General features: G+C 50.4%; 1 protein-coding gene and 1 long non-coding RNA gene across 4 annotated transcripts; one reads left to right on the top strand and one right to left on the bottom strand.

Annotated features, from left to right (window-relative positions):
- Positions 1-18,446: 18,446 nt before the first annotated feature.
- WNT4 (Wnt family member 4) lies at positions 18,447-45,617 on the bottom strand. Of its 3 annotated transcripts, none has more exons than XM_074377225.1 (5): positions 45,317-45,617; positions 31,054-31,289; positions 22,201-22,332; positions 21,963-22,105; positions 18,447-21,166 (listed from the first exon to the last, which is right to left on the bottom strand). In XM_074377225.1, exons 1-5 carry the CDS (start codon positions 45,391-45,393, stop codon positions 20,798-20,800), a joined length of 957 nt encoding a protein of 318 aa, XP_074233326.1. In that variant the 5' UTR covers positions 45,394-45,617; the 3' UTR covers positions 18,447-20,797. The 3 variants fall into 3 exon arrangements, with proteins under 3 accessions (XP_074233326.1, XP_074233325.1, XP_074233324.1); XM_074377224.1 differs by having other exon boundaries at positions 18,447-21,265; positions 22,201-22,290; positions 45,317-45,612; XM_074377223.1 differs by having other exon boundaries at positions 18,447-21,265; positions 45,317-45,608.
- LOC141579631 (uncharacterized) lies at positions 30,579-156,605 on the top strand. The gene is made up of 4 exons (XR_012511406.1): positions 30,579-30,948; positions 31,021-31,285; positions 155,663-155,838; positions 156,288-156,605. It is a non-coding gene; the product is annotated as an uncharacterized LOC141579631 (long non-coding RNA).
- Positions 156,606-245,874: the final 89,269 nt, after the last annotated feature.

Here is a 245,874-nt window from a genome sequence, read left to right as displayed (position 1 = left end):
GCTCCTTCTCTTTAGTACCAAGTGGGTTCCTAACAGTTCTTACTGAAGAAATGTTCTGGAAGGTGACTGCTCACATGGTTGGAAGGAAATGGCAGCATACCTCCAATCCATTGATTAGTTGGAAAACAGCTAGTTTTTTCCCAAGTTTTCTGAATCAGTGGTTTTCAGACTTTGTTGCTTAGTAGATTTCAGCTTAAGCAATGATGTATTTAAAAGCTTTCCAGATATTTCCAAAATGCAGCCAAGTTTGAGAACCACTGCTCCTAGGTTAACCTCAAACTGCTTCTATTAGATTTCAGATTCTGTGCTGTGAATTTGAATATGGGACGTATTTTCTTTAGGTGACAAGAATGATTCATTTACCTTAAGGGCACTAAAATAATTTGAGAATCTTAGAAACTAAGAACAGGTAATCCAGTTAATAAGATTGATGACAGTGTAGCCTCTTTTTGGTAGTTCTCTGCATGGAGCTATGTTTGGCGTGATTCCACATTGTATTGGAACTGAGCTGGGCTGGTTGGGAAGGGGTTAGGAAGAGGCAAATTTAAGCTATACTCTTTTAACCAGTTATCTTACTTAATTCTTATTGACCATGCTAGGGAGAGAACCTGGATCATGCTGTGAGCAAGGACTGTGTATCCTTAGTTCTTACTACAGTGGCATATAGGTCCGTCCTGATTAGTGCTGTATTCCTGGCCTAGAGCAGTATTTGACACAATAAGCAGTGGCTCTAAAAATAGTAATTGGATGGGAACTTGGTTTCAAGAATGAATAAATGAAATAAAGGTCACATGATTGTGTCAGTGAATTCTCCATATATCAGAAGAACAATGGTGACAAGAGGACTGATTGAAGCTAACGTTTTTTAATTAAATATTTCCAATTTGACCTCCACATATTAGAAGAACGTGGGTGGCAGATGGATGAAGCTAACATTGTTTTCTGTTTAAACATTGTTTTCTATTTGAGTTAACAAACTTGTCTGTCATCCTTGGCTCAGTGAGTGATACTGCGCAGGGAGTGCGATCTAGAGGCTGGAAAGGGTTATTAAAACAGTCCTTAGCAGACTTAGCTTGTGGCAAAATTTATAATCTTTAGACTGATACAACACTAATCACTATTTTTCTAAAATACCAGTGTTTTACTGAAGGTCTTGGAAATAGTTTCCGTAGTTTGTTAAAGTTGGCGTACTTTGAGCTGGATTTTGTGGCAGTACGGGGAGTATATTCTAAGGGGAAGGAAGGGTTGTAGAATCTAAGGAATGTCTATAATATTTCCTTTACTATAAGATATATTTTTCCTTACATTTTCATATTATAATAAGAATACCTCCTAAAATTCGTATATTGCTTTTTTCCCTGAAAAGTGGTCGTTAAATCGATGGTGTTTTATAATTGTTATCTTTATAATGTTTTCATAGAATAGATAAAGTATTTATTTTTCTTCATTGTTAGGTTTGGACTATTTCTTTTTTTCCTCCCATTTTGATGTTATTAGTGATTATGTGGGTGCTGAGTGCTAGGAAACTGGTGTACAAGGACCCTGCTTAATCCCTGCTTGGGTACAGCTAGCACATTGGAAATGTTGTGTATAACAGTGTGGGGAAGGGACAGCATTTCACCAAGAAGTAGCATCTCCATTGTCTTTCAGAACGGGCTTAGCTCTTTCATAGTTAGGGTATCTGAATGATACTATAAAGAAATTAGCTTTAAATCACATTCCTAATTTAGCTGTCCTTGTTTTCTGTAAGCCTTGTTCCAGGTTCCCCCAACTTCAGAGCATGGTGATTTAACTACATAAATCAACATATCTCACCTTAATATTTTCTTTCCAGGGCTGTTATAATACTAAAAGTATGTTTATGTATTACTTTGAGTTTTTCTAAAAAGCTCCTCCTTTTTAAAAAAAGCTATTTTATTAGCTATTGCTACAATAATGTTGCATTGCAAACCACCCTAACACTCAGTGGCTTACTCCAACAAGCATTTATCTTGCTCACTGTGGGTCAATTGGGTGTTGCCTCCAGGCTTCAGATTGGGCTCAGGTTGGCTTCATTTTTCTCATTTTGGAGCCTGGCTCCAGAGAGCAGTGCCTTTCTGAGAGGACTTCCTGTGGTGAGTCTGGTGAGTCAAACAAAGGGAATACAAAGTCAAGCACATTTAACATTTCTCCCGTTCCATTGCCCGGAGGATTCTGCACAGCCAAGGCCAAAGTCTACCTGCCCCTCATATATTCATTCATTCATATTTAGTAAATTCAAAAAAAATTTTTTAAGCACTTAATAAGGCTCTGAGGATACAGCAGAGAATAAAATAGATGTGAGTTCCTGACTTCTGGTTGGAATTTTCTTTCCTTTACAGTTTTGGTAGCTGCTGCTTCTTGAATAACCGTGTGGTCTCATCCGATTTAGATTGGCTCTCAAGAGAGTAAAATCTTATCTGTACGTGCATGTTCATGACACACATTCATTTGTCAGAGCTTGGGAAACATTGGAGAAAGACAGCCCTAACTTGGTGTGCAGCTTCTCTCTCCTGGCCTTTATATATAAAATAATTATGTACTTAGTTATTATCAAAGTTTCAAATGCAAGTCTCTGTAGGTATGTGGTAAGACCTGAGGGTCAGTCTAGTTTTTAAACGTTCCCAAGATAGACTAGCTGTGTGTGGAAACAGTGCACACCTCAGTGGTTCTTAACACTGGCTGTGTGAATGACGCCCAGGGAGCTCATTTTAAAAAAAGAAAATAATGCCTGGGGCAATTTTAGGCAATCCCTGGAAATAGGATCTGGGCATCACAATTTATTTTCCAATTATTTTGGCGGTTGTTGGGGGGAGCATCACTTGAAAGCTCACCAGATTATTTTAATATGCCACCAGGTTTGAGAACTGTGGTACAAGATGATCTCTTAAGGTTTTATTTATATCTGACATGAATTTTAGAGTAATTTTGGGCTGCAAGTCTTCACAGTTTTATCTCCTTTGAGGAAGAGGTTTTCCAAACTTGAGGTCCCAGACCAGCATTCAGTTCTTAATCCTTAATCAGAAAGAGGATTTACGGAGTTCCTAGTCATGTAGTCTTACTGGTGGACCGGCACGGAGACTGCTTGGGAGTCTCCTAAGTGATTTATTGAGGCAGCAGTTTGAGAGGAGGGCAGGTGTTTGAGTTGTAGAGCTCAGTTAAGGTTTTCCAAGTCAAAGCTAGAATGTAGAGATAGGCTATATTTCCCTGATAACTTCTAGACAAGTGTACTACTGTACAGATTTCACTGGAGATGGTTATCCTTTCCACTCTTCTCAGGAATATTCTAATTCATCTGCAGAGAGTACACAGGCCCAAATTCCAAAGTGTAAGTTAGTGCTAAAAATGTATATGAAATTGAAGTTACTCCAACATTAAATTGGACTTCTAGGAGATGAAATCTCTTGCTAAATTAAAAACAAGGTCACTTTGTTTCTCTGCTGTAGATCCCCCCTCCCCCCATCATTTGTGAGACCTTTGGGCAGAGGGTGGGGCAGTGTTGTATGGCTTTACTTCCCCCTCTCTTGTCGGTGAATATAGTTCCAGCTGGATAGATTTTTCTTTCTTTAAGACTGGTTAAATAGTCTTCCTCTGTATTAGCCTCATACTGATGCATTAATATCTGATTGGATAGGGTCTTAGTTTCTGTAGCTTGGTTTGTGATTTAGCTGTAGGTTGATGCAGTCATGTGGCCAGTCCTCTCAGAGGCAGGAACTGGAATGGGGAACCTGTGAGGGTTTGCAAATGTTCCATGCTTTTGAGCCATATGGCCTGAACTGAAAATTCTTTCTTAACTTTCTGATCATGGGCTACTGAGTGTTGGGGCATAGCCTCACAAAGGTGGGAAAGCTTGTGCCAGTACTCTACTATTTCTTTTTTCTTTTAAACCATTTATTGAGCTATTTTATATTTTAACTCTGGCCCCTCTGTGCTCTTTCCCAAAGACCTAGCCTGTAAGCTTTAGATTGTTGAGATTAGCTCCACCTAGTGGTGAATTTAAGTTAAAACTGGCAGTTGATTCCAGGGTGCTCACTCTACCTACTGTCAGAAACTACTCTTTATGTGGGGTCTTGATGGCAGAGGATAGGGAGAAGGTGGTGAGGCAGGAATAGTGGCTGAGCCAATACACTGGTGGGCTGGGGAGATTTCTGAATTATCTAGGAGATGTTGTTAAGAGAGAATTTGTAGTCAATCAAAATGTAGAAATCCATGATGGTATGTGCTATAGAGAAATAATTGCCCTGAGTCTTGACTCTTGCCTTACTAGCTGCATGATCTCTGAATGATCTCTGGTAAGTCAGTGAATATGCCTAAACTCTATTTACTTCGTCTGTAAACAGGAATAATGATAATTTCAACATCTCAGGGTTTGAGTGTGAGGATTAAATGGCATTGTATATGTGAATGTGTTCTGTAAACACAGAAGTACAACGCACATATTAACAGCTACCAGATCTGCATTGCAGTGGAAAGTAGGTTTGTGTGAGGAAGTGCTTACTGATGATACTGTGCTACTGAGTATATATATTGGAGATTTTGTGTTTTAGTAATTACAGGAGTACACATGCAATATTTATACAGCTCGGATGGCGGAGCTCAAGGTAGTTTAAAGCTTTCTTTGAGAAGAACCTAAGGCCCAGAGATGGGGTTTCTCCCATTTTAATTTCGTAGAAGTACTTTATGTACACAGTGCGTTGTATCCAAAGAGTTTTAGGTGCTTCATCTCTGAAATTGCTTCCTTTCTAGGACCCCTGGGAGGCAGGGAAACAAAACAACCTCTGAAGATCAGGTCAGCTGTGCAGTTTCCTCTCTGTCCCAGGATGAACCAGGATTGGTTGTCTCAGGGTGGCCAAATTCCTGAAGCTAGCATGAGGGTCTTACTGGTCCAAGTCAGTTTGTGAACATCAAGGGATAAATGTTCAGAAAACATTATTGTATTAAGAACTACAGATCTCCCCAATGCTTTTGTTTTATGTAATATCAGTTTTACATGCTTGCTTAGTACTAAGAGGCCCTCTATTAGATAGCAAGGTGGATGAGGATGGTTCTAGTAAGAATGAAAGTAAGGGAGGGTAACTGAATATACCAGGAAGAAGAGAAATCACATTTAGTTGTGTATGTATGTTGTTGGAGGGGAGGAAGGGAAGGTGGTGAAAATAAATCAGGAAAGGCTTCTTGAAAAGGGTGAAAAACGGGTCTGATTTGGACATGCAGAGACATGTAGGGTTAGGGATGGGATCAGGTGGGTGAGTATGGATTTCTGGGTGTAAGGAATGCGAACGAAGATGAGAGATACCTGTTATATTTGGAGAGAAACCAGGAGCCCTGTTTAGGGATAGGTGTAGTATGAATAAAGGTAGCTCTTAGGGGTCCCCATAAACAGATGAGTGAGTTAAAGAGGGAATATTAGTCACACTTAGGAAGGGCTCTGCTCTAATTATTGAGGATCATAAAAGAAATGGAACCTGTTCTTTGGTGAATGAATAGCTACGTTTATTGCACTGTGTTGAGCCCACAGTATTATCACATTTAGTAATCAGAACAGTCCTGTGAGGTTTATACTACAAATATCTTCATTTTATAGGTAAGGACTCTGAGACTACATAATTGCTTAACATCTCCAACCAGAATTGAAACTCAGATCTGTCTGATTCTGGGACCTGTGTGCTTAACCATACATATCTTGTGAAAATAAAAATGTGTGTGACTAATTACAAAGCTGAAAATTGCAGTTTAAAAATCATGTGATGCTGAGGGCAAGCATAACAGTCTGAAAGGCTTCATCTGCAAAGGCAGTTTAATTGGGTAGGACCTTTGTGGGGAAGGTGACTTCAGGAACAACTGTAGCGTGAGAGAGTGATACCCTTTTCCTTTGCGTAGATTTAGAGGATCTTGAGGTGCCTTTGAATTTGGGTTGTCTGTCTAGAGTTTCTGCTCAATTGCTTGCAGACTGTTGTTTTCATCATAGCAGGCCTTTGGGGTGGCAGAGCAGGTTTGTTAGTGAGAAAGCTGGGCTGCAGTATCCAGGGCCAGGGGAATGGGAGTGCCAGTTCTGAAACCTGGCACCGTTTTTCTTTTCTCTTGACCTACTCAAAGAATGGCCTTTAGAATAACACCATTATTCTCCATTTATCTAATACGGGCTTATCAGGAGAAAGGAACCCTGGTACTAGGTAAGAAAATCTCATTAGCTTGACCCAAATAAAGGGAGGTGATTGGGGTTCGGGAGCTACATCTTCTCCCTAGAGGTCAGGAGTCCTCACACTGTTTTGATTTTAGGTAGTAAACTTGTAATAAACTTCAGTTCATGTTGGTGTTAGTGATTTCACTTGATCTTCAATACATCCCTGTAAGGGAGGCAGGATAGTTGGTGTCATTTGTCAGATGGCAAGACTGAGGTTAAACAATTTTGGCTCTGGTACAAACCTGATCTTTGACCTTAGGCAAGTAACTTAAACCTTCTGAGCTTTGCATTCTCCTCTGTGAAATAAGAGTAACTTTACTTACTTTACCTGAGAGTTGTGAGGATTAAATGGAGTGCTGTATGTAAAGCACTTCGCACAGTGCTTGGCAAGCAGTAGATACTCAGCAGTAAATGGGATGGATGGAGGCTATCATGGCTCGTCACCACTGGCTCACTTTGAACCAGGGCCAGAGAACCCTGTTGGCTTCTGGGTCTTAGGCTGCTATTTGAGGGGTGGGGGCTCAGAATAGGAAGGGCTTTCAGGGAGCTTGAGAGAGTGTATCATATTATTCCTCACATCTCATCTCTAACCAGCTCTAGGATAGGGCTGGATATTTGTCTGGAGTGCCAGACCCACAGTGGAGCCTCAGTACCAGCTTCCTGGACCTCCTTTGTAAAGCTTTATAAGATCTGCACTGATCTAATGAGAGAGGGGATTTTGGCTTGATTCTGAATCTCTTACTCTCTTAGGAACTGCTCCCTTTTCTCCGTAACTTGAGTGCTTCACAGTAGTATTGGTGTGAGGGAGTTTGGTGCATCCCTTGGCGACTTGTGAAGGGTAGACAGGCACCTTGAATTCTTCACTTGCCTCATATGAGAATGACTTCACCCCCAGGATGCTGAATTTAGTTATCTCATTTGCTTCGATAGAATTCCTGTCTTAGATGCTAGTTTTTTTTTAAGACCAGTCTTTCCTAACCCACAGGGATCTTGAACACTGGTAAATGTAGTGTGACTATGTGGAGTCCTGTTTTTGCTTTCAGCTTGCATTATGGTGTTTGGCTTATGGAATGTTATCCTCAAATGGTACACATGCTACTTCCATAACGGTAGTGGGAATTTATTCATAACCATCTCACAGGAAATTTAGTCTCAAAGTAGCTAAGTAAGTTGCTCAAGATGAAGCTTCAAAATAAGGAAACCATGATTCAGCTCCAGATCTGATCCGTACAAAATGTGCTGCGCCCCTCGAAGTGCAAATGAATATTCTCAGAAGGGTAGAGATCAGGCTGGAGCCACACTTTCGGAGGAGGAGCTCTGTAAAAAGCGAAAGGACCAGAGCTGGAGGTGGGCTGCATCTGCCCTGTTTCTTTCCTAGAGTCAGAGGGTGTGTAGATGTCTGCAGTTTGGATTCCTTAAGGTAGGAAGAAGGTCATCCACCATATGGAAGCAGAAGTTGCTCAGGGCTTAGGGGGAGGGCATGGAGCAAAGTTAATTCAGGTGGCCTTTGATGGGACTGGTCTTATTACCAAATTGAGTCCATTCAGGCCAAGTTACCACTGCTAGAACTGATGACAGATGGTTCTGTCCCCTTAAAGACAACTGGAAGGACCTTCAGAGTTTATCTAGACCAGCCTTCTCACTCTGAGGGGTGTGTGTACATACAAAAATTGAGATACAGTTCACACACAATTTACTTAAAGTGTACAATTCAGTAGGTTTTTTCTCTTCCAGTTTTGAGGTATAATTGACAGGCAGCACTGTATAAATTTACAGTGTGTAGCATGATGATTTGACTTATATACATCATGAATTGATTATCACAATAAGTTTAGTGAGCATCATCTCGTATAGGTACAAAATTGAATTGAAAAGGGTTTCCTTGTGATGAGAACTCTCAGGATATACTCTCTTAGTAACTTTCATATATAACATGCTAATTATATTTTACATTTCTAGTACTTACCATCTTATAACTGGAAGTTTCAGTGGTTTATATATTCACAGTTGTGCAGCTGTGACCATGATGCATTGTAGAACATTTCCTTCACCTCAGGAAGAAACCCTGTGTCCTTTAGCTGTCACCTCCTAAACCCTCCTTCCCCTGCCTCCAGTCCCTCCATCCCTAAGCAACCACTAATTCTACTTTCTATTGCTATAGATTTGCCTATTCTGGACATTTCATAGAAATGGAATCACAATGTGTGGTCTTTTATGATTGACTTCTTTCACTTAATGTTTTCACGGTTCATCCATATTCTAGCATATGTCAAATTCATTCCTTTTTATGGCTACTGTTCCATTGTGTGGATAACATTTTGTCTAATTCATCCATCCATCACTTGATAGACTCTTGAGTTGTTTCTGCCTTTTGGCTATTGTGCATAATGATCCTGTGAACATTTGTGGAGATGTTTTTGTGTGGCCTCTCAATTTTCAGATGGAGAAACAGAGTGGGATGATTTACCCAGTTCTCAGTGCTGTACCCAGTGTATCTTGGGGCTAGGGGAGACTATGTCATCTACTCGGCCAGGATGGTAACTGACTGTGAGGAACTTGGAGCATGTAGGGATTATGGAAAAATTTAGATTATCTTTAATTTTGGGGCCTTCTGTTCCTCCAGAAGGAGTGATACAATGACATGAAGGTGGACTTATTTCTTAGATTTTCCACTGACCCTCAGTGTAACCCTGGACAAGTGACTTCTGTAAGTCTGGGTTTTCCTGTTTGAACAGTGGGATTAATACCCACATTGCAGTTTTATGAAGACAAAGCATCAGCATAATTCCTGGCTGTTTAAATGGCACTGTTAGGAATAGGAAGGTACTGGAGGGGCTGAGGGAAATGGCCACGAGGTGGACTGTAATGCTCCAGAGGAGCCACTAGATGGCAGAGAAATAGCGAGAAAAGTCTGGTTGGTTGTGCACCTGCGACTTGGCAAGGTTTCTTGAGTTTTTGCCTTTCTTATTACCCCTGGGAAGAGAGTCCACTGCCCCGACAGTGTCTTGTCACTCATACCTGAAGCCCGTACTTCATTTCTGAGAACCATTACTACCCTGCAGAGCCAATGTTTTTGCTTCTCATTTCTCAAATAACTGAGTATCTTTCAGTTAACCTTCAGCCAAGCATCAATCTTCATTTTCCCTAATTTTTCTTTTCTTTAAATTGGATCGTGAACAGAAGTCTTTGTGTAGATTCTGTCTTTAGGGAGCTTGCAGACCAAGACATTCTCTTTATAGACACACATGTTCTGTCCCTACAAGCAGCAGCATCAAATTTGGGCTGCCAGGGAAGAGTGAAATGTCCAAGTGTCAGATGGGAGTTGGAGGGAATTGGTTTATTTCAAGGCTGTTGGGGTTGGTGGGATATGTGTAAGCAGAGAACTCCTTGAAGGCATACACTGGCACCATTAGGCCAGATGACCTCCACATCCTCTTAGGGCTCTGAGCATAGATGGCCGGAATGGGTGGGTGAGGGGAATTTTCTGCTTTTCCCTGGGTCATTCAGAAAGATTTCCTACTGCTTGGTTTCTCCTAGTGCCCTTTTGCTCCCAAGGTGGGAAGTTTATATCTAATAGAGTTGAAGCTCCCCAGTTTGGCAAGGCCCATGGGTAGAGGGTGGAAAAAATGAGGGAGTTAGGGACAGATGGGTGGGATGCTGGGGCTGGAGGTAGCTTTGAGAGATCATATGTCCATATCCTTGCCTATGGACAAATGAACATCTGAATTAGGGAGAAGCTAAACTTCTAATCCTAGGGCCCCACAGCCAGGCTGAGAAGGCCTTGGGCAGCCTGAGGCTTAACCAGACCCTGGCCGTTCCTCAGCAGACCTGGCTCTTCAGTTCACTGGGAGCCGGTTGGCTCTGATCTTATGTCTGATCTTATGTCCCTGTCATCTTTTCTTAACCTGTGTGTGAGCCTCTCCTTGTATCCAGCATGGTGTTGAACACATAGTGAGTTTAGATGTTTGAACAGAAGAAAGGCAGGGAGAAGAAGGGGGAGCCAGGAATGCAAAAGAAATCAACAGAGGAAGAAACATGCATGGGTCAGAATACTATCTATTTGTAAAGCTGTTGATAAAATGCTTTCATGTTCATCTTCAGAAAAGCCTGTGAGGCAAGCTGAACGGGTGTTTATTTTACAAATGAGAAAACTGGCTTAGAGTGAGCTTCTATAAGATTCCACAGATTGAATCACAGCCTTCTGGTTCTGAGTCCAGTACTCCCTCTACTCGAGCACGCACTTCTGTGTGGATGACGCCCTTTTTCATTTTTTTTTTTAATGGAGGTGCTGGGGATTGAACCCAGGACCTCATGCATGCTAAGTACACGCTCTACCACTGAGCTATACCCTCCCCCTGTGACACCCCTTCTCCACTCAGTGGGTCCTGTAGTTTGGAAAGCTGGGACTGGCATTCCACTAATTTACAAAGTGGGGGAGATTCACCCTCAACACCTTTTGTGTCCCGTTTTCCCCTGTGAAGCCACCCTCCTTTATTATCACTTGGTCAGATTGAGGTAGAAATGACTCGAGAAACCAGGCTGGCAACTGCTGTTTTGGCTTCCGGATTTAGGAGTCTGGGTTTTGCTTCCCTCGTGAGATTTTTCCTTTCAAAGTTAGAGGGTAAACCTTCTTGCTTTGGAATTGAGAAGCTGGGCATTAGGGAAAAGGGAGTATTAAAAGAAAGCCGGGGATTGGGTGGGAGTTTTAGAGTTAATGTGGAGGCTACAGGTTTTGGAATAAAATGGACCTAGGTTTTAAACCACCTGCTGTTGGATACCTGTGACTTTGGACAAGTCCGTTAACCCCTCTCAGCTTCAGTTCTTCATCCCTAATATCGAACAGCTCCTGTGTCATAGGGCCGGTGAGAACTGGCGCTGTATGCACAGAGAATGGCTTGTTTCCCGTGAGTGCTCTCCACCCCACTTAGTAGCAGTTTCTTGTATGTGCTGCCGCGGAATGGACCCTTGGTTGCCTTCTGCGCTGGTGCGCTGAGAGCAGGCATCCCAGGCCCGGTTCTTGGGAAGCTCACCCCAGGGGCTATAGAATCTGATGCATTTGTACTTTCCCAGGAGAAGGGGGAGGATGTCTTTAAACTTCTTGCTGGCTGCTGGGCCCTGGGACAAAGGGGAGACAAGCCCCAGGGCTGAGACAATCATGTCTTTATTATCTCAGATGTCTCAAGCCTGTCCCTCGGCTGGAGATATATGGCCGAGAAGGCTAGCTCCATGGCCTCGGCGCGATTCCAGGTCCTAGGAATGTCTGGCTGTTTTATAGCAAACAGGATCACGCACAACAGCCCAGCATCCAGGCATCTCCGCCACAGCAAGTTTTTTCTCTCCGCCAGCTTGTAAAACAGTGGGACCTACAGCAGTGTGACACAGGCCCCATGCCTGTCGGGGTCCCAGCAGCCTGGTACAGGGCAGCAGTCCTGGGCAAGGGCGAACCCATCCAGGGCTCTGGGCATAGGGCCAGTAGCACAGGCCTAGCTGTGCCCAGGGACTGTCTTTTAGACCAGGCTGTGACCGGCTCAGTTCTCACTTGTAAGCCGTGGGCCGCCCTGATTGTAGCCTGCTTCTCTCCCTTTTGACCCCTGGGGAGCAGCTGCAGGGAGCCACCGAGAAGGCTTGTTTACAGATGCGTTTGGCACGGGTAGGGAGACCAGCAGTGTTGAGTCCTTGAGTTCCAGCTTCCAGCTGCTCGCAGGTGCTGCAGAGCCTTCCCTTCTGGGCCATGAAGAGACGAGTCCTCACTGTTGTCTTTGGCTGAGGCTTCAGGAACTTGGAGATGAGGAGACTAGGAGACAGTGGGTCAGATGGCTGTCAGGGCATCGTTTATAACAGAGCCACGTGGGCTGGCCCTCCAAGGGGGCCTTGCATAGGGACCAGGGCTTGAGGGCCCAGGCCAGGGCTTTTCTCTGGGGCCTTGACAGGGGAGTGGGGTCCTGCTGTCCAGGGGTAGTAGTGGATAGAGATGGTTTAATCTACTCCCTGGACTCCTTTGTTCTGGAGAAGGAATCCAGAGTAACAGCCGTAGAGCTATAACGTTTTGAGGCTTTCAAGGATTCTAACCCACTCCTCTGCTGCCCATTATGAGGCCGGCAGCCCACGGTGTGCCAGCCTAGTGCTCAGCAGATGGTTGGGTTGCGTTTTTTTCTGGAATGCATGCCTTGGGGCATTTGACATTTATTCAGTGCTTCCTGACACCCCTGCCATGTAAAATAGAAGGTCCAGATCCCATCCTGAAGGAGCTGCAGTCTGAGGGGGTGGATATAAACATAGAAGCAACAGTGTGTGGGGCACAATGTGACAGGTGCTTCAGGCGAGCACAGTCTGTAAAAGGGGCACCTGCTCACTTTTCTGTGAAGTGTGTCCTCTGCCCAGCTGAAGTCTGGGGAGTGCACCCTGACACACCTGGCTCAGCGCGTCTCAGGATCCAGGACGAGGAGGTGATGTTTAAGGGTGACAGGCAATGTGCTTTATCTTCACAGTAACTCAGTTTATCACCGAGGAAACCCAAGTGACTTACCCGAGGTGTGCAGCTAGGACATGGTAGAGCTAGGAGTTTTTGACTCCAGAGCTTTTAACTGCTAGACACCCCTTGTGGAGAAGTATCAGAAGAGCCAGTGGACAAATGGTGTATGTAATGTGAAATGCTTATTTTAGTCACAAGATTTATTTTGAAATGGCAGATAGAACTAACAAAGCAAGGGTTTTGTCTCTCAAAGGCTGGGAGCATAGGTTAAAGGTTGAGAATTTCTTTCTGATGCCTCTGCTGGGTGAGCTGGACAGAGCTCTTATCCTTGAGGGCAAGTTGCAGGGGAGTAACCTGCCTTTCCCCTCACCGTGCTGGGGTCCTCCTGTCATACTGAAGCTTGCAGATGGGTGCCTGAGCAGCTTGGAATCATAGGCCATATTGAGTGTCCCCTGGTGCTGAGAGGAGAGGGCTGGGGCATATGTGTGTAGGGTGCTGTCATCAGACGTGTGACTTTGGGACTTGGCCAGGTGGGAAGGGGAGAACACATGTCCCAGGATGGAAGGGAAGCGAGTGGGACAGGGAACTATTTACTGGACACCCACCTACATTGTGGTCCAGTTCCCACAGTAACTTCTGAGCTAGCATCGATGGGGGCGCTGAGACTCACAAGGGTTACCTTATCTAAGGTCACTCAGCCTGGGAGAGGTCTAGGAGAGAGTCAGTCCCAGATCTGTGAGACTGCAGCTCTCAGGCTTTCTCCACACCCTGTGCCTGTTCTTTTTGAAGGATGAGTCTAAAGTCCCCTTTCATTTTTCCTTTCTGATTTGAATGAGCTGCCCTCTGTCTCAGCCTCCCTCTTTCTGGACTGAAGCAGTCTGAATTCATAGCAGCAGCCTTGCATTCTCCTGGTCACTTTTCTGGACCCGCTCCAGCTCCGTGATGAATCAGGGGCAGCAACTCGCCCTGTCCTGACTGCGATAACCATCAGCTATTCCTGAAGCTTCCCAGGTGGCTCCAGCCGAAGCCCAAGAAGGGGATGAGAGGAGGCCCAGGCTGCAGGAGGTGTTGAACGGAGGGAGGAGGAGGGATGGGAAGACTCCCAGGAGAAGGGAGACCCAGCAAATTCTCATGTCACCTAAACCTGATGGGACTGGGAACCTACAGTGCCAGTCCCACACCCCCAGTGAACACTTCCCCTCATTCTTAAAGAAAGAGCCAGGGTGCTGGCTGACGATGACCATCACTGACCCTTACAGCCCCTCCCAGTCCACAGAGCATGTCTCCATTTAGTGTTTCATGGTCTTCCAAAAGCTGCAATGGCGGGGCGGGGGAGAGGCTGTATAGAGTAGTGGCTTTGGAGTTAGAAGTGAGTCCTGACTTGGCTCTGCCATTGTCTTCATCTCTCTTTTACGGAGGAGAGTTAGCACTTACTCACTTGCCTCAGATTCCGCAGGCTGCGGACCATGGGGCTGGAATGAGGCCCCGCATCCTGGTGTCTAGAGTGGGGCTGCATGAGGAGAGGAGGGAGGAGCAGCATCTATAGGGCTTTGGTTCGCTGCTGGTTAAAGTCCTGCTTAGGAATCTGCTTGTTTCTGTGTGCTTACAATCTGTTTGTTTGCCTTCAGTTTCCTAGTAAAAGATGTTTTTGAAAACTACTTCCCTTTTTGGCTGAACTGAAGGGGAAAAGGATTCATCTCTTCATCGATACGGTGGTTCAGGCTTGATGCTCCAGGTGTGGGAGAAGCCCAGAGTTCAGACTGTGGATGTCAGCCCTGTCCTGTGGTGGGCAGGGACCTACAGCCTCTCTGGCAGGCTTGGAAGTGGACTTGAAGTCTTCTGCCACCCCTGCCAGGGACAGGGGCTGGTAGGCAGGGCTGCTGTTCCCAGCTGTGGTTTTGTCAGCCCTAGCAGTGTGACTGTAGCCTTCCTCACCCTCTGCCCTAGAGAAAGCTGCCTACAGAGCAACGTGTAGGTTCCCAGGAGAGTGAAGTGGAGCTTAGCCCGGCCGGAGACAGATAATGTTGTTTTGTGGGGAGGGAGTGGGCTCAAGACTCTGAGGCTCTTTGGCCCAGGAAGCATCAAAGGTGGGTCAGGCCAGCAATGGGGTGAGGACAAATGAAGAGGCTTGTGGTGGGCCTGGTAACAAACTACATCCTGACCAGGAGCCTGGAGACCTGGGCTCTGGCTGTAGGCAAGTCTTCCCTTCTGTGGGCCTCAGTGTCCTTATTTGTAAAGTGAGGATAAATCATGCAGCTGCCTCTCAGCTGGCTTTTCCAACAGGAAGTATTCCTGGTCTGTTACTTGCTTGTGACCATGACACGGGACAGTGCTGGTAGGCGGCGTTAGTGTGGGAGCCAATTGCTGCTCAGTAAATGGTGGTGCTGTTGGATATTGATGATCAGCACAGCATCCTGAGGGGCCTGGCCACGCAGGAGGCCGTATCACTTTCCCTAGTAGAAGCTCCATGGAGGCTGTGGTTCCTGATGTGGCTGCAAAGTCCACAGGTACCTGGGTGGGTGAGGAACTGAACAGGATGGGGGTTTGGCTCAGAAAAGAGATACTCCCAGAGATGCTCACTCTCTCCTCCTACTAGGAAACTGCTGGACTCCTCTGCCCAGATGCCCTCTGGTCCCTTAGTGCCTTCCTCTCTTTCTTCTGGTGTCTTTCTGTCTTTCTGTTCCTGTGTCTGTCCCGCAGGCTGATGAAGGTAAAACTGGGCTGGAATCAAGAAGCGGGGATGCAGGAGCAGGACCTTGTCTTTGGGCTCTCCCAGTGGTTGCTGGCTTGAACCAGGACCAGTCTGTGCCAGAGTTTGTTCTGGATCCCTCATGCCTCCTTTGGCACCATCTCCCCATTTGTCAATCTCTGGGCCTCTGTTTTTTCTCCTGGGTCCCCCTTTGCCTTCTCAGTTGTGCGGGTGCTACTATAGTCTTTCCAAGTTGGGCGATTTCCTCTGGGGCTAGAGACTGGCCCTGCTCCAAGGTCATACACAGTCTGTTCTCTCACTAGACCATGAGCCCCTTGAGGGAAGGGCCCAGGTCTGAATTGCCTCCGGGCTCCCATGTCCAGCATGCAGCCTGTGACCCCCAAGTCCTGACCAGAGGGCCCAGCCCCTACTGGCCTCAGTCGTTGGGCTGGCTGAGGTAGCACAAGCCTGAGTTGGCCAGTCTCCCTCACAGGTGGCATGGGTTGGGGTTGGGGAGGGCACTGAATCAGAGTACATGGCTCCTTGTGTCCAGCTTCCTCTTCCTGGCTGGCCAAAGTCTTGGGAACAGTGGCTGCCTTTCTGGGGCAGCCAGGGCACCTGGCCAGAGTATGCTCTGTCGGGTACTGTCAGCTCTTCAGCAAGCCCTGGTCCTCCTCTTAACCTAGAGAAGGCCCCGGGTTATTGGTGTTGTTCTTGGCGGACCACTGGGCCCCTCAGCAAACAGGGAGGCGAGTGTGCACCCGGCCTGGGCCTGTTTGTGTTGGCCTCGCCAGGCCGGGGATTAGCTCAGCTGGGCTGCTAATTGCCTCCGAAGTGCCGGCCGGGATGCTGACAAGGGCTGGGCCTCTAGGCCCCTCCTCCCCAGCAGGCACTATGCCAAGCTTGGGGGCCTGGCCCAGAAGGGCCCCTTCTCTCCCCTGTCAGCGCCTGCTTGGCCTAGACCCTTGAGATGCGGGCAGGGGGTCAGCAGGCCTGGCGGCTCAGGAAGGAATGGGGGGAGATGCCTATGAAGTCATCGCCTGGGCCAGGCTAGGCCACACTCCACCCCTCCCCCACATCCCTGAGACCTTCTTAAGTCAGATGCCTTCTCTTGAAGCTCAGCACTCTCTCCTCTTACTAGGAAACTGCTGGACCCCTCTGCCCCGAAGCCCTCTGGTCCCTTGGCACCTTCCTCTCTTCTGGTGTCTTTCCGTCTTTCTGGACCTGTGTCTGTCCTCCCACCTGCTGCCCTTTCCTCCCTCTATTTCTCAGCCTTCCTTAACCCCTCTCCGCTGCCCTGTGCTTCCTTCTACCCTCCATTTTCCTGTGTTCTCCGGTCCTTCCTTGGCCGAAGATCCACTTTAAACCCTGCCTCTGGTCTCTTCCCTGAGACCACTGGCTGTCAAGAAGGAACTGAGAAGGAGGTCCCTTTTATCATGTGGTTTTACAACCTTCCCAGAAACCTTCAGGCCTTAGTCTGAGGGCTCTGTCAAGGATGGATCTAGACACAGCCTCTCTGCAAGCTGATCTGCCTAAAGTCCTTAAAGCCTTCCATCCCCACAGGCGGAGCCCCTGGGCCCGACAACCTAAGCTTCCTACAGCTCTGACATGCCCACCTCCACTCCTAACTGTGCCCTTCTTCACCCCCGCTCCCTGTCCTAGCCCTGCTTCTCACCCATATTGGGACCTTGGTTCAGCCTCCTACTGGTGCCTGGAGCAGCTTTGCCATTGCCTTGCTGCTCCCTGGATGTCCTGATCCTTGGATTCTCCCTTCCCTGCCTGGGGATCTCTGCCCTGAGACATCCCCCTGCTTCTGATCTCTGGGATGGGGCCACAGTAGGACCACAGTCTTGGGGCACCTACTTTCAGCTCCTACCCTACCCTACACTGTCTCTGCTTCCTCATCTCATCTTCCCTTTGACCTCCTCAACCTCAGTGCTACCTTAATTGCCTCCTACATTCATGAAAAGGGAATTATTATATTTATGATAATAGCTGCCATTTGTGGAACTTGACATATTTTATTTAACATCCCCAAGAAATAGGTTCTATTACTATTTAGCCCCATATTATGAATGAAGTTGGGGCAGCACGAGCAGCCCCATATTATGAATGAAGAAAATGAGTCCTCAAGAGGGACAATGAGTTGTCCAAGGATCCATATAGTGAAGCAGTGGTAGCACTGGGGTTCCAAGCCAGGTCTGTTTGATGGCAAAGCCTGGGTCCTGTTCCCAGTTCTAGAAAGTGGTTGGGTGTGGGCATCACCTCTTTGCTCCGCCTTGGACCCTCTGTATCAACAGTCCCTTCCTGTCTGTTTTTGACCTTGATTTGAAGATGTGTCCTTTTCTATCCACCCATACTCTAGACCTCCTCCCCAATCCTTTACAAATCTGTGTGTACCCCTGCTATCCTAAAAGCATTTTGCTTTGGCCCTTTTATATCCCAATGAACTTTTGGAGAGCGAAGCACATAGCAGCCTAACCATTCCCAGGCTAGTGTGGATTTGTTGCAGTGGGCGGGGGAGTGGTGCATGGCCCCCTTGCTAAGGATGAGGACTTCACTCCCCTAGGCTCAGGTTCCTGACAAGCCACCTCGGGTACCCCTGGCAGCTGTGACTTGAGTTATATGGAGTTTTCCATCCAGACTTCTCATCCCAACTGGGCTCCAATCCTGGAGTTTGCTTCTAGCCACAGGCTTTGAATCCTTGTGTCCTTGGCAGGAACTAAATTCTTTTCCATTTGTCCCCCACCTCCTCAAATCAATACCCACTTTGCCAGCCCCTCCTCTGTCATTGTCTCTGTCCCTTCTCTCCACATCAGTGCTTTAGAATGATTCTGAGACCTTGGATCAGGCCAAGGTTTGAATAGCTGGATCAGAGAAATGCAGATACAGCCTCTGGGTGTCAAAGGTGAATCCCAGACAGCATGTGGGTGGGTTCCTTGAGGCCATCAAACCAGTTACTCAGAAGGTGAAAGGGCAAAGAGGGTCCCCATGGCTAGAGTTTGCTACTGTTTCTCTGCTTTCCCCATGCCCTTCCCCAGGTCTCTCTTCTCCCTCTTCTACAAAAAGAGTCACTGCCACAGTTGCAAGATAAAGAAATAATCATTTTATCGCGCATCGGACTATTTCATGGGGATGTCACAAAGGCAAGGAGCCTAGTATAAAAATTGGGGATGGCGCAGGGACAGCAGAGGGGGTAGCAGCAGCCAGAGGCGGGGCTTGTCCAGCCCTAGGCCTCAGAGGACACCTTTGCCTTGTGGTAAGACTAGTGGAGAGGGTTTCGGGCAGGGCTTGGACCCTCTGGCCAGCTTCCAGGGTGGGTGGGCTCTGTCAGGCCTGTGCTGGTTCCTCCTCTTTATTTGGGACAGTTTGGAGCTGGGTGTGTCCAAGGAAGTGCCATTTTCCTGCGTCTGTGGATCCCTTTGGCCTTTGGGGTGCTGGTGGCAGCGGTGGTCGGGCTGGGCAGAGGTTGCAAGAATCTTGGTTGCTTCACCGAGGTGACACCCTTCAGAACCCAGGAGGATCTGCTTTGAGGAGCCTCCTGGTAGGTGGAAAGGTGAAGCCTATGAACGGGCACAGGCATTCTCACTTCTTCCTGGGGTAGTGCCCATCTTACCAGCATCCAGCCTGGATCTGCTAGTCCCCAGGCTCTGGGGACAGGACTTGGGGTGGGGGAGGGGTCTCCACTGCTTCCTTTGTGTGGGCCTGGCCTCTGCAGTGAGGGGTAGTATTTTCCCTGGCGCTGAGCAGACAGCTGAGCAGAGCCCGCCAGAGGAGCAGTGAGCCCAGCTGGGCTGCTGTGGGGACACTCGGTCAGCTCAGCTTTCATCCACATCAGAGCCTGCCTGCCCCACGATTATCCCTGCATTTGAATGTGGGTCCAGCATCTCACTTGGTTTTGGCCTTCTTGGGTGGACATTGAGCAGAGAGCTTGGCTGGGGGCCAAGGGTGTTGACCCTCTCTTCGTGAGGGAGCCAACACCAGGAGGCACAAAACACAGGCCTGGAGTAGAGCGTCTACAGGCTGGAGCCCGTGTTCTGGATCTGAGACTTTGAATTTAGACACAGAACCCTGGAGCCAAGAACTTGGGGGTCTTCTGAGATCCTCTGAAGGGGATCCCAGAGCTTAAGACATCAAACCAGGAGCTTGAAGCCCCAGTGTGGGGGCAGCTTGGAGACTGGGCTGAGAGCAAGGCCCTCTGGGGGTTGGGAGCCCATCTGAGAAGCAGTTGGGTCAGGCCAGGGCTCTCTATGTGCAGGTCCTGCTCACAGAAATTTGGGCTGGGCTCCTGCTGGTTTGGCCCTGCACAGGGCCGGGCCCGGGCTGCTGGTGCTGGCTCTGCGGGGCTCCTCAGAGCCCGAGGTGCCTGGGGGCGGGAGGGCCTCTGCTGCTGAGACCTTACCTCGTCAGCTTTCCAGCTGTCCTCCTGTTCCCTCAGAGCCTGCTCTGTCTTGGCTGGAGGGCTCTTCTGGCTCTGCCTCTGCACCTACTGGCTGTGGGACCTGGCTGCGCCTTGCCCTTTCTCCTGCAGAATGGGCACAAGCATCCCTGTCTTGTCCTCACGAGATTGCTGTGGTCGTCCAGTGAGACAGCCCAGGACAGGGCCCAGAACAGTATCTGCTCGATAGATTTGGTTAAGGGAGTGAAATAAAGGTTGGGAGAGGGCTTTGCTCCTGTGTGTGTGTGTGTGTGACGTTTCCACTCTTAGCTTCAGCAAGGAGCAGCACCATGAAGAGACGCACACTGGGGTGTTGCTGTGAAGGCCCTGCTGGGGTCTCTGACTTGGGACGCAGCCGTATTCCTGCCTGGGAGGGACCAGGGGGTAGAGGTCTCCCTCTGTGAGGGGTAGCTTGGCTGCTGGGCTGTGGGGTCTCACAGAGGTTGAACCTCAGCTGCCCTTGGCTGCCTGAAATTAACCCTTTGCCCTGGACCTGGTATCTGCCCATCTCCTTTGCAGAGGGCTTGAGAGACGAGGCCACCGAGCTGAAGCAGCCAGGGATCTGTGTATGTCTGGGGGTGCCACTGCCATGGAGATGGCGCCCATACCCCTGCCATAGGGTCACCCCTTTCCCTGGAGGGCAGAGTCAGTAGGCATGTGGCTGTAACACTCTTTGTTACCCACCTTAAGTCTACAAGTAGAAAAACAGATACAGATAACTGAGTGGTCAGCAGCAGCCACATGTGGACAGCCAGAGGCATGAGCAAGGTCCCTTTGGTCAGTGGCAGCCACAAGGGTCCAGGCTGCAGGGAGGCCCCGGTTGGTGCTCTTGGGGTCGCCCGCCTGGTTTCGGCAATAAATAACATGAGGACCCAAAAACCAAACCAAAACAAAAAATACAACCAGTATCTTTTGGGGTGGGTGGTGAGGGACTGTTTAAATTATTGGCCTTCCCCGGGCCACGGGGTGGTTGCTGGGCGCAGAGCCGGGCGGCAGTCACCGGCACGTGTGCAGCTCGACGAGGCGCTGGCACTGCCGGCACTTGACGAAGCAGCACCAGTGGAATTTGCAGCTGCAGCGCTCAGCTAGCTCTACCTGTGCTGTGTGGAAGCCACGGCCGCAGCACAGCAGCTCACAGCCGTCGATGGCCTTGGATGTCTTGTTGCACGTGCGGCCCCTCGTGCCCAGCACGCCGCTGCGCATGTCCTGCTCACAGAAGTCTGGGCTGGGCTCCAAGTACACCAGGTCCTCATCTGTGTGTGGCTTGAACTGCGCGTTACGCGGCACCAGTGCCCTGGAGGAGCCCACACGGCGTGGCTCCACCTCGGTGGCTCCATCAAACTTCTCCTTGAGTGCATGGCCCACCTGGCGGAAGGGCGGCACGGCTCGCCAGCACGTCTTTACCTCGCAGGAGCCCGACACCCCGTGGCACTTGCACTCCACCCGCATGTGTGTCAGGATAGCCTGCGGGGGACGGGGAGGGGAGAGGGGCCATCAGGAGATGTCAGGGGAGGCCAGGGAGGGGCCGCTAGGGGGTGGGCAAGGCGGGGGCAAGGATGCGGGGAGGCCCGCAGGAGAGGAGGAAGTTTGACTGTTGTGCTCCCTCTGTATTAAGCTCCTGCTGTGTGCCATGGTAGGCTGGTAAACTGTTGGGAACAGTTGAAGACACTGGCCCAGCCCTTGGGGCACTCGGAGTTGATAGAGGAGAGACATTAAAGGGCTGTGTCATACAAAAACAGTGACGTGATGGAGAAGAACACGGCTGCACTGGACCTGCACAGGAACCTTGCAGTCGGGATCAAGGTGGCAGATGGTGTCACAGTTAAGCACATGACCTTTGCAGCGACACAGAGAAAGTGTCCAGCTCTGCTGTTTATTATGTGATGTGTGTGACAAAGCGGGATGGAGACCATACCTGTGTAGTTATGTGTGTATGGGGCACGTTGGGGGCACACGTGCTGTGCTGCGGGCCACACACATGGTTCTGTAACACCTGGTCACCTGTCTGCTTCCCTCTCCCACCACCCTGCACCCCACTGACCTGCAGGAGGTGCCTGGTGCTAGTGAGAGCCTGTTTCCCGAGTGGCACATGGGTGGAGAGTGGGGACCTCACCGAGCCCGCCCTCTCCCAGATGAGGGGTGGCGGGGCTGTGCACGCTACCTTCCTGCCGGCCTCGTTGTTGTGCAGGTTCATGAGGGCCCGGCTGGACGAGGCCCCCTTGTTTCTCTCCCGCACGTCCACGAACGACTGTGAGAAGGCCACACCGTAGGCAATGTTGTCCGAGCATCCTGACCACTGGAAGCCTGGGGTGCGGTGGGCATGGGGAGCCGAGGGTGAGTGAGGGCCAGGGCCCAGGCCCCTGCCCTCCGCCCGCGCCCTCCCCACTGCCTGCACTCACCCTGTGGGCTGACCCCATGTACCGTCCGGTCACAGCCGCACTTTTCAAGCTCCCCGCTGCTGCATGCCCGCGTCACCGCGAAGGCCACACCTGCCGAAGAGATGGCGTACACGAAGGCCGCCTCCCGAGTCCCTGTGGGAGGCAGAGGGAGGGCAGGGCTGGGTCCCAGTGCTCCTCCCTGCACCCTCCTTTTCAGAGGGGAGGGGTAGATGGGGCCTCCATCTTGGAGAGAGCAAGGCAGGCTGACTCCCGTGGGCCAGGACTCAAACGCTGTGCCGGTGCTTGTCCTTACCAGACCAATGGCTAAACACACTTGCACACGCCGATCACTGCTCCGCGGTCTGCACGTGTGCTGACCCCTTATCCTCACAGCACCCATCAGTTAAGTACTGTTATCATCCCCGTTTTCAGAGAGATTAGCCAACTTGTCCCAGGTCACACAGCCCATGGCTGAGCAGGCAGACAGCCCAGCTTCAGTGCTCTGAGCTACCGTCATGTCCTGTTCTCACAGCCTCGCCACAGGTTTAGTCATTTTATGAGACAAGAAGGGCTCAGAGAGGTGAATTAACTTAGCAAGACTACAGAAGTAGCAGAGCTGGCCTGTCCACCCAGCCCTTTTTGTACCTGTTCCCCAGCTGGCCCCTCTAGGCTGAGGGGTCCCCCACTCTATGAACCTGCCCCAGCCCCCCTGCTGAGACTGGGCCCATTTCTGAGACTATCTTGCTTCCTTACACCTTTAAGAGCAGATCATAGTGACAATGGCCCCTACTGCTTACCACAGCCATTGCTGATGAGGGGATGCCCTCTGCCGCTGGGAGTTTTATCCGTGCCCATTTCACAGATGGCACTGTGCAGGTTTGGGGAGGGGAAGGGGGTCCCAGTCTCCCAGGCAGGAAGGGATAGGACCAAGGCTCAAACACAGGTCTGTCCGCCTCTGCTGCCTGTCTTCCCTTCTGCCCCGTGGCTTCTTGGCGGTTCTATTTCAGTGCCTGCCCCATCTCCTGCCTGAATGGGTGTTTTTATCCTCCTAGGAACTGTGCCTCAGGGGGTGTAGCTGCTGTGTAGCCTCTTTCTGGGGGTGTGGGTGGTGGGAGGGAGTGTATTTGTGCGTGCGTGTGTGTGTGTGTGTGTGTGTGTAGTGCATGTGCACACGGCTAGCTGGGTGTGTGACCAGACGGGCTCTGCTCCTGTCCTGGGCCCTGTGAGGGCCTCTGTGTGCCCGTGACTGTCCTTCTGTCTCTTGCTGGAGTGTCTGTGTCCGCAGGAGCGGAGGGGGCAGGCTTTGGCCTCGTGGTTGGCAATTACCTCTGCGACACCCAGGTCTGTGCTCTCGGCTGCCCCGGGGAGCAGTCGCCGTGGTCAGGCGGAAACAATCACCTCCTGTGTGCCCGCGTCTGTGGACAGGCAGCGGAGGCCGAGTGCTGGGGCCGGGGGCAGCGCAGCCCCGACGGCTCAGGACGCCCTGTTCTCGGCTCGGCCCTTGAGCCGGGGATACTGCCCACCACCCACTCTCCACAGCCCACCCTCTGCCCTGGCCTGGCCATTTGGGGCCAGCATGAGGGGGCTTGGCTGGAGCCACAGGGGCCTTGACAGCCCGAGAAGGAATCCTCTCCAAGTTAATCGAGGTTAATAGCAGGATCATGTTGGTTGGTTTTGTGCTGTGGCCGCCCAAAGAGAGACGACTTTAGTTTCTGGTATTTCTGGTATTTCCAGGCCTGAACCAGCACAAATCTCTGCCCCAAAGACCAGGGGGGAAGGGAAGGCGGGAGGTAGGGTGGATGGGACTGGCAGGGTGGCCCCAGCTCCTGGCCTGGCATGTCCTTTCTCCTCTGCTTCTCTGGGCCCTCAGGCAGCCCCTGGCCCAACCCCAGCTCTGGGCCCACCTCCTCTCCCGAGTGCTAGCAGTCCTGGCTGCAGAGCTCCCTGTCAGGTGGCTCAGGGAGACCCCTGCCCCATCCCCAACCAACATCCATCTCCAGGACTCCAGGCCCCCTTACCCTGGCCTTGGGAGCAACTGGCTACGGTTCTCTCCATGGGGGCCTGGAAGGAAGGTGATAACAAGAGCTGAAGCTTGGGGAAGTGGCCTGTGCTGGGCGCTGTCTCAACCCCTGATGGAGTTTATGTACTCTGCACAACAACCCTGGGAAGTAGAGACTTTTCCTCCTCATTTTCCAGAAAAGGAAACTGAGGCACTGAGTGGTGAAGCAACTGGTCCAAGAACACCCAGCCAGGAAGTGGCGGAACCAGAATTCGGACTCAGGCAGTCTTGACATGATTCGGCCTCGCAGAGCCTGGAGGCAAGCCCACAGGAACCTCCCTGCTCCCCGACAGTACATCTCTTCCCATCTCCCACGTGTGAAGCCATGAGCTGTGGGACGTGTCTAGTTCCTTCTGTGGGTTCTTTCCTGGGGGTGGTGAGCAGCTGGCCTGTGCTCAGCACAGGAGGCCCCAGAGGCCTGGAGAATGTAGATGAGCAACTGTGCCCTGAGAGCCGATGGCAGCGGCTCCTCCAGCCTCTTGACTCCAGCGCTGTGCCCCTCTGGGCTCGTCCCCTCTGCCCAGCTGGAGCTTCACTCCCCGGTGGGGCACCTGGCAGAGACCACCGAGACACAGGAGAAGGATTGTGGTGCGACTACGAGGGCAGCAGAGGGGAGCTCCCCGGTGACCGGCTAGATGAATGGGCCCTGGTCCGGGCGTTGGCCGGTTCCAGCTGCAGCGGGGAGACAGTCCTGGCTCTGTCCTCCTGGGACAGCAGAGCCGGCTCTTGAAGGTGCTAGCAGCTGCCCTGGGACCTTCTGCCTTTTCCATAAATCCATTTTCCCCCTCCCACAGCCAACACCTCTCTTCCTGCTCTCCCTTCTTCCAGGGCACCTCCTTCCCTGGCTCCACCAGCTTAAATCCTGAGTGTCCTCTGGATCCTGCCTGACTGCCATCTTTTCCAAGGTGTTAAGGCTGCCGGGGGCTGGGAATTCAGAGTTATCCTGAGGGGATAGCTCCACTCTCTGAGGGCTTACGAGGGCTTTTCCATCTGCTGTCTAACATCTGCTCATGGCCACCTGAGCGATTGGCTCTCTCCGGCTCTGCCTGATGGAGGAAAAAGTGAGGCTCAGTGGCTTGTCTGGGGTTCCCTGGCCAAGTGGGAACTGGAACCAAGGCCCGCCTGACTCGAGGCCTGTGCTCTTCCGTGAACATCATGTGCACTGTCTCCCCAGATGTCAGAAGAAAGAATGTTTGAGCAGGAAGGAGTGTTTGGAAGAGAAACAGATGAGGCTGAGTTGGGCTGGAAAGGAAGCTACGGACATGGTGATCCTTGGGGCACCGGGCAGGTGTCCTGGTGGCAGTGTCATTCCGAGCATAACTCATGTGTTTCCAAAGCAGACCCAGTGGAAGTTCTGGGGAGGTGGGGCAGGACAGGCCCGGGTCTCTGAGAAAGTCACTGTCCTCGTCCTCTCCACATCCCTGCCCCCAGCCTGCTTTCCAGTTTCCTTTGCTTTCTTCTCTGCAAAGTTCATCTCTTCTTGAAACCGCCTCCAGGAAGCCTCTTTAGATTTAAGAGGCAATGAAAGACAGGGGAAAGGGGAAAGGCTTTGGAACTGGACAAAGCCATGTTAAGACTGTTACTGGTGATGTGACTTTCCCCAGTTCTAACGTGAGGAAAATGCTGCTGCCTGGCAGGCAAGACCCCAGCAGTTCTGCACATCCCTCCCCCCATCATGGACTCCCAGGACTCCGGGCGCTCTCACTGGCCTACCCGCCCCACGCAGAATCGGACAGACTATTTCATCTTCTAAGTGCCTCTGCAGCCAGATTGGAAGGTCCAGGGGCCAGGCTGTCCCTCACCTTCTCTGCCCCACCTTGAACCCAGCACAGGGTTGGGCACAAAGCAGGCCCTTCACAGCTACCTGGAGACAGAGGTGGGTACTGGGGAGGAGCGAGGATGCTCAGCCGGGCAGGCCTGAGATCTAGTCCTAGCTCTGCCCCTTCCTAGATGTGTGATTTCAGTTTTCTTGTTCATAGAAATGGGGCTGATCATAGTTCTGATCTCTTCAGATGGGTATGGAAATCTCATGAAGTGACAGACAGGAAGTGCTCAGCCCAGTCCCTCGCTCAGAGTAGGTACCTGGGACATAGTAGCTACTGTGAATGTTGAGTTGGGCACTTAAACCCTGAGGGCCTGTTGTCCACATATTTGCATTGGGGTAAAACCTTCCTTAGGGCAGAGACACTTCCTTTCTCATCAGACATCTGTTAGCCACATGCTGTGAGCCGGGCTCTATAATGGCACCAAGGATGCCAAGGATGGGAAGCCAAGGTGAGTCTGTCTTCAAGGAAGCCCCAGTGCAGAATGTCTCTGGGGTACCCCCTCCTCAGACCTCCTGTGCCTTATCTGCTGGCACCACAGGCTGGCCTGAGAGGTCCCCAGAAGGAAAGAACGTTCTCACCCTCACTGGGTCCAATGTGATGCCAATATTGAGGACAAAGGTGAGAACACAGGTGTTAGTCACTGCCCAGGCCTGAAAAGCATCTGCTCAGCTCCAGCCTGATGGTGCCGTCAGTGAGGTGTCCTGGATGTTAGACGCATGGGGAGTGGAAAGACAGTCTGGGCTGAACCGTCACTTTGCTACAACCAGTGCACCACATCACCTCCCGGTGAGGCAGCTGGAGCCCAAAGGGGCCTCAAGGCTCATCGAGTCCTCTCTCGGGACAGGAATGTGATCAAGGTCACAGAGAAAGATGTGAAGAGGCAGGGGGAGGCCCCGCATTGTCTACAGAGGGAGGGAAGCAGGAGAAGAGGGGTTGGCATCGCCTTCCCATATGCCTGCCCTGCTCTGGCCAGCCCGCTCTGAGACCCAGCACACCTGCTGCTCACGGCCACACCGAACCTTCGCCAGACTCCACCGCCTCTCCCTCCCATCCTCAAACTCTTGTCGTTCATTCCACAAATATGTATCAATTACCTCCCACGTGCAGGCGCTACTCTAGGCACTGGGATCAAGCAAGGACCAAACCACAGAAAGGCCATCCCACACCTGGCCCTGAACGCCTGCTCAGCCAAAAACCACCCTCTGCCCCATCCAGCTTCACCACATGTCTGGCAGATTTTCAGCCAGAGGACACAGTTTGGCCCTGACTTATACACAATCGTCACTGGTCACCATTATGTCACCATCTGTCTTGCCTCTGTAGGCCAGTAGCAGGGGGCCTACACTGCCTGGGAGTGGAGGGAGGGTGGGGTTGGAGCCTGTGTAACCTCGGGCAATGCTGGCAGTATGATAGCTGCCCCTGTCCCCTGAGGGGTGCCGTGGAATCAATCGGCCCTTTGGAAATATCATCTCTGACTCCTGCCGGAAGCCTGGGAGCTGGGTCCTGGGATTGCCCCAACTTTCTAGGGAGGAAGGCGCAGAGACAAGGACAGGGGATGGACCCTGCCCAGGATCTCATGCCAAGAGCTGGCAGGTGCCGGATCTGGGTGCACTACACCCTCTGCCTGCTGTCACGTGGGAGCATTCCACACTCAGGATTGTCGTGAGGGGGGTCTGATGCAAGACAGCGCCCAGGAGGCCCTCAACAAATGGGGCTCCTTTTCTCCAAGCACGCCCTGGCTCTGGGAGGGATCTGTTTTCTTTTGCACAGCAAAGAAAACTACAAAGAAAACAAAAAGACAACCTACGGAATGGGAGAAAATATTTGCAAACGATATGACTAATAAGGGCTTAATTTCTAGAATATATGAACAGCTCATACAACTCAGTAACAAAAAACAACCCAATCCAAAAATGGGCAGAAGACCTAAACAAACATTTCTCCAGTGAAGACACACAAATGGCCAACAGGCACATGAGAAAATGCTCAATATTGCTAATTATCAGAGAAACAGAAATCAAAACTACAAGGAGGTACCACTTCACACCAGTCAGAATGGCCTCATTAAAAAAGTCCATGAATGATAAATGCTGGAGAAGGTGTGGAGAAAGTGAAACCCTCCTACACTGTTGGTGGGAACGTAGTTTGGTGCAGCCACTATGGAAAACAGTACTGAGATTCCTCAGAAGACTAAAAATAGACTTACCATATGATCCAGCAATCCTACTCCTGGGCATATACCCAGAGAGAACTTTAATTAAAAAATATACATGCACCCCAATGTTCATAGCAGCACTATTTACAATAGCCAAGACATGGAAACAGCCTAAATGTCCACTGACAGATGATTAGATAAAGAAGTTGTGGTGTATTTATACAATGGAATACTACTCAGCCATAAAAAATAAAATAATGTCATGTGCAGCAACATGGATGGACCTGGAGATTGTCATACTAACTGAAGTTAAGCAAGAAAGATAAACAAAAATTCCATATGATATCACTTATACGTGGAATCTAAAAAAACTACACAAATGAACTTATTTACAACACAGGAACAGACTCACTGACATAGAAAACAAACTTATGGTTATGGGGGGAGAGGATGGGGAGGGAAAGATTGGGAGTTCAGGATTTACAGATACTAACTACTATATATAAAATAGATATGAGAGGGTATAACCCAGTGGTTAGAGTACATGCTTTGCATGCACGAGGTCCTGGGTTCAGTCCCCAGTAGTTCCTGTTAAAATAACTGACGAAATAAACCTAATCAACAACCCGCCCACCCCCCCCAAAAATGGATAAACAACAAGGTCCTACTGTATAGCACTGGGAACTATATTCAATGACCTATAATGAGAAAGAATATGAAAAGGAATATACATGTATATATGTATATAGCTGAACCACTATGCTGTACACGAAAAAGTAATACAACATTGTAAACCGACTATACTTCAGTTAAAAAAAAAAAAAAAGAAAGTAGATCTTAAAAGTTCTCACCACAAGACAAACATTTTTGTAACTGTGTGTGGTGATGGATGTTAATTAGACTTGCTGTGGTGATCACTTCATAATATATACATACTATGGAATTATTACATTATACATCTGAAACTAATATATGTCAATTATACCTCGATTTAAAAAAGAAGAAAACGAAAGTAGGTAGCTGAATAAATACATCACACAGAGATTTAAAAAAAGAGTATCTGGGAATTCCTTGTACTATTTTTGCTATTTTTTTGTTAGGTTTGAAATGACATCAAAAACAAGCCCCCCCCCCCAAAGAGAAAAAAACACCAGCATGAACAAAGAGCTTTACAGCACAGAGGTAAAAACAACCACCTGTTTGCAGGAGCTGGGAAGACTGTGGAGGAGGAAGCTGCTGAGCTGGTGGAGAAAGAGGGCTGGGTATTTGGAGTAGAGGAAATAGCATGTGCAAAGGCACGGGGGTGTGAAGGGGCCTGGCATGTGAAACCCTGCCAATCTATCCACCAATCCACCTACAATATGGAACACCTACTGTGCATGAGGGGCTTCCCATGCTTGGGGTCTGCTGTTTGAGCCTAGTACCTGGGCCTCATCAGGCGGGCAGCCCTGGGTGCTCGGCAGGGGAACCTTCACCCTGGGAGGTCCTCTGCTACCAGGCCGCTGACTGGGTCTCCGCTTCTTTTCTGGAGCAGCAACGTTCAGTCATGCCAAGCATGATCGTGCCTTTTTGGTCCCTGCCAGCTCCCAGGAGAATGGCTTCCAAATTTCTATCACAGTTGGTTTCCAACAGCATCCAAATGGTTTGCCACAAGCCCAGCAGCCCTAGCCGTCCAGGACCACAGGTGCCAAGACAAAGGTTGGCCCAAGCAGTGCCTTCCTGCTGCCTGAGCAAGTCAAGGGGCCTGTTGACTGGAGGTGGCTCAGGAGTGTCAGTTTCACACTCAGGAAGTAGAAGAGGCCACTGACTTATAACGCTCCCTCGAGGGCAGCGGCTTGACCTGGTGACCTCTCAAGGAGCCTTCCAGTTGCATGGAACATTCTCTCTGCCCTGGCCCACCTTCCTCTGGCTTAATGCCTTCTCATATTTCTGGTGTCAGCTGAGGGCCCACCTCCTCAGGAAAGGTTTCCCTGAGCATCCTGTCCTGGCCAGAGGAGGGGTCCAGTCTTGTGCTCCCGAGGCTCCCACATCCCCTCCATCACAGCATTCTCTCATCGTGGGTAAGAGCAAGACCCTGGAGCTGGACTGCCTGGGCTCAAGTCCTGGCTTGGCTATTTTTTGGTTCTGTGACTTTGGGTGAGTTGACCTCTCTGTGCCTCAGTTTCCTCATGTGCAATAAGGAGGCCTATCTCAAAGGGCCAGATGAGTTAATACTACTGAAAACACTTAAAGCAGCATCTAGTCCCTAGCTGGTGCTCCTGGTTTGTACGCTGCTGCCCCTGCTGAGCTGTAGTCGCTGCTCTGACTGTGAGTCCGGGAGGACAGGATCCGGGTGCTGTTATTCCCAGGGTCTCCAGGCTGGGCACGGTGATGCTCTCTGCACGGTTCGTCAAAGGTACAGACGAACAAGATGGGCTTGCTTACGAGAGGCCGTTGCTAAGGTAAAAACAGCATGGGGCTGGGGGTCTGGAGTTCCAGGTCTGAATTCTGATTCTGCCGTTTACCCTCTGAGGAGCCCTGGGCAACTCTATCCTTTTTCCCTTGCCTGAGCCTCAGTGTCTGACTGTACAACGGGATGGGAGCTCAAGGACTGACAAGATGGCACACTGTCTTGTGCTGCACAGCCAGAGAACAGCATCCCCCTCCAATAGCCCTCCAACCCAGACTCCTGCCTGCCAGGTCCTGATGCTCCTGGTGCCTCCATCTGCATCGTATGTGGCTTTAACTTGGTAAGTGATGGAAAGGTCAGGTCACTCATGGGCATGTGGTTCCCTACCCAAGGACACGATGGTCTCTTCCAGGGTCCGCAGCACCCCCGCCAGCCCCTGCCTCACCTTGCGTCACCACCTTGCCAAAGACAGGCAGCGAGTCGAGCGTGGAGCAGTTCCAGCGCCGGTTCCGGAACTGGTACTGGCACTCCTCGATGGCGAGCTGGGCGCCGCGGCGCACCGAGTCCATCACCTCCAGGTTCCGCTTGCACATCTGCACCTGCCTCTGGATCAGTCCCTTGAGCTTCTCGCATGTCTCCTCCTCGGAGATGCTCCCCACCGAGGACAGCTTGGCCAGGTACCTGGGGAGAGGGTGGTGGGGGGTGGGACGCGACGCAGAGCCCCTGCCCTCCTCCTTCCATGCCCAGGCTGAGGCCATGCCTCGCCCAGGTGTCTGGGGGCCGACTAGTCCCAGCGATGGGTCCTGGAGGTCGATTTCTCTCTGGATCCAGTGATAGCCCTCCTGCCCAGCTCCTGGGGTGGGAAGGGGGCAATGCTGTCTTGTACAAGGCCTCTGTCTCCAGTTAGACAAAGAAGGGGGAGCTCTGGGAGGGAAGCTGACAGAGCCTCTGTGGGATCTCTCCCTGATGGGGTAGCAGCCCCTGCTCCAAACTCTGTGCCCTGATGTTACCTCAGACCTGGCCTATGGGCTCCAACCGCTCCATATCGAGATACCCTCTAGGTGGGAGGCTGCAGCCACTGTCTGCCCTGGCTCTCTCTTTCCCGCCCCCAGGCAGGGACCCCCATGACCTAAGCCCACCTTCAGGATACAAGGCCATGATCCTCACTGCCAGCCACATCCCAGGGCCACCAGGTAGAGACCAGCATCAGTGCTGCAGCACCTGGGACGAGGGCAGTAGGGGGCTGGGGAATTGGAGACGGTGGTGGTGGTGGGGGCTTTAAAAACAAAGCATGCCATGCTCTCCTCTCAGCCTCTGGAGTTTTTATAGCCTGAGGATGGGGCACCAATATTTGCCCCACCTCACAGGGTTACAGTGAGGACTGCAGTCCAAATGAGATCATTTATGTCAGGGCACTCTGGGATGAGGCACCTGTGGGAAAGGCTTCTACTGCATCCATTTCAGCAAGGACAGAGAGAGCACTACTGTTGATTTGAACACCTACTATGTGCTATGCACTGCGGCCAGCACTTCTTTCTGTTGCTTCCTCACTCCATATCAATGAGGTGACAATTATGTTCATTTTGTGGCTTCTAAAATAAAGGCTAAGAGGGTGACATGCCCAAGATGACCCAGGTAACAAGTGCCAGAGCCAAGCTTCAAACTCCTGCAAACCCCATGGGCATGCCTCTTGCCTGTTGCCCTCCATGAGGGCCCTGGAAGGCTCTGCCCCATCTAACGATGGCCACTTTGTGATCTGGGCCAGGAGCTCACGGGGGTGGGGCAGAGCTGGGGAAAGACCCTGTGAGGAAGAAAGTGGTTTCTCTCTCAAGGGAAGGGAGTGCATTAACTGAGCACCTACTAAGCGCCAGGTATGTCTCAGAGCAGTGAGATGACTGTCAAGGTCACCTGACTTGTAAAGGCAGACATGGATTGGAGTCCAGGTCCGGATGACCCTGAGGCTTGTGCTCCAAACACTGCCCCTCAGCCTGTCCCCTCTCATCACCCCAGCATCCCTAGCCAGGGCCCAGTGCACATAGTAGGTGCACAAGTGGCAGCCTGATGGTGGGAAGAGAGCTGAGTGGTGACTCTGGAAGTGCTCCTCTCCTTCCCCTGCCTCCCTGTCCCACTTCTTCAGTGGGAGATGCATCCTCCCAGGGCAGGGTTCCCTGGTGCTGCCCCCCAGGTTCTTGGAGGCAAAGCAGAGTGCACAGGATCACAGACTTAAGGAATGTTCCCTGCCAGGTGGTCTGGTCCAGACTCCTTATTTTACAGGTCAGCTCAGAGAAGAAAAGGGGCCTTTCCATCACCTGCCCGCAGGAAACTCAGACCCTGGTTCTACCTTCAGCCTCAGCCCCACAGATCAAGGGCTCTGAGCAAAAGAAAGCAAATGTCCCACTGCCCCTGACTCCACAGGGAACCAGCCCAGCAACCCCAGTCTTCTGAGCAGCAGGGGGCGATGACCCTCTTAGGGGTGGAGGTGAAGATGCTGGTGCATCTTACAAGGGAAGCTGCACAGATCTCTTGTCTAAGGAAGGATAAATGGGGAAGCCCATCACTCTCCGGGACTCAGTTTTTCCATCTGTAATGTGAAGGAGAGACCATGCTTGCGGCCAAGTCAGGGGACTGTTGTCAGGAGCAAGAGCGATCCTGCATATGAAAGATGGTCTGACCGGGGTCTGAGGCAACGAGGCAGAAACTCGACGTCTGTTTGCTGAGCAAGGGAATGAATAAGTGAGTGGCCCCAGACAGAAAAGCACACAGAAAGCCTAGTAAGATAGGGGAGATTTTTATGACGATGACAATAAGACACTTTTATGGCCCTTCATCAGCAAAGCCTAAATACTTTACTTACATTATTACATTTAATCCTCACAGCAAGCCAAAGAACCCCCATTTTGTAGAGGAGGAAACTGAGGCACAGACAGGTTACGCACTTTGCCTTGGGTGCAAGGCCTCAGAGCTAGTAAGAGGCAGAGCCAGGACTCGAACCTGGTTTTGTCCGGCTTCAAAGCCTTTGGTAGAGACAATATTCTTTTATGTAGCTCAAGGAGATGAAGGACACCAGTGGGCAGAGGCTGCTGGGAGCTGGGTTTGTTCAACCCAAGGTGCAGTTGGTGGGCTGCCTGCAGGCTGCCAAGCTCTCCAGCCCCACGGGTGCACAATCAGCAGCTGGATTCTATATGTCAGGCACCTGGGCTGGACCAGAGCGATGGTTCTCAAATCCGGCTGTGCATCGACACATTCGTGGGGTTTGTTGAAAGCACAGGTGTCTGGGCCCCACTCCAGGCAGGGCCTGCTGGGCATCTGGGCTTTTAACAGGTTCCCAGCAGCAGCTGTGAAGCCAGGCTGGCACTAGCGTGGAGGACACTTTATGGGAAGCCCTTGGGGAACCACTGGTGAGGCTTCCTTTTAAGCCCAAGGGAATCTGATTCTGGGACCCGCTCTCTTCCTCACTGCCGCACCAGCCCCCTGGCTGTGTGGCCTGAGTCTGGCTTTCTTTGTCTGGAAATGGAGGTCGTGGTTCCTCTTCTGCAGGCGGCTGTGAGAAGTTAACGTGATTAGACGCGGCTGCTGCATCCGGCTTTCACCCCGGCACATCATGAGTGCGCCGTAACTGTGATGGTCTCTCCCTTCCCTGGCAGCATGGGCTGGTGGAGGTGGGCGGTCTCGGGCTGAGGCTGTCTAAGCTGCCTTCACTTTCCCCACGTTCCTTGCCTCCTGGGACTCTCCCAGTCTTCTCTACCAGGTCCTGCCCAGAGGATGCAGACTAGCAGTGTCCTGAGGCGCAGGCAAAAGCCTGACTTTCTCAGACAGGAGACAAGGGTGGCTGAGGGTCAGGGGTAGGGTGCGTCTGTAAGGGAAGGGGGCCGATTTGGCACCTCAGCCCTGCCTGGCTGCTCCCTCTGCCTCTGCCAGCTGAGGGAAGGGGTCCCCCGTGGAGCTAGTCCCACCTGGTGCTCTTGGCCTGCAGGGGGCGCCAAGAGCCTGACTACTGGCCATGGGCCAGGTCCACGTTTGGGAGGCCACAGGTGAGGGGACAAGGCGTTGGGCCTAAAGCTGGATCCTTTCCTGCTCAGATGCTAGGGTTGGACTCTAGAAGAAGGGGGCGCCCTATTCCCTCTGTGACGTGGGGGCATAGAGCTGGCATGTCCCCATCTCAGCCTCTGCTCTTGCGTCCGGCCAAGGGGCCAGGTTGGGCTGTGCTGGGCCCTGGCTTCTGTGTGCAAGGCAGGGGTTCTCTGGGCAGGGGAAGCAGGCTGGGGAGGCCTGGCTGAGCCACCAACCCACTTTGTGACCTTAGGCAAGTCCCCACCCAACTCGGAGCCCATCTCCTCACGGTACCGTAAACGAATGGGTCTATGTCAGAGTTGGCTGGGATGATGGGGGCAGGGGGTGGGTCCAAGCCTCAAAGGCCTCCTGGCCCCATGCCAGGCTGATAGATTGAGCCCCTGCCACTGAATGAGGAGGGAGATGGACCGGAGGAACTACTCATCCCCTCTGCCAGGCTCAGGACTCAGTGAGGGGACACAGGCTAAAATAACAGTAGTAGGATTTAGGGGTGAGCTGCTGGCCTGCCATGGCTGTGAGTCACTGGGACAGCTTCCAGGAAGCTGAGGGACCTCTTCTGCTGAGGAGTGTCCCTGTCCCCAAGGCTGGCACCAGTGCCCACCACCCCCAGCCCCTGCCTTCTTCTGGCCCCACAGCTGTCCCCTTCCATGCCATAGGAGGTACAGCCCCACCCCCCAACCCGGCTCTCTCCAAACCCAGAATCTTGCTTGGGAAGGACTGGGTGTCAGAGTTGGAAATGGAGCTGGGAATGGGGTGGGGACAGTTTGTATCCCAGGCATCACAGGCCCTTGTCCATGCTGCTTACTTGTCTGGCATCCAGTTAGGGTACCTGGCCTCATTTTACAGATGAGCAAACTTAGGCCCAGAGAGGTGGAGTGATTTGCCCAAAGTCACACAGCTAGTGAGTGGCAAAGCTGGAATGCACACTCAGCTCGAACTGGGAACTCTCTTTCCCCTGTACCCTGGTTGTGGCTCTGCTTTGTTTGACAGCCATGGGGGGCTGACGCCACCCTCAATGTCACGTCGTGTCTGTGGCCTCCTTGATGCCTAGCCCAGGGCGTGGCGGGTAGAAGGTGTTCAATAAATGCTTGCAGTATGAGTGGAGGCTCTGTCCTGACTAGGTCCCCTCTGCTCCCCTCCTGGTAGAGTGCTCGGGGGTGAGGGAGGAAAGAGGGGCTCCTTTGCTTTTCAGTCTGCTGAGGACTTGGAGACCCTTAGGGGCAGGCGCAGTTGGTCCCTGGGGCCTTAGGAGCCCCCTCCCCACACCTTAAGGTGGCTCAACCTTTCCCCTAGAGACACGCTTGCCACTCGCTAACCTGGAGTGGGGTGGGGCTCAAATGTCAGCCGCACAAGCCGTTCCTGGGGGAGACAGAGCCTGGGCGTGATTGGCGCTGGCTACCACTGGGCTGGGCCAGCCGGTGCAGGGTCTTGGCCATCCCTGCTTCTTCTCTCTTTCTGGTTGTTGCCCCAGTTTAGGCTTCTTCCTGCCACTGCTGAGCACAAGCTTAGCAATTTGCTACCTGCTGCCCCGGCCACCCAGGGCTCCAGCCACAGCCGTGCCATCGATCGGGTTACCCCCCGGCCCAGGCCGCCCCACGACCGCTGCCAGCCAGCTCATGCCCAATCTTCTCCAACGGGGGCTCCGGTCCTTCAGGCTCCTCCCAGGAGGCCCTCCCCGCGCCCGGCCCGTGCCTGCAGCCTGCAAGGCTGGAGGGCCCTGGCCCTGCCAGGGAGATCAGATCCTCTCAGCCACCTGCTGTTTTCATTAGAAACTAAAATTAGCTGGGCTTGTCCCAAGCTTTTCCAGGTTTGCTTGCTTTTTAAAAAAAATATACAAATTCTTAGAGGAAAATCCGCACCTCTCTGACTCCTGCCCGGCTCTTGCTCTGGGCGTCAAGAGGACAGGGGACGGGAAATAGCTGGAGCGTTTGGGAGGCCAGGCAGATCAGTGTCGTGGGTCCTGGCCCCACGAGTGTCCAGGTGGGGGCTGGGACGCCAGCCCAGGCCTCTCTGCCCCCTCCCTCTGGCCTCCCGGCCTGCCCGGGCCACATTTAGAGCCTTCAGGAGCAGTCGTGCCTGTGACACCAGAGAGAAAGGAGGCCAAGCGGGCGGGAGGAGGAGTCTTCCGGAAGGAAACGGGTGCTTGCTGAACAGAGCCGCCTTGGGAGACGCAGCCGGGTGAAGGCTAGATGGACACAGACCCCATCCAGGACCGTGTTCTCATGGCGGGTGGGGAGGACCTAGTTCCCCAAGATGCTTTCACACCTCCAATTGTTTTCAGACCTTTGAAGGTTTCTGTATCCGCTCTTAATTTCCTGCCATCCTTCCCCTGACAGTGTCCCTGTCCTGGAGGCTTATCCCTTTGCATGGCAGGCAGTGTGGTGCACTGTGCAAGAGAGATGGACGGATGGGTCAGAATCCCATCTCTGTGTTACCTGAGGCCAGTGAGGGAACATCTTTGGGCCTCAGTGTCTTCACCTCCAGAATGGGGAGCAGAATAGTTCTGATCTCAGGAGGCTTAAATGAATTAAATATTCAATAGTAGGCACTCCTTCTCTGTTGGTGACATCATTACATCATTATCATTAAGATGTTCATCGTCATCATCACTGTCATCTCAAAGCCTCTTCAGAGTCCCTCGAGCTGGACCTTCTTCTGGACCACAGACTGGTTCTTCTCATTTGTCTTATTTGGCTTGGCTCCATCAGCTCTCTTTGATCTGGGTTCCCAGCCTTTTTTTTCAGCTGAGCACCCCTGATGGGAGGACACACGTCCATTGGGAACAGTGGATCATACCAGCCTCGATCGCAGCTGTAGATTTCTGTCAGAATCTCCTGATGGAGTATGCAGAGTTAGAGAACATGTTTCCAGTGATTCTGGCTCATCACATGGATCCTCCAAAGACCAGGAGTATAAGAGATGGGATGAAGTGGGGATGGTGCTGTTAGATTAGGAGCTGGGATGCTGGGGTGAGGACAGCAGGGGTCCGGGACAAGTTCCGGTGTGCCCAAAAGACTTGGAAACCATTCGGGGGACTAGATGACTGGAAGAGAGAGACTTTACATCTGTTGTCACTTGTGCTTTTTAAAGAATTGTCACTTGCGCTTTTTAAAGAATTGTCACTTGCTTTACTATATCCTTATTGAAACCATGTAGGGTTGTCCAGGTGGGTATCAATCCCTCCCTTTTACAGATGAGGAAACTGAGGTTCAGAGGGGCATGTGTTCAAGGCCATGCAGCCAGGAGTGGTCAGGATTTGAAAACAGGCCATTCTGGCTCCGAAGCCTGGGCTGGCTCATCAGACTGCAGAGATGGCCCAGGGTACCGAGGGCATGATGATTTGGCATCTGTGGGCAATGATCTGAGGAAGGTGGTCTCATTCTTTCACTGATGAGTCTTTCTAGAGCCCTGTGTCTTTTCTGGACTATAGTGAAGGCATCTCTCAGGGTTGCGTTCAGGAGTGAGGAATGCCAAGGGGGGAGCCATCTCAGTGGTTATGTGACTGCCTGGACAGTGTCTGGGCCTGGGGTCCCTGCAGTTTCTTGGGCCATGGAAGGAGTTGCTGCCATCAGCCTGTACCCCCTGGAGGGGCAGCCAGCGCGGAGGGGCTGGCCTTGGAGACACTCACAGTGGGTGTGGGGTTGGGGGTGCTGCCTGCCTGCCACCTTCTTTCCAGATGTGGTGTAACTCCAGAGTTCTCAATGCCCAGGTCAAGTTCTCTTTGCCCCCAGTGCCCTTCCTCAGTCGGGGGAAATGATGGCCTCCTCGGAGTCCAAGGCCCCACCCCTGTACCTCAGGGTGTGATTCCCCCTCTGCCTGTCTCCTGGGATCCCCAGCTCCTTCTCTCCATTCTTAGAAGCTAGAACCCCCATTTTCTGTCTCTCTGCGTCCCAGTTTCCATTATTTTCAGCACCCTGGTGCCCCAGCTCCCTACAGTTCCTCCCTGTCCTCCATTTCCTACTAGGGAGCCCCCATGTTCCATCTCATTGTATTTGTTCCCAGGAGCTGGTGGCTGGCTCAGGGCCAGAAAGTAGCCACTCAGACCTGAACCTGGATGGTTTCAGAGCTGGGCCAGGGGTGAGGATTTTTCTTCTCTCTCTGGGGCACTTGTGGGGTGGAGGCGAGTAGGTGTCAAATTTAAGGCACTTACTGACCTTGCCTCGCCTCCTTGTTTTCCAGTAGAGAGCTTCTCCCCTACAAAGACCCATCCAACCCTTGTCCCCAGAGTGCCTTTCTTGCCCTTGGAGTAAGGTTCAGGCTCTGGTGGTTCCAGGTTTCTAGTGGGTTCCATGGCCTTGGCGCACCCCTTCTAAAGGCCCGATCCTGGGAGAGCCTGTGGCTGAGCGCCTCCCCCGCCTCACTCCCCCACAACAGGGTAGGGCAGATGGGAAAACCTTGGTTCCTCCCTTGTCTCTCATCACCTCCAGCAGAGATGCCTGGCTAGGGGGATGGGCTGCAGGCCTGCTTTCATCTGCTGCAGGGAAAGTTCTGGGAAGACAGTCGGGAGACTGGGGTGGAGTTCCAGCTCTACCACTAATATGCTCTGTGACCCCAAATGCCTAGCACAGTGCCTGATGGTCTTGACAAGTGAGTGCTTCACAAGATTAAATGAGGCTTACCAGGCAGTCACTCTCCTGCTTGGAGGTTCAGTGTCCCAGAACGGGGATGAACTCATCATCTCTGAGAACCCCTCTGACTCTGATGGCTGTGATTCGGTCCTCTTTGCCTGGGGTACTGGGGCAGATGGACATTCCTGCCTCAAGAGGAACACTCTGCTTGGGAAAGAGTTCCTGAGACCCAATCCTGTGATGATATGACTTGTGTGTGAACAGGGTGAGAAACCGGGTCTGGAAGGACCATTCAGAGTCACAGAAGGAAAGAGGCCCCTCTAGTCTCATCAGCAATTTCATGCTGCTTCGAATGGGCCTCTCCAAAGTTCCTTCGTAAGCTGCGAGCTGTCGGGAAGTTCCTTCCCTCCCCGGACACATCCCTCTCTCCATCTACCCACCTCTCCCCGCCTCTCTTCTCAGACCAGGTCCCCTCCACTGCGGGGGTTCTGACTTGGCCAGGGAACTTTGAAAACAGAGTTTGATTTCAAGTTTGCCAGGAGATGGGGGAGGTGGAGAGGGGTTTGGAGTGGGGAAGGAGGAGCTGGGGAGGGTCACGGCAGGGAGCGAGCCTTCTCCCTGGTTTGGCTGAATCACAGAAGATGCAGTTCAGGACTCAGAGATAAAACCTGGCAACTCCTGCGGAAATCTGGACAGCAACCATGGGGTCGCAGCTTCGCCTCCCAGCTGAGTTTAACTGAGTGGCTCTTGCAAGCTCGTTTGGAGTGGGGGTAACTGGGGAGGCAATGGTGGGCAGCTGTCACCCCTGTATGTGGCTCCCTGGCCAACTCGGTGCCCGGCTGGCTCAGGCCAAGCCCTTCTTCCCAGAGGGAGGAACAAGAGGAGGAAGCTTCGTGCAAATGCTCAGCTTTCCAAATGCACCCACAGGGACCAAGTTGGGCAAGTTTCAACAGGTTTGGGGAGCACTGTCTTGTCAGATGCTTGCTGAGTTGCTCAATTGCTAATCCAGGGTTGAGGGAAGAAAGTCAAGCCATAGCAGACAGCTGGGTCGTGACTGCTGCCTGAGCAAACCCCTGGGGCAGAGCCTGGTCCCGGGGCCCTGGGAGGAGGGTGAGGGGAGAAAGCACTTAGCCTGGCTCTGGGGGGTGCCCTGGCCGGGAGCTGCCAGGTGACAGGCACACTTTCTGATACTCACTTTGGCACATCTTAGCATCACCTGAGACACAGGGCAGTAGAGCAGAGCCTCCCTCCTACTCGAGGTCTTTGAAGGTGGGCCATGATATGACAGCAACTTAAAACCCTCTGGAGTGAACAGGCCCTTCCTTCCTTTGTTCACCAAATGTTGACTAAGCACCTACTACGTGCCAGACATGTGCCAGGCACCGAGGCTGCTGGGAGGTGTTTATGTCACAGCCTCGGCCTCCAGAGGTTTATAACCTTGTAGAAGAGGTAAGAAGCCATACTCTTAGACTACAGTTAGATATTCTCAGAACAGTTCTATAGTTGGGAATGAAAACCATGAGATCTGGACACATGAGAGCAAGTCAAGTTCAAGTCCTGCTTCTGATGTGCAGAATGCCCTTGGGGAAGTCACTGCACCTCTGGGCCTCTGAAGTGGGGCTGAAAAGAATGCAGACTCCCTCCTGTGAAGGGGGAGGGGGACAGTTTATGTGGTTCTCATAGGTTCTAATAGATGCTTTTTAAGACACTGATTCTCAGTCGGGTGATTTTGCCCTCCAGGGGACATTTGGCAATGTCTACAGACATTTTTGGTGGCCACCTCGTTGAGGCATAAGTGGCATGTAGTGGGTAGAGGCCAGGAATGCTGCCAAACATCCTATGATGCTCAGGACAGGTCTCAAATGTCAATGGTAGGATCTGAGAAATACTGATGTGAACATGTGAACTATAAAGGGCCGTGGGTGTGTTAGTGATTGTGATTCAATGCCCACAGCCATGGGAGGTGCTCCAGGTGGATGGTTTTTTTCTATTTAGAAGGGAGGGTTTTTTTTTATTTTAGCTGGAGATGAGGGGGACCCTTCCTGGGGGAGACAGACCACACCTTTACCTGTGGGGTTGGCACTGCACATCTAGGCTGGCTCTGCCCACACCTGGCCCAGCAAGTTGTGCTCAGGGAGTTACACACCCCTGCCAGGTAAGCAGGCACACAGGAGCTTGGCCAGGAGACGGAGATGCATACCTGCCGGGAGTCAGATCCAGTGGGGACTGAGATGCCTCCCGCAGTGGCATGGAAGGGGCTCCAGAAACCGCTCCTCGGGCCGGCAGGATCTGCCCGGGAGCCAGGCTGGCCTCTCTGCCTTTGTGAGGCACTTCCAGGGGCCCTGGTTGAAGAGCAGGTAGGCAGCAGCCTAGGAGCCTATCTGTGTGACTTGTGTAAGATCACAGGATCTGGACAGAACAGTTTTGGGTAAACAAGGCTTGGGAGCAGCACCCCGAGCAGCAGGCCCGTTCTCTCCAACACCTCTGTAACCAGGGGCACGTCTTCCCCAGTGCAGTGACAGCCACCCTCAGCTTCCCGCAGTGGCCATGCTGCTGTTTCCATGGCTGTGGCGGGCACTGTGCTCAGCATGCTATGAGCACAGGCTCACTCTGCCCTCATCACCCCCAAGGACGGGTACCATTTAACAGATGAGGACTGAGCCTCAGAGAGGCTGAGTAACCTGTCCAAGGTCACTCTTCTGGTCAGGGGCAGACCTGGGGGTGGAACTGCGTACTGTCTGTCCTGGAGACACAGTTCCTAGCCACTCTGCTGGACCACCTTTGAGTGCAGCACAGGCTCCCTGCCCTGGCCTAACAGGCCTCCGTTGGGGCCCCAGCTGCATGCATTACTGCCTGTCTTCAGTGTCCACAATGATGAAACCTTAGTTTATCTGTTCTCTAACTCTTCCAGTACTTGCACTTGGGGTTCAGAACCACCTGCTGAGGATTGTAGCCCAGAGGGGAACAGAGGCCCATCCAAGGTTGCTGAGCACTGGGGGCCAAGCTGGGATTGGAACCCTGGTCTCCCGACTTCCAGCCTAGCCCCAGTGCCAGGGGGAACATTCAGAGACAGAGCCCAGGTCTGTGGCAGAGTCCAGGTCTTCCACTGATGGACTGTTTTCATCCATTCATCCCTCCCTCTGTGGTGGGAGCTGCCACAAGCTGTCAACTAGCTCCTGGTGCCAGACACAAGTCTAATCAACGGCTTCCAGCTTCTCTGGGCTTGCCCAGGCCTCAGGCGGCAGAGCCCTCCCAGCTCCAAGCTCCACCCTGCCCAACAGCTGCACGCAGCGGGACACCTGGCCTCCCCGCCAGGCCACCCGCCCTTCTGAGACAACGGACAGCACTGGCTCTTGAACCGGCTAGCCAACTGACCCTGGATGGAATCCTGACTCCAGGTACTGGAAGGGGAGTGGACACTCAGGCCTCGCTCCTCTGAGAGCACTGCCAGCCATCCTGTTGGGGCCAGACCTCCAGCGTGGCCTACACTTGAAAAGACACAGTGCCAGCCACCGTGCCTGGAGGGACATCTGCCCGCCAGAAGCTTTTCCTTCTAGAGGCAGCTTTTGGGTCAGATGCCTCTGACATTTACTGGCTAGGTGACTTGGGGCAATTACCTCTGTGATCCCCCAACTTTCTCATCTGTAAATTGGGATTCAGATGTCGTCAGTATTTAGATAGCACGGGGGGAGCTATTCTAATTATTGTGGTCCAGATTCTACGATCTCCAGGACAAGTCCCCTCCATAACTGCTCCAGCTCATTCAGCTCATCCCTCTCAGAGCAACAGCATGCACACTGTCTCACCCATTCGTGGTTTTGCTCTTATCTTGTCTTCCTCCAAGCTCCTTGGGGGCCAGGCTGTGACATCTATTTCCCCCAGAGCTGGCCCAGTCCCTGGCCTGGGGTTGGACCCAGTATTGGAATGTGTCCAGAGCTCCCTTCTCCATCACAGCCTCTCTGGTTCGGTAGGATCCTGGGAAGCCTCTTGTTCCTCCTGCCTTGGGCTGAACAGAGAGACCCTTGGCTCAAAGCCCGGGGTGGAGCAGGAGTGAGCTGGGTCATCCAGAGACCTGCTTCATGGCAACCTGAACCATCACTGCTGCAGAGAACAGGTTTGCCAACCTCTCTTCTCCCTCTCGGCCTCCCCTCCTCACCTCACCCCCTACGGCGCAAGCACGAGAACTGTGTTGGAATTCCCCATGGTTTGCGTGACCCAAAGCTGGGGCTGCCTCCCTAGCTGGGATTTCAGGCTTGGACATGGCTGAGGACGGGTAGTGACACTATCTGGACCACACTGGCTTAACTTTGGGACGGCTTCAGGGAAGGGGGTATGTCACTGCCCGGGAGTCAGGGCACCTGGGTTCAGTTCTCATCTCTGAGTTTAAGCAAGTAGCTCCCCCTCCTGGGGCCTCAGTTTCCTCATCTATAAAATGAGCCAAGACACTAGATGCTCTTGAAGGATGTCTCTCTCTTCCCTGAAAGCCTGAGTCAGACCCGTGAATTGCCACCTTTCCCTTTTTCGTAGCCCTCAGTCCTGAGCTGGTCAGACCCAGTTCTTGCTCTTCCTGCCGCTCATGCTGACTTTGGAGACCCCATGCTCGGAACCTATGCTTCCGAGACTCAGCTCCAGGGGTCCCAGACTCCCCCATGTCCAAATCAGCTCCCCTCTTCGGCTCTGTGACCCAGGCCCCACTCAAGGAGACGGCCTGCCGAAGGTAGTGGGAGGAGGCGGTGGGCCTCGGTTTCTGTACACTTTGCCACTGCCCCTGAAGTGTTAATCAAATTAAGTCTCCAAGAAAAACAAAAGCTCTGCAGCCACTTCGGGCTGCCTTGGAGTCACTCACTCTCGCTCTCGGAACAGCTGGGAGAATTCCACATCACCTCCGTCCCCCAAGCCCTGGGTGGCTCTGACCCCAACGAACACACTTCTTCCAGCCTGCAGGGCCCGGGCGGCCGCAATGACCTCATAGCAACAGCCATTGGACACTCAGGGCAATTTCATGGGAGATATTTGTTCTTTGGTCTTGATGCAGAGAGAATTTTTTCCTCTCCCGCTGTCTCCATGGAAACCCCAGCTACACTGTTGGCTATCCCCCTTCCCACCTCATGCTTTTCAGATCAATATTGGAGCTTGGCTCCCCACTGGCTGCCCACAGCAGATGGGGGCAGAGCTCTGGGCAGAAGGAATTGGGACCAGGGTTAAGCCTGGGGCCAGGGGAATGGTCACTGAGGGGGATGAAAAAGGTGTCCAGCGTCCTCTTGCTTCTCTGTTCCCCCACTCATGAAAGCTCATCCCTTTAGAATCCCTCCACCCGCCCCAGTGAACCTTCTGTCCCTTCGCAGGGAGTCCCCTGAGCCAGGCCCAGTCAAGGAGAAACAGACAGACAGGTCACCAGCGGTCACCACCCCTTCCTCCTTAGGCGAGACACAGGGAGGTAGGGGGCTGTTGTCCTCTTTAAGGTCTGGACGGAGTTTCTTCCTGCCCCAGCCGGCCAGCGCCAGCCTCGGGCTTTTGGAGGCCGGTGGTCCCGGTTCCGTCCCTCCTTCTATCCGGGATCCCGCCCCCTAAGTAGAAACAGGTCCCTGCACGCCTCCAGCCCAGCCCGCAGTGCAGCGCGGGGCAGGTCGGCGAGGGCAGCTAGCTCCTGGACTTCTCGGGACTAACCTGCTATTTATTAGGAGTCAAGGTCCCTCCCGGTAGTGGGCTTCCTCGGCGACCTGTCAGCTCAGTCCGGGCTGTGCTCCGCGCCCGACGACCCACTCCAGCCGCCGCCCCGCGCTCGCACCCCTTGCGCTCTAGGGATCCCCAGGACGCCGCCGCCACCCCTGCCTTCTCGGTGCTGGGAGCAGGACCCGGGCAGAGGGGTGTCCAGAGGGAAGCCCAGGTGGTGGTGGCGGCGGCAGCGCAGAGGGCGAATGAACCTCGCGTCCCGCGGCCGAGACACCTGCCGGGCGCCCCCGCGCCTGCTGCCCCGCGCCGCCTGGCACCGGCCGCTGCCCCCAGGGCCTGCCCCGCCCCGCCCCACCCGGCCCCAGCCCGGCCCAGCCGGGTCCCGGCCCGACTTACAGCCAGTTGCTCGCGGCGGCCGAGAAGACGGCGAAGACCAGCAGGCGCAGCGAACGCAGGCACGAGCGGGGACTCATGGTGCCGCCGCGGGCGCCCGGCCCTGGGCAGCGGCAGCGGCCGCGGGGTCCTCCCGTCGGGGCAGCAGGTGGGCGCCCCGCGGGTGGGCTGGGGCGCGGCGCCGGGCGCGGGCCGGGGCGCGCGCGGCGGGGCTCTGCCTCCGTGCCTGCCGGCAGCCCTGCCCGCTGCTGCGCCCGCTGCCCGGCGCGGACCAGACTGTCAGCGCCGCCCCAGAGCCGGGATGCGGCGGCGGCGGCGGCGGCGGAGGCGGGCGGGCGGGCGGCCGGGGGGGCGGGCTGGGGGCGGGCCGAGGATGGGGTTACCTGGGCGGGCCCAGCGGCCCGGGACACCCCCCAGGGGCGGGCCGGAGCGGCGGCGGCCGCGGCCGCCCTGGCCCACGGGACTGGCTTCTCCGGGGGCCTCCCCGGCCGGGCGCCCGGGAGAACCTGGAGCCCAAGCCCGCTCCAGGCACGCCTGGCTGCGCGTCGTCTAGCTCGGTCGGGCTAGAGGCGCGGCGACCCAGCTGCCCGGTCCCCGCCTGAGCCTGGGGGACAGGCGGGCACAGCTCCCCCAGCCCGCCGCTGCGGGCACTGCAGCGTCGCCCTCGCCGCCCCGCCTCGCCCCCCGCCGGCGCCTCGGAGCCCGACCCCGGCCCGACCGTGGCTGACCGGCCCGAGCGCGGCTGCCGCTCGCGCGCGCCCAGCCGCTTGCGCTCCGGGCGCCTGGGGCTGCGCACCCGGGCGTTCGGTGCCCCCTGCCCGGACGCCCCGCGCCAAGCCCCTCCCTGCCTCCCAGCCGGCGCGTCCTCTGGTCCGGCCCCTCCCTGGCGCTCACCTCCCTCCAGCCTTCCGGGAGCTGGACGGGGCCTCCCCAGCTTCGGGCAGCTTGGGACAGTGGCCGGAGACTGCCGGAATCCGAAACCTCGCTTCTGGCTGGCCACAAGATCTGGGCGCGACCTAAGCAACAGGGTCTTGACCAAGTCCCTTATCTTGCTGGTCCTCTGTTTTTCTCATCCGAGAATTGGACATAAGACCTGGGGTTTGTGAGGTTGGAAGGAAATGAAGAAAGGTCTCAAGCACACTTGCCAAGTCTTGCTTTGCGTTTTGGTTTTCTGTGTGCTTGCTTTATTTATCCTTCTAGATCCGGCAGATCAGCCCCTAGCTGGCACAGCGTAGGTGGCTGCAATGTTTGTGGAATGAATGAATGAAGAGAAAAGGGCCGCAGCCTGTGCCTGGCTGGTGCAGAGTGATCAGTTCCACACCTTAGTGACTGGTGGGAGCTATTTGCCCATCGCCGGGTCACGCCCCCTCCAGGTCCCTGATCTGATTGTATTCTTCCTCACCCTGCCTCAGCCCGCATTATACAGCCTCCCATGGCTGGAAAGCTCTCTTGTGTAAATGGGGAAACCAAGGCCCAGAGAGGGCCAGGGAGCTGCCCCACCTCACCAGGGTTGGGGACAGAGCCATAGAGCAGGCTCACACTCCCACCCGCGACCCTGTGCTCTTCACTGTTCCGGGAGCATGAGGTTTGCTCCCATGTAGATGGTCACATTTGGGTGCTAGAAGGGTACTCTTCACTCCATGGAGTCCTCTGGGCTCAGCACAGAGGAGGGGCTCAGTAAACATTTGGTGTTGAGAGTGGGCAGGAGGTGGCAGGGATTTGTGGGGCCGAGCTAGAGTACAGATGGAGGCTCACATACCATATGTCTAAATATTTGCAAGTTATAAATCAAGCTAACAAAATGTGAAATAAAATATGTTCTATTCTCCTACTTTGACAAGCACACTTTCATAACAACCCGGAAGGCCAGCTCTGAAGGTAGAATTTTCAGACTCCTCAGACCCCGCACTAGAGCATGGGGGCACAGGGAGAGGAGACCCCCTCCTTTTCCACCTCTGCCTCTGGCCTGCCCTTTAAGGAGCCTTGTGCACACACGTGTGAACATCTCAGCCTGTACACACAAGCTTGGTCCACGCCATCCCCCCCTCCCCCAAGAGCTGCTCCTTGGCTACCCCTTGGCCACAGGGCTGGGCACATCAGTGGTGTCACCCAACCTCAGGGGGTGGGTCTGCAGAAGAGATCTGCCCGGATCCTGGAAGTGGGCTTAGGGCCATATGGGCAGATAATCCCAGGGCCCTGAGTACCAAGGGGGTGGTGTCTAGAGGGGGCACAGGCTCCAGGTGACATGTCCCCTGGCCCCATGGTCTCCTCTCCCTGTGGGGAGAGCTTAGCTGGAGAAAGACCAGAGTTCGGGGTCCCAAGGGCAGGGGCCACTCTCATCTAAGAGTGGTACTGAATTACTGACTATTTTGAACCAATATATTAGCTTCTTAGAGTCTCAGTGTGGTATGATGGAAAATAATGATAGTAATAATAATAATAATTTAAACAGCAGCAGGCAATTATTTTAGGGTGGCCACATAGCTTCTTTCCAAACCAGGACATCTTTGAGAGTGACTGGGGACTCTAACTGGAATATTTACTGGGGTATCAGGCAAAAAGCAGGACTGTGCCAGGCAAATTAGGATGTCTCATTTTGCTAAAATATTGAGCCCGAGCCCTCGTATGCCAGGCGTTGTTTTAACTGCTTTACATGCTGTCATTCATTCAATTCTCACAAGAAATCTGGGAAGTAGGTACTGTTCTCTTCTCCATTTTACAGATGAGGAAATAAGGGTTAGAGCAGTGATTTGCCCAAGGAAAGTGGTGGCCCTGAGACTCCAGAGCCACATCCCCAGCCCCTAGGCTGGCCGGTGCCTGTGGCTCTGATACTTGGGCTTGAGCCCCTGTCCCGCAGCACATGCTCCAGACATTTGGGGAGCTGCTGGACCTCCGATGTCTGTACCGTCAGGTGTGGACAATGCTACCTGACTCCCCTTCTCCTGGGGCTGCTGGGAGACGCACATGAAGCAGTGGGTGTGAGTCCTGGGAGCTGGAAGGAGCAGAGAGTAGAGGAGAGGGAGGGAGCTGAGGTCCCCGGCCAGAAAGGCCCGCCCTGATCGTGATAAGGGAGAGGAGGAGTCCTTTGGTCTGAGTCAGTGGAAAGTCTTAATGTGAAAGTCTCTTTGAGGAAATGCTCTTCCAGCTTTCAAGAGCACTTCAGTCGTGAAGTTATAAGTACAAATTAATTAAAAAGTTCAGCCATCAATAGCTCTTTCATAGTGATTGCATATGATAACAGCAAACGTGTATCTAGTACATTCAATGTGCCAGCTGCTGTTCCAGATGCTTTGCTTATATTAACTGATTTAATCCTGGCCACAGCCCTCGGAAGTAGATGCCGTTGTTATTCCCACGTACGGGTGGTGAAACCCAGGTGCTGCTCTAACGTGCTTTAAGATATTATCAATGACCCTATGACATTGGCACTATTATTGTTACTCCCACTTTACATACAGAGAAACTGAGGCACAGGGGGTAAAATGACTTGCCTATGGTCACATGGCTAGTAAGTGGCACAGCCAAGGTTTGGACAGAGGTGTTCCGGATGCTGAATCACCCACTACACTCTTTAAAAGACAAGAATCTTCCGTATGTCAAGATTAATGTCTGGGTCCAGAAGGTGCGGCCATGGGGTTTTTCTAGGCTTCTCCTGGCAGTTACTATAAACCCTCCAGGACTGAGGTGGGGTCTCCACCCTCTGAATCTCCTCTCTGCCCAGTGCATTGAGCACCCCACACAAACGGGAATCTGAACTTGTGTTAGTTGTTTTCTGTTACTTGGTTGAAGGAAACAGTTCCTTAACTTTTGGAGTGGCCCATTTTTGGAGTGAGTTCTCCTCCTTTACTGGTAAAACTATGAAAATTCACCAAGGAAGGGAAACCTGGCCAAGTTTTTAATCAGAAAGAATCATATACTGCGTGTCTAAATTATTGCCAGCTCTCAGTGACTGAGTCCAAAGCAACATGGTTGGCTGTGTTTCCAGCCCGATCTTAGAAGCACCCGGTAATGGAGCATCTGGTCAGCTGGTGGCTGGGATTTCCAGTCCAACTTCCTAGAGTTTTGAGATGAGAAACTGAGGGCCTAGGCTTGGTGTCTAGAACATTCTTAAGTCTATATATGCATTGTTCAAGGAGATAAAAAGTAGAGAGTGCCTTTCCTGCCACTGTGGTCTGCACCATCTCAGGATTAGCTGGACAGATCTGCACAGTTGTCTTCTCCAGAGCTGTCCACCCTGGGGCCTCGTTCCCAAAGAGCACCGGAAACCTGATCAGTTTCAGCCAGCCATGTGTGCTTGTGTGGCCCTGGGCAGCTAGCTCCCTGCCCCTCTCTGGGCCTGGCATTTGCTCCCTAAAGACCCTTCTAGGAATCTAGAGAGAGGATAAAGTGCAACTTCGAGTTCTCAGGAAGACCTATATTTGTTTCCAACCCTGCCAGATCACTTTGCCAATTTGAGCCTCAGTTTCATCACCTGTGCAATGGGGGTCATAGGGATATTGCGAGGAATCAGTGTGATAATGTGTGTAAAGCCTTCGAAGCACAGGGCCCAGCTTCCATGAATGTTAGCTCTTCATCTTGTTGTATGGTTTAAACCAGAAGTCACACTCCAGTGGTCTGCAGGTGTGTTTTACTTGGCCCGCCCAATGTTTTTAAATGTATGAATTTGTTGACAACATTTCATGATTGGGAGATTTCACATAAGAAGCGAGACCCCCAGCTTCTCTTGAAAAATGGGGAGATTTGGCAATAGGGCACCCACTTTCTTGTGTGAAGAAAGCCATCTCTGCACATCTTTAATGGCTCACACGTGTCCCTGCAACCCTCTACAGAGCCCTCTGGGAAGGAAGGAAGCCAGTGTTTCCTGAACATCCTACTGTGTGTCAGGAGCTGTGCCTGACATTGCAATTTAATTCTCACCATAAGTTATTAATGTCTTTATTTTGCCAAAGAGGAAATAGGGGCTCAGAAAGTTGGGATAACTTGCCCAAGATCACTCTGTTAGCAGATAGCACAACCCAGGACTTCCAATCAAGACCCGTGTCGCTTTTCTCTTTTGGGGGCCCTCTGCCTAGTACCGGGTCCATGGAGACACCTTGGTTATGACCTGTTGATGGATTGATAAATGGGTTTAGGCATGTGATGTCAATGCCTGTGGTTCCCATTCTTTATCTTCAGACCCCTGGGGGCCTGTGGAGTTAGGGTAGGGGTCCAGGAATCAGTGCGCACACCTAGAAGTCTTGGAATAAAACTCTCTTGCCTGTCTATGATGATTGTAGTTTTAAATGCTTTATTATGAAAAAGTTCAAATATGCACAATAGAAGAAAGCCGAACTGTAATAAATCCCTGTGTCTGCATCACCCAGATTTAGCAGTTTAGCAATATTTTGTCCCATCTGCTTCATCTACTCATTTTTGTTGTTCTTGTTTCTCTTTTTCTTTAGGGCAATATTTCAAAACACATTCCAGATATCTTGTTGTGTCTCCTGCACATATTTCAGTGTAGATCTCTAAAACCAGTGGAGGGTTGAAGCCAGCTGGTTTCTGGCTGCTGAGAGCCAACTGTGTGGTCTCTTCTCAACTCCTTGTTCAGTGATGTCATGTTGGTAGCTTGAAATCAGCTGTGGTGGGAGTATTTACACCACGGAAATTGGCAAATGCTACAAACCAGGGCGCCCTCCATCCCCCACCGCAGAGAGCCGGTTGTTAAAACATTTACAGGCACACTACTGTCCAAAACCCATGGACATGACTGCCATGCTGTCATCTCCTCTAATGAAATTAACACTAACATCCTAATCAAATGTCCCCAGTAGTTTCAAAAGTCATCTGTTTACAGATGATTTGTCCAATCAGGACTCAGACAAGGTCCACTTAGAACATTTGGTGGTGACATCTCAATTTTTCTTAATTTGGAGCATGTTCCTCTATCCCCTACCTGCTTTTTTTTTTTTTTTAATGGACTTGATTGTTGCAGACATCACCTTCGTGGATCTGTAGAGGGTCTCCATCCTGAGTTGGCTGTAAGTTCTGTCAGTTAATGTATTCTTCCGTCCCTGTATTTCCTGTCTTTAAAGGCTGAATAGATTCAGCTCAACTTTTTTTGGTGTTGTTGTTTGTTTGTTTGTTTTTGGAGGAAGGCCAGAAGATTTCATAGATGATGCTGGGCTGTACCATTAATTTTTCAATGGTCATAGAGAACTTTGTGATGAATGTAATGCAAAGTCATGGAAAAGCGTTAAAACATTTATGGTCTCTTTTTGCTATTTTACCATCAACGTAGATGACAACCTGCTATGGAATCTTTTGCTCTGAAGGAGGGGTCCTCAGACTTAGGAAAGCTGGACCCCTCTGATTGGGCCTCACCAGTCTGGGCAGGTCTTTCTGCATTCCGGTCTCAGGGATGGAGAACTGCCATCGGAAACTCATCTGACGATGTTCAGGAATCTCATGTCTATCTCATGTCTAACTCTGTAGTCTTTCCTGCTTTAGGTCAAGCCCATTTTCTCTGCCTGGAACCCTGGGATTTCTTAACCTGTCCTCTGTCAAGTCTCTTCTAGAGCTGAGGAGAAAAACAAACCCAAAATAGCCTGTGATTCTGGGACTCTAAATCCTGATCTTGAAGTGGTAGTCATCTCCCCCTAGAGTGGTTCTAACTTTGCTATGCCCTCAGTTGCTGCTCAGGAGAAGTGATGCCTACCTTCTCCACCCATCTGAAGGAGGGGTTCCTCACAGATCAGCACAGAGGTCATTCTCCTTTGCCTGTCATCACAGGGTCCCTGTGCACCCCTGGCTGTCAGACCTGGGGTCTTATCCACCAACACATCCTTAAGTCGTGGTTCTGGTCCCTGACAGGGCTCTTGTCCTGGTCCGCTCTTGCCATCTGGATCGCATCCTGGAAGCTGACTTCTCTCCGCCTTCATCCTTTGGTCTGCTCCTTTGGGCCCTGACCCCACCTCACTGAGTCAGCTGGGAGCTTGCTCTTTCCTTCCAGAAACAGGGCTGGGATGAAAACACTTCTCGTGGCTGAGCCTTCTGCTTAACTCTTGAAAGTGACTTGAGCTAGAATTGATGCTGATTCCTTTGGGAAGCCAAGTGTCATCTGGGGGACATGGAAGCCTCGTTAGCGCTATGCCTTGTGCCAGAAGTTTGAATCTGAGCCTGCGTTGAAGCTGCTGTTAGGATTCAACCCAGAAAACAAACTCTTCAGGGGTGGGAAAGCCCCATTAGACCCGTCCCTGGCACACTGGGGAACCCCAAAACAGCTCACTGGTCTGATAGGAACTTGGGGGTGGGCAGTATGAACTTGACTGTTTCTCAGTTCACATTACCTACAAGTCCTTGGACATCTGTAATCCTGGAGTCTCAGAAAAAAGGTCTGACTTGTAAAGAACTATTCAAGGTAAGTAACAAGAGATTCTGTTAAGGTCATGGGAATAGGGAATGTAACTGACAGCTAAGGATTACTGCATGTGGTGCCAAGTAGCTCTTGAATGTTTATTTTCTTGACTTGTTTTTATTCAGACTTAAAGAAATGGATTGCTGAGATGTCTTAAGGAGGACTTAATTTTCTTAAACATTCTCTAGTAGAATGAGTGATGTTAATTTCTTTGTCACACTTATATCTGAAATCCAACTTTCTGGACAAGGAGGCAGTAATGGAGATCGCTCCCAGTGCTGTTTTCCTTCGGCAGCAATCTGCCCTCATACTGGGGAGGCATTAGCAAAGGCCCTGGGGTCACCTAGCCTTGGGCTCTGACCCAGGTCTGTCCACGCTGGCTGTGTGGCTTTCACCAAACCATCTATTCCTTCTCCCTTCCAGGCTTTTGCATGTGCTGTTTCCCCTGCTGGAATGCTCCTCAACTCATCTTTTACTGGGCTAATTCCTTTCAGGTCTTGACTTACATGTCATGTCCAAGAAAGTTTCTTGGTCTCCTAGTTACATATTTTCTCTCAGCCCCCTGAATTTTTCCTTAAAGCACTATCAACCTAATCAAAATGGTTATTAAATAGTTATACGTAAAATTCTTTGTGTCATATGCCTGTCCCAGTGGATTATGATCTCCAGGAGGGTAAGGACCATGCCTGCCTTGCTCACTGCTGTGTCCCTAGTGCCACCGTGTACCTGGCACATAGTGAGGGCTCAATAGATAACTGCTGAATAAAGGAAGTGCAATTCTCTAAGGCTCAGTTTCTTCATCCAGAAAATGGGCTGATGAGTATCTTCTTTTTAAATGGGAATAGATACACCTGACAAACATTAGTTTTTTCCTATCCTCATACTTGGCAAAAAAAAAGAAATCAGAAGAAATAAATTGTCTTTTGAATTGTTTGCCTGAAAAATCCATAGTTCAAGGAGTTTCATAAAGTTAGAAGTGTAATTCTGGAATGATTGAGAATTCTGGAATGTCCCTGGTTTCTGCCACAGGGGGATGGACTAAATGACTCTCTCAGATCCTGAGGTGAGGGAGCATTTCCTCCTGGGGATGAGAGAGCTGGCTTTCCTGGATGTACTCCCCTACGTTGGTCAGGGGAGACCTCCTGGCCGAGGTGATATCTAAGTTCAGGCCTGAGGAGTTAGTAAGGCTAGCTCAGCAAATGGTGAGAGGAAAAGTATTCTAGGCTAAGGGAATAGCATGTGCTAAGGTCTGGAGGTGAGATGGCATGAGGTGTCTGAGGAATGAAAAGTTCAGAGTGGTGGGTGGGCAGAGACGGAGGAGGGTGTGGTCCTATGATGAAGACGTCAGCAGGGGTCAGGGAAAGAGCAGAGAGGGGCCACCCAACATGTGAGGGAAGCCCTGGAGGAGACTGAAGCTTGTGGGACACTGTGTGCACATGTGAGTGTGTGCGTGTGGCTGCATGTGCATGTGTGTATGTGTGTGTCCGTGTGTGTGTGTGTGTGTGTGTGTGTGAGGGGACAGTTGGGGGTACAGGGGCAGCATCCTTGGCCTCCAGCCAGGAACCACACACACAGATGCCCAGCCGGCATCCCCACAAATGCAGACACCCCGGCACTGGAGTGTCAGAAACCCGCCGGGGCAGGAGCAGCTGCTTCTAAATCAAGGCCAAAGGCAGCCGAGGGGCCGGGTTGGGTTTGGTGGCTCTGCCCTATGGGCTGATGTGGGGGCTGGGGCTGAAGGGGGCTCTCCATTAAGGATTCTGGGCCAGAATGAGTCCGGCTGGTTTGGGGAAGTTTATTTTGGAAACTGGGATGATGCAAAATTAAGTGGGGAGGAAAAAATAGATGAGGCGGCGGTGAGGGTCTGTCTGTGGCCGGCGGGGCTGAACGTGTCCAGCTAGAAGAGCGTTGTTGGGTAAACAGATGGGGGTGGCAGCTTTCTGCATGTCCGCTATAAATACCCAGCAGCTCGGCCGCCCTGCTGGGGTTTCCTGGCATCGTGGGTGTGGAGATCAAGGTGCAGACACAGGGCACTTCCGGGAGCAGCAGGGGGTGGCCAGGGCACTGCTCAGATCATAGTCCCCTGGGGAGTGGGATGGGCACTGAGGGCTGAGGCTGAGGCCCTGGGCAGGGTGGGAGGTGCTCCTTTGCTATAATCGGCTATGGATCTTCGGCAAGCCCCATGATCCCTGCGAGTCGCAGTTTCCTCACCTGGAAGATGGGGTTGATAAAATAAGGCAAAGGAAGTGTCACTCTTGGCACAGTGACAGGTATACTGCAGACACTCAGGAAATGCTCTCTCCCATGGTCACACCACTTAAGTGCTGTGTGACCTGGGTGAATTCTCATCAGTCTGAACCTTAGTTTGCTCATGGAAAATATGAGAAGAACCGTTGTCTGCAGGGGGGACTTGTAGGTGTGGCAGTGGATTGCAACGTAAGTGGTATTTCAGGGCTGACTGTGGGCAGGGCTGGAGCTCCCCTGGCCCCCAGCCCTCCGAGCCCTGGAGAGATGGCTCTCATCTCTACAACAGCACTTAGTAACAGTGATAACGATGATGATAACAGTCATGCCCACTGCAGACCCGTGATGATCCAGGTACTTGGCAAACTAAGTTATCTAAGTCCTTTGTTGTCTCAGTGTATTTTCCCAACCTCTCATCTTACAGATAAGAAAACTGAGGTGCAAGAGAAGGGACTGCCGGGGGGGGAAACAAAGCTGAGATCCACAAGATCCTCTATCCAGTCAATAAATACTCAGTGAAGATGAGCCATGTGCCAGGGAATTTAGAGGGTCCCTGTGTGCATGGAGCTCACAGCCTGGTGGGAGAGATGGGCTGCAAATCAGTGAGCAAGTGATACACAGACAAGCATCTAGCATCCAGCATGTCCTGGGACCTCCTGTTCTCTTACATCTTTAAGTGGATGTGTTTGATGTCCTCCTAGGACCAAGGGACTTTCTTATCCAGTCACCTGCAGTGTTGGCCCTGGAGTTGGCAGGTACCTGCTGAAATGAATCAAGAACAAATCAATTCAGTTCATCAAAACATTGCTAAACACTACTCTGTGCAGGACTCGTGCTGGTCATTGGGGATCCAGGCCTGGCTGGGCTGTTTGGAGAGAAGGGAAAGAAGGCAATGCCTCGTACACATCTGTGTGACATGTCATGATGAAAGAAACATTTCCATACTCTCTAGAGCCCAGTGAGTTAGGCAGGGCTGCTGATCTTTGTCCCCATTTTACAGATTAGGAAACTAAGATTCAGGGGGGTGAACTGACTCACCCAACGACATTCAGCTGGGATATGGCAGGACAGGGCCTGGAACACAGGACTGTCCAACTTCAAATCCAGTGTTCCTTCCCCTGTAGATGGGAAGGGGACCCTGGGCCCGTGGGAGAGGCTCCAAGGGCCTCCCAGCTGCCCCGAGGCCCATGTTTGCATGTCACTCTCAGCAGTGGGACTCTGGCCAGAGGAAGGGCAGGCATTTCACTCCTGCCACTTGCATCTCATTATGAAGGTGCCTGCCTGCAGTTGGAGGGTGGAAGGACACCCTCTGGACTGAGTTTCTGGAGGCCCAGCTCTGCCCTTTACGAGCTTGGCCATGAGAATCCGGCTCCCCCTCCTTCAGCCTGGATGCTCCACATTTCTCCCACAGGGTGCCCCATGACCTGTCTTTGGGCACAGTTGGGAGCAAGGGTCCTTCTAAGACTGGACCAGGACAGGATTTATGCTCCAGGACTTATGCTAAAGCAGACTTGCGCTCATGTCTGATTCTGAAATCTCCACCCACAGCTAGCAGGGCCCAGGAGCTGGGAGTGAAGATGCCTCCTCAGGCCTCTGGATGCCTTAACTGAGGAGATGGGCCAGGGTCTTTGTTCTCTGTTTCCCCTGCCCCACCCAGTCTCCATCCCACTGACTCTGTAGACAGTGGTTCCAGGCAGCTGAAGTGGGGCACAGCATTCCCTAATATCCAGGTTCCCCTCTTTCTGGGTCCGTGGTGGGAATGCACTGTCCATTCCCTTAAAGTTAGGGATGACAATGTGACAGCTACCAGCTACTAGCAGGATGGTGGTGGCTTGGGTCCTGAGTGAGGACCACATGGAGTGGAGCCCCCACTAACCCACAAGCATGGAGTATGAACAGGAACTAAACCAGCACTGTTTGGAGCCATTGAGGTTTTGCAGTTGTTTGATACTGTGACATAATCTTGTGTATCAGTGATGGGTTCTGAGGGGTGGGGAAGCACATGGGACAGCAGGAGAGACTGCAGCCTTGGGATTAATGAACTTATCCTTCTTTCTTCCTTCTTTTATTTATCTATCCATCCATCTGTCCATACATCTCCCCATTCATTCACCTACCCATCTATCCACTCATCTGTCTGTCCAACTGTGTGCATCCATCTGTCCTTTCATCCATCCATCCATCCATCCACCCACCCACTCATCTGTCCATCTAAGGAGTCACACCCAGGTCACCTCGGCCATGAAGACTGACCTTCTCCCTTGTGCAAGGAGGCCTCTTTGGAGAAAACATGCCCTTCTCTCTACATGCCCAAATCCTCTCTGTCCACCAGGGCCGGCTCAACCCTTCTCCAAGAAGCCTTCAACAACCTGCTCTCAGCCCCAGCCAGGGTCTCCAGGGGGCTGGAGAGACCATAGAGCCCTGATCATCACAGCTGGCCCACATATGTGTCAACTGAGTCACAGCCTGGAGGCACACCTGCGTTTTCCCAGAGAGAGCTAAGGCATCACAGGAATTCGGCTGCAGTAACTTCTGGACCCTGATTGCTAGAATGGCCCCAAATGCACATATCTGGAGATTCTTGTCCTTGGCAGGCCTCATGTGCCCACTTTGGGCTTGGCACACATGATTACCCTAGAAATGTGCCCCCAGCATCACAGCTCCATTCTTGGCCCCTCCAAGGTTTAGAGCAGCCTTGGGGTCCACCTTGAAACACAGGTCTTAAAAAAAGGGGGGAGGAAGTCCTTCGTGTAGGGAAATTGAGTTTTAGTGAAACTGTCGCATGCTGGTTGGTTAGGGGAGCCACTCAGCCTTCACTGTTTCCTCCAGGGTCTCCGTAACAGCCCTTGCTGAAGCACTGAGAGAGAGGAGGCCTCCCTCCACCTTGGGAGGCAGGATAGCTTAGTGGTAAATGCACGGGCTTTGCAGGCAGACTGTGGGGCTTGAGTACCTTTCCACTTCCATGTGGTCCCTGATCAGGAACATCACATCTCTGAGCCTCATTTTTCACATCTGTAAAATGGGGTTTTCCTCATTGTTATGAGAAGGTGATAGGATAGGGACAGAAATGCCCAGCACACAGTAGGTGTGCAATAAATGATAGTTACTATCAATGGTCGTGGCACTGTGCACCAGACAGGACCTCACTCGGTGACAAATGTGCAGAGATTTGAGGGAAGAGTGGGAGTGATGGCAGTGATTTATTTTTGTATTAAGTCCAGTTTTTCTTGTGAAAGATGCTTAGTCACTAGACTTAAATATTAGGACCAGGATCAAGGGCACAATTCAATTTACACATTTATGGGGGGGAAGGGAATTTTTCTTTTCTAAAACTACTGGCTGCCAGGTGCCAAGGTAAGCAGAGTAGGTGCATGATTTCTTGGGAGCTTCGTGTGGGCTCTAAAGGGATCATTAGCCCCATTCTACAGATGGGGCAGCTGAAGCTCAGAGGCCAAGAGAGTGGTCAAGGGCACAGGGTGAACAGAAAATGGAGTGAAGATTCTGGCCCAACTCCTGTGCTGTTTCTTGCACAAACGGTACTCAGGCCTCTGTGCTGGTCACTCTCTTCACTGCCAGTCAAGGTCATGGGATGGCTTGGGCAGCTGTGCCAAAGCCTCTCCTCACTCCCGCAGGAGGCCGCCCTGCCCTGGAGCTTGGCTTTGGCTGCCACCCCAACCGGAGTGTGGGCTCAGGTCTACTCTAGGTCAAGCTCCCTTGGGACGCAAGGGCAGGAAGGAGGCAGGAAGTGGGCCGCCGAGCAGCAGGTGGAGATGACAAGGAGGAGCCAGCGGGTTGCTTCCCAACGCCTCATCCTGACTCCCAGGGTCCTTTCCCCGACTCAGGGCCGCCACCACCTTCATTCTGGAGCCCACATCCCTCCTTCTGGTCAGGGAAGATTATTAGCCTGGGGCTCCTGCCTTTGATTTAGGCCACAGTGCCCACTATCAGGAAACCGAGGCCCAGGGACAGGAAGGGAGACCAGCCCAAGTGGCAGAGCCAGAACCGAGAACCTGGGCTCCAGACTCCCTGTCAAACCCCCAGGGTGATCCTATTTCCTGACAGGTCACTGGCTATTTCCCACAGGAGGTGGGAACAAATGATCTGAAATCAGAACAGTCAAGGAAAGTTCGGAACACACAGTCAGCACAACTAAACCCCACAGAGCCTCTCCTGTCTCAGGGCCTAAAGACATCGCTTCTTCTGGGAGTGAGGATGCAGGGCAGCGCTTAACCCAGATCCCCCGTTCTCACGGTGATGTTTCAGCACCTGGGCAGGGTAGAGGTTTTGGAGCTTAGGGACATTTCTAGCTTCCCTCCTTCCTCCTCCACGATGGCCTTTGGGAAGGCTGACCGGAGCCCTTGCACCAGGCCGGGCCTCCTCAGAAGACTGTTTCTGTGCCTTCCTGTTGCGGTTTTGACTTTGGAGAAATGCTCTGGCCTTGAACTCATCGAGGGCCAGCCCCATGTGAAGCTCGAAGTTTGTTCAGCCGTTTTGGGCTCCCGGTGGCAGGGAGCTCGGCCTTAAGCAAAGTCCAAACTGACCGCAGGTTTCCAGGGTGACTCTGGAGCGGACGGGCCTATTTATATGTGGTGGGCATTATATCACCACTTCCCTCCACGCTGAGTTGGTGAAGGTTTTTCTCTAGGGGAGGAGTGTGCACATCTTCCCACCATCATCCTTGCCTTCCCTGGCTTCTCTGCATTAGAAGGCCGAGCAGCCAAGGGAGGCAGTGCTGCAGAGTGGTTAGGGTGGGGATGCAGACATACCTGGCTCTGAATCCTTCATGTCTGTCACCTCCTCCAGGAGGCCTTCCCTGTCTGCTCTGCCCCCGTTTTGTTGTCCTCAAAGGATTTACCATGATCCGGATGACCTCATCATGTACTGATTTGTCTCACTGCTCCCCCACTAGGATGTCAGCTCCAAGGTCAGGAGCTGTGCCTGTTCACACACAGATGTATTCTCGGTGCCTAGGACGGTTTCAGGTACACAGTAGGTGCTCAGTCAAAGGATGCTGAATAAATGCACGAATGGGGCATATTCCTTCCAACAGTGGTTCTCAAATTTCAAGGAGCATCAGAGCCCCAGGGTGCTTATTAACTGACTTGGGTCCTGCCCCAGAGAATCTGATTCAGTGGGTCTGGGGTGGGCAGCAATCTGCAGCTGGTATGGGGGCCATCCTTTGGGAAGCACTGGCCCAGGGCCCCTGGGCAACACAGGGTCCCAGAGCATGGCAGGACTAGTGCTGCGCTGTGGGTGTGACTCCTGGCACATCCTGCCTTCAGGGTCTCGGGAAGGGACCGTGCAGCAGGAGGGGCCTTGGGCACCGCAGTAGGGGAGCAGAGTGTGGACCCCACCCAGGTGAAGCTGGGCTCTTTCTCCCCTCAGGCATCTGTATCATAGATCCCACTTTCTTATAATTCCTTGTTTAACATCTATTCTCTCTGCTAGGCTCTCATTGTCCCAAGAACAGGGATCTAGTCAGTTCTTAATTGCCCTTAGACCTAGGCAAACGAGATCCTGATCTTGACCCTAGACCCTGCTCTGGCCCTCCATTTTCTTCACTCTATCCCACAGAATGAGGGGCCAAGGGGATGCCCACCCAGAGCTCATACCACGTCCTCCCTGTAGACCACCCTCCAGTTGCTGGAACACCTGCCACACTCAGAGGCCTGAGCCGGCTTCCAGGGCCTGTGTGGGCCCCGGCCCCAGCCCGTTCTCCCGAGGGTGGACTGTGCTGCAGCTGTGAGCATAGCCAGGCCAAGGTGGCCGTGGAGCAGACGTCTGGGGCGCATGGACAGAGTTTGGACTTGCCGGCTGGGATGTCTGCACGCTGAACCCAGGGTGGGAAGAGAAGGGGCCAGGCTCGGGGCCTGATGCCTGCCTCACCCTCTTCTTACTTCTCTCCCTGCTTCTGTGCTTCAAGCTGGCACCCTCCCTTGACAGCAAGCAAGGGAAGGGTGAGGGGATGCAAATGTGTCACTTCCTTGCCATGTATGCTCATCATTTATGTAGGGCCTGCAGTGCCCAGAGCTTCCTTAAGTTTCCATGTTTAATCCTCACAGGGTCCAGGAGGTTAGGTAATGTTTTCTCTGTCCTATGATGCTCAGAGAGGCGAGGTGACTTGTCCGAGGCCACACAGCCAGTAGAACCCCCTCGCTTGCTGACTCCAAAGTCAGTGTTCACAGGTTGGGGAACTGATTTTTTAGGAAAGAGCAAAACTCTGGGGAAACTGGGTGTGTGCTTGTGCTGTGTTTTCTGGAGCGGTGATAGGGTGAGGGGAAGGGGTGTGTATGTTTCTGAAGATCCTGAAGAGGGCAAAGACGGGACCACCAGGGCATCAGCAGTGTCCAGAGACAACTTGGGAGCTCTTTAGATCCCCAAGCCACCACCAGACATCCCAGAGCCTCCCCTGAAATGAACACAAGTCAAGTTAATACAGGGTACTGGAACCTGAATGTGGCATCAGCTCAACCCCCCTGGCTCACTTCCAGCCAGGTGGCTGCCCCCAAAAGCAGGACTCTCTCAGCACAGGGCTCACCTAGGAGAGGGCTGAGCCCTCAGTGTCCCCCCAGGAAAGGGCTGAGCCCCTGGACCAGAGCTCCTCCAGCCAGCCAGTGTTTAATCACATGTCAGGCACTATGCCAATTTCGTAGTCACAACAGCCCAAAGGGGGTGGTTACAGTTATTATCGTCATGCTACATATGGAGAAAGGAGGCTGAGAGACATGAAATGCTTGGCTTGAGGTCACAGAGCAGCAGGTGGAGAGGGGGACTTGGACCCAGGTCTTTCTGACTCCAGAGCCCGAGAAGTTTTGCTGATGCCTTGGGAAGTGTGGCTGGAGGAGCAAGAAAAAGTGAGTTCTGACTCCCTCTCCCCTTGGCTCCCAGACAGACCAGAAAGTGAGTGTGTGGTGCACTGGGGCTGTGGGGAGCTAGGGTGGCAGGAGCAGTGGGGGGTTATGCATGGATAGGAAACCCAGCCTGGCGATGCCAATCCCAGCAGGAAACACCTTTGCTTGTTCGGCCAGGCTGTGGGCAGAGGGCAGCTGTGTTGGGTGCCTACTGCCACAAGCTGGAGATGGTTTCTAAGGCATAGAGTAAACAGTTGCCTTGGCTACTTGGGTGTGCACCTGGGTGATAGGTCAGCTCTGGAATATTCCAGGAAGTGAAGGAGGGATCTGAGAGTGAGGTGGAGGGCACGAGCGGGAGGACCCAAGAGAAGTCTGCTGTCACAGAAGCTGGCCCCAGCTGGAGGGCTGGCTTGGTCTCCTCCTGAGGGAGGAGGGTCCTGGAGTCAGGACATCAAGGAGGCTCTGTTCTGGTCAAGCTGACAGCATCTGTGTGATGGGAGAAAAAGAGGACATCCTCTTTGTTACTAATTATTGCTCCTTTCGGTCCCACACTATGGGCTGCCTACTTGCCGTCATCCAACAAACAGGAGTGGAGCAGACTCTGAGCTTGGGGTACAGCCTGGAAGAAGTCAGACTTACCGTCCTCACCTCCACGGAGCTTTGGCCTCCTCTCATCTATTGTTTGCAAGGTGAAACCAGCTTAACAAAACAAAACACAAGGGGTGGGGGGCATCACATGATTGTGAGACTTTCAGATGCTGCTGGCTCCAGGGCAAAAGAACATTTCAGGCTTAGCTGCTCTGTCTCTTGTTTGTACCTTCTCCGCCTGGGGCTTCATTCTCATCTGGGCATTCTCCATGGGGCCTGAAGATATCTGCCCCAACCAGTGTCCCTACCATGGTTCTTCCTATGTCAACATCCACGTATCCAATCTAATTCTAGAGCAACCTCTGAGACCACTGGTGGGGGGCATTCTTTTGAGGAAGAGGCAAAAACAATGCATCCATGATTGAGAAGACAGATATTCAAGGACTAATTCAGCCAATACTTATATAATTATAATTGTAATCGGTGCCATAAAGAAGTACAGAGTGAGATCAATAAATGAGGGAACCTGATCTGATCTGAGAAATCAAGGAAGGCTTCCTGGAGGAATTAGCCTTTGAATAGGGATTTGACACATAAATAGGAGTTAACTGGCCTAGAATGGGGAACAGATTTCCAGGCAGAGGGAACAGAATGGTGTGATGCTGGGTGCAGAGAGCCCTGGGGAGAGGACAAGAGATGAGTAGGTAGGTTGGCAGAGTCAGCCCCTCTGGGCTTCTGTGGAGGCAGCAGTAGGAATTTTGGAGTTTCCTTGAGAGCAGTAAGAAGCCATTGGAGAGCTGTAACCAGCCACGGCATCATCAAATATATGTTCTTAAAAGATCTCTCTGGCTACACTATGGAGAATGGATTGAAGGAGGCAAGCAGGCCTTGAGAGGAGGTTGGCTTACAGTGTCCAGGTGGGAGATGATGGTGGCTTGAATGAGGGAAGGGATATAAAAGACAGGATGAATTTGAAATACACTTTTTGAGATAAAATGAATAGAATTTGGGACCTGATGTGATGGGGGAGGGGTGGGAAGAGATACCACACTTGAAGGCTGGCTTCTAGGTCTCCAGCGGCTTACACAGAAACCTATAGCACGCAGATAATTGGCTCTCATTTAACTACTCTGGAAACTGAGGCTCAGAGACAGGAGATGACTTGCTCAAGGTCACACAGCATGTGAATGGCTAAGTCTGGATGCAAGTCTACCTGTCTTCAAAACCTTTGTTCTCCATGGTTCTTTCTCTGCAATGATCTCTTCCATGAAGGCTTTGAGAAATGAGTGGTAGATTTAGGGAGGCTTGGGGATCCCAGCTCCCCACTGAGGGAATATCTGCAGTGAGTTTCCTGAGGCTTCTAGAAAGTCCACAGCCAGAAGCCCAAGTCAGAGGGCTAGTCAGAGAGGAGCCTAGGGGAGGGTGACTGAGGATGAACACAGCCTCTTCCACCCCTGACAGCCAGGATATGTACAGCCCGGGGAACTTCGGTGTCTCAGGACGAGCAAGAACCCTGGAGTCAGGCCTGGGGGTGGCATTCTGGCCCAATGACTTCTGAGCTCTGTCTGTAGGATTCAATTAGCTTGCTTGTAAAATGAGGTTTACATCCCTACATTGCAGGGTGATCACAGACAGATGAAGACTTGGCACCAAGAAGGGGTGTAAATTGGCGCCATTAAAATTCTCTTGTGCTAACCTTGGGGGTTGAGCGTTATCGAGAGAGTGAAGCAGGTTTTCCTGTTTGGGGTTCTGGGATGGGAATTCCCGGAGGTGGGAATATTGCAAAGACAAATCCCCAGAGCAAGTGGTCGGCACCAGTGCCAGCCCAGGCACCTTGAATTTTTTACCCTCCTCTCCACAGCTCAGCAAAACCTGTCCTTCTCCAGTTCACCCCAATCCACAGTGCACCTCCACTCCTCCAGGACTTGAACTCTTAGTGAACTTGTACCTTATGTAGCTGTCTTCTTGCTGATCTGACCTTTGCAAGCGGCCCATCAGCTTCCAGAAAGTGAGACCAAGTAGAGTTGCCCAGTCAGCTGAGTGATCTGGAGTGACGTAACCTCACCGTCTCCCTGTTAACTCAGGAATCCAGAAGGGATAAGACCATCCTCCCCAGTGTATATTTAAGGATTTAGTGAGATAATGTACATGACGTACCCAGCACAGCAATAAACAGCGCTTCTCATTGTGGTGTCATTATGGGTTTGTGCCTGTCTCCTTGTCTAGACCAGGAACCTGAGAAGGTAGGGATTGCACCTCACTGACCTCTGAGTACTCAGAGCCTGGCAGGTTGCCTGACACATAGTAGGTGCTCAGTTAAGCCCTGTTCAATAAGTGTGCTCCCTTTCTGGAGTCCCCAGCAGTGCCTTGCATATTATTAAGAGTCAGGCTAGGGTACAGATTAGAAGAATGGATTTTGGGAGCAGACAGACTTTGGGGTTCACATCCTGTTTCTGACTTGTAACAGCTATGATGCTTCAAGTCACTTCACTAAACTTGCTTTCTTCTCTGAAAAACAGTATTGAAAAGCTACCTCCCAGGGTTCTGTGATGATTCATTAAATCACAAAACTTATGCATGTGAAATGCTTAATGCGCTTCATGATAGGAGCTGCAATTATGATAATTAATCAACTAACTCCCATGTATGTGGCTTCCCAATGCAGTGGGCTCCTTGTGGGTGGCTTTCTCAGCACCCCTCTGCCCTCCCAGAGAGCCTTGATTTTGGTTTGGGGAGCCGTGTAATTCCAGGGACTGACTCCACCTCTGTTGCCAGCCAGGAGTGAGGCTAAGTCAGTAAGTGCATTTCATTTCTGGCTCAGTGACTGGCTTAGTGTTGGGCATGTGATCTAGACCCATCACATCAGAGTGAACGTTGGACTTTTGCTGGGAATTCTGGAACAAAGATTCTTCTCTGATACCCTACTAGCCTTCAGTGACATGATCTTTTTCTTGGGAACTGCTGGGAGGTGTCTTGGGACTGTAAGGGAAGCCAGCCTTGAAAAAGGCAAGTTGAATAAGAGAAAGAAACAGGGTCCTCGCTAGCACTGTTAAGCTGCTGGATCAAGCCTTTCCTGAAGGACTTTTCAAAAAATGTGAGCCAATAAATTGCCTTTATTATTTACGGCTGTTTGAATTGGGTTTTCTGTTCCTAGTAACCAAAGTCACCCTTACGGATACAACACATACATTTCTCCACCTTGTGTAGCTGTCACTTCCTTTCTGTGGGTGTGGTGACATCGGCTCAGGCCACATTTCCTCCATGAGCACATGGACTCTGTGAGAACCAGCTGACGCTGCTGCCTGTCGGAAACCAGACCACCCAGGAGCCGAAAGATTATGGAAACATAAAGAAAACCAGAGCAGGGAAAAATCCAAATGAATGCTTCCAGAATAACCAGAAAGAAAGAAAAAAAAGTGGTGGCAACTCTAATAGCAAAATAATTGACTACCACACTCCTGATTGAGGAGGGTGTATCCTGAGCTAAACCACCTGAAGGGTGTGTCATCCTTGCAAGGAATATTCCTTGCTTCTGGCTGTCAGTATCTCCTCCCCTGCAGGCCAGCACTCTGGTTTCCTTTACTGGAATGATGGCTGGGGTCCCACCTTCCCTAGTCAAAGGTGGGCTAAACAGAAGCTCCCTTTCTGAGACTGAATCTTGAGCTGAAGAGCCTGGTGCATCCATCTCTGTGTCAAGATCCTCACCATACAATTGCAGTCGTGAATGCAATGTACCATTTGCTATCTAACTTCAGCAGCATTCTTGGTTCCCAAGCCGGGTGCTCCAGCTCCCTTTGGATCCTGTGAACTCCCAGTAGCAGCCTTCCAATATTTTTCCTTTTACTGAAGCTAGCAAGATTCATTTCCATTGTTTACACCCAAAGAATCCTCAGTGACACACCTGCTGAAGGGGTTGCAACAAGGTGGGAGAGGAGTCTATCACTCATTGAGAAGCCTTCTCAAACGCAGGCTGAGTGATTTCCCATAAGGCTGTGGCGATGCACTCTATGGGTCCATTCTTAGGAAGGCAGACTGGTTAATCGTGAAGGGTGTCCTCAAATTCATAGAGCACTGTCAGGCATCAGGCATTGTCTGCAGGCTGAATACATACATATATAATGATGCTGAAGAGATGAATAAAATGCAAGTTAATTTCAAGGAATTTCTGAATCCATATTTAAAAAAACCATTAGGTAGTGTGTCATATAACCAATACTAAATGTAAAATATGGGAAAGTGTTCACATGGAAAAGGAGTGCTCCTCTTGAAAATGTCAGAATCACTGCTGTGGGGAGTGTGATGAGCAGAGGGTGTGTATTGCTGGACCACAGCGGTCACCTGTCCTTCCTGCCTCCAAGGACCCACTTTTTCTCCCCCAAGGACTTCACCCTGAGAGAGCTCCGGGGGATTGGTTTCTCCCACTGGCTCCAGAGGTGGCGGGTGACTCAGATCTGGCCAATCAGAGCATTGAATTTCCCTGGCCACAACTGATTGGCTCAAGGATGGGGACGTGACCCAACCAGAGCCAATGAGAAGCCAAGGGAGTTTCGCTGGCGCTTCTGGGAAGGAGGTGCACACCGTGGCTTAAAGAGTTTAAACCTGAAGTGGCACAGAGGTCGGCCGTCGCCGAAGGTGACGGATTCTGAGGGGAAATTTGTCTGTGAACAGAGTGGGCACGCAGGAGAGGCAAGCTGAGCTGGAGAGTGGACCTGGGTCCTCGAGGGTGGTTTGGGCCTCTGCTCAGGCCTCTCAACCAGCCCACCTCTGGACTCCTCAGTGACAGCAACCGAAGAACCCCCTTTCTCTTAAGTCGCTAAAGGACACATCAGAGAGGTGGTGCTAGAATTCTGAGTCTCATCCGATTCTCATCACCCCAGAGAGACCCCTTCTTGGAAAATGCACATTCAGTGTAATTCAACAGAGGTGTATCAAGGGACCTGCTTTCCTGGTGAGGTGAGAATTCCACCGAGTTGGGGGGGTGGCTCACTGAAGGGACTCATTTTAGAGTTGCCAGATTTAGCACATAAAAATACAGGACATCTCCTTAAATTTGAATTTCAGATAAACAAGTAGTTTTTTTTAGTATGTCTCATGCAATATTTGGGACATATTTATAGTAAATAATTATTCATTGTGCATCTAAACTTGAAATTTAACTGAGAATCCCATATTTTATCTGGAAAACCTACCCCAGACTTCCTCTACATCGCCCTAGACAGGTTCGTTCACAAGGCGAGGAGGAGGAGGAGGAGACAGACAAGGGGCACGGTGAGCATTCACTGGATGGAGAGGGAGCCTGGAGATGTGAGGTGACAGGGGAGGAGCTGAAGAGGGGGAGAGGGAAGAGAGCAGAGAGGAGTGGGGTCATTGAGGGTGTCAGCAAATGAGGGCCCTGAGGCCCTGCAGGGGAAGTGTACTTGGCATGGCCATCACTGTGCCTGCAGTGGCCATGACCCCCTAGAAGAGGAAGCTCTCCCGTCCTCACACCTGCTCAAGGAGTCCACATTTGCACCTCATGACCCCCTCCCCGGCTCCAGCCACAGTTAATTAGACTAGAATGGGCTCTGATCCAAAGATAGCCAATCCAGACCCAGACTTTCACTGTGACTCAGTGAGGAGAGCTAAACTGGCCTGAGCAGATCCCATACCTGAGCTTAGAGATGAGGAGAGGCTGAGGCAGCTGGCAGTGGGAACTGAAGCTCTATGGAATTATGGGGAGAGGCTGAGAGGCCATGAGGGGTCTGTGCTAAGGGGAGTCATGAGGGAGAGAAGATGGGTGAATGAAGATCCCGTGAGGTCAGGAAACTAGATCCTAAACTAGGTCTTGGGGCTCCATCTGTGACCTCATTCTTGAGAAGGCCCCAATCTAGTGGGATCAGTGTACAGACAGGGAGATGCACAGAATACTTCTGGGACATAGAGGAGGAAGACTTCAGCTCTGCCTGGCAAATTGAGGAGGGCTTTCTGGAGGAGGTGGCCCTTGAGCAGGGCAATGGAAGATGAATAGAAGTTCACCGGGAAGGAAGGCAGGAAAGGCATTGGAGGTGAAGGCACTGAAAAGCAAGAGTTCCTGATATGATGAGGTTGGATTAGAGATGAGAACTTGAAGTTGCCTGTCTGGAGGTGACATGTGGGATGAGGCTGGTCAAGGAGAGGGCAGAGACCAGAGTCACAGGCTACTGCTTTGTGGGGCCAGGTGGGCACATGAATGAGCTAAGTCAGTCAGGTGTGAGAGAGATCCTATGGCTTCGTAGGTCTGTTTCTATTTCCCATTTTTGAAAGGGTAGGGACCCAATAATTAAAATAATACTTATTGGGCAATAATGGCAGGGATCTCTATGATTAAAACAAACCACAATGAAATGATAAAGAGCCAGTGTCCCCATGGGCAATTGGAAAGTCCACAGTCTGCCTAAAACAGAGACCCTTGACTCTGGCTACCCACTAGAATCACCAGGGGGCACTTTTCAGTGTAGGATTCCTGGACCCCACACCTGGAGAATCTGACTTAATTGGTCTAGCAAAATATTTTAATAGCTGTCCTGGTGATTCTAATTTGATTCTAAGGTATAGCCAGAGCCGAGAACCACTGGTCCAATAGGAAAGCCAGTTGGTACCTTCCAGGAGGGTGTCTTTCTAAATTTTTGATTTTTCAAGAAAAGCGTGAAATCTAGATTTTTCTGTTAAATCTCATTTTAAAATATTGGCTCAACTTAAAAAAAAAAAAGGCAGAATTGGGGAGTTCTTCCTATGGGCTGTTCTGAGCTCCTTTTCCTTACAACAACTCTATGAGATATTTATCTCTGTTTTGCAGAGGAGGAGACAGAGTCACGGGAAGCTATGTAACTCGCCCAAGGACAACATAGCTAGAAAGTGCTAGAGCGAGGTGCATACCCAGCCAGGCCTGGTTCCAGAGCCCATTCTTTTATCCACAGAACGCATCTTGGAACGCAGCTCGGATCTGGCCCCTGGCCCAGCAGTTTGTTTCCTCTGGTGGGTGAGTAGGAGAAGAAGGCCGGGGGCAATCCTGGCCATGATGAGAAAGAAGGCAGGAGTGGCAGAAGTTGAGTGAGTGGCACGGCTGCTGCCACCAGATACTCTTTGAATGAGCAGGAGGATGTACCCGTTTGCCATCTGTAATGGCCTCCAGCATCTCTGAAACCCCATGTGGCCCTGCCCAGGGAGTGGACCCCAGCGGCTCTGCTTCCTACGAGGTCTGGCAGGTTCAGACTTAGGTCTTGATCAAGTGCCCTGTGGGCCCTGGCAGCGCTGGCTCTGCCAAGATGCTGCTGACAAATGGGCTCACCTGGTGGGGCCGTTGCCAGGGGAAGCTGCAGGCTTTGTTTGTTGCTTTGACTCAGGGTAGGTCATCACCTGGCGACAGACATCACACCTCGTGCTGTAGGCTCCAGGCTAGGGCCCTGCACACATATCCATCTGAGGCTGGTTGGCCCCACCCAGTGAGCCCGACTTTGGCAGTCAGCTTATAAGGGGATATTATCTTCCAGCAGGCTTTGAGGATGGGCCCTGGGGCAGGGGTTGGGTGGGCACTCTGAGTAAAGCAAAAGAAAGGATTCAGTCAATTGGTGGGATTGATTAAGAAGTGGAAAGTGGCCATTTTCTGTGGCTCTATTATTATGTGTGCTGCATCTTGCCAGCTGTCTTTGCATCCAATTTCTTAATATTTACAACAATTCCAAGGGGTCTGTGTTGTTATCTCCATTTTACAGATGAAGTTGAGGCTCAGAAAGGTGAAGTGACTTGGCCAAGTTTTCATGGCTTGTAAATGGGGCTGTGATTTAAGTCCAGGTTGTTCCCTGGCCATGCACCTTCTGTAGACATGTCCTGAGGGCTTTTCTTGAAGCCTGCCCAAATCCCACTCACTCCAGACCCCAAGACTTGATTGTCTTGCCCTAATAGGTCAGAGCTGTGTACGCTTCAGTAGCACATGCACAGGTCACAGGCATCTGGGACAGACCAAGAGATGACAAATCTGAAGAATCATGTGGGCATCTGTATAGATCAATTGCAGAGAAATCTGGGGCTAGTGATTGTTAACACATTGATCAAATCATACAGTGATCTGTGGTTCCTAGGCTGGGAATCATCTTAGTTGAGTTAAAAATAAGAACAACACTGTACCTCTGTCTAAATAGTAGTGACTGTTTTGTTTTCCAGCTCATTTTTAGTTCATAAAAGTAGTTTGAAAATCAACAAACTTGTTGTCTTCTCAACTTTGCTCAGCACCTGCCTTCCTGCTCTTCTGCAGACTGGCTCGCCAAGTGGCATCTGGGCTGGGGTCTTTTGTTGCTCATCTCTCCTTGCTTGCTTGTTCAGTCCCGCTGAACATTGGCATAGGCTGCGTCCAGATGAAGGCTTCACTAGGTGGAGGGTCTGAGCTTGGGTCATGGGGATTTCCCTGGAAGAGCCTCCACCGTGGCCTAGGCAGGAGCACTTCCTAGGAGGGTCTCATTTTGTGAGGTGGGCTCGGTAGTAGGTGGCTGGAGCCTGGGCCCCACTGGGAGAGAGGAGACCACACTGAGCGCAAGTGGCTGCCCAGTCTTTAGCGAGAGGCCAGCTTTTCGGCCTGGTATTCCAGGCCCTGGTTCACCCCTCCAGCTTCCTCCCCGCCCTACCTCCGTTGCCTCCAGACCTGAGCCAGCCAGCAGTCTCACTGTGTCACACCTCCACACCTTTGCACAGGCTGTTTGCTCCCCTGGGATCACCTTCCCTTACTTTCAGGGATAATCTGTGTGAAAGAGGCCAACACTGGGTTAAACGCATAATCAGTGCTTAAAAAGTGCACTTTCCACCGTCCCTCCTCCTCTCTTCCTCCTTCAGCGTGGAAACATGGTCCTTCCTCCTCTAGGGGAGCTCTTAGAATGATGCGAGAGGCACAGTACCAAGCCCGAGAAGCCTCGAGTCTTCGTGGATGGAAGAAACAATGTCTGAAGCCTGTCATAGAGGCAGTTGGTTGGGTTTTGACTCAACCAGTACCCAGGACCCAGGATCCCTAGGGATCATCCCCTGCCCACTCTTAGTCCAAGTTTTAGGGATGGAACATGTGAGCTGCCTGAGCCGGCCTGGTCATTGTGGTCCCTCAGCCACAGGGATTGGTTCCGTCAGAGCCAGTGGGACATGATGAGATGTTCCTGGGCTGCTGAACAGATCCAGGCCCTTCTTCTTCTGGACTTGAGTCTGGACCTGGTTCTCCAGCCTGTGCTCCACTCTGTGAGCTTGCCACAGCCCCCCAGGAAACACCCTCCAAGCTTAAGGAAGCCAAATTGAAGCCTGTGGCTGGTGATCTAGGGAGACACCCTTCTATCTACCAACTCCTGGGATACAGGGCCCCAGTGGGTAGATGCGGGTATCTGGAAGGAAGGAAATCCCCTCTTGGCCCTGGATGGGACCACAGGGATCAGCTGTTCAGTACCTGAGTGGTGCCCAATATCCAGCTCCAGGGGCCTCCTGGGCCAGGCAGCCAGGACTTTACCCTGAGGGGCCTCCTAGCCCCAAACCCAGTCCTTTCTGCTGAGACCTGGGAGTGGGATGGTGGGCACAGGGAAGGGAAGGAGAGACTGTCCCTTCTAGGCTGGCACCATGACCATAACCACATTCCAGGTGCTCAGAAGTGAATCCACAAATGGGGAAAAAAAGAGGCTCTAAAGCTGGTGGGAGACAGAGAGGCAGGCACAGGCCTCTGTGCCCACACCTGTCCTTCCCCAGCAGAAAGGGGGTGGTGAGGGCCCTGGGGGAAGGGGAGTGGAAAGAACATTGGCTCAGAGCCAGATGGATCTAGATTTGAATGTACCTCTCCCACTACTCACTGTGAGAGCTTGGGCAGATCACCTCACCCCTCTCGGTTTCCTCATTTGTAAAGTGGGAATAATCCTACATGTCTCCTGGGGTTATTGTGACAATTAAACAAGAATGAATCATGTAAAATATTCATAACAGTGTTTGGCACAATCAAGGAGTCCACCAATGTTTGCTTTTATTGTTATAAAGAATAAGAACCTTGCTTCAGACCAAGCTCACTTAACTCCCTAAAGAGTTGGCCTTGGTTTAACTCCAGTTCTGAGCTGGCAGACTGACTGTGGGCTTCCTCTTCAGGTGTCAGTTTGTTCATCTGTAAAATGGGGATAATAGTTCCTATTTCAAGAGTCAATGTGAGAATTAAATGACATAACACACAGAAATTGCTTAGCATCATGCCTGGCACATAGTAAGTGCTCAGTAAACATCAGTTCCCTCCTCCCCGCCTCCCCTCTTTGTACTGGATGTGGAGGAGCAGGTGATGTGGGGAGAGAAGCCTCCGACCTGGAGGCAGAGGACTAGGCTCTGCCCCAGGCTTGGTCCTAAATTGCTGGGCTTTCTTCAGGTGAGATCCTGATCCCTGGGTCTCCATCAACCTCTCACCTGTTAAATGATGACCTTGGACTTGATGGTCCTGCTTGTGACTCTAAAATTCCATCTTGTGAAAACAAAAACATTGCTACTTAAATCGAGGGCTGAGGGCTGCTGCTCCTTGTTTGAGATGAGGCTGTAACCGGAGGCTGCACTTTCGCTTCAGAAAACCCCTTGAGAGGCCCTTTTTGGTTATGAAAGGGCAAAATCTCCCCACTCCACCCCCATCTGGCCTGGTCCAGCAGGGGAAGGTCCCGCAAAGTGAAGGATGTGGGTCTGTGTAATGAGGAGCAGGAGTTTGGGAGTTATCCCTGGGCTGCTGGAGAGAGCATTTGGGAGGCCCAGGGCTCAGAGCAGAGTGGGGATGAGCAGTGGGTTCCTTGGTAGAGAGGGGCTTGGGAACACGCAGGCAGCCAGAGCCAGGGAGTGGGCTGGCAGGGAGGGCCCTGGAATGTTCCAAACAGTAAGTGAACCAGTCACTTTGATGTTGCTGCTGGTTAAGTCCAGAAATCTCTCTCCTTTCCCTCACCCTTCAGTAAGGTCTGTTGCACACACACAGCCTTGTGTCTGTGGGACTTTGGGGCTGAGGGGGTCGGGACAGAGGCTGCACAGGTGCAGAGGGGCGGCAGACAGCAGGATGCAGTGGAGACATGGCTCGGGCCAGGAGCAGAATTAGGAGTGAAAGAGACAGGAACCATACCTTCTTACAAAGTCTCAGAAGTATCAAGAAGGGCTTTGAACTTTCCAAAGTATGGGGCATCGAGTTTGAATGATTCTACTTTGAAATTAAGGCCACGGTGAACCTAGAGGACATGGTGACATTGGGGCTATGGTTTTAATATTTGTATGATTTGGACTGGCAGAGGGGAAGAGCCATTTCCTTTTGGATGGGGGTGGGGCTGGGGGAATGGCATGTTCCAGGCCTGGAGCTGAGAAGCATGAGGTTGGAGTGGAGGACTCTCGGATGGTGTTGCTGCAGAGAGCAGTAGGTTTGGGTCACGAAGGGCCTGGCATGATAGATAAGAACTTGATTTTTTATATAGGCAGTGGGGAGCCATGGAAGACTATAGAGCAGGAGAGGGACAAGAAGCAAGCTGGCTGTGGGAAGACGGCTCCAGAGGCATGTAGAGGAACTGGGGTGGGATGGAGACAGGAGGGAAGAGGGGAATAAGCATTTGGTGTGGAGGACAATTCACTGTACAGAGTGTGTTGTGGACAGATCAACACAGGCAGGTTAGCAGGGGCAGATGTGATGCAGCCTCTTATGAAAGGGGGCACCTGTGTAGGGGTCCTGAGGCAGCCTGATTTCACTTGCATCAATCACCAGCTTCCTCCTAGTCTCCACCTTTCTTGTGACTCAATTCCCCTGAGGACCCAGCACAGAGTTGGTGGGGTTTTTAAAGTTCTGTTATTTTGGAGGTGACTCAGTTAAAAGGGCAGGGCTGGGAAACGGGATCTCTCACCCCAAGGACTTTTTGTAGCCCCCAAGCCTTCATGGGTTGCAGCTAAGGTCCAGCTACCACACCAGCTGATCTCATTTGATGAATGGGAAAACTGAGGCCTAGAGACGGGAAGGGACCTGTGCAGGCTTGAGTGGCTGGAGCAAACGCCTGAGTCCAGTTCAAGTTCAGACACGTTCTGTGTGACCCTGGGTGAATCTCTTCTCTCTGGGCCTCTTTTCTCCTCTGTAAAGTCGGATGACGCAGTCTCACCTGCCCACTTTCTTGCCTGCCTTCCCTTCACCATAGACACTGTCCTTGCCTCAGCCTTTTGCCCCATGTGCCGGTCATGGATGTCTTTACAGCTCACAGGTGCTCCGCCATGTCCTCAGCCTGGCACTGGCTCCCCTCCCCTCCTGGGACCCTTCTTCCTTTGGGGACACTCCCTCTTCACCCTGCTGTGCTCTAGCAGGCTAGGATCCTCCTCATTGCTGTCCACCTGACCTTCCTGCGACCCTCCACATTCTCTGAAGATTTAACTCACACCCTTCCCTCCACCCCATCCCAGGGTGAGATGACTTCAGTGACTTTGTGGATGGCCCGTCTGGCACCTGGTCACTGACTTCCTGGACCTTCTCATCTCCAGTGACTCCAGTCACTCCTCACTGCCCACTGCCATGGCCATTCTGGGCCTTGACATCCCCTAGGACAGCGTCCTCTGAGTCCCTAACTCTGAGCCCCACTCCCTGATGGTGCAGCTCCTGTCCTCGATCCTCCTGCTCTGACACCTGCACTGAGCTAGTTGCCTCCCAAGGATCCCCCTTCCCCTCTCAGGGCTCCATCTGCCCCCAGAATCCCCAGTCCTGATCACCCCACCTTGCTCTTTCTGCTGCTTGCTCACTTGGGTGATGCTGAAGAAAACCACTGCCTGGTGGGTCACAGCCGCACAGGTGTATGATTTCCAGTCTCAGCTGGGCCCTCAGCACCTCGTTTTCAAGCACTTCTCTTGGGCAGATGTCCCCTATCCAGGCCCTCATCACCTCGCCTGGCCTTCACCACCCTCCTCAGGGCTCCTGGCTGTTTCCCACCCCCTCACATGGAAGAGATGATCTTGCCTGTTGTTTCATCAAGACCCCCAGACCTTGGTGGGAACGTCCTTGATTCCCCCCATGCTCCATGCCATCTTCACCTTCTGTCCTCTGGCCCCTGAGCTGAGGCTTTCTGCCTGGTGACAGCTGCTCCCTCTGCTCTCTTCTGGACCCTTGTTTTCTCCCATCTCCCCTGAGGTCTTGTGTCTTCAAGAATTCCCCTTCCCTCCGACCCCTTCACCCCCCATCTCTGGCTCAACCCTTGTAGCCTATTATTATGTTAAAGTCCTCATATCTCAAAATAAAGGACCCTAAACCTTCTTTGATCCGGTGTTTTGTCTTTAGGTACCAAGTGCATCCCTTTGTCTGGAACCTCCCAGCTGAGTCAGCTCACATGCCTGCATTTCCCCCTTTCATGCTTCAGGACATTGCCATCTGCCCTCCTCCCTCATCCCACAGAAGGATGCCAATAACCTCATTGCTAAATCCAGTGGTTAATCCTCTATGCCTTAGCTGTGCATGCTACCATTTTTTCCCCCTTTCTGGAAAATTCTCCCTTCTGTGTTAGAGCCTGCCAGTGGCTTCCCCTGTAGCCATTCTCACCTGGTTCCTTACTAATAGAACCCAGATTTTCTTTGAGAAAGCAGTGTGCTCTGCTAAAAGGCCACACTTTCCAACCTCCTTTGCACCTGGGGGTAGCCAGTAATGTGTAAGTGAAAGCTATGGGTGGTGGTGGGAAGGGACTTCCGGGAAATCTCTTTAAAAGGGTCTGAGCAGTCTCAGCAAGGACATAAATGTTTCACTCGTGCTTCTTACTCTTTCTTGCTCCTGGAATATGAACATGGCGGGTAGAGCTGCAGCAGCATTCTTGTGACCATGACGTGAAACTTAAATGTGGAAATTGGGCTAAAAATAGGAGAGCAATAGACAGAAAGAGTCTGAGTCTCTGATAATGGTGGGCTGCCTCCTTTCAAGCTTCTTTTATGTAGGAGAAAATAGAACCTGTATCTTGATTAAGCCACTGATTGGGTTTTCTGTTGCTTACAGCAGAATCGAATCCAAGGCTATGCAACTTCAGGACAGGGTTTGGCTTTCCCCCTATCTTCCAGGTTATTACCCCCGTCTCCATTTGTGATTGCCTTCATTGTCCTGCTCCTAAAATGTGGGGACCCCCAGGCTTCTGGGACTCCCTTTTTCCATCCCATACTTCCTGAGTAATCTTGTTCTTGCTTGTTACTTCACATCATATGCTTGTGACTTGCAATCTGCAGCACAGACCTCCAGACTCCCAGTATGCAACCAGAACCCTCAAGTTCAATGGCTCCCAAGTTCTTCCTCATGCCAATTTCTTCTCCCAGGGGCCGCAGCTCAGCTGGTGAATCTTCATTCACTTAGCTGGCCAAGTTGCAAACCCAGGAGTCATTCTCCTCTTTTGCCTTACCTCCTACTGCCTCAACTCCTCACATGCGATCATTCATCAAGATCCAGTAATTTACCACTTCATACCCATTAGGATGGCTGTTATCAAAAAACCAGAAATAACAAGTGTTGGCAAGCTTGTGGAGAATTTGGAACCCTTGTGCATTGCTAGGTGGGAATGTGAAATGGTGCAGCTCCTGTGGAAGATGGTATGGTGATTTCTCAAAAACCTGAGCACAGAATTACCATATAATCCAGTGATTCCACTTCTGAGTGTATACTGCAAAGAATTAAAGCAGAGTCTTGAAGAGATACTTGTACACCCATGTTCATAGCAGCATTATTCACAATAACATGAATGTGGAAGCAACCCAAATGACCATTGATGGATGAATGGCTAAACAAAATGTGTAGTCATACTACTGCACAGCCTGAAGAAGGGAGGGAATTCTGACACCTGCTGCAACATGGATGAACCTTGAAGACATCATGCTAAGTGAAATCAGCCAGTCACAAAAAGACAAGTGGAAGCCTATGGTTCCACTTAAATGAGGTACCTAGTGTAATCAAATTCATAGAGACAGAAAGTAGAATGGTGGTTGCCAGGGGCTTGGAGGAGGGGCAATGGGAAGTCAGCATTCAATGGGTACAAGTTTCAGTTGTGGAAGAAGAAAACGTTCTGGAGATGGATGGTGGTGATGGTTATGCAACAATACAAATATACTCAATACCACAGAACTGTACACTTAAAAATGGTTAAAATGTAAATTTTATCTTATCTATATTTTACTATAAAAAACCTAGCAATTTTACTTTCTAAATTGTTTTAAATCCATCCTCTTTCACCTTCATTCTTTTGATTCTCAGTGGGACCACTGCAGAACCTTCTCTCTGTTTCCTTGCCTCTAATTTCACTCTCAGTGTCCACAGTCTAACTCCCTCTTAATCAGAGTGTTTTTTTTAAACCTCAAATCTGTTCATGTCAGTTCCTCCCATAGAATCCTCCTGGGTCCCCACTAATTCTGAGCCCCTTAGCTTGACCTTCAACAATCCCCCTGATCTGCCTCTTGTCTCTCTTTCTAGCCAATTCCTACCTCTTTTTGGTCCAGTAATTCCTCAACTGCCCTGGGCTGCTTCATACCTCTGTGCTTTTGCAGGTGCTGCTCCCCCTGCGTACTCACGATGACACCTCCGCCTCCCCTCCTGTGTACAGCCCATCCGTCCTTTAAAATGCTGCTCTGGAGTCTCCTCCCTCGTGATGCCTTCACTGAACTCTCTCTTCTGGCCTCCATACTCCTTTGCCGTCTACATCACTTACCAGACATGTCATGCTGCGCTGTGACTATTTGCTTATATGCCTGTCTTCAGTTCATCCTTCAGCTTCCCTCCTCTTCCTCCAGAAAGTCCTTTTTGACTCCTCCAGTCCACAGTGCCATCCACCTTCTCTGTGCTCACAGTCTCTCACAACCCATTGGACATATCATTTCAGTATATGATTGGACCCTGTCTAGTCTTCAATTCTCTCATGAGGGTTGGTCTTGCCTCTGATGAACTGGTAAAAAATCTCCTGGGTTGCAGGGACCGTGGCCTCAGTTTTCCTGTTCCCCAGCCCCCAGTACGGGGCTGGCTGCCTGGAAGAAAGGCAGGAGTGGACATTGAGGGAGCAACTTGGTGCTAGGTACTCTGGCACCTGCCATGTCATTTCATCCTCCCGAGGACTCTGAGATGAGCATCTTCATTTCCATTTTACAGATGAGGAAGCTGCAGCTCAGAGGGTCAAGGGGCTGGGATCACGCAGTGTGGCAGTGTGGGAACGAGGATTTGAACCCAGGCTGACTGATCAGTCTCCCCAGCTTGGGCTTTGCTCCTGGCCGAAGGTTGGGTGCTAGAAAGACTTGCTGGGATGGACTGGGCTGAGTGGGCACACGCCCAGAGCATGTCCCCCGCACACGTGGCAGTGTTTGATTTTTCCAGCAAACTCAAGTACATGCAAGTTGGAGGCAGCATCAGGGGAAACGTGTGTTGGTCCTGGCTCCTGGTGTGGGGAAGTGTCCAGGGCTGTTGGGGCTAGGTGGGGAGTTGGGTAGCATGAGGGCAGTAGGTGAGTCTCCCTCGTGTCTCAGGAAGTCCTCAGGCTGTGGCAGCTGTCCCAAGGGCATGGCCACCCTCTACAGTAACAACAACTTTCACATTTCAGGATTTTTTTTTTTTTTTTTTTTTTTTTTTGCTAACATCTTGGGCAGCTCTCGTCACCTCCCTGGCTCTCATTTTACTCATCTAAATAACTGAGAATTAAAATAGTATCTCTCTTTCAGACTTCTGGGGACAGATCCTTTGCAAGGGAGGCTGTGGCAATGTCTTGATCACAAAAAAAGTCTCATGTGCCTTGAGAGACTGCATCCTGGCAGGGAGCCTGTGGCATCGAGATGGGGGAATGCTCGCTAGTCCCATTTTACAGATAAGAAAGGCAGGGCCTCTGGCCATGGATGGATTTGCTCTTTTCCCAAAGCTGGTGAGAGGAGGAGCTGGGACCTCTCAGGTTTTTGAACCAACCCCAGCAGCCTTTCTATTTGACTTTACCCTGTAGATGGGAGCCAGCAGATAAGAGGCTAAATACTTGGAACTTAGGGCTAAGGGATGGGATGGAGAGTTTAATGCTGAGGGAATGAGCACGGGGGAACGATCACTACATTACTAATTTAGAGGGCCAAAGAGGGAAAGTCAGTTGCCCAAAATCACAGAGCAGGTTGGCAGAGCTGTCTAAAATTTAGCTACAATGACAGGGCAATGATGAAAAACAAACAAACAAAAACAAAAACAAAAGTCCAACTATCACTATTTTTTTCCATATCTGGTAAGGTAATAGGCGCTCAGTAAGTATTAATGCAGTTAATCCTCCCAACAGCCTGCAGGGTTAAGTGCCTCTCTAATTGTTTTCAGATGTAGAATTGGAAGCTCGGGGGTTGGTCTTAGTTGTCCAGCACTTACTCTTGGTTTATGGGAAGCCAACATTTGAACCCAGCTCTGACACCAAAGCTAGTGTTCTCAGCTGCTCTGTCCCACCTCCACACTTGCACGTGACTGTGAATGTGTAAACGTAGCATATTGACTAGAGGCTCTGAGGCCCCAGAGAGCTGGGGCAGGGCAGACGGCCAGGTTGGTTGCTGGGTGCCAGCTGTCAGGCCATCAGCTCATGGGCAGCCAGGTGTGCAAAGACTCCATTAAAAGAAGTGTAGGGTCAGGGGAGCACACCGGCCAGGGGGTCAGGAGGCACATGCTCCCCTCCCCAGACCTTGGTTTCCCCATCATGAAGCGTAGATGTTAAGTGATTTCTAAGGGACTTCCCAGCCCCACATTCCTGGCCTCCCTGCTCAAGGAGATTCTGGGTTGAGGTTTGGTGGGGGGAGCCAGCCAGGCCCCTCCTCCTCCTCCAAGGTGTGAGCCACCCGGGGAACGTGGGGCCAGCTGTCATGGCAACCCTGTGTTGCGAAGTGACGTAATTGGAGTTCCAAACGTGTGAAATCAAATACAACATCCGCAAACACAGCCTGGGGGTCGGCATGGCAACCGTGGGGCACCAGGATGGGCAGGCGCTCTCACCCTCAGCAGCCAGCCTGGCTGTGCCACCGGGTGAGAGGGCACACTGCCCCCTCTCCTCACAGGCCCTGCCACCTCCCTCTCCTGGGGCCTCTGCAAGACGCTCTGCTGCTGCCCCTGCTCTCCTCTTCCCTTTTCCTCTTTTGGCTTCTCTGGAAGGCAGTGTTGCCAGCTGGTTAGGGAGTCAATGCTAGCATCAGACAGACCTAGGTTCACATCCTGACACATAGTGGCTTGGAGGTCTTGGGCAATGGGCTTTACCTCTTGAAACTTACTTGTCCTAGATGTGAGCTATTATCCTGTACTCTCCTTTCTTTCTTTCCCTCTGTTGTTCTTTGCCTTGCCTTTTGCCCTCAGGGCACCTGCAGGTCCCAGGAGTGACAGTGGCCTGGAGCCTGGACACCTAGGCTGTCAGTCAGGCCATAAATGGCTTTGCCTGTGACCTCATTCTTAAGTCTTCCCTTCCTTGGACCTGGGTCCTCTCCTCTGTAGAGTAAGATCGTGGCCCATCTCTTTCAAAGTGTGGCCCACAGGCCATCAGCATCCGCATCACCTGGGCACCAGGTTAGAAGGCAGATTCCTCGACTGTTCCCTTGATATTTTGATTCAGTAGGTCTAGGGTAAGATCCAGGAATCTGTTTTAACAGCTCACCAGGTGAACTGAGAGACATCCCAATGTGAGAATCCCCGGACTAGATGGTTCCCGTAGCTTCTTTGCCTTGCTCTGATTGGCCTCCCCCAGACCCGAATGCCTGGCTCTGATTGGCTGCCTTCCAGGATCCTCTTCTTTTGTAGCACTGTTGCTCCCAGGCTGAGGCAGCCTTCCTCTGGTTTTTATCTTGTTCTCTCCCATTCATTCAGTCAACAGATGTTTCTTGTGCCAGATACTTACCTGTCCCACCTCAGTGAAGAGCTGGGACTGCCATGTGTGTTCAGGAGCAGAACTGAGAAAGTAGAGACTGACAAGCCACTGGTCTTTCTGTGACTTAGTTTCTTCATATGTAAGCTGGATAGAGGCTCAGGCATGGGATGATAAAGACATGGTCTCTGGGTACCTGCGGCATGCCAGGCACCATGCTGATGTTTGTGTGGTTAGCTTACTCAGTGCTCCCAAACACTTGTGAGGTGGGGGTTCTTTCCCTCCATTTTACAGTTGAGGAAACTGAGGCTCAGAGGGGTAACTTGACTCAACTGAGGTCACTCAGCAAGTAACCAGTTTGGGATTTAAATGCTCTCTTGGCTTCACACTCTCCTCCAGCTATTGTTCTTTCCCTCTCTTTCTCTCCTCCCCTTCCCTCCCCCTTCACCCTCTTCCTCCTCTATTTTCCATCAGAAGTTCTAGAGAGAGCTTCCTGCACTCATGGTCAGTCTCCATGTCTTCACTTGCCAGTCACTCTTTGCCCGCTGCAATCTGCTTCCGCACCTCCCAATCCCACCAAGCGTACCAAGGGCCATCCTGGGACAAAACCCCATGGTCTCGATGTCTCAGCAGCACTGAAGCTGAAGGTTGCTCCTTCCTCCTGGAAGTCCACTCTCCTCCGGGACTTTACATTCCCCTACTTCTCCTGGGTTTCCTTAATCTCTTAATTTAAAGGATTTAGGAATAACCCCAATATTTGCTGGGCAACTACTGTGTGTCCTCTCTGCTGCATTGGGGGGACATATGGGAAACAGACTCTTAAGGTCCTTGTTCTCCTAAGCATGGGGAGCACATTGGGGAGCATAGCCCTGGTCTGCACCTCCTCTTCCTGTTCTCAGCTGGTGGATGCTTGGCTGGTTCTCCAACCTCCTTCCTCTGCCAGCTGCTCCTCTCTGTACACTCTTTCTTGACAGTTTTGTCTATTCCCATGGCTTTGGCCCCCCATTGCAGCCTGAGAAGTCCCCAGCTCCCAGTCCAGAATGTTCTGTAATGAGCTCCAACCTGGGATGCCCATAGGCCACTTGGATCCTGTCACCTACCCCTAACTGTTCTCTGGACTCCAGATGTCCCCTCTAGTCCTTCCTCTACTGAGTTACCATGGTTCTTTCTCTGTCACACTAGTCCAGCTGTGACTGTGCAGTACCGCAAGGTGGAATCCTCTTTCACCTGCCCAACTCCTACTCATCCTGTGAGACACAGCCCAGACACCACCTCCTCCAGGAGGTCCTCCAGGATTGATCAAGTGACTGCTTTGTGTGCCCCAGCACAGGGGCTCCCCTCCGGCATTGTGGGATCCTTGAGCTCAGGGCCTGGCACAGAGTAAGGCACCAGTGACTATGCCTTGAATAGAGGCCAAGTGGCTCTAAGAGCTCACAGACACTTAGTTCAAACCTCTTGTTTCACCAATGGAGACATGAAGGTCCAAGTCTCAGATGGAATTAGCAACAAAGCCAAGACTCAGCTCCAAGTGCCTGGATCCCATTTCAGAGTCTGTCCCATGAAAGCACAAGGCCAGGAGGGTGAGAGGCCACTAATGGGACAGAGCTTGGCATGATGGATTTTTCTGTGACCCCATCACACTGTGGGCTTATTTTCCTCTGGACGGTTACAGTCAATTCTTTGTACTTGTTTAGCGAGGGGTTCCTCACCGTAAATAGATGAATATTAACAAAGTGCCTACTGAGTGCCGAGCACTTGGCCTGGTGCTCTCACACACGTTATCTAGCTTCTGTTGTCTTGGGGGAGAAGCCAGGAGGGATGTGGAAGACAGAGGGTTTCCTCAAAGGTGGCATCACATATGCAGCACCTTTACCTCTTCCCCGGGTGCTGGGTGCATAGTGGGTGTTTCTCGAGGTTGGCACTGCATGGAGGACAATCTAGTTGGGCCCAGAGCTGAGCCTGGCTAGAGAGTAATTGGAGCCCCATGAGGGTGCAGAGCTGAGTAATTGGAGCACCAAATGCACTTGACCCCAGACCCCAGGCCTGGCCTCTTCTGAGTCCCACGTGGGTGAGCACCTCTAGGATGGAGTCTGAGGCAGTGAGGAGCTCCCATAGCTGGCAGAGCCCAGGCTTTCAGGAGGCCCTCTTGCATGGATGTTGAGTGGCTTTAACTATCTGTGGGACTTCAGAGGTGGCCACATCACTCAGGCCTCAGTCTGCTATTGTCAAAATGGAAGTTCTTACTCTTTCCAGGGGACATGGCTTAAAGACCTTAAGGGTGAGCACTTCCTGTGTGTCAGGCCCTCCTCTAACACTTCCCATGTGCGAGCTCATTTGGTCTTCACAACTACCCTTTGAGTTTGGTAATATTTCAGGCCTCATTTACAGATGAGGAAATTGAGGTCCAGGGAGGTTTGGTGGCTCACCCAAGGTCCTGCAGCTGGTGAGTGACAGAGCTGGGATTCAGACCCAGGCTCTCAGGATCCAGAGCCTCTGCTCCCAAGCACTAGGCTCTGTGGCATTTTTGATCAGATTCCGTTGCCGTGGGATAAAATCCAGCTGCCTGACTGTGGCCCGTGGGTGCTGCGTGCTGTGTGGTCTGACCCTGTCTGAACTGGGCTTCCCAGGTCTGCCCCCTGCACCGTCTCTGCAAGTGCTGCTATCGGAGGCTACTTGTTGGGTGAATTAATGAAGTGAACAAATGATTTGAAGAAATTAGTTTCAAAGAGCATTTAGGATTTTTCCCACATCTACTTCCAGAAGCTTCTGGGATTGCTTATAAAACAGAACATCGTGACAGCAGACAATTAAAGAGGAAGACGTGGCAAAATCCACTGAAGTCAGCCGAGGCCCAGCGTATGGGGCTGTGTCACCCAGGCTGCTCGGCAGGCAGAGGCTGAGCTAACAGAAAGCACCAAAGAAGTCAGAGTGGCTTTGTATTTTCGCTGGTGTGTCTCAGTTTCCTTACCTGTAAAGTGGGGATATAATAATGTTTACCTCCTAGAATGATTGAGAGGATTAGCTGTGTTATAATTTGTGAAGTGTTTGTTTAGAAGAGCACCTGGCATGGCGCTGACGCAGTACAGGAACCTCTGTGGTTACTGTTATTCCTGAAGGGTAGATCCCCATGCCAGGGTGGAGCTAGAACCTCACTTCTGGGACTTGATTCAAGGAAGGATGTAAAAAGTGGTCATAGGATATATCTTTAGTTTGACCAAGGATTTGCAAAGGGCAAATACATTTAAGATGTGAATCTCATCCAAATGTGATATTTATTCCTGTCTTGTACTTTGATTGACATTGGGTTCAATTCCTCTCTTCCACTCTTCTATGGGAGCAGTGGGAGCCAGCTCACTCTCCAGGGCAGCAGAGACCTGCCCTTCCAAGGGGGCTGGCCTTGTTCAGACTGGGGAGCTTGGGAACCCCTCACCTGTCCAGACAGAGCTCACAGCAACCCTCTTCCCCAGCCTTGGCAGCTGGTCCTGTGTGGGACAGGTTGGGGGCGGGAGCGCGGCAGTGGAGAAGTTGCCAAGGCTGACCCGTGGTGACTGCTCCTGTCAGTCTCCAGCCTGCTTGTTTGGGCAGGAGACGTGTTGGGCATCTGGGCAGTTGGAGGGCATGCCGTTTCTCATCTGGCAGAGTCTCCTGTAGGCTCTCCTGGTTTCTGGGAGGTGCTGAGTCCTGGGCAACAGCAGAGACTAGTGGGCTGGGCTGGGGATAGGGAGAGAGGAGGGTGGGATCCTGGAAGCAGGAAGAGGCTGGCCTGGCCAAAGCTGTGGACTTGGGAGTCAGGTTCTTGCTCTGCTCCTGACTGACCTTAGGAAAGTCACTTCCTGCCCAGGGCCTCATTTCTTTGTCTCTAAAATGGCGATCATAATCTTGTCCTGCAGGATCCTTGTGAAAATGAAATGGAACCACAGATGTAGGACTGAGTGAAAGGGACTGAGTGAAAGGTCTGGACCTTTCAAAGCCGGGAGTAAATGGTAGCTGCCATTTTTATAATTCATACCAGAGGCTCTCACCACCACTCTGGCTCTACATCTCCAAGGAGTGGACACATGACCAGACCTGGCCAATTAGACAGTTTCATCCCTTGGACCACAGAGGTTGGTTTAGGGATAGACCCAAGCTTGGCCAATGAAACCAAGATCTGGGACTTTTGTTGGAACCGTTGGGAAACAGGCCTTCTTTCTGCTGGGTTAATGAGAGGGTAGGAAGCCAGCCTAGAGCTGCTGGTGGTCATTAAGCCTCCGTGAGGAGATGGATTATTCACCTGAGGATTAGGCTGGTTCAGAGATGGGGAGAGGGAAACTGAAAGCTGATGTAATGGCTTAATGCTGTGCAGCCAGCCTTGCCTGAAGCCAAAGCAGACTCGTGTGTGTGAGTCAATAATCTTTCTTTTTCATGCTAGTTCCCATCACTTGTAATCAAAATGTTCCTGAGTAACGAAGGTCAATTCAAGGCCATGACAAGCCTGGTAGATTTTGTTCTGAAATGCATGGTTTTGGGGGAGTGAAATAGACACAGTCAGGAGATGAGCCAAAAAATACCTTCCCTAGAAGTTACTTTGGCAAAGGGGGAGGCTTCATGAGGGTCACATGATTGAGAAAACAGTGATAACTGTGGACATAGCCATGTAGGTCATTGATTCGTTGGTTCATTTGACCATTCTAAGGTCCTTATCAAGTATCTGTTATGTGCATGACACAGTCCCTGTCCTCATGGAGCTTAGTGGGAAGACGCCTGAACATCAAGTGATGACAGGTGCCCTGGGTGACATTAGGGGGGAAAGGCAGGTAGCTCTGGGTGGGTGTAATGGGGGTTGAGAAAGCCCTTTCTGATGAAATGATAATAAGCTGAATCTGAAGGAGGGGCAGGGTTGACTAGAGAAGGGGTCTGGTGGGGGCATGGAAGGAGGGTGTGCCAAGCAGATGTGCTGAAGCGTTTAAGGGATTGGAAGAATGTGCAGAATGTGCAGTGGGGAGCATGGGTGTTTGGGAGACCACTGGGAGGCTTTAAAGAGGGTGGTGGCAAAGGTGGAGAGCAGTGGGGCAGTGCTAGGCTGGGACATTCAGGAAATGGAGGTAGGGGGTTGGGGGATGGGATGGGGTGTGGAGGAACCAGGAAAGGGGACAAGGTGAGGGCACTGCTAAGGGTCATGAGGGTCACAGGAGTGTTTGAGGTGGCCTTCAGCTGGAGAAAGGTGTCTCAGAACCTTGATGTGGAGTCTGGAGGCTGGGTTGGAATGTTCCAGAAAGACAGCTGCCCAGGGAGAGGGCTCTGGCTTACAGATGGGGAGGAGAATGGGGAAGGAGACCAGGTGAGAGTGAGCATTGTCTCCTGAACACCCAGCATCCAGGTCAAGGACATCACCTGCACCCCCAGGACACCCTCACCCCCGTGTGCCCTGTTCCATTCTCTAGCCTTCTCTCAAAGGAAATCACTATCCTGACTTCTCTCAGTGTAGATTAGTTTTGCCTGTTTTCGTACTTTATATAAATGCAGTCACAGAGCCTGCACTTGTTTTGTGTTTGGCTTCTTTTTCTCAACCTCCTGTACGTGAGAGTCATCTGCATTGTTATGTTCCTTCGTAGACAGCTCATTCTCATTGCCCAGTAGAATGCATTGCACGACCATACCACAGGTTGTTTGTCTATTCTACAGTTAATGGATGTGCAGGCTCTTTCCTGCTTTTGGCTGTTATTGCTGCTGAGAACATTCTTGTATGTGCCTTTTGGGCCACATGGCCACTCACTTCTGTTGGGTTTATACCTACAGATGAGTGGGTCTAGAGTATGTATAGTTGTTCCTTGGTATCCCAGGGGGATTGGTTCCAGTATGCTCTGTGGATACCAAACACCATGGATGCTCAGAGCTCATTGTAGGCCTACCATATCTGTGGATTCTGCATCCTTGGATTCAGTCAACCACTGATTGTAAACATGGTACGCAATCAGATCTGATCCAATGTTGGTTGAATCGACGGATGCGGAACCTGCAGATCAGGAGGGCCAGGTGTATATGTTCACTTTAGTGGATTTTGCCAAACAGTTTAACAAGGTGGGTACTCCACCAGCAGTGAATAAGAGTTCTAGTTGCTCCACATCCTTGCCAACACTTTGTCAGTCTTTTCATTTTAGTGTTAATATGGGCTTGAAACAACATCCCACTGCAATTTTAATATGGCCATTGGAGAGCCTCTGTGAAGGGTTTGTCCTTTTTCCTGTCCATTTTTATGTTGGGTCGTTTTCCTTTTCTTGATGGCTTTTAGAGTTCTTTATGTAAGTTCTTTGTCAGATTTATGTATTGCAAGTATTCCCCCCCCCCTTAGCTTATCTTTCCACTCTTTTAGTGGTATCTTTTGATGAGCAGAAGATCTTAATCTTAACGTACCCAGATTTATAAATTATTTTCCTTTATGTTTAGTGCTTTCTGTGTCTTGTTTAAGAAAGTTTTACCAGCCTGAAGATCATGAAAATATGCTCTTATGTTAAGAAGCTTTGTTATTTTATCTTTTATATCTATATCTATACTTTATCTGGAATAATTTTGTGCATGTTGTTTCAGTGGGGTCAAGATTTTCTCCTTGTATGGATATCCAGTTGATCCATTTATTGAAAAGACCTCCCTTTCCCCACCACACTACAGGGTCATCAAGTACCACATGTGTGTGTCTGTTCCTGGACTCTCTAGTCTATCCTACTGGTCCATCTGTCCTGGCGCCAGTACCCCCCTGTCTTAATCGCTACAGCTTTTACAACAGGCATGGTATGTAGCAATGTCCTTTCAGGCTACTTTAATAAAAATATCATAGACTGGACAGTTTATAAACAACTGAAATTTATCACAGTTCTGGAGGCTGGGAAGTCTAAGATTGAGGTGCTGGCAGATTGAGTGTCTGGTGAGAGCCTGCTTCCCGTTCACAGATGGCTGTGTTCTCACTGTGTCCTCTCCTGGTGGAAGAGATGCGGAAGCTCCCCGGGGTCTCCTTTGTAGGGGCACTAATCCCATCTGAGGGCTCCACTCTCATGACCTAATCACCTCCCAAAGGCCCCACCTCTTAATACCATCACATTGGGGGTTAGGATGTCAACATGTGAATTTTGGGGGGACACAAACATTCAGTCTATCACAAGTAGAATAAATCCTCTAGCTTCTTCACATTTGACTTTGGCCATTTTCAGTTCTTTGTATTTTCAAACTAATTTTAGAGTCAATTTGTTACTTTTCACATATATATGTACACACACACAAGGCCTGCTAACACTTTTATTGTGGTTTCGTTGAATTTCCACACTAATTTGAAGAGAATGGACATCTTTATGATATTGAATCATCTGATCCATCATGTTTTGTTTTAAAAATAAAGTTGATTTTGTATTTTCTTTATGTTCATGACAAAGCAGAAAAGCTGGAAATGACATGTAGACAGAAGTCATTTTATTTTATTTAATTCCCATACCCATCAATGCTAACATGGTGTGTCTCTGGTCTTTTTTTCTATACATTTTATTTTATATAGCTGGGATTATACTTAGTGGACAATTATGTATTCCATTTTATACTTAACATTAGAATATAAATTTTCATGTTATTTCAAAATCTTTACAGACACAAATTTCAATTACTAGAAATGATGAGTTGATATTCCATAATCTAACCATCTAATCCATAATCCAGAAATGGAATATTGGGTCAAAAGTATGACAGCTTTAAGACTCTTGATCCTTATCATGGAGCAGCTAGTGGCAGAGCCAAGACTATAAGCCATAACCCCAAACTTTCCTTCAAAGGCCAAGTCCACTGGCCTTAGGGCCTCCAGACAGTGGAGGAGACACAGCCTCCTTCCTTCTGGCCCAGGGTCATTCTCAGGGGCCCCACCTCAGGTTTGCCTGGGGCATTCTGCTGTGGGTAACCATGACCCAGGGTGTTGAATGAAACCACCCTTCCTCACTGATTGAGGTTATGGTGGGAAGAGACAGCCATATGCTGCGCCCCTGCAGGAGTGAGGCCGAAGGACATTCCTTTTGGTGAGACTCTGCCAAGGTTTCCCGTACACTTTCTGTGTGCTTGGCAAGGTGGGGGTAGTGGAAGAGATAGGGTGTAGGGTCAGAAGGTCTGATGAGGAGTTCTGGTCATTAATTCTTGTGTGACTGTGAGCATGAGGTGATTTCAGTTCTCTTAGCTTCCATTGCCTCATCTGTCAAATGGGGACATATACACCCACCTCCCAGGGCTATTGAGAGTCTAAACAAGATTATGTGGGAAAAATGCCTTTGTAAATGGCTCAGGCCAGGAACTCAAGCATAGGTATTCAGGGTGAAAAACCTTCTTATAGCCAAAGAAGAGTCTTTTATCATGTTCTCAGTCTCCTCTGTTTCTTTCCCCAGCCAAAAGGTCCTCCCTTGGGATAGCCCAAGGGTCTGTGGTGGTTGTTCTTCCTGCCTGGCAGGCTGCCCTGTGGTTCTCTGACCAGAGATCAGGTAGACGTGTTTCTCTGCCCTCTAATGGCTCTCAGAGCAAGAATCTTAAGACCTGTCTTAGTTCAGCTGCTATAACAAAAGTACCATATACAGGGTGGCTTAACAATAGAAATTTATTTATCACTGTTCTGGAGGACAGGAAGTCTGAGACCGGGTGCCTGGATGGTCAAATTCGGGTGAGGGCCCCTTTCCTGGTTTACAGATGGCCTTCTTGTTGTGTCCTCACGTGGACACTAGGCCTTTCCCACTTGTCTGAGATTTGCTTCACAGTCTGCACTCAGGGCGACTGCCCTCCACTCCACTCCTGATTCCCATCCAAGGGTGGTCTTGGCAATTCTCATGGCATACGTCCTCTCCATGAACTGGGGCCCTTTCAGTCCTGGTTGGGGTGGAAGGTGATTGTTGGACCTGATGCCATTGGAAGTCCCTTCCAATCATAAGCTTCCTGTGCTGGAAGAAGTGGTGGTGGCAGCACAGATTCACACTCACATCTTGTATTTCTAGTCTATTTGGTACCTTAGCAACCAGGCAAAGGTCTAGTTTCTACTTAAGCTGCCTTTCTGTTCTGCACATCAATTCACCTCTTGATACTTAACCAACTTGATGAGGAATAGACTTTTGCAGACACCTCCTGGGTCTCCTGTATATAGAAAATGAAGAATGGTGAGTAGGAAGAGCCCAATGATGACTGCACATGTAGCAGGCTTAGTATGTAGGCTGCAGATTCCTGCTTTGATCCACCAGAAGGTCCTTGAATGTAGGGATGTGGGCAGGAGGTAGCTGAGCAAAAACTCAAATGTCTGTGTCTATTCCAAGTACCGGTAGGTTCTGGGCATCACACCCTGGGGGGTTTCTGGCCACCTGTCCACTAATCAAAGCTTAGGCCTGCCCCTTACCAGCTGTGTGACCTTGAATGCTGCATGCAACTTCCTTAAACTTTAATGTCCTCTTCTGTAAAAGAGGGTAAATAAAATATTCCTCATTAAAATGAAGATGCTAATAATCTTTCCAAAATAGGAGTAATAATAATCTGCCCATATAGGGATTTTCTTTTAAACGAAATGACTGTTTTAGATATTCAGAAAAAATGAGCAATAGTACAGAGACTTCCCACATACAGCTCCCAACAGACAGTTCCCTTTTTAGTAACATCTTGCTTTAGTGTGGTATACTTGTTGTAATTGATATGTCATCGTTATATTATTATTAACTAACGTGCATAGTTTACATTAGGGTTCTCTCTTTGTGTTGAGAGTTCTATGGGTTTTGACAAATGCATAACATCATGTGTCCATCATTACAGTATCAAATGGAATAGTTTCACTGCCCTAAAAATTCTCTGTGTTCCACCTGTTCCTCCCCCTTCCTCCCCACTCTCCGGGCAAAAGAACTCCTGGCAACCACTGATCTTTTCACTGTCTGTACAATATTTGCCTTTTTTCAGAATGCCATATAGTTGGAGCTATAAAGTTTGTTGCCTTTTCAGACTGGCTGCTTTCACTTAGCAATATACATTTAAATTTCCTCCATGTCTTTTCATGGCTTGATGCCCATTTCAGTTTATTGTTGAGTAACATTCCATTATATGGATGTACCACAGTTCATCCATTCATCTTTGAAGAACTTCTTGGTTGCTCCCAGTTTGGGAAAAGGGTGAATAAAGCTGCTGTAAACATCTGTGTGTAGGTTTTTGTGTGGACAAAGTTGTCAGCTCATTTGGGTAAACACCTAGGAGCATAATTGCTGGAGTGTATGATAGATCATGTTTAGCTTTGTAAGAAAATGCCAGACTGTCTTCCAAAGTGGCTGAACCATTCTACATTGCCATGAACCATGGATGAGAATTCCTTTTGTTCCACATCCTCACCAGAATTTGGTGGTGTTGATTTTTTGGACTTTAGCCGTGCTAATAGTTGTGTGGTGGCATCTCGTTGTTTTAATTTGCAATTCCCTAATGACATGTGACGTTGAGTATCTTTTTATATCCATATTTGCCATCTGTATATCTTCTTCAATGAAGTGTGTTCAGATCTTTTGCCCATCTTTTAAATTTGATTTTTTTTCTTACTATTGAGGTTGAAGAGTTCTTTGTATGTTTGGATACAAGTCCTTTATCAGATACGTTTTTGCAAATATTCTTTCCTGTCTGTGGCTTGTCTTTTCTTTCTCTTAACTGTGTCTTTCACACAGCAGAAGTTTTTAATTTTAATGATGTCCAACTTACCAAGTTTTTCATTTAGGGGTCTTGCTTTTGGTGTTATACCTAAAAACTCATTGCCAAGCAAGGTCACCTAGATTTTCTCCTGTGTTATCTTCTGGAAGTACTTTAGTTTTGCATTTTACATTTAGGTCTATGATCCATTTTGAGTTGATTTTTTAAAAAAAGTGTAAAGTGTGTGTCTAGATTCCTCCCCCACCCCCCGCCCTGCCATGTGGATGTCCAGTTGTTCCAGCACCATTTGTTGAAAGATTATCCTTTCTCCATTGAATTGCCTTTGCTCCTTTGTCAAAGATCCTATATGTGGGCCCATTTGGGGGGCTCTCTATTCTGTTCCATTCATATATTTGCTTATTGTTTTGCCAATATCACACTGTTTTGATTATGGTAGCTTAATAGTAAGTCTTGAAAGTCAGTTAGTGTCAATCTTCTGATTTTGTTCTTCTTATTCAGTATTGTGTCAGATATTCTGGATTTTCTGCCTTTCCATGTAAATTTTAGAATCAGTTTGTTGATATCCACAACAACTTGCTCAGATTTTAATTGGAATTTCATTGAATCTATAAAGTTGGAAAAATTTGACATTTTAATAACATCGAGTATTCCCATTCATGAACATACACTGTCTCTCCAATTATTTAGACCTTCTTTGATTTCTTTCAGCAGAGTTTTGTAGTTTTCCTCATAAAGATCTTGTGTATTTTTTGTTAGATTTATACCTAAGTATTTCAATTTTTGTGCTAATATAAATAGTGTTGTGTTTTTAATTTCAAATTCCAATTTTTCGTTGCTGGTGTGTAGGAGAGCGGTTGACTTTTGTTTATTACCCTTGAATCCTGAAGCCTTGCTATAATCCCTTGATGTAATAGTTCCTGGAAGGTTTTTGTTGTTGTTGCTGACTTTTTGAGACTTTCAGCATACACAGCCAGGTCATCTGTGAAGAAAGACAGTTTTATTTCTTCTTTCCCAATCTGCATACCATCTATTTCCTTTACTTATCTTATTCCTGGACTTCCCGTATAATGTTGAGTAGGAGTTGTGAGAGGAACATCCTTCCTCTGTTCCCAGTCTTAGGGGGAAAGCATCTAGTTCCTCACCATTAAGTGTGGTATTAGCTGTAGGTTTTTGGTAGTTCTTTATCAAGCTGAGGAAGTTTCCCTCTAGTCCCAGTCTGCTGAGAGGTGTTTTCTTTTTCTTTCTTTCTTTTTTTTTAAATCACGAATAGGTGTTGGATTCTGTCAAATGCTTTTTCTGCCTTTATAGGCTTTTGAGAAGATTAAATGAGCTAGTGCAACACAGGGCTGGCATATGGCAGTTGCTCAATAGACACTGTAACTGAAAGGTGATACTGTGTATCGAACATGTTAGCTGCTGATGTACAGGATGACAGTTGACTTTTGTATATTAACTTTGTATCCTGAAACGTTGCTCTAATCCCAGGAGGTTTATTTTTTTTTCCTGATTCCTTGAGATTTTCAACAGACTCCAGAGCCAAATTACCTGGGTTCAAATCCTGACTCTGCCACTTACAATCTGTGTGACCTTGAGTAATTTACTTAACCTCTCTGTGGCTCAGCTTCCTCATGTAGTGTCTCTTCATAGAACTGCTTAAGGATTAAATCAATGAGTATTTGTAAAATGCTTTTTATAAAAGCACCTGCTATCTATACAAGTAATATCATACAAGTGATATTGACCAACATGGTCCTCTCCTTTTTATTGCTGCCAGATTTCTATGCATTAGAGAAGCTGTTGAGAACAGATAATCAGATTGTCTGGATTTGAGTCCCACATTTGTCACTTGCTAGCTGCATGACATTGGGAAAGTGACTTAAACTCTTTATACCTTGATTTTTTTTTCATAAATAACAACAGTAAAATAATAACAGTACTTACTTCATGGAGTTACTATATAGATTAAATGTGTTATATATAAAGTGCTTTGAGAAATACATGGCCAAAACCTGTTAGCTATTACCATTCTTTTTGGAGGCCAGTCTTTCAAGGCCTGGTCTCTAGTTGGGTCAGTCAGAGACTATGGAGGAAGAGACACAGACCCAGGATGCATGGCCCAGGGATGCAGACTGCAGCTGGTGGATAGTCTAACCATTAGGGTTACCTTAGGGGCTGCCAAGGAGGTAGTGAGTTCTCCATCACTGGAGGTGTTCAAGCAGGGGTTGGGGGTTTGGATGGATGATCTGAAAGCTTCTGTCTAGGCCAAGAGTCTGGGAAGCCTTAGTCTGGCTGAGAGAGGCTGGAGTACAAGGTTCTGAGAAGATGCCTCAGGATATTGGTTGGGGTCGGGGTCGGCTCTGACACCTTTTTCCAGCTTTAATTAGAGACATTCCACTTGCATCTCTTTTATATTTTGAGACTCCAGAGATATTGTTTAGGGGGGAACGTCCAACCCCCTCTTTTTCTTTCACAGCATGGGGAAGCTGGGACTCTGAGAGAGGAAATTATTTACCAAGGTCATGCACTGAGTCCCAGAATCCGAGGCTCCTGACTCCTAGTCCCATGCTCACTTTATCCTGTCCTCCTGACTTTTCCTGTTACTGCCACTCCCAGCCCCTGATGGGCACTCTGCCCTTCAGCTCCTATGTTCATTGATGACATTGGCCCTGGCTTTGCTTGGGCTCAGCTCCCTGGAGTGAAATCTGCCCACGCTGATTCTACAACTTTAAACTAAGTCTCACACCCTGGATCTGGGTGGGCTCTGGGTTGCTGCAGTGTTCCCAAAGTATTGAGAATAGCCTACCCTATCTGTGAAGATTATATTCATTCATTTATTATTCATCTAACCAACAAATGGATATTGAGTTCCTACTATATGCAGGGCATAGTGCTAAGTTCTGGAGATGTGACATCATGTGAAACACACAAGTTCCTGCTTTTATGCATCTTACGGTCTATTGAGGAAGGCAGACAAATAACAGTTAATTCCATTTGAGTATTGGTTTAGTCAAGGTAGGCTAACCATTGAAATAAAGAATCCTAAAATATCAGTGGCTTAATACAGCATGGGATTTCCAGTCTGGTGGCTCTCTTCAGCTGCTCTCATCCAAGCAGTGACTCAGGGACCCAGGCTTGTGGCTCTTACCCTCCTGTATGTCCTCAGCATCCTCTCCATTCAGCTGGAAGAGGGGGAAAGAGAGGAAGCCTGCAGGTTCATGTGGGCAGTCAAGGCCAGACCTGGAATGGCCTTGTCACTTCTGCCCTTCTTCCATTGGCCAGAACTCAGTCATATGGCTCCACTTAACTCCAAAGGAGGCTGGGAAATGTAGTCTAGCTCTGTGCCTAGGAAGAACGGGAAATGGGGCTTGTTGAACATATGGCAGTCTGTGCCACAGTGTGATCATTTCTGTGTTAGGGGAAAGCTGGAGTACCTCAGGTAGGCTTCTTAGGGGAAGTGACATCTGACTTGAGACCTGGAGGATGAATAGGAGTTGGCCAGGGGAAGCAGAGGGAGAAGACTTTTCCTTGCAGTGGGAAAGATTAGCATGATGTGTTTGGAGAACTAAAAGATAATCAGTCTGGTTAGAGCTGAAAATGGGAGTTGAGGAGGGCAGTGAGCAATGAGGCTGAGCAGTGGGACCCAGAGCATGAATGACTTGCGGTCAGGACAGTGGGAGCCAGGAGAGGGAAATGACATGGTCAGATTGGTGACTTAGATGTATCTCTCAGTAGAAGATGGGCTGGAGGGGTAAGAGGCTGAAGGTGGGGAGCTGTTAGAGTGTCTAGGTGGTGGGTGATGGGCCTGGAGCAGGGCAGTGGCTGTGGTTTGGGAAGTAGGGGCTGATATTTAGAAGGAATAATGGACAGGACCTAGCGACCCATCAGATGAAGGGGTCATGAGGAAGAATCAAGGACACTGCTGAGGTTACATAGTAACTGTTTGGCTAGTTTAGCCAGAAGGGTTGGCCAAATTTGGCCCACTATCTGTTTTGTAAATAAAGTTTTATTGGAACACAGCTATACTCATTCATTTATGTATTTTCTGTGGCTGGCTTTACACCACAATGGCAGTTGAGTAGTTGTGACAGAAACTGGTATGGCCCTTAAAGCCTAAAATATTTATTATCCAGCCCTTTATAGATAAGTTTGCAGACCCCTGAGCCAAACAGTTACTCAATTCAGTAAATTAAAAAAAAAAAACAGTTAAGCTAAATATGAGTTCGGCATCCTTTTCCATCCATCCATCCATCCATCCATCCAGCCAGCCAGCTTCTTTTCCTGGCCCTTCTTCGATAGTGCTTGGCTTACCCTCCTGTGTCCACATACCTGGCTTGCAATGTTGGTCTGGTTGCTGTGCCCAGCAGTCTTGGAGGCAGGTGTCTGCTTTCCCACATCAGGACATGAAGACTGTGGTGGAATCTTCAGCACATCTGGCTGCTGCTGCAGTCGCCCAGATGTGGGGCCTGCCTGAGCCAAGCTGGCCTCTGGAGCTGGGCCGTTCAGGCTGATGGGTCTTCTGGGGTAGTCACATTTACATGAAGCTTTCTCAGACATGGTGTCATTTACTCCAAAGGGCAGTCCCTTGAGCTTAGCATTAGCATACCTCATTGTGTGGATCAAGAAACCAAGACCTAGAGAAGTGATTAGCTCAAGGCAAAGGGAAGAAGCAGGCAGATCTCTTCTTGGTCAGAGCTGAAGATCCAGTGGCCTCAATTCCTTCTCCCCTGAAGACCCAGGGAGCAGGGCAGGAGTGTCCACTGGGCTACAGCCCTTGGACCTCCCAGCCATCTGGCACCTCCTCTGCTTTAGTCCCAACCAGGGGTTACAGATGTGAGCTGGACAGTGTGGGAATGCAGCTTCGCAGCAGTAATTAGTTTATTCCTGAGGTCAGCAGTATAAATAGTAGAAAAATGTATTTCCTGTTCCAAGCCAAATAAGCAAGTGGCAGCCAGTTGGCCGGGTGCCATTGATGGGATTTCAGCCATGCGTGTGCCTTGCCTTTGGCCACGAGTTTGGGCGGGAGAGCAGAGGAGGAATGTTCCTCCACAGGCCCAGTCCTGCCCTTGACTGGGGACTTACTGGGATGACTGCGACAGCCTGACATCCACCCAGGTATTTCTAAATTCCTGCTGTGATCATGGAGACCAGCACAGGTGGGTGGACATATCAAGCAGGCACCACTAAATTTGGCTTTTACCATCGGTGATTACTCCGTGTGCCTGGCATGTGGCTGATAATAAGAGATGTTGGTGGATGGGCAAATAAATGGGTTGGTGCCCAGCCTTTGAGTGGAAGGGAACTGGATGTGGGAGCAAAGGCCACATCAGTGGATGAGGGGATAGTACCATTTTCTCCTTCCTTGGGTTTGTTGGAAAAATTGGAAGTCAGAGTCCTGGGCCATTCCATTTGGTGCTGATAACCAGATGGCTCTACCTTAAGGAAAGTGCTCAATGTCCTCAAGGATTTTTTTTTTTTTTTTTTTTTTTGGTTTTTGGTTGCTTTTTCTGTAATATGTATGTCTGTATCCCCTCCACTTTTTGTTTATTTACTTGTTTATTTATTTATTCATTCATTTTTTGTGGAGGATTGCATGGTGGTCAAGAAATGTGGGAGGTAAGGAAAAAGATGCCCCGTGCCTTTGTAAATGTCAGGCCCCCACTTCTATCCCTCTGACCACCCTCACTTCTATTTGCTGCCTCTTCTTCATCTTTCAAGCTGTAGCTTAGAGGTCACTTTCACAAGTCTCCTCGATGGTCCAGACTTCTCCCCTTTCCTGTGCTTCCCAGCCCCCGGTGTGGCCTCTGGCAGAACCTCCATCACCATGTAGGCCTTCTTCTGGCTCGTGGAGGGAGGGCCTGGTTCTGGTTCTCCTCTGTGTCCCTGGAGTGAGGTGTGACTTAAAGTAGGAGCTCAGTAAATAGCTGTTATATAAATGGATGAAGGACAGGTCTCACATTCCCAGTCCACAGCTTTCATTCCTTCTTAAGACTCTTTCCAGTGAAATAAATGCCACCCTTTCTTCATTACAGGGATAGACTCTTCGTCCTGAATATGGCTCACCAAGATCTTTTCCAGAGGGCATTCACCCTCCACAGGGCAGGAGACCCCTTCTTGATCCTCCTCCTCCTTCACCTTGTTCACTCAGTGAACTGAAAGCACAGAGAGGGTGAGCCACTCAGCTAGGCTCACACAGCCGGATTGGAGTGTGGTTGGAAGCTAGGTGAAGCCCTGATGATCATTCTCGATGTGAGAGCTGGCAACGCAGGGAGCCCTGGCAAAGGAGAGGTTGGACACTCTGAATGCTGTCTCCGGGGACCCCTCCAGGGACTTTTGGATATGGTGACATGGTCCCTCTCCTGCTGGGGCACATGCTGCCACTAACTTCCTGGGGTCCCACTTCCTGCTTATGAGCAGAGTTGGACATTTGCAGCTGAAGCCAAAGATGTGACTCAGGCCCAAGCAAAGATGTCCTGAAAAGTTTGTGGGGCCAACTGGGCCCACGGGTGGGGGGTCCTTCCCCGCCTTGCTCATCTATCACACGGGCAGGACGTACCTCTCCCTACCTGAGCCAGGCCTCCCCTCTTTCTCAGCCTCTCCTAGAATTCCACCCGGAACTTCCTACAGTCTATATCATGGCACATGATAGTGTTCCCTTCTAGAATCTTCTCCCTGGCATCTACCCAGCATTCTGTTCTGGGCCTGAGAACCCACAAACTTTCATTCCAGCATCTTTGGGCTAATCCATGGTGGTTTAGCGAGGGCTCACTCCTGGTCCCATGTGTGGGATCCCGGTCAGGCTTTCTCCTATGACTGGTAAAATGAGGGTGAACACCAGTTTGCTTCCTCTGTTTCTTTTATTCACAAGATATATGGTTCTTTTTGCACCTGAGTAGGTCTGTGGTGACTGAAATGTAGAATAATTGAGACCACCCTCAATTTTGTCTCCCTGCTGTCTCCTTCCCATCTCTGTCTGGTTTGGAACCACGTGCTGCTGAGGAATTGAGATGTTGTAAATTATGGTTGGGTCTGGATGGAGGCAAAAGCAAACAGGGACCACAGGCAGTGCTGGCTGAAGGCCTCCCGGCCCCAGGCCTGTCCAGTCTGGTAATGAGGACTTTGCTAAGGAAGCAGCTGTCCAGAGCCAGACTTGTGGGGTGGGGGGATTGGGATCCTGGGTTCTCCTTTCCCACCTCGCTCTCCTTTGTAGCAGCAGCAGCAGCAAACCCAGGGTGCGTGGCTCTGAGCCAGGCATGGGGCCTGGCCAGGTGTGCCTGTCCGCTGGCTTTGGGCATCCTGGAGCCAGTACTTTCACCATGTCCATCTCAGTCTCTCGTCAACTGCAGCAACAGACCCATCTCCCCAATCTCCCAGCCCCCAGACTCCTCCCTGTGCCAGGGGGCCCCTCACTTTCAGACCATGGAGAAATGCCGAGCTGAGCCCGTGGCCAGGGGGCGGCGGCACAGACACGGTCCCCGCTGTCTGGCATCTCCTGATCCGGGAGGAATTCGCCTGGAGTACAGGGCTCGGGCAGCTGGTGTGCTGTGTTCTTAGCTGTAACCGAGACGCAGCTGGTTGGCACAGGCTGGGGCCTTCTGATTGGGCCTCTGTGTTTGGAAGCTCCAAATCCTCGGCTCTCCTTGAACAACGAGGAATTCAGGATGCTGATCCCGCTGAGGATGAAAAGGCCATGGGCTCCCAGACAAGCCTCCTCCAGCCTCCCGCTGCCCCGCCAAGGGGTGTTTGGCTGAAACTGTCATGGGACCTGGAGACACAGTGGCTGGGGGCAGGAGGGACAGATCTCCAGTCTGTGCAGCCAGCACTACCTGGGGGCAGATTTGGGAGAGAGGCTGAGACAGGAGAGGGCACTAATTACAGAGCGCCAACTACTGGCCAGGCGGCAATTGTTGGATGTTAGTTCTTCATAATCTCATTTAATCCGTACAGGCTCCTTTCGAAGTCGGTCTTATTAATTTTCTTCCCGTTGAGGAAACTGAGGCCAGGAGGGGCTGTGGCTTAGCTGAAAGCCCTAGAGTGGGAGGGAACTGTCTAGGGTCCAGGCCAGTCTCTCTGCAAAGATTTCCTTTGACACAGGTTTGTTATGAATCCCACCCTCCCCCTCACCACCTCCCCAGGATCTCCAAGGATTGTGACAAATTGAAAATCCTATTAGTGTTAAATTAATGGGCTTTTCTTGTGGGGCAGTGGGCTGGAACGGCGGCAGAGGGCTGAGAGCATTCACTGGCAGAGGGTGTGGGCAGGGAGCGGTGGTGGGCCTGCCTGTCCAGAGCCCCCCTCCCATCCTTTATTAACCAGCTCATCTCTCCGGCTGAGCGGCCTTTCATCTGGGAAGGGGCAAAGGCTCTTTGAACCTTGGAATTAAATTCTCCTGGGGCCTGGGACAAAGGACGGAGCCCAGAGGCCACCATTCCCTCCTCCTTTGCCCAGACCTGGAAACATCTGAGGGCTTTGGGGTCAGGGGTGGTCGTCTCAGGTCCATGACCCCAAGGGCAGGGGGCATGTGCCCAACAGGGATGGAGGAGAGCTTTGTGCTTTTCCAGGCTATGAGAAGACTCAGCAGGCAAGTCCCAGAGTACTGTGGCAGCCAGGAGCTGGCATCAAGGGGGTTCTGGAGACTTCTTTTCCCCCCACCCCACCCACACCACTTCTCCAGACCTGCAGGTGTATCCTAGTCCTCAACTGCAAATTGAGTGCTGACCATGGCCAGGCACTGTAGGATCTGGGGGTACAGCTGTAAAGCAAACAGACACCCTCCTGTCCCATGGAGTTGACATTCCAGCGAGTTGGGAGGAAATGTTGACAAGTCAACAATTGTATACAACATACCAGGTGGTGATAAGTGCTACAGAGAAAAATAAAGCAGGTTAAGGAGAAAGCCAGAGATGAGGGTGGTCAGGAAAGGCCCCTCTGAAGAGGGGACATTGGTGTAACAGCCTCAACGGAGTGGTAGAGGGGGCCGTGTGGTTATGGGAGGCAGGCAGGAGTAGATTTCTGGGCAGAGGGAGCAGCAAATGCAAGTTTCGAGACCAGAGCATGGCTGGGGAGGAAGAGCAAGGAGGCCGATGTGGCTGAAGTGAAGGGAGCAAGGGGGAGGGCCGAGGCGGAGAGGGATCCTGAGGGCCTGCCTGACCTTCACATCTTAGGGATCTGGGCAGGAAGGAAACTTCTTCTTAATTAAGTGCCCGTTTCATAGTTCTGGAAACAGTGCCAGGGTGAGGGAGGGAATCACTTAGGGTTACACAGCCAGGTAGTGGCAAGACTGGGATCAGAAACAGGTCTTTTAACATTTAGTCCAATGTTCCTGCTGCTATTCCACAGCCAAAATGGAATAACAATAAAAAACTATAAGTCTGATTTATTGAACACACACTCCAAGCCAGACCCTTTGCTAAGCCACTTGTATACACATTGGCTCACATATTGTATATGTCACACTGATTAACCTCAGGGGAATTCTGAAACACCCATTATACAGATACTGAAGCAGAGAAGGAGAAGGGCTTGTCAAGGCCCGCTGAGTGGACTGAGCCCAGCCTTCCTGATTTCAGAGCACCTGGCATGTCCTTCTGGGCTCCGGTAATCCCCCATGAGAGATGGCGATTCAGGGCCTGTGGGAAGCAGTAGATCAGCCCTACTGCAGCATGGGCCACGCAGTTTCCTGTGGATGAGTTTATCTGCTCATCTCTCTGTCTAGGCCATGAGCCCTGGAGGGCAGGGGGCGAGCTGTTCTCATCTCTGACCCTGGTCCGCAGCACCAGCCCCTTTGCTGGATGTTAGAATGAAGTGTTGGGGCTCAGATGTGATTGGCGCCCCTCAGAGCCCAGCATGCACCTTTCCTACATCTTTGATCTTTCTTCTAACACTGCTGTTGGCCCATGCTGCCCACCTTGTCTGCTCGAGGGTGAGCAGCAGGGAGGAACGAGGGGGCCAGAGCTGCACTCTCATTTCCACCTCTGTGACCCTCAGCCCCAAGCCTGGGGCCTGGCTCACATTCGCTGCCCAGTGTTGGCTCAGACAAATAAATCAAGAGTTGCATGGGTTCTTGGGAAGCGATTAGGTACAGATGAGAAAGGAGAGGTGGAGAGGGACACACACAGAGAAGAACAAAGAGAGGGACTCCAGGCTGACCTGAGACTCACACCGAGATGGAGGGAATGCAGAGGACCTCCCAGATGCTGATGGAGGCAGGAAGGGATAGGTGGACAGAGACCTGCAGAGAGGCAAGGAGACAGAGGGAGGTGACATGAGGCATTGCCAGCTTCCTGGCAGTGGGGGCCTCCAAACTGGGCTTTGCAGTAAGACCTGGGCTTGGATAAGAAATGGGCAAGGATGGGCTGGTTAGGAAGAATATGGAGGAATCCACAAAGGGGGCTTGTTTCGGGGGAGAGGTGTGTGGAAGAGGGGAGTGGGTATTGTAGATGGGTGTGCAGGGAAGGCCAGAGAGCCTGGAGTTTGGATTTTATGTCCCTATGTCTCATCTCCCTGGGTTGTGAGGGTCTCTGGTGGAGAGTCACCCCACAGACCTAGAGCCAGGCTGAACACAGGGTGATAGTGACAGGGTCAAGGTCACAAATGGCCTGGGGCCCATTCTGATTTCTTGTCTGACCGTGCACCTCAATGGACAGTATAGCCTCTAGAGTCAGAGGAATTGTGTCACCACTGTCTCATGCCCCTGTTCTGCCTCTCCTCTCTACCCTCATTGTTACTGCTCAGGTTCCAAACTCCATTTCTCACCTGGGCCCTTAAAAGCATCCCCAACTATTCTTTGCTCCTAGCAGCTTCCCTCAAGCCAATCTCTACTCTGCAGCCAGAAGGATCTTCCAAATGCACAGTCTGACCATGTCACCTCCCTGTCTAAAACCTTCAATGACTCCCTAGTACCCACAGGTCCTAGACTTGGCCTGCCTAACCCTCCAGCCCCATTAGACCACCTCCCCATCTCCAGCCTTTGCTCTGGCCACAAGGAATCACAGTTCAACTCTGTCCTAGCACGTCATTGCCATTCCTTCTACAGAATGTCCTTGTCCACTGGGGAACTTCTAGCTGTACTTTAAGACAGAATTCTAAGGTCTCCCCTTCTAGGAAGGCTTCTCCCACACCTTCATCCCCCAGGCTGTCCTTGGGACCCACCTCTGCTCTGCGACCACTTACTCCTCCACCCCACGTGGTACTGGGGAGCCCGCATAGTGATCACTGGGGTAATTGCTGTACTTGCTTCTTCCCTTTTAGATGCTAAGTCCGGGGTGCAGGGCCCTGTGTTATTCACTTGTGTATCTGCAAAACCTAGTACAAGGCCTGCTGTAAACTGTACTCTCAGGAGATGTTTGAATGAATTGAGACTGGTGGGCTGTGGGAGTCTGGCCGGGATCACTGGGCCAGGCTGGGGGAAGCAGGGTCCTAGAGCTCCGTGCTGGGCACTGGGGTGGGATGAGACAGGAACTCAGCCTGCCCCTGGGGAGGTTATTTTGGTCGTGGCAAATAAACCCCTTTGGAAAATGTGACCAGCTTTTGATCCCCGTGTCTTCACTCCTGACGCCCTCCTTTCAGCGTGTAACGAAGGCAGCAGCCTCCGTTAATAAAGAATAATTATGGGGTTGGATTAGGGAGATTATCGGGAACAGGTGGAGCCCCTTGCCCCACCCGTTCTGCCCGGCGGGCGGGCGGCAAGGATGAGCTCACACTTTCCCCCTCTCTGGGGAGGATGTGCCATGGGGGCCTCCCAGCCATGGCTGCTAATCCTTTGGGGAGGGGAGAGAATTCTCCTGCCGGTTACTTCCCACCAAGTCCCAGGTGAGATTCCAGGGGATCAGTAGAAAAGAGTGTCCCCAACACAGCAGGAGGCCCTGACGCTCCTTCCTACCCCACCTTCTAGAAAGCAGGAAGACAGAAGGTGAGACTGGGTTGGAGGGGAAGCCCCTGCCAGGGTGGCAGCCGGCATGGGTTCTTGTGTGGGCTTAGTCCCTGGCACAGGCTTGGGTGACCTGGGCCAGTGCTCCTATTTCAGCCTCAACTTCCTCGTCAGTATGACAGGGCAGTTAGACTACACCAGCCCTTCCCAAGTGGGGCTCTTTAGAAATCAATCCTGGTTTTTAAATATATAAAAACTCAGGGAATAAAAGTCCCATGATCCCTTCCTGAAGATGAACTTGGAAAGGAGAAACTATGGCAAAAGGACTAAGGGCTGATGGAGAATTGAATACAATTATTTTTCTAAGGTTAAAAGCAAGATGGGGGTCATGATTATGGAACAGAATGAAATGTGTAGAAACTATATAACTAACAAATATTGGGAGGGAAAGGGGAAAGAAGTTACAAAGTAATGTAAATACACAGATTTCCTCATCTTTTATAGCCAGAGGACAAAAGATATAATTTAAATATGAAAAATAAAGTAATAGATATAATTATATTGTAGATAGGAAGGTAAAGATTAAGAAGTATAAAATAATAAATTTGGGTCATGAAGGGGAAAATGGAAGGAAGAAGGAATAAACTAATTCTATCATTACTCCTAATAACAGTTACTGTTCGTGACTCAGTACAACAAGAAATTAATAGCAAAAGATAAATTTTACCACTTTCTCCCTTAAACGTCTCTGGCATCAAAAAGGAAACCAAAACAGATTGCAGAAATCCAGAGAATTGGATAACAATCCATATAAGAACTATGGAATACTGCTAAAGCAGAACTCAGAGAAAAGTTCATAGCTCTAGATACTTTTATTAATAAATAATAAAGATTGAAAATTTATAAATTAGGTATCCAATCCAAGAAGTTAGAAACATGGCAACAAAATAAACCTAAAGAAATCATAAGAAAAAATTTATAAAGATCAAGTGGATAGTAATGAATTAGAAATCAGAAAAATACTAGAACTAATAAAAATTATTTTTTAAAAACCAAGTAAAATAGATATGATGTTAGGTAATGTAATCCAGAAAAAATGGGATATCACACATTCATAAAATAAGAAATGGTTATGGGGAAATAGCCCCAGATTCAGAATAAATCAGAAGAATATACAAATATTCTTGAGAAATTAGATAAAATGGATAATTTTTGAAAATATAACTTATAAAAATGTACCTAGAAGTGTATCTAGGTACTAAAATCTAAACAGATCAATAACCACAGAAAAAAAAGAAATAGTTACTCCTAAAAAAAAGTAACCAGGGTCAGATCACTTCACAAAGGAATTCTACCAAACATTTAAAGAACTGTTTAAGTAATTTAAATTGGTTCAGGGCTAATTTCCTTCATATAGAAAGATCTCCTGTAAATCAATAATAAAGGGCTGACAGCTCAATAGAAAAACAGATGAAGTATATGAACAGACCACTCACAGAGAAGGAGAACAATGAAAAGATAAATCAACTCTACTCAACTTAAGAAAGCTACATATTAAAACTACAGTGTATACCACTTTTCACCAATCAGATAAAAATTATGAAATTGGATAAATCACAGGGTTGTGAGTACATAGGGAAAAAGGAATGTCCATAAAATGCTGGTAGAAATTCAAATTGCTACAACCTTTCAGGAAAGCAACTTGTCAATATCTTTGCCTTTGACTTAACAACCTTACTTCTAGGAGTTTTTTGCAGAAATAAGCTCACACATATGTGAAATGACATTTCAGTGACATATTGTTTGTGATAGCAAGAGATGGGAAATAGCCTGTCTATCAAGAGAAGAGGGGTTATATATATTCTAATCCAGTGGAACACTATACAGCCACTAACAAGAAAGGAGGCAATTCTAAATGTACCAAGACAAACAACTGCCGAGATATATTGTTAGCTGAAAAAAATGAAGTGTGATATGCTATTACCTGTGTAAAAAAGAAAGTATATGTATTTAGTAGTATACACCTAGAATAAATCTTGGTGCCCACGCTGAAAAGTAGTAGTGGGGGCTTTGTTTGGAGCAATGAACTGGATGGATGGGGACAGCATTTGGAGCTGAACTGACCTTCCAATGTCTGCCTTTTTATACCTTTTGAATTTTGTACCATGTACATGTAGTACCTTTTAAAAACTGGACTATAAGAAACTTAACGATGAGTAGGAGACATACAGATGGCCAATAAGCACATGAAAAAAAATGCTTGATATCACTATTAGAGAAATGCAAATCAAAACTACAATGAGGTATCACCTCACACCAGTCAGAATAGCTATCATTAAAAGTCCATAAACAATAAATGCTGGAGACGGTGTGGAGAAAAGAGAACCCTCCTATGCTGTTTGTGGGAATATAGTTTGGTGTAGTCATTATAGAAAATAGTATGGAGATTCCTTAAAAAACTAAAAATAGACTTACCATGTGATCCAACAATCCCACTCCTAGGCATATATCTGGTGGAAACTAATTCGAAAATATACATGCACCCCAATATTCATAGCAGCAATATTTACAATACCCAAGACGTGGAAGCCACATAAATGTCCATGGACAAATGACTGGATAAAGAAGATGTGAGACACACACACACACACACACGCACACGCACACGCGCGCACACACACACACACACACACACACACGAATACTACTCAGCCATAAAAAAGAATAAAATAATGCCATTTGTAACAACATGGATGGACTCGGTGATTGTCATACTAAGTGAAGGAAACCAGAAAGACAAAGAAAAATACCATATGGTATCACTTGTATGTGGAATCTAAAAAAATGAGAAAATGAACTTATTTATAAAACAGATCAACAGGCATAGAAAACAAACTTAGGGTTACCACGTGGTGGGGGGTTGGAGGGATCAACTGGGAGTTTGGGATTTGCAGATTCTAAGTACTATATATAAAATAGATAAACTGCAAGGTCCTACTGTGTAGCACAGGGAAATATATTCAATACCTTGTAATAGCCAATAAGGAAAAAAATATGAAAAAGAATATATATATGTATAACTGAATCCCTGCTATACACCAGAAATGAACACAACATTGTAAACTGACTATACTTCAATAAAAAGTTTTTAAAAAATTTTAAATAAAAAAAGAAAGATGAATATGTGACTTCTAAAAAAAACGATGAGTAGGAATTAGCTGGGTAAGAAGGGAGTAGGGGAATAAACATATGCAAAACTGCTCAAATTTACTAGTATCAGGGAAATAAAATAAAAGATTTTTTTGCTAAAAGTGAAAATGATTCTTAATTTTCAGAGTAGAGTATAGACTTTACCTCAAGAACAATAGGCGCCTTGGGTAGGCTGTGAGCAGGGGAGTGGTGGTTGAATTACAGGACGGAGGCTGGAGGCAGGGATACTGGGAGGAGGCTGTGTGGTCATCCAGGCAAGACTCAGGCACTGGACCGTAGGCAGGGGCAGTAGGAAAGAGGTGACTGAGAAGATTCTGGAGGTGGAGTTGACAGCCATGGAGCTGAGTAGATAAGGGGGCTGGGGAGGGGAAGCTGGCCAGGGTGAGACCCAGGCTTCTCCCATGGGTGCCCTGGTGTTGGTTGAGGTTGGCCAGCAGAGACTGAATGTTTATTCTGAAGACAGGCCACCACCTCTCCTGCTGCTGGACAGCTCTTCCAATACACCAAAATGCTTTTGCACTATCTGTTTGTTCAGTCAAGCTACCCTTGTGATGAACGTGGTGCTGGGGCTGGTATCCCATTGTTCAGATGAGCAAACTGAGGTTCAAAGCCGATAAATGACTTGCTAGAATCCCTCCAGCAGATCTCAGCCAGACTCTCCCAGGGTACCTCTTAGCCTGTTCTTGGCCTCAACCTTTTGTGCCCTCTGTCCATGACAGCTTTGGACTGGAGACTAGAGCAGGTAACTGCCAGAACCCAAAGCAGGCATGTGTGTGTCACTGTGAGTTACCAGGGCCTCTGGGAGTCTCTCCGGATGCCCCCAAAGCTGGCAAAATCCTACCAGTGGCACCTTGACCTGAGCAGGCAGAGGTCTGGACGAGTGTGGCTGGCTTCTCTGCTCAAGTCTCATAAGGCTGAAATCAAGGTGTCAACTGAACTTAGCATCTGCCTAGAGGTTCTTGGGAGAATCTGCTTTCAAGGTTATTCAGGTTGTTGACTGAATTCAGTTCCTTGCAGCTGTAGGACTGAGACCCCCATCTTCTTGCTGTCTATTGGCAGGGGTCACTCTTAACTCCTAGGCACCACTCATGTGTGGCTTCCTCCAACTCAGCAACAAGGTTTGCTCCCATGTGTCTGTCCCCCTTATGCTTCAAATTGCTCTGACTTCTGCCCAGCAGCTGGAGAAAACTGCTTTTAAAGGGCTCATGTGGTTAGATTTGGCCACTTGGATAATCTTCCTTTTGCTTCATGATGGAACATAATCATGGGCGTGGTATCTCATCACACTCTAAGGTGGGTGGATTATACAAAGGTTATTAGGGGTCATTCTTAGAATTCTGCCTATCACTCAGTTGTATACATGTATTCATGTGTAATAGGATTAAGAACATAATATGTTCATTAAACGTGTGAAGTTCCAGGCACTTTTATGTGAATAGTATCACTAGATTCCCATGAGCGTATGTAGTAGTTGCTACAACTGTTATTATCCTCAGTTTACAGATGAAAAATAGACACTCATGGAAGTTAAGTGACTTGCCCAGGGTGACCCAGGTCGAGAGAGATGGGGCCTGAACTTGGACCCAGGTCTGTCTGATTCTGAAACCAGTGCTCTGGCCTGTCTCACATGTGTGCATGGAGGACCATGGTCACACACGTGTGCATCAATACATCTGTACCCTTGCACTCAAGCATGCTCAGGAGGGTCCACGCACAGATACATACGCACCCCCATACCAGCCTGGTTCCCTGGGGCCTGGAGTTAATGAAGATGCACAGAGAGCCCACGCAGAGCTGCCATGGGCAGAGATGAAAGGCGGGGTGTGCCTAACCTCTCTCCAGGGATCCTGTTACCCATGGCTGCGGCTCCTCACCCGGGTGATTAATTGCCCGGTGCTGCCTCAGCCCAGTCAGCTCCCAAGGCCTCCTGCCCTCTTATTAAAAACATCCCTTGATGTCATCCGGCCAGGGAGATCACTGGCAGCTGAGGGAAGGGGGCTCCAGGGATGAGGATCTCAGTGCCACTTGGCTCCCTTGGTGCTCAGCTTCCTGGGAGCTGGCTGGGGCTGATGTTCCCAAAGAGACCTCCTGAGGCTGGGTCCTACCTGGCTGGGAGTCATGGTCAGTGTGACTGGGCAGCTGGACTGGTAACCAAAGTTGGAGGGGGCCAGAAGAAGCTAAGAAGAAGGGTCTGGAGTCCTTCACGCTCCAGTCTTCTTCTGGGTGTCCTGGCCTCAGACTCTCTTGGGTTTGAATCTGGACTAGCAATGTGACACTGAGCTCCCGGAGCCTCTGACTTCTCCTGCGTAGAGTGGAAAGAAGGGACCTCTCTTGCAGGTCCTGGAAGTCGTTTGTTCCTCAAAACTCCTTCTCTTCTTGGCTTGGGGGACCCTGCACTCTCCCGTTTCCCTCCTACCTCTCCGGCTATGCCTTTTCTGTCTTCCTTACTCACTTCTAGCCAGCACAGCTATGAGCGTGACCTTGGGGGCTTAGGACTCAGCGCTACCATTTATAGCAAAGTGACCCTGTCAGTTTGGTTGGACAGTGCTCAGTGTTGACAGAAGATCATGGCAATTTTCATGTTTATGAGTTAAAGATTTTTTTTTTCTTGGCAGTTGTTTTTATTTTTGGAGATTTTCACAAATAGTTCTTGGGATAAAAAGTGATCCATCCCTTGGAGTTTTGCAAAACTGGTCTCCATTAAGCTTCTTCAATCTGCCGCTTTCTCCCTTTTCCCTGAATCTGTTTGCTAACCTTGTGTGCCTGTCCTGTGCAATTTTGGAGATACTTTGGGGCACACAGGCATGCACACACAGACATACTCATGTGAAGGACATCAGCACACGTGGAATCCTGGTAGATAGGGATGGACTCTCTTCTTCGGTGATGTGCTGGTAAATGTTTAACAATAGGCTTTCTGCAAAAAGAAAGGCCTGATTTGTCATTTGCCAATTTCCAGGGTGTAAATACTCCCACCATGGTCAGTTTCAAGCTACCAACCTGAAGTTGCAGAATATGGGGTTGGGAGGAGATGTGCGAACAGCTCCTGAGGGCGGAGTGGTGTCCCCAGGGACTCCAGGACACCACGCCCTTATTCATCACTGCACCCTAGTGCCTGACACAGTGGCCAGCATGCAGTTAGTGGTCAATCTACGTCTGATGAAGTGCACTGTGTGCATCTGGGAGGGGCACCGACTCCTGCTGACTTACCCCAGACCTGACCACTGCCTTCCCCACACTTATGCACATTCAGAATCAGACCCTTGCCAGCTCCCAGTCATGCTCCAGCAAATGCACTCTTGCATGCGTCTTGTGCACAACGTGTGTGCTCAGAAGTCACACCTACCCCTAAAGTGTGGCACTCACAGCTTTCCTCATGGGCACAGTTACAGTTTTTCCTGCACACACACTCTCGAATGGGTATGTGTACACCTATGTTCACCCTTGACAGACGCTCATGCACACAGAGATGCACACTTTCAATCACAAACACACACACAGGTGTCCGAGGCACTGGTGTGCATGTCCTGGAGCACACTTACACTGATGCACTTCTCTGAGCAGCAGACCTGGGGATGTGAACCCAGATGTTCCGCTCCTAGAACCAGCGATGCTGAAACTCAGCCGTTCTCACCTTCATGCATGCACATCATGGCACACCCACGGCTCACTCATCACCCCGCCCTTCCTCGTCCCCCCACATCCCCTACAGGCATCTCCCCCACCCCATCATAACCAGGGAAGCTGGCCGGGCTGGGTTGGTGGGTGTGGTGTTTGGGAGTTAGAGAGGAATTCCAGGCGGGCCCCTTCTGCTCCCCTGGCCAACATTAAGTGCCTTCAGACTGAAAAGAACCGTCCAGAGAGGCTTTTCCGGCTAGAGATTAATGTCACTGAAAAATGTGGGTCCCGGGCGATTAATGCAGCCTTCTTTGCCACACATTATGTGAGTGCACTAAAGCGAGAGGGGGCTCATTTTTGGCATGTTTTTAACCTGCTTGGCTCAGAGTGAAAGAAGAAAAGAAGAAGAGCCTGGGGCCCGGGAACCTGAGGGTGGGGGCCTCATGGGCAGAGAGAGCCCCAGAGGCCAGATAGGGTAAGGCTAGGACATCCAACTCCAGGGCCTTGGGGGTCCCAGCCCAGTCACCACAAGACATGGAGGGGAGACAATGGTGGGCCTACTGGCGGTCTCCGAGCTCCAGGTGGCGTAGCTGTGGAGCTGTGTGAAGGCTCCTCACTGTGTGGTGTGGCTGAGTCTCCTAGCACATTCAGAAGGACCTGAATTCAAAGACCAGCTCTACCCAGTGCCCTTGGGCACGTGATCCACCTCACAGGGCCTCATTTTCTCCATTTGCAAAATGGCAGTGACGCAGTGTCTTCCTTACAGGGTTGTGGTGAGGCTTGACTGAGATCAGCACATAGTGTTTGATTATATAGCAACCTATTGAAGTGATGGTGACAGTGAGGCATGTGGCTGCTTAAATGAGTGTGAGTGTGTGTGTGTGTGTGTGTGTGTTAGATCGATACTTTGAAGTGGACGAACCTGGGCTTGAGTCCCATTATGTGACCTTGAGAAAATGATTTTTCTCCTTGAATCTTGGTTTCTTCACCTGAAAGATGGGGTTAAATAATATCCCCATCTTCAAGATACTGTGAGGACTAAAGGTGATTGTGTGTGTGTGCGCATATATATATATGTATGTGTGTGTATATATATATGTATATGTGTCTACACACACACGCACACAATGCCTGGCACAGTGCCCAGCACCAACTAGGGGCCCTAAAACATGATGGCAGTAGAAAGTGGGCCAGAGAGTGAGCCAGGGTGAGGTTCTGTTTCCGGTAATGACCTTTCTCCACCACCTGGCAGATGTGAATGGAGTCAGACTGGCTGGCATTCACATTCTACCCTCCCACAGTCAGTCCCCGAGAGTTGGGTGAAGAGGTGAGTGACACAGGAGGAGCAAATAAGGTGGGCACAGGAGCCCCCTTGCCAAGGCACTGGCATGGTGGAGAAAGACTAACCCCTTACGATGCCCTGGGAACCTCTGAGGATGGGGCAGGGGAGACAGGCTGGGATGAGACCACTGCTGAGAATAGTCCCCTATTTGCCAGGCGCCGAAGTGGGTGCTCAGCATTCTTCCCTCATTAATTTCACCCTGAAACCCTGAGAGGTTGATCTTATCCACTGGAAAAATGAAGACACAGAGCGGGTAAGCAATCTGGCTCAGGTCACACAGCCAGGAGATGGCAAAGAAACAGGTTCCTTTGGAGCAGTCGGCTCCTTGGCTGGGCAGGAATGGCCAGGATGCTGAGGGCAACCAGGAACACACTGAAGAATGTGTTCTTCACCTTAAAAACACAAAACAGAGCATGTTATTTCTTGACTTAAAACTCACCAGCAGCCTCAGCTACCGTCAGGATAGAGCATGGGTGCCCAGCCTGATGGCTGTGGGGTCTGGGCCCTGTCACCCCTCCAACTCCAGTTGGGACAACAGTGGCTCTTGTGTCTGAATTCCAGCTGTGAGGCCTCTTCTCGGTGCCAGGTTCCTTGCCCCCATCTCTGGGCTTCACCCCTCAGAGCCAGCCCCGGGGAACCCCTATCTCCCCATGCTGGTGCTCACAGCCCTTGCAGCAGTTCTCACAACACAGGGTAATAACAGTTGTTTGCAGTTTGCCTTCTCTGCCAGTAGGTAAGCTCTGTGAGGATGGAAGCCATGTTGGTGCTTTCGCACAGCTGGTGGCATCTATATAGTGCCTGACGCAGATGGTGGAGAGGATGAACTGAGCGGCGGACAGACAGGCTGGCATCTGGGCATGAGCTGGATCCCCAGGGGAGTTTTGGTCCCCGCAGATCTGAAGTCTTGGCTCCACAGCAGGCCAGTTGACAGGAAGCACCATAATGGGTGGGGGTCATCGAGCATCTTAGTTTGCATCCCTGCTGCCGGGGAGGAAGGGAGGACAACGGGGTTTCTGTAAGATTTGCCTGACTTAACGCTGAACCTTCTAAAAGGCTTTGGCGTAATTTCACACCAAGAATTAAAAAATAAGTGCCAAGAGGGAATGGAATTCAGGGATAAGGGACTTCTCTGGATGGAATTCGGTCCTCAGAGCAGTCCCAAAGTGGGCACCGTCATCTCTGTTTTTCACAAGAGGAACCTTGGGGCTCAGAGAGGCTCTTGACCAAGCTGGGCCCAGAACCTGGACCTGACTGTTTGTCCTCAGTGCTGACTGAGCAGAGAGAGGTTGGCAGGGAATAGGGAGTGGAACTATCGGCTTCATTCCCCAGGACCAGGGAGGCTGAACTTGATGCAAAAAGGAATTGTTCTGTTGTAGTGGTTTTAAAATATACTCATAAGTTCTTGGCTATTCCTCCTGTCAAGAGTTGGTTTAATTGTCCTCTCCTTGAGTGTGGGCAGAGTGACTCACTTCCAATGAGTCAAACGTGGCAGGAGTGTGTGACTTCCACGATTAGGACATAAAGGGTATTGCAGCTTCCTCCTCACCCCCTTCTACATCACTCTCTCTGGAAGCCAGCTGCCATGTGGTGAGGACACTCAAGCAGTCCTATGGAGATTGAGGCCTGGCACCTGGCAAGGAACTGGGGCCTCCTGCTGACAGCCATATGCATGAGTTGTCTTAGAAGCAGATCTCCCAGCCCCAGTCAAGCCATCAAATAATGTCTAGACTGCAACCTAGTGATAGACCCTGAACCTAAACCACTCAGCTAAGCTGCTTTCGAATTCCTGACCCACAGACATTGTGAGATAATAAGTGATTATTGCTGTTTTGAGCCACTAAGTTTTGGAATAATTTGTTATGCAGCAATGGGTAACTAATATACTCACTTTGGTGGAAACAGCTCCAGCGCCCATCGACAGTAGATTATGGTATATTTACACAATGGAATACTGCAGAGCAATGAGAAGGAATGAACTGTCACCAGAGGCAACAACATGGGTGAATCTCACAGACATGTTGAGTGAAAGAAGCCAGACCAAAGAGAGCACACACCGTGTGACCTCTATTCCTGTAAAGTACAAAAGCAGGCAGAACTAGTGTACTGTGACAGAAGTCAAGAAGATGGTTACCCTTGGCAGAGGAGGGTAGAGTGATCCGGAGAGAGTCTGGGGGGTTTCCGGGGTGCTGCTTAAATTTCTCCATCTGGGATATATTCAGACTGTGAAACCTCACTGAGCTGTACATTTGTGACTTGTATACATTTTTGTATATTAGACCTCAAGAAGAAGTAAAGCAACAACAAAAAATGTTCCCAGCTGGAATAGGACACTGCAGAGTGAACTGGGCACATCGAGAATCACACATAAGATGTGCACTGATTTAGAGGCTACAGGCCCAGATACCTCCAAGCAGCTGGAGCAGCGAGGGCCAGCATTCAGTGCACGGAGAGAGGGGTGGGGTAACCGTGTCGGGACCTCTGCCTCCCCAGGGCTTTGGACTAGAGTCTCACTTCCACAAGCCCTTGTGCTAATGGACAGGAAGGGACAAAGGCTCGGTCCTCGACCAGGTTGGGGTCAGCTGAGGGGGCTTTCAGGGGTGGTGGCGAGGGCAGGGGAGCCCTGCCTGGCTTTGTGCCTGACGGATTTGCCATAATCCTAGCCCTTCCCTGTAGCCTGTCTAATCCCCACCCATAGGGCTGAGCCTTTTCAAGATCTGACTTTGGCCTGAAAGGCTCCCAGAGGGAGCCTGCATTCCTGCTCACAGCATCTCTGCTCCTAGGAGGGAACTCATCAGGATCTCACCCTCCCCAGATGGTGCTTCTCATCCTTGGATGAAAAAGACTTGACAGCTTTCGTAAGTTCAGGAAAAGTTAAAATGACCATGTGAGAATCTGTGTCTGGCCCACTTCCTCAAAGGAGACGGTGGTCTCTGCCCACTGGGTACTGGGCCTTGTTGTGTCAATAATGAGATGGGTTAAAGGATGCTGGAATGAATGGAGACCTGCTTGGGAGTTTAACGACTTCCAAGGCCCAACGTGAAGTTCCTCTATAACCTAATCACTCACTCTACAAGCTCCAGCTACCTGGACCTTTATGTTCATAAAACTTAGCAAGCTCATCCTGTCTCAGGGCCTTTGCACAGATTTTCCCTCTGCTTGGAATGTTTTTCCCCTGGTCCTTGCATGGCTGCTCTTTCTTGTAACTCAGGTCTCAGTTCAAATATCTCCTTCCCCAAGAGACCTCCCTAGGGGCCTATAGTCACACTCAGTCATATTACCCTGTGTCTCAGTCTTATTTGTTGCCTTTCCTTGGTCTGTCTCCTCCTACTAGAACATGAGACCCTTGAGAGTAGGGGCCTTGCCTTCTGCATTCCTGGTGATTTCCCCCCTCTCAGAATAACGCCCAGTGCATAAGGGGTTCTCAGTGCATGTGTGCTGAGTGAGTGAAGGAATGAAGGTAAAAGGGCAGAGTTACTTGAGGAAGTGGGAGAGAAAAAAAAAAACTGGGGTTGGGGTGAGCCTGCTGAATTCAAGCATCATAGATATATCTCCCTTAACACTTAAAACTACGCTGGAAGATTACCCCAGAAAAGGAGACCAGAGGTGTAGAGATTAATAACTTGACCAAGGCCATGCAGCCCCTGAGTGTTCACTCCATCTAGTGATGATGGCTTTTGTGATAGAGGATAAGCATGCAGGAAAAGAATCCTTGCTGGCCTTGGATTTCATTGTTAGTCATACACTGAAATTCTTAGCACCTGAAATTTTACTCTTAGATATGCATTCCTTTTGCTTAAACATTGACTTCTGAAGGACTCTTTTCTTTTTACTTTTTCTCCTAGTAGTGAGAGAATTTTGCATGAATAGCCATAGAAGGATTATCAGAAGCTGTGTTCTAATCTACCAGTTTTACAAGTGGAGATATTGAGACACAGAAAGCAGGAATAGCTTCTTCAGAGTCACCCAGTAGGTGCTCACTAAGTGCTTCTTGACTGAATCAGCATAAATAGATATCTTCTAGACAGAGGGGGCATGGCTTGTTTGCTAAATCCCAGGTAATACTGTTTTGACTGCCAGCATGTGCATACTACTTCCTGGTATCCAAAGGCATGTTCCTTTATATGATTGCAGGTAAGTACTTTTATTACTCCCCATTTTATAAGTGGGGTAAGTGAGGCCTAGAGAGGTGAAGTGTCTTGTCCAAGGGCACACAGCAAGTTAAGAAGCAGTATCTGGATTATAATTTAGCTCTTGTATAACTGCTATACAAGAGGTTTTCTGGAGCCCTGGCAGTGGATTTGGCCGCTTTTCCTTTGCCCCTCCACAGTGGTCCCTGGGCTTGTCCATGGGGACATTGACCCAGGAACCAGAGCTGGCCCTGAGCTTGTTCAGCCAGGGGTCTGTGTGTGCACATACGTGTAGGAAAGGGCGGTGGCCTCACCCCTACTGCTCTGGAGAAGTTTTTTAGCGGCTGCAGCTTGTGATTTGTGTGGGGCACAGGCTGCCCAAGGAGTGCCTGGGATTCCCACTCGCCCAGATGCCACCTATCCTCCCCTCCCTGTCCCGGGCAGGCGGGCAGATCCTATGCCAGGACTTGCCGGAGCGTCCGCACCAGGCGAGGCTGCAGTTACGTTCCTCCTCCCTGGAATCCTCCTATGTCACCCGGGAGGCCAAGCACTGACTAATTCTATACAAATTGGCTAATATTCCAAAGAATGCCATTCTGTAAGAAAGCAAATATTGAAATTCTCAAGGCTGGGCCCTCTCCGCCCCAGCACTCCGGCCTTGCCACCTGCCACACTGTGGCAGAGCCTCTGGGAGGCGTCTTGGGGCGGCACACCTGGCAGCCTCTTGTGGAGCTCTTCAGCCCCCTAGGCTGGGGGAGGGGCTGATATGCCTTCTGAAGCAAGACCCCAAAGGGGGCTGCACTGATGATGACCAGGCAGGTGTTGTCCAGAAGGGGTGGGGGGCACAGGACTAGGGAAGAGGAACCCTAGTCTGAGCACTTTGCTGTGTCACCTTGAGCCCCACATCTCAGCAGTTTGGATCTCAGTTGCCCCATGTACACTGGAGGGTGTGCAGCCAGGTCAGTGGTTCCCCAACTTGGCTGTGCTCCACCTCAGTCCTACTGAAGCAGAAGCTGAAGGGCCAGGGCCCAGAAACCTGTGTTTTCACCAAGCCCCTCAGGGAGCATGCACAGCCAGTGCAGCGCCCTCTGCCTGTTCCTGGATCACCCTGGGCCAGACTCATGGAGGCTTCTTTCAGCTCCACGTGGAGGGAAGGGCCCACTTGGGGAGGGAAGGGCATGAGCAAGGCCAGGGAACACAAGTGGAGGTTTGGGAAAGTGGAGGGAACATGGGTTGTGGGGTGGGCGGCTGGGAAGGAAACAGGACAGGTGCACATGGGGAAGGCCCCCACCCTGTCGCCCTCTGGGCTCAGGAAGCCCTCTTGCTCTTCCAGCTCCAGCCAGAGAGATTTTTCCTGTTTCCACTTCATTCCTGGGCTACCCGATTCCTTCTTTGACTCCAGGGCACCAACCCTCTCCCTCTGTTTTACCACTAAACTGTCAGTTACAATCTTACATTCTGCACTGCTTTCTTCATTTCTCTTGTAATGATGACAAGGACCTGCTTTCTGTTTGTTGAGTGCCATGTCAGGCCCCGTGCTGAAAGAAAGGTCTCTTGCATGATCTTACTTTCTTTCCATAAGAGCCCCGTGAAATGGGTTCTATTATTATTGCCTCCTGACAGAAAGGTAAACTGAGGCATGGAGTGATTCTGTAGCTTGCCAGGAGCAGGCAGCGAGGGCATGTAGAGCCAGGGTTCGATTCTGGGTCTTCTGACTCCATGGCCTGGACTCAGACCCACCATCTGCACTGTCTTTGGTGAGTTCCTCCAGAGAGGGATTGTGGCTGCTCCGCACCGAGGATGAGGTGGGGCACAGGTAGACCCTGCCCCATGCCAACCACATGGGTCTGTCATGAACGTTAAACAATTATCCTCCTACTACAGATAAGGAAACAGAGGCAGAAACAGAGGCACAGGAAATCCCATGGCTTGTCCAAGGCCCTAGAGCAGGCAAACAGCAGAGGTGGTCGTCCTATGTTGTGTCCCCCAAAAGCAGGACATAAGTCAAGGACTATAGTGCAAACAGTTTACCTGGGAGGTGACTTCTGGAAGTACAGGTAGACAAGTTGGAAGTGAGAGGGGAAAAGAATGGAGGGTGTGTCAAAAAGCAGGTGGGCATGGTGGGCAATTGGGGCTCAGTCCCACTGGGGACCTCTGGGAGGGTGTAGAAGATACCTCAGGGTTGTCCCTCCAAGAGGTGAGTGGTGAGGGGCTGGAGCATCTGTCCTCCCCTCCTGTCTGTCTGGCTGAAGGCTGTTCCAGGCCCTTTTGGTCCAGGGTGTTCCTGTGGCTGGGGAGGCAGAGTCACAGATGTTTTTATGAGAAACTCATGGGCTGGGAGCACAGGCACAGCACTGGCAGCATCTTCTGCAGAAGTGCTCATAACTTGGCTTTTCAGAATCTAAATCAACTTTCTGTCTCTCTGTCCACGCATGATGCATGCATCCATCCTCCATCCATCCATCCTCTATCCATCCTCCATCCATCCCCCATCCATCCATCCTCCATCCATCCATCCTCCATCCTCCCTCCATCCATCCTCCATCCTCCATCCATCCATCCTCCATCCATCATCCATCCTCCACCCATCCTCCATCCATCCTCCATCCATCATCCACCCATCCTCCATCCAGCATCCACCCATCCTCCATCCATCATCCATCCTCCATCCATCCTCCATCCATCCATCCTCCATCCTCCCTCCATCCATCCTCCATCCATCCATCCTCCATCCATCATCCATCCTCCACCCATCCTCCATCCATCCTCCACCCATCCTCCATCCATCATCCACCCATCCTCCATCCATCATCCACCCATCCTCCATCCATCCTCCATCCTCCATCCATCCATCCATCCATCCTCCATCCATCCTCCATCCATCCTCCACCCATCCTCCATCCATCCTCCATCCTCCATCCATCCATCCATCCATCCTCCATCCATCCTCCATCCATCCATCCTCCATCCTCCCTCCATCCATCCTCCATCCATCCTCCATCCATCCTCCACCCATCCTCCATCCATCCTCCATCCTCCATCCATCCATCCATCCATCCTCCATCCATCCTCCATCCATCCTCCATCCATCCATCCTCCATCCTCCCTCCATCCATCCTCCACCCATCCTCCACCCATCCTCCATCCATCATCCACCCATCCTCCATCCATCATCCACCCATCCTCCATCCATCTATCCATCCTCCATCCATCCACCCATCATCCTCTGAGCTCTCCTGGGTGCTAGGCACAGTCCCAGGCCCTGGGGATCCAGAGACAACTGCCCAGGCAGATTCTAGTCATTCCCTCTCTCCAGAGGGGCTGCATTTCTGGCAGTTGCTGTGAGGTGACCAGACACAGCTGGAGTGGGCAGGCTGGCTCCCGTGGCCAGCAATGCATACCCCTCCTCCAACATGTCTGGGATATGGCCCTCCAGCTCCTTGGAGGCTCCCAGAGATAGCCAGTGTTACTCTGTTTCCAGGAAGAGCCTCAGAAGAAACAGCTCCCATTCACAGATTGACTGCCTGTAACCCTAGAACCCCTTCTGTCCTGTCCCAGGGGTGGAGTGGGCTTTGTGCTTGGCTCCCCTGCCAGGCCAGCTGGTGGGGACGTGGGCCTAGTCCAGGCTGAGGACATCTACTGGGTCTTTACTGGGTAGCCCTGAGGAACTCAGCAGGGCCACAGATGCTACTGGCACCAGGGTTCATTTCCATTGTCTTGGTGCCCAGAGAGGCCACTGGCTTAGATAAGGGTTGTCCTGGACTCACATCTTGGAGAAGCAGGGACAGAGAGCCATCACTGAGCACCTAATGGGTGTCAGGCCCTCTGCATGGTGGGTCTCCCTGAACCCTTGTGTCAATGCTAAGGGGTGAGCATTCTCACCTGCACTGTAGACTTGAGGAAACTGAGGCTCAGAGAGGGAAGTGTCCTGCTCGAGGCCACACAGCTGGTGAGTGTCAGTACAGGAATAAGCCCAGGTTCCCTTGACATAGGTCCTCGTTACAGCTTACCTGGAACAGCTGTTCTGGGCCCTGGCTTCACTGAGAACTCCCACCCCTACCCCTTCATCACCACCATCCCCATCACCCAGGGGCCGTGGTTTTAGAGCCAATGCCATGTGCACTAGACGGAGGGTGCAAGGTGCACATGCAACCTTCAGAGGCCACAGACTGTCACCTGGTAGATGGAGCACAGGTTTGGAACAGGGCAGACCCAGGTTCTGGTCTTGGCTTTGCTCCTTTCTCATTGTGTGACCCCAGGTAAGTTACCTCACCTTTCTGAGCTGTTCAGTTTCCTCATCAGTAGATGGAGAGAAATATACACCTGTTCTGCAGGGAGGACAAGAATGGGATGAAATGTGCCAAGTGTCACCTTCTTTGTGCCTAGCTCATAGAATTACAGAAGGGGAAGCTGAGGCTGAGAGGTGCCATGCTCAATGTCATAGATGCTCCAAGAATAAGTGCAGAGGAATAAAATGACTCAAATTCTGTGTGCATTTTAAGGTGTGGAGGTGCTAATTATGAGCCAGTGTTACTAAACCATTAAAGTGGACTTTTTCCTGCCCAGAGAGACTCTTAGAGCCTGGCCTGGTGGCTTTCACAGAGTTTGGGGCACAGATTTCTTTCTCCAAATGAAACCACACCTCAGACTTCAATATAGAAAGCATGTAACAGTGGACTTTGTCCCATAAGAGCTGGAAAGCTGTTCTATCTCTTGGGTCCCCCTTGCCCCTCTTTGGTAGCCCTTAATATATTTGTGAGGCCCCCCAAGAACCCAAGAAGCAGAGTGTGAGGGCTCCTGGGGTCCCAGGCCTTGGAAGGGAGTATGGAAAGGAGTGGCTGTCTTGGTGGACTTTGGAAAGACCTCCCCAGGCTTGACTCTGAGTGAGTGAGAGTGTGTGTGTTTTGTGCACGTAGGGCTGGGGCCTGGTGGCAAAGAGGGCAGCTTTGTAACTCCCGGCTCTTTGCAGTCCTTTCCTGCGCCTCCAGTGGGCTGTCTTTACTCAGCCAGCTTCCTGCTGTCCCCCAAGGGCTAAGGTGGGGAGGGCACACTCCTGGGTCATCTCTGGGTTTTGTAATGATGATTTAGAAACTGCCAGGTCATGGTGGGGAGTGACACATCTCTCAGGCCCGAGTCTTTACCAGGCAGAAAGTCCCTTCACCTGACTCTGACTCTTCCTCCAGCTGCCTGGGGCTCCTACCCTGTCTGAGTTCCCCACCCCATCACCCACTGGCAAGGCCCAGAGAGGGATGAGACTGGCCCAAGGTTGCACAACAGCTGGACACCGGGCTGGGTTTGGGGGCAAAAGGCTGGGTCTGTGTTGGCCAAGGGAGACCCGGCAGCTGGGTTGGGAGTCTCACACTAATTCAGTCCCAAGTCTTGGGGATCACTGGGGCAGGGGCCTAATAGTGTGGGGCCCCAAGGGTCACACTTGGTGGGTCCAGCTGTTCATTCCACAGTCACTGAGCCCTGTCTGCCAGTCCCTGTGCTCGGGGTTGAGGACTTAGAAACAGGCACATCTCTGTCCTTGGGGAGCCTGCGTGTAGAGGAGGCCCAGAGCATAGGTCAGGGCCAGACTTCCAGCTACTCAGCTGCTGGCCCTGTGACCCTGGGCCCACCACCTAAGCTCTGAGCCCGCCTTCTCTCCTGCCTAATGCAGTTATGGGTATCCTGCCTCCTGGGGTCACGGTGAGGCTTCCTGCATGGTGCCGTGCCCAGGGAAGCTCTCTATTGATGCTGGCTGCGTGATTACTGTTGTGGTTGCTGTTGTCATCTGCCAGGGGACAGACACTTTGCATGTTACCTGCGTGTTTCACCGTGACTTCGAGAGGTAGAATTACAGAAGGAGAAGCTGAGGCTTAGAGGTGCCATGCTCAAGGTCACGCATCCAGGAAGTGATTGCGCTGGGTTTGAACCCAGTTCTGTCTGCCACACCTCACTGGCATTCTCGTGCCACTTCCCCCCTCAGCAGGGCCTGGGGAGGGCAGATTTAACTTTGCTGGGCAGCCCAGGGCCCACTGGGTGCGCCTTCTCCCCTCGGGGCCTGCCAGGGCTCCCAGCCCCCATGATGGATGGGTCTGGGATGTTTTTTTCCAGGGTGGCCGCCAAGGCCAAGGCCCTACTAGGGTCTTCTCTGGTTTTTATTCCCCCTCCCCCACCAGTTTCCCCAGGGGGCCATGCTAGGACTGCCTGGGCCTGCCTGCCCCCTCCTCCCTCATAGTTTACATTCCTCTAGAAGCTTCTCCCCCAGGCTGGCGGGCAGGTCAGCACCTCCCTGTGCACAGCCTTCCCCTCCCGCTCTTCTCCCAGGTCTTGGCAGTGGGTCCCAGGGCTCCACTAGCTCCTTTGGTCCCATCCAGCCTCTGCCTGGCTTTCCTCGTCTATCCAGGGGCCTCTCCTAGCTTCCTGTGGCCCAGATGCCCATGCAGGACTTTGCCTGGACAGGGCCACGCTTAACCCAGAGGAATGGAGGCCCAAAACTTGAGTCAAAGGTGTAAGAGGAGAAAATGTGAGTGGGCAAGTGGAACATTCTTCAAACTGTGCCAGGGAGGCACTGCCCACCTGTTCTCTAGGGAAGACAATTCCTGGACACGGTCTGTTCCCATATGGGAAGGTCAGCTTTCAACTGGCAGTCCTGGCTAGGCCTCGGTTTCCTCATCTGAAAGATGGGTCTACGAACATCTAGCTCACAGTGTCCTGAGGATTCAGTGAGATTCTAATAAACCTGATATGGTGTCTTCACAGAGAAAGGATTTTTAAAGCTCTATTATCTAGATGATTGAGTTTGCCAGAAAGAAAGGGATGCTGGAAAGGACATTCCAAGCAGAGGGAATGTCTTTTACAAAGGCAAAGGGCTATGGCACAACAGGATGAAGAGCACAACCAGTGGCAAGCTGGAGGGGGCTTGCCTCGGCTCCCAAGCACTGAGGGTTAAGTTTTCAGGAATTTGCAAACTGGTTGTTGGCCTTGCCATCACTGGAAATTAAATTCTATAAACTTACAATTAAACAAATCACATGGCAAATAAAAGTAGTACGGCTCACTTTCTTCCTAATTATTTTACTACTCTCTATTATCTTATACTTCAATCCGTAGGTGAAAACGCTCCATAACAAGGTGTCATTTCCCATCTCATCTGAGCTTCCTGTTCTGGGTGTCCAACTGGAATTGGTCTTGGTGAGAGTATTTACACCGTGGAAATCGGTCAGTGCTTCGAAGCAGGGCCTCCTGCCTAGAGCCTGTTGTTGGGCATTTACCAGGACTCCACTGGCCAACAGTAAGAGCTTGCTGTGCACCAGGTGTACTGTTGTCGGCTGAACACACATTACGTCATCTCATCCTCACAACAACTCTATATGAGATTGGTGCTATTATGATCCCATTTTACAGTTGTGGAAACTGAGGCTAAGGGAGTTAAGATTTTTGCTCCATCATATAGCAAGCAGCAGAACCAGAAGGGCTCCTGGCCTAAGGAGTGTCAGGTGAGGGTTGGTTGGGGATATTCTAAGTCCTGACCTTTCCCTTGTCCACTTCTCCCCGCCGAGGAGGCTGGACTCGACATTTGAAGAGGTAGAGGCAGAAAGAGCCTCAAAGTTGGCCTAAAGGGTTCCCTCTGACCCAGCACTGCCTCTGGTCTCACAGCTGGGAGGCTAGGGGCCCAGGAGCCTGAGTGTACAGGCTGGCTCTTCCTAGCCCTAGCTCTGCGCCTGTCCTCTGAGTGTCGCCTGTCTGCAGTGGCGCTGCTCAGTCTTTGGCCCCCATGGCTTAGATGGTGCCAGTCTGGACTCCAGTGCCGGCCCGGGAGCTGCCTCCGAGGCCCGCCTGCCAGGCTATGTTTTACAACCACCCTGGGCTGCAGCTTGGCTGGGTAGCGGCTGGTTTGTAAATACACGTGTTTTTGGCACCTTCTCCCTGTTAGGCTGTGTAATTGCTTTGTACCACGAGCGGCCCACATGGCCCTAATGAGGCTCTGCTGACTTGGTGCCCAACCCAGTGGCTCCCAGGCTGGGGCCTGAGCCCCTTTGGGGCCAGTGCCCCTCTTCCTGGGGTTCTGGGGCCTGGGGACCTAGAAGTCTCCAGCCCTTAGGGAGCCCCGACTGTGTGCAGGAGACTTCCCATTCTGAGAGGTGGTGTAGGGTATGGAGTTGTAGGGTCATGGGCTGTGAGTTCACTCGGACCAGGAGCTGTGTGGCCTGGGCGAGTGACTTCACCTCTCTGAGCTTCAGTTTCCTCATCTGTGAAAAATGGGCACAGTAACAGTTCCTTCCTTTGTTTCAGGGAGGATGGAATAAGGATCATCTGCAAAGTTTGGGAAAGAAAGTGAATGCATCTAGAGAGTGCTCTCCTTCCCATTTTGCAGATGAGGAAACTGAAGCCCAGAGAGGGGAAGCCACAGCCCAAGGTCATGTGGCCCCTTAGCTGGGGCTCTTTCCATGCTTAATTTTGGACACCTTCACAGTTGCAGGTCTGAGAATTGTTTTGGAGGAGAAATGGAGGGAGGGGATCTTAATGCTTAAAATCAATGAGCATTTAAACAAGCCCTTCTCTAAGCTCATTAAACGGCTTCCTTTCCTTGTGGAAGCCAGCTTAGAGCAGGGGCTCAGAGAGATTAAGAGACACGCCCCTGGTCACACAGTGGGAGAAGGGATAGTCCTGCAGGTGAAGGGTGGTACAGCCCCAAATGAAGTCTCCAGAGACCCAGATCCTGGCCTTGCTGAAGGATTTAGGGCAGGTAACATTCCCTCTCCGGGCCCTGGTTTCCCTTGGAGCTGGCAGTGTGCCAGGCAGAGACTAGAAAGAAGGTCTGCTAGAAGGGATGGTAGGAGAGAGCACGAGGGATTTGGAGGCCTGGTCGAGTTAGGGCATGTGCCTTGACCCTCCTGGCCAACAGACACTATCATGCACATATGCACCTTCGTGCAGCTCGGGGCAGGCCCTCCCATACACAGATGTACATGCTTGTGGTTGTACAGCTGCTTAAGTGCACATACACACATACACACAGCACAGTCACATGTGCCAGTTCCACGGGGCCCCCTGTGCACACATGCTCATATGAATGACCATACATGTACCTGAGCATACACACATCCTTCCCTGACCCCAGCAAAATATTCTACCAGGTGACAGTTGATTTGCCTCCTTCTTCACCCCCTTATTCCCAAATAGATTTCCAGGGAAACAAAGTAAAAGAGAAAGGAGACATTAGAGAGGATGTGAAAAGAGAAGAGGCATCTGGGATGTCTTTGTATTGCAAACAAGTACTCAGTTTCTCCTTTGAGTTTCCTAGTGGCCAAGGTGAAAAGGGACAAGTGGGCTTTTTATCCCACTCCATCATAGGATGGCTACAAGGACCAAGATCCTGGATCTGAAAGCACTTTGCAAATCATGAGGTCTCTGTTAAGATGGGGCGAGAGTGACAGTTATTAACAGTGTCTGATTTCATGGCTATGACCCAACCTCAGGTCTTAACTCCATATGCCAGACTTGAAGTCCCTTCCAGTCTCATCTCCTGTCATTCCTCACCCTGTGACAAATGCTCAGGGGGTACCATGCCTCTGTTCAGGCTGTTCCCTCAGTCTGGACCACCTGGCTCACTGCTACTCAGGAGTCTTGTGTCGTCCAGGAGCCCTTCCCTGGGCCACCCCAGGCTGGGGCTGGACCCTCCTCTAGGCCTCTGCCCACCCCATCACACACCCCACTGGATTAAACCCTCCATTTTCATGTACCTTCCCTCACCAGACCCCTTAAGGGCAGGGGTGGAGGCCCTGTTGGTTTTGGCATCCCCAGTGCCCAGCACAGGTGCTGGCGCAGAGTTTGTGCCTAGGAGGGGTTTGCTGAATGAATACACACTGGTAATGAGACATGCTTGGTCCTCTGATCTCTACCTGCCATCGCCAAGAAAGAGCCCCTGGGGTTCTGGGCTTTGCTTCACGGGGCCTGCTCTTGCTCGCCCAGGAGGGCGGGTCCTGGCCCCAGATGTCACCTGCCTCCCTGAGCTGCCTGTGCAGGGAGAAGCCTGGAGCCCCATACTTTCTGGGGCTTTGGCTGGAGGTGGGTGGCCAGGGCAAACTCAGGGCAGGGAGAGGGCTCCCGAGCAGCCCCTCTGTTCTGGCCGACTTCTTTACCTGCATTGTGCTACATGCCCTTGTGCTGTCTCCCTGCAACCTCCCGGGGAAGGACCTATTGTGTCCCCATTGCATAGTTGTGTAAACTGAGGCTCAAGCACTCTCCCACAGTCTGTAAGAGGCAGCCAGTGGCCTGGAGGGGCATTTCTGTCCTCTGAATGCTCATGGCCTGAGGGCCAGTCAAGAGATAAACAAGTGGAGGGGGCAGCTGGGCAGATCTGGAGGGTGACAGCCACTTGAGGAGGAGGGGACACTAGTGAGTGTGCAGGCATCCAGGAGGCACACCTCACTCACACACCCTCCACACATGTGGTCACACCCGCTCTCATGCCCATGTGTCTCTGTGCCACTGTCACCCTGGGGCTCAGGGCCCCTCAGGCCTCCCAGGCACACTGTGGTCTCACACCCCTCACCCATTCTCACACTTGGTGTCCCCACACTCACACCTTACACACCCGTGGGCACTCCCTTTCTTCCCCTTCTCTCCTTTTCTCAAGGAGCAGGACACACCCAGATGCACTCCTACCCTCAAGCTGGCACACCCATCCTCACCCACGTGTTCACACACACTCCTGTGACCACACCCTGAGTGACATGGGGAAACTTTTGTACAAACACACTCCTGGCATTCACAGACACAGCCGGTGTCCCTCCTCTTGGGTCACACAGCCGGTACCCTTCTCACTGATGGCCACCTACCCAGTGATGCGCAGGGTGCCTCGGGCCACCAGGCTGGTTCCTGTCAGGTGGGGCAGTGTCTCCAGCTGCTTGGGCTTGCCCCAGGGTGGGGACACGGCCCTGGCCTGGGGTGCAGGGCTGGGCAGCAGCTGTGTGGGCCAGGCTGCGATGCCCACACCTGTGTTAATCTGCCTGGGACTGGTGCCAGCTCGGTGGCCGCTCCCTCTACCCTCCGGCCTTGTGGAGGGCAGCCCATGCCAGGCTGGGATGTCATGCTCACATTCCTGGAGTGTCGGGGAAGCCCAAGGAGGGGCAAGGTGGGCAGGCCTGGGCTGGGCCTGTCTCTAATTTCAAATCCCAGTTTCCCAGCTGTGTGATCTCGAGTGGTCCGTTCTGAACCTCAGCTTTCCTCTCTGTAAAATGGGTATGATGACTGTCCTTGCAATGGTGGAGGTGCATGTGGGAAAACAAAGTAAGATACTGTGAAATCCAGGGCTTGGCTTTCCTGCTGAGTCCCTACCATGTCCTTTTCTCCCCCAGCTGGAGGCTGACTCCCTCATCTGTCTTCACCTGTTCTTTTTAAAAGCCGCTTTATTGAGCTATGATTCACATGCTATACAATTACTCATTTAAAGTATACAATTTGATGACCTTTAGTGTATTCACAGGTAGTGCAACCATCACCACGGTCATTTGATCACAGTTTAATCACCACAAAGAAACCCCATATCCTTTCACTCCCCTGTCATATCCTCCCATCCTAAGCAACTACTAATTTACTTTCTGTCTCTACAGATTTGTCTATTCTGGACATTTTGGGTAAGTGGAATTATATGATATGTGGTCTTATGTGACTGGCTTCTTTCATGGAAGATAACATATTCTAGGTTCACCCATGTTGCAGCCCATGTCAATGTCTCCTTCCTTTTTTATGGCCAAAGTATGGATAGTCCATATTTTTTGATCTGCTCATCTGTTGATGGACATCTGGGTTGCTTCCATGTTTTGGCTCCTGTGAATTCTGCTGCTGTGAACGTTCATGCCATATCTTCTTTCTACCTGATTCTGCCTGACTTGGTCATTTTAGCCTCTGACCTCTCCACCAAGTCGGAGGCAGGAAGGCCAGTGTTAGAGGACAGTTAGACAAGCGGGGACTTGATATCTGAATGGGATTCTGGAGGCTGGTGGGAAGAGGTGGCTGGCCTTAGGGGGATGGGGACCACCCTGTCTTCCTCACCTGTTATCATTTGCATACAGACCTCCCTTCCCTTGAGTCCTCCCATCCCCTCACCCACTTTATAGTGACAGTCAGAGGTGACATTATACCGAGACTTTTGCACATAGAATGTCATTGGATCCCAAAACAAAAAACCAAACAGTGAAGTGGACACTATGTACATGCCCAGTTTAAGATGAGGAAACTGAGGCTCAGGGAGTTGAAGTGACTTTGCCAAATCACACAACTGCTGGGGCAGGATTTGAATCCACACCTGTCTAGTCCTTGGAGGAAATGGACATGACCTCCTCCTTTGTGCCTCTCCTGCCACTTTGGGTCTGAGTTTTGCCCCATTGCCACATTGCTGATTTAATTCGATTCCATCCAGTTTCTCTGATCCCAGGTGTGTTCCAGGCCCGAGCTGAGGAGGGCACAGGAGCTGCGGTGGCAGGACCTGGCTGAGATTTATTACGTGCCAACCCTGGCTGGGGCCCTAGGGTCCAGATCTGAATAAGACACTGTCCCTGGAAGCTGGAAGGCAAGGTTGGGGAGGGGTGCGGACCAGGGCAGTGTTGGCACAGAAGGCCTGGTGAGGGGGGCCTGGGGGAGGGGGAACTTGACCTAGTCAGGGTGAGAGAGTCCAAGACAGGCTTCCTGGGACAGCAGTTCTTCAGCCGGATCTGGAGAGCTCCTGGGGTGGGGGTGGGGTTCCTGACAGAGGGAACAGCATGAGCAGAGGCAGGGAAAAGAGAAGGAGGTAGAGAGAACACAGTGGCTTTGCCACCTGGAGTGGTTCTGTGGGCAGGAGCCCAGAGTATGATGGGAGACGCTGGTGGCTGAGATTTAGGGATGAAGACAGGCTGGATCCTGAAGGCCTAGAATGACAGACTTAGAAGCTCAGACCGTCTTCTGCGGGTGATGGGGAGACATTGAGGAGTCTAGAAGGAGAGTGACATCCATTTGGAGAGCTGCTCTGGAGTGGAGGTGGAGAGGACCCTGTTGGGGGTGGGGCTGGCCAGAGGTGGCTCTGTCAGGAGGAGGGGCTGACACGAGACTGGGATGGGGCCAGGAAGGGGGTCGGGAATTTGAAAAAATTCAGGACGTGAATCCACAGGATTAGACCTGTATAAGCCCAGAATCCTTAGGCCTGGGAAGATTCTGGGATTTGCAGACTGAATTTAGCCAGGGAACCCTCTGCTCGGGTGAACTCTTCCATAGAAACCGGTATCTCCTGTGATCACGTGGGTGAATCTACAGATTCCGCTGAGCACAGACAGCAGAGCACAGACTGCGGGGGTTGAAGAGAAGCTCCTATCTGGGGAGACAGAAAGCAGATCAGCGGGTCGGGGGATTGACAGGGAGGAGGGATGAAAATGTTGTATATCTCTATGATGATTTGCCTGGTGCAAACCCCTCGTCTCCTGTAGCCCAGGAAGCCACAGCTCTGCAGGGAAGGCCGGAAGTCAGTCTGCCCTTCTCCATGGTGTCCCGCAGCCGGCACCCACTTGCCCTGCTCAGGCTGCCACCTGCAGGGGGATCTCCGGGCAGCCCTCCTGCAAATCCCGAATTAATGAATCCCAGGAATCTGCTGCCTGTGAACAGCCTCTTTTTTGGGGTTTTGGTGAGAAGGACAGGGATTAGGGCCTGGCAGGCGGGGCGCCTCCTCCCGGCGGGCTCAGTTTTCATCCCAGGAGAAATCTGAACTGGCCCCCCAACCCCCAGTCTCATTTCCCATTTGCAACAATCCCTTGTTCTTACAAGAAGCATTATCTGTCTAATCCCTGCCTGCCCGGCTGGCTCCTGGGGGGCAGGAGTGAGGGGGCCCACACAGACCCCCTCCTGGCTGCTCCGTGCCCTGGGTGCCCAGGGGTGTTCTTCTGACCAAAGGGGCTGGATCATGCGGAGAGGTGGGAATGGTAGACCATGTCCAAGTCCCAGGCCTGGCCAGCACCTCTCTGAGCACACACATGTACTCACACTCACATTCACTCTTACACATGCACACACTTCTTGGGATTCTTGGAGTTGGCTGGTGTGAATAGAATGGAAGGGTGACTAGGACCTCTGAACCCACCCCCCTCCCCACCCATACTTAGTTCCAAAAGGGTCAGCAGTGCAGAGGGCAGGACTGATGACAGTATGGATCAGATGGACTGGTTGTCAAACACTTTGTATATCCTTGCAGGGTTGGGGGTCAGATTTGACTTTGAATCCAAACTCCACCACTCAGTGGCTGTGTGAACATGGGCACTTTCCTTTTCTCTAAAACAGGAATAATGAGAATATTTTCTCCCAAAGGACAGGAGGCTTAAATGCAAAATAGATAGTTCTTGGAGTAAATGCTCAATAATTGGTGGTGGTTTATTTTCATTCATTAAACAATTATCCCAGACATAGGCCTGCCTCTATATACACCCACTGATGCTCACATCTCAAGCAGACACCCATCTGGGTGTCCTCCTGTGCGCATGGTGGCTCTGCACCAGCCCCGGAAGATCTCCTAACATTGAACCATGGGGGAGGGGTCCATTCCCTGGTCTCTTGAAGGCTGTGGTGTCTCCCTGGACTCCCTCCGAGCCTTTGCTGGCTGTGATCACCTGTGCGTGGGGTCCCTGACAGCCTGAGGGGAATGTGAGTCTGTGTGTTGAGGAGTTAGAAAGGTGAGGCAGACAGGGGCAGGACCCTGGCTTACATCAGCGCCACAATTTTGCCCAGGGGTAACGGGAGAAGACCTCTTGGGATAAGGCCAAAGTCCGGGTGGCTCTGGTCTCTGCATGTGAAGCCACTCAGGTGGCCAGGGTGGCTGAGGTTGGCAGATTGGGGGAAGATGCTGGGTTAGGCCTTGCAGGGACTTCTTAGCTTCTGGAAATTCAGAAAGGATGACACAAGGATTGTCCTCACTGAAAGCTCGCAGTCAGCCCTCTGCTGCTGTTGGGGCGGGCAGGCCCATCCTGCAGCTCTGGAAGCCCCTGGAAGCTCTCCTACCCCTGCAGGCCCTTGACTTCAGCCACAGGAGGAGTCTCTCCTCTCTCACTGTCTTCTTCAGCCGCAGTAACCCGATGCTGATGCCTGGAGCCTGGCTCACCCTGCTTCTGTGCTCAGGACAAGCGGGCCACTCCCTGCAGAGAGGTCGTGCTGCATCAGGAGACCTGGAGTTTGGTCCCAGGCGTTCCTGCTCCCTGCTGTGTGGCTTCAGGCAAATGAAACCTCTTTGGGCTTCACGTTCTGTCCCCCAGTGGGTGGGTGGTGCTCAGTTCCTTGGGTCCCCTTTAGCTCGGCTGTGCGGAGGTGTCCCTGATCCCAGTTCTGGATTGGCCATCTGGGCCCCTTGCTCTGGGGCGTGGAGCCCACGTGCTGGGCAGGGAGTCAGGAGGCCTGGGTTCAGGCTCTGCCTCTTTGGGCCTCAGTTTCTTGCCGGTGAAAAGAGGAGGCTGGGCTCTCTTAGCCAGGGTGCTTGGGCCATCAGGAGTTGGGGTGCATGGGAAGGGAGGGAAGGGAAAGCAGTGGCTGGGCGGGGTAGCTCAGGAGTAGCCCTCGCCCTCCCGGGACTCACAAAAGGGCCATGTGTCCTCTCTGGGCAGCGCGGGCGGGCCGGGCGTCCGCTCTAGGAATGGGGATTTGGCTTTAGAGTGAGGCTTTATTATGTTTCCTTTTTAATTACGATGGTCCTGGCTCCTACAAGGGCAGCTTTTGTTGGGGCAGCTTAGGAGAGGGAGGGAAGCAGGGCTGGCCAGTCTGGGCTGGAGGGGCTCCCTGGGGCCCTGGGGAGGGGCAGCCCCCCTCAGACCCCCCTCTCAGATCCCTGGGATGGGAGGTGCAGGGGCATGAGGGGGAGGGCAGCTTTGGCAGTTGTGGTGGTGGGGCTGGGGTGGGGAAGGGAAGGCAGCAGAGTTTGAGCCAAACAGACACTTCTCCCTGCTCCATTTCTGTGCCAAGCTCCAGATTTTGACACACAACCCTGTGAGTACCTGACCGGCCCCCTCCCTCGGGTGGCCCTTGCGGGGAACCTCAAGTTCAATATCCACTCCCCTTCAACTGGCACCACACTCTGGGTTCTCCATCTTTGTGAATTCATTCGGTCAACAAATATTTACTGAGCACCTACTATGTGGCAAGTCCTCCTCTAGGTGCAGGGGTACATCAGGGAACAAACGGACCCAAATTTCCTGTCCTTCTGGAGCTGACCAGCTTGCGCTTATCCATTCATGCCTTTGTCCCCACTGCTTCCAGGAAGGTGGGGATTTCCTGTGAGCCTGCCCAGTGCTAGTGACAAAGCCTGGCACCCAGTAGGCTCTGAGGGAATGTTTCCTGACCGAAGAAGGAAAGAACCATCTGGAAAGCAGTGGTGCCTGAGGGTTAGGAGGGTGCTGGAGCCTGGAGAAAGGTGTGGAAGGAGATGCACAGGCTGCTAACACCAGGGGTGGGAGTGGGATGACTGACTGGCCTTCGCGCATCTTGCCTGACACTGGGTCACTTGTTTCAAAACGCATCTGTTATTTTGTGTTTTGGAAAAGGAAATAAGAGACTCTTCAAATAAAAAAGAGGTTAAATAAGCAACTACTTTAACAACAAAAACAACAAATCCCAAGTATGAGATTTTTTCAAAAATTGCATTCATCTCCCCCACCACCCTAAAAAAGTAAAGCATGTAGGTTGTGGACTCAGCCACCTCTACCATTTCCCCGATGTTTTGACCTTGGGCAGGTTGCTCAGCTGCCTGAGTCAGCTACCCCATCTTTAACTTTGCAGCGTCCCTGAGAGCATTGAATGCGGTAATGCCCATGGAGTTCCAAGTGTTATTACTGCTCTCAAGGTCCTGGAATAGTGGGGGCATGGCCTGTAGTAGACAAGAGCCCTTCACTGTGGGTTCTTCACAGCCCCCACCCACCCCAGATGCCAGCATCCCAGAAGCTCCAGGGTCCCAATCCTGTAATGCAGAGTTGGCCATGAGGCTGGTGGTCTTCTTGGCAAGGCCTCCTGCTCACTCACCAGGCAACTACTTCCTGTTGCCTTAGGGCTGGAGTTGGGTCTCCTGGGCTGTCCAGGGTCTTGGACCTTTGGCCTCTCCAGCCCCCTTTTAGCTGAGCCCTTAGAATTTCAGGGGCCAGGAACTGCTGAGTTTCAGGGAACTGGGAGCTGTCAAGTCTGGGTCCCACTTGGGGCTTGCAGCATAAAACTCAGTTCTACTCCAAGAGCCCTGGTTTAGGGGAGAAGGTGTGGTTCCTCTGGTCCCAAACATAATCCCTACCTCTCTGGTTCAGGGTGGGGCTCTCTGCCCAGATCCTCAGAGAGTCTTTCTTGGATCACCCTAAATAAAATGGCACGACCCCTTCTCCTGGCTCCCCAGTACCCACTGGCATATAGCACATGGGCTACAAACATAGGACCTGGAACCTGGCTGCCTGGGCCAGGGTTTGCTGGCCAGGAACTGTGGAGTCTTTGAAGACAGGGACTTCTGTCTGTTCACTGCCATATCACAGCCCTTGGATGGCCTGAGCAGTTTCCCCATTTTACAGAAGGGAAAACTGAGGTCCAGGGAGGGCAACTGACTCTCCCAAGACCACACAGCAAATCCATGGCAGCAAAAGAGCTCCCAAATCACTCTTCCCTCTGGATGCCCCCCTCTTATTTCTTCCATTACTAATAGTCAAACACCCCTCCCTATTCCTCCCCTGCCCCAGGCTCTGCTCCCATTGCCCCTGTCCTCACAGCCTCCAGAAAAGGCTGCATCCTCCAGAGGGAGGCTGTGATTTAAGGCTCAGCCCAAGCGCTGACGTGCGAGGGGGGAGCAGGTGGAGGCAGTGCGAGGGGAAAGCGCTTCCTGCCCTGCCAGGCGCCCCATCTGGACAGGGAGGCTGCAACCTGATCTCTGGGCCAGAGAGCTGGGCTATTTCGGGGGTGGCACTGGAGGCCCAGGCACCCTGACTGGGGGAAGGGGTGTCTCCTGCCCCTGCTGCAGGCTTGGGATGTAAGCCCTGGCCCATGGACCATTCCTGAGGGTTGCAGCAAGGGCAGAGGGTGGGGAACCTCCTTGTGGGACTTGGTGGGAAGCTTTGGCAGGCAGGGCCCAGGTCCCAGAGGAAGTCTTCCTGGCTCAAGGGGCGGGATGCTCCAGGGCCACAGACATGGATAGAGGAACTGCACACCTGGGTCCTTCTCTCAACTCTGCCACCATCTCACTGTGTGACTTTGGGCAAGTCAGTCTCCCTTTCTGGGCCTCAGTTTCCTCATTCATGTCATTTGGAGACCTCAGGTCCTATCCATTTGTGGGCTTCCATCATCTTGGAAACAAAGGAAGAAAACCTCATACTGTAAGCTTCTAGGGACAAAGGGGATGGTTTAAATATTCTAAGATTAAAAGAATAATTCTAACTTTAGGACTTTAAGAATAAAAAGAATGATCCACATGTTCTAGGTTTTAGGGGGGGATGGTTAGGTAACTAAGATTTGAAAAGGAAGCTCCCTGGGTCCCTGGCAGTAGCGACGTTGGGATTATTGCGATCACTAGGATGATCCAGAAGGCATATTTGCCTCCAGGGCACAGCCCAGAGGCGGGCTTTGCGGGGAGGGAGGCTAGGAGTGTCAGCAGAGGTCCCTAGAGGTCACGACTGGCACAGGTGGGCCTAAGGGCGGCCCCATTCTGGTCCTGAGCCGAGGCCATGGGGGCAGCTGATACCCTTGTCTGGCCTGGCTTTTCTGCCAGGACCCACCCAGCTGCTGTGGGGCTGCTGTTTTCGGGTAGTGCCTGCTGGAGGTGCAGAGTGAGAGGGTTAGCGTATGCGTGGGAGCCCTTGAGGACGGCTGGGCTCCTGTCTCTCCTGGCAGCCTCCTGGGCAGGTGCTGGCTGCCTTCCTGGCATGGCCTGAGCCCCAGGCAAAGCTCCTCTGGGCACATGGTCTCACTGAGCCCTGTTGAGCCAGGGCTTCTGGGAAGAAGACGAGACAGAATCTAGCCTGGGCAAGGCTTGGGGTGGGGGCAGTGGGAGAGTACCCAGGCTGTCCACCCCACCCTGTCCCATGTTCCAGACAGGTGGCGAAACCCTTCTGGAGTCCCTGCTTCCTCATCTGTGAACTGGGGATGATGCTCCCGCATTCAGTGAGACAAACGGCAGACAGCCAGCGCTTTTCAGACCCCACATTCATGAGGGTCGGCAGGGTACAGATGGGAGCAGCTCAAAGGGAGAAGGACACATGCTCACGGGAGGAAGGGGCTTCCTAGCGGAGGTGTCTGACAACTGAGATCCCAGCGCCTCCTGCCGCAGCAGGGCCGGAGCTCAGGCCTCTTGCCTGGTAGCCTGGGACTCGGTCCAGAGGCCCCACAGCTGCCTTTCCCTCTGCTCCAGAGGTTTTAAAAATGAAAAAGCTCCAATTACCAGTCAGTGAAGAGCTGGCTCTGGGGCTGAGTGCAAGAAGGAAGCTGAAGATACATTTCTAGGTCCAGAGGTGTGGGGAAGATGGTGTCAGGGGAAGAACTTTTCTTTGCTCAAGTGATACTGAGACCCCAGGAAGGGAGGTGATGCAGGGGGCTGGTGTGCTCCCCGGATGTCTCTGGACCACATTATTTCAGGTGTGTGTGTGTGTGTGTGTGTGCAAAAGTGCTTATTGTAACTGAATCCATATCAATCCTAGTCTATCATCTATCTATAGTTTCTTTATATCTAATCCTCTTCACTTCACAAAAGGTTTAATGTAGGTATAAGAAATATTCCTAATTCAAAAGAACAATGTAAAAAATTTTTTTTTGTTTCTGTTGTGCATGTGAGTTTTTGAAACATCTGAATTGGGCCTCCTGGCACATTGGGAAATGCATGAACTGTAAGTAAGTCACACCACCATTCTGTGCCTCAGTATCCACATCTGGGAGTTGAGGAGAATAATTCTGGCCTCATGGTTGAGATGTGGGGACGTGGGGCTAAAGGGTGTAGAGTACAAAGGGCCTGGCCTGGTACTGGGCATGTGGACGATGCCCCAGCTGAGGGCAAGGTCCATGGGGATGCTTCTTGAAGTTCCTGCTTGATTTGTATTGGAAATGAGTCATCCAGACAGGTTTCCTGGAGGAGGTGTGGCTTTTGAAGGTGTTCTAAGTTAGAGTCTAGGTGGGAGTCTATGGAAACAGGATCAGGAGGAGGAGCCTGGGGCAATGGGCTCCTGGGGGTGGGGGTTCTAGAAAGCTCTAGGAGTTGCTGGCAGAGCCCTGGGGATGAGAGGGAGAGAGGTAATGTGGAGCCGGGAGGATGGGCTTACTCGGTCTGTCTAAAACCAGGGAGCAGGATGGAGGGGAAAGGTGAAGAGGAAGGGAACATGCAGGCTTAGAACAAGACACATGCGTGATCCCCACTTGTGAAAACTGAGGCCCACAGAGGGCTCTCGGGCAGCTATTCATCCTGGGCACACCCCGTGAAGGTGAGGACGGAGGTGGGTCAGGTTGTCCTGTACAGTTTTAGCTTGTGGTGCGCTGGACTTCCTTACAAGCAAATACGGAGATTTGAACTACCAATCAAACAAAGATAAAAACCAATAATTTTAAAAAGAAGGAAATGCAACCCAGAAAGTGCAAGTGACCAGCCTGAGCTGGTGTGGCCAGGACCAGGGTTGGATGGCTCTGGAGGTGGGATGCGCTGGTTGGCATCTCTGCACCCATGCTCCTTCTCCAGGCTCGGCTGGGGCGGGGGGCTCCTTCTTAGGGTGCCACCCACCCAGCAGCCCCCTCCCTGGCCTTCACAGAGTTTATTGGGTCCTTAATGGGCTCTCAGAGACCTGGCACCTGCTGCCTTTTCTGTTCTAATAAAAGGCGGATGCTCTAGGGGGTGGATGGGGGGTGGCGTGTTGGGGGCTCTGGCTCGTGGCCACTCTGGGCGACACATTCCTGGCTCCTGACTCACAGGGAACCGTCTTCGTGTCTCCTCAGCACTTTTGGACCCTGCAGCTGTGGTCGCATTCCTCCTCGCCTCCTCCCCCCTCTAGCCAGAGCTGCAGCGAGTGGCACCGACCCATCCTGAGCTGTGGAGACTGAGGCCACCGGGGGCCGGGTGCAGGTTTCCCAGCTGTGCCGCAGCAGAGCAAGGGGAGGACAACATTCTCACGTAGGGGCCCCATTGACGCGCGGGTTGGCTTGGGCGGTGATTCTCAACCGGGGTTGAGGGGGCGATTTTGCCTCCCAGGGACATTTTTGGTTGTTAAAACTGGTGGGGTGTGTGTGTATGTGGGGTGGGGGGGGCACTAATCTATTGGCATCTGGAAGGTAGAGGCCAGGGATGTTGCTGAACATCCTTCAGTGAGCCGGGCAGGCTCCACCACAGAGAATTATCAGCCCCAGAATGTCAGAAACCTCAAAGCTGAGAAACCCAGGCCTAGGGCTGGAATAGGGGTTTGGTGACCCCATTCTGTATTTTTGCCCCAAACCCCTCACTATGGGGGACCCTGGACCAGACACTGAAGACCCTAAGGTGGCCCAGGGTCCAATCCTGGTGCTCAGGGAACCCCAGGTTCCATGCAGGAGACAGACAAGGACCCAGTGCCATCCTGGCCCCCAGAGCAAGGGAACTGAGTCTGGAGATCGACTCGAAGATGTTGAGGAAGGAGCCAGGAGCGCAGATTCTGAGCAACTAAGGAAACCTGGACAGGCTGTGTCCCCATTTTGGGCCTCAGTCTCATCCTCTGGCTAGTGCCAAGCTGAGATGTCTAACTCCCAGGCCCTCTGAGCTCTCACAAGCTAGCATTCTAGACTAGATTTCTGCGCCGTGTGGTGGTGGAGGGGCCTGGTGCACCAGGGCAGGGGTGGGCGACCCACGGCCAATCTGGCCTGGTGCCTGTTTGTAAAGAAACATGTCTCTGGCACACACCCACCCCCGTGCATTTACGTCTTGTCTGTGGCTACAGAGATGAGTTGAGTCTTTGCGACGCTGTCTGGACCTCAACGCCTAAAATATTTTCTATCTGGCCCTTTACAGGAAAAGTTTGCTCTAATGGATGGATTTCAGGCATAAGCCATTGGCCAGTGGGGCAGATGGCAGGGCGTTCATTTGGGGGAGGGGGAGGGGTGGGAAGGGCTTGTCTTAAAGGAGCTTCTTTCTAGAGCACAGGTCAGGGTCTCAAGCTCACATTCCGCCCACGGCCTCAGTTTCCCCGTGTGTAAGTGGAAATCGCTGTACCTGCCGCGCAGGGCTGTGCTGAGGCCCAGCGTAAGGGTGAGCGAGGAGAGAAAGTCTCGTGCCCGGGCCAGGCAGCCTGAGCCGGGTTATTTATGGGTTTCCGCCGGGAGGGGGGCTGCGGGCCGCGGGCCGTGTCTGACCTGAATTCTTACACTTACAGGAAATTAGAGCCCTTGGAAGCAGGTGCGCTGGTGATCCCAACACTCGGGTGGCCGAGAGGGTGATGTGGCTGAGGCAACAAGGAGGGGGTGCTGGACGGGGCCGAGGGCTGGAGGAGGGGCCGGTCCAGAGGACAGGGTTCCCGCCCCACCTTCCTGCAGTCTCAGGGGAAAAGAGAATGACCACTACCATGCTCTGGGTTCTCTCTGTGCCTTGCATGTGTCTGCTCAGTTAATCCTCACAACATGTCTATCAGGTAGGATTATTACCTCCATTTTACAGATGGGGAAACTGAGTCTCTGGGAGGATGTCTCACTTGCCCGAGAGCATAGAACAGATGTTAGAGTCAGGATTCGAACCCAGGAAGGACTGCATACAATTCCTATTTTCATGTCCTCTTATTAAAGCCAGTCACCTTTAGGCAATGAGATCTTTGAGGCAATTCCAGAATGTTCCGTGGGTTTTGAAAGTTTCTTGTTGAGGTGGTAGTGGGGTGTGTAGCATCCTGGAGGCCTACCGTGGGACAGAATCAGGGTATTTGGGTGGTCCAGTTCAAGGGTCGGAGTGCGGGAGGTCAGTGGCTGGCTTCTCACGGGGTAGCTGTGTGGTTTTGCAGTGCTGGGTGGGCCAGGAGTGCCAAGTGTCCCCAGGCAGCAGAGCAGGAGCCTGAGAGTGATGGAGTGACAGGGTCTGCCCTGAGGCCAGAGGCTGGAGGTGCCCAGGTTGCCTGCCCATCTGAAGTGAGGAGGGGAGAGCTGATGTGAGATTGCGTGTCCCAGGCGTGTGCAACACTGTCTTTGACTTGTAGGAGTAACTGGGGACTTGAACGCATGTGCAACAGTGTAGTGTGAGAAAGGGTCGGTGTAACTGTTTGACGGCACCTTTGGGTGTTTGCAGGGCAGGTTCAGGTTTGGTAACATTGAAAATGAATTCAATTTGGGGGACCTTCTTTATGAAACAGAATACAAAATGACCCATACTGAAGGGTCTTTGAAGTGAGAAAAGAAACAACAAACGACAATTTGTGTAAATGTCAGTGCAGGACATGTGCCTGTGTGTTTAAGCATGTGTGCGCACACATGTGAATGCATCAGTATGCGGTAGTGTCTGAGGACAGACTGTGTGTGTGTGAATCTGTGTGAGTTCCCTTGGGTGTCTTCTTTGGCATTCCGCTTTTGGGGGCTCTCTTTCTGCCTGTACCTCTACCCCATCCCAGAGGCAGGTGGGCACAGACACGCTGTGGCATTCAATCTGGGCCTTGCGGGGATGGACTTGGTGTGCGGAATTCCTTGCCCCACCTTCCTTCCTCCTGCCGATGAAATGTTGGTAATTCAGTCCACGGAGAAGCTCAGAGTCCTGGCGAAAGCCTTCTCTGTGTGCGTGTGCATGTGTGAGAAAGAGTTACAAAGTGTCCAGGCACCCAGAAGAGCACGTGTTCATACCCTTCGGTGTACAAACGGAGAGACTGAGGCTCAGGGTAGGGATGTGTGATCAAATTAGTGGGACCAGATTGGAAGCAGAGCTCATATCACCCAGGTCAGTGGTTCTGACTCAGTGAACAATTGTTGAGCACTTGCTGTTGGTCAGGCATTGGGTCAGGTGAAGGGGTGGAGGGTGGTCGGATGGATAGAACCATCTCTCACCTGAGGTGCTTCTAGAAAAGTAGGAGACCAGATGAAGACATCCTGGAAAGGGGGAGGTATGTGTGTGTTGTTGGGGGACAGCCGTGAGATGCAGATGGGGCCACATCGTGGGGATCCACAGGGCCAGAGTAGGGAGCGTGGTGTGCTCCTGAAGAGGCAGGGAGGAGTTAGAGGGTTTGGGGCAGGTGCAGATTTGTGCTTTTTTTTTTTTAATTGAAGTATAGTTAGTTTACAATGTTGTGTTAATTTCTGACGTACAGCATAGTGATTCAGTTATATATGTGTGTATATATATATCTCCTGGTATTTTTTTATGGGAGGGAAGTACTTAGGTTTATTTATTTATTTAATGGAGGTACTGGGAATTGAACCCAGGACCTCATGCATGCTAGGCATTCACTCTACCAATAAGCTATACTCATATATATATATATATATATATTCCTTTTCATATTCTTTTTCATTATAGGCTATTACAACATATTGAATATATTTCCCTGTGCTATACAGTAGGACCTTGTTTATCTATTTTATATATATAGTAGTTAATATCTGCAAATCCCGAACTCCCAATTTATCCCTCCACCCCCACCTCTTTCCCCACTAGTAACCATAAGGTTGTTTTCTATGTCTGTGAGTCTGTTTCTGTTTTAGATTTGTATTTCAGAAGGAAAACCTGGCTTCTGTGGGGTGGTGGTTGGTCTGGCCACCATGGAGTATAGTGCTCCATCTGGGCAGAAGTAGTGGGCCTGATGGGATGGGAGACAGGGTTGCCAGGTAGAGGTGACCCCAATTCTGGCCTTTTCCATCACCCCCTCCACCTTTCCCCATCAGTTTTCCCCTAACAAACGAATCTTAACCATATACAAGAGAGGCCCTGTGCTTGAGCCTGGAGGGAGAGAGGTGATGCTCAGTTGGCATGACCTCAGGTAGCTCCCTTCCTGTGTAGTGGGGAGATGGGCACCGCAGAGCAGACCTGAAAGGGAGGCAGGGCTGGTTTGAGTTCAAATGCTGATCCAAGTGGCTATGTTACTTAACCTCTCTGGGCCCCAGATTCCTTCTCAATGAGAATGACCTTAGAGAGCGGTTATGAAGATTGAATGGATTCAAGCTCGGGTGCCCAGCATAAGACGACTCCAAGTGTGATAGCTGTTCTAATTATAAGAATCACATCCAGAATGGAGCATTTCTTCTCACTTGAGCAATCTAGGAAGGCCTCCTAGAGAAGGGCAGCTTTGGGGTGAGCCCAGGACTGGGATCCCAGCTTGGTCCCTTGTCCTGTGTGTCCTGGGGAGTCACGGCCCCTCTCTGAGCCTCAGTTTCTTCCCTGTGAGGAAGACGAGTGCAAGAGGCAGTTGATCCTGAGCCTTCCTGTGCTGCCAACCCAAGGCCAGTGTGCAGGGCCTTCTTTAGTCCTCACATCCCCCCTGCCCCCCAGGGAGCAGGGCTATTTCAGATAAAGAAATGGAGACTCTGGAGGAGAGGTGACTTGCCTGAACCCACACAGTGGAAGGGCAGAGCCCAGACTGACTTCCAGTGATCTTAGCCATTAAGCTTGGTCCTGGCACATACTGTCTGTGAGTGAATAGCTGTTATTATCCATGAATAGTGATGGTATCGGGTCTGTGTCTCACCAGAGGCATGGGATTTCCACAGGGAGCACAGGGGAGAGGGGAAACCTGGTGGAGGGCAGGCCTGAGCAAAAGCAGGGAGGCAGGAAGGGTCTTCTTCCCTCCTGTGCTTTTTATCTGCTGCAAGGGAAGCTCTTGGAGCCCTTTACTTACCCCCCGGGGGAACAGAGCTACGTGTGGACAGGAGTCTTTGGAAGGCCTGGGACTTTGGTCTAAGGCTGAGTAGAAATTTCACTCCCCTGGTGGCCCTGCTCACCCTACAGAGAGAGAAGACCTAGGGTTTGAGAGCTTCTCTCCCCTCCACCCTTCCTACCTCCCCACTGACTCTGTCTCCACCCTAGACCTGCTCGGGCTCTGGGACCCGACAGCTCCACTCTCCATCACCTGGCTCCTTGCTCTCCAGCTTCCAGTTGTGTCCATCCAATGGGCGGGGAGGGGCAGGCGCTGGCTCCATCTGCATCTCTCTCTGTAGCCCTCTGCCCAAGTTCCAGTAACTGCTGCCTCCCTTTGCCCTGCGGGAACAGGTGGTAACGGCTCCCTGCTGTTGCCGGTCTCTGGGTGCCAAAGCATCCTTTTGTCACTTTCCCTGAATCCCACCCACTCCTCTGAAAATGCCTGTTTTGTCATCCCCGTGGCATGAGTGTCTTTCCTGCTGGGACCCTGCTGCATCTCCCCCACTCTGTCCCCAGCTGTCCTTCCCTTCGCTCTCTCCTGACGTGGGCTCCTGCTCCCTTCTTAGCTGGGCTGAGGAATGTCGCTTTCCTGTTCTCAGTGGGGCCTGGTGCTCGTAGAGGAGAACCCGGAGTCATTTCAACAAACACCAAACTCAACAACCTCAACATTAAATAAATAAGATCTGACAGGAGGGCAGCAGTTCCCCCGGGAGCTTTGGGAAAGCCTTTGCTCCCGTCCCACCAGTCTGGTCTGGTCACACTGTCAGCTTGCCCATGTTCCAGTGTTCATAATTCTCTGGGATTTTCTGGCCCCACCCTCTGCCTCGGCCCCACTGAGAGGCTAAATAAGGCCCCCACAGCAGGACTGGAAACTCGGCCCCTCTGCAGCTTCTCCCAGGAATGCTTTGAAGAAGCATCTTTCCTATAGTTGGGAAGTTCTTCTCACATCCAACCACCTTCCCTCCTGCTTCGTGTCCATTTCTCCTAGTTCAGTCCTTTCACGGGCTTCCTCTTAGCCAACCCCAGCTTCCTCCAACACTTTCAAGGGGCAAGAACACACAGGCTGCTGTGAGAAGACTGCAGGGGGCAAGGACGGAGGCAGGGGGACCAGCCAGGATAGTCCAGAATAGCCCAGGCAGGGGAGGATGGTGGCCTGGACCAGGGTGGTAGTGGTGAAGGTGGAGAGAACCAGTGGGATTCCGGAAATTCCCCCATTTCAGCAACCAGACCCCATGCAGGAAGCACTGTACAATGCTTTGGTCAAACTAAGGCTCTTGAATTTAGGTTCTGAAAATTTGCATCCTGCCCCTGTGAGGGGGCCCATCCATTATTCTCCTTAGGTAGGTGGGCCAACAAAAGCCAGGTGAGGGCTGTGTGTCTAGTCATTTGGTGCATCTTTACTGATTTTTAAAACCTCTGTGCAGATCGTGTGGTAAATGGCCCTGTCCCCCTTGTGCAGGGTCACCATGTGAGACCCTTCTCTCCCAACCCCCTTTTTCCCAAGAAAAACACCTGCTTCTTGTTTGCCTTCTTCCCTGCAGGATCTTTAGAGCATGGACAGTTCTGAGCATAGAGTCAGGGATAACAGAACACCTACCCTAGCTCAGGCACACATCACCACATTGAAACTTCCATCCACCCTGAGAGGTTGCAGTGTTCTTAGCGCCATGTTTCCTAAGAGCAGGCCCAGAGGCTTGAGGACCTGTGCTCAGGGTCACAACGCTGGTGGTGGCAGAGCTGGGATTTGAACCCAGGCTTGCGTGACTCCCAGCTCTGCCTCTGTCCATGCGCTGTCTCTCCACACCCCTTGCCTCCTTCCCCTTCCCCCTTGGTCCCTTCCTTCCAAGCAGGGCTGAGCCAGATATGAGACTGGGGTTCCAAAGACCTTCCTCCTTCATGGTCCAGAGATAAATATTTGTTTCTCCCAGTGTAAATACCCCTCCGTGTTTAATGAGGCAATCCCAGGGCCATTTCCTGGCACTGATCAGTGCCTGGAAGTCTCTTTCACTCTGGGAGGAGCAGGCTTAGTAGGAGAGCTGCTACTGCGGGACTTGGGACCTCTCAGCAATTCCTACCACGCACGGATGAGGAAACTGCTGCTCAGAGAGGGGAACTGACCTGCCTGGAGACACACAGCCAGAATTCAAACCTGCACAGCTCAGCTCTCATCTCCAGGCTATGCTGTCTCTGGGTAGTATCCACCTCGACTCCTGGACAATTCCCTGGTGCTCCAGCTGCTGCACCCTGAGCTGTGACCAGCAGGCCAGTGAGCACTGAGACCGCTCTTCCCCTTGGCGTCTCTGGTCAATATGGCACTCACGGCCCCCTGGGCATGGACCCCCTCCTGCCATCCCTACTTAAAGTGATACTTTAATAAATTATGCTTTTATGTTATTACACGTGGAGCTATAAAAGCAGAGAGTGTGCAGTGGGGCTGAGGTAAGGCGCCCGAAACTTTGCAATTTCCTGGTCTGGCCTGGCTCTGCTCCGCGCCGTGAATTTTTCATTAATGTGCGCAGGTGACACCACGGGGGCAGATGCAGGCCAGGTAGGCTCCCATGGTGGCGTGGCCCTCTCCTGGACTTTGGCGTGTTGGACTGGTGATGGTGTGGGGTTCACATCAACAGTGATTGGACATAACCTCACCCTGGGGCTCAAGATAAGCTCTGGATTCCCAAAGCAAGTGATAAGAAGCATGCTGCGTCCGGGTGGAAGGAAACCAGGAGCCAAGCACCTGGCTCATGCCAGACCCCAGGCCCAGCGTTTGACACACATTACCTCATTTCACCCTCTGAGAGCCGTGAGCTCAGCATTACAAGCCCCATTGGACAGACGAGGAAAGTGGGGCTCTGCTGAGGAGGGACTGCCAGGCCTGCACCCAGGCAGTCTGATTCCAGAGCCCGCATTCATAGCCGCTACGCTTTCCTCATTTATTTCTTGCTCTCACCTTCCTCTCCTGCCCCACATCTGTGGGCCTTTTCCTTCTAGTTATAGTTAGCCACAGAGGCAATGGGCACACTGAACAGAGGAAAAACCAAACAAAAAAAACCCCCGTTTAGATGCTGCAGGGAAGGAGTCTTGTAGACTCCACACCTGTGCCCACATTGTTTCCTTCCTGGCATTCCTTTCCTTCCTCCCACCAGACCTAAGAACTCGGGTCTCCGGCGTCACAGCCCCCAGCTCACCTCTCTCTACCCTGCTCTTCTGTTCACTGATCAATGTGTTGCTCAAGGAAATGTGAGTCCTGGGTCCCAGCGCATGGGAGCTGTGTCAATCTTCCCATTTGTGAAATGGGGCCAGGCACCAGTGGAACACAGTGGTAAACACATCCCAGGAAACCCACTGAAGCTTGCGTGATTCTCGAACCATTCCAGAGGCTTCCAGAATGAGAGAGGCAATAGGAAAGCAGGCATCTTGTCCCTGGACAGACTGAGTGTCTTCTTCTGTAAAATGGGTAGAGGAATCTGCTTCGGGGGCAAAGGAGAACAGCTCTGCCTCCAAGAGCACAGGCCCTGCTGAGGCCAGATTTCTCCAGCTCTTCTGGGAAATCATTCCAGAAGCTGAAGACAAACCAGACTTGAGATAAACACTCTGGGTCCAAACACCCCGCGATTCTAAGCCACTGACTCTTTTCTGAAGCCGCCGGCTTCCACGCCAGGCTCAAGTGCAAACAAGAAGCAGCAGGGGAGGCTGGGCCCCTCTCTCAGAATTAGTGAGATTAGCTGAGGCCCAGAGTCTAGCAGATGTCCCCTCTCTGGACTTGGTGACTCACTTGCCTCCCTGGTTGAGAAAGGGATCCAGCCGGGCCTGAGCCGTCCTGGCTGGTGGGGAACAAGATGCAGGGCAGAGGTCACGGTAAACACCCGCGGTCAAGGCGGGAGGTCGGGATGAGGGTGGGGACCAGAAGGAGGACAGAACATTTCCGCTCAGCAGAAGGAAGAGTTCTCGAAGGCTGGAGCTGCTCTAGGGCAGGAAGGGCTGCCTGGAGAGGTGGGGAGGGCCCAGGCCCAGAGGTGTGCAAGTGGGGTCCCGAGGACCCTCTGGAGGCCGGAGGGTTCCAGTCAGCATTGGGAGGGTCCCAGGCAGGATGCCAGTTAGGTTCCCTTAGCAAGTGGTGCTCGTAGAGAGATGGCTAACTTTTCCTGTGAAGGAACATGTAGAAAATATTTTAGACTTTGCGGGTCATATGGTCACAGTTCCGACTACTCAACTCTGATGCCGTCGTAGTGTGAGAGAGCAGCCACAGACAACACAGAAACATGTGAGTGTAGCTGTGTGCCAATAAAACTATACTGACAAAGGCTCACTTTGTGGCCTTTGAGCCGTGGTTTGCCAACCCTGTAGAGCCTGTGGTTCGGGGGTCTGTGGGTGGGGGTTGGGCTTGTGGATTGGAAACTGCTGACCTGCTCTCATGCACTTGACTCTGCTGGAGGTGCCCCTCCACCTGGCTGGGTTTGTTCTTTCATTTTCTCTTCCTTCCTTCCTATCCATTCACTCATTTATCTGTCTTTTCACCCATTTACTTCATTGTTTCAACAAATCTCTAATTCACGTTCTAGCTCACTGACTTGTTTGCTCACTAACTCACTTAATTCTCACTTAGGAATTTCATCTAGTGACATATTCACTCATTTATTCCTCTACAAGGAGCTCAGGGTTCTTAGTGTTCTAATACGGACATGCTACAGGAATGGAGATTGTTTTATCTGGGGAGAGTCTGGAAAAAGTCTGGGGCTTAATTATTGTCTTTTAGGCTTTGTCAAGTTGACATGAATAAGATTCTGAGCAATTATTCCTTTATTAATAAGTCCTGGATTGTTTCTGTGTGCAAAGCCTCCTCTATTCGTGTCCTGTGCTAGGAAGTTATCAGCAAAGACCTCACCCTTGTCCCTCAAGAGCCCACGTTCTAGTCTGCACACAGACTGCAAAAGATGGGTTATTTCAGGTGGAGAGAAGAGTGTGGCAAAGACCAAGAGGTGAGACAGGGAAGTATGCCCCAGAAGTGCAGCCCACGTGGAATGGAGCCAAGCGTGTGCGTGTGTGTGGGTGTGTGCGCGCATGTGTGTCTGTGTGGGTCCCCCCTCTGGGCCTCCGTTTCCTCATTCCTATTAAGGTTCTGGCCTCGAAGTTCTGTCACAAAGATTACAGAGCATTTGGCTCAGTGCTGGGCTCAGGCTAATACATAGCTAATCAAGGGCTAATAAATAATAGTCACTAATAACTGTTGTTCATAATAATTACTAAGTGAATAAAAAAATGAACCAATGGATGAAGATGGGGCTGGTGGCCTGGCAGGGTGGAGGCAGGGACCAGTCAGGGCCATCATGAGCTCAGCCACAATGTAATAGGAGGGCAATGGCAGTATTAGCAGCCACTGGCCGCTTAGAAGCTGTGCCGTTGGGGCAGTTTCCTCACCTTTTGGAACGTCAGTGTTTTCTTCTGCAAAAGGTGAATAATGCTTGGCCCACTTCTCAGTTGCCATGTGGACTGAAGGAGAGTAACACTTGGAGGGCTTGTCCTCAGTAAGTGGTAACTAGCATCTTTAGTACCACAACCAAGCACCCACTAGTGTGCTTCGGGCCTTGCACGATTGGATCTTCACAACCATTGCTTTCATTCCCACTTGGCGGCAGAGCAGACCAAGGCTCAGAGAAGTGGAATTCTGTGCCCTGGGTCACACAGCCGCCTGGGCCCGGGCAGGATGAGGGACAGTGGACAGAGAACCAAAAGGACGAACCACTGACCCCTCTTGCCTGTCTCCAGTCTCAGGCCTCATTCCTGGCAAGTTTTAAGTCCTTCCCACCACTGTCAGGGAGTGTCTGTTCCCACGCCTTCTGGCCTGTCCCTCCCACCCCACTGGGCTCCTGGTGCCCTGATTCTGGAAATTTCCCGGGCCTGGGAGAGATAAGGGGTGTGTTGCCCAGGACCCTGGGCAGCGCCCTCCTACAACCCCTTTGATCGTAGACCAGATGGTTCTGCTAGTCCAGCTGCTGGAGAAGCAGCTGCAGCGATAGGAGCAGGCCCAGGGAGGGACTGGGCCTGGTATCAGCCACCTGGAGGGGGCCTCCTCCTGCTGTCGCCATAGCAATGGCCGCCCATCCCTGCAAACAGGAAGCTGCTCAGGCACTGACAGTGGGATAGGCAGGCGTGCGGGAGACCCAACCCTTCTAATCTGCTAGAGGAAGTGGTCCAGGGGGTGGAGCCTGGCTTGGGTCACCAACCTCCAGTCTCCCTGATAAGTGTAGGGGTGGGGCACAGCAGGGATGATCCCCCCAAACTATAAGCTACCTGCACCCTGACTGAAGATGGATGTTGGAAAGGGGTTCCCTCAGCAGCCCAGGCCCACAAACCCAAGGAACTGTGCAGACCCCTTTCCTAGGAGGCATCCAAGCTGGATACTTTCGGGCTCTGGTCCCCTGCTGACCAGGTGAGTGGGGCCTTGGGCCCACGCACCCAGTCTCATCTGGTGCTCAGGGCTTCAGAACACCCCTTTGAGCCCCAGCCCTGCTGAGGGGGCCATGGAAGCCAATTGTCTTGAGGTCTTTGCTGTTGGCTGGGTAACCTTGGGTGAGGCCCCATTTCCTTATCTGTAAAATGGGGATACAGACTCTTCCTCATGGAGCTGGAGTGAGGGGCCAATGAGATAATCTCGGGAACATGTCTAGGTCCAGAGAAAGGCAGTTTGAGGTTTAGTGCCCCGCACTGTGATGCCCTAACTCTGGAGAAACCCTCCCCCTCAACCCCACAGCCAGCAGCCAAGCAGCTGGGGGTGAAGGGCTGGCAGGTTTGAGGGGATGCCCCCTGCCAGACCCCGTGCTGGCCGCCTCTCCTGCTGTCCCCTGCTTCATCCTTCCAACAGTCCTACAAGGCAGCTCATGATCCCCACTTTACAGACAGGGAAACTGAGGCTTCAGTTCCAGCGAGTGAGGGGGCTTCATTTTGATTTCTCACCGTGACGTCGGCTTTCTGACATGCTCTGAGCCCTGGGAATTCAGGCTGGAGGTTCAGCACATCTCCCATAGAACAACATGGGGGCTCAGGGAGAAATCAGTCATTTGGTGGCCCTGCTGGTCCTGAGCAGACCAGGCAGCAGGCAGTGACACAGGGAGGTCACTGGGAGCATTCCAGACCTTGAGCCCATGCTGTTCCAGCTTTCTCTATTGGCTGCACCAGCTTGAGTAAGTGGGACCAAACCGCGGGGCCACACTGTCATGCACTGAGCCCTTCCTTCCTTCAGTTCACAACATGGAGCTTCTAGAACTAGCCAGGTTCTCTGCTGGGTGATGGGGTCTGGAGTGGAACCAGATACCGCTCTGCTTGGGAGGAGAACAAAATTCTGTGCGTGTGTGTGTGTGCATTAAGTATGATATAAAAGTTTGTGCAGGTGATGGGAGGATGGCAGTGTTGATGACCATGACTGTGGGGCTGGAACAGTGATGGGGGTACAGCCCTGTTTGTGAGGATAGTGGTCTTAGAGATGGTGATGATGGTTTTGGTGCTTGTGACAGAGTAAAGATGTGTGCCAGGCAGCACCAGCCCTTACATTCTCCCTTCTGCTTCTCTCTGGCCACTGCCTCAACCCTGTGGGCAGCACCTGGCCCGCAGCTGACCCTGACAACTCCCTCCATGCACCAACCTCTCCCTTGGGGGTCAGGGTCACCCCACAGCCCTTCACAGGCCACAGTGAGCCCAGGCTCTCAGGAATGGCCAACCAGAGAGGATGCGTGACTTGTTCGAAGTCACAAGCATAGTAGTGCGTGATCCAGGACTTCTGGCACCCAGCCCAGGCCTCTGCCTGCCCTCCCTGTCCCCTTCTTACATCCACAAGCACACTCCCTGGGCCTGTGCTCTGTGCCAGGCCCTGTGCTGGGATCTGCAGTGGGTCTGGATGCATCATTGCACTTTCTGCCCACAAAGACCTCCGTCCAGTTGGGAAGGCAGACGCCTAAACAGACAAGGATAACAGAGAGATGAGGACAGGGAGAGGATGGTGGGAGCCCCCACCAGGAGGTGTCTGGGATATCTGACCGAGGCCTTAAAGGATGTGGAGGAGTTTACTACTTGGGGAAATGAGGGGAGGGCACTGGAGGCAGGAGGCATTGCTGGTGCAATAGCCTAGAGGTTTGAGAATTTGCAGTGTTTTCAGGGGTTGGGGGCAGGTGGAGCAGGGCTGGGACTCTTGGTTGCAAAATAAGCAATTTAGAGGCTGCCCCACCCTGAAGGGGGTCCCCTGTCTCCCTCCCAAGAGTCACAGTATCACCCTTGCCCCCAGATAACTAGAATTGTTTAAAAATGCTCAGCAAGAATTCTGCTCAGCAGGTTATACTGGTCAGGGGAAGAGTCACAGCTGAGCGGGGGCCTGGGGGGTGGGGTGGACTCAGTGGGACTTCCTGGGAGAAGGTGAGAGGTCCTGACCTCAGGCTGGGGCCAGCGCCTCTGTGAGCACTGATCCGGGAGCAGATTACAAGGGAGACTGGAGCCAAATCAGCTTTGAAAAAGAGCTGGTGGAGTTTCCCTCCCTGTTCAGGGAGGTCACCTGGAAAAGTTCCTCTCCCTGCCCAGGACGGGGTGTGGAGCCGGGGGTGCAGGGCTGGAACAGAGTGCTGGTGATGGGCTCTGTGTGCGTGTGCACGTGTGCAAGGGCGTATATGCATGTGTATGTATATTTAGGGGTACCTTTGTGTGTGAGCCTGTGTGTGTGACATTGGGCTTCAACACAAGTGTGAGTCTGTGCCTGTGTGTATGTGGTCTGATATACCCACCCGTCTCTGTCTACTTCTTGTCTCTTCCTATGAGTATTCCTTTCCTCCTCTTTTCCCTTCCTCTCCCACCCTACTCTCCTAAACCTCAACTCTACCACTATGTTAGCCTCCCTCTCTCCCTCCCTCCCTCCTTCCCTTCCTTCCTTTCTCCTTTCCTTCCTCCCTCCCTTCCTTCCTTCCACAAATATTTACTGAGGGTTTCCCACATGCCAGGCACTGTTCTGGGCTCCGAGCATGAACAGGAGATGAATAAAACAGAGGATATTCCTGATCTCACAGGAGTACATACCCCCCTGGGATGAGACAGATATTACACAAATTAGTAACATGCCAGATGATGACAAGTGCTAGGAAAAAAGTTCAACAGGGTGAAGGGAAAGGGACTGTCGGGCCAGGAGGGTTATTTTAGATGACTGGTCAGGGAGGGACTCGCTGATAGAATATTTGAGCAGAGACCTGAGGGACAAGAAGCAGGGAGACATAAGACTATATGAGAGAAGGATGTCCCAGGCTGAGGGCGCAGCAAGTGCAAAGGCCCTGAGGTGCGAGCATGCTTGGGGTGTTCTAGGGACGCAGAGAGGCCAGCATGGCTGGAGTAGAGCGAACGCGGGAGAGCTGGAGGAGAGGAATCAGCAAAACCATGGGGCGTGGCATGGGGGCCACGGATCATGCAGGGCGAGCTTTGGCTTTTGCTCTGAGTGACAGGAGACCCGTTGCAGGATGTTGAGCAGGATCACTGGGGAGTAAAGGGGAGGCAGGGAAACCAGTGAGGAGGCTGATGTAAGAATCCATTGAGAGGTGACAGTGGCTTGGGGAGGGGAGAGCAGGGAAGGTGGGGGAGCATCTTCAGAGATGTTGAGTTTGATGTAATTGTTGGACCTCAGGGCATTTGATAACCCAAGCCTGGAGCTGGAGATGTAGATTTAACGTTCAGAGAGCGTTTAGAGCTAGGCTCACCTGCAGCCACATCGTGCATTTCTCGGGTGTGTTCATGTGTGTACACACCCTGATGTGGCCCAACAACTGAAGCCAGGGGCCCCAGTGAGACCAGACCTCCAGGGAGGCATAAAAGGTGAGTGAAAGCTGGAAGACTTGAGCTAAGGGGGCACTTCTAGGGGTTGATTGAGGGCACGTGGGCACTGGTGTCAGACAGCTCAGCCTGCATCTTGGTGTGACCATGGACAACTAAGGTCAACCTCAACAGCTCTGAGCTGTATCATCTCACCTGCAAAGTGAAGATAGTGACAGTACTTCCCTCGAAGGGTCGCTGCAGGGACTGAATGAGACGATGCATGTACAGAACCGGGACTCAGCACCGTCCCTGCTGTTTTCATTCTGATTAACCGCGAGATGTGGCCTGAGCCCTTTCGTATGATTCTGTTTCTTCCTCTGGGTAGGGTTTAGGAAAGTGTGGTATTTGTCGGTACTCCTCTGCAATTGATAAACGAGGAACCTGAGGTTCAGAGAGATCAAGTGACTGATCAAGTCCACACAAAAATGGTGAGGCTAGCATTGGAACCGACTCCCGAATGTGTTCCCTGCACGTCTGCAGGCTGCCGCTGCACAGGAAGCGCGAGGCAGGTAGAAGGGGTTGAGGGCTGGAGACTGACCCCCGTGCCCAGGACGTTCTGCCCACAGGTGCAAAGACTGCCTGTAGCCCCATGACCTCTCCCCATGCCCCTTCAGCAGGGCCCTGGTTGTTCATTCCACTCTGATTTCCCTAGAACAAATGTTGGCTTCTGGGGGGAAGGTGTGGAGAGACAGTCTGGTGGAGCACAAGGCCCTAGGCACCCATCCTCTGAGATGGCCTTAGCTTGGACAGGGATGCTGGAGGCGGTCAAAGCTGGACTCCCACCCCACAGTGGGTGTGGGCGGCCCCTTGCTCCGTGGCATGGCGTGTGCATGTGTGTGTGTTGTTGGGGTGGCAGGGGTAGTTTTTGTGCAGACAAAAGCCTGAGTCAGGCAGAGGGGGCTGGGCCGTGGCTGCAAGGAGCCAGGCTGGGAAGGGATATCCCAGGGGTCCTTGAACCACATCGGAGCTGCTGTGGGAAGGCTCCTTGGTGCGTGGAGAGCAGAAAGGGAGGCACATGCTGGTGATTTATCTGCTTCTTCTCCTTTTGATCTCCTTGCTTCCCTGGAGAGACTCCCTCCTCCACACTGGGGGCTGTAGCGGGAGGCCTGGCCAAGGGGCTTCCAGCTGGGCCAGGGCTACAGGGTTAGGTAACGCTGGGATGCGTAGGAAGCTTCTTTTCTCTCTTGCATGGCCTCGCTGGCCCTGCTTCCTGGTCCATGTCTAACTGCCTGGCTCCCCTGTGCCCAGGTGCCATAAGGGTCTCTGTCCTGTTGGGCAGCATCCAGGGCACACTGCGGCCTCCCTGCTCCTGCTTCTGCCTCAGTTCTCCTGGGTCACCTCTCCTGTTTCTCTGTCCTTTTTCTGCCTCGACCCACAGGCTCCTTCCTCCTTCCTCCCTGCCCAACATGCCTAGACCCGCTCCAGGTGTTTTAAGGATGTGGGAACCCCAACAATTTCACCTTGTTCTCTGGTTCCATGGGGTGAAGAAGCCCAGCTTTCAGGCAGGGTCTGGGCACAGCTTGTAGGCTAGTGCCAATGTGCAGGTGCAGAGGCAAAAAGAGGGTACAGCCAGCCAGAGCTGGGTTCGAATCCTAGCTCTGCCAGCTCCCAGCTGTGTGGCCACAGGTGAGCGAGCTCTGAGGCTGTGGAAGGCCCCTTGGCAGGCCCTGGAAGAACACCCAAGTGTGAGGCCCCAGTCGGGCTAGCTGTGTCTGTGAGGGGGTAGTGGCTCTGGGGCAGGGGTGGGCAACCCCTAAGACATCCAGGTGTGACAGGGGGCCTGGGAACCAGTCAGCACAGTGAGCAAGGCCTGGGCTGACTTGGGTCAGGGCAGGGACAGGTGCCTTCTTCAGGGCCCAAGTGCTGAGTGTACCTCCTCTCTAAGTGTTTGCCCCCACCAGGCCAAGGGTGGCCAGAACACAGAGTCCCCTGACTGGGCTAGTGGGACTGAGAAAGGGGCTGGCGGCCTCAGCCACTGACCCTGGGATGCTTCTGGGGCCTGGACAGGGGCAGGAACAGGACATGTTGTACAGGGGAGGCAGGAGTGGCAGGACAGGGATGGAGTGAGAGTGGTGTGATGGAGTGTGGCTGTGTGCAGGGCCCCTGTCCCTCCACCCCTGTCCAGGGGCTTCACGGGCTCAAGGACCCCAGCTGACTGTGGTCCTGGTGGCCGTGGCTTCACTCCTCCATGCCCTTTGCCCCTTGTCCTGCTCAAGTCTCCTCAAGGCTTAATGTTTATGTATTTAAATTCAGTTTTCTTCTTTATGGTTTGTAACTTGCTGAGGAAGGGCTTCCCTATGCAAGATCATGAAAATATTGCTTCTTGGTGCCTTGTTCTCGTCTCTAGGCTTGGTTACTCCTCATTCTGTCCATTGAGCTTCTTTGTTCCTGACCCAATATCCCAAGGTTATTTCAGGTTTACCTGCTGTCCATCACCTCCCACTAGAACAGAAGCTCCTTGAGGACAGGGATTCTTGTCTGTTCTGTTCCAAGCTGTGACCCCAGCACTTCACACGTGCCTGATGTGTGTGAGGTTTGCACCATGTGTACGTTAAATGCAGCACCAGGACACGTGCCCAGAACTCCTAGACCCAAGACTGAGACAGTGTTTAGCTGAAAATCTCTTCACCTTCTCTGCCCCAACCCCGTCTCCTGCTCCCTCCTGACCTGGGCTCCCTCCTGCCAGGAATCCCTTCTCCCCCACCTCTTCTCACAGCCCACACACGCCCTTGGCGCTCCACGAATCTCTCTCCTTCCTAACCAGGGATGGCTGAAAAACTGCTGACGGAATCCACTCTGCGGCAGCGCGCACTGGTCAGGAACCCGCAGGGCTCAGAGCTGAGTGTAGGGATGGGGGCTGGAAGGAAAACATACTCCACTCTCCCTCTGGAACTGCCATCCGCTCTGTCTGAAGAGATACAGTGCCTTCCTCATGACTCACATGTAATTGGCTACAAAATGATTGCTAGTGGGCTCCATCATATGTAAGCAGCCATTAATTTCCATTATAATTGCTGGAGAGGAGCAGCAGGGTTTCTATTAAGGGATAAGAAAGATCCAGCCTCAAGCTGCTAATCAATAAAATGAGCACATAATTATACACCTGAGCTCCACACACTCACTCATCACGTAATAAAGTGGCACAGCTCCTGAAGCGGCACCGGGGTCATGGCCTCACCTGTCGTTCTGTGGCTGTGCAGGTGGAGGCCGGTAACAGTCACCCCCGCACGCGTGCGCTGTGTGTGAGGCACAGTGGGGTGGATGAGGTGTGGCATGCGGGGAGGCAGACCCCACGGGACTCAGGGACTGTTTGGATGGAGGGGCTTGATGGGGAGGGAGGCATAAAGGACACTCCCAAGCGTCTGGCCTGCACATCCGGGCATCGGGGACCACCACGGCCATGGCCATCACAGATCAGAACAGGCTCAGCTTGGCACCAAGAGGTGAAGATGACATCAGCGGGGTGCCTTTACGCCGATCCTGTCCCCTCTCTAAGCCTCCGTTTCCTCAAATGGCATTCAGAATCTTTGCCTTGACAGCACCTTTGCGAGCATGAGCAGGTGTTGAAAAGATCAGAACACCGACGGCTTAAAACACATGGCTTGATCAATTCTGTCTGACTTAAATGAAAGTGCACTGACTCTTAAGTGCTGGGCACAGGGTGGGCACTGAGTCACGTGGCTGTTGCCGTGTGACCTTGCTTTTCTAAGAATGCTACGAAAACTTCTTGGTGATTCGGTCAAGGTCCCAAGAGGGCCTAGATCCTCGCTGTTGGGAACAGAGACCCCCCCACTGGACTGGTGCACACCAGATGCCTTTAGACCAGCACCACTGTGTTCCCTTCTAACCAGCCTGGGAGGAGCAGCCCTCACAAAGGGCAGCCGTGATGCCCAGGGTTGATATCAGTGTAAGGAGTGGAAAACTGGTCCAGCCTCCAGGACCTCACTCATTCATTCACTCATTCACGTATGTATTCACTCATTCATTTACTCACTTATTCATTCACTCATTCATTTATTTATTCACTCTAGTTGGGGAAGACCAGCAAAAAACAAGAACACAGATGAATAAAACTAGAATAAACTGCCTAAGTGTTATGAAGAAAACTAAAAAGGAGCCGAGATGGCAAGTAACAGGGTCCCTAATTTGGATGAGGTCATCAGGAAAGCCTTTCTGAGGAGGTGACAATCCAGCTGAGATCTGGACGGTAAGCAGGAGGGTGCCCTGGGCAGAGTGGAGGGGCTGGAATTCCGGGAAGAGGGAAAAGCACCAGCCAAGGCCCTGAGGTGGGAAAAGCTTGGTGTATTTGAGAAATGACGTGTCTGGAGCGAAGTGATGGGGGGCAGAGTGGTGAGATGAGTCTGGGGAGGGGGCCTGGGCCAGATCTGCAGGAAGGGGGAGACTGGGGGTGGGGGTTGGGGCAGGGTCAATGTGAGCCAGACTGGTCACCTCCTTCTGCACAAGTCGGGGAGGCCCCAGAGCCAGCCTCTTCCTTGGGTCCTGGGTAGAACAGGATGAGTTCACCTGGGAATTCAGGAACCTCTGTCCGGGCCCCCAGGCCTCCAGACAGGAACCTCCAGCTGGCCCAGCCGCAGGACCTGCAGGGCCTGGGTGAGGTGAGACATGCCAGTGCCAGCTCTGACCTGCCCTTCACAGGTGCCAGTCCCGGTCGGCGCGGTGAAAGCAGAACCACGAACCCGCCGGGGCAGCTGGAGGTAAGCACCGCAGTAGGCTTTGGACCACCTGGAGACGGCTCGTGCGCCAGGAGGCCAGCGCTCCTGCTCTCCCCGGCAAAGGCCCAGCCGGGGAGACTAAGAAAGAAATCCCACCTCAAACGTACAACCAAAATATTTCACAAGAACCCTCCCCTGACCCCCACCCCCCTTTTTGTCAAGTAAAGGATATGCACGGCCTTTCTACTTGTAACCTGGCCAAGAATAATTTGTGGCAGGAAAGTTTGAGCATTTGTAAAAATAAAATAAAAACGTAAAAAAAGAGAGAGAGAGAGCACTTGAGTGTACATTCGTGTGAAACTAAACAGAGGGAAAGTTATTTAGGTGGTAAAATGTCTCCGCGTTTCCCTCCTGCCCCCTGCGCCCTGACACTTGGCCCCCCTCCCCAAGTGTTGAAATCGAGATTGCTCGGGTGTTTGTTTTGTTAATCTCCTGCCAGGGCCAAGGGGCTGCAGGCTGGGTTTCTTCTTGTTCACGCGGGGCTTGGCTGCCAAGTGAGTTCCCCCCTCACCTAGCCCAGGGCTGGGGATCTGTGCACCTGTTCCCTGCCCGTCTGGCACAGTGGTGGGGCTGGGAGGCTATGTTTGCCCTCCTGAGAGAGCGCAGCTTTGCCTCACCTGAGACTCCCAGCTCTTGAGGGCACCAAATATGAGGACTCGCGGCCCATAACCTCCTGGAGGCATGGAGATCTGGCCTGCGCCCCTGGCCTCATGGGAGTGCCAGATTCCAGGTGGGCTCTGGTCCAGGGAGAGGAGTTACCACGACCTAAGTTTGATTTCTACCTGGCTCAGCCATTTACTGAGAAGATGAATGACTTTACCTCTCTGTACCTTGGTGTCTCATCTGTAAAATGGGGACAGTGATCTAGGACCTCGTAGCATCACTGGGAGAACTGAAGGGGCCAACACAAGGCGAGGGGTTAGAACACTGCCTGGCACACAGTAACTACTCAGTGCATGTGCGTCCTTACTCTTAGTGGGCTTTAAACAACATCAGAAGCTTCAAGAAGATGGCATTTTGCTTCTATGTGGCTCACTTTCCCTCTCTGTAAAATGGGCATCATATCTCTGTCCACTGCGTAGTGCTGTTTATGAGGATTGAGTTAAGTAAGCAAAGTCCTTAGGCTAGCGTCAGGCACATGGTCAGTGCTCATTAAAATTAGCTGTAGCACTATTGTGTATTTGCTCTGCTGTCATAAAACTTCATTTTGGGTCAACAAAGAAGGAAGGGAATGGTGCTCATCGGGCACTTCCGTCGGCCACCCCCTATACCAAGCACTCTTTCCCGGGTGACCTTGCTGCATGCCCGTGATACTTTTCCTCACGAAGCTTATTTGCCCCATTTTGCAGGTGAAGAAACTGAGGCTTGGGTGACTCAACAGGTTAATACAGACAAAACTGACGGTAGAGCCCAGGCTTTTCTGATACCAAGTCAGGAGCTTTCTTCAAAAGCTGAGCCCTGCAGGGGCTGGACCAGACCAGGAGGAGGGGTTTGAGGATAATGGGGACGACGATGACAACACTTTTGAGTGCTTGTGTGATGGGTGCTGTGAAGCACATTAGATACATTATCACAATGGGTTCTCCCTACCCATGAGGTAGGTTTACTGTCCCCACTAGACATATCAGGAAACTGAGGCACAGGAGTTGGAGGAAGCAGTGTCCATTGACTCCGAGCTTCCTGGGCAACATCTGACTTTGGCTGCTCTGTGTCACCAGCAGAGAAGCAGGCTGGCACTTTGTCGAGGCCCCAGCCATGGTCATTCCCTTTCCCTTATGTTGATCTCACCCTCGCTCGTTTTCCCAGGAGGTCAGACCATGAGAGCTGAAAAGGTGAACTCAAAGCTTAACTCACTCACTCTGTTGATGGGGAAATGGAGTCTGAGATGGGGGAAGGAAACTTGCCTAAGGGCAGGCAGAGAGAAGCAGATCTGATGGTCAGTGGAGGCCCAGATAGCTCTCTGAGGGGCTCAGTCGGGGAGGGGAGGGAGGGAGAGAGAAGTAGTCTGGTCCAGGACAGAGTTCGGCTGCTGCTTTGAAAGAGATTGGAGGTGGGGTGTGGGCGAGAACTGCCCAGGAAGACTAGACGTACTGTAAGCACCCCGCGCACACTTCACAGCTTGGCTGCCCCACCCTTCCCTAAATCTCAGCCATCCCAGCCCCTCACCTCCATTCATGCCTCTCCACAGGGAATTCTAGGCTGGCAGCTGGGACCTGGTCCCAACATTCTAGGAACTGGGGTAAACCCCTTCCTCTTCAAGCATCAGTAAAAGGAGGGCCACTGGCACCCCACCCCCCCACCCCCAGCAGGTGTGAGGACACATGAGGTAATGCAGTCTGAAAACTGGAAAGAAATGGGAGTTGTTGTTATTTATATTATTACTCCATCAGATAACTGGTTGGACTGCATTTTTCTCCAGTTGCCCTCTGGGGCCCTGGAGAAACAGCTTCCAACTGTGCTGGAGATGGCTGAGGATGCAAACCAGGAAATCTAAGTTCCACCCCAGTTCCCGCCTGACCTGTGGGGTGCTTGGGACCAGATCCTGTTCGTGATCCTCTCTTGGTCTTCCCTTCTGTCTTGGTCTCTGAGGCTTTGTAGCTGGTAACTGTCAGCCTTGTGGGGTGTGGAGAGGCCCCCCGGTGCATCAGGGAAGGGAAAACCAGGCAGGGATGGGTTCCTGGCAGCTCCCTGGATGCCTGAGCCAGTGGGCTTCCTGGGTCTGACTGCGGACGTGAGTGAATGAGCCCTGCCCTTCCCTCCACAACACTTTGGGGAAGGAGAATTGGCCCGTCCTGAGGCCCCAGAGTGGTGATTAGTAGCAGCGAGATGGGACCCCAGTCAGTGGGACAGAGGTTGAACTGGTCCAAGAGACTGGTAGGCAGGAGAAGCTGGGAGAGGGAGAGAGAAAAGCCTTTCCAGGAGCTGAAGGTGGACGCCTGCAGGGGCTAGAGGGACAGAGTGTGAACATCGCCACCTAGGCCCCGAGGAGGGCAGTGCAGCCCCAGCCGGGCTCTGTCCATGCCCGCCTGCCCACCCAGAGTACCCACTGTGAGCCCTGCCTGTGCCGGGGCTGAGGATGGAGTGTGATGCCCACATGACCCACCACCCCTGTCTTCTGGGTGCCCACAGCATGGACAACAGCCGACCCTGGAGTGGAGCTTGGTTTCCCATCTCTGCTTTTCCACTTACCAGCTGACTGTGTGACCCTGGGAGAGAGACAGCTTCCCTGGGTCCATTTCCTCATCTGTTAAAAGGTGACTGTTTCCTCCTTTGCAGAGTCTCTGAGAGCCTGAAGCTGGACATTGCCTGTGAATTATCCAGCCCAGGCTCTGGTATCTGGTGGTTTTTTTCACTGGTCAGTTGTTTTGTTCTTTCTTCTACAAGTAGTCCTGGGATGTTAGGAGAGCACTGGAAAAGGAGCAACTTACTGCTTGAGGGAGTCAGGGAAGGCTTCATGTTGAAGAGAGGGTATTGGAGTAGGGTTTTGAGGAATGAACAGAAATTTCCTGGGCAAACCAGAGATCTGGGAAAGTCGGAACCATGTCTGCTTTAAATTATCCTTGTTTACCCAATGCCTGGTATATAACAGGAACTCAGTAAATATCTGGGGAAGGGTGGGTGGCATTCTAGGAGGCAGGGGCAGCATAGGCACAGGCATGGAGGCATGCCCGAGTCCAGCATCACGGGTGGATGAGCCAGCTTGTCTATGAAAGGCCATCATACGCGTGAGTTCACTTGTCTGCATCCCCGGAGGACTGTGGGTGCCCCGAGGGCAGGTGCTTGTTGTCTTTGCCTCTCTGTCCCCATGGCCCAGTCACAGACTGACCCAGAGGATCAGGCCTTGGATTCCACGCCCAAATGGATTGAAGGCTGCCCCTTTGAATGACTTTCAGAACCCTTGTTTGAGGTAAGGTATGTGTGTGTGTATTGTGGGGCTGCCTTCCCATTATCCTCCCCTCTCTTCCAGGGACCCAAGGGTAAAGTCCAAAGATTTTATCCTATCTGACTGGGCCCTTCCCAGGTGGCCTCTATCCATGTCTCTGGCCCCATAAGTTCAGATGATGCTCCAGACTATGAGGAAAGTAAGGCCAGGCAACGGTGGGTGGGGGGAGGCTGGGGGTCAGAGATTGCCATTTTAGGTGAATGGTCAGCAAGAAGGCCTCCCTGAGAAGGTGACACTGGAGCAGAGGGTTCCTCCTTCATCAACAACCCCTTCAGGCTCTGGGAGCAAACCTGTCTGACCCTGCAGGCTGGGCGGGCCACCCGCCTCGTGCCCCATGGCCTTTGAGTGCCCCTGCTTCTTGGCTCCAGGCTGCCTGGCCCAGCCACCTTTTAACCATGTGAACTCGAACAATTTGATTAGCCTTTCTTTGCCTCGGTTTCCTCATCTATTCAATGGGGATAAAATGGTGCCTGCTTCCATGGTGGCTGCGGGTACTCCCTCTGTTCTCGCTGGTGGAGGCTTGGGATAGCTCCTGGAAAGTCCTCGTGGAGCCAGAAATGGGTCTGTATTAGTGATCAGCGTGATCGCATTTATTCCATTTTTATCTTTGTCCCTCTCGGTGCACTAGCTGTTGGGTCTTGTCCAGTCCTCTGGAAATGGAAATGGGGGGAACTTCCCAGGGAAGCTTGGGCAAGACTCAGAGTGAGGACAGTGCTCTGCAGTCTTTCCAGTTGCTGACCGGGAATGGTGACTAAGCAAGCCCTCGGTTACGGGCCAGGACGGTGCTGAGTCTTTTACAAGCATCATTATCTCATGCAGTCCTCCCAACACCCCTGAAATAGCCCCACCCTGCAGATAAGGAAACCCCCGACTCAGGAGCCCGTAACCTGGTTCTGACTCCCCAGGGGCCGAGCTGGGATCTGAACCGAGGTCAGCCTGACTCTACGCTGAACTGGAGAAATACCTTCCAGCGCACGTCAGTGTAACACTGGCCGAGAGCTCCATCCACTGAGGAAGCCAAAGTTTTATTCAGGGATTGGAGTTGGAGCATCTCTGAGGGAGATTGTGTATGGGCAGCCCTGGCGTTTCCCAAGAGAAGGACACACATCAGTTTTACAGTTCATGTGCCTAAATTTAACTGACCTCCTTTAGGATGCATAAGATAGATAGATAGATAGATAGATAGATAGATAGATAGATAGACAGACAGACAGACGATAGGGGTAATTCTGCATGGAGGACCACTCTGCTGCGGATCTGCAGTCAGCTTTGTGTACAGTTGGGCCTGTGAGCATCAGTAGGTCTGCAGGCAGCCTTGGTCCCACAAGGCCTTCACGAGCCTGTCACCAAGCTGAAGTGGTTCTGTGGTGTGAAGACACTGGATTTTCATACTGCCCAGCCTCCAAACAAGCCAACCAGTGCCTCTGGTTGCCAAAGAAAGAACAGACCATGTGGAAGGGGAAACCCACTGGAGATGACAATGTTGCCTCCCACGCAGATCAGCCACCTGTGATTGTCACCATGTGGGCCCCCACCTCGGCTTGGGAGTCTTCCAGGTGAGAGATGTGGGGCAAGGAGCACCAGGATGAGGTCAGGAAACTGGAAACTGACCCTGGCTTGGGCCTCGTGTAACCTTGGTCAAGTCCCTTCCCTTTTCTGGGCCTAGTGATGAGTAACTAATCTCCCTTCCAGGTCTGACATCGTATGCGACCAGCGTTCATTCAGTAGACAGATGTTTACTGAGACCTGAAGGGTGGGAATCATCACATAAGGATGGAGGAGAAGAGCTTGCGAGGCAGAAGGGATGGCAAGTGCAAAAGCCCTGTGGTGAGCCTGAATGAAGAACAGAAAGAAGAGCAGCATGGCTGGGGTGGTGGGTGAGGGGGAGCTGTGTATGAGACGAGGCAGGGAGGAGAACAGGGCTGATGGTTCTCAGTCGGAGTGGGGGTACCACCCACCCCAGTGAGCGGTTTTCAGTGGATTGGGAGACATGCCACTGGTATTTAGTGCCAGGAGAGAGAATAAATGCCCTGTAACACAGGAGTCCCTCATCACACTGATATTTCCTCCATTAAGATGCAACAGACCCCACTTCACACCTATTGGCAGGGCTACTATCAAAAAAGCAGAAATCAACAGGAGTTGGTGAGGATGTGGCGAATTGGAACTCTCACGCACTTTGGTGGAAATGTAAAATGGTATAGCTGCTGTGGAATACAGTATGGCAATTCCTCAAAAAATTAAAGATAGAATTAACATGTGACCCAGCAATTCTATTTCTGGTTATCTATCCTAAAGAATTGAAAACAAGAACTCAAAGAGATACTTGCACACCTATATTCATAACATCATTATTCACAATAGCCAAAAGGTGGAAGCAACCCAAGTGTCCATCGATGGATGAGCAGGTAAACAAAGTGTGGTACTTCCACACAATGGCATATTTCAGCCTTTAAAACGAAAGAAATTCAGACACATGCTACAACATGGATGAATCTTGAAGACATTATGCTAAGCCAAATAAGCCAGTCACAAAAAGGTAAATACTGTGTTATTCCACTTATACGAGGCATCTAGAATAGTTAAATTCACAGAGCCAAAGAAAGGTTGCCATGGTCTGGGGGTGGGCGGAATGGGGAATTGTGGCTTAATGGGTATGGAGTTTCCGTTGTTAAAGATGAAAATGTTCTGAAGGTTGGATACACAGCAGTCTGAAGGCACTTAGCATGACTGTGCTGTAAGCTTAAAAATGGATAAGGTGGTAAATTTTATGTGATGTGTATTATACCACAATTAGAAAACCCAAAATATTAGATCATCTTTTCTCCTCGGTCAAGAGTTTGGATATTTTTCTAAGAGTAATGGGAAGCCATTGGAAGGGATTATTATAATTATTATATATGCAGTTTGTTTTGTTGAATCGCCCTGGCTGCTCTGTGCAGAAAGGGTACTAAGGCAGTAGGAATGGATGCAGGCAGACCAGAGGAGGCTGGACAGTCATCTAGGGGAGAAAGGGTGGCTTGGACCAGGCTGGTAGCCATGGGTGTGGTGAGAAGTGGGCGGAGCCAAGAACGATAGTGGAGGAGAGTCAACAAGACCAGCTGATAGATTGGACGGGAAGGCAAGAGGAAGTGTCACTGGTGACCTTTGGCTCCCTGGGCACAAGTTTTCTGCACTCATTAGACACTCAGCACATGCTGGGGAGATGACAAGGGGCTGGGGACCAGTCCCATGGGAAGTTAAATTCTGGGCTGGGCCCAGACAGCTGAAGGCTTGGAAGGATTTCGAGACATCATCTTGTCCATCCTCCTGCCTCCAGACCAGGCACAGACTCACCCCTCTCCCCAAACCTCATCTCCAAGAGACAGTTTGTTAGGAAATCCCAAACCTCCCCAGGTGTCCACGTAGGGAGTCAGTATACTTCACCTCGGTTAGAGCCTTTATGGTTTCTGAAGCCTGGTCACAGCTCCAGTCCTTTTGATCATCTCAGCATCCCTGAGGGGCTGGCAGAGAAGGTCTCACCCACCTCGCACAGTTGAGGAAACCAAGTCTCAGACAAGCACTGAGTCTCAGCCACAAAGAGATGTGCGGCTTTCTTGATGATGTGTCCTTTCTTGGCTTTAAAGATGAGAGGATCAGGGGACACAGGGAGTTATGGGGGCGTGCTGGGCTGTGGGAAGCCAGGCTGGGGGAACTGTGTGACATGGAGGTGAGGCAGGGTAGTCCCTGTAAAGTACAAGGACACTGGCAGTCTTAAAGTGACAGGAGAGCATTTTCCTGTTTTTCTCCAAGCAGAGGGCAAGGAGTTTCTGAGCCTCCCATCTGCAGCCTCCCCCTGAGAGTCGTGGCCCTGGGATGTTGCCTTCTTCCGGCAGTCCGGAAGCCGCTGGCTCCCTCCGACAAACCCAGGCATCCTGGGCAGGTTGGGCTGTGCTTTTTTCTGCGCTCGCAGGGTTGGAGTTGGGAGCGTGCAGTTTGGAGCACACAGATGTGGGAATCAGAGGTGCTTCTAGATGCCTGACTCTCATCTCCGCTCTTTCAGCGAAGTCCAGGAATGTGTCTGGCTGCAGACAACTGGCGTCATGGCTACAAACCAGAGACTTACAGGGCTGGGAGTAACCTAGGGGTCCTCCCATCCATCCTCTTGCCTTCGGTGGGGATGTCCCCCCTCCTCCAAAGACCAACTCAGCCAAGGGGAATGCTGTCTTTTCCCTACAGAGCTTCTCTCCTCTCCCTCAGCTTCCTTCCTGTGGGGAACAGTTTCCAGCCAAAGACCTCTTCCCAGGATCTGTGGACATATGACTTCTGCCTGCCGAGCATGTGTACCCCCACCCCAACAGCAACACCTCTGGGTGTCTCTCTGCCCCTGGCTTTCGGGTCATTGGTGTGGGTAGGGTTTACTGCAAGGGTGGACATGAGTTGCAGGCCTGGACACTGAGAGCTCCACATTCCCCTTGTCTGAGGATTGCCTGAGGTGTGGGCATGAGACTGAAACAAGGCCAGTCCAATTAAATTCTGGGATTTCTGCTGCAACGATGGGGAGAGAGGTACTCTCTTTCAGCTGAGGTTGCTTTTAGGATGGAAGAGCAAAGCTGCCATCATTTGAGGAGAGCTGCCTGAGAATGAATCCAACCAGAGGAGAGTAGAGAGGAGAGCTGGAGGACGAATTCCTGACAGCAGCTGCTGGGCACCTGGATCCAGCCATGCCTGAAGCCAGAGACTCATGGACATTTTAGTTATGCGAGCTAATGAATTCCCCTTTCTGCTTAGTAAGTCAGTTCCAGTTGATTTTCAGTCATTTGCAGTGAAAGTGTACCAAGATCACCCTAGGTCCTTCCTTCTGCTGCAAAGCCTTGTCCTTCAGCCCTGCCCATGGCGGGGCTGGAGGCTCTCTGCTATGCCCTAGCAGGAGATCCCTTCATCTACCTGAGTCAGCTGGCCAATAGCTGCACAAAATCTGTGTCTTCACTTGGACCCACCCTGTTCCTCTCCCTGTTTTCTCCTTGGTTTCATGTGATTCCAAATTCTTTCCATTACAAATGAGAAAAGCCCACATCCCATCAGCGTGAGTGAAAAAGGGAACCTGATGGCTTAGGAAGTGGCTGGAGGAGAGGCTGGGGGTGCTGAAACCAGGGCTTAGGGCCACCAGGATTCTGTGTGTCCATCACTCACCTCTGCCTGTCGCTGCTTCCCTCGGGAGTTGGCCTCATTCTCTCCCTTCTATGGGGTAAGGGACTTGGCCAGCAGCAACACAGCTTGACAATCCCAGTCCAAAGCAAGAGCACTGCCTTTCCTGGGATCCATGTCAGTCCCCAGGAAGCACTTCGACTGGCCTTGTTTGAGTTATGTGCTCATTCTTGGACCAATCACTGCTGCCAGGGAAATAGGGTACAGTCATTGACCCAGTCTGGGTCATGTAGTTTTAGTGGTTGGTGAAGTCACGTTATGGAGGAAGGGCAGTTTCCCAGAGGAGTTGGGGTGGCTGATGTTGGACAAAGGATGGGATATGAGGGCTGCAGGACAGAAAAGAGCAAGAGATACCCACCTCTGCCACCACTACCGTCACCACCATTGCCATCTGCCAGCATTTACTGAATCCCAGTATGGGACAGGTTCCCTGAGGAATCCATTCACTCACTCACTCACTCATTCATTCATCAAGCATCAGTTCTGCACCAGGCCCTGAGCTAAAGACACAGTGATGAGACAAGTGCCTCATGTCGCACTTACAGATGGGGACCTGAGTCCTAGTTCAGTCTAGAGGGCAAGAGCATTAAAAGAGCCCTGACATTCCCCCAGGGTCAGAGCACTAGTAGGGGAGATTAGAGTATTCAGAGCAGAGCCAGCTAATGCAGTTTTGGTCGAGTGGTCAGGGAGAGCTTCCAGGAAGAAGTGATAGCTAAACAGAGACCTAAAGAAAGAATAGGAGGTATCCAGGTAGGGAATAAGATGTTCTAGGAAAAGTGATACTGGGAGGAGTAGAGTTTCTGCCCCATAGAGTTCATGTGATATAGGAAGACAGGGCAGGATCCCATTCATTCAACTCTTCCTTCCCTCACTCAGCTGGTGCCAAATGAGTGCCAGGGATGGTCTCGGTACCAGGCTGGGCCACGGGATTTGGAGGTGAACAGTCTCGGCCTCTTCCCACAGGAGCTCCCATTGTACTGGGGAGGCAGGTGTAGGGTGTGGGAGGTGGGTGACAGGACAGGGAGCAGCCTGCTTGGTTGGGAGGACACAGCAGCGGTCCAGGACGCAGTGCAGTCAGTCCTGAGTCTTGACGTGATGAACTCACAGATGGAAATGAAACCACAGGTCCCCTGTCCTCAGAGCTGGTACCTCTAACCATCATCTCCAGAACTGCCAGTGTGTGGGGGTCCACAACAGCATCCTCTTGACGGCCTCTAACCCTTACAGAAGGCTCGCACCAACACTCCTCAGTTGGAGCATGTCTTGTTTCTCTCCTGTGCTCACCAGAGGTGTAGGGGGAAAGGTGCTGATGGGGAGGATGGTAGGTAGAACAGCTTGAGAAGTGAGGGTAGGACATGGGGCTGGGTCTGGATCTGAAGTCAGGGGATGGGATTCAGGTCCTATTTCAGCCACAAACTCACCGCGAGTCCTTAGCCTTGTGACCCCGTCCCTCCCCAGACCTCAGAGGACTTTTCCATGTACATGGGAGGAGCACACAGGTCTGGATATGGTGCCATCCAGTTCTGCAATGTTGGGTTCCTGGGCCTCTAGCCCCTGCAGCACTGGCGATGTCTTCATGGACCGGGGAGGGGAGACGGATGGTGGAGGTGAAGCTGCGTCGGGGCTCCTGGCTCTGGGCCGCACCGCCTGCAGCCTTCAGGTCCTGAGTCATCTTCCAGGCAGCGACTGACCTCTCCGTACCCCTGTCTCCCCCCAGCCCTGTGACCCTGGGCGGCGTGCTGGACCAGGCTGTCCCAGGCGGGCGGCACGGTGGAAATCACAATATTGACCCAGCACGCAGGAAGTGGGGAGGACAGGCCGCCGGGGTTCCGGGCCTGGGGGAGACAGCTTGCTGAGTGATGAGCTCGGAGCCAAGCGCTCCCTCCCTCCTAGGTCACCGTTGCTGCCTGCCCGCCAAGGCTGTTCCTCCCGGCTCCAGGGCCCCCTCCCCGGACCTCCCTCCTACACATTCCCAGGGCCCAGGCCCGGGAAGGGAGCTGCTGGTGAGCGCTGCAGCCTCAGGCCCTTTCGGGTCCAGCCTTCCTCCAGACCAAGTCAGGCACCTCTGGGCTTCCTAGCTTCTGCAGAGCCAAACTGGGCCTGCACCTTCACAGGTGGCTGGCCTTTGGAATAGTCCCGCCTCCCACTTAATGGATGGGGGAACAGGCTTGGAAAGTTACTTGGCCAGTCACATCAGAGCCAGGATTCAAGCTCAGATCAGTCCAGCTCCAGCACTCCACCCTGCACCCAGGAGTCAGCCACCCTTGGTAGTGATGGTGGCGCGAATGATAAACTGCTAACTTTGTGAAGCATTTGAATTCACTCAGAGCTCAAGACAACTCCATGAGGGGTTCAGTTATTAACCTGATGGGGAGAATAAGGCTCAGAGGAGGTGAAATAACTTTCCCAAGGACACAGCTAGCAAGCCGTGGGGCGGGGATTTAAACTGAGGTTTGCCTGATCTCAAAGCTCATGTTTTGTCCATTCCTCCAAGCTATGAGACAGGAGGGGCCCATTCTCCACAGTCTGCTCAAATGCTACCCTTCACCCTACCCTCTGCATTCGGGATCTGTGTTCCCCTGGGTACCTGGATTTGCAAAGGGGTTCAGTGGGGCAGCCTAGCCCAAAGCCTTGCCCTCCAGTGGTGGAACGGGAACTCTAGGTGGGTGTTGCTTGGAGGAGGTGGGCCCATGGGACTTAGAGGTGACCACCCAGCCTGCTGATGGATCAGGCTGGACCAGAAGTCCTGTCGTGCGGTAAGCAATCTCAAGGGGGACAGCGGGGGAACGGAAATACTCCTGGGCTTGAAGGTGGGAACTTGGGGCTCTTTCGCGCCTCTCAAAGTCTCCACCTCCTCATCTAGAGAAGGGCTCGGGGGCCACTGGAAGGTCTGCTCCCCAATACCAGAAAGTGTGGAGGAGGTTTGGCTCCTGTTACTCCCAGCACCCTTCCCCTGAGCTGGGTGTGAGTGGGGACACACTTATACGTGCTTTCACTGGACTCAGCTAGGATTTTATTTCCTGGGCTTGCTCTGTATGGAGTCATCCATCAGAATTGCCAATGTGCTTCTTCCAGGCTGCTGTTGAGGATATTGTCTGATTTATTGTACGCCCCGCTTTGAGGAACTACAGAAAAGATCACTCGGCATCCAGTGTGGGCAATTTGCATGACATCTGAGACACTCGTCGTGCGCGTGTACATGGTGTGTGCCTGCCTGACTATTCACTTCTTTGTTTTGCCTGCCATGAAGCTCAGGGCTAAAACCGTAACACACAACAGTGCTGGACTCCCTGATCCAGTTTACTGCTTCTCTTCCCCTCCACTGGCTCTGAATTATAATAATTATCATTTATTGAGCACCTACGGTGTAGCAGGTAGGACACAACCCTGTTCTAACCAATTTTCTGGTTTCCTTTGTACCAAGATGACTTCCAGAACACGGACAATGCACATCATGGATTGCATTGTTTAGTGATGTCTGCTGTAGGCACAGGAAGGGAAGTACTGAGGCCTATGCCTCATATTTGCCTTCCCTCATTCATTCAGTGTATACAATTGTATGTATGCAGACATTCTGTTTAACCATATGCAATTTCATAATCTGCCTTTGTGGAACAAGACTATATAAATAAAAATGATAACTCATTGCAAACAATTTTTAGGTGTGTTCACCTGGGTTATATGACTATGTCCTCACCATATCCCTGTAGGAGAAAGTGGGTGGGTCATTACAAAGCAGAAACTCAAGTTCAGGGTCAGGACCTCTCCTAGCTCATAGAGCACCTTTGTGTGTATCAGAAAAATGTGCCCCTCTGGGTGATCGCTGCTTGCTAAAGCAGAGCACACCATGGGTTCACCTCATCACCCCAGGTGCCCTTGTTCAGTGCACAATGTGAATGACCATACACTGCAGCCTTGTTCAGTGTCTTGTCAAATCCTGCAGTTGTATCCCCCATTCTAAATCCAGTGCTCATTTGACAGCACACAACTCAGAGACCACATTCTGGGTCTTGGACACTCATTTAGGCTCCAGGACAGATGGTATTTGGTCTGAGGCTGAGTGAGGGGGTGGAAGGAAGAGCAGCGTTAACAGCTCAGCCTGTGTTTGTGCCACAAACAAGCAAGATCACTTCTGGTGCCCGCCCCCGCCTGCTAGGTTCCGGCAGGGATCCTGGGCTATGAATAGTCTCAGTGAGGCCCTCTCAGAGGACCAGCTGGACTCCCCCAAGGCCCCGTCTTTGGCCTCCACCCGAAGCTCGCTGCTGGAAAATCAGGAGTGAAGCCTTCTCCTTGGCGCCTCCCTCCCGCACGTTCCTTCCCGCTCGCTTTCCGCCCGGGATTACCGCTGGGGCTGGGCTTCTGCACGGTGCTGTCGCTCCTGCTCCCACACGGGAAGCTTGAAAAACATCTCTCTGAAAGCAGAGAAAGTGTGAGCCTTCGAGAAGGAGGGTGTGGAAGGAGCGAGGTCCTCGGAGGAGGGGAAATTTACAGCATTCATTTGGCCGGTTCTGAAGATATCGTGAAGCCGGCGTGGAATGCCTTCCGGAGCTGAGCACCGGTATTTTGCTGCTTAAAATCGGGTGTCAACACTTTGGTGCCTTTGGAGGTTGCCTCCACCACCCCCTACTTTGACAGAGGAGGAAACTGAGGCCCAGGCCAGAAAGCGGCTTGCAGTGAGAGAGCCCAGGCACTGACCGTGCAGGCAGTGAACACAGGCTAAGTTCTCTGGGTCCCATATCAGGGGGCTGAGGACAGGGAGCAAGGTCAGAGGTCTGCCTGGCTGGGCTTCACCAACCAGCAGCCCATGATGTGCCAGGCTCTTCCCTCAATACTTCACAACCATCTTGGGAAGACAGAGTTACTATCCACACCTTACGAATGAGAAGACTGAGGGTCAGAGAGCCTGAATCACTTGCTGAAGGTCACACAGCATCATGGTGCAAGAGAAAGCGTATGTCGTTGTGGTTGGGAACATGGCTTTGGAATCCATCAGTCCTGAGTTCTGTTACAGTGCCCACTGGCCGTGTGACCTTAGCCAAGTTACTGGTCTCTGAGCCTCAGTCTCCTCATCTGTAAAATGGGGGTAATAACTATAAGGCTGTTATGAAGACTCGGTAGGATAACGTATGGGAGGTGCTCCGCACCATCTTGGGGTATATTATGTCCAATAAATAGTGCCGATGTCAGTGTGATTATCACCAGCAACATTGTTAGGCAGCTATAGCAGACATTTGTTGGGTTGTTGCCAGCATCCAGCCTCTGCATCCTTGGCGTGAGCAGCTCCTGCCCTTTGTGAGTCATCTTGGTGGTAAAGGTGGCAGTGGGGGCTAATTCTAGGTGCTCTCCCTCCACCAAAATAGAGGGAGCCACCTCCATCATCTCCCTCCGCTAGTGTAGCCCACGACCCCACGATGACCAGGTGACTGCTCTGCTGAGTCTTTGGTCCTTGACTGGTGATTCAGGACAGTCAACAACAGTTGGGGACTTTTTTCTTTTGTGTCACAGTTGTCCTCATCAGCCTTTTCCTGCTCCCAGATGCTCATTTATTTATTCTCTCAGTGGCCATCCTGGGAGCACCACCCTTGGCCAGGCTCTAGACTGGGGGCCTCGGGCACAGTGACACACACCACAGAGTCCCTGCTCCCTCATTCCCAGCCTTCCTGAGCCCCCAGAGATCTACCACTCCTGAGCTCACGTCTCCAGCCTCCTGGAGCAGCTCAGAGCATCCTGGCCTCCTAGTCTCCCCTCTGCTTCTATCAGCCAGAGCTGCTGAGCCAGAGCCTGGCTAATTGCGGGCAGTGGGTGGGTAGTACCTCAAGCTTCCCTGTTTTCCGAGTCTGGGCGCTTCTCTGGTCATCACCTTGCTTCCTGGTTACCGTGGTGTCCGAGACTTGGGGGCCCTCAGAGTGCCCTGGGGAGGACCAAGCAGGTCACAGGATTCATCTGAGAGGGACAGGGTATGGTCAGGCCTTTGAGAGGCCCCCAAGCTGTCCAACAACAATGGTTTTCAAACTATGTCCCTGAGAGCTACAGTACCTCAAGGATTGTTGGGATTTGGGAGTGGCTGGGGGACATTGAGAACAAGGCTTCACCTCCCTTCCCTGCCATGACACCTGTTTTGACCAGAGTGGCTTTATTTAGTGTCATATTTGAGAAGCATGAGCTCTGGAACAACGCTGCCTGGGTTTTAGTCCTGTCTCCAAGACTTCTGAGCTGACTTCGAACTGGTCATTTAATCCCCTGGGCCTCAGTTTCCCCAACTGTAAAGTGGGGATGAGATACTTCAGACCCTGGCTGTGAGGACTGAAGAAAGGTGTGCTATGAAATGCTTGGTTGTGCACTGGCCTGTGGTGAATGGTAAGTGTAATAACATACTAGCTACTGTTACTACCTACTTTACATATTGGGTTCCCCTGGAATATTCCATAAGGAAAGAAGAGGTCCTTTTTGCTGCTTAAGAAATGGTTGGAAATGTCTGTCCCACATGCTCACCTGGGCATGACCCACTTGCCTGGCTCTGTAGTCTTCCCCAGCACAGTTCTCCTCCATGGAACTTTCCAGCTCTCAAATCTGCTCTGGATTTTGTACAAGGATACACAGTCCAGACGTCATCAGCTCCTCGCTGATCTTCTTATTCTGGGCTGTTTCAGGGCATCTGGCCATGTGGCCACGTGCAGAAGCAGGTGGCAGCTGCCTTGCCACGGGACTGAGCTCTCTGGGCAGCTGGGTTCTGGTCTTTTCTGCAAGATGGACCTTCAGTGCCAGTGTTTGGGCAGCTTGGGCAGTCCAGGCAGAGTGAGCACAGAGGCTTGGAGTTGCGTGGGGTGTGGGGACCAGTAATATGTTCAGGGGGCCTGATAGGTCAAATGGGAGCTGGGGCAGGGTGCATCTGGAGGTCAGACCTGGGAGGATTGCAGGGCCTCATCTTGTAGCGCCTTGAGGCTGAGTTGAATTTATCCGGAGGGCAGCAGGGGTCCATGGAAGGATTTGAGCAGGGGAGTGACCTGCTCAGCTTTAAGCTACAGAAAGACAGCTCAGCTCCCTCGTGGAGAGTGGGCAGGATGGGAGACCCTGGAACCCGCTGCTGTTGTCCAGGTGATGAGGCCGAGAAGAGGGAGACGTCCCGTCAGCAGTGCCCTCCGACCCAGGCCCAGCAGTCTTCGCTTTGGTCCCATCTGGTCGGGGTGGCCAAGCTGACCTCCACCTCCCAGCTCGAGGCCACCACTCTGAAGGCCTGCCGAGCTGGCTGGAGAGGAGGCTGACTCCAGTCTGAAAAGGGGAAGCAGAAATATTTGCTCAGCTGCAGAGACAAGCTCATGAGTCTTTCCTTCCACGTGAAGGGGGAAGACACTGGCCTGGCGTGGGTGGGGGTCCACCATGGTCCTCCCCCAGCTCTCCAGAGTTCGCCCCTCCCCCACTGATACCCCTGAGCCATCCAGAAAAAGTGTCCTTCCTCCCCAAAACAAGCCCTCTGAGCTCTGAAGTCAGCGACCATGACCCTTTTCCCTTTTCTTCTCTAATCAAACACACCCAATTCTTTCATGTTTCCTCATGTGACAGGGGCTGACCTTTGTTTTTATTTTTAGAGGAAAGTCCAGATTCAGCAGTCATTGATTCCAGTCTTTTTTCAACTGGCTGACACAGACAAGGCACCATCAGGGTTTAGAGCCAGAACTTTGATGTGAGGAGGCCTGAGCTTGAATCTCAGTTTGGCCACTGCTCTGCTGTGTGACCTCGGCCAAGTCACTTAATCTCTCTGAATCTCACTGGGCCTCTAAATAGGTAATCAGAACCCCTTCTTCAAAAGGTTGTTTCAAAGATTAATGAGCAAATATTTCTAAAGCACTAGGACAGAGCCCGCTACGTAGTAGATGCTCAATAAATGGTAACTATTATCTTCAATATTGCTTCAGCCTCCTCTAACACTGTGGTACCAGGCAGCTGTCCTTTCATTGATTGTCGTGACCTTGACTTCTGGTTGGGAAAACACCAAGAAGGCCTCAGGGATCCTTGCCTCCTGCTCTCATGCCTTGTATAATCCTCTCCCCTCAAATGTCACTTGCTTTAGCAGAGGCAATGAGATGTCATTACAGTACATGAAATCCTGACTTGCTTCTTACTAGACTTGGATGGAGCAAGTGGCCATGTGGTGAGCTGTCCAAGGAGAGGCCTGTGTAGTGAGAATCAGGCCAGCAAGCCAGCCCGGATGGAGCTGAATCCTGCCAACAACCATGTGAGCTTGGAAGTGGAGGAGCCCCCTGGCCCAGTCAACACCTTGACTGCAGCCCTGTAGAGGACCCAGCTAAGCTGTGCCCAGACTCCTGAGTCACAGAAACTCTGAGATAATAAGTGTGTCTCGTTTTAAGGGCACTAAGTTTGTGGTACTATTGTTATGCAGCAACAGATAACCGATACAACTTCTGAAGGTGCATTAGAACAAAACCACAGTGGGCTGGCAGAATTATAAATTCTTTAAAACAGCTGATGTGGCCACAGGGGGTGCAGGAAGGTGGCCCCATTAACAACAATAACTAGCTATTATTGCATGTTAGCTATGTTCCTTGCTCTGTGCCAAACCCTCTGTAAGTTCTGTTCCATCTTGTCTTCCCCACAACCTTATGAACAACAACCATAACCCCATTAAACGGAATGCAAAGCCGAGGTTCAGAGAGGTTTGGCCACTTGCCCAAGGCTGAGAGGTAGAAGTCTCAGATGCTGGGAGACCCAGGATGGCTGAGATACAGGAAGCCCCCTGCACCCGACTCCAGCCCTGGAGTGGGGTCTGAATTCTACGCCGAGGCAGCAGGGCGCAGCAGCCAGCCAGACCTGGGTTTGCGTTCCAGCTCTGCAGCTTCCTAGCTGTGAAAGCTTGGGCCAGTCACCACCCCTCTGTGAGCCCTTTCCTTCCAGAATGTGAGATTGACAATGCTATCTCTGTGATTAGATTTGTGCCAGAGACAACTAGCTGTCCCTTACCTTTTCCCCCCTTTTTTAATAGACTCCCCCATTTGGCCGAGCACATGTACACACATATAGAGTCTCCGTTTCCCTATCTTCTTTGCAGCAAATGAGGCCACTGGAATGTGCAGGGAAGTGAGGTGTGCAACCACCGATCACAGCCATCTGGCCGCCACACTCTTTCCCCTTCCTGCAGGCTGAAGCCAGACCCCTGCAGGCTGGATGCTGATGACGCGGCTTCTACCCTGTCGATAAGGGCGACTCTCCCCCAGGAAATTGAGGAGCAACAAGACAGAAAGCGTCTGGAAACCTAGACAACTGTGGGGGAGCTGGGCCACACCCTCTGGACCTGCTGTCTACCTCTGGGCACCAGAGAGAAGCGAGCCCGCTTCCTGCGGGGCCACTGCATTTCAGGGCCTCTTTGTGTTGGCGCCACAGCCTATGCCCAGACTGTTAGGAATGACAAGTGCGAAGCCCTTTGTAAGTAGCCATGGCTGCTGCCCTGCATCCTGTGGGTGGGGGTGGGGTGAAGGTCAGGGATGAGGGCAGCGGGGCTTCTGCTGATCTGTGACCCTCTGGCACCTTGGAGGGTGGGCAGTTGGGGTTCTCTTACTCAGAGCCACACACACCCATGTCCCCAAATCAGGTCCATGAGGAGCTCAGGGGGAGTTCGAGCAGCAGTTTTCCCAAATTGTTTGAGCCTCACTCCAAAGTGGTGCAGAAGCAGAGGCCTGGCTTTCACAGCATGGGAAGTGGGGAGGGCGCAAGGCCCCGCAGCTCAGGCCTTCAAGGGTGTTTCATGTGAACAACCCCCCATCTCCCCAACTCTCTCTGTTTCTTCTCCAAACCTATTTAATTCTCTCCTGCTGGACAGCTTAAACAGCAGTCATTTATCGTCTCAGTTCTGGAGGCTGAAAGTCCAAGATCAAGGTGTTGGCAGGGTTGGTTCCTTCTGAGGGATGGGAGGGAGAATGTCTTTGTGCCTGTCTCCTGGCTTCCAGAGGTTTGCTGGTCATCTTTGGTGTTCCTTGCTTATTGAGCATCGCCCATATCTCTGTCTTCATCTTCACATGATGTTCTCCCTGCATATGTGTGTCTCTGTGTCCAAATTCCCCCTTTTCATAATGACACCCATCGTATTGGATTAGGGCCCAGCCAGCTTCAGCAGGATCTCATCTTAACCAATTACATCTGCAACGACCCTATTTCCAAATAAGGAAACACTGAGGTACTGGGGGTTAGGACGTCAACGGACACTATCTGTGGCTTCTTCCTCTGGCTTGGACTTCTCATGGCATGGCAGCTGAATTCCGAGAGGGGGCATCCCCAAAGCAAGTGTTCAGAGAGACACAGGTGGAAGCTGCAAGGCTTCTTTTGACCCACTCTCCAAAAATCACAAAGCATCACTTCTGCTGTATTCTGTGGGTCACAAGCGAGTCACAGAGCCAGCATAGATTCAGAGGAGGGGACCACTCCCGGATGCAGATACCACGAGATATGCTGGGAGCTCCTTTTGGAAACACGCCATCCCAGTTCCATGGCCAGCTCGCACATCTCCTGCACCCTAGATGAAAGCACTTTCTATTTCCTGTTTGTGTCCACCCCAAGACACTCACAGGTTTCGGCACAGGGGTGGTAGCTTAATAATTTTTGTTGTACTGAATTATCTTGTGATGGGATCTGCTCCATCAGCAGGCAAGTGACAGGACCAGCCTCTTCCCCGTGGCGCTTTGTTTCCCACAGGCTCCTTTTCCTTGGGAACTGGGGACTGGTGGGGGCCGGGTCCTGGGACCTGAAGGACTCGAAGCTGGAGCAAAGCAGGCCACTTTTTCCTGCCCATACAGCTGGGCTTTGCACTAAGGGGGAAAAGCTCCCCAGGCAAGGTGGGTTTGCCAAGCCCAGAAAGAGGGAGACCTAATTTGAAATGTTTTCTAAATCCTTCATCTAGAGGTTGTGCAGCTCCCCACCCCCCCGCCACTGCCCCCACCTCTGCCCTAGGGAGAGAGGAAAGGCAGCAAGAGGAAGAGAAGGAGTGGGTTTCCAGTCTGTTTATATTTCAGGCTATTTTGAAACCCCCTTAAGGCACCCACACACAGGGGCGCCTTTAAATGCACCAGGAAGTGCCCCCAGAATGGAAACTGGAGTCGGAGGAATGCAGGGGCACTGGGTTGCCTGTTCTGGTGCTCTGTCCTTCCAACAACCACCAATTCAGCCCTTTCAATGCCTAAGTCAGAGACTCTCTGGCCGGAAGGGCTCTTAAAGGTCAGCCCATTCCTTCTTTTTCCTTCCTCCCCAGCAAACTGAGTATCTTAGCATCTTCGTCATGTCGATTATAGGACTCTTTTGGCCACAAGGAATGGAAGAAAGTACCTAAGCTGATCTAGATGAGGAATCAAGGGAGGTTTTATGGCTCAGTTCACTTTAAAGCTTAAGGAGAGTTTGGCTTCAGGTATGGCTGGATCCAGCCATTTTCAACCATGGTGTCAAGGCCTGGTCTCCGACTATCCATTGGCTTTGCTTCCTCCTTGGTGGCCACATTATCAGCATTATAAAGAGGCTAGATGACTGCAAGCAGCTCCAGACCCTTATCTTCAAGTCCCACAGAAGATCTTAGGATGTAAAGTTACAATTGGCCATGCTCAGTCACAGGTACTGCCCTCCTGCCCCTGGGAGTAGTTCAGAGGCACAATTTTTTTTAACATTTTTTTAATTGATTTATAATCATTTTACAATGTTGTGTCAAATTCCAGTGTACAGCACAATTTTTCAGTTATACATGAACATGTATATATTCATTGTCACATTTTTTTCTCCGTGAGCTACCATAAGATCTTGAATATATTTCCCTGTGCTATACAGTATAATCTTGTTTATCTATTCTACAATTTTGAAATCCTGTCTATCCCTTCCCACCCCCCACCCCCTTGGCAACCACAAGTTTATATTCTATGTCTGTGAGTCTATTTCTGTTTTGTATTTATGCTTTGTTTGTTTGTTTTTTAAGATTCCACATATGAGTGATCTCATATGGTATTTTTGTTTCTCTTTCTGGCTTACTTCACTTAGAATGACACTCTCCAGGAGCATCCATGTTGCTGCAAATGGCGTTATGTTGCTGGTTTTTATGGCTGAGTAGTATTCCATTGTATAAATATACCACTTCTTCTTTATCCAGTCATCTGTTGATGGACATTTAGGCTGTTTCCATGTCTTGGCTATTGTAAATAGTGCTGCTATGAACATTGGAGTGCAGGTGTCATCCTGAAGTAGGGTTCCTTCTGGATATATGCCCAGGAGCGGGATTCTTGGGTCATATGGTAAGTCTATTCCTAGTCTTTTGAGGAATCTCCATACTGTTTTCCACAGTGGCTGCACCAAACTGCATTCCCACCAGCAGTGAAGGAGGGTTCCCTTTTCTCCACAGCCTCTCCAGCATTTGTCATTTGTGGATTTTTGAATGATGGCCATTCTGACTGGAGTGAGGTGATGCCTCATTGTAGTTTTGATTTGCATTTCTCTGATAATTAGTGATATTGAGCATTTTTTCATGTGCCTATTGATCATTTGTGTGTCTTCCTTGGAGAACTGCTTGTTTAGGTCTTCTGCCCATTTTTGGATTGGGTTGTTTATTTTTTTCTTATTGAATCGTATGAGCTGCTTATATATCCTGGAGACCAAGCCTTTGTCGGTTTCATTTGCAAAGATTTTCTCCCATTCCATAGGTTGTCTTTTGGTTTTTCTTACGGTTTCCTTTGCTGTGCAGAAGTGTGTAAGTTTCATTAGGTCCCATTTGTTTATTCTTGCTTTTATTTCTTCTAGGAGAAAATTTTTGAGATGTATATCAGATAATGTTTTGCCTATATTTTCCTCTAGGAGGTTTATTGTATCTTGTCTTATGTTTAAGTCTTTGATCCATTTTGAGTTTATTTTTGTATATGGTGTAAGGGAGTGTTCTAGCTTCATTGTTTTACATGCTGCTGTCCAGTTTTCCCAACACCATTTGCTGAAGAGACTGTCTTTATTCCATTGTATATTCTTGCCTCCTTTGTCGAAGATTAGTTGACCAAAAGTTTGTGGGTTCATTTCTGGGCTCTCTATTCTGTTCCATTGGTCTATATGTCTGTTTTTGTACCAATACCATGCTGTCTTGATGACTATAGCTCTATAGTATTGTCTGAAGTCTGGGAGAGTTATTCTTCCAGCCTCTTTCTTTCTCGTCAGTAATGCTTTGGCAATTCTAGGTCTTTGATGGTTCCATATAAATTTTATTATGATTTGTTCTAGTTCTGTGAAATATGCCCTGGGTAATTTGATAGGGATTGCATTAAATCTGTAGATTGCCTTGGGGAGTGTGACCATTTTAACAATATTGATTCTTCCAATCCAAGAGCATGGGATATCTTTCCATTTTTTAAAGTCTTCTTAATTTCCTTCATCAATGGTTTATAGTTTTCTGTGTATAATTCTTTCACCTCCATGGTTACATTTATTCCTAGGTATTTTATTACTTTGGGTGCTATTTTAAAGGGGGTTGTTTCTTTACTTTCTTTTTCTGTTGATTCATCGTTAGTGTAAAGAAATGCCACTTATTTTTGAACATTAATCTTGTAACCTGCTACCTTGCTGAATTCTTTGATCAGCTCTAGTAGTTTTTGTGTGGACCTTTTAGGGTTTTCTATATATAGTAACATGTCGTCAGCATATAGTGACACTTTTACCTCTTCTTTTCCAATTTGGATCCCTTTTATTTCTCTCTCTTGTCTTATTGCTGTGGCTAGGACTTCCAAAACTATGCTGAATAGGAGTGGTGATAGTGGGCATCCTTGTCTTGTCCCAGATTTTAGTGGGAAGCTTTTGAGTTTTTCACCGTTGAGTACTATGCTGGCTGTAGGTTTGTCATATATAGCTTTTATTATGTTGAGATATGTTCTCTCTATACCCACTTTGGTGAGAGTTTTTATCATAAATGGGTGTTGAATTTTATCAAATGCTTTTTCTGCATCTATTGAGATGATCATGTGGTTTTTGTCCTTTTTCTTGTTGATGTGATGTATTACATTGATTGACTTGCGTATGTTGAACCACCCTTGTGTCCCTGGGATGAACCCCACTTGGTCATGATGTATAATCTTTGTTATGTGTTGTTGGATTCTATTTACTAATATTTTGGTGAGGATTTTGGCGTCTATGTTCATCAGTGATATTGGCCTATAATTCTCTTTTTTGGTAATGTCTTTGCCTGGTTTTGGTATCAGGGTGATGGTGGCTTCATAGAATGAGTTTGGGAGTATTCTCTCCTTTTCAATCTTCTGGAAGAGTTTGAGAAGGACTGGTATGAGTTCTTCTTTGTATGTTTGGTAAAATTCCCCAGTGAAGCCATCCGGTCCTGGACTTTTATTTGTAGGGAGGTTTTTTATTGCAATTTCGGTTTCATTTCTAGTGATCGGCTTGTTCAAGTGGTCAGTTCCTTCTTGATTCAGTCTTGGTGGACTGTATGTTTCCAGAAACTTGTCCATCTCCTCTAGGTTATCCAGTTTGGTTCCCTATAGTTTTTCATAATATTCTCATATGATATTCTGTATTTCTATTTTATTTGTTGTAATTTCTTTATTCTCCTTTCTTATTTTGCTAATTTGCAGAGGCACAATTTTTACCCAATCCTCATCCCCAAACACCAGACCATAAATGTGTTCTCCTCCCAATAAAATGGTGCCCATGTTCTCCATCTATACTCCTCCAGTGATAGAGAGTTTACCAGCATGGAGGCTGCCCTGTCCTTTGATAATTTTATTCAGACTTCTATAATATCTCTTATTATGCTTTAGTGTAGTTTATTTGTTTACCCCTCTCCCTTACTGAACACCTCCCTTTCTGGATCTCCAGCACCTAGCACAGGGCCTGGCACAAAGTAGGTGCTCAATAAATGTTTATCAATGAAGAAATAATATCTTCATTATTTCTAATAATAAGCACATACTCTGTGCCAGGTGTTTTAAAACATGTTATCTCATTTGATCCTCATGACCATTGTCTTAGGTGAATTTCATTGTCCCTCTTTTATGTGTGAAGACACTGAGGTTCTGAGATGTTAAGAAATCACCTTAACCAAGGTCACCCAACAAGAAGATATGGAGCCAGGACTTGAGCCCAGGTCTCAGACTTCTACCTGAGATGGGAGTGGGAGAAGCAGGGAGAGAAGGGCAAGGAGTAAGACAGGAGAGCAGAGAATATAAGGAGAAATAAGAACAGAAGGAAGGGGGAGCAGGGGGGCTTTGAGTGTTAAAAACTCTTTCCTCTGATGATTGCTCTTACCTTTCTTTCTGATCACTGGCCCCGTAAAGAATCTGATGACAGTCATTACATTTTAATGTGGCAATGCATTAAAGCACTATGTACATGAAATAGAACTAAATAGAACTAAATACTATCAATATCAGTATAGCACATTATGAGTATAAAACTGGACAAATGAAGAAAAAAGTTGATATGATTTTGTTTGGAGTACAGGGTATGGTTTCAAAAGAATTGATTGTGGGGCAAATTGCTTCTCTCTGCCATGCCAGGGGTGAGTCATACTCCATTTCTGGTTGACAAAAATAAATTTTTGTTACACTATATGGGTTTCTCATCTAAATAAATGATTTTCTGTTAAGTTTGATGATGGTATTCATAGAATAATAAGGGAGATGTAAGAGTGCGTTGAGTCACTAAGGACAACACCTGGCTGTTCTACAGTGGCCCTGATTCATGTCATTATCATTAGATTTGCTTTTAAAATTCAGAATAGATGCCAGATTAGAGAGAGGGGTCTTGGTCTTTGCTGTTGAGGTGTTGGGAGTATAAGCAACCATGGAAAGTAGGATGGAGGCCCTAGATGACAAGTATACATGCATGGATCTTTCTGTGTGTAATTTCAGGGCTTTGAAGAACTTCTAAGTTGCACAAGCATATGCATGTGAGGAAATTACACAAGACTAGGGAAAAAAAACCACCCAAAAGCTAATGATTTCCTCTAATGAGGGAATAGTGCTCAGAACTCACATAGAGTCTGGAGCAGTGCCTATTCCCAACTATCACACTGAGAAACCTTATAATTCACAGGGCATTGGGTAGGATATTCAGAAGGGTCTTGCCTCAGTAGTGGGAATAATTATTCCTATACTGAATGCTGCTTTGGTCTCTATGAACAAATCTGCAAAGCAAGAACTGAAAAGATCAAACTGTTTCCAAACAATTTAATTGTATCCCAGAACAAAGGTGAAGAATTTTTTATAGAAATACAAAACTATCCAGTTCCCAATGAGGCAAAATTCACAATGTCTGGCATCTAATAAAAAATTACCATTCTTGCAAAGAAGCAAGAAAATAAAACCCATAATGAAGATAAAAATCAATCAAAACGAATTCAGAACTGATACTAGATACTGATACTGATACAGATGTGAAAACGATCAGATAAGGACATTAAAACAGTGATTATAACTGTATTCCATATGTTTAGAATACTAGAGGAAAGACTGAGCATCTTAAGTAGAGTGTTAGAAAATATAAAAAAGGGACACAAATCAAACATTTAGATACTAAAATTACAATGTATGTGATAAAAAAATACACTGGATGGGATTAAAGCAGACTAGAAGGAAAGACCAGTGAACTTGAGCACATACCATTAAAAACTATTTTAAGTAAAATCAAAGAGAAACAGGACCAAAAAGTGAACAAAGCATCAGTGATCTGCAGGACACCCTCAAGCACCCAAATACGTGAGTAAATGGAATCCGTAAAAGGCAAGAGAGAAAAGGGATGAGGGAAAGATAAATATTAGAAAGAAAAACATTAAATTGACTATAACTCCATAAAAAAAAATAATTCAATGAATTTCCAAAGGAAAAAAAAAAAGAAAAATACTAGAAGAAATAATAACTGACATTTTTCCAAATTGAGCCAAGAATCTCAATGAACCCCAAGCGCAAGAAACAGAAAGCTATGCCATCACATTATAATCAAATTGCTTAAATTCCATGTAAAAAGAAAATCGTAAAAGTAGCCAAAGAAAGTAGATACACAAAGTACAAAGGAACAAAGATAAAGAGGACAGCAGATTTCTTGGGAGAGGCAATGCAAGTGAGAAGTCAGTGAAACCACATCTTTAAAGTACTAGAAAAAAACCAAATCCCCAAAATTGCCTATCTAGAATTCTATTCTGAGAAAAAAATGTTTTTCAAAATGAAGCTGAAATAAAGATTTTTTAAGATATACAAATACACAGAACCAAAATAATTTATTACCAACAGATCCACATATTAGGAAATTTTTTTAAGATATCCTTTAGGAAGAAGAAAAATGATACTAGATAGAATATGGATTTACACAAAGGAATGAAGAACACTCGAAATGAAAATCATGAAGATTAAAATTCAAGGTTTTTTTCTGGCTGTTTAAAATTCTTTGAAGGATAATTGACCAAACAAAAAAATATAACAAAGCAATGTAGAATTTATAGCATATACAGATGTAAAATATATGAAAACTATACATTTACACCTGTAAATACATGTGGCATGCTGCTAATGCAGTACTTAGATGGAAATTTATAGCACTGAGTATCTGCATCAGAAAGGGAAACAGATCTGAAATTCATGACCTCAGCTTTCACCTAAAGACACTAGAAGAAAACAAAGAAAGAAAGAAACTAGAAGAATATCAAATTAAAACCAAAGTAAGCAGAAGAAAGAAAATAATAAAAACAACAGAAGAAGAAGAGAGGAGAAATGGAGGTATATTATTTTTCAGTTCTTCTACTATTCATGAAAGGATATAATATTGAAGATAGAATGATAAGTTAAATATGTACACTATAAACTCTAAAATAACTGAAAATAACAAAATAGAGTTGTAGCTAATAAGCAAAGAAGATAAAATGAAATCAGTTAATCTAAGAAGAAGGCAGAAGTAGAGGAGGTGACAACAAAAAACAGATGGGACAATTAGAAAGCAAATAGTATGATAGACTTAAACCACATCAGCAATCACATTAAATATTAATAATCTGAATATATCAACAAAAAGACAGAGTTGTGAGACTGAACAAAAAAGCAAGACCTAATCATGTACTGCCTATAAGAAACCTACTTTAAATATCAGGACACAGATAGGTCAAGAGGAAAATTATAGAAAATGATAAACCATGTAACACCCATCAAAGAAAATTGGAGTGGCTATATTATTACCAGACAAAGTAGATTTCAAAGCAAAGAATCTGACCAGGGATAAAGAAGTTTATTTCATTCATTCAAAAGGGGCCAGTTTATCAAGATGATGTTTATTCACCTAATAAAAGAAGTCCAAAATATAAGAAACAAAGATTGATAGAACTGCAAGGAGAAATAGACAAATCTACAATTACAATCAGAGATTTCAATACCTCTCTTTTGATAATTGATAGAACAAGTAGACAAAAAATTAGTAAGGACATAGCAGACTTGGACATTATCAGCCAAATCGACTTTAGTGACATTGATAGACCATTGCACCCCAAACGGATTCTTCTCAAGTGCATAAGGAATGGCTACACGATAGTATAGATAGTACACAAGAGTATATTCTGGGCCATAAAGCAAGTTCAAAGAATTTTAAAGGGCTTAAGTCATCCAAATTATGCTCACTGGCCACAATGGCATTAAACTGGAAATCAGGAAGAGAAAGATCTCTGGAAAACCCCTCTAGTATTTGGAACCTAAATCACACACTTCTCAATAACCCAGAGCTCAAAGGACTGAAAAGGACCTTGTTTTTTAACAGAATGAAAGTGAAAACACAACATATCAAAACTTGTAGGACGCTCCTAATGCAGTACTTAGGTGTAAATCTGTAGCACAATTATCTGTATCAGAAAAGGAAGCAGGTCTGAAATGCGTGACCTCAGCTTTCACCTAAAGAAATTAGAAAAAGAAGATGAAATTAAAACCAAATTAAGCAGAAAAAAATGATAAAAACAAGAGAGGAAATACATGAAATAGAAAACAGAGAAGCAAGAGAAACATTAGTAGAACCAAAAGCTGGTTATTAAGAAGATCAATACAATTAATAAGCTTCTAGTCATAGTGGTCAGGAAGGAGAGAAGACACAAATTACCAGTAACAATGAGAGAGGTGGTATCCGAATTCTACAGATATGTAAATACTAATAAGATAATATTATTAATAACTTTGTGCCAGTGAATAGAATGACTTAGATGAAATGGACAAGTTCCTTGAAAGACCCAAGCTACCAAAGGGGTCTCAAAGATAAGTAGATAAGAAATAAATGTGGCCTTACAGCTATTAAAGAAACCGCAGGATAGTTAGAAACCTTCACAAAAAGAAAACCTCAGCCTTCACCAGTGAATTCTACCAAACATTTAAGGAAGAAGAATGTCAGTTCTACACAAACTCTTCGAGAAAATTGAACAGGAGGGAACACTCCCTTACATGTGCTCTGAGGCCAGCATTACTTTTACACCAAAACCAGAAAATGACATTGCAAGAAAAGAAAACTACAACTAATATCCTTTATGAACAGAGATGCAAAAATTAACAAAAATTTATCAAATCGGATCCAACTGTATGTAAAAAGGCTAATATATCACAACTAAGTGGGGCTTATCCCAGGAATGCAAAGTTGGCAGTTTCTTGTAAAGTTAAAATACACCTACCATAGAATCTGGTCATTTTAATCTCTTGAGGTACTCACTCAAGAGAAAAGAAGTCCAAAATCTCATGTATCCATACAAAGACTTGTCCATAAATGTTCATAGCAGCCTTATTTGTAATAGTCCCAAACTGGGAAAAACCAAATGCCCATTAACAGATGAACTGATAAACAAATTAGGATATATCCATTCAATGGAACACTACTCAACAATAAACAGATAGAAACTCTGACATATGAGACGACATGAATCAATCGCAATGTAATTATGCTGAGTGGAAAAGCGAGAGGTACATACTCTACGATTCCATTTATATAAAATTAGAAAATACAAAGAAATCGTTGGTGACAGAAGGCAGATCTGTGGTTTCCTGGGATGTTGGGGGAAGGTGGAATCACAAGGCGACTGTCTTGTTTGTAGTGCTGGTTTCACAGGGGCACACATACATCAGTTTATCAAACTGCACACTTTACATGTGTGCTGCTTACTGTAGCTCTATAAAGCTGTTTTAAGAAGCCATATTCACTTATGGCCTACCTGCCTATTACCTACTATTTACAAAGCATTTTTGGAATGCAGGAGATACACTCATTTATTCATTCAATGATCCTTTTTTGAGCATCTACTATGATGTTGTATACTCTCTATGTGTAAAGTATATGCATATATACTTCAGTCAACAAAATGGGCAAAAAATGTTCTAACTTCTTAGAGATCATGTTCTTGGTGGGGGGAGTAATGGGTGGGCAGACAAATGCTAACAAATAATTTAAATATTTAATAAATCAGATGATGATAAGTACTATGGAGAAAAAGGAAGCGAGGTTAGAAAAGAAAGCGTGGCAGGGTGGGTGGGCTTGCAATTTTAAACAGAGTGGTTAGGGAAAACCTAAACAAAATTTGAGCAGAAACTTGAAGGAGATGAAGAAGTAAGGCATGCTGGTATCTGGGAGGACTTCTAGACAGAAGAAAGGGCATGTGCAAAGGTCCTGAGGTGAGAATATGGTTGGTGGATCAGGAAGTAGCAAGGATCCCAGTGTGTCTGGAACAGAGTGAGCAAGAAGCAAGTAGCAGAGGTGAAGTCATGGCTGGGGCAGGTCAAGTTCAGCCATCTGGAAGCACTTTGGCTTTTACCGAAGTGCGGGGGACCCTGCCCCTATGAGGAGGGACAGGCTATTGATTAGCATTTTCTCTGGGCCTACCATGTGCCTCCTACTTCAGAAGTCAGACAGGCCAGGGCCTGGCCCAGCCCACACCGATGGGTTAATACCTGGATGACATCTAGCACCACGTGCTGCAAATAGCTGACTTCATGAAATGTTAACTGTGATGATTGAATTGAAAAAGTAGATTAGGACAGGTTTCCTTGAGAGAGGCTCTGAGCTGGAATCCTGGAAGGATTCATAGAATCTGAAACTCTACAGTTGGAAACCATAGTTTCTGGAGGAAGCCAGGGGAACCTTAGGCTGTGGGTTCCCTGAGGGCGTGGAACCTGGAGCCTCTAGTCTGCAGCTGGCCCTCAATACATGTTTGTTAAATGAATAAATGAAGGGAGGAAGAAAGGAAGGAAGGAAACAGGGGTACGTCTGGGGCAGAGCCAGACATAGACCTTCCTTTTCTATCCAAGGACTGCCCAGAGCCTTGCCAGACCCCAGGTCCGGGAGTCAGAGAACCCAGGATTTAAATGGTAGATCCACCCCTTTTTCTGTGAGACTGTGGGGGAGAGGTCACTTGACTCCTCGAATCTGTTTTGTCCTCAGTAAAATGAGGACAGTGATAATATCTACTTCACGAGGTGCTTATGAGGATCAGATGAGATAATCCATGTGACATCACAGTCTTGCACGATACGGGCCACATAGAGAGCACTCAGCAGGGAATGAACTTGGCTTTTATTGAGTGCTACCAGGCGGCAGCCCCTGGGCTGAGGGCTTTCCATGGGTTAACTCTAACTTTTAGTATTACAGCAACCCTGGGAAGTAGGTGTCTATTTTCAACCCATCTAATATGAAGATACAGAAGCTCAGAGAGGTGCAACGGCTCGCCTGAAGCTACACAGCTAGTGAGTGAGGCAGCTGGGACCTGATCAAGAGAGTTTGTGCTGGTAGATGCTGTTCGGTGTCTCTCTCCCTCTGCCTCTAACCAGAATGGGAACTGGGGCTTTGTTCACTGAGCCATCATGGCTCTGGAGGAAACGCATGAAGACCTGATTTTCCCCACCTTTTGCCTAAGGCTGGAAGCACACGAGGAAACTGGGGTGGCGAGGATGGGCATTTGTGCAAATGAACTCATGGCCGTCCCTCCTCCATGCTCTCTCAGCTGGGCTTGCTATAACCTTGAAGGAAATTGGGGAAATTGTTCCCCAGAGCCGAGTCACCCGTGTGCTTGGACAAGAGTCAGCTGGGAGTGTTTGCAGAATTCCTGGGCGAACCTTGGGGTCCACAGCCCGCCCGACAGGAGGTACTCTTGCTTGCAGTGACCTGACTGGGCCAGGAGGAGACCAAAGAGGTGCCTTGGGCTGGTCGTCTGGGCGGGTCTCACGGCAGTCGTAATTGCTGGGCACCAGAGCCCAGGCCAGGCCCTTTTATGGAGACATTTATAGCCAGCCCGTCTGGGGGACAATTCAAGTGGTTTTCTCTCTTTTGTGTCCCTTTAATAAACGAGAAGAAGAGACATCAAATTAAAGCTGATTCTGAAGAAACTTGGCTTTGTTGTGAGGCTCTGGGGAGGTCAGGGGAAGGTTATTCTGCTGTCTGACCCTGAGGCCTGGATTTCTTACCACATGCTTTTAAAATGTACAGACTCAGATGTCAGGGCTAGTCGGGCCTTTGAGGTCACCCAAACCAACTCTCAGCTTTGTGCAGCAATCTCTGCTGGCACAGCTGCAGCCTTCCAGGGATGGGGAGCTCACTACCTCAAAAGCAACTGTGCTTCTGTTGACAGGCAGCTCTGCATAGTCTGTCTTCTCGGGGGCTGTGGAAACAGGCAGATGAGGGGTAAAGTCCCAGCTCTGTGCTCACCAGCATCGCCTCAGCCCCTGATCATGGGCTCTCATCCCTGTGAATGTCCTCTGCTGTCAAATATCATTCATTCATTCATTCAACAAGTATTTTATCTTAGCCTGTGCTTCTCCAGATGCAGACTCAAGACAAGAGTTTGAATGCAAGTATTCAAGAAGTGATCCAGGAAGAACCACAGGGAAGGGGTTGGGGAGATCAAGACAGGGAAAATGCTATGGATTGAATTGTGTCCCCTGGTCCCCCCCGCCCAAAAATGATATTCAAGTCCTTAACCCCTGGTACCTGTGAATGTGACCATATTTGGAAATAAGGTCTTTGCTGCCGTAATGAAGTGAAGATGAGGTTATGTTAGATTAGGGCAGACTCTAATTTAATGATTGGTGCCCTTATAAAATAAAACCAATGTGGGCACATGGTCACACAGAGGGAAGATGGGCATCTGAGGACACAGAAGCACATACACGGAAAAGGCATGTGATAATGGAGGCAGAGATTGGAGTCACGCTGCGACACGCCAAGGAACACCAAGAACTGGCAGCAACTCCCTGAAGCTAAGAGAGGGGTATGGAATGGCTTCCCCTTCTGAGCCTCCAAGAAGGAATCAACCCTGCTGACATCTTGATCTTGGACTTCTGGCCTCCTGAACTGTGAAACAATACATTTCTGTTGTTTTAAGCCACCCAGTGTGTGATATCTTGCTCTGTGGCCCTAGAAACTAAAATAAATAGACAGGGAGGAAACAATAAGCAAAAAGCCACGTGCTGTTTAGCAGATTGCCGCTGTGGGAAACTGAGGCTGGGTCCCTCTGCAGAGCTCAGGGATACAGTGGATAACATGCCCAGAGTGATCCCAGCCAAGGGGAGGACAGGTATGTCCACCAACTTCCATCTGTCCTTGCTTGAAGGACACTCTTGGGGACATTGACCCCCAACCCTACCCTGACACTCCGGCCTGACCAGCATGTGGACAGGAAAGACTCAGGTATCCAGAAAAGACCACAGATGAGAATTGCAGGTGGTGGAAGTTGGAAGTATTGGGAGTTGGAATTCACAGGAAGGGGAGGCCAAGAGGATACGGGTAGGGCACCGACAGTGGCTGCCAGATCTTTATTGAGTGCATACTGTGTGCATAGAGCACCATTCCAAGTACCTAAATGGAGCTCACTAGCCAACAAGCCAGGTCCAGCCCTCCAGACACAGACAACCTAGTAAACCAGGAGGCAGCCTTATGCCCAATAAAGCAGAAAAGGAGACCCAGTGATAGGGCATTGGCCAAGGTCATGGTGTGACGTTTGTCACCATGGTGACTGGAGGGCCACAGCAGGCCTCACTGAGGAGCCCTGAATCTTGAGAAATCCAAAGTTCAGACATGTGGTGGAACAGCATTCCAGGCAGAGGGAACAGCCAGTGTTCATGCCCTGAGGAGATAGAGCTCTGCTGTGAGGATTAAATGAGCAGAAGGACTCAGCTCAGGCCTGGAGCAGAGGAGGCTGGCAATAACCGAGTCTCACTTCCCACATTTCATGCCTTTGTTCCTAGATCTGCCCTCCAGTCACCCATAGTGGAAAATTCACCCCTGTTCCAGGAGAAGCCCTTGAGAGGCTCCAGGCCAAAGGTCAAGTGGAGGGACCAGGGCAGCACCAGCCCCACTGCTCGAAAGCTCTTTAACCTTGGACGAGACCGTCAGCTCTGAACCTCACTTTCCTTCTCTGTAAAATGTCAAAGGGGTGTCCACCTTATAGGGTTGATGTGAAGTTTAAAAGCCACTTTTCCCAGGTGGAGAAAAGGGGACCCCCAGATACACCACACTCAGTCCTTCAAGGGCCAGATAGCGGTCAGCAAACTTTCCCTGTGGTGAAGGAGAGTTGTCAGTTGTCCAATTAATTGAAAGAGAATTTTTATATATCTTTATACATCTTTAAGTCATCAGTTGAAAAAAAAGAAAAAAGAAAAAAGAAAAACCTAGGAACGCACAAAAGCCCTGACAGAAAGAATGAATGGGAGTGAGGGATGGGTAGACCCTGGGCTGGGCCTCCCCTATACATTTGCCCTTTTAATCCTCACAGCAAGAATGAAAGGGGGTCAGCGGATTTTTAAATTTTCAATTTATCTCTTACACAATTAATACATGCTTATTGGTTTAAGCTTTTAAAAAAATTTAGGAGAGTATGAGATGAAAATCGTCCACATCTCCCCCTTCCAGTGCCCCTTCTGCTACCTGTTTGGGTGTTTCCTTCCAAACTTGTCTCTGCATAGCAAACATAAATGCAGACCTTGGAGTTTTGTGTTTAACAACATGGAAACATACTTGCCTTTTTAACATCATGTGCTGTGGACATCTTACCCTATCAATAACCCCAAGGTAGGAATGATCACCCAATTTTATTGACGAAAGAACTAGGCTTGGAGAGGTGAAATATTTTGCTCAAGGTCTTGAACTGGTGAGTGGCAGAGCCAGGAATGAGACCTGGGTCCGTCTGAATCTGGACCAGCAGGCCTCTCCACTTTGCTGAAATATTGTCATCAGCAATTCTTAGCATCTCAGCAGGACCTGGTAAGAGGAGCTTCCTTCTGGAGGCAGAGGGCTGAGAGGGCAACCGATGGGAGCAGAAATTACAGGGGCAGGAGGTGAGCAGATAGAGTGCTTGTGGGGCTTGTTCAGGGAGGAGGGGACCAGCCAGGGGAGGCATAAGCCGCCTTCAGATCTGGACAGGCAGGTGCAAATGTGCCAGGAGGGAGAGGGCTGGGTACAAGGGTCCCCTGCCTAGAGGGACCCAGCTGCCCCGCTGTCTCTGCCAGGCCCCCACCAGGCACACTCACCTTCTTGATGACATCCTTGCTTTCCCCTCTGTCTGAGCCAGCCTGAAGCTCTGAGCCCTCCTCAGCTGGTCTGGCTGGCACACAGCTTCTCTCGCATCCCGTCCATCCCGTCCATGGCTGAGTGGTCAGCATTGCCTTCCTCCATCCTGTGTCATCAGCTCTGCCCTCTCCTGTGAAGCACCACAGCAAGGAGATGTTCAACTTTTGCTTGCATGACTCCAGAGATGGGCAGATCATTACCTTCTAAGGAAGCTGGTTCCGTCTTGGATAGCTATCTTGGATGGTTGGGTAGTGGAACGAGTTTGGGTCTTGGAGGCAGATCCAGGTGCTTCTGGGAGAGAAGATGACCATAAAGTCTGCTCCAGCTTTATGTGGGGAGGGAAGGTGGAGGGATCCTCAGTTTCTCCTTCTGGCTTCCTTTGGCTCAGTGTCTACCTACTTGCCAGTCATGAACCATGAGTGAATTAGGACATGAATTTAGCAGGTTTGACCATCATTTTACAAAAGGAATAGAACAGGATGGAAAATATCAGCATGCATCTCTAGCAGTTAAGGATAAGACTTGTTTTTTGCAGGTTTTGCTGTCAGCATGGGAGCAGCATGCTGGTTAGGTGGGCAGAGAGGGGCCGGTGCACGCCTGGAGGGGGCAGGGGCCTCCCGCAGCACTGAGGGTGGCCTGGAGGGGCTCCCAGGCTCAGGCGCCTCTTCCTGTCCGACAAGCACCAAGCGGGGCCCCAGGGGCGGTGGGAACAGGGAGATCCTCTCCTCTCTCCCCAGTGCATCCAGTGGGCTCTGAGCAGCCCCATAAATCGTCTGCCCGGAGTCAGGGGCATAGAACTCCCTGATTTATGCCCCGCCGGGCCCACCTCCTCTGCTTCCCTCCCCGGCTTTGTGGGGCCAAGGCCTGGCAGGCTGCTGGCTCCAGACAGGCCCTGCGGTTGCCGTGGCGACCGGTTCAGGCTGGGCCATTATCCGTGCTCCTGCCCTCCCCTCCCCATGCTCACATCAGGGCTGCCTTTTTTTTTTTTTTAATTGAGGTATAGTCAGTTTACAATGTTGTGTCAATTTCTGGTGTACAGCACAATGCTTCAGTCATACATAAATATACATATATTCATTTTCTTACTCTTTTCACCATGAGCTACTACAAGGTATTGAATATATTTCCCTGTGCTATACAGTATAAACTTATTTAGGGCTGGCTTTTTAACAGCACCGAGGCTTCTCTACCACTAGCCTGGCCCTTCCCAAGGGGTGTCCCCACGTCCAGTGGGCTCACTGCATCAGCGTCACAGTGCAGGGCAGATGTAGAGCGTGCTAAGATGGAGCAAAATGGGGTGCTGGGTGACAGCCTGGCCACAGAATCCTGTCGACCTGGGCCCTTTGTAAGTCTCCATTGCCTCATCTGTGCAGTGGGTATAATAACCTCTCCGTACACTGCTCTCTCCCAGGGCCACCAGCATCTGAAGGTACGTGCTCCTTAAATGTGAGTGAATAAACAAATCTCAGAAGTTGTACAGATCCTTAATTAAGAGCACACATGTGGTGGGTTAAAGATGGCCACAAACCCTCTGACCCAGCTCCCACTGAGATGTGGGGGCTCAATCCTCCTCCCCCGCAATCTGGACTGGCCTTAGTGGTTAGTGCGACAGAACATGGCAGGAGTGATGCTGCCAGCCTTCCCAGGCAGTTCTGCTTGGCTTTGGTCTCATGGAGCCCCTGGTCACTCTGTAAGAAATCTGGCCGCCCTGAGAGAGCTGTGCCGGAGAGACCGTGTGGGGAGGCCCTGAGCCTCCATGAAGAGAGAGAGGGAGACACCTGGCCACTCCCAACCCTTCCTGCCCCAAGGGTTGCAGACATCCCAGCTGAGACAGAGGTGAGGTGTCCCCACTGAGCCCCACCCAAATGGCAGATTCATGAGCAAAAGAAATAACTGCCATTGTTTTAAGCCACCAAGTTTGGAGTTGATTGGTTCTGCAGCATGGATTTTTTGAGAACAAGATATAAAGCCCTGGCCTCCTGAATAATAATAAGCACATGGCAAGTGCTCAATGAGGTCGTGGTAATAATAGCAAGTCGTGGTCAGAGTGACTGTTGTTGCCAGGGAGCAAACTAGCCTAATGATTCAGAATTGTTTTGGAGGCAGACTGCCTGGGCCTGGATCCCAGTGGCCTACTCTGCGACCCTGGACAATGGCTTTCCCTCTCCAGGCCTCAGTTTCCTCATCTGTCTAACAGCAATAATGACAGTCGATGACTCTGTAGGCTGGCACAAGACAGCTACCACCATCACCACCACCATTGGCATCATTTTCTTCAATCTGACATTTAAAGCGCACGCTCTCATTGTACAAGAACTTAAAAGACCTGGAGGGAGAAAGTCCACTGTGTGTAACCCTCCATCATAAGATGGGTTTGGGTTGCTGATGGGAGCTTTGAGTTACGATATTTTTATCTTTATAAAGAACTCTGGGTGGCCCATCTAAACGTCAAATAAATATTAACGATGACAATGAAGGTGGAGGAGGCGGAGGAGAATTTGCCTGGTGGGGCTCATCTGCATCACTGCTCCTAGAGACAGCCCAAGGGATTTGTTCCTCTCCAACTGCTAAATTCTGTGAGCTTCTGGGGGTCGGAGGCAGGGTGGGGAAGCTTCTCATGGTTGTTTCTTTTGGGGGGGGGGTGGTTGGTCATCCCTGCCTAATTTGTTGGACACCGTCAAGATCTTCTGGATTGGCTGGCTCATCCTCTCATTGTACATACGGGGATCCAGAGAGGGACAGTGACTTGTCCAAGGTCACACAGCACATCAGGAACAATGCTGGGACCAGAACCCAGGGCTCCTGCCTCCCAGCTTGTAGCTTTCTAGGCTGCTCCCAGCCTCAAAACAACACATTTTGGAGAGGGATTTACTCACAAAGCTTTCAGGGGTGGGTTTTGCCCTCTCCCTGCCTGCCTACCATGGACTTCCTTGCATTAAAATTCTCATTGTGGGAGTCTTAGCTATTAATTCATTTCTTTCCAAGTGGAATGTTCGCATCTGACAAGGAGCCTCTGGGGAAGACGGCGAATGTTATCTATAAGCTCATCTCTGGCCCCAGCTTGAGCAGAACAGGGCTGGTTTTCTCATTCCCTTTCAGCAGATGGGGAAAGAAAGGCCCAGAACAGGGAAATGAGCCTCTGTTCTTCTCAGACACCACCATGGACTCTCCTTACAAAACAACTAGCGGACACCCATCTACATGGTCCACTTTAGAAGGGCCCTAAGAATGCAGGATGCTTCCTTGCTCACAAATGGTGTCCTCACTCATTTTCTACCATGCCTGAACCTTTGGCATGTTCTGCTTTTGAGTCAGGAAGTCATTAATGGAGATGCTCCTGGTCGCCATTCTGCTGACAGTTATGTGGTAGAATGGGAAAAGACAGGGTTTGAACTCATTGAATCACTACTCATGACCTACGTGACGTTGAGCAAGCCATTTTACCGTTCTGAGCCTTGGTTTCTTCATCTCCGAAATGGGGGTCATAATTTAACCCACCCCACCCCACGAAGGCAAGATGTCATGGTCTAGTTGCCCAAGGCTGCACAACCAACCACTCTGCAACTTAATGGCTTGAAAGGCAAAAACAATCTTTTGTTTTGCTTGTGATTCTGCAATTTCACAATTGCAGCTGGGAGACAGCTGGTCTCTGCTCCACATGGCGTCAGCTGGGGCGAGCTGACTGGGTCTGGGGGACCCCCATGCACGTGACCTGTAGTCGGTTTCTCCCTGTGTGGACTGCTCCACGGGGGCAGCTCAGGCTTCCTCGTACCACGGTGGCTGGGTTCCAAGAGGCAGGAAGTTGGTTTGGGCCTGGAAAGATTTACAGTGACACTTCTATCATATTCTACTGACCAAGCAGTCACAGAGCCTAGATTCGGAGAAGGGACATAGGGAATAGTGTTTACCACAATTGCAATGAAATAGTTGTTTGTTGTTATTTGTTGACACTTGTTTTCCTTCTCTTCCCCTCACCACAGTGCCTAGTTCGTTGCTGTATCCCCAGGGCCTAGAGCAGTGCCTGGAAGACAGGTCTTCAACTAATATTAATAAATACGTGGATAAATGAATAAACTAATGCTTCTTCCCCGACCCTCCAATCCTGGATCCTGCTTACTCAGGCTCAGGCTGGGGCCGGGAGACAGGGCTTATGGAAGGAGCCCTGGCTCCAGCATCTAAGGCCTGGGTTTGGTCCCTGACTCTGGCCCCAGGGTGCTAGGTGACCTTGGGCAAGTCACAGACTTCTCTGTGGGTGTCAGCAAAAGCCAGTAAAACCAGACCGTGGCTTTTCAACTTGTGTCATCAAAACCCCTGCATAAGACTTGCTTTAATTAAGATAAGAGCACAGGGGAATGTTTGGACTTGCTGTTTGCTCTTTGATGTTCGGCCTTTTCTGTTGTTGTTTTTGATGTCCAGGGGCTTGAAGGACTAGACTTGGGTTCCTGGCCCTCGCTGGCGGGCTGCCTGCTGTCTGCTGTTTGCCTTGTTTAAAGCACTTATGATCTAATAAAGTGAGATGGATGTGGCCTCCCTGGGGATGAAACACTTTCTATTCCCCATATTTATTGCACTTCTCAGCTGCACTCATGGCTGATGTTTTTTGAGCATAAACTAAATACTAAGCCCTGGGCTGAGTTTCACTTAATCCTCAAAACAACTCAGTGAGTCAGGTGCTGCTGGAGTCCCCATTCTAGACAGGAGGAGACAGAGGCACTGAGAGGCTCGGGGACTTGCCTAAAGTCACTGGGAAATCAGCTGGTAGGTGCCAGGATATGGGCCCAGTATGGCCTCCGTGGGTGGCTTGATGGGAAGCTGACAGGGAACCCAGCCCTGTGTGGGATGGGGAGTGGCTGGAACTTGCCTGAGTTTGCTTAGTGCCCGTGTTAGGCATTGGAAAGAGACAGCAGGCCTATGAGGTGTTGTTTCTCTGACCCCCATTTTACAGATGGGAAAAGTGGGGCTCAGAGAGTTTGCACAGAGAGGATAGGCTCCAGGGAAGGATGGGGGAGGGAGTGGCCTCTGGGACCCTCTGTCCCTCTGCCTGTCTCATTGCCCAAGGTTAAGTCAAGCCAAGACCTGAGTCTTTGCTGGTCACTTGTGTGAGGCAGTAGCTGAACTGACTTTGGCATCTTACTGTCCAGTGAATACAGTGGAGGGATGCGGCTCAGAGGGTTCTGAATGGAGTGGTCCTCAAAAGGATGAAATGATGTGGGAAGGCATCCCACATCCCAGGTTCTCAAAGTAGAACCAGGAGACACTGATGGGGAGCTATGGCGGTCGAGAAAGTTGGTTCTCTTCCCTGGTGCTCAGCTGGAGCTGTGTGGGCCCCAGGAGTGCAAATAGCCAGCAGTGTCCCCACCCTTAGTCTGTTGCATTGCCAGAAACTACCCCTGTTAACAGCCTCTCTGGGGAGAAGCACACGCTGCAGAGGGTGGGGGGTCTTCGTTTTCCTCATCTGGGAAATGGGACAAACGCCAGCTTCACTGGGTCTGAAAGCTCCCAGCACAGTGCCAGACACCCGAGAGGGCAAAAGAGGCTTGTGCATTCTGAACTGAGGGTCGGCCCAGCAGACCCTGAGCACCTGGGCCCGCCGTAGAGCAAAGGATGTCATTCACTGGAACCCAAATGTTTCCAGGCCTCACGGGCCTGCAGGTACCCAGGAGGTCACACTGACATGAATGCCCAGATGAAGAAGGTTCTTAAGCCTCATCTCCCTGCCAGACCCCCTCCCCACCCCCAACCAATAGGTTGAGTATTTACAGCTCCTCCAGTGCCCTGCCCATCATATCCAGTAACGACTCTGCTCAGACTCTTAACATCTTGGTGAGGGGCCCTCCTACTGCCCCAGCTACAGGTACTTCCATGAAAAAGCCTCGCTAGGTGTGCCCACCCTCTGCCTCAGTCACCCTGAATCTCCAGGTGCCAGAGTGGCCATGGGGCTCACAGTGAAGTGGTCACGGGGTGGGCCTAGGACAAGGCTAGTTCAGGGTTTGTCACAGGGTCATGCAGCAGCCACCCCTGGGCCCTGGGTCTTCTGTGGTCTCCGTGACAATGGCCTGGCAGCTTCTTCTCTCGCCTTTTTCTCCATCAAGGCTTAAAACCAGTGCGAGGGCAGAAGACACACCTTTACCCCAGTGCTCCTTCCTTGACCCCGCATACCTAAGTCCTAGCCCCTCTACGAGTCCCTGCCTGGAGAGGACCCTCCAGGGCCGCCATCAACCAGACCCTGAATCCAGGTGTTAGCTCAAGCCGCCCAGCCTGCTACAGACAAAGGGAGCCCGTCCCGCCGTCCTGCTGAGCGTGGGGAACAGCACTGCCAGAGGTCAGGCCCTCCACGCCTGTGCCCTGGGCCAGTCCCTTCCCTTGCTGAGCCCCTGTTTCCCCATCTCTGGGGGAGAGAATGCCCAAGGCCCATCCAGCTCAGATAGTCTGGGGCCTGGACCCCATGTTTACGGCAGCCAGTGACGCCAGGGCCACCCGGAGCCCAGTCCCTCTCTTCTGTTCAGGCCAGGCCGCCAGAGCAGCCCTGAGGCCCTTATCATGCACAGCAATCTTCATTGTTTGCATAGCACTCATTTCCCCTCGGCTAAGAAAACATGTTTGCAAAATCAGATTTCTCTGGAAAGCCGGCAGGTTAAAAGGAAAGGAAACGGTTTGAATTCTGTGAAGCAGAGATCTGCAGGCAAGGATCGACCTCTGGCATTGGCCTCACTTCTCTGGGTCCCCTCGATCAGACAAAGCAGGGCCTGATCCCAAATTTCAGCCCCAAGGAGCCCCTTCACCTCCCCCAAGTCTATTCCAGACCCACAGGCAATGAGGCCTAGAGAGGCTTAGAGCTTTGCTCAGGGTCATACAGCGTGGAGACTCCCCCTCACCAGAACCTTCAGTGGCTCCCCATTGCTGGCAGGGGAAGCCCATATGCAGTCTGGTGTTCAAGGTCTTCCTTTTCCCTTTTGTGGCCCTTTAGTTCTAAACAGCCTAATTCCTCACCATCCCAAATAGGCTCATCTCTGCCACAAGTGCACCTCCCCCACCTCCATCTGTATCTGCCAGAGATCTCTATCGAACTCCCTCTTACTCCTCAATGCCTCCTCCAGGAAGCTTTCTCTGACTAGCTCTACCCACAGGGTACCCCTCTCTGGGGGCCCTAGCCATACCACAAGCATTGTGGGGGGGCACTTATCTATACACCTTCTCTCACAACCACCACCACCACCGGGGCCAAATTCTGTTTGGGCCCAGCTGCTTTCTTGGTCAGAGCCTGGTTCCTACTCCTCAGAGCTAGCCTGCTGTGCTCAGGGCCACTGTGGGCCACCAAGCACTTTGTGTGCATTAACTCACTCAGTCCTGTGCAGTAGATACCACGGTTGACCCATTTTACAGATGAGCAAACTGAGGTTAGGAAGTGGGATTCAAGTTCAGGCAGCAAATGAGGTCAACCCCTCCCCTGTGCAGCCTGCTTTTGTTCTCTTCGTGGTTCTGTGTTTGCATACATACACAACCAAAGATACCAGCAAGCTGGGAAGGGTATTCCTCTAGACCTCCAGTAGAATAGGGTTTGAAGGGAAAGGAATGGGAAGACCTTTATTTCCTCTTCTTATATTCTGCATTGTTTGGTTCTCACAAATAATATAATGTAAAATGAATTTTAAAAATAGAAGAAGCAGCACATACTTATTGTAGAAAACTCAGAAAAGAGAAGAGAAGATCCAAGAAATCAGAATCAGCTTGGCTTCTTGGAGCTGCAGGTGAGCACACTCAGGGCCGTGGGATTTTGAAAGGATCACCACAGAGATGGGTGAGTAACAGGGATTATTCCAGGCCAGTGGCATCAGCACTGGGAGTAGACTTCTGCTCAGTGTGAGAGGAAGTGTACAACCAATCAGAGCTATTCCACCACAGAGCATGGCAGCCTCGTTCAGTAGTGAGCTGCCTGTCAGTGGAGGCAAGCAAGTTGGTATCAGATGCTAGATCAACACTGTGCTGTTTTCTAAATAGCTCATGTGAGTTAATCTGATTTCCAACCCCTGTCTCACCCCCCACATTTAACCCAAGCTGGGCAGTAAGAGAACGTACCTACAAGGATGGAGCACAGTACTGATGGCTAAAAAAATGACACATAACTATAAAATGAAGATTAAGAACCTTGCACAGATATAGCAGTTTGCAGCTCACAGAAGCCCTCCGCCTGGTTTCATGTGATTTCAGGGCCTCCCAACATTATAGGCAGAAACTCTTCACAGAGGAGGGAAACAGAGGCTCAGAGGGGTACAGACTTGCCCAGGGTCACCCAAGGTCACCCAGCTGGTCCAGAGGCCCCGACTCTGGCCTGGTGTGCCATCCCCTACCCAGGCGTTTCTCACAGCAATTGTTCATCTCCCTTATGGTGTCCAGAATCCACTAGGTGCTCAAGTCCTAAGTTCTAGTCCAGCTCTGGTCCCATGTGCTGAGTGATGCTGAGCAAGTCCCTACCCCTCTGGTGCTGGATTTGATTTGTCCAGTTCCCCCAGTTCCAATCTGTCTGCCACCCACCTGGTTCCTCAGTTTTCTCAGCTTGTCCCTGGAGACAGGCCTCAAGGAGTGGGATGGGGGAGGAGAGGGCCCGTCGGGTGTCGGACACCCCAATGCTTGGACCCTTCCCTGATTCTGCACAGATTTATAGGGGTGCGTTCCTGAACTTTCACTCACTGTCCACAGCCCAACACATAGTCTAAAAACAACAGATCCAATGAAAGAGATCTCACCCACAGATGAAAGCGGGAAGGAGACTGGCCTCCCACAGCCCTGGCCTGGCCCTGGGCCCACCGCACACTCTGGTCAAGGCCAAGTCAGGGCTGCACAGTCTGGAGAGGCCCGGAGAAGGCGGCTGCCTATCCAGGGGTCTGGATCTTCATGGCAGCTGGGGAACCCTGGGTGCTAAGCCTCGGACAATGTACTGGGGGAGGCAAAAGGAAACAGAGACCCAAGCCCTGTCCAGGGACAAATGGATTCTCGTGCTAGGAAGAGGGATTTGGTGGAGCATAATCAGATATCAGCCAGTTATCAGCCAGACGGGGATGTGTGACCCCCAGCTGCCGCCCTACCCCGTCACCCCCCAGCACTGTCTGGCCACTCAGCTCCAGCTATTCTGGCCTGATTTCTGTTCCTTTAAACTCAGCAAGTGCATGCACACACACACACACACACACACACACACCCCACCTCAGGGCCTTTGCACATGCTGCTCCAAAACACACTTCTCCCCACCCTTCACAAGACGTCTCATTTTTCGAGTCTCTAATCATCTCCTCCAGGAGGCCTCCAACTGGTAACCCCGTCTGTTCTCCAGTTCAGTCCTCTGTTCTCCTAATGGAACTCAGCACAATTTATGATCATGCGTTTCAATGATTTATCTGTAAGCTTCATGAGGATGTGCCCTTTATGTTGTTCCCCTGGGTAAGGGGTCCAGCTCTGCCATCAGCTCACTGCCTTGGGTTCAGGCATCAGCTCCCCTGAAAATAACAGCAAACAAGGTTTAACTCTTGCCACATGTAGAGCGCTTTCCATATGTGACCTTATTTAGTCCTCATAGCATCCCAAACAGGCTGGCGCGAGCACCATCCCCATTTCACAGACGAGGAGACCAAGGCTGAGCGAGGTTATGTAGCCTTGGCTACAGCCTCTAACACAGTCTCGCTGCCGGTCATCAGGCCTGACGTCTGTTCACTGCTGAGCAGATTTTCCTCTGGATGGGAGGGGAGGGAATCCGGAGCAGGCTGTGGGGCTGGTGTGAGTGGGGAAAGGGATGCTACGAGAGGACCTCTCCAACCTGCAGAGCAGGACCTCTGGGGTTTCCGAGGGGAGGGGACGGGACTCTCTCCGGTGGTGTGGGTGGAAGGCAGGTGGTGGGCGGTTGATCTTGCTCTGGGAGGGAGGATGCAGCCTTGCATGAGGAATGGGATCTTCCATAACCTTGTGCTCCCTTGGCCTAGACGATTCTCTGGGAAAATGATCCGGGGCAAGGACAGCAACTTCTAGACAAGCTGCTCACCCAGACTTACTCCCCAAGCCTCGTGCCCAGCACCCATGTGTTGGGGGTTCCTTGCGCTATTCTCTCTACTTTCATATATGTTGAATTTTTTCATAATAAAAAGTAAATAGAAAGAAAGGAAAGAGAGAGGGTAGGAGAGAAGGAAGCAGTATACATAAAACAATTTCATTTTTTAATGTTTCTTTTATTGAAGTATAGTTGATTTACAATGTGTTAGTTTCAGGTGTACAGCAAAGTGATTCAGTTATACATATATATATCTCCAATTTTAGGATTATTTTCCATTATAGGTTGTTACAAGATATTTGTAATACAGTTCCCTATGCTCTACAGTAAGTCCTTGTTTATTTTATATATAGTAGTGTGTAGATGTTAATCCCAAACTCCTAATTTATCCTCTTTCCTTTCCCCTTTGGTAACCGTAAGTTTGTTTTCTATGTCTGTCTACAATTTCGTTTTATAATTAAACAACTTCTACATGTGTGTATACATGTGTGAAGAAAGTTTGGGAAGATATACACAAAATGTTCACAATGGTTCTCTCCCGTGGAACTGAGGATTATTTTATTTTTCTCCATTATACATAAAACGTTTTATGTATAATGGAGAAAACCCCCACAGCTATTAAGGAAAGAAAAAAAGGAATGCCTTGGGTTCTCAACTCCCATCTACTCAGCTGCTTTCTGACTCTCAAGTCACCGCACTGAATCTCACCTCTCCTGGCAGAAGGGCGGCAACAAGGGATAAGGTGAGGCCAGAGGGAGCTGGTATCAGGGGACGCACCTGGTTGTGCTCAGTCCTATGTGTACCTGCCTCCACCCCGACACACTCAGGTCCCCAGAGAGGACACACGAAAGGCCTCACATACCCCCATACCTGCTCAGGGGACACGCAGATCCCAGAGGGACAGCCAGGCTTCCTGGCCCCACACACACTCCCCAATACACCAATAGCCTGGTGCCCATGCACATGCACACATACATTCTCACACACACACAGTGTGCCCGTGAACACAGGCCCTGTAAACTGTGTGGGGCAGCCCATCAGCCCCCCGCGGGGGTGAGAGGAGAGAGCCCCATCTCTCTCCAGAATAAACACAGGAAGTGAGGATCCCACAGTGTCAGGGTGAGGTTGGGAGCCATCCATAAACTCTGGGAGGAGGTGGGGGGCGGGTAGGAGGAGGCAGAGGGGCCGGGAGAAGGGAGGGAGGATGTGGGAGTCTGGGCAGGGGCCTGAGTTTGACATCGGCTGTCTTGGGTTCAAATGTGAAAAGTTGAAACGGTGACTAAGCGTGGGGGCCATCTCGGCTTTGTCTGTCTGTCTGTGCATCTGTCTGGGACAACACTGCCCAACCCCACCCCACCTCTTATTCCCCAGCCCTGGGCTCAGTGAATGCTGTGTTTTGGCCAGTTGGAGGCCTGAGGGCCCCCGGCTGGGCCCCCCCACCACTTCGGGAAGCCAGAACCTGTGCTCAGCAGAAGTGTTTTGATGAATGAGTGCATGGAAAGAAACAGTCATGACAGATGCCGGGATGCCCCCGCGCCAGCACACGCCTCACAGCCCAGCTTGTATCCGACAGATCATCCCAGGGCAGCTGCCAGGGCCCCCACGCCCCCAGCCTTCTCTGCTGGGGCTGCTGTTCCTGCTTTTCCCGAAGCCCACGGGTCCCAGGGGAAAGGTGGGATGGGGTCTATGGTTGGGCCACAGGGGCAGGGGCACAGGGCCGGCCACTGAGGGGCTGCTCCGAGAGTGGTTTTGGATGAACGAGTACTCACTGTGTGCCAGGTACTTTACATCAGCCTTGAATACTTTTCTGGAACAAAGTGAGGACAGACATCAGGGAGAGAAGGGATGTCTTCTTAATTCACTTTCAAACACCCAACCATTGTCAATTTGCTGTGAGGTTGCCAGCCCATTCAAAGTCTCATGGCCAGGCAGCTGGGTCTGATCCGAGTCCTGAACAACTCCACCTGCACGCTCCCGGACAGAGGATGCATGTGAAGAGGGGTGCCAGGCTAGTAGCTCCCCACTGCCGGGGCAGAGGGGCAGATGGAAACGTCTTTTAAAACATCCTGTTATGAAATTTGCCATTTGATCCGCTGGGGAAGCGGGTTTGGATCGACCCCTTCTGCACGTAACTGCCAGCTCACCATGTGCTGTCCTAGGCCTCTAACCCCACAGCTGGACCCCCACCCCAGCCCCGCTCCAGCTGCTCCAGGCCCACCTGGATTTCTTCTGCTTCCAGCAACCAAACCTGTGCACAGCTCTTCACTGGCATTACTTCCTTTGCTCCCCGAGCAATCCAGGAGATAGAAAGATGATGGCCAATGAGGCCCAGGGAGGTCACGTAGGCAATGAGCAGCGGAGCCTGATCTAGACTCAGGCTTGCTTCTTCCACTGAAGTCTCTTTTTCCAGTGCCAGCTTCTGCCTCTGCCAAGGCTGCTGGTCACTGGTAGTGGTGGCACCAGGGCTGAGACAGGGGGACCCCAAGGTCTGGGGTTCCTGCTGTCCTCCTCACCTCCACCTCACTATCAGCGACTCAGGCCCCAAACTCACACCTGTTGTTGCCTGTAGGGACCAGGGGGAGTGGCCCAGCCTAGTTCCTCAGGTGTCTCTTTCTTTTTACCTTTTTATTCACCACCGTCAGCAACGTGGTTCTTCTTTCATATCCTCAGACTCCCTATTCTTTTCCCCCGGGAAATCTTATGGCTACGTCTATTCTTCTCTTTTTAAAAATGTATTCATTGGATAGATGGATGGGTGGGTGGTTGGATGGGTGGATGAGTGGATGGATAGATGGGTGGATGAATGGATAGGTGATGGGGCAGGGGCTGGATGGGTGGGTGGGCAGGGGCTGTGTGGGTGGATAGATGGAAAAGTGGGTGGGTAGATGAATGGATCTGATGGATAGGCAGGTGAATGGATGGATGGACAGACAGGATGGAGGGATGAGATGGAAGGATGCAGTTTTGGTTCTGCTGAGATTTGGTCCTCCCTGCACCACCCAAGGCATCTAGTTTTCACTCCCAGTACCGACTTGCCCTGCGCCACAGGATAGGGGGACACAGGAGCCTGCAGCAGCCCTTTCCTTTGGTCCCAGTCTCCATTCTCCTCAAAGGTGTCCTGACCGCTCCCTTTAGGAATGCAATGGGCCCCCAGACCAGGCTCTGGGAGGGGCAGGGGTCAGCCTCTGTCCTCTGTCCCAGCAGCTCCTGCTTTGGGGGTGGAGAGGGGTGCTTTTTACGTCTTCAGTTGTCCTGAAACAAAACTGAGGATGAACACACTCATATTCGCATTTTAGGGGGTCCCAGAAAGAGAAGAGTGAGAGAAAGGACCTGAAAAAGTTTTTGGAGAGATAATCACTGAAAACTTCCCCAACTTGGGAAAGGAAACAGTCACCCAAGTCTAGGAAGCACAGAGAATACCACACAGAATCAACCCAAAGAGGAACACACCAAGGCACATAGTCATCAAACTGACAACAATTAAGGAGAAGGAGAACATATTAAAATCAACAAGAGAAAAGCAACAAATAACATACAAGGGAACTCCCATGAGGTTATCAAAACTGAGGATGTATCACAAATGACAATGTGATTTACATTTAATTAACTAAAATTACATTTTGGTGACTAGATCTTAAATTTTAAAAAACTAGAAGCATTGTCTTGAAGAGCTCCAAAGTCATTTATTTTCAAAGGATGCCCACCCCAGCTGAAACACCATGTAGTTAAGAGATACTTGTTAATCAGCCCCAAATTCAGCCAGAATATCTTTAGACTAATTAGCTAAACAATCATCAATATATGAAGAATAAAATGGAGCAAGACAACATAAGACACACTGAAGAGAATAGGATGCGGGTGAACAGGTCATTGGATCAATAGGACTTCAGGGGAATGTACCGGATCCCACCAGCCCCTCCTTTGCCCTGACTCAGAGATGGGAGCAAGACCCTGTACCCTGAGCCCCCGCCCAGGGACTGTGCTCTGCTGACTCTGGGAGCCCCTGTGCTTGCTTGTCCGTGAAGAGGCAATGAGCACACTCACACAGTCTCCTGTCTTTCCCACCAGTGCCTCACTCTGTCCTCACACACTGAGGGGACATTATGGGATTCCCCATTTTCCAGATGCAGAAACTGAGGTTTAAAGGCAGAAAGCGGCAGATCCAGGATCAGAATCTGCTTTACAGAGGATCTGTGTCATGTTCCCATGAAGTAGAGAAATGACTGCAGTTCAGAGTGGCCCAGGCCACACAGCCAGCAAGGGCAGAGACGGGCTTCAGTTGTACAAACACTAGTGCAAGTGTCAAGTAAATGGGATGGACAGTGAATGCTGGGGCCTTCAATGCGGGGTCAGTTCCTATGGGGGCAGATGGGGGTGACTAGAGGAAAAAGATCAAAGAGACTGGTCAGGGAGGGCTTCATGGAAGAGGGGGAAATTAACCAACACAGAAGACCTGGCAGACCAGTGTTCTGAATTGCTATGGAGGTAGAGAGAAAGCAAGGGCTCCCCTTCTCTCTCCCTCTGAGTTTTCTTGTGAAGCTGGGTCACTGGAGTAGCCCCTGGCCCCCCAACTTTGGGAAAAACTCCCAAAAGCAGGGCCAAGGCAGCAGAAGCAGCCAGCAGCCTCTCATCAAGCCTTGACAGGAGTTGTCACCAGTACAGAGCCAGCGGGTGGTGGGGCTAGGGGGCTGTCTGGCCCCAGCCCCACTGTTTACCTGTCTGGGCTGTTGCTGGAACCATCCATCTGGATGAAGGATCACACAGCCTCCCTCCTCCCTCCTCCCTCCTCCCCCTCGGCTCCCCCATCAGGCATCCACGTCCGCAGATCTTCTCACCCTGCCAGGCCCCTTGGAGGCTGCCTCCCTGCACGCCCCACTCCTTTCTGGCTGCCCCTGGGCAGCTTCCGGTCAGCCAGCCCCTGCCCCACCCTCTCAGGCCCTCTCCCCTGCCCCGGTCCATGCTTCCTCCTGTTCTCACCCAGCCACCGAGTTCCACTCAGTGAAAATGTACTGAGTGCCCATCAACAACACCAACAGCAATAGTAGTTTTTGCAGTCCTACTGTGGGCCAGGCTCTGTGTGAAGTAAGCACTTAACATCCATTATTTATTGACCCCTCACCTACATCGTATCCATGAAGAAAGAGAGAGAGAGAGCATCACACTGCTGATTGATCAGTGAAGCTGTAGTCATCAGACCTCAGGTGGCGGAGCCACTAGTTCTGCCCAGGCAGTGGGGAGGGATGGGGGAAGCTATGGCAAAGGGCCCTCTCTGACGCCCTTGGGGAGAGGTAGGAGTTCCCAGGTAGACCGAGGGGAAAGCATCAAGGCAGGCCAGAGGACCGTGAGCACACACGTGTGAGAGCCTCATGAGGGATACGCGGTCAGGAATGCCCAGGCTGTCCGTGTGCAGGAAGAGACTAAGATTCTTTAAGGCCTTTCTTAAGCACAGGAGACCCTGATCCCTGGGCCCTCAACCCCTTCCAGCAGATTACTTATAAGACACTTAACAGAATTCCCCTTCTGCTGTGACTTCCTGAGCACATGCTGCCTCTGCCCGAGGGTCACAGGCGCCTTGACGGCAGGCATCGTGCCTTGGACTTCCCGACACTTACTGTTCCCCACCTGCCCACCCCAGCCCCCTGTGTTTAATATGATTGTGAAGGTATAGTGGACGCGCAATAAAGATCCATTCTTGCGTTGATGTTGGTGGTGCGTGAATGGTGTCTCTGCGGGTGTGAGGACAGCATGGGCTCAGGTGCAGCGGGTGCTCAGGGTACAGTAGGTGCTCAGAAAGTGGTGGCTCAGGCTGCTGCGCTCCCTCCCGTCCCATTTGTGTGAGCCCTCAGGGCCCAGCCTGCCCCCAGAGCTCACAAGGGACAGAGGTTGGTGGGCTGGGGGACCCCAATCCCTCCACCTTCCCAGTGGTGATGTGAGTAATGAGCACCCCTTCCAGCTTGGACAGACTTGGGGTCTCGTGTCCTCCGTCTCCCATGCTGCCGCTAAGATTTAGGAACCCTGTGGGGTGGTGATGGATGCAGGGACTCTGAGAATGGCCAGCCTGAGTTTGAATCCCAGCTCTGACCTCACCCACAGTGAATGAGCCTCAGTGTTCCCATCCGTAGTCAGAGACTCTGGAAGTACTTGGCTCGTGAACTTGCTACGTGGAACAAAGGAGATCAGTGTGTGTATCAGGCTCTGCACAGCGCCCTCTCAGTGAATGAGTAACATTTCATAGCATCTTTTGTTATCTTAAAAATATCCCCTCCTCCAGGAAGCCTCCTCTGACTGAGCCTAAGGGAAATGAGTATTTCCTCCTTTCACCTTTGCTTAGCAGCCTCCAGCTCATTGTCCTTAATCCCTCAGTTCAGGACAGAATAGCAAAGCTGCCTTGGGGTCCAGAGAGATCTGGCTTGTACTGTTTAATTCCTATAGTTGGAGGGTCATTTCTAGGCCTCAGTGGACTCAGTTTGGATGGGATACCCCGAAGGATGGGGACCATGTTGTGTAAATTCACCCCCAGGGCTCCAGGAAGTCCCCTCAAGATGTGGGATGTGCATGTGGTCCGCTGCCCCACAGCTGGAGTCCTCAGCTCTGGTCCTGACTGTGCCAGACGCCCACACTCAGGACCCCAGGCTGCCCTGCCCGGTCACCTGTGCACATGGAGGCCTCACCATGTTCACAGGCCATGACACCCTCTGTCCTCAGGCCCCAGGCAATTCTATCTGTGGCACCCTCTGTGTGAACTTTACCCTGTGACCCGGGTTAGAGTTGGGGAGGCCCTCTCCAGGGGCCTTGCCTTGGTGGCCATATTGGACCAGAGGTCCTGGCTGATACCTCAGGTGAGTAGGGGCTGGGGCAGGAGTGATGAGTCCCCAGAGGACAGGCCAAGTGCCCCAGGGAGGGACGAGAGGACCCCGAAGGAGGGCGCTTTATCTGCAGCCTCTTTGCCTGGAGGCCTGGTCAGGGCACTTGTGAGCACAGAGGCAGAGCAGCCCAGGAGGGCAGTGCCTGGAGGAGGTCTGTGCCTATCACAGACTGTTAAGTCAGTTCCTGGAAGGCAGACACTTTATCTCGTTCATCACCATGTCCTCAGTGTCCAGGGTGCTGCCTGGCATGTGGTAAGTGCTCAATAAACATCACTGATTAATGGTCCCAGGACTGTCACCTCATTTAATCTTTATAACCACCTTCACAGTAGGTAGAATCAGTCCCATTTTGGAAATGGGAAACTGGGGCTCCAAGCAGTGAGGGGAGGGTGTTAATTTACACCCAATGTATACCCTAATCCAAACCTAGGCCTCTCAACTTGTGACCACAGGCCTGGCTGGATGCATGATGATACCAACTGGTCAGTTCAATATAAGGAAAAGAAACAGACTAAGACTTTGGTTCGTTGGTTTCTGCTGCCCCCTCCATCCCCAGGCAGGTTTGTGCAGGCTTTTGGGGGGGGGGAGGAGGAGCACAGGGAGAGATTGGGAAGAGGGTGGGTAAAGGATTTTATTCAATAAATCAAGTCTATTAGTGGGCCAAACCCTGATGTTACAGCCTCGGGCTCCTGCCTCACCTCTTAAAAGGACAGGTGTTACATTGCCACCAGAGACCAGTAGTGAGCGCCAAGGAGCAGGGAGGGGCAGGACACACGGGCTGGCCTGAGGCTCCTGGAAGGACACTGTGCTTTAATCACGGCCTCGCACTTACTGGATGCAGACCGTGTGTACCAGGTGCTGCTCTCAGCACTCACCAGGCGTCATCTCAGTTAATCCTCAGAGTCATCCTAGCGGGTATTCATGATCATCCCCCAGTGTATGGATGAGGGAGCTGAGCTCAGGAGAGATCGAGCCACTTGCCCAAAGTCATATAGCTGGAAAGTGGGGAAGCCAGCAGTGGGCCCCGGGCCCACCCACCAACTGCTCTTCCACACTTGGAGGACAAACTCGACCTTTGGAGCCGGATTCCAATCCCAGCCCCACTATCTATGTGCTGTGTGACCTTGGGCCAGCTGCTTGGCCTCTCCGAGCCGCAGCTTCCTCAGCTGTGAGATGTGGGCTACAATTCCTGCCTTGCAGGGTTGCTGGGGGCGCTCGATGAAGCAGTGGGCAGAAAGAACGTGGCCCGTGCCTGGCACAAGGTGGGGGTGCCGCACATGGTAGTTCGCACGCCTGGCTTGTAGCAAGTGTGCCCTAACTGATATTTCCACTCCCGTTTCATTTTCAAGAAAAACAGAGTCAGCCACAAGCCAGAGAAACCACCCCACCTCAGTCTCTAGCTCTTTCTCCACATCTTGGATGGTGCTGGAAGTCCTCCTGGGACAGCTTTCTCTGCTGCTGGGGAAAACGCAGCTCCCCAAAGGCAGAACTGGGGGCAGGGAGAGGGCTGCGCAGGCGTAGCTGTGCAAAACCGCTTTCTCCTTCATGTGAATGAAGGTTCCAGAACTGGCTGCCTGGGTCAAGGGGTTCCCCAGGAAACAGGCCAAAAGGGGATACTTGCCAACTTACAGTTTTCTGCCCATCAAAAATCAGCCTTGGATTATATCTCAAGCCTTGCTTGGATACCTTCTTTTGCAGGGCCAAGTTTAGGCTCCTGGGTACTTTCTCTTCTACCCTGGATGCTATGAATATTATTTTTAATTAATATTAATTGTAGTACTTAACACTGTGTGGCACTCTACAGTTTACATGATTTTCACCTCGTTTATCCTGTGTAAGCATTACATCCCATTTCACAGATGAGGAAACTGAGGGCCAGAGAGAAGTCGCTGGCCCAGGGCAGTGCCAGAGCCTGGGCGGGGAGCCAGGTCTGGGGCTGTCTCTAGGGCTCAGGCCTGGCAGGCCTCTCGAGGGACCACCCCTGTCTCCCTGCCATATTCCCTCCCATCAGAAAGGCCCAGACCCTGGGCCAGGCTGGGAATGTTCTGGGGGGAGGCCTGCCCGCGTCAGGGCCGTGTGTAAGTGTTTTATTGTTTGCCCGAAGAGGTGTGAATGAAGTAATGGGCCTTCTCCGGCACTCCATCCGTCTCAGGCTGACAGCCGTGCTCCGAGCCCCGGGCTGCTCTGTATAAACGCTGTCACCCTGCCATCCCCGAGCAGGCAGCTTCCTCCGGGAAACTGTAATCAGGGCCTCCCGCACCCGCAGCTGGCCCTGTCCGCAGCTCATAAATCACAGCTGCCTTCCCGGAAAACAGAGGGAGAGACAGACAGGGTGACGGGGAGACAGACGAGGCCGGGCGAGGAAGAGACAACCGGGACTGCAGGCGGGGAGAGAGAGAGGCAGTGCGATGGGGCACTGTGGATGGACAGGCAGAAAGGGATAGACAGACAAACCAGGGAGAAAGGCTGAAAAAAGAAAAGAAAGGGAGAGAGGCGGGCAGGGGACGTGAGAGGTGTGAGAAAGGAGGTGGGAGGACAGAAACAAAGGAGGCTCGGGGACGGGACACAGAGAGAGAAGAGATAGAGAGAGAGATGGAGGCAAGAGAAAGGCTGAAACTGAGACTAGAAGAAAAGTGAGGAAACAGCAGGGAGAAAAGTAGAGCAAAAAAGATGAGGGAAAGAAGGGGGAGCAGCACAGACACAAAGAATGAAGGAAGAGAGATGGAAAGAGGGGTGTGCGTCAGGTGCTCTGTCAGGAACCAGGGCGGAGGCCCAAGCACTGGGTAGCTGGTCCGGACCACTGACTCCCAGGGTTCCCAGCTTCCCCTGCAGGGCTGGGCCCTACCAGCACTCAGGCTCTTCTCCCCTCACACTTCACCTGCTGGACCTCGCAGCCAGCCAGAGGGAGGGCTGAGGTGGCTGGGAGAGAAGGGGAGGGAGGAGGCTGCAGCCTCCTGGACTCCAAATCCACAGGCCTCCATCGCAGATCTGCTCTTACCCCAGGATGTCACAGCAATCCTTAAGAGCAGACAAATGGCTCACCCTGTAGCACGAGGATACCTGGGCCCTGCAGCCCCCATTATGAGCCAAGATCTCACGCACCCAGTGCACGTGCAAACACACAGGCCACGTGCACATGAGTGAGCGCCCATGCCCAGCTGCAGGGTGATTCACATGGATGGACAGGCAGATGCTAGAGCTCAAAGTCCAGCTGGCCAGGCTACCTCAGCCCTGCTGGCCACAGGAAAGTCCTTCTAGAAACTGCAAAGATAGTTTCAGGCAGCATTCAACCCAGTAGGGGATTCTTTTTCCAGCTTAAGTCATGATAGTTGATTAAAACAAACAAACAAACATACAAAAAAACTCCCACTCACCAGGTTCTGTCCCAGGGATCTAGCAGAAAACAAAATTGAGTTTGTCTTCTGGACTTGATGTCTGGTCAGAGAGACAGACAGTCAACAATAAACATGCAGACATAGTACATCACATGATGGTGGGAGCTCCAGAGAAGTCTAAACTGGGGGAGAAGATGAGGATTTTACTATTTTATGTAAGGTGGTCAGTGAAGGCCTCACTAAGAATGGAACCTCTGAGCAGAGACTTGAAGAAAGTGAGGAGGTAGAATATTCCAGGCAGAGGGAGCAGCATGTGCAAAGGCCCTGAGGCAGTAGCATGCCTAACACAGTTGAACGACAGAAAGAAGGCCAGTGTGTCTAGAGCGGAGTGGGCACGGGGAAGAGTGAGGGCCGAGACATGGGAGACCAGGTCATGCAGGACCACAATGATCATTGTAAGGACAGACTCTTTATGAAATGGGAGGGTTTGAACCTGAGGTTGACCTGATCTGGCTTAATTTCAAAGGATCCTCTGGCTGCTGTTGTAAGAATAATCAGAAGGGAGACAAGGGCAGAGCAGGGAGACCAGGGAGGGGGTTCTTTGATTCATTCAGGTGAGAGGTGATGCGTCTTGGATTGGGGGAGGAGGAGGCAGCAGTGGATGTGTTGTGAAGAGAGGCAGGATTTACTGATAGACTGGATATGTGAGAAAGAGAAGTCGAGGGCAAATTCAAGGCTTGGGGCCAGAGCAACTGGAAGGATGGAGATGCCATTTACATTGATGGCAGAGATGAGTGGGGAGCAGGTGTGAGTGGGGCGGGGTTCAAGGTCAGGTTTGGGAGCAGTTCAGTGTGAGAGGCCTATCACACATCTCGAGAGGAGGTGATGAGTGGGCAGCTGGGGAGCACGGTCTGAGCTGAGACTGTGGACTTAGGAGCTGTCAGCGAGTAGGTGGTATTTAAAGTCATGGAGCTGGATGAGGCCACCTGGGGAGTGAGTGAAGACAGTCCAAAGACCCAGAGACTGACCGTGTCTGGGGCTGCAGGCCACACTTAGAGGTTTGAGAGAGGAGGGAAATGCAGCGAAGGTGATGGGGAAGGAAGAACCCGAGAGGTGAGATGTGAAATGAGAAATAGCAGCGTCTCTAAGCCCCATCGGGGAAGTGGTCCAAGAAGGAAGGCCTGGTCAGCATCCCGCCAAGAGGCCAGGGAAGGTGAGGGTGAAGAATTGGAGGCTGGATTCAGCAACAGGGAGGCCACTGGAGACCTTGACCGAGCAGTTTGGGCAAAGTGTTGGGGTGGCGGCAGAGGGGAGAGGGGCTCTGCATGAGCCCACAGAAGAATGAGAGGAGGGGAACAGTAGATAGCCAGTAAGATTGTTCTTCTGGGGAGTTTTGAAGCAAAATATGGGACGGGGTGTGGAAATCAAGAGAGGTGTTTTTTTGTGTGTGTGTGTTTTTGTTTGTTTGTTTTTTGGAGGAGATTATATTTTTTTAACATTTTTTATTGATTTATAATCATTTTACAATGTTGTGTCAAATTCCTAGTGTAGAGCACAATTTTTCAGTTATACATGAACATATATATATATATATTCATTGTCACATTTTTTTCTCTGTGAGCTACCATAAGATCTTGTGTATATTTCCCTGTGCTATACAGTATAATCTTGTTTATCTGTTCTACAATTTTGAAATCCCATCTGTCCCTTGCCACCCTCCACCCCCCTTGGCAACCACAAGTTTGTATTCTATGTCTATGAGTCTATTTCTGTTTTGTATTTATGCTTTTTGTTTTTGTTTTTGTTTTTTTAGATTCCACATACGAGCGATCTTATATGGTATTTTTCTTTCTCTTTCTGGCTTACTTCACTTAGAATGACATTCTCCAGGAGCATCCATGTTGCTGCAAATGACCACTTGAACAAGCCGATCACTAGAAATGAAACCGAAATTGCAATAAAAAACCTCCCTACAAATAAAAGTCCAGGACCGGATGGCTTCACTGGGGAATTCTACCAAACGTACAAAGAAGAACTCATACCAGTCCTTCTCAAACTCTTCCAGAAGATTGAAAAGGAGGGAATACTCCCAAACTCATTCTATGAAGTTTTTTTTTAAGTAATCTTTTTTATTCTGGCATAATTTTAGATTTATAGCAAAGTTGCAAAGATGTTACAGAGCATTCCCATAGGCCCTTCCTACTACTTGCTCTAACGCTCATGTTATCCGCAACCATGCTTCCTCTGCCAAGACTAGGACACTGACATTGGTACAAGACTGTTAACCAGACTACAGATTTTATTCAGACTCACCAGGCTTTCCATAAATGTCTTTTTTCTCTTCCTGGATCCAGTCCAATCCAGGATACCAAGTCGCATTTGGTAGAGAGGGTCTTTTTCACTTTTTCTTTTTTAAAAATGTGGGGGCATTGTTGCCTGTGTGAGTGCTGCTGGGAACGGTCCAGGAGAGGGGAGGGAGCCAGCGATGCAAGTGAGTCAGGAGGGGATGGTCGCTGAAGGGATATCCTCAAACAGTGCAAGAGGATGACAACTAGGGCACCAGTGGTCCTGCTGGCTCCTGGCTGCCGCCACGCTGGACCGAGGCCACATGAAAGAAATAAGTACAACCACTCACGTGTAAATGATGCTCCCTGCTTGCAACTGCCCCCATATAATCTCACTCTGAAACCTCATCCCCCAAGAGAAAAACACCAGAGGTATGTAGGGTGGCTGAGGAGAGTGGCTCAGAAAGGAGCAAAGACTTCCCTGAGGCCATATGGTGTCAGTAGTGGAGCCAAGATTCCAGCACATAGGTCTTGACTTCAGAACCAGAGCTGTCAGTCTGTCTCTCCACTGCAGCCAGTGTGTTCTGGGTATTTCAGATGGCCAGCCGGAAAGGGCAGAGCAGGGAACAAACACAGAAAAAGAAACTAAAAGCACTCCACCCCTGGTACACCAACTCTGTCCACCCCTGGTACACCAGCCCTGCCACCCTAGTACACCAGCCCTGTCCACCCTGGTACACCAGCCCTGTCCACCCCTGGTACACCAGCCCTGTCCACCCTGGTACACCAGCCCTGCCACCCTGGTACACCAGCCCTGTTCACCCCTGGTACACCAGCCCTGTCTAACCCTGGTACATCAGCTCTGTCTGCCCTGATACATCAGCTCTGGGACTTGGAAGGTGTCAGTTGGTTGACATGGAGCACAGTCCAGCAGGAAACAAGCAAGCGGAAGGGGCAGGTCAAGGGCATAGAGCCAGGAAGGGCAAGCAGGAGACCTGGCAGAATGTGGCTGAGATGACACTCCAGGCCTCACCCTGTCCTAGTGATTGGCGGTTGACCCCAGCTCTTCCTCTGTTCCTACTTCCTCATGAGTTACATATAATTTGCTTATAGAGTGAGTTTGCTGTTTTCAACCAACCGTATAGATGCTCCAAAACAAAAATGAATGCTATTTAGGAGTGAAACCTAAAGCCAACATCACACACACAAACACACACACACACACTCACTGCAACTTGTTCCCCTCATTCCTCTTCTGGAAACTACGACTTCACCCTAATACAAGCCCACAGTCCCTTCTCTGAAACCCAGGGGGCCACGTGTGTTTCAGACCTCAGAACGTTTCAGATTCTAGAAGGGTAATTCGGTGCACATACCACAGAGCTTATAACAGCCCCCGTGGGGCCTGCGCAGCACTCTGTACGCAAACACATTAATATTTCTGCAGTGAAATGTATGAATATTCACAGTAAGTGGGAAAAATAAAGACCATAAATAGCCTCGTGACAGTTCAAGTTGTATTTTACAGACTCACGAGTTAAGTGAAAACTTGGCTTTCGGAGCTTCTTGGGTTTCAGGACTGCCGGTAAGCGACAGATGACCTCTCAGGAGGCCCCCCAGCCGGGTGGGCTACTCAGCCCTCACACACACGGACCTACACATGTGTTTGTTTGTGATGGATGTCGGGAGCGCTGGTCTCCTGGTGGGCGCAGGCAGGATGGGTGCGAGTGTGTGCGCACATGCGTGTGCACGCACACAGCAGGGGCGTGCACGTCTTGCTCCTCTGGATCCTTATGTCTCTCTCAGGCTTGGAAGGGACCTCAGAGGCATCTTCTGAATCCTCTCGACAACATCCCCACCAAGTGGTCACCCAGCTCCTGCTTCCACGGCCTCTCGGACCCCCCTTCACCGACGCCCCTCCTCCCTCTAACTAGCGTCACCTTCCCACACGTTCCCACACGTTCCCACACCTTCCCACACCTCTGGACTGTCACCCTCCTTCCTCTCCTCCCCCTCCTCTTCCTCTTCTTCCTATTCCTCCCCCTCACCCCACTCCCATCCTTGGGAGGTTCAGGATGGTGTAGCCCTAAAGCACTTGTTCATCAGCAAAATTCCTCGGCGGGACCTGCTAGCATGTCATGAACTTTGACCACTTCAGGTCCCGACAGAAGGATCCAAGTCTCAGCTTCGGTGCATCCCAAATTCTGGCCAGTGAGGTTCCTTAGTGTGGGGCAGGGGGCTCCCTGCCTCTGTCCCCTTAGGAAGGGATGAATCTGATCAGGCTTGTAGATACACATATTCTCTTCTTCCCTTAGAGCCCTTTCTTTCCTATTTTTTTTACAAGGTATTTTTAATGTCTTTTACCAAGCATTCTATAAAAGACTGATGATTTTTAAAATTTTTCTTATTTTGAGATCATTTGAACCTACAGAACAGTTTCAAGAATAGTACAAATAGCTCCCGTATCTTTCATCCATGTTCATCACTTTTAACATTTTGCCGTATTTGCTTTATCATTCTCTCACACGCATATATTCCTACTTTTCCTGAACCATTTGAAAGTAGGCTGTGTGACGCTGCTCTTTGCCTTCATATTTCCGTGTATATTTCTAAGAATAAAGATCTTCTCTTTCATAACCACAGAACACACAGTTACACAATCCAGGAAATTTAACATTGATACAACGCTTTAATCTAATCCATAGCGCTCCCTGGGGGGTTTAAAAGTCACTTTCCTCCCAGTTTCTTGGACAGATCGACTGTGTTTGGGGTAAATTCCTGTGTGTCCAGCAATGTGAGTCCCAGGCACGGCTCCCCTGGGTTAGTCTGGACTTCAGACGCGAACAATGCTGGCAATTCTCAGATCATGTGCCCCAGGGGTTCCACTGAGGGAGAGAAAGCTTTGGAGTGGGATTTGTCTGAAGAGAAAATTCTACTTTGAAGAAAAAAGGTGGAAAACCACTGAGAGGCCCGTCTTTTCATCTTGCATTTGAGAATGGGAGCTTTAAGAGCGGTTAAGCGGGCTGCTCTGTGCCACACTGAGATTTAGTGGTCAGTCAAGCAGGGATCTAAAACCAAGTCAATTATTCATTTAACTGACATTTCTCGAACACAGTGATGAGAGGGGGATGTGCTACATGCCAGAATCTTGGCGATGACAAACGTCTGGCTGGTCCTCTGGAGGCTGCCTGACTGGCATGTCCCCAGTGTGGTTCTGCCGAGGTTGGTTCTGAGCTCCCATTCTGCTCCAAGGACCCCAGAGAAGGGAAAGTAGGCTGTGAATCAGCAGGAGCTTTTCCAAGAACAATAGTGGTTTTTTTAACAAACATTTGTTCTATCAGCAAACTTTTGAACATTCAACAAACATTGGTCCATTCAACAAATATTTGTTCGCTTGCCGGTGTTGACTCAGTCCCTGCCTGTTGCCTGCTGCTGGGCGGGGATCGCAGACGTGATGTTAGCGACAGGGAGACAGAGCACCAGGTCGGTCCTTGGCAAAGGACTCAGGGTGGTAGAATCTCTTCTTCGATCTCTCCCCACCTCCCCTCATCACAGCAGAAGGGACAGGATGACCCCAGCTCCCTGCTCCCAAGGGCTTACTCCCAAACGCCTCCTTTACAAGCAAAACCCTACACAGTGTCAGGTGGCCCTGCCCGGCCCTGCCCAACATGAGCAGATCTTGCTTTCTCAAGAGAAGTCCAGCAAGAGTTCCTGGAAATCTCTCCAATGGGCACAACCTTTGAGCCACCAATTCTGCTTCTAGGAATTTAATCTAAGGAACCCATCATGGATGTGCTGAGGTTTTGCCTTAAGGATTGTTTAGAGGAGTGAAAAATAGTAATCAACCTGAATGTCTGCTGGGGGAGGAAAGTCATGGCCCATCTTGGGCCATACAAGGTGAGCACTCCTGTGACCACAGTGGGAAGGAGAATGTGAAATGGCAGATGAGAAAGTTCCCAGTATATTAAGAAAAAAAGTTTTCAAGGTAGGATTCATTGGATGATCCTATTCTTTAAGAAATGTCTGCATATGTAGAAAAAAAGTCTGGTAAGATAAATTTTGGAAAAGTTAAAAATTGTTTATCTCATTTTTTGTCTTAAAAATGCACTTATGATTTTCTAAATTTCCTGCACTGAATATGAATTAGTAGTATAATTAGAAAATAATGCACAGATGTACAACCTTTCCATTCAATTCAATGGAATACCCATTATTAATCCTTCCCCTACCCTCAGCTGCAAACCTTTATTACAGACATGACACCATTTCTAGACATTCAACCAAGGAAAACATACGACCCTCAACCTCAAGTGGCAATCCTGACGATCACATCAGCCTTGCTGGGTCCTGGCTTCATACCCTTGTGTCGTACGTGTATGTGCACATGTGTGTACAGACAGATGTGTACACAGATGTGCTCCTTGGCACTGGGCATGCCAGTGGATGGCAAAATCAGGGATGGGACATTCATCTCAAACCCAGAGACCAGAATGATCTTTGACTATTGGAGTTGGTTCGTAAAGCTGCTTTGATCATTTCTAGGACATTGGGTTCACTGAGCCTCCCTGCCTATCCTTCCCCCATCCCACCCCAAATGCACACTCACACAGCCGAGACACACAAGCCGATACACAACCTAACAGCAAGGCATGGCTTCTCTTTGCTGGGAGAAAATCAGAGACAGAAGGATTAAGAGGGATCTGTGGGGACCTCGTGTGTTTGCAGAACCCTTGTTGGGAGCGTTCCAGCATCTGCTCATAAACACGGTGTGCTTCTAAGTACGTGGCGTCTGTGTGCACAGCACCTACGCGCCCATGTGCTCTCGGCGGTCCATATATGCACCCACACGTATGGGCAGCATAGGACCGTGAAAAGAGCCAGACAGCCAGCTCCCAAGTCCAGCTTCCTTGTTCTTTAACCTTGTGAATTCGGGTAAGTCATGGCCTCTCCAAGCCATTGTTTTTTCTGGGATGTGGGAAGGATGGGTGTGGACATGATTTATAAATCGCAAAATGCTCTCCACATTGAAGAGTTCATGATTATTATGTATGCACATGCTCGTATTTATTAGAATCATAGTAAATCCTATTCAGAGACTCTGCCTGTCTTCTGCGTCTGCCTGGGACCCAGCTACAGCAGACTACCTCTGCTCTGCTGGCCTCCTCCCCTGTGCCTGCGACATGCTAATTGCAAAGTCTTAGCATTTTCAAATCTAGCTCAGGAAAGGCTCCTAGAAGTTACCTAGGCAAAGAGCACAAACGATTTCTATCCCAGAGAAGGGCCCAGACTCAGCAGAGAAGGGTGCACTCCAACAGAACCTTCTTTGACCATGGCTTTGACCACGCGGCTCAGGCAGCTCAGGGAGGGCACCAGCCTTTAGCTGCCAGCCAGGGCAGGAGCCTCCAGCAGAGGGAATCAGCAGACCCAGGAACTCCCACCAGCTCACCCCAGCAAGGGGAGGGGCCAGGCCCAGGGGCCCTGCTGGCTGAGCTGGCCAGGCTGGGATTTATGGGCCCCTCTTGGACACGTTAAAGATCACATTAAGTGCAATAAATGTAGATCACGCTCCTAAATAAGCCGAGATTTATCCCCGGATCCTCTCCGCAGGGGCTAGCCCCGTAAATCCTGCCCAAGCCTGTCCCTGGCCAAGGGATGGGGGAGGGGAGGGAAGAGGGGGGAGGGGAGGGAAGAGGGGGGAGGGGAGGAGTGGGGGAGCAGGTACTGAATGATTTGGAGCTGCAGGGAGCTCTTGACAGGGCCAAGAGAAGGGGTGGGGCACAGATGGGACCTGAGCAGCTTGCCCCAGCTCCGTTCCCTGTCATTCCCCTCCCTCACCCACCCTCCCTGCCCCAGCTCCAGCCCCCTCCCCTGCCCCTATCCACCCCACCCTCCTCTGGTCCCTGCCATATAATCTTGTTATAAACACAAAAATAATAATGACTCTTCTAAATGGGACTCTCAACCCCAGCTAAAATTGCCTTTGTCCACGGTGTGGGAGGGCCCTCCATTAAGAAAAATGTATTGTAGAAAAATGCAAATTTACAGACCAATAAATTAGGGGATGATTAGTCACGTTGCAATCTTTCTTCAAAGGATTCTTTAAAGGCTGCACTCATTCATTTAAGTGTCTGTTTATAGCTCAGTAACATCCAGCCTGAGAGGCTGGGAGGCCCCATAGAGGGCAAGGGAAACTGGGAGGATGCGGAGAAAAAGGGAGAGCGCCCCTCCTGAACCAGCCTAGGGGGAACCACCCCTGAAGGGGCATCAGAGTTATTTGGATTGTGTTGATTCAACAAATGTTTGCCCAGCACCTACTCAACACCAGGTACAGTCACAACACTGAGGAGGCAACCAGACAGGACCCTTTGGACCCTCGCCAAGTTCCCCATGTTGGGGTGGGGTGGGAAGATTAACATTGATCAGATTCCAAATTGACTAGATGCAGTTTACAGGCAACGGTTTCTGAGCACATCTATTGCCAAATGTCAGGGACTGTCCATGTGCATGGTGACGGAAGGAAGGGTGAATCAATTGATGGAATTTTTAAAAGGAAAAACAAATATAAATGCCATGGTTTCTCTTGCTCTTCCCAAAGAACAAATACAAAGTTTAGCCTTCATTGAACTAATTGCCCCAGAGTCCTTTGCTCTGTGCCCTGGATCAAATCCCTCAGCCACTCAGCACCTCAAGCGCCATTGACCACAGGCAGACAGGAAGGGATGAGCTCATGCCCTGGCCGCTGGGATCACTGAGGAATCCCTTCCAAGGGTGAGGAGAGCCTGCTGGATTCCCTCCACTCACCATTTGGAGCCACACAGATTTTACACTGTTTCTCAGGCTCTTCCTGCCCCCAAGTCTCTGATCCTAGCATCCCCTTTGCCATAATGCTTTCTTCTCTATCTAGCAAACTCCTATTCATCCTGCAATACCCAACTTTTGTCAAGGACTTATTGCATTCTATTGGGATTTAGCCATTTGTGTGTCTGCTGTCCCCACTGGATTATAAACTCCTTGAGGGCAAGGGTTAAGTTTTTTTGGCACAATTCTTAGAGCCAAGCACCATGGCTGGCACATAAGTGCTATTCCATAATTGTTTGCAGAATGAATGGCTCAAACTAATTTGATGTATAAATGACCTTGATCATCACAGTTACAGTTACTAAATGTTGAATGCTCACTGGGGGCTGAGTGCCTCACCCACCACAACCCTACGAGATTATAAGAGAAAGAATTGAGTCTGGAAAGGCTGAAGGCTAGTGCAAGATCAAAGGGCTGGAAAACGATAGGACCCAGGTCCACATGATGATCTATTCCACCCCCATCAGTTCTCTTCTCTAAATGACAGTCTTTCAGGGTAGGCACTGTGTTATCCTCACCTCTGGATTCACCTTCAGGACCAGCATAATATGTGCACAAAATTGAATGTCATTGAATGAATCTGAAACCATTGTTATTTTGTTGACAAAATGACATTTGATTTTCAAATCATTGGTTTCAACAACCAATGGGCTAAATTCCAGTGCTGTGCCAAGCCACAGTGGAACTCAAAACAAAAGGAAAGAAAATGTGCACCCTATATATATTTTATATAGCTTTAATTAGTTAATTTTTCTAGATTATTAGTTGAGGAATATTAAAAATGAAAAGCAGGCTATTAAAACCCATAATGCTTTAAATTTAGATATTTTATTTATACCCAAGCCAGAACTTATTGTAATATTGCCTTCCCAGTTTGAATGGAAGCAAACTCATCAATACAAAACAAAATTCAAAATCTACTTCTTCGCTTGTTTTGTATTCCATTGAGAGCCATAAGCTGCAACTAACAAAATCTTTTGAAAGTATGTTTGATGAATGTAAAACCTTATCAAAATATGTGAATATAGTTCCCAAATACTTAAACTTAATATTGTGAGTTTTAAGACATCTACTTTTCCATTTTTTTCATATTTTTTTCAACTACTTTAAACATTCTGAAAAAGATACTTCAAAAAAAAAATACATAGACCTAGGTAAATGGAGCACATGTTTTTATTTAGGCTCATGGCGGTGTGTTTTTATTTTGAATGTTGATAGTTTGCTCATCATGGACACTTTTTGCATTAATTTTGATTTTTGAAGCAGTGCATTAAAATACTATTTATCTTGATTACTGAGTGTTTTTTGGTGCCTCCTTAAATTTGTGCCTGAGGCAAGTGCCTCCCTCACCTCACCCAGTCCTGCAAGAGGCTCTCTCTATGGGTAGAGATACAAACTAATACAGCATCTCTGCAGGGTAAACTGCGATTAAAACATTTAAATATTCCTTTCCTTTGGCCTACCAAAATTCCACCCCTGGAGATTTAGCTAAAGAAATCAAGAGACACAAAGTGGTCTTTTTGTGTGTGCAAGGATGTTCATCTCCTTGTTATTTATAACAGCATAATGTAGGAAATAACTTGACTGCCCAACAAGAGGAGATTTGTTTTTTAAATTCTGTTTATCTATGTGACAAAATATAGCGCAGTTGTTTTGAATCATGTTTTCTCAAAATAATATTTGTGAAGAATATTTAATGACATGGGAAAATATTCAAGATGCCTTTCGTGAAAGTGCATGATGAGAACTGTGTATTCCATGCTATTTCACTTTTTAAAAACATATTTGTCTTGAAAAAACCAAAATACATGAAAATGTTAATGGTGGTTGCCCCTAGATGTTGGAATTATGAGTGAATTTTTTTCTTCCTTCTACTTTTTCTGCATGTCTTCTTCCTACTCTTTTTTAAAAAAATATTTCCAATGATTTTATATTAGTTATACAACCAGGAATTGTAAATAATTTTTCTCTTTTTTATTGAAATATAACTTACATATAAAAATAATGTTTTAGAAACTCAAAATGGCTTAAAGACTTAAACATGACAAGACACTATAAACCTCCTAGAAGAAAACATATGCAAAACATTCTCTGACATAAATCTTAGCAATGTTTTCCTAGGGCAGTCCACCCAGGCAATAGAAATAAAAGTAAAAATTAACAAATGGGAACTAATTAAACTTATAATCTTTTGCATAGCAAAGGAAACTATAAACAAAACGAAAAGACAACCTATGGAATGGGAGAAAATATTTGCAAACGATGAGACTGACAATGGCTTAATTTCCAGAATATACAAACAGTTCACACAACTTAATAACAAAAAAACAAACAACTCAATTCAAGAATGGGCAGAAGACATAAACAAACATTTCTCCAATGAAGACATACAAATGGCCAATATGCACATGGAGAAATGTCAGTATCACTAATTATCAGAGAAACACAAATCAAAACTACAATGAAGTATCACCTCACACTGATCAGAATGGCCATCATTAAAAAGTTAACAAATGATAAATGCTGGACAAAGTGTGGGAAAAAGGGAACCCTCTTACAGTGTTGGTGGGAATGTAGTTTGGTGCATCCATTATGGAAAACAGTATGCAAGTTCCTTTAAAAACTAACAATAGACTTACCATGTGATCCAGCAATCCCAATCCTGGGCATATATCTGGAGGGAACTCTAATTCAAAAAGGTACATGCACCCCAATGTTCATAGCAGCACTATTTACAATAGCTAAGACATGGAAGCAACCTAAATATCCAATGACAAATGACTGGATAAAGAAGTTTGGTATATTTAATTAATGGAATACTACTCAGCCATAAAAAGAATAAAATAATGCCATTTGCAGCAACATGAATGGACCTAGAGATCGTCATTCTAAGTGAAGTAAGCCAGAAAGAAAGAAAAATACCATATGATACCACTTATACGTGGAATCTAAAAAAGAAAGAAAGAAAGGAAAATGAACTTATTTGCAAAACAGAAACAGACTCACAGACATAGAAAACAAACTTACAGTTACCAGCAGGGAAAGGGCGGGGTGGCAGGATAAATTGGGAGTTCAGGACGTGCAGATAATAACTAATATATATATAATAGATAAACACTGAGGTCCTACTGATAGCACAGGGAACTAAATTCAATACCTTGTAATACCCTACAATGAAAAAGAATATGAAAAGGAATATATATGTATATATACACATATAACTGAATCACTATGCTGTACACCAGAATTAACACAACATTGTAAACTGATGTTCAATTTTAAAAATAAAAAAAAATAATATTTTAAGTCAATTCATCCAATAAGTCTAGACTTTAGACAAGCTTAGAAGAACAGGGAATACACCTGCTTTGTTCTATGTTACATCTCTAGTACTCACAGCAGGGCCTGGAACATAGGAGGTGCTCAGTAACCATTTGTTGAATAACTGCTTATGAATAAGTGGTTCAAACACTCCTTTTGTTAATCAAGACTCTTGTTTAAAGAGATAGAAACATAACTCAGTTTAAGGGGAAAAGGGAATGTGTTGACTCAGAGGTGAAGCTGCCCGGCTTTGAAGGCCTAGTTTTGGGGGTCAGGGCCATCTGCATCTGTCTTCATCCCTACTTGGCTCCCCTGGTTTCAGCAGGAAGATGACCACTGACTGCTCCTGAACTACCTCCTCCCAGCTCCACTTGACCCACTAAGGATAGCTTCTGGGTAGGCCCCCAGTACTTACCCTCTTAGCCAGCCCTGTGTTATGCAAAACTTCAGTGTTGCCAAATACAGCATCCTTAAAAAAGTTTTTTTCTTTTTTGCACAATCTATACTCATAAGGCAGGATTTACAAAGTTGTGACACTTAAAGTTTTAGTAACTTAAGGATTTCTAAAGTTAAAGGTCAGATGGTCCCAAGGATAATTAGACGGCAATGACGACTGGACAAAGCAATTCTTGGCTAACGTGACCTCTCTCCCTCCCCAAATACATGCACCCCAACCTGTTGGCCAGAACCATTTGACATTGACATTTACCATTCCTGAAGCTCCCAGTGACATAGGCGGGAAGCATCAGCTATCTGGATGAAAGCCTTAATGCATCTGACGTAAGTAAGCCATCAAGTTCCCTAGGCTATCAGGTTTCTGTACCTGGGGAATTCGGTGTGTGGGCAATATTTGTATCCTTTAATAATTATGCTGCACGAACTAAACTAAATAGTCAGAGAAGAACTCATTCTTTAAGGCCCTCTGTCAGATGACTTCATATACACAACTCATTAACAAGGTAAAAATAAAGTATGTAAGGCGGTAATTATAATGATCCCATTGTACAGATGAGGAAGCTGAGGCTCAAAATAGAGTTCACACAGGTGCCAAATGGCAGAGCTGGGCTCCAAACCTGAATGTTCTGACCCAAAATTTCCATGCCTCAAGTGTTTTCCATGAGACATTCAGAGATACCAGATGGTAGGCCAAAAAGAACTTTTGGTGCAAAGTATTTCGGGAAATGTTGCCAACTATTTCTCCCTGTTGGAAAGTCACAATATTCCCTAGCATATTAAAGGCTCTGAGAAGTCCTGCAAGAAAGAACCTGGATTGATTTTGTTTAATCCAGTTTTTACCTGAATTTATTTGACCATGTAACTCTTTTTTCCTTTCCATGATAACTATTTTGTGGGGCACACTATGGGAATCACTGTATTCTTCCCCAAACTACTGTATTTATTCATTGTAACAACAGCTTTATAGTGTTTGCACTGGTGTTTTCTGATCTGTGGGAGGTGCCTCAACTAAATTTATAGTTTCAGTGGTGTAAATATCAAAGTCACTGAGACTCAAAGTGGATTCAAAATAATCATGGCTCTCAGGGAGGGGAGGGTATAGCTCAGTGGTAGAGTGTGTACTTAGCATGCACAAGCTCCTGGGTTCAATCTGCCGTACCTCCACTTAAAAAAAATAAATAAATAAAACAAAAAAAATAACATGGTTCTCATACACTTTTAGACAGTTTCTTGAGTGATAGAGGAAGGTGTGGAGTTACAACATTAGCCCTGGAAATTGTCCATGACTCAGGGCCTCTCTGTGCCTTAGCAAGGAAATGTCACTAGCATCATGACCTGTGTGAAAACAATGACAGTACTTAAGTATGGTGATTTTCATAGTAATTGCTGTTTCCTTCTCAATTTGAACCAAGGATAACTTTGGCGGGGAAAGGTCTGAAGGACAATTCTTTCTATTTTCTTTCCCAGGTTTCCTTCCCATGTGGTTCCTACAGGAACATCAATTACAGTACTTCCTACTGTGCCTACCACCTTGCCGATCATGGTATCCATTCCCCTGTACACAGCAACTGGCCCAGGGGATAGGTAGTTGATCCAAATATAGCCAATCAGATTCCTACCAAGAGGTCAGATCTGTGGACTCTGGGAGAAAACAGCCTATTAGATCATAAGCTTTGTGGACATAAGCTTGGCAGAGCCATCTTTCTCACCCTGTGGAGAAAAGCTTCTCTGAGATTTAAGCCAACACACAGATGGAAGCAGAGCTGAAACTATAGAGAGAGGGATAGAAAAAGCCAGCCAGGGTGTTAGTAACATGACTTGTGTCCGTAACATGACTTGTGTCCCTGGATTGAGCTATACCTGACACTGTCCCACTCCCAGTATTCTAAATTATGTGAGCCAATGCAGTCCCTTTTTATTGCTTAAGCTCACTGGGGTTGAATTTCTAGTCATCAGCAATATCTAAGAAAATGTTGATGTATTCAGAAATTAGTACCCAAAAGTGGAGTATTATAAATGTGGAATTAGCTGAGCTGAGGTGGGTTGCAGGTAGGATTGTGCTAAATGAGGAGGAGGATTGTAAGAAATTAGGTCAATGAGGTAGGGAGAGTTCAGATCACTCTGAACCTTGTCGGGGTTTGGGGTGTTATTACAAGTGCAGTGGACAGCTTCTGGAGGGTTTTCGAAGTAGGACAGTGACCTAATATGATTTATGTTTTTAAAAGATTATTCTGGCAGTTAGATGAGGAATGGCTGGTGGAGGCAAAAGTGGAAACCAGGAGACCAGCTGGGAAGGGGGCTCTGGGGCTGGTCTAGGCAGTAGATAGTGGTGGCATGGACTAAGATGAAGGGGCGTGGCTGGTGACAACCAGTCATAATGGGATACCCTGGGGAGGTGGGGCTGATCATACCTGCTGACATGAAGGTGGTGGAGCGGGGAGCAAAGGATGACTTGTGTAGTGGACATTGTTGGTGTCTCACCCACCTCTCCAGTGCTGCTGGGGCACCCATCCCCCAGCTTCTCTGAGGGTAGATGACCTCCTCATCTGGGAAATTGCCCTTAGCCAAAGATCTGACTCATCAGTAGTCCACACACCTCCCAGCCAATGACTGCCTGACAGGAGGTTACAAAAGGCAGACCTCCTTGACATTCCAAGGTGTGTCACAATTCGCCCTCCAGAGCTTCCCAGGTCTCCCGCTGAGAACACTGCTTGGCTCAGCTGCCTTAACCTGCTCCCTCACTCCCTTCCTGCTAGGAAGAGCTCCCAGGAGGGTACCATAATGAATCATGGCACAAGGACCCTCAGGCCCTGCTTCCAGGGAACCCAATCTAAGACAGCATCTGTGCCTTCAGCCTGAGCACCTGGGAGGATGGTGATGCCATTTGAGATGAGGATGATGAGGGTGGAAAACAGAGACTTTGATCCGGGGCATGTTAAGTTTGAGATGCTTGCTAAAAGATGTCAAGAAGCTATTTGGTTGGAATGAGAAAATGGGAAGGCTCTATTTAATATGAATCCTGACACTGTGGTATCACCGGAAGGATGGTATAAGGCAGAGGGTGATGAGTGGGGTGAGGAGCTTGAATAGGGTAGGATCTTAGATGGACAATGGAGCTTGTGCTTGGTGATCATGGGAGAAAATTCTGCCCTTGGCACAAACTGAGGGCCATTTTGGACAATTCATCTTCTGCCTATAAAGCCTATTTTCTCTACCTGTGAGAATTGGAGGGATTCTTCTAGCTCTGACATCTTCCCCTAGCTCTGCTTTCTCTTTTAGGATTTCTTTCCCACCAGTTCTGACCTGGTTCCCAAACAGTTTGGCTTGGGCTTCTCCCGACTCCCTGAGTTAGTGGGTCTACACACTAATTCACACTAAAGTGTTAACGACTAATTAAAAGTGGGTTTATATTTAAACGTGCACCTGGAACTTGTTCAATAACTCTATATGGCGCTTCAGTCAGTGGTTTAAGACTTATGCCAGGTGCTATTAAGGAAGATTCCAAAAGAAGGAAGATAAAGCCCTTGCCCTCAATCCTGGAACCCAAACAAGAGAGACCTCATTGAGCTTCCCGGTGAGCCAGGAGTTTCCCAGATAGTCTTTCTAGCCCTTCTTATTACACGACAGATATTTTTCTCCCTGTTTGCAGAGAAGGAAGTAAAAGAGGAGGGGAGTGAGATTACAACCCAGGACTGTGCAGGTCTGCAGTGTAAATGCTTTCCTCTGTGTGGCAGGACCCTCACGTCGGTCTTGGTGCTCGTCCATGCCTCTCGCAGGCAGCACACCCTGCTTCCGGGTGTGCCTGGTCTGTGATGGGGCTCTCACTATGCATGTAGGCACATTCAGTAGTTCTAGGGTAGACCTGGGCATCTGTATTTTAAAGATGAATCTATAGGCCGATGGGTATAGAAACCACTAGAAATGTCCGCCTCCTTTCTCCTGGATCCTGGACCAATCCTGCAGTGAGACACGTTTGGAGTTCAGCAGTCCTGGGAGTGAACCTGGCTCTGCCAGATACTAGCTGTGTGGCCTTGGGCAAGTCACTTCACCTCTCTGAGCCTTTTTTTTTTGCATCTGAAAAATACAGACAAGAATACTTGCCCATTTGAAAAAAGGGAAAACTAAATGAGAACGATGCACAGTGCCTGGTGCGAGCAGGCACTCGGCAAGTCGTCGCAGGCACCAATGCGTGTTACTGCATGAATGTGGCCGTCTGGTCCTGAGAACACGGGCCTCTCCTGCCTCCCATGTTCAAGGTAGTCTCACCCTAGCATTTAGGACGTTCATATCACCAGCCCCGGCTTCCCACATCAGCAGTGAACTCCCCTGCCCTCTTGCCAATGCCTCCTGAATACTCACTTCTTCCATGGGGCCTCCCAGCACTGACCTCAGCCCGGGCCCTATCAGCTGAGCCCAGGGCAGTATCTCTCCCACTAGCTCAGCTCCCCACACCCAGCAGGGCCTGGGCGGGGCAGGCAGGGATTGGGCCCTTGCGTCTGCAGCCCAGGCAGCTGAGCTGTGCTGACTGGGCACCGGGGGAGGAGCACACAGTTTGCTGGCTGTGGGATGAGTGGGCCATCTCCCCACTCTGTGAGCGGGGATAGCAGCTCTCCCCTCCCAGGGCTGTTGAGAGAAATCAGTGGAGTAGTGGGTGGGAAGCACTTGGTCACCCGGAGTGTCCTTACCAGTTCCAGAAGCCTGATGTCTCCCAGGCCAAGGCAACAGAGGGAACCTTTTCAAGGTGTAACTCAGGGCGAAGAAGAGGACACACTCTTCACACGCACAGCAGAGGAGGTGTGATGGCAGGAGACTCTTCCTAGGGCAGAAGATTCTATCGCGTCCGTCTGTCTGTCTGTCTGTCTGTTTTCAATACCCCAGTTGGACCTCAGATCGAACCTTGAAGATCCTGCCCAACCTTGTACACCCAGGATCCGAATCTGTGGGAAAGAATGAAGGGGATAAAGAAAGGGTGGAGGGGTGGGGGGCAGTGTCAGAAAGGGAAGGGGTTGAAAGGATCAAAGGGGAGAGAAGTCAGGAGGGACAGCACTCAGGAAGGTTGTTCTCCCAGACCAGGTGCGGTTGCTCTGACCAGAGCCTGGGGGTGAGGGGCAGGGAAACATCTCTCAAACCTCCACTCCAGGGTTAGCCATCCACCTGAACCCATGTCTGCTCAGCCTGGTGACAACGAGGTCATCCTGTGTCGGCCTCTCTGACTCTGCCTTCTATGATAATGGAATAATAATAATAATAATAATTGCTAATACATACAGCACTTACTATTTCTTTGTCAGGCGTGGTTCCAGGAACAACACGTATAACTCAATTACCCCTCAAAACAACCCCAAGAGGTGGGTATTGTTATTACTTCCATCTTAGAGATGAGGAAGCTAAGGCACAGAGAGGTTAAGAAACTCGCCAAAGGTCACACAGCCACTACATGGTGTAGCTGGAATAGCCTCTGAGTTGTGCCAGGGTTTCATCCTTTCTTCCCTCTCCCCTCCCCCTCTTCTTCACTGCTGGGATGTTCCTACATGTCTCTCTCCATCTTCTTGTCACTCCTTGCTCCATCCCCTGGCTTGCAAAGAGTGGCAGTTTTGGGTGGTGGGGGTGGTTGTGTATAGCTCAGCGGTAGAGAGCATGCTTAGCATGCACAAGGTCCTGGATTCAATCTCCAGTACGTCCATTAAAAAAAAAAAAGAGTGGCAGTTTCCTTCTACATTATTAATCCCCTGCCAGACTTGTCACCAAGAGGCCAGTGTTTAAGTGCCAAAGTAGCCACAGGCCCACCCCCTCCAGGACATGACCCTGGTCTGTCTCTCTGGCTCAGCCTTGCCTCATGCCTACCCTCAACCAGGCAGAATTTATGGCCATTTCCCTATCGTGCCTGGCTGTTTCCTGCTGACTCCTCGGCCTGGAACACCCCTGATCTGTCTATTTGGGGGACATTTACTCATCTTTCAGTGATCAGAGTAAGCAGTGTGTTTTCACAGCTGCAAGAAATTGGAAACTTCTTAAGTGCCCAGCCATTAGGGATTTATTGAACTCATGGGGGAAAGTTTTTACATCAGAATAATATGCAGCCATGAAAAATGCTCCTGGAGAAGCACAAGCTCCTGGAATATGCCAAACATTGTGTTAGGTGCACTCACCCCATTTGCACAACCACTCTGTGAGGGAGGCCCTGCTTTTCTTTCCTTGTACAGATGCAGAAAGTGAGGCTCAGAGAAGACCATCTGACACAAGTGATGGGGCCTCGTTTGGGCCCAAGTCTTCACTGCCCATGCTCAGGACCTCTAAGCTAAGCTTCCAGTGCCGGAAATGTTCATGAACATTTTATTGCGTGAGCATCAAAGCAAGTTGCCAAAGAAATAGATAACGTGATTCCAATTTGATTTGCAAAAATACACCTCCACTTGGACAGAAAAGTAATCACCAGCATTTTATCTCTATTTTTGGATGGCAGATGGATTTGGAGTTCATTTTTATTCACTTCCTTCTGTTTGTCTGCTTTCTTCATTCTGTGCAGTGAGCATGCACCTCTTATATGAGATAGTTCTCACCTACCCAGCTCACTACACACTTTAGACGGTCACCAGGCCTCTGCTAGGCCACCTTTCCTGCCTCTCTGCCCATTCAGGCAGTTCTGCCCTGTGCGCCCCCACCTGCCCGTGGGTCCTGCGAAACCTTGTTCTCACATCCATTACAGCCCACGATGTCTTAAGACACTCACTGTTTATCACCTCTTGCCCAGCATTGGACTGAGGAATCTAGCTAGGAGGCCTTCCCCCATGCCTGCCTCGCCCACCACCCATCGCTCATCTCCCATCTCGTCTCTCCGGCGCCCCAGCACGGGGCCTGGCCTGTGGGAAGAGCCCCAGAGAGTGACTGCCTGGCTGAAGGGTGAGGAGATGGGTGGCTCCAAGGCCAGCCCTACATGGGAGTCCTGGTTCTCCACCAACGGCTGCCCAGGAGGCACTCCCAGAGCAAGAGACGTCCTGGCCCAGTGAAGACCTGTGATTTGAAAACAGACTTATGGTTACCAGCAGGGAGAGGGAGCAGGAAGGGATAAATTGGGAGTTTGAGATCTGCAGATAGTAACTACTGTATATAAAATAAACATGTTTATACTGTATAGCACAGGGAACTACATTCAGTATCTTGCAGTGACCTATAATGAAAAAGAATATGAAAAGGAGTATATGTATGTACATGTATGACTGAAACATTAGCCATGTGCTAGCACTAAGGGGGCACTTCCCACCACCCGGGGCTGCAGGCATGCTCCCTGCTCCCCACGCAGAGGTGACAGTCCGGCCAAGAGCTCTGCCTTGTGGTCAGCATCCTACTCTGCACAAGACATTCACAAATGTACGTGTCCCCTGAGACGTGCACATGCACAGATGGAAGTACACACCCGTGGGGACATGTGTACACACTCAGACACATACATACAAGAGGCAGGCATACACGTAGAAAAATATGTGCAGGCATGTACAAACACACACCTGTGTACAAAGACCTGTGTGCAAGCACAGAACGGTGGACACACACAGACACATGCACACACGCACACAGACCCATCCCTCCGAAAAGCCCATGCTCGTCAGGAAACTACAAGGACCCGGAGAACAGAGCACTTGAAATCCAGCCCTGACACTGCTGCCAATTTGTGGTGTGACCTTAAGCAAGATGCTTTCCGTGCTAGACCTCAAACCCCATAATTTTAAAATGTAGTCATTCCAATGAACTTAATAAGCAAGCATCTGCAGATCCAGGAGCTGGGTAAACCAAAGCATTTTCTATCTGGAAGTTTCCTCAGTGGTCTTGTCCAATGCCCTCCTTACGGAAGGGGAGGAATCAGGTGTAGTGACTTTTTCAAGGTCCCATGAAGAGATCATGCGGATTAGAACTAGAATGCAGGTCTCCCAACCCCGGGCAGGATTTTGTCTGATTCGCCACATCATTTAGGTAGTGACGGATTGTTATCTACTCTGAGGTTCTTTGTATCTATTAATACCTTATCTTTCCTTTTGCTTTTAAAACAAATTCATTACTATAGACAAAATATACAGATTCTGCTGGAGTTGTGGAGAGAAGACCTCAGGATGATTGCATGAATCAAGCACTTCTGGGAACTCAGTGGTTACTCCAAGCAATGGGCTGCCGCTCCCACTGGCGTGGGCGGAAGTTGAGAGGTCTGGGTGCCTGAACCAGAGCTGCCCTCCTGTCCTGGCAAAGCGCATTGGATGCTTAGTACTTTGCACTCCCTTTGACAGAATAATTCCTCTCTTAGCAATTTTTTTGGGAAATAATTGAGGATGTGGGAAAAGGTTTATACACAAGAATGTTCATCCCCATGTCATCTACACAACAGCTAAAATATAGATACAATTAAAATATGTAAAACTTCGGATAAATCTATTGGGGATAAATTATCCCACAGTCAGAATACCATGAAATTTTTTTACAATCAATTTTTCCTGAGGAATACTTAACTGCACGTGAAAATGACCATGGTGTCTTGTGAAGTGAAAAGCCCCTATTACAAAGCACTGCTAGTGAACGAGGTGCCACAGCACAGAGGTGAGAGGCATGGATTCTAGAATTAAATGGAAGTGGAGTAAAACAAATTCACCAACATTTTAACTCTGACGATTTCTGGATGGTGGGTGGGTTTGAAGTTCATTTTTATTCCTTTCTTTGTGTTTATCTGCTTTTCTTCATCCTGTGCAGAGAGCGTGCTTCACTTCTATGAGACAGCACTACCCACCCACCGCGCTACATGCTTCAAATAGACTCCAGGCCTGCGTCCCCTCGTCTGTGCAACTTGCTCTGCCCTCCCTGCCCACCCAGGGAGCCCTGCCCTGCTGCCTCTGCCTGCCTGCGGGGACCTCTACCACTTAGCAGCTGTGTGACCTCAGGCAAGCTCTTCATCTCTCTGAGCCACAGCTTCCCCATCCAGAAAAGGAGCAAGGTCATAGTACATACATCAGAAGGCCAGCAGAAGGATTAAGGAATATGATGTATTTAATTCGCTTAGGGCAAAGCCTGGCACACTGCAAGCATATGGAAAAGCAAAACACGTATCAGTATAAAAATGTGTGCATGCACACACTCATGCACACCCATATATCAAACTGGTAGGATGTACATAAAATACTGGAAGTGCACTGCTTGAGATTTCTACTGTCTCATTCTTATTTCTTTGGAAATCAAGGGAGACAAAAGGTTATCGAAAAAAGAAAGGGAAACGTTGCCCCCAGTACCGTGTGTGACACAGCCTGACCCTGGCAGCAAAGGGGGACCAGGACTGAAACCCAGCCCCCTGCCTGCCTAGCCCAGTGCTCCTTCCTATGGACCACGGGCGGGAGGGTGGATGCTGAGGGATGTCAGGGCCCAAGGATGATCACTGTGGGTCAGAAGAACCTGTAATGGCATGTATAGAGTGAATAGAGGAACCTGATTGTAGGGAGAACAAGGAGGGAGAAAGTAAGTCAGGTGTAATCTCTCCATTTTACAGAGGAGGAAACTGAGGCTCAGCGTGGTGAAGTGACTTGCCCGAGGTCCCCTGGCAGTCATTGCCTGAGCCAGGATTTGAACCAAGGTCCACTGATTCCAAAGTGTATACTGCTGACACCATTCCTCTTTAACAGATGGACTCCCACAGAAAGGTACAGAAAAGTGCAGAGCCTCCAAGTCTGGTTGGGTCTGGCTGCCTGGAAGGTCCAACTGGGTGGCAGGAATTCAGAGGGTGGTTGGGTGAGGCGTCCTTGATTTCCAGAGTCCTTCGGCCTCCGGAGCTATTGGCTCTGACTGCAGATAAAGGCGTGGAAAGTGCCATCCCAGTGTGACCGGGCTCCTTGTTACCCTTCCAGTGAGGGAAAGCCAAGTTCTCACAGCCCCTGCAGCTCCCAGCTTCTTCTAATGGATTCATTGTCTGCCCCATTTTGTCATCCCAAGTTCAGGCCACCCTGCTTCTGCCTGGTGAGTGGCCTCTTTCACAGGTGAGCTGGACTTTCTCTGTCTGTGACAATCGGTCCATTCAAAGGCAGGCCAGTGTTGTCACATGGGCAGATCTCCACCCCAGCCAGCAAACGGGTGGGCACGTAGGTGTCCGTGCGCCCTGATACCTAGGCGTGCCCTTACTTCAGGAGGCAGGGCCGGGGTGAGAAGGGACAGCTCAAGAGCCCGGGGTTGGTGGGGGTGTGTCAAAGACCACGCTTTGGAACAGACAAGGTTAATTGCAGCTCCACCAAAAATGCTCTCTTCAAATAAGCTTGAGAAATGCCAAAAATGATATCGATTTCTCTAAATTTCTCTATATTTCTTAGAGTGGTAAAGGCTCTGAGAAATCCTGCAGAAAGCAAATTTTGTTGACTTTTAATTGAGACTTTCCATGGTTTCCTTTCTTCCTTCCTTCCTTCCTCCCTCCCTCCCTCCCTCTCATCCTTTCTTCAACAAATGCTTAATAAGTTCCTAATATCCACCAGGGACTGTCCTAAGTATTGGTGATACAGCAGTGAACACAGCAAACCAAGGCTCCTTGCCCCCGTGGGGGCTGACATTCCAGCGGAAGGAGGCAGACAATAAACACAAGTAGAGCAGGGATTATGTCAGATGGAGGTAAGTGCAAGAAAAAGCAGGCAAGGAGAGTGGGGAGTGGCGTGGAGTATGTTCGTGGGGGAGCCCTAATTGAGAAGGCGAGATTTAATCTAAGACCTACAGAAGGCAAGGAAGCCTGAGGGGGTGGGGAGGGCATTTCAGGCAGAGGGAATTGTAAGTGCCAAGGCCCTGAGGCAGAGGAAGACCACCCACCCTCCCCCACCCCGGACTCAGGACACATTTCAGCATCTACCAGAGCAGTTTGAGAAACTCATAGAGCGGTTAAGAACAAGTCTTTAGCCCAGCATCACCTCTTCTGCTAGTCTATGCGAATCTAGGCCAATTATGTCACCTCTCAGAGTCTCAGTTTCCTCATCAGGAAAACAGGGGGAACAACATGCTCCTACCTCCTAGAGCCAGGGTGAGGTGCAAATGACCTGTGCAGGTGTCTTCACTCTGCCTGGCCTCATAAATGTTAGCGCTCATTGTCATTATTAACATTATATCATCTGCATGAGGAATCCTCTCACCCTGCTGGACCCATCGTGTTCTGAGCCCCCTGCTGAATCCTCCAGGAGTGAGGCAGCAAAGGATGGAGGCTGTTCTCAGAGAGGCCAGGATCCCAGAGGGAGGGAGCATGCCTGCAGCCAGCTGCTCCTGCAGCAAGTAATCCCTGGATGGTAAGGAGAAATGGATCCGAGAGAGGGCAGGAGAAATCCAAGATGGATGGTCAAGCCCACTAGGTCAAAGCTAACCGGCACATGAACTTACAGACTGTCTTTTGCAGCCCTGTTATCCTTCCCTGCTCCCACTCTGGGCAGTGGGGTTAGACCTCCTAAAACACCAGGACCATTAGGAATTTTGAGTACGCTCTCTCACACCCTCACCTCAAACACGTAACTTTTCCTCCTTCCCCTACCAGATAATTTTTCATTGTAAACCCCCTATGAGTTGTCGGGAAGCTGAGATTTTAGGTGGTTTATTTGAGAAGTATTTATGAGTACCGACGATATGCAGCCACTATGACAGGCACTCAGGACATGAGACCATCTCTCTCCCTCCTCTCGTGGAGCATCTGGACCAGTGGTTCTCAAAGTGTAACCCTCGGACCAGCAGAACCAGCATCACCTGAAAACGTGTGAGAAATGCAATTCTCCCACCCCAGGCCTATTGAGTCAGAAATTCTGGCATTGGGCCCAGCAATCTGTGCCAAGTTTTCCAGGTGATTCTGACACACGCTAAAATGTAGGACCCAATGGTCTAGAAAAGTGGTACTCAACCAAGCGTAGTTTCGCATACACACACACACACACACACACCTGTCCCAAGATATCTGGCAATGTCTACAGATATTGCTGGTTATCCCAGTGTGCAGAGCATGCTACTGGCATCTCGTGGACAGAGACTAGGGATGTTGCTAAACATTCTACAATACACGAGGTGCTCCTGTCCTGGACAAAGACTGATCTGGCTCATAGTGTCAATAGTGCCAAGATTAGGAAACCCTGGTCTAGAGGGAGGGAGACAGGGAGACAATGAACATTTACATAAATAACTGAATAAGATCATTTCACATGGAGATAAGTGTTCTTGAAGCAACTGATTTCAGTTAATTAGAAAGTGGTTAATGGTGATGGTGACATTGGGTGACCAGAGGGGGCCTCTCTCAGGAGGTGACTTTTGAGATCTGGATGACAAGAAGGACCTGGTCATGGGAAACATGGGGAGAAGAAGATTTCAGGCAAAGCAACAGCCAGTGCAAAGACCTAACGTGGGCAGGAGCTTGATGGGTTTGAGGTTTGGGGCGAAGGCTTGATGATGACCCTGTCGGAGGAAACCCTTCCTCCCTTCCTCCCTCCTTCCCACCCTCCCTGCCTCCTTCTTTCTTTCTCTCTTCCGCAAGTATTTATTAAGCATCTACTTGGTGCCACACCCTGTAGTAAACAATTGACCTGCAAAGCCCCTGGATGAGTTGAACTGAATCATCAGTCAACGGAGAGGAAATTGAAGAGCAGAGAGTCCTTGAAACCAAAGTGGGAGAGATGGATGGGGTGCCGGGAGTGACAGTCCAAGGATGAGACCTCCCAATATTCACACCCTGCTGTCCCCACCCACGGACCCTGCACTGGACCCTTGTGACTTGTTTTTGACCAAACAGGTCACGAGGGTCTTGCATGGTCAAACAAGACCCTTTGTTGTTGCCAAAGTGATGCCTGTAACGTCCAGGCCGGGTCAGAAGCCCTGTAGCTCTTACTTGGGTCTTGCAGAATGCTTGCTCTTGGGATGTGCTCTCTTGGAACCTAAAGGAAAAAGCTGCTCCTGTTTTCTCTACACACGACACTTCCAGCGCCAGATGTGGGGGTTTCTCCACACCAAGCAGTTCTCCCATTCTTGGAGGACACCAACTGGGTGTCTTACAATTTAACTGAGTTCTGACACTAACTGCCCAGAGTTTGCACAGACCCCACAGCTTAGAACTCAATCCCTAAAGACTGTCCCCAACTTCAGATACTGATCTCGAGTCCCAGGTTGTCACTGGTAATTCTGACCACCTGGCTATAAATCAGGGATCCCATAACCCCCTCCTCAGTTTTAATAATTTGCTATAATGGCTCACAAAACGCAGGGAACCATTTATGTACCTCTACTGGTTTATTACAAAGGATATTACAAAGGCTACAGATGAGCAGCCAGATGAAGAGGCATGAAGTACGGGGAAGGCATGTGGAGATCCCACGCCCTCTCCAGGTGTGCCACCCTCCCAGCATCTCCACATGTTCACTAATCTGGACATTTTCCAAACCCCTTCAGGGAGAATTTTTATGGAGGCTCCATTACCTAGATATGATTAATTAAATCATTGGCTATTGGTGATCGACTCAATCTTCAGCCCCCTCTCCCTTGCTGAGAAACTAGAGGGTGGTGCTGAAAGTTCCCAGCCTCTAATCACACATTGGTTTCCCTGGCAACCAGCCCCCATCCTTAGAGGCTTTCCAAAAAATCACCTCATTAACATAAGCTCAGGTGTGATTGAAAGGGGCTTATTACGAATGACAAAAGATGTTTCAGGAGCTGGGGACAAAACCCAATTACAACAAAAGATGTTCCCTTCACTCTAATCACTTAGGAAATCACAAGGGTTTTAGGAACTCTGGCCAGGATCCAGGGATGAAGATCAAAATACATAGTTTTATCAGATCACAGAACCCAACTGCTATGCTCCAAGAAGCCTATGCCCCATAGGGGGCCAGAAGTAGGCTCTGTGTTTCACACCTCCAGATCAGTCCACCACCAGCCATGTGAGGGCACCATCTTGGATATTCCAGCCCAGCTGAGCCCCCAGATGACTGCAGCCTCGGACATGTGGAGCAGAACAGCCACCAGCTGAGCCCAGTCAATTCACAGGCACAGGAAAGATCATAAAACTCTCGTTTTAAAAGCCACTAAGTTTGGGGAGGGTTTGTTATGAAGTAATAGACAGGTGAGACAGGCAGGATTCTGACACTTGTAGGTGTCACTTGGGAATGTCCTGTAAATAGAAATTAAAACATATCAGGGCACTGGGTGAGAAAAGCTTGGGGCAGCTGGAAAAGCAGTGGAGAGACGAGCCACTTGGGTCCTGGCCCTTGTTTTTCCATAAGGTGCTTTACGGTTTGGGGCCTAAACCCGTCTGGACTTCAGTGTCTTCTTGACACGCAAGGGCTCTGGTGCCCTGGTCTTGGAGTCCTATTTCAGCTCTCCCATCCTTGGCTGGCTGGGTTCTTTGCTGATCTTGAATCAACCTGCAGATTTCTGCTTCCACACAGTTGCTCATGCTGATCCACCACTGGAATGACCCAGTGGAATATTCCAGGGGGTCCTGGTGCATCCTCCCTGACGGTGCCAACCAACTGCCCATCCCCAGTAATACCCCCGGAGCATGGGCTCTCTGGGTCCCTGAATTCCAGCTCAGCCACCTCCTGGGTATGGCCTTGGATGAGTCTCCTCACCTCTCTGTGCCTGAGTTTCCCCATCAATAAAATAAGAGTACTTCTCCTGTGGAAGGGGTTGTGCAGACTTAATGAGATAATTCGTGTAAATATTTAGGCTTCTGCCTGACCCAAGTCAGCTGCTGCTCTTAATTCCCCTCATTTCCTGTCTCACACATTTGTGCTCCGTTGAGCATATTTAATTTGAGTCTTGTCTCCTAACCGTAAACTCTCTCTCCTGTTAGGTTTCAGGCTTCTGGAAGGACTGACTCAGGCTGAAACCCAAACCACAAGATTTAGCACCAAGCAAGAGAGCAGACACTGCCCTGGGAGCCAGACGTCTGCATCGCTTTCACTGGCTGTGGGGTCTGGGCACAAGGCTTTGCTCTTCTGAGATGATGACTGTCCCCGTCCCACCCCCTCCTGAGGCAAGGTAAAGAGGGACGGAGATACTGGGTGCGAAAGTGCTGTGTAAACAGCCGTGTGTGGGACATGTATGTGTAAAGGACACAGCAGCCCAGAATCAGACCACAGGCTCGGAAGGCAGAAGAGCTCGTTCTCAGTCTGGCTGTGTGACCTCGGGCACATTACCTCCCTTCTCTGGGCCTCAGTATTCCCCACGGTAAAGTCAGCTGGGGTCACAAAACCTAGAGACACGTTGGTTTAGCCTACATAGTGACCTCTAAAAATTCAAAGCTATTTTTTAAAGACTGGAGGCATGCATATAATCGATTTCTGGGTTCTCTCTGAAATATCAGAACACAGGCCCCACATGTCTACCTGGCAGGTGACCAGTGGCAGTGTCCCCTTTAGAGGAGGGGGGTTCTGCTCTTCCATTCCCAATACCACGTTCCCCAACACCATTTACACCAATAGTGTAAGTCCAAGTCTGAGTCTAAAAGGCCCAAGGACCAGGAGCGCTGATGCCCGAGGGCAGGAGAAGAGGATGTCCCAGCTCCAGCAGCCAATCCACCCTTCCTCTGACTCTTTGTTCTATCCAGGCCCTCAAAGGATAGAACCAGGCCTCTTGCCCCTCCTGCTGCACCCAACAAATGTCTCCTGCGCAGCCCTGACCGCCATCTGAACAAGACGGCCTTTGGAGGCCACTGGCTGTGCTAACTTCCTAAGAATCTCTGCCCACGATGATTCTGACAGTCATGCTTCCTGGTATCCTGGTTAGCCGGCACAGTTCTGGGAACACAAGGGATGTTCAACAAACATTTGCTTCCCACCCCTCCCCAGCTGCCTGGTGACCTCAGTTACCCCGCTGCCCAGGAGGCGTGAGATGCACCCTGCAGGGCGGGCCCTGCCTGAGCCCTGTCCCCACATGGTCTGCATCCATGCAGCCGCAGCAACAGAAATCAGGACCTTGTTAGGCTGCAGAGGGTCTCAGAAACCTCTGGGAACTGTGGACACTTCTTTCTGACCAGTTCCAAATTGGCAACTCTGCCCTCTCCCACTCTCTCATCCCAGACAGAACCGAACTTCACCTGTGGCAGGAATTCGCCTTCCTGGTATTCCTCAGAAGAATACCCCACAGAGAGATGGACGGCGTGGACTCACCCATCACCAGCCTTGGGTTGAAACCTGAGCTCCGTCACTTGACAGCTGTGACTAGCTGTATCAGCCAGAGTTCTCCAGAGAAACAGAACCGATAGGGTGCGTAGCGACTTATGAGTGATGCTAGGAGCTGGCTCACAGGATTATGGAGGCTGAGAAGCCTCACCTTCTGCCCTCTGTGAGCTGGAGACCCAGGAAAGGCAGAGCTGGTGATGTAAGTCAGTCTGAGTCTGAAAGCCTGAGAATTAGGGGTCCAATGGTGAAAATCCAAGTCTGAGTCTGGAAGGCCCAAGAACCAGGAGCGCTTATGACCAAGGGCAGGAGAAGACGGACGTCCAAGCTCCAGAAGAGAGGGCCAGTTGGCCCTTCCTCCGATTCTGTTCTATCTAGCGTTGGATGGTGCCCACCATACTGGCAAGGGTGATCTTTATTCAGTCTGCTGATTCAAATGTTCATCTCTTCCAGACACACCCAAAAATAATGTTTTGCCAGCTATCTGGGCACCCTTTAGCCCAGTCAAATTGACACCTCACGTTGGCCATCACAGTAGCTAAACCTTAATTTCTCTGAAGATCAGGTTCCCTAAGTGTGAAACGGGAACAGCCTGCCACCCCCACTGCCCACCTCAGAGGGAGGGCTGCTGACGGGATTAGAGGGGTCTGTCAGTAAAGCGTTTAGCCAGCCCAGTAATGAGTGCCCAGGGAGTGGCTGCTGTTGGCATCATGGTCTCAGACACAAGGACATTAGGGCTTGGCGTTTCCAAGCCAGAAGGGACTACTTCCCCAACTCCATCACAAAACCAAGAAGAAATTGGTAGATGTTCCTGGTGTCGAACTAGAACTGGGGATGGGGAGCCCAGTACAATGCAGACCTCTTACCTCCGTGTGGAAGACACTGAGTTCTTGCCCATCCAAGGATGCATATTTCCCTTCTAGTAATAGCGCCCCAGGGTTCCCTGGGGCTCCCCCGTCTCCATGCTCAGTCTATGTAATTTGTTGAAGTTGATGTTATCACCCCAGAACAAGGCCTGGCCAATCAGAGCCCTGACTCCTCCAACCACGGTGATTGGTTCAGAGGTGAGCATGTGAGACCCAGGCTAGACCAATGAGAGGCCTCTCTGGGATTTTTGCTGACCTCTTGGACAAGAGGCATCTTCTTTCAGCTGCAGCTGCTGGTGGGCAACTTTACACATAGAGAGGAGAAAAAAAAAAAACAAAAAACCCAACCTGAAGCCAACACAGAGGAAAGCAGAACAAAAGGGTGTGGGGAGAGTTCCCGAAAATAACATCTGAACACCTGGATCCAGTCATGACTGAAGCTGTGTACACCTTCACCTTTGGTCATTTCAGATACACGTATCAATACATCCCTTTCTCTGCTTGAGCCAGTCTGAGTTGTGTTCCTGCCACTTGTAGTGAAAGCTTCCTAACACAGTCCAGAAATTAAGTCTACTACAAACACAAAGAGTAATTAAACAAATGAATTAAGAAGTAAGTACATGAATTAATGAATGAAGAAGCAAGAAAACAAATGAGGGAGTGAATGAATGAATGCATGAGTGAAGGAAGCAATCTAGGAAACAAGCATTCCTGTTCCCTGAGCCTCAGATGCCACCACCTTCTGTTCCTGAAAGGTTTCCTCTGTGGCTCCAGGACCCAGCCCCAGGCACTTTGTTGGGGAGGATTTTGCAGGCCGTCTCACAGGGGATCTGAACATCTTCAGTAGGCAAGTCACTCAGCCTTTGGATGAGCTCGAGTTTCCTCACCAAAAACTGTGGATAAGAGGTCCATCTCACAGGGCTGTCACAATGGTTAAATGAGATAAGGCACATCAAACACTTGGCAGAGGGCCTGATAAAGCAACGGCATTTGATAAGCAACAGCCATGATGATCATTATTGTCAGGATGTCTTCAGGCTCAGCCAGTATCCACCTCCACAAAGTCTCCTCTGACCACCTGAGTCCCCATCGCCCTGCTTCCTTTAGAGCAGAATCTAAGTGGGCAAGCTTGTCACACACTTAGACACTGTCCACTCTCAGGGTCTTGCTCAAACCTTGGGATATCAGAATCCCCAAGGGAAGTATGTTACAAATGCAGGTTCCCAGGCCTGCCTTCTGAGGACCTTTGCCAGAGGGCTATGGTAGGGCCCAGGTATCTGCATTTCCCCCAAGTTTCCTCACCCTGAGATGATTCTGAAGCAAGCAGTCCACAGACAATGCCTGGAGAAACGCCTACCTACCAACCCATTTCACAGATGGGAAAACTGAGGTCCAGAGGGGAGAAAGAGTTTGGCCCAAAGTCACACAGTGATTCCCTGGCACAGCCAGGTTTGAACCAGAACTTGTGCCTGTGGGCCTCAGCTAGTTTCACCCAGCTGCGTGAGGCTGCCTCTGTGGACTGAAGCTTTCTTGCCTTTGGCGTGTGTTTTCCAGCATCAGGTTCTCTGATCTGGCCTTCAGGGAGTGAGTCTGCTCAGGGCCATGAATCTGCTGGTGCTCAAAACATATCTGCCAGATGATGAGATACTTGGGACTGGAGCAGGACCAAAATATTTAGCAGTTTCTTCAGCAAAGGAGCCGGATGACCTGGCCATAGGAGTCACGGAGTCTTCAAAATGGCACGAGGGAAGCACCATCATCCTTTAAGGGATTTCAAAGTGGAGATTGTTTTTTCTTGGTTTTTTTTTTTTTTTTTTTCTGTCTCTTGAGGACAAAGTTGGGATGCTGATGGAGCTGCTATAAACCTGCCAGACTGTAAACTCCGGTGCCAGGGCCAGCCTCTGCTTGCTCACCTGTACTTCACGCTCTCCCTGTCTGGTATACTGTAGGTGTTCAATAAGTGATGAGATGAGGGAAATGGGAACTGTGGACCCTGCTTCCTATTCTCAGTAGTTCATTTCTTATACTACAGACGGTCTGATTGGGACAAAAAATGTTACCATCCCGGTAACGTCACCCTCTGCATTCCCCTCCCTGCTCCCTGTCCCACCCTTCCAGCTATGGGGTTAGGGGCATGGAGGCCCACGAGATGGTCCTGGTACTCATCTTGGACCATCCTCTCCAGCATCATGTGTCTGTGGCTTGGAGGGTGGGTGGGGAGAGACTTTATGCTGAAACTGCTTGCGCGCAGCTGGGTGTGCCGTCACCCCCGGCTGCCTACCCTTCCATCAGTACTTTGGCGCCGCGGCCCCTGGCTCAGTCAGGACTGCATTTGATTGATTCTTTATGGCCTGCGGATTCGATGCCCGTGCTGAGCACATGTGGAAGACAAGCCGGGGGGAGGTGGGGGATAGGAGAGGCGAGGAGGAGATGTATGGGCCAGACCACAACTCCTGCAAGACACAGGCCTCTCAGGGACACCCCCTCCTGCTGCACCCTCATGCCGATGACTCTGGTTTCTAGAATTGTCCTGAATCTCATTTCCCAGCAATGTCCAAGCCCAGGCCCTTCAGATGGGACAGGCTTAGGCCAAACGTCCTCCCGAAAAAATGTGATGCGAGCATTGTTCATCTGTTATTGATTGCGAGGCTATGAGCTTTGCTTCCAAAATCTCCAATAAAACTGGCTTGGAGGAGAATTTCCTGAATCCCTGGGTAAGTGGATAAAGATGTTCCCCAGGAGTCCAGGGTGGTGCTGGTGGGGAGGCCCATGCCCAGTTGGTTTTGCCTTTGTTACTTAATGAAGAACAGAAAACAATCAGTTCAAGCGCTCGGGGACCAGAGACAGCGCCCTTCTCCCTTTGAGTTAATTTCCGGTTGGAGGCAGGGCCCTGCTCAGCCTGAGAGCCCTTGGGAATCTGGTCCTTCTTCTTCCCTTTTGGGGTGAGGGCTGGGGTACCCCGTAGAAGGGTTGTTGCACCTGTAGGCAGGAGTTTTCCAGGGGGCCTGGCAAGGCATTTGGGGAGCTGGTACAGTTGCTGGGACCGGTTATAGAGAGAAGGATTTAACTCTGAGTTCCCCTTCTTAGGGGCTGGGCCATTTATCAGCTGTGTGACCTGGGGTGAGGGAATTCTGCTTTCTTAGCCTCAGTTTCTTCATCTGTGAAATGGGTGTCATCTCAACCTCTGTCTCATGGGGTTGTTTCCAGGAGTCGAGGAGAACATGCACGTGATGCCCTTTGCAGGGTGCCTGGAGCACAGCAAGTGCACAGCAAGCCTGGGCTGTTATTACGATTGTTCCCTGACATCAGCAGCTAAGACTCTGCTGACTTTATTGTGAGTCCCAGAGACGCCCAGAGAGATGGGACCGACCCATCCCTGCACTTCTCCTTCCCTGCTTTTACCCGCAGGGCACGGAAGGATGAGGACAGGCAATCTGAGTCAGAGGGCTTGTCATCTGGGTGGGAGGAGTGCAGAGATCAGAAGCTGGGAGACCTCAGCCTGAGCGAGGGTGTGGCTGGGGAGGTCAGTCCTTGGCCTCACGTCTCCACCATGTGGCACCAAGATGCCAGGGCAGCCTCCCACCTCAGTCCTCACAGCTGGCAAGGAAGCTGCACCCTACTTGTGGACCTTAGCACCTATGTGGCTGTAGGCCCCAAATATCTCCTCTCCCAGATGAGAAGGTTGATTTTTGCCTTGTGCATCTCAAAGGATTGCTACATAGCTCAAATCAGGAGAGGGCTCAGAGAACAGAATTAAGATCTGAACAATCCAGACAAGTCCCAGCCTAACCCGGAACACTGGACAGACCCCAACCACTGTGCCAAAGGCTCAGAGGACCGAACTGAGACTCAAACCACCATCCACAGGAGCCATGCAGAACTTACAGTCTGAATCCAGCCGGGTTGCTTGGCTGATCAACAAAAAATCTCAACATTCTCCAAAGACAAGAACAATTCAAAATCTACACAACCTAATATTCACAATGTCCAAGGTGCAATCCAAAATTATCAACCTAGAAAAAACCATGAAGATATAAAGGCCCTTAACCTGATAAAAACATCTATGGAACATCTAGAACTAACAGCATACTTACTGCAGAAAGATTGAGTGCTTTCTCCTGTGAGCTGTATCTTGCACTGTATATAAAAATGAAATCAAAATGGATCATACACCTAAATATAAAGCATAAAGACATAAAATTTCTAGAAGAAAACATAGGAAGTAATCTTTGGGATCGTGGGGTAGGCAAAGGTTTCTTGGATTTAGCACCAAAAACACTATCCATAGAATAGGAGATGGATGAATGGGACTATATCAAAATTAAGAGCTTCTGTTCTTTGAAAGACCCTGTTAGGGAAACGAAAAGACAAAGCATAGATTGAGAAAAACCATTTGCAAATAATGTATCTGTTAAGAGACTTGCATCTGGAATATATAAAGAACTCTCAAAAATAATAGAAAAGCAAACAGTCCAACCAAAAAAACAAAAATGGGCAAAAGATTTGAACAGACACTTCAGCAAAGAAGACACATGGATAGCAAATCAGCACATGGAAAATGTTCAAAATAATTCATCACCTGAGAACGGATCATTAAAACCACAATATGATACCATTCACACCTACTAGAATGGCTGAAGTCTGAAAGACTGACTGTGTCGAGTACTGGTGAAGAGGAAACACTCATC

The sequence above is a fragment of the Camelus bactrianus genome, chromosome 13 (assembly GCF_048773025.1).
Source record: "Camelus bactrianus isolate YW-2024 breed Bactrian camel chromosome 13, ASM4877302v1, whole genome shotgun sequence".
Classification (NCBI taxonomy): Eukaryota; Metazoa; Chordata; class Mammalia; order Artiodactyla; family Camelidae; genus Camelus; species Camelus bactrianus.
This window is presented reverse-complemented; position numbering and strand designations above follow the sequence as displayed.

Excerpts from the sequence above, each read along its gene's own strand:
- WNT4 (XM_074377223.1), bottom strand. The coding sequence starts at position 45,393 with ATGAGTCCCCGCTCGTGCCTGCGTTCGCTGCGCCTGCTGGTCTTCGCC. Across the intron at positions 22,106-22,200 it reads ACATGGGGTCAGCCCACAGG|GCTTCCAGTGGTCAGGATGC; the intron begins GTGAGTGCAGGC and ends ACCGCACCCCAG. Across the intron at positions 21,266-21,962 it reads ACAACGAGGCCGGCAGGAAG|GCTATCCTGACACACATGCG; the intron begins GTAGCGTGCACA and ends CGTCCCCCGCAG.